Source organism: Cnephaeus nilssonii (genome assembly GCF_951640355.1).
Source record: "Cnephaeus nilssonii genome assembly, chromosome: 10".
Classification (NCBI taxonomy): domain Eukaryota; kingdom Metazoa; phylum Chordata; class Mammalia; order Chiroptera; family Vespertilionidae; genus Cnephaeus; species Cnephaeus nilssonii.
Genome location: NC_137081.1, coordinates 92,895,130 through 93,174,608, shown reverse-complemented (window position 1 = coordinate 93,174,608; position 279,479 = coordinate 92,895,130). Strand labels below are relative to the sequence as shown.

General features: G+C 46.4%; 2 protein-coding genes and 1 pseudogene across 9 annotated transcripts in view; 2 read left to right on the top strand and 1 right to left on the bottom strand.

Moving 5' to 3' along the window:
* The window catches only part of HS6ST1 (heparan sulfate 6-O-sulfotransferase 1), a 34,910-nt gene extending 20,310 nt beyond the window's left edge, over positions 1-14,600 (top strand). Inside the window, exon 2 of the mRNA XM_079781933.1 lies at positions 9,760-14,600. Within this exon, the coding sequence (XP_079638059.1) occupies positions 9,760-10,465 (706 nt within the window). The 3' untranslated portion in view covers positions 10,466-14,600. The remainder of the gene's footprint in view (positions 1-9,759) is intronic.
* Positions 14,601-41,524: 26,924 nt separating this feature from the next.
* On the bottom strand, positions 41,525-192,356 carry UGGT1 (UDP-glucose glycoprotein glucosyltransferase 1). Of its 7 annotated transcripts, none has more exons than XM_079781792.1 (42): positions 192,138-192,355; positions 188,300-188,396; positions 186,280-186,415; positions 180,249-180,331; positions 177,650-177,780; positions 148,031-148,143; positions 146,380-146,554; positions 145,311-145,407; positions 144,036-144,114; positions 136,992-137,092; positions 135,964-136,063; positions 133,289-133,349; positions 130,012-130,103; positions 128,611-128,761; positions 126,270-126,389; positions 125,142-125,227; positions 123,350-123,485; positions 119,278-119,409; positions 108,488-108,652; positions 104,398-104,518; positions 101,521-101,619; positions 100,790-100,813; positions 100,207-100,301; positions 97,829-98,035; positions 96,981-97,112; positions 96,138-96,268; positions 80,781-80,876; positions 76,046-76,148; positions 75,201-75,280; positions 73,710-73,899; positions 69,721-69,879; positions 68,469-68,554; positions 66,578-66,662; positions 64,814-64,902; positions 64,292-64,396; positions 62,845-62,929; positions 62,066-62,248; positions 61,336-61,496; positions 59,660-59,774; positions 45,428-45,544; positions 45,006-45,171; positions 41,525-43,775 (listed from the first exon to the last, which is right to left on the bottom strand). In XM_079781792.1, exons 3-42 carry the CDS (start codon positions 186,399-186,401, stop codon positions 43,750-43,752), a joined length of 4,599 nt encoding a protein of 1,532 aa, XP_079637918.1. In that variant the 5' UTR covers positions 186,402-186,415; positions 188,300-188,396; positions 192,138-192,355; the 3' UTR covers positions 41,525-43,749. The 7 variants fall into 7 exon arrangements, with proteins under 7 accessions (XP_079637918.1, XP_079637917.1, XP_079637919.1 ...); XM_079781791.1 differs by having other exon boundaries at positions 188,326-188,396; XM_079781793.1 differs by having other exon boundaries at positions 192,145-192,355.
* Positions 76,678-80,761, top strand: LOC307105876 (ORM1-like protein 1; annotated as a pseudogene). The gene has a single exon. The product of its transcript is annotated as an ORM1-like protein 1 (transcript).
* Positions 192,357-279,479: the final 87,123 nt, after the last annotated feature.

The following is a 279,479-nucleotide window of genomic DNA, read 5'->3' as shown; positions in this document are numbered from 1 at the left end:
AGGGTGGGGCGCGCAGCAGCAGTGGCTGTGTCCCCCACGCGGAGGCGGAGGTGGCCGCGGGCTGGGTTGGGTGGGCGGGGCAGCGGGGGGCGCCCTGCCCATTCCACCCGCCGCAGCGGGAGAGGTGGGGGGGCAGGAGAGGTGGCCGTGGCGGGAGGGAAGCCCGCCAGAAGTCTTGTAGGAATATTCCTGCCGCGGGTCCCTAGTATCCTGTATAAATAGCATCGAACGTGCCCGTGTGCCCGTTTTAACGCACAGACGTGGCAGGGAGTGCCGCACGTTGTTGGGGAGTGGGACACCCATCTTCTCCCACGGACTGTGCCCGTGAAACACGGAGTCCCCTCCTCCCCGCCGGCGCCCCGGCCCTGCGCCTCCGCCTGCGGTTGGAGCTGCGGGCGCTGTGTGGCTTCCTTCGCTGAGGCCACGGCTTTAGGCTCACCTAAGGCGCGGACCGGCTCCTGGAGGCCGAGCGCTGTTTCCTTGTCCACGTCCCCGTCGGAGGACACGGCGGCCCCTCGCCGTTGTGAATGCGCAGCGGGAAGGCGGGCACGCCGCGGCCTGCTCTCAGTGCTTTTGTGTGCGTGTCCAAAGTACAACTGCGGGCCGTGTGACAGCCATGTTTAAGCTTGAGGCACCAGCGCCCGATTTCACCTTGCCACCGGGAGTGCCTCGGCCTTCGGTCTCTCCGCGCCCTCGGGGCTGTCTTCGTTCCTGGCTCGGCCTCGGACGCTGGAGGCGGGGCCCAGGGGCGCTGTGGGTCGGTGGCAGGTTCCAGCAGAAGGTCTAGAGGCCCCACCCCGGGCTTCTCCTCGTGGCCACTGGCACCCCTCCGGGCTCGGCGTGGGCTCTGCCCCCTGCGGCCCCGCCCCCCGGGCTGGGTTAGCTCCTGCCCTGGCCTTGGGAAGCAGCTGTGTCTGCTCGGTGTGTGACTTGCTTCCCTTCCCGGAGGGCAGCCGGGCAGCCGGGCTGGAGGAGGCTGGGCTGCCGGCCACGCCCTTGAGCTCTCCGGATCCCTGCACAGGCCCATGGTGGCCGCCGCTCCCCTCCTCGCCAGGGAGGGGCGTGACTTCTGAAGCCTCCCGGGCTCGGGTGGAGGACGCCCCGGAGGTGGGTGACGGCCCCCACTGACTTGGTCCGTTCTGTCCAACCCCAATGCCTCTGCGTGCTGAGCCCCGCCCGCCCTGGGGTGCGGGCAGGTGGGTTCGGCTCAGCGCGGCTCGGCTTGCGGGAGGCCGCCAGGGAGGGGGAGGAGCACCGGTGTGCGTGCCATGCCGGGGTGGGCCCAGGAGGAGAGCGACGGGAGGAGGTGACCTGAGTCAGGCCGGGCAGAGCTCAGCCTTGGACCAGGAGGTAGAGTGGGGGGCCCTGGGCTGCCCATCGGTGCACAGCAGGGCTCGGCCATGGGGCCGGGAGGGGAGCAGCTCTGCCAGGACCCCCAGGACCCATGGGGTTAGGAAGCCCAGCTGTGCCCCGGCGAGCACCAGGCCGCCCAGGACCGGTGGGAGGGAGTGGGAGGACTGGGCCAGACAAGGCCGCCTCCTGGGGATCCTGGCTGCGCCTGGCGCAGCCGCTGTGAGGCTTGCTCCTGAGGCGGTGAGGTGGGCCGGCCTGGGCCTGGGTCCCGGAGGGGCTGCGTCTTCAGGTAATGCCGGACCCGGGAGCCCTGAGAAGTGTGGTGCCGGTGGAAGAGGCACCGAAGTGGGGACCCACCTGAGCTCCCAGCAGCGGGGCCCCCAGGAGCCTGAGGCAGGCCTGGGCCTGGGTTTTGCCTACCAGACGCCTGGACAGACAGACATATCCAGGGGGACCTCGACGGCCGAGTGGCTGTCCTGCCTGTGGGCGCCCTGAGGTGTCTGGCACTGCGTCTGCGGTCATGGCTCTGGCCACGGCCTCCTCCCTCGCGCTGAGTCTCCCGCCTCCGGTGTGAGTCAAGCCCTCTTCCTCCCTCTGGAGCCTGTCGGCTGATGGCACCACCTCCCATGTGCCCAGTGAGTCACTGAGCCACGCTGCCCATCCACTCAGGTGTCCCCGCCTCGGCTCCGGGGTCCCCGCGGCACCACCCGTGCCCCCAGAGCAGGGCAGTGGGCCCAGGCCCGCCTCAGCCTCCCCTTGCCCTCCCCCAGGGCCTGCACACCCTGCTGACGGCACTCGCCTGCTTCTCCCTCGTCTGCACGTGTGGGTGCCCGAGTGCGTGCGCGGGAGCCTCTGACCCGGGACCGTCTCTGCAGCCTGTCCGCGCCAGGGACCCCCCACACACACATACCGGCTCCCAGGACGGCCCTGGGCTGGGCCTGTGGCAGCACAAGGGCCTGGCGCTTCTCTCCCCGCCCGCCACCTGCCCTCCCTCCAGACAGGCCTGGCCTCCGTCTGCTGCGTGGTCCTGGGTCGGGGACTTGTGTCAGGCGAAGGGAATGCTCTTCAGTGGCTGCTTTACTGACCGACATTGGGTGTTAGTGTGTCTGTGACCCGGAGTCCCGTGTCTGTGACCCGGAGTCCCGTGTCTGTGACCCGGAGTCCCATGTCCAGAGACCCGGGGGTGGCACGTGGGGGCTGCACGGGCGCGTGGGTGTGAAGCTGGGAGGGCTCTGCCACGTCCTGCCGCTGCTGGGCTGGGAGGGAGCAGCCAGCGTGCTGCAGCCCCGGAGGGTGAGGGCAGGCTCCACCTGCCCGCCAGGCCCCTGCGTGCCCGCGCCCGCCCCCGGGCCCGGCAGGCCGTGGTGCTGCACAGACTGCCTGGAGGTCAGGGCCCCATGGCGCCCGCTCAGGCCAGGGTGTGCTGTAGGCTACGCTCGCAGGAAGTGGCCCAAGCTCTTCACCCTGAAGGTACACCTGGCCAGCCACGACGCTGAACGCGGTCTCGGCACCGCGCACCCGGGAGGCCGCTGTGGCAGGAGCCCAGGGGAGCGGCCCTCCCGGCGGGGTGGAAGCAGCACCAGCTGGTGCCTGGCTGGGGAAGAGCTGTGGTCGCTGCTTGGAGAGGCCGCTCAGGGCCGGCCAGTGAGTGCTGGTTCGTGCCCAGCGACCTGACACCCCTCCAGTTCCCAGAGGACCCTCCCCGCGGGCAGGGCGGCGGGAAGGTGGAGGGGGTGGGGGAAGGCTACACGGCGGGGCTGGCAGACACCAGAGGGGGGTGGCATTGCAGCAGAGTGAGCAGGATTCGGGGACCCTCACGATTTGGGGAGCCGACTCCTGGTTTGGCAAGAAGGCTGGCTCACCTGTAAGGCTGGCTGGGGCCCTCATGCTGCCCTGAAGAATCTTGGTTTTGTTTATAAATTCTTAAAACTGTTACCTTATCAAGAAGTGCTTGGAGCATATGAAAGAACTTGCGTGACGTGCGTAAGAGATACAGCGTGGCACGCCCGCGCTGGTGCCACCCGGTCCCCCGCCCAGACGCGGGCTCGCCGCGGCATGAACGTTGGTGTTCGTCACATCACACCTTTTCAGAAACAGTCTCAGCGTGTGTGTATGTGCCGCTAAGGAGTGTTTTCTTTGCTTTTTATTTTTGGAAGCTTGATAAACAGTATCGTTGTGCTCTGTTACATTTTCTTAATTTGCTTTTTTCCTGCAACCTCCTAGTCATCAAATTTACCCAAGTTGTGTGAGTGGCTGTGGTTTGTTCCTGTTTATTGCTGAGCGACCTTCGGTTGGAACCCACGTCTTCACTGCGCACGTGCGGCTGCGGCGGGCGCTGCGGCAGGAGCAGGCCTGTCCCGTCGCCCAGCGCAGAGGGTTCCCGGATGGTGTGTCATGTCCCGGGAAGACGTGTAGCAGGGAAGGGGTCCGAGTCTGGGTCTCCAGGTCACACCTGGGACCCCTTCTGCCTGCTACTTCAGTGGGGGTGGGTCCCCTTGGCCACGCCTCAGTGGCAGGAAGTAGGCATCTGTATATAATCCTACCTAATAATAGACAAATATGCAAATTGACCATACCTCCAACACACCCACAAGCCACGCCCACCATCCGATCAGAGCGAGCATGCAAATTAACCCAAACCAAGATGGCTACAGCCACAGAGAGCAAGGTTTTCCAGGTAACAGAGGAAGCCAAGCTTTCCGCCTGCCCTGGCCAGGCCTAAGCCTCCACTCAAGCTACAAAGTTTCAATTATAGAAGGTAAACAAATTCAAACAAATGGCGGCAGAATGGAGCTTGAGAGAGCAGGCCAGGGTTGCCGCCTGCAACAGGGGAAGCAAAGCTTTCCGCACACCCTGGCCGGGCCCACCTGCTTAAGGCAACAAAGTTTCAATTATAACCCCAACAGAAATGGCTGCCGGCCTCGGAGGGAGCCCCAGGCTTGGCTCCGCTCCAGGCTACAAAGTTTCAATTGTAGAAGGAAAATAAATTCCAGATACCAGGGCCTCTGCTTGGGTTGCCAGGGGGCGTGGCCGGCCTGCAAACCACCACAGGCCCCTCGCTCAGGCCGCCCCACACCCCAAGGGAACCCCCACCTGATCCGGGACACCCTTCAGGGCAAACCAGCTGGCCTCCACCCCTGTACCAAGCCTCTATCCTATCCAATAAAAGAGTAATATATAGATTGATCATCACTGCAACACACAGTATAGCTGCCCCCATGTGGTCAAAGATCCTGCCCCCATGTGGACACAAGATGGCCACCACAAGATGGCCAGCAGGAGAGGGCAGTTGGGAGGCACCCTGCCTGCAAGGGAGGGCAGTTGAGAAGGACCAGGCCTGCAAGGGAGGGCAGTTGGAGGTGATCAACCCTGCAGGAGAGGGCAGTTAGGGGTGACCAGGCCAGCAGAGGAGGGAAGTTGGGGGCAAACAGGCTGGCAGCGGAGTGGTTAGGGGGTGATCAGGCTGGCAGGCAGAAGCGGTTAGGGGCAATCAGGAAGGCAGGCAGGCAAGCAGTTGGGAGCCAGCAGTCCTGGATTATGAGAGGGATGTCCGGTGGGATCGGGCCTAAACGGGCAGTCGGACATCCCTTGAGGGGTCCCATATTGGAGAGGGTACAGGCTGGGCTGAGGGAACCCCCCTCCGTGCACGAATTTCGTGCCCCGGGCCTCTAGTCTATATATAAAGAGGTAATATGCAGATTAGCCAGGACACCTTAAGGCATCGTGACGGCTCAGGAGGAGCTGCGGGCGCAGATGGGCGGGAGGGGACTGCGTGCCGCCCTCAGCCCCAGTGGACACACACCAGGGGCGGGGGCGTGCTCCGAGCGGCCGCGGCACAGCTCAGAGCACGCCCCCCCATGGGTGGCAGCAGCGGCCAGAGCAAAGCAGCCCGGGTGCCAGGTGCCTGGTGGCGGCGGCGGCCGGAGCGAAGGCACCAGGGTCCTGGGTGCCACAGGGAAGCCGGTGCTGGCAGCCAGGGGAAGGAAGGCCTACTCTTGTGTGAATCTTCATGCATCGGGCCTCTAGTCTCTCCATATGTTCTTTAACCCTGTTTTCTTGTTTTCTTTTAGTTTTTCCAGGTACAGTTTGTACGCCTACTTAAAGACAAATAATAGTTCCCAGAGGTTATGGTGCAAGCCAGCAGGCCTGCTCACAGCCAGCCCGAGCCACGCTGCCCCTCCGAGTCCCGGGCGCCCAGCTCTGTGTCTAGCAGCTCAGTGCTGGCGGTGAAGCGCGGCGTCAGCCGTGTCCGCCCACTCTGCTGGAAGGTGAAGGTTGTTCCCAGTGCCCTTACCCGCCGTCGCATCCCCCACCTACCTGCCAGGCCGGGGATGCTCAGGTTTTTACTAAGTCAGTAATCACTACATTATAATGTCTCTAAAACCCCCTTTAGCCCTGACCGGTTTGGCTCAGTGGATAGAGCGTCGCCCTATGGACTGAAGGGTCCCAGGTTCGATTCCGGTCAAGGGCATGTACCTGGGTTGCGGGCACATCCCTAGTAGGGGGTGTGCAGGAGGCAGCTGATCGATGTTTCTCTCTCATCGATGTTTCTGACTCTCTATCCCTCCCCCTTCCTCTCCATAAAAAGTCAATAAAATACATTTTTTAGAATAAAAATTAAAAAAATAAAACCACGTTTACTTCTGAGCCTCGTGGCATACTTCATTTTTTAATGCTACATTTTGTTTTTCCTGGGCTCACCAATTGCCCTATATTTTCACTTGCTTGTTTTCTGCCTCGTTCTTAATTTTTTCACTGATTCCAAAGACCCGCCACGGGCATGGCTCTTCTCCGCAGGCGCTGTGTGAGGCTGCCCATCCGCTGCCGCCCTGACCGGCCAGCAGGAGGCGCAGTGACACCCCTCCCCCTCGAGGCTGGTGCTCCAGGCTCCTGGCTCTCCCTTTTCTGTTTCTTACCTGCTGGGTGAGATGCACACGCCAGCATCTTCCTAAAGCTGGATTCCTGGGAAGGCGTTTCCGGAGCGCTTCTCACTGGTCATGGCAGACTGCCTGCTCTCCCGTCACACTCGGTCGATACCTTGAAAGGTATGGAGTCGAGGCCATCTCCCCGCACCGGGAGCCCGTGCCCGCCGGTTTGGGGTTCGGATTATTGTTGAGGAGCTGAGTCCGCTCTGACACCAGCCCTCTCCGTGGGCCGCCGCGCTGCCAGGATCTCGCGTCTGAGCTCACGTCCCCAGGCTGGGCCCCCGAGCCATCTCCCTGAATGAATGAGGTTCTTTCCTCCCCTCCCTTCCCGGCTCTGGAAACGGTCAGCACGTGGGCTGCCTGCACGGGCAGGCCTGCTGGAGGGTGTCAGGCAGAAAGCCCCCAGCTGTGGGGACCCAGACGTCAGCGCAGGAAGAAATGTGCTCTGAGGCAGACCCCCCTGTGTGTGTGTGTGGGGGGGGCTGGTTAGCCAGTGGCAGGGCGGGGGACACCTTCGCACGTGCACAGCTGTTTGCCCGGCCCACGTCCTCGTGTCTGAGTGCGAGCACCCCCGAGAATGCCGAGCAGGTCATCCGGCGAGCCACCTGGGTGTGGGATCCGTCCTCGGGGTCTTTCCCACATCACACGTGCCCTTGCACCCCCTGGCGGCCCTTGCACCCCCAGGCAGCAGACGATAAACCAGAACAAACAGCCAGTGTGCCTGGGGACCGAGCTAATGGGCCAAAAAGCCCAGCGAGGGAGATGGAGGAGGGGCTTCTGGGCGGGGGGCGGCCAGGCCCAGGCTGTGGCCACAGTGGCTGCTGTGCAGTGGCAGCAAGTGAGCGAGGGCAGGCGGGCAGGCAAGGCGAGCGGAGGTGGGCATGTGCCCGAGCCCCCGAGGAGGGCTCCTGAGCCCGCCCGCAGGAGCAGGCGGCGCATCAGCAGGGACTGGGCTGCTGGCCCTCCCACAGGCCTGTCTGGCAGACGGGCCCAGGGCGTGGCAGTGTCCTGAGCAGAGAAGGTGTGGTGTGCCCCATCCTAACACCCTTCCTCATGGGCCAGCCCTGCTCCCCAGACGGGCAGCAACCTGGGGCGCAGCAAGGAGAGCCACCCCCCTCAGCGTCCATGTGGCAGATGGGGCGCTGTGGGGTCAGTGACGGGCTCTGGGGCTGGTCACCCCTCGCTCCACCAGGGAGGGCGAACAGGGACCCCAGGCCCATGCGCATCTCCTGCCGCCTGTCATACCCGCAGACGGCACCCTGCGGCCCTCAGCACCCAGACTCCGACAGTCAGCCGTCCTCTGGCAGCAGGGCGTCCTGTGATGGGCGTTAGGCCGCCAGCGGGGACTCGCGCCTCAGCTCAGTGTGTGGCAGGCGAGTCTTCTGCCGCCTGCGGCTGTGACTAGGGGGACCTGGGAGGGAGGCTCCCCTGTGCTGGCCCTCCAGGTCCCAGCGCCGGCCCTGGGTGCCCTACCGCAGAGCTGGCATCAGGCCTCGGGATGCAGGCAGTAGCTTCCCCCGACGCCCGGGGCCGTGTGCACAGGGGCAGCGGGGCCTGCCGACCCCTCGTGGCGGGACCTTGGGTGAGGTGGCTGCAGGGGCTGCGGCTGCCGGCAGACAGGAGGTCCGCGTGCGTGCCGGGACCTGCCCTCCGAGGTCACCTGTGGAGCCAGGCGGAGCCCATGCGGCCTTCGCTGGGGACACACCTCTGCCAGGTAACATGCACGTCCTGGTTTTGTGGGTCCAGGAAGAACCCCCACACTCATCTGTTTCCTGGTGGGGGGGGTTCTGTGTGGCGGCCTCCCTGTGGGGCCTGGGCGGGCGGGGCTGGACGTGGCAGCAGACACAGAACCTCCCGGGAACGTGCATGCATGCGTGTGTGCTTCGTGAACACACGTGTGTCTGGGCGTGTGCTCTCGGCCTCTCTAGAAGCGGTTGTGGGGTCAGTATCTATCACGGTCTCACACCTGGTCTCTGGGAGCTGGCCCGTGGTGAATTGACGCCCTGGTTGGCCCCATCGGAGGCTTCCACACTGTCCAGAGGCACCAAACCGGAGTCTGCAGGGAGCAGCCTGGCCACCCGCCACCCCGGTGCTGGGGCCACGGGCACCAGGCAGCCGCCTCGCCTCAGGGCAAGTGTCCTCTCCTGGGGCCGAAGGTGAGGCCCCTGCCCTGGGACCCCTTCTACCTGGGACCCCTCGCCCTTCCTTCTCGGTCCTGTCCCAGGGAGGCACCGTGGCCTGGCTCAGCGCACACACGGGAGCCGGCCGCCTGCCACCCACTCCCTGCCCGAGGGTGAGCTCAGAGGTCAGGGTGCAGCCACAGCTGTGCCAGGCCCGTGAGGAAGGCGTGTCTGCCGAGCGAGGCTGCCTGGGGGTCTGGCTAAGGCCTAGAGGAGGGGCCCGGGTCAGCACTGAAGGAGCGAGGGAAGAGGACCCAGACAGAGCAAGGCCCTGGGGTCCCCGGGAGCCAGGAGAGGCCAAGGGGAGGTCCCAGGAGCCAGGGAGGGACTCGGGGTGCAGGTGGCCTTCGCTCCTCTCCCAAGGGCGGCAAGAGCCACTGAAGCAGGTTCCACAGGAGCTGGGGGTTCAGGTTTGGGCCACAAGCTACTCCCTCTGGAGGGGCTGGAACAGGAGCTGCACAGGGCCCCACCCGCACTGGGTGGCGGCCTCCGCGGCACAGCACCAGCCGTGGCAGCCGGGGACTGGCTGGAGGTGGCCAGCTGCCCTGGCTGCACACCGCGGGACCCGTCTTCCTTCTGCCCGGAGCATCAGCGAGCTGCCCTTCTGGCGTGGGCCCTGCTGGGCGGGGAAGGGGTGCCCAGCCCCTAAGGAAGGTCCTCAAGAACTGCTGTCTTCCAATGTCCTGGAGGTGCCCTCCTGCGGCTAGAGCGCCTCCGTCGGTACCCCGCCTTGTCCTTGCCGTTACCCCTGGGGCCCTCTTACCCATGGTCAGACCAGGGCAATGCCAGCAGAATCCTAGGGGCTGGCACGGTTCTCAGGAAACGGCACAAATTACGGATTGTCGTTCACCCCGGGGACTGGGCTGGGCTCTGCTGGTGCGCCCCGCCCCCGCCCCTCGGGAGCCTGGGCGTGGGTGTGCCCGTGAGAGGCCCCAGCTAGTGCCCTGCTGCGTGGGCCGGTGGCGCTGAGCCTGTGCTGGGAACGGCTCTTTGAGCCACTGGTTCTAGGTGCACGGGCTCAGGGGCTCACTACTCCAGCCCAGCAGGGAAGACCAGGCTGTCCCGGGAACTGTGGCCAGTGGCAGGGCACCGAGGCAGCGCCGCGTGGTCACACGCGCCCAGGACGGTGGCTGGGTCTCTCATGTATGGCCTAAGGGTTTTGAGATCTCAGCCTAAGGGTTCGCATCAGAGGTGAAGTCTGGGGCCCACGGTGGGCCCCAGCGTCAGACAGATCAGCCCCCAATCCCCCCCGACCCCCCTCCCCCGTGTGTTCTGCACCTCACTGCCCCGTCTCGTTGCAGGAAGTTCTACTACATCACGCTGCTGCGCGACCCCGTGTCCCGCTACCTGAGCGAGTGGCGGCACGTGCAGCGCGGGGCCACCTGGAAGACCTCGCTGCACATGTGTGACGGGCGCACGCCCACGCCCGAGGAGCTGCCGCCCTGCTACGAGGGCACGGACTGGTCGGGCTGCACGCTGCAGGAGTTCATGGACTGCCCCTACAACCTGGCCAACAACCGCCAGGTGCGCATGCTGGCCGACCTGAGCCTGGTGGGCTGCTACAACCTGTCCTTCGTGCCCGAGGCCCGGCGGGCCCAGCTGCTGCTGGACAGTGCCAAGAAGAACCTGCGGGGCATGGCCTTCTTTGGCCTGACCGAGTTCCAGCGCAAGACGCAGTACCTGTTCGAGCGGACGTTCAACCTCAAGTTCATCCGGCCCTTCATGCAGTACAACAGCACCCGGGCCGGCGGCGTGGAGGTGGATGCCGACACCGTCCGGCGCATAGAGGAGCTCAACGACCTGGACGTGCAGCTCTACGACTACGCCCGAGACCTGTTCCAGCAGCGCTACCAGTACAAGCGGCAGCTGGAGCGCCGGCAGCAGCGGCTCCGGAGCCGCGAGGAGCGCCTGCTGCACCGCGCCCAGGAGGCGCCGCGGGAGGAGACAGAGGAGCCGGGCCGCGTGCCCACCGAGGACTACATGAGCCACATCATCGAGAAGTGGTAGTGGCGGCCGCAGGCCCGAGGGGCGGGGCCTCCCAGGTCCGCTCCCCGAGGGCAGGTGCGTCCAGAACCGAGACGGGGATGGGCAGTGGCCCGGTGGGGCCGGTGCTCCCGGGTTCCCAGGCCTGGGTCTGAGGAGCCCACCTGTGCCGCCCACGGGCTCGGGGGGAGCGGAGTCCTGTGGCCGTGGCAGCAGGTGGAGATGTGAAGACAAGGGACAGACCGCGGAGCCAGGAGTGGGGAGTGGCCTCTCTCTCTCTCTCTCTCTCTCTCTCTCTCTCTCTCTCTCGCGCGCGCGCGCGCACGGTAGGGTTCCTCCAGCTCGAGCCATCCTGCAGCCCTGGGCCTCCAGCCCCCTCCTTGGGCCTGCAGCCCTTGAGATGTCAGGAGGGGGCTGTTCAGCAACAGGCCCTCTGAAGCCAGGAAGACACTCTGGTCCAGCCCTGGGGCCCCGCCCCCAGCTTCCTGTTTCAGGTCAGAAGGTTGGACACACCTCCTGGCCCCACCCCCTTTCTGTCATCTCCGACAGGAGGCATGGAGCACACATCCAGGAGTGGGGAGTGGGGAGGCTGCGCCCAAGCACGGCCATTGGGGTGCCCCCCATCAGCCCAGCTCAGAGTCGGGGGGCATAGCTGAGGGCCCCTGCCCTGCCCTCCTCTGGCCCCTGGTACCTGTGAGGACTGCCTGGCCCGGAGGGCCCCCCATGTGGACGGCAGGACGGAGTGCTGGCTCTCGGGTTCCCACCTGGGCTCCCGGCATTGCCCCGCCCCCGCCCCCCCAAGGCTGGCAGGTCCTGCAAACTGCAGAGCCTGAGGCCCAAACTTGGGGTCCGGGAGTTGAGTGAGCCCCACACTGAGGAGGACCAGCACCCCGTTTCCAGGAGGCAGCAGGCGGGGTACAGGCCGCCCACGAGGGGCCAGCAAGGGCAGCAGCCTCCCAGGCAGTCCCCGCCCGCCTGCCGCCTGCCCCGGGAGTGAGGGTTCGAGCAGGAGCCTCGGCACAGGAAGCGCGGTGCCAGGTGAGGTGGCCGCCCGAGCTCAGTCCTGTCTGCTTCCTCCGCTGGCCCTCCGTCTGTCCAAAGACAGAGCAGCCGGCGGGCCGATGGGCGTGGTGCCAGTCCGGCCCAGGGCCACCCAGGTGGGCAGGCATCGGAGACCAGCACCCAGGTGACTTAGTGGCTCTTAAAGGGAAGCAGAGGACAACATGGCAGAGGGGCCTGCACCGGCGCTCAGCACGGCTGCGGGCGCAGGAGCGGACATGCGAGAGCTTGGCCTTCCGGGGCGGCCGGCTCCGCTGCAGTGGTTCCCAGGGGTGGCCGCCCGCGGGGGATGTCAGCCAGGGCCTGGTCCCGTTCCCTCGGAAACGCCCTCCTCGGTGCCCTGGCTGCATCTGGAGAGCAGCGCCCAGAGGAGGTGCAGGCAGCTCCCCCGCAGCCCTCAGGCTCTGCCTGGCACGCCCCATGCAGGCCGCCTGCTGTAGAGGAAGCGTCCTCAGGCCGACAGTCCACTCCGATGCCGAGGGCAGGGCTCCTCGGTGGCGCAGGTGGCCCCCGCAGACCCCTCTGGCGCTGAGAGGAAGCGGCACAGGGAGGGCCCCCCCCCTGCTCCCCACAGGCCCCTCCAGGGCGCCTGAGCCCGAACTCAGAACTGGAGGTGTTTAACTTGGACTGAGCAGCATTTAAAGCTTTATTTATTTATAGCTTCTTGTTTAAAAACAGTGCTGAGAAGAAATCTTTGGTTATTCATACAAAAACTGAGTTGATGGGAGACAAGTCATAATCTGTTTTTGTCGCGGGCAAGAGCGAATGTTGCTGATGAAATAAACCCTGAGGCGGAGCTGGTGTGTGTCTGTGACCGTGCCCAGGGCCTCGGTTCGTTTTCAGACGCCCCTCGGACCCAGGACCAGCCGGGGTGGAGGGGCCCGGGCCTCCGCTGCTGGGCCCCTCCCCTCGTGGCTGCTGCCCCCCAGCCCTGCTTCCCCCTCTGTGCCCTGGTCACACCCAGCACTCCGCTGTGATGAGCAGCTGCAGCTTCCTGGGTGGCCTGCTCCCTGCATCCTCCCTGTGCCCTCACCTCAGAGGGTCTCAGCAAGCGCTTGTCCTCATGGGATGCTCGGCCCCCTCCCCTCCACCTAGGGGGTCGCCCCGCCCCACCCTGCAACAGCCCCCACGCTCGCAGCTCAGGGCACTCGGGGCTCCTGGGGTGTCACCAGACTTGAGAGAAGCCTGCAGTCCCCTGGGCAGGAACCAGGCCTCGGGGACCTCAGGACGTAGAGGCGTTGGGGGGCGGGGAGGGGGAAGAACTGAGTGCAGCAGAGTGGGGGGACACTTTGCTCAGCACCTTCCTGGCCCCCAGGCCCCCTCCTCACAGCTCCTGCTCCGGTGGACCAACTCGGTCCCACCCCCTCGCTGCCCCCCACACCGTGGAGCCCTCTGTGGGGCTCACCGAAGCACCACCACCTCCTTTTCCTCTGCATCCCCGCCTCCCGCCCACCAGCCACCTCGTCAGGCAGGTGGCACGACCTTTTCTCCCAGCAGCGCAGCAGCCTCGGCCCAAGCCTGGGTCCCTGCACCAGCCTCGGGCTTAGGGGGACCCGGCTCCCGGCAGGCCAGGGGATCTGACTTCACACGGCCCTGCCCAGATCCCCCCCAGATGTGCCCTTGTTAAAGAAGCTGCTCACACCCTGACTTTGTTCCCATTTCCTCTGAAGTGGGATTGATTTTCCTCCATTTGTTCAATGTCATCGTCTCCTGGTTTGAGCCAGTGGGCCAGGGTCCCTGTGCTCTGGTGGGACCTGGCCCGGGCACTCCGCGCCCCTGCCACCGTGTCAGTAAAGCCATCAGGCCTGGCCGGGGCGGTGGGACTGCCAGCTCTCGGCTTGGGGGAGTCCCCCCACACTCTGCTGAGCCCCCGGCTCCCTTGGCCCTGCTGCCCCTGCCCCTTCCGCAGGTCCCTCTCCCCAACCCCCACAGCATGGAGGCCTGGCTCTGATTGGCCGCATGGCCATGTCCGTGCCACTGCGACTGGTCCCTCTCAGCCCATCCACGCTGTCCTCAGGCCTGACCCTGCCCAAGGCCATGGCTGCCTCCGCGGCTCTCACCACCCCCTCTAATGGGCCCATCCGCAGGGTCAGCCCTACCCTGTGGCTCATGGAACCCTGGGATTTGTCGGAAATGAACCTGGGGCTGTGGGAACACACTTTTCTCAAACGAGAGGCCTCTCCAAGGTCCTGGGAGCCAGCCTGGCCCTCCGGCAGCCTCGAGGCGGGCCCAAGGGCCCTGGAGCTGCAGGCGGCCTGGCCCTGAACAGCGAGCCTTGGAGGGGCCGCTTGCGGGGACACCGGCCGGAGGGCCTGCCCTGAAGGAAGGGCTTTGGGGGAACTGGCTTCCAGCTGGAATACTCGTTCTTTAGGAAGCCGCTGGGCCCTGCGCTCCAGGCGGGCGGGAGGCACTGCAGGGCAATCCGGAGGCAATTTCTTCAGTCAAGGGATTTAAAGATCAGGCGTCGGAGGCGCCTGCTGGCTGTCCCCCCCTCCTCCTCCCGCCCTCAGTGAAGCTCAGCCAGCCAGCATCAAGTAAGACTGCGCTAGCCCCCACCCCCACCCCCATCCCCGGCAGGTGGCTCCACACGCCCGCCTGGAGCGGGAGGAGGGAGCCTGCAGCTGCAGGAAACAGTCTGGGGAAAGCAGTGGTCCTCCCTGCTCCCTCCCCGCCATCGCTTGAACCCTGAAGGAGGAGCCTTGTGCGAGGGCGGGAGGGCGGCCCACAGGCCCTGAGGGTTACGGGCCACCTGGTCCTCCAGCCTGGATTCATGAACAAGAGGAGCAAGCATGGGCCTCAGGTCACCGCAGGTGAGGCGCGGCTGGGTTTCTGTCACTCCGCTAAAGCTCGTCCTCCTGCGTGGGCCGCACGCGCAGCCACTCCACGTGGCACTCGGCGGTCGCGGCAGCCCGCGTGGCCATCGCTGGGCGTCTGCTCCTGCCCCTCACGCCGCTCCCGCAGCTGCCGTGCGAGTGGACGGCTGTTCTGTACCTTCGGAGCTGTGAAGCGTGAATGAGTGACCCATCGGAAACAGGTGAAAACAAACGCAAAGCAAAACGGAAGGAACTGCGAAATTCATGACAGACTTTCTCAGAATGGGGAGAGCGGAGAGGGCGGACTCAGGTGGAAGAGTGGGGGAACTTCAGCTTTGGAACACGCTACATGCTACAGTTAGAAAACAAGCAAGTAGACTCGAAAAAAGATGGCGACTGGCAAGAAGGTAGGGAGGGAGAGTGTGTGGGAGTGAGGGAGCGATAGAGGAGTGGGTGGACGTGTGTGTGTGTGTGTGTGTGTGTGTGTGTGTGTGTGTGTGAGAGTGAAATAGGGACAGTTAGATCCTGCAGGTCTTCCAAGGGGCGGCCAAACCGGGCAGTCTTAGACAGCGGAGCCCCGCTGGCACCGCAAACACTCCGGAGAGGACACCGCCGGCACAGAGACCGCGCCATCTTGAAGAACAGAACTGCTCGAGACTAGGATCCTAGCCTCACCACTATCCAATCTGGTCTCAGTTGAAAACGGGGACCCTACAGCCACTCGGGTAAAAGACCTGCGACCACAGCTGCAGACCCAGAGACACCAAGACACCAAGCACCCCGACCACAGATTTCTTTTTTTTTTTTAATATATTCTATTGATTTTTTTTACAGAGAGGAAGGGAGAGGAATAGAGAGTTAGAAACATCGATGAGAGAGAAACATCGATCAGCTGCCTCTTGCACACCCCCTACTGGGGATGTGCCTTCAACCAAGGTACATGCCCTTGACCGGAATCGAACCTGGGACCCTTGAGTCCGAAGGCTGATGCTCTATCCACTGAGCCACACCGGTCAGGGCCCACAGATTTCTGTGAGTCACAAAGCCAATCTCCCTCCCTGCTGGCCCCGCAGCAGTGGCATAGGAACTGCCAGACCCTCTCCGCACAAACAGGCTTTCTGCCCACACACAGCAGCGGCAGCTCTACCTGAATTTGAGCCTTGCTGTGCAGACACGGGAAGTTTGTTTCCCGCGACCAGACTCCATGCCCAGGCAGGGAGGCTGCACTGAATTTGAACCTGGACATGCGAACTTGGGGAGTTTGTTTCCCATGACCAGACCCTGTGCCCACACAGGAGGGCGGTGCTGAATTCGAACCCGGGTGCATGGACACGGGGAGTTTGTTTCCCGCAGTGCACACCCGCGTGACCAGACCCCACATCCACACTAAGTGGCGAGCCACCTGACTTTGATTCAGTGCAAGCGCACATGGAAGGCTGTTTTCCACAGTACAGGAGTGGACCTCCTGCCAACACAGTGCGACTGAGCAACCCGGTCTCCCAGGCAGACCAGGGACCCTGAATCTCCATGAAAGAGGCAGCAAGGAGCACCAGTGACTAGACTGTTTCTCATTGCATGTGCCTGGGATCCCTGATTCCCAAGACATTCACATTAAGAGCCAGTGACTCCAATTCTTGGTGCATGTGCACACAGGGACCCTGATTCTCGGCAAGCAACAGAGACTCTGATACTCGATTCTCGGCACAGACACAGGGGGTCTCTGACTGCTGACTTGCACTAGGGGACTCTGATTTTTGGCACATGCCAATGGGTCTCTTTCAGCATGGCACAGGCAGGGTCCCTGATTCTAGGTACACATACAAGGCCACACTAAGCGCCTGTGACTCTGATCCTGGGCTAGCGTGGCTCCCACAAACCCACAGCAGCCACATGTCTTGGAGTCAGAGCTCTTCAGTGACACTTGAGGGGGGGCAAAGCTCCTACTGCACACAGCCCAGGCCCCCACAACTCAACATTTGAATCTTCTGGTGATAGTCAGAATTGGGGGACAACGAAAAAATCCCCAGAGGAAAGAAAAGGAGGAATCACCAAGAAAGGAAATAAGTGAAACGGAAGCATGTGATATGACAGAAAAAGAATTCAGAGTAATGGTCCTACAGTTCATATACCAGATGGATGAGAAAATCAACAACCTATGCAAAAATCAGGAAGAAATGAAAAGTGATATAGCTAAAATCAAAAACACAATGGAAGGTTTCAACAGTAGACTAGAAGAAGTAGAGAACCGAATTAGTGAGTTATAAGATAAGGTATAGAAACAAGCCCAATGTGAACAGCAACTGGAGAAAAAACTTAAAAAGCAGAAGCAGAGACGAAGGGAGCTTTGAGACAACGCAAAACAAAGTAACATGCATATAATAGGGCTGCCAGAAGGACAAGAAGAGCAGCAAGGATTAGAAAATTTATTTGAAGAAATAATGACAGAAAACTTCCCTGATATGAGGAAGAAAAAAGTTACAAAGTACAGAGAGTTCCAAGAAAGATGAATCCTAAAAGACCCACACCAAGACACGTCATAATTACAATGGGAAATGTTAACGACAAAGAGAGAATCTTAAAGGCTGCAAGAGACAGAGAGTTACCTACAAAGGCTCCCTCATCAGATTATCAAATGATTTCTCAGCAGAAACACATCAAGCTAGAAGGGAATGGAAGGAGGTATAGAAAGTGATGCAAAGCAAGGGACTGAATCCAAGAATACTCTATCCAGCAAGACTATCAATCAAAATTGAAGGGGAAATCAGGAGCTTCGCAGACAAAAATAAGGCTCAGGGAGTTTATCACTACCAAGCCAGCAATGCAAGAAATGCTAAAGGGAATGCTGTAAAAAGAAGAAATAAAACGGTAAGAAGGAACACAGGCACAAAAAACAGAAATGGCTACAAACAAGTACCTTTCAATAATAACTTTAAACAAAAATGGACTAAATGCTCCAATCAAAAGACATCGAGTGGCTGAATGGATAAAAAAGAATGACCCATATATATGCTGTCTACAAGAGACCCAACTCAGAACAAGGGACTCACACAGACTGAAAGTGAAGAGATGGGAAAATATCTTTCAGGCAAATGGAAATGAAAAAAAAAAGCTGGGGTAGCAATACTTATATCTCAAAGAAAAGGCCATCACAAGAGATAAGGAAGGCCACTTCATAATACTAAAGGGATCGATACAACAAGAGGATATAACCCTGGTAAACATATATGCACCCAATGCAGGAGCACCCGAATACATTAAAAAAAAAAAACTCCTGGAAGATATCAAGGGAGAGATCGACAATAATATAATCATAGTAGGGGATGTTAATACACCACTGACATCACTGGATACATCATCTAGACAAAAAGTCAGCAAAGAAACAGAAATCCTAAATGACTCACTAGATCATCTGGACCTAATTGACATCTTCAGAATATTTCACCCCCAGACCACAGAATATACGTTCATCTCAAGTGCACATGGGACATTTTCAAAAATAGACCACCTATTGGGTCAAAAGCAAAGTCTCCCCAAATTCAAGAAGATTGAAATCATACCAAGCATCTTCTCAGACCATAATGGCATAAAATTAGAAATAAACTACAATAAAAACAATCCAAAAAACTCAAACACTTGGAAGCTGAATAGCATGCTATTAAGTAATGATTGGGTTACCAATGAGATCAAAGAAGAAATTAAAAACATCCTGGAAACTAATAACAATAAAAACACAATGCAAAATCTATGGGACACAATGAAAACAGTCTTGAGAAGGAAGTTTATAGCTCTACAGGCCTACCTCAAAAGAAAAAATGGTAGTAAATCATAACTCTACATCTCAAAGAATTAGAAAGAGAGCAATAAGAAAACCCCAGAGTGAGCAGAAGGAAGGAGATAATAAAGAACAGAGCAGAAATAAATGACATAGAGACAAAAAATATATATATATATCAATGAAACCAAGAGCTGGTTCTTTGAAAGGATAAACAAGATTGATGAACCTCTAGCCAGGATCACCAAGAAGCAAAGAGGGAGGACCCAAATAAACAAAATCAGAAATGAAGGAAGTGAAATAACAACAGACCCCACAGAAATACAAAGGATTGTTAAAAAATACTATGAACAGCCGAAACCGGTTTGGCTCAGTGGATAGAGCGTCGGTCTGCAGACTGAAAGGTCCCAGGTTCGATTCCGGTCAAGGGCATGTACATTGGTTGCGGGCACATCCCCGGTGGGGGGTGTGCAGGAGGCAGCTGGTCGATGTTTCTCTCTCATCAATGTTTCTAGCTCTCTATCCCTCTCCCTTCCTCTCTGGGGAAAATCAATAAAAATATATTTTTTAAAAATACTATGAACAACTCTACTCCAACAAACTAGACAACCTGGAAGAAATGGACACATTCCTAGAAAAATACAACCTTCCAAAACTCAATCAAGAAGATTCTAAAAAACTCAATAGTCTAATAACTATGGAAGAAATTGAAGCAGTCATCCAAAAGCTCCCAGCAAACGAAAGCCCAGGGACAGATGGCTTCACAAGGGAGTTTTTACCAAACATTCAAGGAAGAACTAAAACCTATCCTCCTCAGACTATTTCAAAAAATTCAAGAGGAAGGAACACTTCCAAGCTCATTCTATGAAGCCAGCATCATCCTAATACCAAAACCAGATAAAGACAACACAATGAAAGAGAATTATATGCCAATATCTCTAATGAACATAGATGCCAAAATCCTCAACAAAATTCTAGCAAATCAAATCTAGCAGTACATCAGAAAGATCATACACCATGACCAAGCAGGATTTATCCCGGGGATGCAAGGATGGTACAATATCCGCAAATCAATAAACGTGATACATCACATAAACAAATTGAGGGATAAAAATCACATAGTCATATCAATTGATGCAGAAAAAGCATTTGACAAAATCCAACACCATTTCTTTTTTAAAAAAATATATTTTATTGATTTTTTCTTTACAGAGAGGAAGGGAGAGGGAGAGAGAGTTAGAAACATGGATGAGAGAGAAACATCGATCAGCTGCCCCCTGCACACTCCCCACTGGGTATGTGCCTGCAACCAGGTACATGCCCCTGACCAGAATCGAACCTGGAACCCTTGAGTTCAGAGGCCGAAGCTCTATCCATTGAACCAAACCCATTAGCGCCCAACACCGTTTCTTGATAAAAACTCTCAGCAAGGTGGGAATAGAAGGATCATACCTCAACATAATAAAAGCCATATATGACAAACCCACAGCCAACATCACACTCAATGGACAAAAACAAAAACCATTTCCCCTAAGAACAGGAACAAGACAGGGATGCCCACTCTCACCACTCCTGTTTGACATAGTACTGGAAGTATTAGCCATTGCAATCAGACAACAAGAAGAAATAAAAGGCATCCAAATTGGAAAAGAAGAAGTAAAACTGTCCTTATTCGCAGATGATATGATACTGTACATAGAAAACCCCACAGACTCCATCAAAAAATTATTAGACTTAATAAATGAATTCAGCAATGTAGCAGGATACAAAATTAACGCCAAGAAATCTATGGCATTTCTATACACCAATAGTGAACTTACAGAAAGAGAGACTAAAAAATCAATCCCATTTACCATCACACCAAAAAAATTAAGATACTTGGGAATAAACTTAGGAGATATAAGACCTATATGCGGAAAACTACAGGATACTGAAATAAGAGATAGAGGAAGATGTAAACAGATGGAAGAACATACCATGTTCATGGATTGGTAGAATCAACATCATTAAAATGTCCATGCTACCCAAAGCAATCCATAGATTCAATGCACTCCCCATTAAAATACCAACGGCATATTTCACAGACCCAGAAAGAACTCTCCAAAAATTCATCTGGAATAAAGAAAGACCCCAAATAGCTGCAGCAATCCTGAGAAAGAAAAACAAAGTAGGAGGGATCTCAATACCAGATTTCAAGCTATATTACAAAGCCACTGTTCTCAAAACAGCCCGGTACCAGCACAAGAACAGACATATAGACCAATGGAATAGAATAGAGAATCCAGATATCGACCCAAACCACTATGCTCAATTAATATTTGACAAAGGAGGCATGAACATACAATGGAGTTAAGACAGTCTCTTCAATAAATGGTGTTGGGAAATTTGGACAGATACATGCAAAAAAATGGAACTAGACCACCAACTTACACCATACACAAAAACAAACTCAAAATGGATAAAGGACTTCATCATAAATTTCAGACATATGCTGAAGGAATTTCTTCACGGATACTGCTCATAGGGCAATGGAAACTAAAGAGAAAATAAACAAATGGGACTACATCAAAACAAAGCCCACTGCATGGGAGAACATATTTGCCAATGTTATCTCCAATAAGGGTTTAATCTCCAATTTACTGGGAACACATACAATTTAACAAAAGGAAGATAAACAATCCAATAAAAAAAAAATGGGCAACGGACCTCAATAGAATCTTTTCAAAAGAAGACAGAAGGAAGGCCAAGAGACACATGAAAACATGCTCAAAGTCACTAATCATCCGAGAGATGCAAATCAAAACGACAATGCAGTACCATCTCACACGTGTCAGAATGACTATCATCAACAAATCAACAAATGACAAGTGCTGGCGAGGATGTGGAGAAAAAGGAACACTCGTGCACTGCTGGTGGGAATGCAGACTGGTGCAGCCACTGTGGAGAACAGTATGGAGTTTCCTCAAAAAACTGAAAATGGAGCTCCCATTTGACCCAGTAATTCCTCCTCTAGGAATATATCCTAAGAAACTGGAAACACCAGTCAGAAAGGATATATGCACCCCTATGTTCATAGCAGCACAATTCACCACAGCTAAGATTTGGAAACAGCCTAGGTGCCCATCAGCAGATGAGTGGATTAAAAAACTGTGGTACATCTACACAATAGAATACTACGCTGCTGTAAAAAAGAAGGAATTCTTACCATTTGCAACAGCATGGATGGAATTGGAGAGCGTTATGCTAAGTGAAATAAGCCAGTCAGAGAAAGATAAATACCACATGATCTCACTCATTTATGGAATATAATGAACAACATAAACTGATGAACAAAAACAGATCCAGAGACAGAGAAGCATCGATCAGACTGTCAAACCTCAGGGAAGGTAGGGGGGTGGGGGTAAGGGGGAGAGATCAACCAAAGGGCTTGTATGCATGCATATAAGCCCAACCAATGGACACAGACAACAGGGGGGTGAGGGCATGAGTGTGTGTGTGGAGGAGGGGTTTGGAGGGTAATGGGTGGATGAGGACACATATATAATACCTTAATCAATAAAGAAATTTTTTTAAAAGGAAAGAAAAGCAAGAATAACAACTGTCATTTCTGGGTGGTGGGTCCATGGGTGTTTGTCATGATATTCCTTATACTTTTCCGTGTGGTTTCATGCTTCTCAAAACACAGTCATTACTAACACAACCTGCACCTGAGGCAGTGGGATAAGCTGCAGCCCAGACTCAGGCCCTGAGACAGGGGCCCAGCAGGCACCCAGGCCCAGAACCCAGGCTGGGGTGTGGCTGTGAGCGTGGGAGTGCCTTCTCTTTACCCTTTCCTGTTAACCCTGTTTACCAGTTACAGGGCCTTGCCATCCCTGTATCTCACCACTGCTTGGTTTCTAGTGGCGAGCCAAACACAGCCTGGGCTGCAGGGAGAGACAAGTTTGCACATAGCAAAGCGCTCCTGTGGCAGTGGCTTGGGCGTCAGGCCTCTGCCTTCCCACCTGTCCTCTTTCCTGGCAGAGACCGGGGCCTCCTCTGTGGGCTCCCTTGCCGGAATGGGGCATCTAGCCCCCCCACCCCCCTCAACCGGGTGTCTTTCCCACCCCTTGGTCAAAGGGGCTAACTTTCTCCACTTCCCCAGGAGAGTTTAAAGTCCTGAGTCCTTTAACTCAAAGGAGTGTCTTCTCTCCTGTTAACGTCTTGCTGTACCAGCAGCTGTTGTTGAAGCTTTAACCCTTTCAGTACATTTGCAACCAGGAAACTTTTACCAGTTCTATTGCCAGCTGATCCCAGGGCTCGTTGTTTGTCATTTTTACTTTTAACCAGTAAGTCAAATGTTTAAGTTTTTTTGTCCTGTGTTGTAAAACACTCATAATTCATTGGGCAGCAGCTTGGATGTCAGGTCTGCCTGGCATTGCCTGGCATCCCCCACTTGCTCACTGCTGCTACTTCTTATGGGCGGCAGCTGCAGGTGGCTTAGGCATTTAGCCCCTCCACCTTCTTTCACCTGGCTCTCGGGGGCTGAATCTTTGGTCTGCCTAGCAACCAGCTCTAAATCACCAGGGAAGCTGCAGACTTCAGCTGTTAATGAATAGTGATGGTCTTAGGCTCTACAGCAGCGGTTTTCAACCTGTGTTGAGAACCGCTAGCAGGGTCGCCTAAGACCATCGGAAAACACAGATATTTACATTACGATTCATCACAGTAGCAAAATTACAGTTATGAAGTAGCAACAAAAATAATTTTATGGTTGGGGGTCACCACAACATGAGGAACTGTATTAAAGGGTCGCGGCATTAGAAAGGTTGAGAACCACTTCGGCTGGCCTGCGTGGGACTATGATGTCACAGGCAGGGGCAGGGCCCTGTAAATCTCTCTGCCCTGCCGAGTTTAGCAAGTCCTGCCTCTCTTTCTGTCCTTGGAAACCTCCGTCAGCCAGAGGAGATAAGAAAGCTGTAAACAACAAGTTCTTTGTTCCTTGAAATTTTTATAGCTTTTTACTACTTTGTTGCAAAATAGTTAATTGAGAAGACTTTTCTCTTGCTTTTTCTTATAAGGAATCTTGGAACCTACTCAGCCTTTGTTTTAACCTTCTCTGGGCTACACCCTTTACAAATTTATACCTTTAAATCAACCCCAGAATTCCAAAATTTTAACATAATACAGCAAAATCACAAATTAGGGAAGAGCAAACCAAAGCCTCCACTGTACAAATATAGACAGAAATTTTATTAGCTAAGTGGGCTGATTTCCTCCTTGACAGACAGCAAACGTTCCTGAGAGAAATAAATCTCAGTAGCACTGCTTAGGACATTTGCAGTTTGTCACGGCGTTCAGCCTTAAATAAATCCAACGTTTTAGCCAGACAAGTCAGCAGAAGTACAAAATAACACAAAGTGGCTTTCACTTTTATACAGACTCTCACACTTACATTTATAGACCAGTTAATGAACAGATAATTATGCTGAGACAGACAGACAAATATCCACACTCACACTTTTTTAGCAGACAAGCACTCTTGGGAGTTAAACAGATAACCAAAACACTGCCCAACTTCCCCAGTGGATGTGGGAGCATTCCTGGCACCCATGCCCCAAGACAATGTTCTTGACCAACATCTCGGTGAGAACCTACTGGAGGAGTTAAGACTGTGTCCAGTCCTCCTCTCGGTAGCAAGATGACTAGTCCCAAGCAAACAAACAGAAAAGTGAACTCAAAATTCCTTAATTGAATTTGAATTCACTCACCTCCAGAGGCTTTTTCCGATGACTCCAAAAGAATGCAGGGGCATGTCAGGTGTCCCTGGTCTGGCTGTCACGACCCCTGAGAAGTGTCTCTGGGGCCCTGGAACTTCATCAGGTGGCACCTCCCCTAGAGATCCTCAGGGCCTGGCAGCCAGGCAGGGGAGGCTGTCCGTCCCAGGCGTTTGAGACCAGGTGCTGGTAGGCACTTGTCTCTTATCTCGCTGGGGCCTCCAAATGTTGTATTGTCAATCAGCAAGCTAGATACAAGACGCCTTAACAAGCCAATTAATTAGGAGTCATTTATTTCGTGCAGGTTCAGAGCAGAATACCTCTGTCAAATTCTGAACAACCAAAGGAAGGAGCATTCCCTTTTTATATCCTTCTAGGTCTTTGTGTAAGTTATTTTTGCAGATAGCTTGTAACCTTGAGTATGTATCATATCTTTATTTTTTTAAAATTTTTTTTATTGATTTTTTACAGAGAGGAAGGGAAAGGGATAGAGAGTTAGAAACATCGATGAGAGAGACATCAATCAGCTGCCTCCTGCACAATCCCCACTGGGGATGTGCCCGCAACCAAGGTACATGCCCTTAACCGGAATCGAACCTGGGACCCTTCAGTCCGCAGGCCGAGGCTCCATCCACTGAGCCAAACCAGCCAAGGCAGAAGCAAATCATCTTTTAGCAGTATTTACTGTATATGTAAACTAGAGGCCCAGTGCACGGATTCATGCACCAGTGGGGCCCCTCAGCCTGACCTGCAGGGATTGGGCCGAAACCTGCTCTCCGACATCCCCCAAGGGGTCCCGGATTGCAAGAGGGCACAGGCCAGGCCTAGGGACCCCACTGGTGCATGATCGGGGCCAGGGAGTGACCACAGGAGGGCTCCAGGGCGTGTCCGGCCTATCTCGCCCAGTCCCCATCGGCCAGACCCCAGCAGCAAGCTAACCTACCGGTTGGAGTGTCTGTCCCCTGGTGGTCAGTTTGTATCATAGCGACTGGTCAAACAGTCGGGCACTTAGTGTATTAGGCCTTTATTATATAGAATGGGTTAAACTCTCCTGTTAAAATGCAGAGATTGACAGATTGGGGGGGGGGGAATAAAACTGATCAATCTATATGTTTCAACAAGAGACTGACTTTAGATACAAAGACAAAAAGAGGTTGAAAGTGGAAGGACAGAAAACGATATTTTATGCAAATAGTAACCAACCAAAAGAGGGCTGGTGTCACTATATTATTGTTGATCCCTACTATTTTGTGCTCATTAACATGAAATTTTAATTATTATTTTAAGTATTTCCCTTTAAATCGTATAGGTAAAAAAGAGGTTAAAGAAAGTTAATACTTATTTGGCTTTTATATTTATTGATGTTGTTACTTTGAACAATGTTTCTTCTTATGGCTTTGAGTTACTGTCTAGTGTTTTTCCTTTAAGCCTGAACTATTTAGCATTTTTTGTAGGGCAGGTCTACTGGTAATTAACCCCTTCAGTTTTTATTTAGGCATATCTTAATTTCTCCTTCATTGTTCAAAAACAGTTGTAGATAGAGAATTCTTGTTTGTGTTAAGCACAAAAATATGTCATCTCACTATCTTCTGGCTTCTGATGAGAATTTGGCTGTTAATCTTAGGAGGATCCCTTATAAACTGCTTCTCTACTGATGCTTTTAAAATTCTGTCTTTGGGTTTCAACAATTCGACTGTGCTTTGGTGTGAATCTCTTTGAATTTATCTTGTTTTGAGTTCATTAAACTTCTTGGATATGCAGATTCATGTCCTTCAACAGATTTGGGAAGTTTTTTTTACCATTATTCTCTCAAATTCTTTTCCTTCACTTTTCTTCTTCTAGGACATCTATGATACATAGATTGTGCCCCAAGCGTCCATAGACTCTGGACCTCAGACTGGATAATTTCAATGGTCTTAATCTTCATTTCTCTGATTATTTTTTCTGCCTACTCAAACCTGCTGTTGAACCCTTCTAGTAAATGCTCATAATAGTGTACTTTTCAGCTCCAGAATTTGTTTGGCTCCTACCTATAATTTCTATTTCTTGTTTTTTTAATATTTTTATTTTGCTCATATGCTATTTCCTTGATTTACTTTAGTTCTCTGCCCATCACCTCCTTTAGCTCATTGAGCACATTAAATTAGTTGCTTCAATGTCTTTGTCAAATAATTCCAATATCTGGGCTGCCTCAGGGATAGTTTCTTCCAAATTATGTTTTTCCCTGTGACTGTGTGTGTGTGTGTGTGTGTGTGTGTGTGTTTAACTCTTTGTTGACAAATGGACATTCTGGGTATTATAATATGTTAACTCTGGAAATCTGATTCTCCCACTTCTCAGGGATTGGCAATTTTAGCTTATTGAGGGTCTGTGACTTTCCCAAACTAATTTTACAAAATATGCCTTCCTTGATGTGTGTTCCCTGATGTCTTTTTTTTCTTAAATTAAATCTATATTGTTGAAAGTATTACATATGTCCTCCTATTCTCCCTTGACCCCTTTGAGCCCACTGCCACCACCCATCCCAGGCTTTCACTACCCTATTGTCTATGTCCATGGGTTATGAATATATGCATATAAATTATTTGGTTAATTTCTTCCCACACCCACCCCTTCCCTCTGAAATTTGTTATTCTGTGGCATGCTTCATTGTCTCTGCATCTGTTTTGTTTGTCACTTTATTTTGTTCTTTAGATTTCACAATAAGTGAGATAATGTGATACTTGTCTTTCTCTGACTTATTTCACTTATCATAATCCTCTCCAGGTCCCTCCATGCTGTCTCAAAGAAGAAGAGATCCTTCTTTTTACTGCTGCATAGTATTCCATGGTGTAAATGTACCACAGCTTTCTAATCCACTCATCTACTGATGGGCACTTGGGCTGTTTCCAGATCTTAGCTATTTTAAATTGTGCTGCTATGAATATAGGGGTGCATATATCCTTTCTGATTGGTGTTTCTAGTTTCTTGGGATATATTCCTAGAAGTGGGATTACTGGGTCAAATGGCAGTTCCATATTTAATTTTTTGAGGAAACGCCATATTGTTTTCCATAATGGCTGCACCAGTCTGCATTCCCACCAGCCGTGTACTAAGGTTCCCTTTTCTCTACATCCTCGCCAGAACTTGTCATGTGTTGATTTGTTGATGGTAGCTATTCTGACAGGTGTGATGTGATACCTCCTTGTCGTTTTAATTTGCATCTCTCTGATGATCAGTGACTTTGAGCATTTTTCATATGTCTCTTGGCCATCTGTATGTCCTCTTTGGAGAAGTATCTATTTATGTCCTTTGCCCATTTTTAAATTAGATTTTTGTCTTCCTTTTATTAAGTTTTATGATTTCCTTATATATTTTGGGTATTAGCCCTTTATCAGATGTATCATTGCCAAATATGTTCTCCCATGCAGTGGGCTCCCTTTTCATTTTGTTGGTTTCCTTTGCTGTGCAGAAGCTTTTTATTTTGATGTAGTCCCATTTGTTTATTTTTTCCTGAGTTTTCTTTGCCTTAAGAGATGTATCCATAAACATATTGTTATGAGAAATGTCTGAGATTTTGCTGCCTGTGGTTTCTTCTAGGATTTTTATGGTTTCCTGACTTACTTTTATGTCTTTTATTCATTTTGAGTTTATTCTTGTTATGGTGTAAGTTGGTAGTCTAGTTTCATTTTTTTTTTTTTTTGCATGTCTGTACAATTTTCCCAACACCATTTTTTTAATATATATTTTATTGACTTTTTACAGAGAGGAAAGGAGAGGGACAGAGAGCTAGAAACATCGATGAGAGAGAAACATCGACCAGCTGCCTCCTGCACACCCCCCACTGGGGATGTGCCCGCAACCAATGTACATGCCCTTGACCGGAATCGAACCCGGGACCCCTCAGTCCGCAGACCGATGCTCCATCCACTGAGCCAAACCGGTTTCGGCCCAACACCATTTATTAAAGAGACTGTATACTTTTGCCTCCTTGGCCAAATATTATTGGGCATAATGGCTTGGGTCGATTTCTGGGTTCTCTGTTCTGTTCCATTGATATACATGACTGTTTTTATGCCAATACCAGGCTGTTTTGAGCACAGTGACTTTGTAGTATAACTTGATAATCTGATATTGTGATCCCTCCAACTTTGTTCTTCTTTCTCAAGATTGCTGCGGCTATTTGGGGTCTTTTTTGGTTCTATATACATTTTTGGAGTATTTGTCCTAGATCTGTAAAATGTGCTGTTGGTATTTTAATAGGTATTGCATTAAATCTCTAGATTGCTTTGGACATTTTAATGATGTTAATTCTGCCAATCCATGAACATATATTCTTCCATTTGTTTATATCTTCCTCTCTCTCTCTCTCTCTCTCTCTCTCTCTCTCTCTCTCTCTCTCTCCTCTTTTCAGTGTCCTGTAGTTTTCTGAGTATAAGTCTTCTACCTCCTTGGTTAAGTTTATTCCCAGGTATCTTAATTTTTTTGTTGTAATGGTAAATAAGATTATTTGCTTAGTTTCTCTTTCTGTGAGTTCATTATTGGTGTATAAAAATGCCATTGATTTCTGGGTGTTAATTTTGTATCCTGCTACATTGCTGAATTCGTTTATTACATCTTGTAGTTTTTTTAGTGGAGTCTATAGGGTTTTCTATGTACAATATCATGTCATCTGAGAAAAATGACAGTTTTGTTAATTTTTTTGTCTGGAAGATCTATCCAGTGAAGTCAGTGGGGTGTTAAAGTCTCCTGCTATGACTGTATTGTTGTTGATCTCTCCCTTAAAGTCCTTTAGAATTATATATGCTCCTATGTTGGGTGCACATGTGTTTATGAGGGTTATATCCTCTTGTTGGATTGATCCCTTTAATATTATGTAGTAACCTTTGTTGTCTCTTGTGATGGCCATCATTTTGAAATCTATTTTGTTAGATATGAATATTGCTACTCCAACTTTGTTTTTCACTTCCATTTGCCTGTAAAATTTTTTCCATGATGTAGAGAGCACCTGGAAGAGCACCTGAGCGAGGGTCATTGGTTGAGTCCAGTGGCATCGGCAAAGCCGTGTCCTGGAAAACATACCTTGCCAAAAGGTAAGAATGTTGTCAGTCCTGACCTATATATAGCTCAGATGCCGGGGGTGGGATGGGGCGGGTGTCATTATCTAAGTTCAGCCAGGCACCAGGGGCAGATGCAGTTATCAGGGTCCAGTCAGGCCTGATGATTACAAGAAGCCACAAGGATGAAGAATTGCAGCTTGATCTTTAAGCATGATTTCACATAATTTCCTTTGTCTTAAACTCTAGTAATACTTTCTGGTATAATGCTGCATATAATAAACGTGCTGCACTAGCTCTGGGTCACTGTCTCTCCATCCAAGAACAGTGTTCCTCCTGGTCCCAGCTTTGCCCACTGTCTCTGTGTCTGTCTTTTTCTTTTTCTCAATCCCCAGTCACCCCTACTCAGGACTCGTTTGCTCTCTAGCCGTGCTGGTCGCAGCTGGAGAACCCCCATATATCCCTTCACTCTCATCCATGCCTTTTGATTGGAGCATTTAATCCATTTACACTTAAGGTTATTATTGAGAGATACTTATTTATTGCCATTTTAATTCTGTATGCCTATGTTTCTCTATATATGTCTTCTCATTACAGCAGTCTATTTAGCATTTCTTATAGTGCTGACTTGGTGGTGACAAACTCCTTTAGCTTTTGTCTGGGAAGCTCTTAATTTCACCATCTATTTTGAATGATAGCCTTGCTGGATATAGTAATCTTGGTTTCACATCCTTGCTATTCATTACCTTGAATACTTCATGCCATTCCCTTCTGGCCTGTAGAGTTTCTGATGAGAAATCAGGCATCAGCCTTATGGGAGCTCCTTTGTAGGTAAAAATTTTATTTTCTCTTACTACCTTTCAGATTCTTTTTGTCTTTATTTTTGTTATTTTAATTATGATGTGTTTTGACATGGGCCTATTTGTGTTCCTCTTGCTTGGGACTTTCTGTGCCTCCTGAACTTGTGTGACTTTTTCCTTTACCAGGTTAGGGAGTTTTTCTGCTATTATTTCTTCAAACATGTTCTCTATCCCTTGATCACTTTCTTCCCCTTCTGGCATGCTTACTATGTGAATATTGTTACGTTTCATGTTGTCCCACATTTCCCTTAAGCTGTCCTCCTGTTTTTTTTATTGTTTTTTTTCTTTTTGATTCTCGATTGAGTGCTTTTTTTTCTACCCTGTCTTCTAATACACTGATCTGATCCTCAGATTTCCCTAATCTGCTGTGTATTCCTTCCAGTGTGTTCTTTATTAGTGCTATGCCGTTCTTTATTTCTGTGGGATTTTTCATAGTTACTATATCTTTTCTCATGCTGTTGAGCATCTTTACCATCATTATTCTGAACTCTATATTAGATACATTTCATATCTACATTTCATTCATCTCTTCTTCTGAGGGATTCTCATTTGCAGGTTTTTTGCCTCTGCATTTTGGCTGCCTGTTTGGGTTTGTGTCTGTGTGTTAGGTGGATCTGTTACAACTCCCAATCTCTAGTGTGAGACAATACCAGACGCTGTTTCTGATTTTCCCTGAGTCCCCTCTTTGGGGCTATCAGCAATCCACAGCTCATGACTCCCTCTGCTGGGGCTGGGTGCCTTTGGAAGGACCAAGATGTGCTCCAGGGTCTGCTTTTCCTAGCCCTGTGTCCTGGATTAGATCAGGAAAAAACTAAAAGCCTCACAGAGCCACCTCTGCCTGCTGACTGATTGGCCTTAGGCGATGTACCACAGGACAGGGCAAGAGTTCTTCCAACAGGCTGTGGCGACTGCCTTTCCCCCGGCCAAAACTGCCTGGATAGCAAAGGTTCACTGGAGAAAGATGTCCTCTGCAGCATGAGGGAATGACCCAGCACCGGAAACCGGGTGGCTGCCCTCCGATCTCCAACCCCAGAGCCCCCAACCCTGGCTTCTGCTCACAGCTCCAGTCCACTCTGCTCTCCCACTGCTGGAGACCAAGGTGAGTGGCTGCATACGAAATTTTGTGCATTGGCCCTTAAAGAGGGTCCCTGCATTTTCAGTTCTCTCTGGCAGACAGCAATCCTGCTGCTTTTCATAGCCAGGTGCTAACTGGACACCTTTCTCAGTTCTGGTGCTCTGGGCTGGGGAGCCCAGCGTGGGGTTTAGACCCCAGAGTTCTCAGTGGGAATTCCCCCCCGCTCCCAGTTGAGATATCCCTCCAAAACTTCAGCTGCTGTCAGTGGGAGCCCAGCCAGCCTCTTCACGCTTCCACACTTCCTACCAGTGTCTATGGGGTCTCCACTTTCCATCCTTAGTTATCAGGGTTCTCTCCAGCTAGTCCTCAGTTGATTTTTCAGGGTGGCTTTTCTGTATTTTAATTGTATCTCCAGTTTGGTCCTGGGAGAGTGTCAGTGTAGCTTCCACTTTCCCCTGACAATTCTGTTCCATTATTTCTTTAGTCAAGCAGTGCCCGGAGAACAATTTCTGTAAATGTCCATCTTCAATAAGGAAAACAAAGGGTCTTGTCTACTGAGGGCCAAAACCAAGGCAAATGCCTGTGCCAACTTGTCAGACATCACTAGATCAGCCCGAATGCACAAATCCAAGTATTCTGAGGACAAGGTCACACTGCTCAGTCGCACCAGCCAGCTGTTCCCGGAACATTGGCTGCTGCCCCTTAGCGGAGGTGCTGAGCACTGGGACTGGCCCTTGGCTTGTGAAGGCCACTCACAAAGGTCAGAAGCATTTCCAACCATGAAGCACTCCCCATGGCTGCAGTGCCCACCCCTGACCAGAGTTCCCAAAGCATCGGTTCCACGGCTCTTTCTAGCTTAGTGATGGACTTAGCGGAGTGACTGACCCCAAATCTGTAGTCTGCAATTTTGCATGTTGTCACTCCTGCACTGTGTATTTTTAAATAATCATTCAGTGCACACATATTTAGGATTGTGAATGTCTTCTTGATTTTTTGACTTCTATCATTATAGAATGTCCTTTTTCCTCTGGTAACACTCATTGTCTTGAATTTCACTCTGTTTGATATTAAGATAGTCACACTAGTTTTATTATTAGTGTTTGCATTGTATATTTCTTTCTTTCTTTTTAAATCCTTACCCGAGGATATTTTTTCCATTGATTTTTTAGACAGAGTGTAAGGAGGGTGGTAGATAGAAGAGAGAGAGAGAGAGCGAGAGCGAGAGAGAGAGAGAGAGAAACATATTGATTAGTTGCCTCCCACTCATGCCCCAAACGAGGCCAGAGATCGAACCTGCAACCCTTCACTTGGTGGGCCAACACTCTAACCCCTGAGCAAAACGGGCCAGAGCAGTGTTGTATATTTCTTAGTTTCAACCCATCTATTTCTAGTGTGCATCGCTCATAAATTGCTTCAAAAAATACAATCTGAAAAATCTCAGCCTCTTATTGAATGTTTAAAATGGTCAATATATAATGCAACTATTAATTTTTTCAGTTTAAAGTCCATTATTTATCCATTTGTTTACTCTTTATCTCCTCTGCACTTGTTTCTTTGTTCCTCCTTTCCTGTTTCTATGAATTGATAAAGTTTTTTAAAATTAAAATTTAATTTAAGCATTCCATTTCTTTTTCTCTTCCTATTACTGTATTTTTTTTAAATGGCTGCTCTAGGGAAAACAATACACTTCCTCAGCTATCACAGTTTATCTTGCATTACCATCACAACGGTTCACATGCAATGTAAGAATCTGTAACTCACATCCTTGGTGCAATATTTTACTTTGACGTGTTATAAACCCCACAATCCTATCTAATAAAACAGTAATATGCAAATTGACCGCACCTTCGCTACACCCATAAGCCACGCCCACCGGCCACGCCCACCGGCCAACCAGGAGCAAATATACACGTTAAACCAGCAAAGATGGCGGGGGAAAGGGCAGCACCCATGTCAGTGAGATCCAAGCCATGATGGTGGACCAGGGCAGGCGGCGTGGGTTCACGCCCGCTGCCGCCTGCCCAGGTCCGCCATCACCGATCGCGGACCAGGGCAGGCGGCGTGGGTTAAGGCCGGCAGCCGGCTGCCCAGGTCCACGATCACAGATCACGGACCAGGACAGCTGCCTGCCCAGGTCCATCACTGATCTCAGAGCTGGGCAGGCAGCGTGGGTTAAGGCCTGCAGCCGCCTGCCCAGGTCCATGATGAGGGATCACGGACCAGGGAAGGCGGCGAGGGTTAGCGCCCGTAGCTGCCTGCCCAGGTCCGCCATCACCGATCTCGGACGAGGGCAGGCAGCTTGGGTTAGCGCCCACAGCCGCCTGACCAGGTCCTGGATAAGGGCTTCGAGTCAGCCATTGCCAGTGGCAGCTGACTTAAAGCCCCTATCAGGGATCATGGACCAGGTCAGGCAGCGTGGGTTAAAGCCCACAGCCGGCTGCCCAGGTCCGTGATCACCGATCTCAGAGCAGGGCAGGCAGCGTGGGTTAAAGCCTGCAGCAGGCTGCCCAGGTCCACGATCATGGATCACAGACCATGGCAGGCGTCATGGGTTAGCACCCGCAGAGGCCTGCCCAGGTACCGGATCACGGATCCAGGTGGCGTGGGTTAGCACCCACAGCCGCCTGACCAAGTCCCCGATAGGGACTTGGAGTCTAGCATAAGGAAAAGAATAGTCAGCAAAAGCAGGAGACAAGGTTTCATAAGTTCTCCCCCAGGTCACCACTGTTCTCTTATACATTTTAAGTATCCCAGACTTTGCATGATGGGATTTGATTTGAATTATGCCTGATAGAGATTTCATGACATGAATTGTAGGCTCATTCTTTCTTTTTGTGGTTGCCTGACTGAGAAAGGCCTTGGAATGAGAGAAGGCACTTTTATTTTCCTTTTTCATTCTTTAGAGGCTGAGGAATTACAGTTATATGAAGAAGTTAGTGAGAGAATGAAAGTCTCATGCTGTATTATTCTGTAAGTTTTATCATGTGGACTATCAAAAACTTGGTGGGATCCTTTTCAAGAGGTGTTACAAAAATTATGTTGAAATTAACATTCAAGAGTAAAAGGAGAGAAGTGAGTGGTGGGTAAAGGAAAGAACTTTGTCCTAGAAACCAAATAGAAGCCACATAAACCTTCAGATTCTTACTCATTGTGCTTTGGAGGTATCCTATCTAATGAAAGAGTAATATACAGATTGATCATCACTGCAACACACAATATAGCTGCCCCCATGTGGTCAAAGATCCTGCCCCCATGTGGACACAAGATGGCCACCACAAGATGGCCAGCAGGAGAGGGCAGTTGGGAGGCACCCAGCCTGCAAGGGAGGGCAGTTGAGAAGGACTAGGCCTGCAAGGGAGGGCAGTTGGAGGTGATCAACCCTGCAGGAGAGGGCAGTTAGGGGTGACCAGGCCGGCAGAGGAGGGAAGTTGGGGGCAAACAGGCTAGCAGCAGAGTGGTTAGGGGCAATCAGGAAGACAGGCAGGCAAGCAGTTGGGAGCCAGCAGTCCTGGATTGTGAGAGGGATGTTCGACTGCCCGTTTAGGCCCGATCCCATCGGGCCTAAACGGGCAGTCGGACATCCCTTGAGGGGTCCCATATTGGAGAGGGTACAGGCTGGGCTGAGGGACAACTCCCCTCCGTGCACGAATTTCGTGCACCGGGCCTCTAGTATAAGCATAGGTACCATTTTTGCATCAATCCATCAAGTCACTTAAAGGGAAAAACAGTATAAATCCCCAGACACAGTTTCCAGTGATCTTCAGTCTTTCCTGTAGATCTGAATCCCACCTGGCATCACTTCTCTTTTAGCCTGAAAAAGCTTTACCATTTTTTTAATAGTCCAGGTCTACTGGCAAGGAATGCTCTCTCTCAGCATTCAGTTATTATGAAATTTTATGTCACATTCATTTTGAAGAATAAGTCCCCTGCATACAGAATGTTAAGACAGCCTTCTTTTCACATTTTATTTTTATTTATTTTATTTTTTATTTTTTTAAAATTTCTTTATTGATTAAGGTGTCACATATTTGTCCTCATCCCCCCATTCCCATCCCACACCCCTCCCCACGGATGCCCCAACCCCCTGTTGAACTTAACCATTGGTTAGGCTCATATGCATGCACACAAGTCCTTTGGTTGATCTCTCCCCCCTCCCCCCACCCTCCCCTATCCTCCCTCTGAGGCCCGATAGTCCGATCGATGCCTCCTTGTTTCTGGTTCTGTTCTTGTTCATCAGTCTATGTTGTTCATCATTTCCCCTAGATGAGCGAGATCATGTGTCACTAGAGATATATGAACTGAATGTGAGATGAGCAATAATAGTTATGCTGACAGGCAAATGAATCAGTCTGTAGTGAGTTTCTTTCTGGACCAACAGTTCTTTTGAGACCCAATATCAATGTCCACCAGTTCCTTATGTGTACATGTTGGCACTGACCCCTCTGCTCTGGATGGTGGACAAATGGTGGTAATGCAGGTTCGATTCCCTCTGGTTGGGTCTCGGCCGGACCCAGGGGCACGGCTTCATCTGGACCCAGGGGCACGTGGCCTCACCCGGACCCAGGGGGTGCGTGGCCTCACCTGGACCCAGGTGCGCGCGGCCTCCCCCGGACCCGGGACCCAGCCTCTCCCAGATCCAGGGGCACACGGCCTCACCCGGACCCGGGATCCAGCTTCACCTGGACCCAGGGGCGCGTGGCCTCACCCGGACCCAGGGGCGCATGGCCTCTCCCAGACCCAGGGGCGCGTGGCCTCACACGGACCTAGGTGTGTGCAGCCTCCCCCGGACCCGGGACCCAGCCTCACCCGGATCCAGGGGCATATGGCCTCACCCGGACCCGGAATCCAGCTTCACCCGGACCCAGGGGCGCGTGGCCTTACCCGAACACAGGGGCGCGTGGCCTCACCCGGGCCTGGGACCCAGCCTCACCCGGATCCAGGGGCACACGGCCCCACCCGGACCCGGGATCTAGCTTCCCCCGGACTCAGGGGCGCGTGGCCTCACCCAGACCCAGGGGCGCGTGGCCTCTCCCAGACCCAGGGTCGCGTGGCCTCATCCGGGTCCAGGGGCCCACGGCCTCACCCGGACCCGGGACCCAGCCTCACCTGGATCCAGGGGCACACGGCCTTGCCCAGACCCAGGATTCAGCTTCCCCCGGACCCAGGGGCGCGTGGCCTCACCCGGGCCCAGGGGCGCATGGCCTCTCCCAGACCCATGGCCTCACCCGGATCCAGGGGCTCACGGCCTCACCCGGACCCGGGATCTAGCTTCGCCCGGACCCAGGGGCGCGTGGCCTCACCCGGACCCAGGGGCGCGTGGCCTCTCCCAGACCCAGGGTCGCGTGGCCTCACCCGGATCCAGGGGCCCACGGCCTCACCCGGACCCGGGACCCAGCCTCACCCGAATCCAGGGGCACACGGCCTCGCCCAGACCCAGGATTCAGCTTCACCCGGACCCAGGGGCGCATGGCCTCACCTGGACCCAGGGGCGCGTGGCCTCTCCCGGGCCCGGGACCCAGCCTCACCCGGATCCAGGGGCTTCTTTTCACATTTTAGAATGTCATTGCATCTGTTCTGTTTCCCTGATGAAAAGTCCACATTGGTCTAGGTCCTAGACTCTAGGATGTGCCTATTTGTGGTTTCTTTATATTTATCCTGCTTTGGGGAGGGGGTGGCATATGGTGAGGCCAGATACAGATCAAGAGAGAAACCAGGAGAGTTTTAGTGCTGTTACTAGTATACTCACAGTTCATGCACACACACAGGGCCACTCAGCAGCACTGGGGTTGGCAAGGTAGAAACTGTGGGTGAGAGCCTTTATTGTGCACCACCCTCCCAGGCATAGGTGGGTGAGGCAGGCGAAGAAGGTTTAGGATTGGCTCATTCGAATAATTCCAATGGGCTCTGGGGCATAAGAACTGTCACGGCTGTCTGTTACCTGGCCTTGGGTGATCAGGGGGTACACAGTGGCACAGAGTGTGAAGGTCCAATAAGTGAGGTGGTTAAGGTGTGGATTTAATCAGTTGTTTAAGATAACTGGCCTCTAGCCAGGGCCTCAAGCTGGGTGAAGACAGCATTTTAAGAAATGATACTTCAGGGAGTCACTGACTTCGTTGGACCTATGAGCTGATACTTTTCATCACACTTAGAAGAATTTTGACTAATATTTCTCCAAATATCTTCTCTTTGTCTAGTACTCCACTTAACATATCATTGCATCTGTTTACTTCTTCAATCTTTTTTCCCCCTCTTTGCTCTTCAGTTTGGATTTCTGTTATCCTGTCTTCAAGCTCACTAATCCTTTCTCTTGCAGTGATTAATCTTCTTTTAAGCTTATTCATGAAATCCATCTTCAAAATTTCATTTCTCACCTAAATTTCCCCACATCTTTATCCAATGCATGTATCCTTTCCTATAGAATCTTTAACATAATTTTTTTTTCAATTTGCATGTTTCTCTTTTATTAGTGTAGATATCCTTAATTGCCAGATTTCTCAAAAAAAAAAAAAGTCCCTTCTAGATCAATAAATGTTTGTTGTTAAAATGAACCAATGAATGTATCCTGCCCACTTATTCTCTTTTCTCAGTTCTGCTCTCATATTTTATTTTTATTTTTTATTTTTTAATTTCTTTATTGATTAAGGTGTCACATATTTGTCCTCATCCCCCCATTCCCATAACATATAATTTTTTTTAGTACAAGAATTTTTATGTTTATCTGTGCCAATCTGAAGACATATGCCAAAGAGCAAGATATTAAATGCTCCATTCTTATTCAATAGTTTCAACATCTTGGTTTCTCTGGGTGTTTCTTTCCATTTTTTCTTGGTTATTGTCATATATTCTGGTTTCTTTTTATGTCTCCTGATTTGTGGTTGTGCACTGAACAGTCTGAGTGACTCAGTTAGAGACTCTGAATTCAATTATTTTTTTCTGGGAAGCTTGCTGGGTTTTGTTTAGTAGGCAGTTAAGTTACTAGCAGGTCACCTTGATTCTTCACAGGCTTGATTTTAGGCTTTGCTAGAGTGGATCTACTTCAGTTTTGTCCTTAGTCTGAGGGCCTAGGCCTGAGCTTTGTGATATGGTTCTAATCTAAGGTAGTATAGCCCTTTAAGTTTTCAATAGAAAGCCCAAAGTATTTACCAAGCCTCTCTAATTTGGTGGGACATAAATTTCAAACTTCCACTCCCCAGCACCAGGCATCTGCTAAAATTGCCACTGAGATTTTGAGTCTCCCAGTTGTTGCTTTCTGTTGGGCCTCTTGGAATCCTGTCCTGTTCATACTCATTTAGTCAGTCAAGGGTTTGTGGGGAACATGTAGGGCAAATTCAAGGCTCTGTGGCCTCTTCCTTTCTGGAATTTCCATTCCAATTTCCAGCTGTGCAGTCCGCCCCCAACCCCGCGTAGCTCTGCAGCCCAGGAAGACGGCCACTCGCCTTCCCTGTGGGCACGTGAGGAGTGGCCGCAGCGGATCTTCTGTCTCTCTTCTGTGCTGGAGCCCCGCTCCCCGGTTTTGCCTGTCTCTGGTCACTTCCCAGTGCATTTCAACAGTGTGTATAGTGACCAACAGGTTAGTCTGATACAAATGCTCTTGCCATTACTGGAGGCCAGATTGTAATCAGAAACCTACATGTTATCTACACTAATAAAAGAGAAACATGCAAATTTACCGTACCTCCACTATGCCTACAAGCCACGCCTACTAGCCTTTCAGGAGTGAGTATGCAAATTAACCCAACCAAGATGGCTGCGACCACGGAACAAGCAGGAGGCTTGGGTTTCTCTGGTGATGGAGGAAGCCAAGCTTCCTGCACACCCTGGCCAGCCCAGGCCTCCGCTCCAGGCTACAGTTTCAATTGTAGAAGGTAAATAAACCCTAGATACCAGGGCCTCCGCTTGGGTTGCCAGGGGGTGTGGCTGGCCTGCAAACGACCACAGGCCCCTCGCCCAGGCTGCCCCATGCCCCAAGGGAACCCCCACCCTGATCCAGGACACCCTTCAGGGCAAACCAGCCGGCCCCCACCCGTGCACCAGGCCTCTATCCTATCTAATAAGAGAGTAATATGCAAATTGACCATCACTCCAACACACAAGATGGCTGCCCCCATGTGGACACAAGATGGCCAGCAGGGCAAGGCAGTTGGGAAGGGACCAGGTCTGCAAGGGAGGGCAGTTGGGGGTGATCAAGCCTGCAGGGGAGGGCAGTTAGGGGTGACCAGGCCATCAGAGGAGGGAATTTGGGGGCGACTGAGTCTGCAAGGAAGGGCAGTTGGGAGGGACCCAGGCCTGCAGGGGAGAGCAGTTGGGGGGGACCAGGCTTGCAGGGGAGGGCAGTTGGGTGGACCAGGCCAGCAGGGGAGGGCAGTTAGGGGCAATCAGGCTGGCAGGGGAGCAGTTAGGCATCAATCAGGCTGGCAGGGGAGTGGTTAGGGGGTGATCAGGCTGGCAGGCAGAAGCAGTTAGGGGCAATCAGGAAGGCAGGCAGGCGAGCAGTTGGGAACCAGCAGTCCTGGATTGTGAGAGGGATCCCAGATTGGAGAGGGTACAGGCTGGGCTGAGGGATACCCCTCCCCCACTGCATGAATTTTGTGCACCGGGCCTTTAGTTTAAGATAAAATAAAATCCAACTTCCTTTCTTTTATTAATCTGGGTGATGGGTACACAATGTGTTCACTTTGAAAACCTGTCAAGGTGCATGTTTATGTACTTGTGTCTACATTTGCTGTAAGTCAATTAAAAAAATATTACAAGAAAAAGATTCATGTTGGCACCCAGTTTAAAACCCCTCAGGGGCTTTCTTGTGGCCTGGGATCAAATTCAGACTCCCTCTCTGGAACTTCTCTCCTGCCATGGCTCTGGCCACAGAAGTTCCCATATGACTCCCTAAATAAGAGACAATAACTCTGTTCCCCCTCCATGGATTACTCCTTATTCTTCAGGTTTCAATTTAAACATCATCTTGCAGAAGCTTTTCCTGACCACTGAGCCCCCTTGCCGACGCCTTAGGTGCCCTCTGTGGTGTGTGCACAGCCACAGGTCCCCACCCACGACCTCCAGCTCAGCAAGGGCACTCACTGCACGCGCTTGCAGTGTGCCATGAGAACCTGCCAGAAGGGACCACATCTTCAACTCCAAATCTGGCCCGAGTGGGAGCTCAAACTTGCAAATGAGCGAAGCCCATGCCCTCCTTTGCGTCACGGTTAGTGCTGCTGGGCCGCTCGCAAGGCTGGGTCCCTAGCAGAGGCCCGGGCGCTATCCTGGCTCCGGCAAACTGGCTGCCGCCGGACCCAGCTCCACCACCAGGCGTGAGGGTCAGGCAAAGCTCTCCTGGCTGGCCTGCTGCTTCTGCCGGATGAAGGCGTGGACTTGGAGCTCGGACACTCTGCCTTCCAAGACGCACGAGCTGGAGGACCAACCAGGCGGTTGTGAAGAGACGTTTATTGTGGCAGCAGCAGGAGGTTCAGTCACAGGCACCTCAGGGCCAGGGCGTGCCCCCAAGGGCAGCACCGGGACCTACGTTGCAATTAGTGGAACAGAATTACAGTAAAATAGAAGTTTTTATAAAAAGCGTGTGTTTTAGGTACATAGTTTTTAAAAAATTTAACATTTTTCTCCGGATTTCCATGTTTACATTGTTATACCAACGATAACTGGTTGGAAAACATGGTGTTTGGCCACCTTTTTTCTCAAATTGTTGACTTCACGTTGATGTATTCTCATGCTTTCACTTTGAAGAGGAAGTATGCCTGTTTCTCTGGAGATCTAAATCTTAAGGCATTGCATAGATTACAGATGGGATGAAGGCCTTCGCTCAGACCCTATCTTGTATCCTACGCAATTAAAGCTTCCGCACCCGGCCCGGGCGCTGCTAAGTAACGGGGAGACTCAGGAGATGGCTTCTTGCTGGCGTCCTCCCCAGGGAGTGTCCGTGCCCGGCTGATCTTGGGGTGGTTTTCACAGTCGGCACAGTCCCAGGGGCGGGCCCCTGAGCGCGGACTCAGGCCACAGTGTCCCTTCCGTGGTAGAGCAGAGATCAGAGACCAAATAACAAGAGAACCTGGTGTCCCCAGGACGCTCTGAAATATCCATGAAGACACGAGCTAGTGCGTCTCCAGGTGTGAATTAACCACATAATGACCACAGGCCTGGCAGATCTTCCCCTCCTGCATGCAGGCAGGGAAACACAAATTTAAATTTAAAATGTGGTCCAACCAAACTAGACACACGGCAGCTATATTTAAGTTGATTAACTCTAATTATCCCCCACATTTCCCGCATAAAATCAAATATTTGAAAAACTAATCATAAAATCACACAGCAATGGTCTGTGTATTTAAATAAGTTTGCACATAATGCACCCCCCACTTGTGTTATCAAGGAAGTTTCCTTAGGTGTCTTGACCAAAACATTTCCATCCCATGAAATCTGTTATCACAGTAACGTTTTGCTCAGAAAAATGCACTGGATAGATCGTCCCCTGTGACTCTTGGGTTGAATTACTTTTTAATCATTCACGGCAACCTTGGAGAACTGCTTTCAAGTCCTCGGAGGGGGGGCAGGGACCGGTGTACCCTCATGGCCATGAGGTGCTGTCGATGAAGCCGCTTCCCAGCTCGGGTCACGGGGCTCCTTCCTCCCCAGCACAGGCCAGTGCGGGGGGGGGGGGGGGTAGACTGCGCTGCCCCCTGCCCCCCGCCCCCCGCCCCCCCCCCCCCCCCCCCCCCCGCGTGCAGCCTCCTCTAGGTGGTTCGCCTGCAACCAGAGTACAGCGGCCCCTCAGGCAGAGCGGCCCTGATGTGAGCAATGACAGGCAGCAGCGCACATTAAGCTCCATTCTTGGAAACCACTTCTTAGTATCCGTGCAATCTTTGTTCTCCCAAGAGCTGGGTGCACACACATGGGCCTAGAGCGATGCACGCACATGTGGTGGGCAGGCAGACATGTCTGTTCCCGTGAAGTGCCATTTTGACAGACCTGACACATCGATCTCATGGAAAAGGAACATGCCACCATTCAGTGTGAGCACTGAATACAAGCCCCACACGACAGAGGCCTGCCCGCAGCAGGCTGTGTGCTGGCCCGGAGCTCGGTCCGCTGCCACTGTCCCTGGGACAGAGGGTCACAGCACTTCACACCCTCCTGGCCCTCGTTCGGAACGGGCATTTCCGTCCCGGCATCGCGAGGGGACCCGTCACCGGCAGCTGGTGAGAACGGCGCCGTTTCCGGAGCGCCCAGCTCCCGTCCATCAACCCTTGTGCTCCGAGCCCTCGCCGGCCTCCCGGGCGCTCACCCCGCACACAGCGGTCAGCCGGGGAGCTGACCGCCACCTGCTTTCCGAGTCGGGGGTCAGACCCACCGGCAGGAGAGCGCAGGCCACTTCAGAAGCAAGCTGCGTCTTGCATATTGAAACGCAAACGTGAAGACCTCGTGCAGGGTGTGAGGGACCGGGCACAGGGTTTCACTGGGCCACCGAGACCCGCGGGAAGGGCAGGCCGGAGAAAGGTGGCCTGGCGCAGGGCCCACGGGAACCAGCGGCCCAAAGCACACCCCAGGGCTTCCTCCCTGCTCCGCCTCCCGGAACGGACGGGGAGGGAGGCAGCTGCCGGGAAGAGGCAGCCGCGGGAGCTGGAGCGGCTGGAAGGCTCCAGGACGAAGCTGAGGCGTTTCCTGCTCTGGGCGGGCCTCCTGCTGCAGAGACTCCCAGGACGCGTCCACTCCTGCCTGTCCCCCCCCCCCCCCCCCCCCCCGCCATGCTTAATGGGATTACAGAAGCAAACTCCAAAGCTCCGTCAGAGTGCTGGAGAGACTCCTAAGCTACCTTTCGTCTGGAATATGGAAATGATAAAGTACTTGATATTTATCATGAGATTTAGATTTTAAAAAACCTGCAAATTAATGCCGCCGGTCTGAGCTATCCACGTGCGCCCTCCTGGTATTTTTAAAAAGCAGGCGAGTAGGAGCCCCTGGCCATGCTCCTGCGCTGTCGCCTGCGGCTAGGAGGCGGAGAGCGACCTGGAACGGCCCACCACAGGCCCCCCGCCCAGCCCCCTCGGGGGCTCCCAGCACAGGCCACTCAATGACTGGGCTCACGTGGGCTCAGGATGCCCCGTGAAGGCAGGGCGGGAGCCAGCAGGAGCAGAGCCGGTGGCTGGAGAGCAGAAGACACAGCCCAGCCCGTCCTGGCTCAGGTGTCGGCGTCTCCAGTGGACAAAGCCAAAGCCCCATCCCCGTGCGGGGAGGACAGTCCTCCGAGGGGACTCCGGGGCAGCCCCGGCCCTGGGCGCCCTCTGGCTGTTCCCAGTCAGGAAAGCAGCAAAAACAATGTTTAGAAAATGGGGAAAAAGCAAGTACTTTCACAGATACAAAAACTGTTTACAAATAATTTCCTAAAGTATTCAGCGAAGTGGGTGGGAACAGGATGTTTTCATTTCAATTAGTCACAATGGTTCTGATGTTTACAAGAGAACAGCCCATCCCCCCTTCTCCCCTCCCCGAGCGCCCCAGAGCCTCTGCTCCTCACGTTCTCCTCCCTGAGCCCACATGGCGACCCTTGCTGGCTGGCCTCCTTCCGCTGCACGGGCGCTGGGAGGAGCCGGCAGGGCGAGGTGCAGAGCGCGGGCACGGCGGCCGCAGGGCAGGCGAGGAGGCCGCGGGGCCTGTGGCTCAGGGCGGGGCGCACAGGGCGGTTTTCCCTTCTGGTTAGAAGGCGGCTCTTGACAGAGTCCCGGAAGCTCAGCCACTGGCCTTCCTGAGGTACAAAGCCACGAGAGCCTTCTCTCCAGACTCCGAGCCGCCATGCCCAAGGCAATGCCCGGGTCCCAAGGCGCTGGGCTCCTGCCCAGCCGAGGCATCAGCAGTCGTGTAGACAGGTCAGAGAGAACGAGCGTTTAAGACAAAAAGTGTTTTTCAAATGGTGCGATTTCCTATCCTTCTCTGCAGATTACAATTCTTCATGAGTCTGAGGTCCTATAGAAAAAGACAATAATTGCAAAGAAAGTTATAAAATAGACTGGACATGTTCTAGTACTATGACCTATTATTTGTGCCCACACCTGCATTTTATCTCTTTTTAAATTTTTAGAAACTTTGGTTTGATGTGCTTGAAAGCAAAAACAACAACAAAAAAGACATTTGTGTCTTAAAAGGAAACACAATAGGAACTGTCTCCAAAGCACAGTGTTTATTTCCGGTAAAATGCACTATTTCAGCCAGGCCTTCCTTTTTCCTTTAGTAAACAGTTTCCTACGTAGCTCATTTACCATCTCTACTGCTAGGGTGTTTAAGCTGTTTCCAACGCCTCTGGCTTATAAGTATTTGTCAAGTAATTTCTCCCTAACTTCTTCTGTTGAGTGATTTCTGGGAGGTGACTGCGAGAGAGGAATTACTGAGGCAGACCCCGGCGCCACCCGAGGACGGCCTCGGCCCGCTGCTGTGTGGGCCCGGGCCGCGTCGGGATGAACAGCGCCCCGGGTACAACATCTCCACACGGGCTCCTGTCGCCTCCCTAGTGTCCCCTCAGATCCACTCACTATGTGCTTCCCTCTGACTGGGCAGGCTGTCTACATTCTCTGCCCGTCTATGGAAATCCTTGAAGTTTTACCCATGAATGTGAATCATTTGTATCTTGAATATCCACCCTTTAAGCTGTGAGTGTCAATATCATGATACAATCTCTAGGATGTTAGGGTGCATCGCTCAAGATCCATGTTGTGTAGCTGCTTTTTTAAAGTTAGTTTTGAGCTGAGTAAGTGGTAAGTCCAGAATTCAGCTGAGCAGTTCCCAGAAGGCACACTGTGTTCTAACAATTTTCCTAATGGCCAGGGTTCAAGGAGGCACAGCGCGAGGCCGGCGTGCAGAGGGCTCTCCGCTCGCGGCCTGAGTCACAGACACGCACGTTTGCTGGTCCCGAATGTGTTCACTCACTGGTGCCTGGACCGAGTCATGAAAAACCAAGGGATCTGGCAAGGGATTTCAATCTACTGTCAGGTTTGGCTTACGTAACACAAACTCCTGAACCTAAATAACAATACAAGGAAAGCACCCTTTATCAAAAAAAAGGAGGAAAAGGCAGCGACTGCGGGGTGACCACTCCTGTCGGGGCTGAGGGAGGGAGGGAGGGACAGGGACAGCGCCAGGACAGAGGCCACTCTCCTGCTGTCTGCAGCCCCAGAAACCAGAACTGCGAGGCAGGCCTACCGTCTGCACGAGGCTCCTTCGCCGGCTCCTCCCCGCGGGCCGCCGCCGCTTTCTCCTCCTGGAAGCGGATCTGCAGCTGCTTGACCTCCTGGTCATAGTCCTGCCACTCGGGGACAATGCGAACAGCTGCCTCCAGCTTGGGCTCTTTGGTCATGGGGTTATTACACTGTGAAGACCAGAGAAATGACCACGTGCTTCAGCAGAGCTGGAGAAGGTGCGTCAGAGAGCTCAGAGTGTTTCTGCTCAGGCCCTCACCCACCCGAGGCCTGGCAGCAGAGCGGAGTGGGCCTGGCTCCCGGACAGCCACGCACACAGGAGGGTTGCTCCCTGCGCCCCTAAACCTACGTTGCAGAGGCAGACGGATGAGACTATGCGCCCCGAGACAGACACCCCGGAACAGGCAGGAGTGGCGGCCAGCTTACCAAGTCAATGGTCTTGGCCCTCTTCTTAGAGGCGTCATCACACCACGTCTCGCACCACAGCCATTCTTGAGGGAGCGATTTAATTGGCACCTGATGGATCATGTTATTGGGCAAATCCTATTTGGTAAAAAAACCAACAATACAACAATGGTTCAGGGGAAATTTAAATAAATGCAGAGCAAATCAGCGATGTCAGCTGCTCATCGCCTAACACGTGCCAGTCACAAATTTCAGAACTGAAAAGGTGCTTACCAAAAGCCTTAGAGAAGTTAAAGTACTGATTTATGGTGTTTTTAAAAACCACAAAGTTAGAGAGTCCATAAAACATCGCAGAGCCTGCACCTGGACCTCCCACCACGAGGGCAATTCTAAGAAAAAGCCTTTTGAAAGTCAACTTTCAAGACAGAGTCTGGCTCTTTCTGTTCAGTTTTGCTCAATGTAAGCTCTGAATTCATCTTGTCCTCCGAGGCCTGGTCCCAAATGGATGAAGCCCACACGTTTTCTAGCCAACTGTACCTATGCTTTGCAGCTTTTTTTCTCAGGAAACATTCTGTGTTTGACACAATCAAACATTCCATATGAGCCAGCAATTACACTCCAGGTATGTACACAAAAGAACTGAAAGGAAGGACTCAAACAGATGCTGTCTGACAATGTTCATAGAAGCATTACCCACAAGAGTCAAAAGGTAGAAATAAGCCAAATGTCCATCAACAGACGGGTAAACACAACATGGTACATGTATGCAATGAAGTATCACACCATCTGGACAGGAAGAAAACTCCGATACCTGCTGTAACGTGAATGAACCTTGAACACATGCCACGTGAAATAAGCCAGATACAAAAGGAAAGATATTGTATGATTCCAAAAAGTATGTAAATAGGCAAATTCATAGAGACAGAAAATAGACTAACGGTTACAAGGAGAAAAAGAGAATTACTCTTTTTTTTTTAAATTATATTTTTATTTATTTTTTATAGAGAGGAAGGGAGAGGGATAGAGAGTTAGAAACATCGAACAGCTAGCTCCTGCACACCTCCCACTGGGGATGTGCTCACAACCAATGTACATGCCCTTGACCGGAATAGAACCTGGGACCCTTCAGTCTGCAGGCTGATGCTCTATCCACTGAGCCAAACCAGTCAGGGCGAGAATTACTCTTTTTAAAAAAATACATTTTTACTGATTTCAGAGAGGGAGGAAGAGGGAGAAAGAGAGAAACATCAATGATGAGAGAAAATCACTGATCGGCTGCCTCCTGCACGCCCCCTACTGGGGAACGAGCCCGCAACCGGGGCATGTGCCCAGGTCCACAGGCTGACATCTATCCACTGAACCAAACTGGCAAGGGTGGGGGATTACTCTTTGATTGGTGCACAGTTTATGTTTGGGAGGATAAAAAAGCTCTGGAGATGGACAGTTACACAACACTATGAAGGTACTTAATGCCACCGAGTTGTACACTTAAAAATGACTAAAATGGTAAATTTTATGTTATGTATATTTTACCATAATTAATTTCTTACTAGTGAACTCACATAAGGAAAACTAGAGACTATTCTCCAGGCAGATGAAAAGTGACCCTGTACCGAAGCCCAGGAAGACCGGGAAGAACGACGAGTAACCAAAAGGCACCTCCATACGTAAACCTCACTCTAGACACTGACTGCTCATCAAGGACTTCTCCTGAGGAGTGAAGTGCAGAGATGCAAACGCAAGGCGGCAGGCCATCAGGTTGGGATGACGCGTTGGGAGCAGGCAGACTCGCAGCCCCGCCACCCATTTATGAATCACCCTGTGCCCATGGGACGCAGGGGTCAGGCTCTGGTAAGCTCTCCAGGTGATTCATTCACACATGCTAAAATTTGACACCAAATTTCCCAATTGTTTTGCACTATGTGGTAGGTGGGTAAAATATACCAAATAATATACCAAATATACCAAATATTTGGAAAGTCAGACATACACACTATAATTGGTAGAATAGTCATTAAAAGAATTGTAAAAAAGTGTATAGTTTAATCGAGGGAAAATGAAATTAAAACTCTCACTCAATCTGAAATAAACGGACTGAGGAGAAAAAGGAAACATCAGATACATGTAATAAGTAGGAGTAATATAGAAAAGACAAACTTATGGGTAGTTATACTAACTATAAATGGGCTAAAAGTTCAAATTAAATGATTGTTACACCAAATGAAAGAACAAACAAATACAAGCTATTTGTGAAAAAACAGAACTAAAATATAAGGGTAGAGAAAGATTGAAAATAAAGGTTTTAAAAAATATATAATGTAACCCTAACTGAAAGGAAGACTAACATAAGAATAAGCACACTTTAAGGCCCAAAAAGAAAAATTAAAAAGGTATTACTAGAGATAATAAAAAGTTAATTTGTCAGAAATATGTATATGACTTCTAAGTTTCTAGCCACTCAATAACAATCTCAAAATACGTAAAGCAAAACTTGACAAAACCAAGAACGAGAAAGATTTTACAGTACAGAAAAAGATTTTTAAAAAATTGCTCAGAAACTAAAAGAAGAGACATAAAACACATAACATATTGCTAAACTTGCCCTAACAAGCACATATGGAAAATCATTATACCTAATGACTATCCTATATAATAAATAGGTAATATGCAAATTGACCCTCACGCCCTCATACAAATGGCTGCCCCCATGTGGTCAAAGATGGCCACCACAAGATGGCCGGCAGGGGAGGGTAGTTGTGGGCAATCAGGTCAGCAGGAGAGGGAGGGCAGTTGGGGGCGACCAGGCCAGCAGGGAAGGCAGTTGGGGGCGACTGGGTCTGCAGGGGAGGGCAGTTGGGGGGGACCAGGCCTGCAGGGGAGGGCAGTTGGGGGTAACTGGGCTGTCAGGGGAGCAGTTAGGTGTTGATCAGACTGGCAGGGGAGTGGTTAGGGGGTGATCAGGCAGGCAGACAGGTGAGTTGGGAGCCGGCAGTCGGACATCCCTCAAGAGGTCCTAGATTGGAGAGGGTGCAGGCTGGGCTGAGGGACACCCCTGCCTCAGTGCACAAATTTTGTGCACCGGGCCTCTAGTAGAATATAAAGCCAGATGAATTGTTTACCCAGACTGACCATATCTGAGTCAAAAAGCAAATCTCAGTAGACTTCAGTGCCTGAAATCACACGGAATACATGCTCAGATCACAGAGCAAATGAGCCAGAAATTAACAAAATCACAGCGGGAGGCCATCACCATTGTGTTTTGTCAGAGCAAGACGGTGCGGGGCAGCACCCATGGTGGAGGGCATTGAGGTGGAGGCAGCGCCCGTGCGTGGGAGGGCAGTGTAAAGGGGGGGTGGCCACGCCCAGGAAGCCCGCCCTAGCCCAGGGCAGGGCCCTATCGCCAGGGGATGGAAGGAGCTGGAATGGCATCATTAACAAAGATGGCCTTGTGCATGGGGTGAGGCTGGGCTCAGCACCCTCACCCCCACAGCTGCAGTGCGGACAATCATGTGGGCGCAGCAGTCCCACCTGGACCAACACAGGGCAGGTGTGAGGGTGCATCCAGCCGTCCACCGTGCGAAGGGGCCCCTGGAAGATGGTGCCTATGCACACGGAGAGGGCAGGGCCCAGGCAGCGCGCAGGAAGCGGCCGGCTGAGGGTGACATTTAGATACAACTTAATAAAAATATTGACAAATGAAGTAACAGAAAATGTCAACAGTCCCATAAATGTTAAAGAAATTAGAGTCATAATTTAAACACAGAAAAGCTCTATCTGGCTGCACTAGTGAATTCCACCAAACATTTAAGAAATAAATAATGCAATAAATTAAATGAAAAAGAACAAAGCATACCTCATTTTATTAAGCCAACATAGATAGGCTTGTTACCAACACCTGACAGGGACATTACAAGCCAGTGTCACACAAAAACATAAATGCAAATTCCTTAAACTAACACCAGCACAAAGAATTCAGGAACATACAGAAAATAATAATAAATCATGACCACGTTGTAATATATTTCAGAAATTATATTAAGTAAATAATTAACTACATTACAGAATAAAAAAAATATAATCTCAGATGTTAAAAACATACAAAATTTAACATGAGATTTTTCAAAAAAGAGCAGCAAACTAGGAATACAAGGAGCTTTCTTAATCTGAACGAGAGGCACCTACAGCACAAATACAGCAAACGCAATGCTTAGTGCTGAAATGCCAAAAACTCTCCTTTCGATTCAAGCATGTCCATTATCAACATTTCTACTCAGCAGTATCGAAGTCCTAGCAAACAGAAAAAGCATGAAAAAAAATCTTTAAAAGTAAGATTGAAAAAAGGGTGAAATTATCATTATTTGTAGATAATATTATGTAAATAAAAAATACAAAAGTATATACAGATTGGCAAGGTAACTGACTAAACCAATGAACAAAAATCAAAGATACTAGCAACAAATAAAAAACAAGTTTTAAAAAATAACTCTTATAAGATCGCTATGAAGAAAACTTATTGAATGAAATTAAACACAACCCAAATATAAAATCCTAGCAAATGCTTTTTCCTCTCCCAAACCTGACAATCTAATTCTCAAATATATATAGGAAAACAAAAGACAAAAAATATTGTAAGACACTCTTGAAAAAGAATGAGGCAGGAGTATCTGAATTACTAGGAATCAAGGCTCATTATAAAGCCACAGGAGTTGAAATATTTTTAGTATGGGTGTGAGACAGACAAACAGACCAATGGGATAAAATAGAGGCTCAAGAACCAAATCCATGGGAGCTTCATATCTGACAAAGATGTCACTGTGGAACAGCAGGTTTCATTAAAGAAGAAAATCATGCTGTGTGCACATAGAGAATGAAAGCTGAACTCTTATCTCACACCATACATAAAACAAATTTCTACTGGAATAAAGATCTAAATATAAAAGAAAAATAAGGCTCATATACAAAAACATCTACATGGCCTGCCTGGTGTGGCTGTGACGTCAACCAATGAACCAGGAAGTCACTGGTTTGATTCCCAATCAGGGCACATACCAGGTTGCGGGCTCGATACCTAGTGGAAGGTGTCCAGGAAGCAGTCAATCAATGATTCTCTCTCATCACTAATGTTTTTATCTCTCTCTCCCTTTCCCTTCCTCTTTGAGATCAATAAAAATATATATGTTTTTAAAATCTACATGACCTTAACAAGAGCTAAAAAGCATTAACCATAAAGGAAGATACTGACCAGTGAGACTACAAAAGATCCCTTTAAGAGAGTCAAAGTAGGAAATTTTGCAACATAGTTAACGAAGAATCCTATATAATAAAAGGCTAATATGCAAATTGTCCCCTCACTGGGAGTTCAACCAGGAGTTTGACTAGGAGGCGGGGCCGGCCGGCCAACCACCTGCAGCCCCTTCCCCTGGCCGGCCACACCGATCAGGCCTCTAGTATACTATCCTACCTAATAATAGAGTAATATGCAAATTGACCGTACCTTCGCTATGCCCACGATTGGCCAGGAGGCGCGGGGGGGGGGGGCGGGACTCGGGGTGGCCAGGGTGTCCGATTGGGCCGGCGGGACGCTGAGCTCGCGTTGCCAGCACGGTGCGAGCTCAGGGTCTGCGCCATGGCTGTGCTGCGGCACAGAAGAGGCCTCTGGGGCAGCGAGCCCACATCCCGCTGCCGACCATCAAAAGCGGGGAGCTGGTGTCCGCTCTGGCACCAGCGGACAGACACCCAGCTCCCCCGTGATTGAAAGTGCAAGTGGGGGAGCTGGGTGTCTGTCCGCTCCGGCACCAGGCCAAAAGCCTCCACCAGAGGCTTTTGAAAGGCCTGGTGCACCAGCGGACACCCAGCTCCCCCGCAATCGAAAGCGGGGAGCTGTGTGTGTGCTCCGGCACCAGCGGACCCCCTGCCATCAAAAGCGGGGAGCAGGCTCCCAGCAGTGTCCGCGGAGCGTGCTAGGCTTTGTGGGGCAGTGGATATGGCCTGGATGGCAGATTAGGCCTAGGGGACCCTACACGTGCATGATTTAATCATGCATTGGGCTTCTAGTCTATACTAATAAAAGCCTAGGTGGTCCTCGTGCCCTCGTGTGACGCCCTCGCACGACTCCCTCATGTTGTCACAAGGTGGCCAGCTGGGGAAGGCAGTTGTGGGCAATAAGACTGGTAGGGGAGGGTAGTTGGGGACAACAGGCCAGCAAGGGATGGCCATTGGGGACGATTGGGCCGGCAAGAGAGAGCAGTTGTGGGCGACTAGGCCTGCAGGGGAGGGCAGTTAGGGGTGACCAGGCCTGCAGGGGAGGGCAGTTGGGGGCGATCAGGCTGGCAGAGGAGCAGTTAGGCGCCAATCAGGCCAGCAGGGGAGCAGTTAGGAGGTGATCAGGCCTGCAGGTAGAAGCAGTTAGGGGCAATCAGGCAGGCAGACAGGCGAGCAGTTAGAAGCCAGCGGTCCCAGATTGTGAGAAGGATGTCTGACTGCCGGTTTAGGCCCGATCCCTGTGGGGTCCAAGATTGGAGAGGGTGCAGGCTGGGCTGAGGGACACCCCATCCAGTGCACGAATTTCGTGCACCGGGCCTCTAGTCTATATATGTAAAAGCCTAAGCGGCCATTACGAATGTAACGACCGGTCTTTATTATATGCACTGACCACGAGGGTGTAGACACTCAAAACAGGAGCTTCCCCCTGGTGGTAGTTCACTCCCACAGCAGCAGCAGTGTCGCTCAGCTGACTGACCCAACCACCAGCCTGGCGGCAGCCACTCACTCCCTCAGTAGTCCTGCAGATCCAATCTCTGGAGAAAAGGCCATGCACCGATGCATCAGTGCTGGCGGCACAACCCAAGAGCGCCGCCAGACTCCTGGAAGTCAGCCTCAGGCACCACGGCCACTTCCACTCCCTAGATGCTCCAAAAGGAAGAAAGGATATAAAAGCGGCCGCAGGTGGCCCCTGAGTGTACAACCACCCCCGACCCACTGCTGTGGCACAGGCCCCGCACATCCTGGCAACTGGGCTCTCCAGTGACTATCGAGGTGCACACCCTCCCGTCGAGCCCTCTGCTTCAGCCACAGGCCCTGCGTGACACAGCGCCTGGTGACAGCAAAAATGTGGCAACAAAGAAGCAACCCCCAACGAATGAAAAGGAGGAACCACCAGAAGAGGAACTAAATGAAACAAAGGCATTCAATATATCAGGAAAAGAATTCAGAGTAAAGGTCATACAGTTCATAAACCATATGGATGAGAAAAATCAACAACTTATGTAAGAACCAAGAGGAAATAAAAAATGATATAGCTACAATAAAAAAACACAATGGAAGGTTTCAACAGTAGACTAGAAGAAGTGGAGGACTGAATTAGTGAGTCAGAAGATAGGGCAGGGAAATACACCCAATCTGAACAGCAACTGGAGAAAAAAATTAGAAAGCAGGAGAAGAGCTTAAGAGAGCTTCAGGACAACGTGAAACAAAGTAACATACATATAATAGGGTGCCAGAAGGACAAAAAGAGAAACAAGAATTAGAAAACATATTTGAAGAAATAATAAAAAAACTTCCCTGATTTGGGGAAGGTCACACAAGCAAAGAGAGTCTTAAACAAGATGAACCAAAAAGACCCACATCAAGACATGTCGCAATTACAATGGCAAATGTTTATCACAAAAAAAGAATCTTAAAGGCTGCAAGAGAGAGACATAGAGTTACCTACAAAGGATCTCCTATTAGATTATCAAATGATTTCTCAACAGAAACACATCAGGCCAGAAGGGAATGGAATGAAGTATACAAAGTGATGCAAAGCAAGGGACTGAATCCAAGAATACTCTATCCAACAAGGGTATCATTCAAAATTGAAGAAGAAATCAGGAGCTTCACAGACAGAAAAAGTCTAAGGAAGTTTAATACTACCAAGCCAGCAATGCAAGAAATACTAAAGGGAATGCTGTAAAAAGAAAAAAGGAAAAGAAAAAAAAAAAAAAAAAACAAAGGGAAAAAGGAACACAGGCATAAAGAATGAAAATGGCTACAAACAAGTACTTATCAATAATAACTTTAAACGTAAATGTACTAAATGCTCCAATCAAAAGAAATAGAGTGGCTGAATGCATTAGAAAACACGACCCATATATATACTGTCTACAAGAGACCCACCTCAGAACAAGGGACTCACACAGACTGAAAGTGAAGGAATGGAAAAATATTTTTTAAGGCAAAAGGAAAAAAAAAAAAAAGCTGGGACACCAATACTTATATTCGACAAAATTGACTTCAAAGTGAAGGCCATAACAAGAGATAAGAAGGCCACTTCATAATACTAAAGGGAGCAATTCAACAAGAGGATATAACCCTGGTAAACATGCACCCAATGCAGGAGCACCCAAATACATAAAAAAAACTTCTGGAAGACATCAAGGGAGAGATCGACAGCAATACAATCACAGTAGGGGACTTTAATACCCCATTGACATCACTGGATAAATCCTCTAAACAAAAAATCAGCAAAGAAACATCAATTCTAAACAATTCACTAGATCACATGGAATTAATCGACTACTTCAGAATATTTCACCCCAAAGCTATAGAATATACATTCTTCTCAAGTGCACATTTTCAAAGACAGACCACATACTGGGACATAGGCAAAGTCTTTTCAAATTCAAGAAGAATGAAATCATATCAAGCAACTTCTCAGATCACAATGGCATAATATTAGAAATAAACTACAATAAAAACAACCACAAAAATTCAAACACTTGGAGTCTAAATAGCACGTTATTAAACAACTAGAGGCCCGGTGCATGAAATTCTTGCACTGGGGGGAGGGTGGCTCTCACCATCCGGGAGCCTCTGGGGGATGTCTGACTGCAGGCCTAGGCCCGATCCCTATGGACAACCCTCTCACAGTCTGGGACCCCTCAAGGGATGTAGCATTGCACCAGGTGGCAACCAGGGAGGAGCCCAAATTGGGGCCGGGCGCCGCACCACTTGCGCTTATCCTGGCCTGCTGCTGCGGAGTTGGGAGAGACTCCTGCCGTGGCAGCTGTGATAGCCAGCCGTGAGCCTGGCTTCTGGCTGAGCAGCGCTCCCCCTGCGGGAGCACACTGACTATCAGGGGAAGTTCCTGCATTAAGTGTCTGCCCCCTGGTGGTCAGTGCATCACAGTGACCAGTTGTTCCACCTTAATGGTCGCTGAGGCTTAGATTATATAGATGATTGGGTTACCAAAGAGATCAAAGAAGAAATAAAAAGCATCCTGGAAATAAATGAAAATGAAAACACAACAACCCCAAATCTATGGGACACAATGAAAGCAGTCCTGAGAGGGAAGTTCATAGCATTACAGGCCTTCCTCAAAAATACAAGAAAAGCTGATAATAAATTATCTAACTCTACAACTTAAAGCATTAGAAAGAGAGCAACAAGAGAAGCCCAGAGTATGTAGAAGGAAGGAAAAAATAAAGGTCAGAGAGAAAGTAAATGACATAGAGAACAACAACAACAAAAAATACAAAAGATCAATGAAACCAAGAGCTGGTTCTTTGAAAAGATAAACAAGAGTGATGAACCTCTAGCCAGGCTCACCAAGAAGCAAAGAGAGAGGATTCAAATAAACAAAATCTAAATGAAAGAGGTGAAGTAACAACAGACCCCACAGAAATACAAAGGATTGTAAAAAAAAAAATTCTATGAACAACTCTATTCTAAAAAACTGGTCAACCTAGAAGAAATGGACATATTCCTAGAAAAATAGGGCCTTCCAAAACTCAATCAGGAAGAATTTAAAAATCTGAATAGGTCGATAAGTATGGAGGAAGTTGAAGCAGTAAACAAAAAACTTCCAGCAAACAAAAGCCCTGGGCCAGATATTTTCACAGGGGAGTTTTGCCAACATTCAAAGAACTAAAACCTATCCTCCTCAGACTATTTCAAAAAATTCAAGAGGAAGGCACACTTCCAAGCTCATTCTATAAAGCCAGCATTACCCTAATCCCAAAACCAGAGAGACACTACACTACAAAGAAAGAAAATTACAGGCCAATATCACTGATGAAAATAAATGCTAAAATCCTCAACAAAATTCTAGCAAATCGTGCCCTAACTGGTTTGGCTCAGTGGATAGAGCATTGGCCTGCAGACTGAAGGGTCCCAGGTTCGATTCCGGTCAAGGGCATGTACCTTGGTTGTGGGCACATCCCCAGTAGGGAGTGTGCAGGAGGCAGCTGATTCATGTTTCTCTCTCATCGATGTTTCTAACTCTCTATCCCTCTCCCTTCCTCTCTGTAAAAAAAATCAATAAAATATATTTTAAAAAATTCTAGCAAATCGGATCCAGCATTACATTAAAAAGATCATACACCATGACCAGTGAGATTTATTCCAGGGATGCAAGGATGGTACAACATCTACAAATCAATAAACAAAGAGAGATAAAAAGCACATAATCTCATCAATTAATGCAGAAAAAGCATTTGACAAAAATCAACACCCTTTCTTGATAAAAACTCTCAGCAACATGGGAATAGAGGGAACAAACCTCAACATAATAAAATCCTTATATGACAAACCTACAGCCAACATCAGACTCAATGGGCAAAAAGTAAAACCATTTCTTCTAAGAACAGGAACAAGACAGGGATGCCCACTCTCACCACTCCTGTTCGACATAGTACTGGAAATACTAGCCATTGTGATCAGACAAGAAGAAATAAAAGGCATCCAAATTGGAAAAGAAGAAGTAAAACTGTCCTTATTTGCAGATGACATGATACTGTACATAGAAAACCCCAAAGACTCCATAAAAAAACTACTAGACCTAATAAATGAATTTGGCAATGTAGCAGGATACAAAATTAACACCCAGAAATCTATTGCTTTTCTATACACCAATAATGAACTCACAGAAAGAGAAACAAAAAAGAACAGAACAATCCCATTTACCATTGCAACAAAAAAAATTAAGGTACCTAGGAATAAACTTAACTAAGAAGGTAAAAGACCTATACTTGGGCCAGGAGTAGAGGTGACTTATAAGACATTGAAAAAAGAGACAGTGGAAGACATAAACAAATGGAAGAATATACCATGTTCATGGACTGGTAGAATCAACATACTACCCAAAGCAATTTATAGATTCAATGCAATCCCCATTAAGATACCAATGGCATATTTCTCAGATCTAGAACGAACATTCCAAAAATTCATATGGAATAAAAAAAGACCCCGAATAGCCATAGCAATCTTGAGAAAGAACAAAGTTGGAGGGATCACAATACCAGATATCAAGCTTTACTACAAAGCCACTGTTCTCAAAACTGCTTGGTCCTGGCACAAGAACAGACATATAGACCAATGGAACAGAACAGAGAACCCAGAAATTGACCCAAGCCATTATGCTCAATTAATATTTGACAAAGGAGGTAAGAGCAAATAATGGAGTTCAAAACAGTCTCTTCAATAAATGGTGTTGGGAAAATTGGACAGATACATGCAAAAGATGAAACTAGATCACCAACTTACACCATACACAAAAACAAACTCAAAATGAATAAAGGACTTAAACATAAGACGGGAAACCATAAAAATCTTAGAAGAATCTATAGGCAGCAAAATATCAGACATATGTCATAGCAATATCTTTACCGATACAGCTCCTAGGGCAATGGAGACTAAGGAGAAAATAAACAAATGGGACTACATCAAAATAAAAAGCTTCTGCACAGCAAAAGAAACCATCAACAAAACAACAAGAAAGCCCACTGCATGAGAGAACATATTTGCCAATGTTATATCTGATTAGGGCCCAATCTCCAAAATTTATAGGGAACTCATACATCTTAACAAAAGGAAGATAAAAAATCCAATAACAAAATAGGCAAAGGACTTAAATAGACACTTTTTGAAGGCGAATATACAGAAGGCCAAAAGACTTCATATGAAAACATGCTCACAAAGTCACTTATCATCCAAGAGAAGCAAATCAAAATGACTATCATAAACAAATAAACAAACTACAAGTGCTGGTGAGGATGCAGAGAAAAAGGAACCCTTGTGCACTGCTGGTGGGAATGCAGACTGGCGCAGCCACTGTGGAAAACAGTATGGAGTTTCCTCAAAAAATTAAATATTGAACTGCCATTTGACCCAGTGATCCCACTTCTAGGAATATATCCTAAGAAAACAGAAACACCAATCAGAAAGGAGATATGCACCCCTATGTTCATAGCAGTACAATTTACAATAGCTAAGATTTGGAAACAGGCTAAGTGTCCCCCAGCAGGTGAGTGGATTAAAGAACTGGTACATCTACACAAAGGAATACTACGTTGCTGTAAAAAAAAAAAAAAAAAGGAACTCTTACCATTCGTAAGAGCATGGATGGACCTGGAGAGCATTATGCTAAGTGAAATAAGCCAGTCAGAGAAAGATAAATATCACATGATCTCACTCATTTGTGGGATATAATGAACATAAACAGATCCGGAGACAGAGAAGCAGCGAACAGACCGGCAAACTTCAGAGGAAAGACAGAGGAGGGTGGGGGGGCGGGGAAGGGGGAGAGAGCAACCAAAGGACTTGTATGCATGCATATGAACCTAACCAATGGACACAGACACCAGGGGGGTGAGGGCATGTGCTGGGAGTGTGGGTTGGCTGGGGAGAGCTCAACGGGGGGAAAGGGCGACATATGTAATACTGTATGTAATACTTTAAACAATAAAGAATTTAAAATTTGAAAAATAAAATAAAATATATTTAGAAAACAAACAAACAACTACAAAAAGCAATAATTATAAATCTGTACTGATGGGCATATAATGTGTAAACATCTAAACTATATGACAATAACAGTATGGGGGTACAAAGCTTTTGGATACTACTAAAGTTAAGTTGTTATTAATCCAAACTAGATTGTCATAAATTAAATTATTAATGATAAACATCAAGACACCACTAAGAAAATAACTCAAAAGTATATAGCAAAAGGAACAACGGAATTAAAATATCCAACGTAAAAGGCCATGATGTAGGACATGAGGAACACAAGAGGATATATAGGATACAAACAGGAAATGGCAGAAGTGAATCCCATCTCACTGATAATTACAGTAAGTGCAGATGCATTAAACTCTTCACTGAAAGCCACATGGGATGTCAGCTCACAACTACCAAATTAATAGACTGCCAACAAGTATTGGTCAAATATGAATTCTTATATAGCTGATGAGAGTATAAATTAAAACTACTTTGTACAACTGTTTGGAATTATCTAGTAAAGATAAAGACACACAAGTCTGATGACCAAGCAATTCTATTTGTACATGCAACTGAAAACTGTACACGTGCACCTGGACACGTGCGTGAGTGACCACAGAGCATTCCCCGGGGAGGTGAGCAAACAAAGCATCATGCACGACATGCACACCACATGGGTGCGCCTCCAACACAACGCTGAACAAGAGCTCATCTTTATGATGCCAGAGAGACAGGAAGGGAAAAAAGGGAGACGAGTTTAGTTTATAGGAAACATGTGTACTGTATGCCTCTGTAGAGTCACTCTAAGAAAAGCAGGCAGATGGCCACCACAGCAGTCAGGATGCGCGACACTTGTTAGAGAAGGGTGGCTTCTGAGATGCTAGCCTTAAACTAGGTGGTGGTACATGGGCATTTGCTCGGTGGTGATTTATTAATGCACATGAATATTTTTGTTTTGTACACTTTTCTTTATGGGTGCTATACAGCACAAAAAGGCTTAAATGTGTTTAAGGCAGACTTTGAAGGAAAACAAATTATGTGAAACTATATACAACATCTAAACTATAATTTTACCTCTGAAAATTGTTTAGCGCCAATGAACAGTATTGAGCTCAGCTAAATTTCTTAACAAACACCATGGTTTCCGACAGAAAAGGAGTCTGTGATACTGTACCCCACACTGTGACTTGGAGCTGGTCAGTTCCTAGAGGAAAGGAATGACCTGACCCTAGCAGGCAGAGAAACAAACGGATCCGAGCAGCTTGGGTACAAACTGAAAAGATCCAGGCATGTTCAGCGAGCCGGCGCCTCCTCCCATCCCTTCCAGCAACCCTGAGCCCAGGACGTGTCTTCTCAGGAGAACAGGTGGACACGCCACCACCCTGCACACAACTCCTCCCCCGAAGCAGCAGAGCACGGTCCCAGCAGAGGGGGCACAGTGCAGCCAACACCCCCTTTCCGGACACAGCACTGCACATGCCCCAACAACACCCTTACCTGGTCAAGATTGGAAAGACTGTTCGGGTCCTGACTCAGACCTTGGTACTGTCCCCTGAGTCTGTCACCAGCAGCTATTTTCCGGAACTTCTTCAGATCAACGACATACAGTGCACTGGACAGAGAAGACCATTTGTTACAGCCCCACCAACAAGGGACGGGTCACTAGGCAAACACTCTGGCTTCCACTTGAAAGGTAAGCGGAGGCCTGAGAGTGGATCTTGGGGTCAGTAGATGCCACCCCAAAGATGGCTAAGGAAATTATTACAAATCCCACATCCCACCACCACAAGTGCACTTTGTCACTGTTCTTATTTAATTGCCTTCCAAAAGAAATCATTTAACCTCTTCTAGCAAATGTCGGCAGATTAGGTAATAAAAGGTATAGTAACTACTAAATAAGCATTAGTCCAAGATGTCTTGCTGATGTTTTAAATGTTGCAAGTGGAAAAAAACAAGTGCTACCATTCTTCTGGACCAAAAACAAAATTGAGCACTAAAATCATAATCCCCAACACCCACGCTGTGTGTGCTGCCCCCTGCAAGCCCCCCACCCTCATCCCTGTGTGTGCTGTTCCTGCAAGCCCCCCACCCTCACCCGTGTGTGCTGTTCCCTGCAAGCCCCACCCTCACCCCTGTGTGTGCTGTTCCCTGCAAGCCCCACCCTCACCCCTGTGTGTGCTGTTCCCTACAAGCCCCACCCTCACCCCTGTGTGTGCTGTTCCCTACAAGCCCCATCCTCACCCCTGTGTGTGCTGTTCCCTGCAAGCCCCACCCTCACCCCTGTGTGTGCTGTTCCCTGCAAGCCCCACCCTCACCCCTGTGTGTGCTGTTCCCTGCAAGCCCCACGCTCCAACCTTTCAATCCCACTTTGCCTGAGAAGACCATGCAATGTGCAGTGGGAAAGCATCAAATGCACACATGGTGTGACCCAGGAGTTCCCCTTCTAGGAATTGATCCCACAGCTACACTGAAACATACAAAGCAATGTCTGTAATTATCCAGTGCAATAATGTCACAGCAAAAGACTATATAGTAACACTAGTGGAATAATATGTAGATGTAAAAAGGAATAAGTTATCTCTCTACATATAAGATCTACTAGAGAGATTACGTTAAAAAAAGCAAGGCATAAAACTATGAATGGGATGGTATATTTGGTGTAAAAGGGAATTCATATTTTGTGCAAAAAGAAAGCAGAGTTGTTCATGTAAGAATTAAGAAATTCCGCCTGGCAGGTGTGGCTCAGCGGTTAAGTGTAGACCAGGAGGTCACGGGTTGATTCCCGGTCAGGGCACATGCCCCAGTTGCTGGCTTGATCCCCCATCTGTGTGTGTGTGTGCAGGAGGCAGCCAATCAATGATTCTTTCTCACCACTGATGTTTCTATCTCTCTCTCCCTCTCCCTTCCTCTCTGAAATCAATAAAAAAAGTAAAAATAAAATAAAGGAATTGCGGAATTCCATTGGACATACAGTAAATTAACAGAGGAGGTTATCTGCTGTGGAATGAAAACCGGGTGGAATAGAGACAGGATTCACTTTTTTTTTTTCAATGTATACTTTTTTATAATTCTTATTTACGAACCATATTCGTGTATTAGCTATTCAGTATTAAATATACAAAATTAATTTGAAGAAAATAAAACCAGCGTTAGGAGCGGGCCATTTTCAGTACCTGATGTGATACTTGCGCCCAGCTAAGTGGCTGGCCCAGTACCCTGACTTCCAGAACCGGTAGCCATCCATTTCCTTCCGGCTGTCACAGAACGGGGTGTAACCGTAAGGGGCGCCATCCAAATTGAAATCTCTTAGCTCTTTCAGATCTGTCCGTACGATCTGGAGAAAAGGTCACAGTCATGTTAGACAACCTCGCAGACAGCACGTCCTGGCCTCCTGAGCCGCACTGAGGCTCCGGCTGCAGCGGGAGCGCCAGCCACACCTGCCTCTTGCACTGACCAGCAGGCAGACACCCCTCACAGGCGGACACCCAATGTAGCGCTTGGCACACCGAGAGGAGAAATAAGCAAATTCATATTGCTTAGCCTCTCTGTGACTCACTTGCCTCATCTGTAAAATGAGAAACTCACAAGACTGCTGGGAGGTTTATGTGAATTAATATGCACACACATGTGAAACAATGCCTATTTTTAGTCTGTATGTGAAATGAATTAAGATAAAAACCATGATGTAATGACAACTATGTAACAAAGACAAAGAAGAAAATAGAAAAAGAACACATCAAATGCAAATGTTAAAAGTGATCACATCTCGGTGCTACTTTTCCATATTTCTGAATAATGTGAAATACACACGTATTTTTCATGACTGGAAAAGTAAGATAATTCAAAAAGGAAAAGGAAGCCCAGCGCCTCCTGCGACGGCTGGCGCGGCCTCCAGGCGCTCACCTGGTCGGCGTCCACGAACAGGACTTTGTCCACGACCAGGGGGAAGAGCACGTCCAGGAAGAGGATCTTGTAGCCCCAGATGGTGCGCTGCTTCTCGGTCTGCGCGTGGAGCCACCGCGGCCACTTGTACTGCACGAGCTCGTAGTGGAAGCGGTACTTGTCTGCCATGTACGGTATGAACTCCTATTGCCACACACGGACAACACCACTTACTTAAGGACCCGGCTTCGGAACAGAAGACAACCGTCACAGAACACATTCAGTGACAAGTCCCAAAGATCTCATAAAAACTCCGACCCTGGGCCACTTGTGAGGGCATAAAAGAATACGTATGAACTTTTGCCAAATCCCCCTTTCTTTATGACTTCTGAGCACTACATGAAATAACAGACATCTTCAAGAAAAGCCTTTAGACAACTAATTGGCATTTGTGTGGGTGTGTTTAAGACACATGAACTTCATTTGTCTAGACTCGATCAGTAAAGCACTTCTTTGAGCTGGACTTTTTATTGTTGGCACTGTTACAGATGCCCCCCTTTTCCATGCCAGCACCCAGGCCTTCACCCCACTGTCTGTGTCCCTGGGCTATGCATACCCGCTCTTAGCTAATCTCTTCCCACCTCCCCAATCTGTCGTCTGCTCCATGCATCGGGCCTCAGGACCCATTTCGTCTGTCAGTTCATAGTGTTCTCGGAGCCCACATGTCCGTGAGGTCATGTGCATTGTCTCCCTGACTATCTCCTTAAGAAGAACGTTTTTCTTTTTTCTGAGGAACAAACCTTAAATGTGGGGGACAAGTAATTCTTCAGAAACCAGAATTTCACAGGAGTCTTGGTGTTCTTCAGCACTGAGAGCATCATGATGCTGCCCAAGAAAAGAAAGAACACTAATGACCTTCCAATGCTTTTCATCTCAACAACCCGTCGTGAGGGACGGATCACCAAGAGTTCTGCAGGCAGAGCTAGCTGATGGCTCGTGCGGCTCAGAGGGACCCTCGCAATGGAGAGCGGCACTCGTTCCTCGGCGTGAACCCATCACCGAGTGAGGAGGGGCATCTCTCACCACAAACGTACACAACCGATCACGGCCAAGGGCTCGGGCCTGCTGCCTCCTGGAGACTGCTCCGTGACCGGATATGTCAGCGATGAAGCAACTGAAAGCAGAGGCTGTGCTGACTGCGCCCCTAAAGCCCTGGCTGCCTTCAAGCCTGTGGGGCCGTGAGGAGAAGGCGTGGGGGGGGGGGGGGGGGGCGCGTTTGGAAAGGAACGGCAGACGGTTACAGTCCCAGGATTCCCTACTTTGAAAACAAAAATACATTTTGAGCCCTAGCCTGTTTGGCTCAGTGGATAGAGCATCGGCCTGCGGACTGAAGGGTCCCGGGTTCAATTCCGGTCAAGACACATGCCTGGGTATGGACTCGATCCCCAGTGGGGGGTGTGCAGGAGGCAGCCGATCAATGATTCTCTTTCATCACTGATGTTTCTCTCTCTCTCTCTCTCTCCCTCTCCCTCTCCCTTCCTCTCTGAAATCAATAAAAACATATCTTAAAAAAATACTTTTGAGTCAAGGATTTTAATTAAATTTAGTTGTTACTAACATCTGGCCTTACTGTTCTGGTCAGATGCTGTTTCTTGGAGACAGGAGTGAAATGACATTCTGATGACTTGCTACACTAGCTCTGTAGTGGAATATTAAAGCAACAAGAGCCTGGCATTCGCAAAGTGCCTCAGGCAGGGCACTCCTCAGGACCTCCCCCCAGCGACCCTCGGGGCAACCAGCCCAAGCCGGGGCCTCTCCTTGGCTCTGGCCGTGACCTCAGGCAGGCCCCTTCGCCCTGTCTCTAGCTGTCTATGAAACAGGCCCCACTGCAGCTCTCAAACCCCATGAGTCTTCAGAAGGCAGGTCCACGGTCCCATCCCACATCTGTTATCTATGTTAACCTCCTAATTGATGGTTGGGGGCCAGTTAAACACCATCTATATATGTGCACAATGATATTAAAGGGTTCTAGCCGTGTAATAGCCACACCGGTGCTTTCACTATAGAGCTTCAGTCCGCGCTGCTAGCCAGATCAAAACAACCCCACGGGAATCTCTGAGAGCCCTCGGAGCGCTCCGGATGCACAGAAGTGTGCCGGGCAGGAGTGCACGGAGCGCTTCCTCTCTCAGTAAGAACACGGTGACAAATTCACTCATAATTCATACGGAAAACACCAACAGGACTAACCGGAGAAATCTTTCATAGAGATGACCCGATGCAACGGAGAAAATATTAATTATGTCGTCTTTATCTTGTTTCACTTCCTCGGTCCTCTGTCCTCCTGTGAAGCCCCTATAATCATAAAGGGGAGAAAAAGCACAAAAGGGGAAATGCTCAGACAGACAGCGGCCGTGAAGGGGAGCGGGAGATGGGCCTGACAGTCCCGCGCCTTCCCTAGCAAGTGGCGCAGCGGGACCAGGAGCAGGGCCCCTCCCGCCCGCCGGGTGAGGAGAGGGGCAGCTGCAGGAAAAGACAGAACACAGACGGCAGCGAGCTCAGCGGCCAGGAGCCTGAGCGACGCCCGCCAGCCCCGCCAAGAGCAGGAGAGGGCCCTCCCCAGGGCCGCGGCGTGCCCACGCACGGAAGGGCCGTTGCTGGCTGCACACGCAGGATGGCACCTGGAAGGTCTAAGACAGAATGCTTAGCAGAGAGGGAGGATGCTCGTGTCTGTTTTCCTAAGAAAGCACTTTTTTTATTATGCCAATTTACCATTTGAAGGAATCCCAGAATCCAGATTCATTCTCATTAGTTCCATCACTCAGCAAGTCTTCATTCACCATGTCTGCCTTCTTCTGAACCTGCAATCACGGATGACGGACTGAGTCCTCCTGTTGTTTAACAGGCATTGAACTGACGTCCACTGTGGGTACTGCCAACCCCCGGGAATTAATTCTCCCATAAGCAGCACAGCCACTCCGAGGCTCCATGTACTCAACAGAAATAACCTAATCACATAACGCCAAACCTGAAGTGAAAAGACAGCAGCCCCTTTCGTTAGACAATAGCTGTGTTCAGTTTGCAAAACGGGCAAAAACCCTCCAACAATTGTGTCGGAAACACAGTCCGAGGGAAACTGCAAGTGTGATCACCACCCGAGAGCCAGCTGTCGGGGGAGGCGCAGCTGCGTGTCCTGGCAGGAGGCCTGTGCGCAGCCTCTGTCCGGACGCACTGGCCGAGCCGGCAGGGCTCCTGGACAGCACAGGGCGGGCTGGCTCCCGCCATGGTGTGCGGCTGCGTTGGGCTTTCCTGGCGTGAGAACTGTGGGTTCAGTTCCTGACCAGCACAGCAAAGTGAGTAGCTGCTCAACAAAGTGAGTCGTAATCCTTTTGCTGGTGGAGGGGCTCGCCTCCAATTTGTAAAAAAACACAAAATCTGTGAAGCACAATGAAGCAAAGTGCAATAAAACGAGGCATGCCGGTGTTTACTCCGTGAGACCTGTGAATTTAAGGCACTAAGAACTTTAACATTCTGAGAGTAGAAAGAAGTGAAAAGAAGTTAAATGAGCTACCATTTATAATTATTGAAATTTTCATTGGCATTATCCCCAATTTTCTGAGAATAAAATTATAAATAACCACGTAAATTATGGCGTATCTGCACCACAATGTCTATGAAAACATTTTATCTGAAATGAGACTTCTATTCTCACTGAGATCACCCAAAAGGTGGGCTCTCGGCTGAAGCAAGTCACAAATGTATTTAGAAAAGACATTTTGTACTTAAAGCTGCATTCCTATGAACACGACAGTGAAATTCCAATGATGAATTAGTCTTGGGTTTCTTTTTCTTCCCCTCTCAGCTTTACTGAGACAATTATGACAAATAACATTGTATAAATTTAAGGTATACAATGTGATAATTTTGTCTACATACATACTGTGAAATGATTACCACAATAGATTATTATTGGAGTTAACACATCCATTAACTCACAAAGTTTGGGGCTGGTTTCAAGATATTTATTTTTATTTTTTCAGTGTAAGAATGTTTTATTTTAAATTTTATATCTTTATTGTTGAAAGTATTACAGGTGCCTCCCCTTCCCCCCCCCCCCCCCCCCCACGCCTTCGCCTGTGTCCATGGGTTATGCTTATAAATTCTTTGGTTAATTTCTCCCCACCCCCACCTTCCTTCTGAGATTCGTTAGACTGATACATATTTTTATTTAATATGTTTTATTTAAAAACTGATTTCAGAGAGGAAGGGAAAGGGAAAAATAGAAACATCAACAATGAGAGAATCATCGATTGGCTGCCTCCTGCATGCCCCCGACTGGGGATCGAGCCCACAACCCGGGAGGCTGTGCCCTGACCGGGAATCGAACCAGGACCTCCTGGTTCATGGGTTGATGTTCAACCACCAAGCCACACTAGCCGGGCGCGATACATATTTTAGATAATATCTACCGAACGCCAGAGTCCTGCTCCTGTTAACAACTATAAAAGAGCGGCTGCCTTGATTCACCAAACTCACCTTCACTTTAATAATTTTGCTCTTGAAGTTATTGAGGACGACAACAACTTCACCGGCATCGGGCGGGGAGTCTGTCCCGTCATGGCTGAGGAGAAAGGGAGCAGTAAGAGGGACGCCACAACCACAGCTCCCCGACGCAGGAGATGCTGACACCCACCCGACCCCTGCCCCTCACTGGGGCGCACGGAGTTTTCCAGAACAGATTTATTTCCACGGCCGCAGGAAGCCCCTTCAAGGGAACAGAAGCACTTGCCAAAGTCTCTGCTTTAAACCCCGTGCATCCCCGTCCGTCACAGCCCAGACCTCCTTCCCGAGTCACTGCCAGCCGTGACGCCGCGCCCCGCACCGCCCGTGGGGAGTGCGGAGAGCCAGGCAGAGAGGGCCCGCGGGGCTCACTGTCACGCAGGGCGAGTTCTCAGGCAGAGGCGCCCGAGAGGCTCTGGAGGTGGGAACAGGGGCTGGGGGAGGCAAGTGGCCAGGGAAAGGCACGCGGAGCGCCGTGGTTTAGAAAAACAGAAGCGTCTTACGGCAGATCACAGTTCTGTGAAATCCTATTGGGGAAAACATCGTTGGGAGAGAACTACTGTTGATGATGAAGAACGTGCTATAACACAAGAGTCTTCATGTCCTGGGCAACAAACACCCGGTCAGGCCGGCCCAGGGAGCAGAGGCGGACACAGCAGGAGGCCGTGCGAACCAGCGCTACGGAAGCCACGTCCTCTGCGCGCCGCGAGGACGCCTTCCGCACAGCTCACCACCAACCGCAACTGTCGGCAGGGCTCAGACCACCCCTCTGTAGAGGCAGTGCAATTTTTAAAACCAACAGTCACTTGTCACAAACCTTAAAGCCAGACCCCTGCTCCTGACGAGACGCCCGGAAGCCTTGCTCCAGCCCACGCAGGCCAGGCCCGGGCGCACCAGGACCCACGCTGCAGCTCACAGGGCTGCTCACCTGCTCCTCAGGGTCGGGAAAAGGCTATGGGGCGGGAAGTCTGACTGTCCCACATTTCCTTCCTCCCTTCCTGAGATGACCGACTTCTCACAGCGTGGTTCCATCACAGCGAGGTGACTGCCAGCAGAAAGAAAACGGGACCTAAAGGCCCATCTCTCCCTCCCCGCCCAGCGCGCAGGCGCCCCGAGGGCGTGCGGAGTGGCTCTGCGAGAGCTGGCCGTCACCCAGGCCATGTGGCAGCGGCCGAGGCTGAATGGGGGGGCGGTGACTTCCCAAGCACATGGAAGCCGGTGTAGAATCTGGTGCCACCCAGGCAGAGAATGAACTAGGACTACTGCCAGCTGTGTACTGCAGAAGGGCGCTGGCTGCCAGTGCGCCGCCCACCGGAGCAGGGCCGTGAAACCCTGTGACGGCTCCCTCGGCTCCCTGCACAGCAGCAGTGCCTGGGGAGCAAAGGGCCAGAGGCGCAGGGCGGGCCCAGCAAGTGCATCCTGGGATCTCTGTGGTCTGACTCCGTCTCCTGAAGTGAAAGGCTCTTGCTGGCAGCTGGCAGCCGGACCCACATCCACTGACCCTGCTGTGCAGCCTGAGTGGGGGGATGGCAAGGTGGTGGCCGTTTCACAGCTGCCTGCAGCGTCCCTCCAAGGACTATCCGTGAGGGATGAACCAGGGCTACCCTGGCCCCAGAAAACCAGGGTGAAGGAGGAGCCGCAGCCTGTTCTACATGGTCCCGCTACACAGCCTGGCATCAGCGGCACCGACCTCGGGCTCGCCGGAGGCCGTGGGCTTTCTGCAGGGCTTGTACATGCAGAGGCAAGGCCAGGCCTTCAGGGGGAGGGGTGCCAGGCCCGAGGACATCGGGAGCGCCGGGTTATAAATTCAATTCTGACCCCCTGGCTAACTGCCAACGTAGTGTTCCATGTGCATCACTTCTCCTACCTATAGATCCTGTAAATATCTTCGGAACGTCCCTTCCTCAGCCGGAGAATCCAAGCTCCTGGGTTGGCTTTTAACTGGAAGTAACCCTAGGGTAAGAAGAAAAGACAAATTTTAGCAGAAGTCCAAGAACAGAGTTAATCTCTTGAAAATGCACATATTTATACCCTAAACCTGCTTTAGAACAAGTTGGAAAAGTAAGAAATATGCGTACACATTTCATTGCTGTCCGAGCAATGACAGCATCACACATGGAGCCTCTGGACAACGGCACTGCCCGTCTGTGAGGCTGCAACGCGAGCAGTTCTCGCCTGTTACGATGAAGGTAATTCTGACCCCAAGAGACCCTGAGCATCTGCTAGGGTTCCCAGACCACACTGGAGAACTGCTCAACTAGGGTCATGTGTATTCTGTGGAGTATTCTGCAGCTTTTAAAAACAATGAGGTGGATCTATATGCACTGTTATATAACAAGATGCCGAACAATGGAACAGTGTTTACAATACAGTACGAACACACAAAACAAATTTATATATTTTATACTTACATGTATGCATGCAAATACATAGAAAATTCTAGAAGAATTGTGGTTAATTTTAGGAAGAGAAATTGGTGGCTTAATAACGGAGAATGTTTGCTTTATCTGTATTTGAAAAACATGATCACAAGAAGGTTGCACACATGTATTGCTGGTGTCATTAAAATAAATAGCTTGTCTTCATCTTAAAAAAAAGACAAATTTTAGTTCTCTTTCAAACATCAATATCCTGTTTTTGAGGGACAGTTATTTCTTTTTTTAAATAGTCACCTATATTTGAAATAAGATAGCTAACAAATCAGTGCAACACAAAAAAATCTACCTATTAGAAACACTAGGAAAATACAGGTCAGCCCAGCCAAGAGCCTGCCCTGAGCCGCCCTTCAGTAAAGAACCAGTGTGTGACGTGGGAGGGAGCGCACGCCGCCAACGGAGAGGAGCGCTGCCGCTCCGAAGTAATGCGTGTGAGGCTCCAGTGTGCTTTAGAGTGGACCATTCCAGCACGTTTTCTTCTAAAGCGACATATAACTACAACCTTTTAAACAGGATTTCTGTATTGACCAAATGCAGTTAGCCATGAATTTTAATCACTCATGTTCAGAATGCTTGATGAATCATTGATGGCTGCCTCCTGCACACCCACCGGGGGATCAAGCCATCATAAACTGCAGTGCCCAAGCACAGGACGCGGTGCCCCCCTCGATGCCGGGTCATTACCAGGTTGGCCATCACGATGGTGTCCACGACAACGGGGCTGGCTGAAGCTCCCAGCGTGAACTGCAGGCCTCGCGGAGGCTGCCCGGTGGTGATGTCATAGCAGTGACCTTCCAGGAGGAGGTACTCCAGCTCGTACTCAGCAGCCACCACGCTGTCCACCTGCAACACCACACTCCCATCACTTAGACCACTTGGCAGTAAAGAGAAACAAACTACATGCAACTACATGGATGAAGCGAAAATGCACGATGCAAAGTGAATGAAGGCTTATGCTTAAGGCTGACATATCGTAGGACACATTTATAAGGAATTAAAAAAAAGCCAACTTCAGTGACAGAAAGCACATCCGCGGTTGCCTGGGCCAAGAGTGGGAAGGGCACGGCCTGCCTGGGCCCGGGGAGCTTTCAGGGTGAAGGACTGCTCTGTAACTTCACTGGCCTGTGGTTGCAGACAGTATACAATTTTAAAAACTAAGGTGGGTTGAAAAGAGATTTTAAAAAAAGAGGTTACTCCACAAGCAGGATGGGGAGATTCTAACTAGAAAGGTAGTACAGGGCAAGCATGGAGCATAAACTGCCACACAAATGAACAGACCTAAATCTAAACAGTGGAGAAGATAGGAAAGACAATCCTCCAAGGATTCGTTTACTAAGATAACATGGAAACAATGAGAAAAATTCAAGAAACATCAGAGACGCAAATTCATCTTGCCCTTCAGATTACAGCTGAAAATACTGCTATTCTACATGCAACTGTCCAAAATGGCTCCATAATGGCACAGAATCATCCATGTTCTACACCAACTGGTAAAGTTACCCCCGACTCCTTGCAGAAAACTTAGCTGCAGTGTCTGGGGGCAGCCTGGATTTCGCTTATTAAAGAGTTTCTGCCCTAGGCTTGGCTTTGTAACGCGAGCTAATGCTACTGATGCACCCTTGGGGCCAGTATGTAGTGACACGGCAATGCTAACCTCAATTCCAGAAGCGCAGTAACAAGAGCTAAGAGGTAAGGGTCCAGGCCCTGGGTGTGCAATGCAATTCCAAGAAACAAGAGAAAGCCTTGGGGGTGTGGGAGAGATCAACCAAAGTACTTGCCTGCATATATGCATAATCCATGGATACAGACAGTAGGGTGGTGAAGGCCTGGGTGGGGGGAACATGTATGGGGTGGAGCAGGTTAATGGGGAAAAGGAGGGGGACATCTGTAATACTTTCAATAATAAAGATAAATTTTAAAAATAATCTATAATAAAAAAAGCATAATATGCTAATTAGACCAGACAGCCAGACGTCCTTCCGGACAACCTTCTGGACAAAGCCAGGGCTGAGACCCTTGCATGAATTTCGTGCATTGGGCCTCTAGTCTCTCTATATAAAAGCCTAAGTGACCATTCGACCATTAGCTATGATGCAAACTGACCACCAGGGGGCAGACGCTCAACGCTAAGGCATGGAAACATGGAACAGACTGTTGAATCTCAGAGGAAAGGGGGAAGCGGGAGGGCGGGAAGAGATTAACCGAAGATCTTATATGCATACTAGAGCCGAAACCGGCAGTCCGACATCCCCCGAGGGTCCTGGATTGCGAGAGGGTGCATGAATCTGTGCCCCGGCCTCTAGTCATAACAGAAACGAGCACCCAGGCTCTGGAGACATGGAGGAAACCTGTGTTGCACCTGATTCTGTGCCTCCGTGTACTGCTCTTCAGGGCTGCTGTGGCTGTTTCATAGCCTCTTCCGCAAAAGCTGGTTCCTCGGGAGCACAGACTCGACTTCCTATTTCTTAAAAAGATGGTGGCTAGGACTGCGGTGGGGAGTGAGGTGAGTGTGCACACACAAACACGCTTCCCTAACTCAGTGCCTAAGGGACCCTTCTTAAAGAAACCGGACTGGTTTAACCCGATGAAAAAGACAGAAATCCTCTGGTGGCTATTTTTAAGTTCTGATCTCCAAATGCCCAAGAAGACAGAACATAGAGAAAAATCAGTGAAGCCAAAAGCTGGTTCTTCAAAAATATCAACAAACTGACAAACTTTTAGCTAGAATGACCAGGAAAAAAAGAGAGAAGAGCCAATTTACTGAAATTAGCAAGAAAACAGGAGACATTGCTACTAAAATTAAAAGGCTATATGAAAATGTTATGAATAACCGTATGCCAACAAATTAGATAACCTTGGTAGAAAGATAAATTCCTAAGATATAAACACTCTGGAAACTAACAAGCTAAAACAGAAAATCTAAATAGGCCCATAACAAGAGATTGAATTGGTAATTTTTAAATTTCCCAATTAGGCAAGAAAATTAAAGAAATCTGGTTTGGAAAGAAAGAAGTAAAATTACCCCTATGTGCAGGTGACATGATCTTGTACAGGCTTGTATATACTAAAACTACAAAACGTTGTTGAAAGAAATTAAAAACTTAAATAAATGGAAAATCAGCCCATATTCATAGATCAGAACACTGTATTGTTAAAATGGCAAATTTCCAAATCTAGGGATTTAATGTAATTCCTATTAAAATCCCACAGCCTTTTCTGCAGATATTAACAAGCTGATTCCAAAAGGCAAAAGAGCCAAAATAAACTTGAAAAAGAAACAAAATTAGAAAACTCACACAAAGCCATTTCAAAACTCATTACAAAGCCATGTGGTATTGACATGTGGTACTGGCCTGAGGATAGACACAGATCAATGGAATGGAACTGAGAGTCTAGAATTAAATATTCACATTTAGGATTAATTCATCTTCAACAAATGTGTCAAGACCATTAAGTTGGGAAAAGAACGGTCTTTTCGATAAATGATGCAACTGAAAATCCACAGAATAAAGCTGACACCCTCACAGTATACACAGAAATAACTCAAAATGAATCAAAGACCTACATTTAAGAGTTTAAAATTCTGGAAGTCTTAAAAGAGAACACAGGAGCAAATCTTTGTGACCTGGTATTAAACAATGGTTTCTCAAGTAGAACACCAGAAGGAAATACAACAAAAGAAAAAAACAGGTAAATCAGACTTCATCAAATTTGAACCGTCTGTGCTTCACAGGTAACCCATGGAATGAAAAAACTTATTTGCCAAGAATGTATTTGATACGGGACAGTATCCAGGCTATATGAAGAACTCCTACAATTTGACAAAAAGACAAGCAATTTTTAAAAATAGGCAAAAGATTTGTATACAGATTTCTTCAAAGATGGTATACAGATGAACATTAAAAAGTGCTTATCATTTATCATTGGGTCAGGAATGGAAAATGGTATAGTCACTTTGGAAAACAGCTCAGCAATCCTTCAAAAGGTCAAACATAGAATTATCATACGACCTAGCAATTCTACTCTTAAGTATATACCCAAGAGAAATAAAAGCATATCTATAAAAACTTGTGCATGGATGTTCATAGCAGCATTAATCATAATAGCCAAAAAGTAGAAGCAACCCAAATGTCTATCAATGAATAAATAATTGACATGTGGTCTATCCATACTAGGGAATATTATCTGGCAATAAATTATCTGGCAATGTGCTAACATATGCTACAACAAGGATAAATCTTGAAAATAAATTTCAAGTGAAAGAAGGCAGTCATAAAAATATGATTCCATTTAGATGAAATGTCAGATCAGGCAAATCCACAGGGACAAAGGTTAGAGTAGTGGTGGCCAGGAGGAATGAGAGTGACTGCTACCGGGTGTGGGGTTTCCCTAAGGGGGGACGGAAACGTCCTATAATCAGGTAGTGATGTTGGTTACAGGGCCCTGTGAGTATATTAAAACTACTCAGCTATACATTTTAAAAGCGTGAATTTTATGGTATGGGAATTAGATCTCAATGAAGCTATTATTTTAAAGAATATAATTACACCTGAATATTGACATCTCAAAGGCCTGCCTAGACGGTGACCCAGTCTGTTCAGTCAGGGACTATCACCACTACACCTAAAGCAGGTTCTCACATGATTAACACTTGGACGCGCTGACATGCTTACCTCTTCTAAATAAATGTTATCCAGATCATACGGCGTCCTGACAGACTCTACCATCCAACTCTCAGGTGTGTTCAAATTCAGAGTGAACAGAGGAGACTGTGGCATATCCAAAAATTTGGCTATCGGACCCTTAGCAAAACTATTGTCTGAAGTAAAAGAAATCTCTGGTTCTAAGACGTAACGGTAAAAGCTGAAATTAAAAAGGAAAGTGTTAATTTTTTAAAAAATGCACCCACAGTCCTTGAGATTACAGGCCTCCATAAAGGTCAATGGATTCCTTCCAGATTGGGAAGGAGTTTCCAAAACTGTTTCTGACCGAACTGGCCTCCTGTGGTTGCTGAAGGTGCAAAGAAGAGCCAGAGGAAGAGGCCTGGGAGGGAGGCCACCCCTCCGGTGCGGATGTGGGGTTTAGGCGTTTCCTGAGTGTTTGCCTTTCTTCAGTGAGAAAACTCATTTTTATCTTACCAAGTCCTAAATGGTGACTGGGTTGTCAGAGGCACCCTGAAAACACTATATGTAATAATTTAAACATTTCTCCTGAACAAGGGCAATGGTGGGAGCTGGGAACTCTTTTGTCTCTTTCAAACAGTTTAAATTCAATTAGAATCAGCCCTAGCCAGTTTGGCTCAATGGATAGAGTGTCGGCCTGTGGACCGAAGGGTCCTGGGTTTGACTCTGGTCAAGGGCATGTTACCCCAGTTGCAGGCTCCTCCCTGGCCCGGGCCCTGGTCCGGGCTCGTGCAGGAGGCAAACAATCAATGTGTTTCTCGACCGGGAGACTGGCCGGCCAACCTCCCGTGTCCCCTTCCCCAGGCGGCCCCGTTATCGGGGTGGACCGGCAGGACCCCACCATGCACTGGGCCTCTAGTACAGAAATAAACTCACTTAGACTCTAACCTATAGAACACAGCATATTTGTAAATCAGAAATTTCCCATAGCCCCAACGTGTGTCACACTGTGACCAGCGACTGCTTTTTGTATCTTTTTTCAAAACGACATTTCAGCTCCGAGAGGAAGCTACCTCCTTTGGAAATGCACACACAGGAGCCTCCGCGAGCTCCTCGGACGTCCACCCTCCACCTGAACTCACTGCTTGGAGTTTAAGGTAAAGACGCACAGACAAGTCTTTTCTCAGCGCAGCACAGAGAGGTCAATGTAATAGCTACACTGATCAAACGTTCTAAAATTAGAGAACGGTGTAATTCTGACCAACGAAAGAGAGACAGAGAGAGAGAGAGAGAGAGAGAGAGAGAGAGAGAGAGCGAGAGCGAGCAAGCGCGCGCGAGAGCGCGCGCGCGCAACTCAGGGAGAGTGGCTAGTGCCACAGAAGTGCACCCACACCCACAGCGAGTTCCTACAACTTCTGATTGGAGCAGGGAGCTAGCAAACCTAAGCATTCAGTAAATGATCTTTTCAAACATGACAATCCCCTTTTAAACCCAGCTTTTAGATGTTTGTCAGCTGTTGATTTCTTAAAGAGCTTGATTTACCTTTTTAAAGGCATGTCAGAAAGTTTAGATTGGCAGTTCATAAATACTCTTAGATTCATGTTGATCAGCTGAGTTAACACCTAAAAGAGCAAACCAGATGACAAAACATAAATTTATCTCTTGATACTAAAAGACAGAACATTTCTTAACTTCTCATGAAAAGAGACACACTCTAGCGCACAATCTAAATCACACACACACACGCACACACACGTGCGCACACACACACATGCACACGCACGCGCGCACGCACACACGTGTGCACGCCACGGCCACTGCAGCCACCGGCCCTACGCAGGTGTGAAGCAGCAGCATTTTTAAAGTCCCCCTGGTGCAGCTTACATACTGTGGTATGAGAACACATGCACACGAATACCGACAACAGAAGGTTAGTTCGTTACACTTCATTAAAACTTTATCTTTAAAAAACCCCACAACGTAAAACAAGTTGAAGCAACGGTCTTTTAGGCAGAGCTCTTTTAAATGTTCTCAAAACTGCAATGCCTTATACATATCTAAGACATGCTAGTTATAAAAGGGAAAATGATAAAGCAAAATTCTTTTACCTTTTTAGCTCTTCATCATCATAAATTACAGTATGGCATAATCAATTTAATGCAAAGACACTGTGCTCTAAGTAAGGATACTTTCTTCTCTTCAGCACAGGAGCCGAGCAATCAGCGCTGTGCCAGCTAAGGTTACGCAGCTGCTGGCAGAGCTGCTGCCGCTCTGCCTGAGGACACGAGCTCGCCCAAGAGGCCGTCCGGGGCACTGAGGGCCTCCGAGAGCAACGGGCACGCGGTCACTTCCCAGGAGGACGGCATGACCCCCCGCGCTGTCCATACCAAGAGCAGTGGGGCCAGTCTCTGTGATTCTCTGGTGACAGGGTCAATGATGGCCACGACATCAAAGTACGTCTCCCCTTCTTTTGGCCTCAGTTTAATTGCACTACAGAGATCAAAAGATAAAGCATTAATCTGGAGGAAAACAAGAAACAAAGTTAATTTGCTTTTGCCGCAGGGGTTTGGAGGGGCAGGGGGTAGGGCAGAGTCCAATATAATTTATCAGTCCTCTTAGCATTTCAAAAAAACCTCATCTCTAGAACTAGGCCCCTGGCGGTGAGTAGAGCAAATGCCAAGGAACGCAGGGGCCGCCACCTTGATGTACACGGCGTCACTGGGGACCTGTCCCAGCGGACGTGCTGTCAGAAGTCTGGGCTGGGCCAGAGACACTCTTTAGGGCAAGGATGCACACACCCATAATTCAGACCTCCGTTCTTAGAAAAATAAGTAACTTCTGATATAAAGCAAATACTAACACAAACCCAACAAAAAGAATTTCTCTAATTATAATTTGTATCGTAACAGAATTTGCAATGAGGGCATTTTAATGGTCTGAGGTTCATGAAGAAAGGGGTTGGTTCTGGAACAGCGGTCGGCAGCCCTGAGGTCCGGAAGGCTGGCACTGCTGCTCCAGAAAGGAGAGCTCTTGCTCAGACGCACCGTCCTGGCCATGGAAGGGTGTGCGCAAGGAGACCCAAGTCTCACCCACCGGCAGCCTCGGGATTCGGGAGACACAGCAGCGAGGCGGGGGGGCCTCGTTCCGGCCTGGAATCGCCCGTCCGCTCACCCCTGACCTCCCAGGGCCGGGTGAGCAGCACAGGTCGGCCACGCCGCTTTGCTCAGGCAGGTGCGCCAGGACCGAGGGCAGGGCGGGCTCTATCTGACGCTCCCTGCTGAATCTAAGGGGCGACTAGGCTGTACACATGCCCCCTCGGGCAAGGGCCACACACCAACTTAGGGGTTCCTCCTGAGGACACGTAACCGACATCTCACCACGAGGAAACGGCCGGACTGTGAAACGCTACACAAGACCCCTGGTCTGGACTCTTTAAAAAGTCAGCATAAAAGACAAAAAGAAAAAAAGGAGCAGGTAGCTACTTCAGATTAAAAAAGACTGATCAAAACGAAATAGCTGTAAAGGTGACTACGAGGGCGATGGAGAGGTCTGAACTGTGCGTTACCGATGTGACTGGCTCAGGAGTAAGTGCGGAGGCGGCGCTGGGTGAGACACGCTGAAGGATTCAGGCATGATGTGTAAGGGTGTCCGCAGGCCGTTTCAAGTAATTCAGAAAACATGTGAGTGCCCGTTTGTACGCAGACCTACACACACTTGGGATGTGTTACACGCTCATGCACACACAGCTGAGAGGGAAACATGGCATTTGTTAACAACCGGATCCAGGGCTCTGGAGCGGCCGCTGGCGTTCGGCTGCGAGGAGACGCTGTCCGCGGAGCTGGTCCTCCTCCACGCCGGCCGCCGGGGGGGCGGAGGGGCAAACGTGAATGTTGGAGGTGCCCACAGCGAGGTGAACCCAAACACCCGGCAATGAGCAGCCAGGGATGTGGCGGACACATGCGCTGGGCGTTGGCTCGCTTCATACTGTCTTCCTCAGCATTCCCTGCTTCAGCGCTCCTGTGGCGTGGACCTAACACGTACAAGTGAGCTGGGATGCATGTGTTTCTGCAGGCCGTAAAAGGAACACTTTGAAACTCCCGGCCAGGGCAAAGCACGGCTCCTAACTCCTTGGAACAACTGGACTATGGAGTCCAGTTCACATCTTCACGGGGGTTTCTCACAATTTCTCCAACAATTCTGTGCTTCCGGGCAGGTTTCTACACGAAGCAGCTCCAGCTCACTTCATGCTGACAGCTCCTCTCCTGAGTGTGCCAGCTCCCAAAGTGTCACGGCTGCATGGAGTTCGGATTTTTGGAATTAACAAGTATTGAAAAGCTTTGAAACGGAAGAAAAGCTTTTACAGCTACTGAGCTGCCTGTAAGGAAGGAGTGGCTGGTAAACTCACTGCTTCCATGATAGTGTGAAGTGAGGCATTTACACGGAGAGCCTAGCGCTGGTTCTTCACGTGCTGTTTGGAAGTGGAGGATGCCTGTGTTCAATGCATCTCGTACCTTTCTCAAGAGAGGCTTCAGAGGTAGGCTGGGCAGGCCCAGCTTATACATTAAATGGCTATAGAATGAGGGTGTAGTACATAAATCCCAGGAAATAAGATTTATAAGAAACTAAGACCAGCTTAGTTGATAACGAATGGGCATTATGTTAGGAGAAACTTTCCAATCATTCCGCCACGGTCAGTTTAAGCCAAGTTACACGTAACCCAAACCATCTCTTCCCAAGCCTGATGTAGGTTGTTTTTTGCCATACATGTCCCTCCTGTGCTGTGTAAGAGGACATAGCCCTCTCATTTACATCAGCCAATTCCTACCTTGTGAGGGGACTTTCCCCCTCATTTTGCTGGCTCAACATTGTGTGTTGATGATGAGATCGCTGTCACATTGAGTAACTTACTGAGTTCAGGAAGGTCCACGTTCACGACTGACTGGCGATAGAAGGTGTTAGGCATCTTACAGACAGCCTGAGTCAGCCTTCCAGTTGTGAGACAAAATGGGGTTTGCTGCCTCTGCAGACCCAAGGCTGCTAAACCAATTACGAAAACAATTTATTTCCCAGTTAAAGTGTATTCTAACTTAAAAGTCTCTGCTTATGTGATTGAGCAATCTCATTATTTAAGTCTGCCACTCTTTAGAGAAGGAAACAGAGAGTGGACAGTTTTCAGCCAGCTTGTGGTTTGGCAGCAACTGCTTCTCGAGCACTCGTACCACAGGAACTAATGGCGTCTTTTTCAGCAGGTCTGCAGTTAAAGATATACCATCTTTTCCTGGTCCTCCTGCTCTCAGTCCTCATCCTTTTCCCAATATTTGGACTTCCAGTACATGAATCTTCCTGTAGATAACCCAATATGGTAACTTTCCAAAGCAGCAGTCATACTGAATTCTTGTGACTTAGAGAAGTTGCTAACATTAATTGCAAGAAGTAACTATATACAACTTTGAGAAGTAAATATTTCCAAAAAACAAAGTTCTGATATGGGATGAAACTGAGAAACCTAGTAATATTTGTAAACAAAATTGAATGAAAAGTTATAGACCAACTTAAAATCAAATTTTTTCAATAAACTGACTTTTGGGGATAATGATCATTGTTTTACATTTCAAAAGTACTGACTTTAGAAATCAGTTGTATGACAATGCCTTTGTATGTTTGTCTTCTCCCATGTATTTTTCCCCCCGTATATTTTTAAATACTTCAATAAAGTTTTTCTCCGGTGTAGGAAAAAAAAAAAGGTAAATCTAGGTTAAATATATTTGGGTGTTCACTGTAACAGCCTTTCAACTATTCTCTTGGTTTGAAACTTTTCCAAATAAAAAACTTGAGGAAAAAGACAAGGACATCCTCATAATGCTAAACTCATTTTTATTTTATTGAAAACAAAACAGTTTTCAATAAAAGATGAACAAGAAAAGTGTTCTAACAAATTCTGTTTCTTCTTGAATATCAGAAAATTACAACTGATCCATGTAATTAAATGCTGTTTTCTGAAAGGGTGCATTCAGAACTAATTCCGGTGGATTTAGAAATAAATGGCAACTTTTAGCCAACTGAGATCTGTATAGAAGTTTTACATATGAATATGAATACACATGAGAACCATACGCCAGACCGATTTTCCATCACGTAAGAACTTACACACAGACGTTGTGAAAAGCAGACGGGTCTGGGGGAAAGGCAGCCTGAGACCTGTGCGCTCCGAGGTGCTGCCCGCGGTGCGCCGCACGCTGCCCGGGCCAGCTGCTCTCAGGCACAAACTCGGTGACAGACATGGTTCTGCACACGGGAGCCAGCATTTGCTCGGGAAGCTCTGGGGACAGTGCTCACTATCGCCAGCCTGACCCGGAGCAAAGCCGAAAGTGCCGAGTGTGGTGCTTCGGGAAGAGTGGAAGCTGCCCGTGAACCTGCCGCGCCCTGTCCAGGAGCAACTGAAAGCAGTGACGCTCCTGCAGAGGGTCCAGGACGGCCGGCAGATCTTGTTGTGAAGACGGAAGAACCAGTGAGTGAAGAGGCAGGAGAAATACACAGTCTACTAGGCAGGGAAAGTGGAGCCCGAATAAAGCAGATGTGACACCTCAACTAGCACAGCTACCTGAAGGCGTGGTGGCAGGACAGAGCCCATTGAGTAACACCAACGGGAGAAGAAACTCCTTCCAGCAACACTCCTGGAAGAAGATGCCCTGGCTCTAATGGCTGCAGACACACAACATGCATCTTTATCTCAATGCCCTGTGACTTTCCGGCGAGGCTACAGTTATAACCTTCAGAATTCCGGAAATTATCTGTGGTAAAACCCAGTTATAAAAATCATGTAATTCAAGGATAACATTGTAATCTTAAGCCTTATATAACATTGTAACTTTCAAAATACATAGTGACCTTTCCATTGGATATAACCAGCAGTGGAGAAAAGTTTTGTTAGTTGTACAGTGTCTGATGACGAACAAAACTATGTTAATTTTACAATATACTGTATTTGCTGGTGCTATTTTTATACAGAGAAGCAACAGCCTTGTAGGAAAACAAGAAACAGTTTAGTAATAAAACATTCAAGTTCATTAAAAAAAAGTTTAATATTCAAGGATACACACAAATTCAATGTTAGTCCCATACCTGTGTCTGTCTTCAAAAAACTGGTACTCGATTCTTGTGTCTCCTTTTGGTTGAGCAGACAGGAGAGCGTCCACCTTCATTACCAAATCACTTGCCCTGAAAGATGTGGTTGGTAAAAATTCAACATCTCTTTAAGCGGCAAGTTTTTCCAGTTATTGCTGAACACAGTATAAGCAGCCAGAATAGTGAACCCAACAAGAAGAAAGTATGAATTTTGTACCAACAGGCATGAAAAAAGTACTGATTTTGAGAATGGTGAGTTTTATAACTTTGGGGAAGGTACTAATTTTTCCCTATGTGAATGGAGATGATATTTTGCAAGTGGCTGAGCATCGATCTATGAACCAGGAGGTCACGGTTCGATTCCCCGTCAGGGCACACGCCCGGATTGTGAGCTCGATCCCCAGTGGGGGGCGTGCAGGAGGCAGCCGACCCATGATTCTCTCTCATCATGGATGTTTCTATCTCTCTCTCCCTCTCCCTGAAATCAACAAAAATATACTTAAAAAAAAAAAGGGGGACTTCATAAAGGCTCGCAGGCACCGCGATCAGAGCCGCAGCGGGGCTTCGGGAGGCGGAGGGCAGTCTCCTCCTGCAGGCCTGGTCCCGGAGGAAGCTGGCCGTGATGAGGGAAGGGTGCGCTCCAAGGGGGAGCTGCATGGGCACCAGGGAGAAGACCCTGACCGTCAAGGAAATTCTAACAGAATTAGAATCAATCCTTTGGCAGCCCCATAACTACCTTATTTCCCTAATTCACCCAGGACAGGCTCAGAGCCATCTCTGGTTAATGAAAGGCAAGGCTTTCGGGCATAGTCTGGCTATTATATACTAGTCCACATAGACTCCACGGGGCTACCCCCAAAACCTCCACAGAAAGGGGGAGTGATCCCTGGGCACCACCATACCAAGCCCATGCCTATGCCCATGACAGGGTGGCTTCAAGTCATGGGCACCTCCTGGCCTGCATCAGGGAACGGCTCAGGGCGTCACTTCAGAGCCACGGAGGTACAGGGCACCTCTTTATCTGTAAGGAAAAAGATCCCTTGCCATATCACCCAAGACTGGGCAAAGAGACTAATTTGGCAACTACTGAAGTCAACACCTCACTAAGACACACATCTTGAATTCTACAGTATGATGGTATTATGATAAAGATGAATAAAATCTCAGAACTTTTAAATTTTATATACTCCACTATACAACAAAGAACAAGATCAAAAGTGTGAAAGGGCAACCCATGAAGTGGGAGAAACCGTTCGCATCTCATACATGTGTGAAGTGTTGCTACCAAGAACATATATGAAGAACTCCTACAAATTAGCAACAATGAACAAAATGAGCGAAGGACTTGGGCATTTTTTCAAAGATATACAGATGGCCAATGAGCATATGAAAAGATGTTCAATATCACTAATCCTTAGTACATACCAAACCAAAGAGATACCACTTCAGACCCATTAGTATGGGTATTATGAAAACAACACAAAATAACAAGTGTTGGTGAGGATGTGGAGAACTTGGAATCCTTATCATTCCTGTGAGAAGTAAAACGACACAGCCTCTATGACAGCACTGATAGGAGGGCCGGAAACAGATGTGTGGCACTTAAGAATTGAATGGGAGCCGAAACCGGTTTGGCTCAGAGGATGGAGCGTCAGTCTGCGGACTGGAAGGTCCAGGGTTCGATTCCGGTGAAGGGCATGTGCATTGGTTGCGGGCACATCCCCCGGTGGAGGGTGTGCGGGAGGCGGCTGGTTGATGTCTCTCTCTCATCGATGTTTCTGGCTCTCTATCCCTCTCCCTTCCTCTCTGTGAAAAATCAATAAAATATATTATATATATAAAAAAAAAAGAATTGAATGGGATACCTTGGGCCGTAGCTGGTTTGGCTCAGTGGATAGAGTGTCAGCCTGCAGACTGAAGGGTCAGCCAAGGGCACGTACCCCAGTTGCAGGTTCCTCCCTGGCCTGGGCCCTGGTCAGGGAGTGTGCAGGAGGCAACCAATCGAAATATCACAGTGATATTTCTCTCTGTTTTTCCCTCTCTCTTCCACTCTCTCTAAAAATCAATGGAAAAATATCCTCGGGTGAGGATTAAAGAAAGAAAGAAAGGCCGAAACCGGTTTAGCTCAGTGGATAGAGTGTTGGCCTGCAGACTGAAGGGTCCCAGGTTCGATTCTGGTTAGGGGCATGTACCTTGGTTGCGGGCATATCCCCAGTGGGGGGTGTGCAGGAGGCAGCTGATCGATGTTTCTCTCTCATTGATGTTTCTAGCTCTCTATCCCTCTCCCTTCCTCTCTGTAAAATATCAATAAAATATATTAAAAGAAAGGAAGGAAGGAAGGAAGGAAGGAAGGAAGGAAGGAAGGAAGGAAGGAAGGAAGGAAGGAAGAAAGAAAGAAAGAAAGAAAGAAAGAAAGAAAGAAAGAAAGAAAGCAAGCAAGCAAGCAAGCAGGCATGCCATATACTTTTTGCTAAGTGGCTCCAAGCCTGGCACTCGCAGCAACTGGCCACAGTACGCAGTTTGATCTTTCTTAGGCTCCTCCAAGCCACCACAAATAGCATCCATCTGCAGATTGTTTTGTAGGTCATGCTGGGTAGCCCTGGCAGGGTACAGGTGGCAGCTGATTTTGGCCTGCCTCTCCAGGTAGGCCTCAGAGCCAGCACAACTGATGGTCAGCTTCAGAGCATGCAAGTTCACCACCCAAATACTACCCCAAGTGACACATTCAAGGGGTGAACTTTTCGGGCATCAAGGCCCTGGTGAAGTGAGTACTGCTCCATCAGGTAAGCCCCTGCACAACAGCTCCCCATTGTGGTTGCAACTAATCCTTGCAGCCAATCAGCCTGGGGATAAATCCCTCCCATTGACCTGTCCAAAGCAATCAAGGTTCCACTCTAACAAGAGGGGGCACACAGGCCACACTGGGGGTGCACCAGTGCGGTGATCAGGGAGGCTCCTCCTCCGGGCCCTCCAGGATTACTGATACAATAGGCCATTCTACCAAGACCGGATATACAGCAGCTCTACCTAATACAAGCACAACAATGCATCCAAACGATGAGACAAAGACAATAGGCCATTCTACCAAGACCGGATATACAGCAGCTCTACCTAATACAAGCACAGCAATGCATCCAAACGATGACACAAAGAAACATGTCCCAAATGAAACAACAGAACAATACTCCAGAAAAATGAAAAAAAAATAAAAAGAAAAAGGAGAGAAGCAATCTATCAAATGCAGGTTCAAAACACAGGTTATAAGGATGCTCAGTGACAACTTCAACAAAAAGATAGGAAACATAAAAATGGAGGTAGGAATTATAAAAAAATAACCCATCAGAAATAAAGACTAAAAGAACTGAAATGAGGAATACATTACAGGGAATCAACAGTAGAGTAGATAAAGCAGAGAGTCAAATTAGCAATTAGAAAGAAAAGGAAGCAGAAAACACCCAATCTGAACAGAAAAAAAGAATTTAAAAAAGGTGACAGTATAAGGGACCTCTGGGTAGCATGACAACATTCACATCATAGGGGTACCAGAAGGTGAAGAGAAAAAGCAAGGAAATGAAAACCTAGTTGAAGAAATAATGACAGGAAACTTCCCTAACCTGAAGGAAAAAGACACACAAGTCCAGGAAGAACAAGATGAACCCAAAGAGGCCACACCAAAACACATCATGATTAAAATGCCAATAGTTAAAGACAAAGAGCTAATCCTAAAAGCAGCAAGAGAAGCGCATAAGATCCCATGAGACTATTAGCTCATTTCTCAACAGGAACTTTGCAGATCGAAAGGATTAGCACAAAATATTCAAAGTGTTGAAAAGCAGGGTCCTACAAACAAGACTACTCTACCCAGCAAAACTATCATTTCTAATCAAAGGGCAGTTAAGGAGCTTCCCAGCCAAGAAAAAGCTAAAGGAGCCTCTATGACAACACTGATCACCACCAAACCAGTGTTATAAGAAATATTAAAATGGCTTATTTAAGAGGAAATAAAGAACACATAAATATAAATAATAAAATGAAAATAAGTATATGCCTATCAATAATCACTTTAATATAAATGAAATAAGTGTTCCAATCAAAAGACAGAAGTTATTAAATGGATCAGAAAACAAGACCCATATACACTGAGTGGCCAATTATTATGATCTCTGAACGCATAATAATCTGGCCACTCAGTGTATATCCTATATAATAAAAGGCAAATATGCAAATTGTCCCCTCGACCAGGAGTTCGACCAGCAGGCAGGCCAGCCAACCGCCCATGTCCCCTCCCCCTGGCTAGGCTGGCTGGACTGCACCCATGGACAAATTCATGCACTGGGCCTCTAATATATATATACTGAGTGGCCAGATTATTATGCATTCAGAGATCATAATAATCTGGCCACTCGGTGCATATGCTGTATACAGGAACCCACCACAGGTCAAAAGATACTGAAAGTAAAGTGATAATAAAATATATTTCATATGAATGGAAATTTTAAAAAGCTGGGGCAGCAGTATATCAGACAAAATAGACTTTAACACAAGGGCTATAGTAAAAGACAAACAAATACACTACATAATAATAAAGGGAGTAACCCAACAAGAGGATATACCTCTTGCAAATATGTAAGCACCCAACCGAGGAGCATCCAAACATATAAAGCATATCTTGTTGGACATAAAGGGAGAGAATGACAGTAGTACTGTCATATAGGGGATTTACACCCCATTGACATCAATGGATAGATCTTCCAGACAGAACATTAACAAATAAACAGGCTTATCTATATACTAGAAGCCCGATGCACTAAGATTCGTGCTAGAATGGGCTTTCCTTTCCCTGGCTGCCGGCACCGCCTTTCCACTCCGGCCCAGCCCCTTTCCATTCAGGCCCTGGAGCCGCCTCTTTCGCTCAGGGAGCCGCCTCTTTCCTCTCCAGCCCCTCCTTCCCATGCTGCCAGAGGCCCTGAGAGACTGGGGGTGGGCAGAATGCCCATCACTTGGCAGCTGAGTATGCAAATTAACTGCCATCTTTGTTTGGTTAATTTGCATATCACTCCTGATTGGCTGGTGGTGTAGCGGAGGTACAGTCAATTTACACGTTTGTCTATTATTAGGTAAGATATAAAAGGCGAAGTGACCTTCTGTTCGACTGTCTGACTGCCCGGTACATATGACATGCACTGGCAAGCCTATCTAATAAAAGGGTAATATGAAAATTAACCATCACTCCGTCACAAAGATGGTGGAACCCATAGCCACAAGATGGCAGCGCCCAGTCTCCTCAGCCCCGCGGAGTCTCCCAGTCCTCGGGGGGCAGCCGCTGAGAGCGGGCAGTGTGAGCAGCCTGATGGGATGCTTACTTCGTTGCCACAGTGACGAGGCAACCGTTCCACTCCAGCCCCATGGAGGGCCTCTGAGCGGCCGAGGCCTCTGGTGGACACGGGGCCGGCCCGCGGCCTCCACGGCCGAGCACAGGCCCAGAGAGGAGACGGTGGGCCCGCCTCCCGCAGAAGCTGCACGGCTCCTGGCGGCGTGTTGTGGTTCCCACAGCTCCCACGGAAGTGGCGGGCGGCCTACTGCACGCGATATCGTACGATGGGCTACTAGTTTAAAAATAAACATTGACTCGTGCATGCGCGATACATATAAAGCTCTTGCTGACGCCCAATCGCACGCATGTGTTTCAATGTGTCATTGTCATTTGTGAATCTGGTTGGCACTTCTATTATAGAGTAAGGGCGAATAGCGGTATTAAAATATTTCTTCTATTCATTTCCTTTCAATGTGCACGAATCCATGCACCGGGCCACTAGTATGACATATTAGCCTAAATGGATTTAATGGATGTTTATAAAGCATTTCACACCAAAGCAGCAGAATGCACATTCTTTTCAAGTACACATGGTACATTTTCTAGAATAAATCACATATTAGGCCACAATAGAAGTCTCAAAAAAAATTTAAAGAAACTGAAATCATATCAAGCATCTCTGACGAAAATGGTATGAAATTAGAAATCAACTGAAAGAAAAAACTAAAAGCACAAACACATGGAGGTTACATAACATGCTACTAAACAGTGAATGGGCCAACAATGAGATCAAAGAAGAAATCAAAAGGTATCTTGAGACAAATGAAAATAAAAACACAACCACTCAAAAACTATGGGACAGAGCAGCCAGAGCAGCACCTTTCCACCTGCCTTAGCACGGAGGAGGGGAAACGGGAAGTGGGTCAGCCCATGGGCTCGCAAGGGCAGACCCTTCCCCGCCTTCGCCTCCCATTCTCGGGCTGAGTGTCAGGGCTTGGCTCTAGCCGAGCGGTGTTGCTACAGTGTCCAAGCCCAGGGCTGGGCTGCCCGGTGCCTGAGCTGCGGTGCTCTGCTCACCGATGCCCTTGCCCGTGTGGCCATCACCATGCAGGGCATTGGCCCTCCTGCCACCCCTCGGCGGGCCCTCCCTGATGGTGGTAATAGCAGCATTCAGTGGGAAAGGCTAGTGGACCACAGGTGCCCAATCCCGCAGGTCGGAGGCTGGGTCGGCAGGCGGAACTGTGCGCACCTTACAACACAGAGTGCGGAGGACGGGCAGCCAGCGTGCTTGGTCTCAGGCCCGGTCCCAGGGCGAGGCAGGGCAGCCCCCCAGCCTGCAGGCAATACCTTGCCCCTCGGAGGGACCTGCCCCACTACTCGTCTATGGCAAAGTTTCTCGCCGAGCTCCTGGGCTGCATGTTGCCGAGCAAGGGCACCTTTCCCATGTGTGAGCCCAAGAGTCACTACCGAGTTGACCTGAAATCAGGCACGAAGCAAAAGTTCACAACCCATGCTGTAGTCTCCAGTTCTTCTGGACAGGAATATGTCTGACACCTTTCCCAAAGACCACCGTTTTCAGGACATTGTGTAGTGAGAAGTCCTTATCTGATCACAAAAAGGAATAGCAATGGAAACCTTCGATGTACAGCAGCATAACTCCAGTCTGCTTTACAAGCCCTCTGATTGAGAAGCCAATTGGCAAAATTCTTCAGCAATCCTGGAGAAACAGTTACTCTTGCTTTTTTCAAGAGTATTATACCAGGCTAAGCAGCCTGCCCCCGTCTGAGGAGCAGCAGCTGCGTGAGCAGCCCGCCCAAGTCCGAGAAGCAGCAGCCACACAAGCAGACCATACCTGTTCAGGAGCAGCAGCCGTGCGAGCAGCCTGCCCCCGTCCAAGGATGAGCAGCTCCACGAGCAGCCCACCCCTATCCAAGGAGCAGCAGCCTCATGAGCAGCTGGCCCCCATCCGAGGAGCAGCAGCTGCACATGCAGCCTGCCCCCGCCAGCCAGAGGAGCCACCACTGCTGTGAGCAGCGCCCATGAGAGAAGCCGCCGCCAACAGAGGAACAGCTGCTGCTGCAACCACCCAAGGAGCAGCTGCCGCCTGAGGAGCAGTCCCCACATGACTCGACACATAGATCCTTCGGTGAGAGCAAAAATGGAGAGACAAAGAAACCCCCAAAGGAAAGAAAAGGAGGAATCACCAGAGAAGCAGCTAAGTGAAACGGAGGCATGCAATTATCAGAAAAAGAATTCAGAATAAGGACCATACAGTTCACAAACCGGATGGACAAAAAAAATCAACAACTTATGTAAGAATCAAGAAGAAATAAAAAGTGATATAGCTGCAATAAAAAACACCATGGAAAGTTTCAACAGTAGACTAGAGGACCAAATTAGCGAATTAGAAGACAGGGAAGCAAAACACACTCAAACTAAACTGCAATTGGAGAAAAAAAATTAAAAGAAAGGAGGAGAGCCTAAGGGAGCTATGGAAAAAACATGAAATGAAGCAACATACGAATAATAGGGGTGCCAGGACAACAGGAAGAGGAACAAGGGTTAGAAGAACTATTTGAAGAAATAATGTCAGAAAACTTCCCTGATGTGGGGAAGAAAAAAGTTACACAAGTACAGAGTCCCAAACAAGATGAATCCGAAAAGACCCACACCAAGACGCATCGTAATTACGATGGTAAATGTTCAGGACAAAGAGAGAATCATAAAGGCTGCAAAAGAGAGACAGAACGTTATGTACAAGAAATATCCCATTAGATTATGAAATGATTTCTCAACAGAAACACATCAGGCCAGAAAAGAATGGAAGGAAATTTACAAAGTGATGCAAAACAAAGTACTGAATCCAAGAATACTCTATCCAGCAAGGCTATCATTCAAAATTGAAGGGGAAATAAGGAGTTTCACAGAAAAAAAAAAAACAATGGCTACGGGAGTTTATCACTACCAAACCAGCAATGCAAGAAATGCTAAAGGGAATACTGTAAAAAAAAGGAAAAAAAAAGGGAAGAAGGAACACAGGCACAAAAAATAAAAATGGCTACAAACAGGTACCTATCAATAACAACTTTAAATGTAAATGGACTAAATACTCCAATCAAAAGACATCGAGTGGCTGAATGGATAAAAAAGAATGACCTATATATATGCTGTCTACAAGAAACCCGCTCAGAACAAGGGACTCACACAGACTGAAAGTGTAGGGTGTAAAAATATCTTCCAGGCAAATGGAAATGAAAAAAGCTGGGGTAGCAATACTTATACCTAACAAAATAGACCTCAAAGTGAAGGCCATAACAAGAGATAAGGAAGGCCACTTCATAATATTAAAGGGATCGATACAACAAGAGGATATAACCCTAATAAACATATATGCACCCAACGCAGGAGCACCCAAATACATAAAAAAACTCCTGGAAGATATCAAGGGAGAGATCGACAACAATACAATCATAGTAGCGGACTTGAATACACCACTGACATCACTGGATAAAGCCTCTAGACAAAAAAAATCAGCAAAGAAACAGCATTTCTAAATAACGCACTAGATCAGATGGAATTAACTGACATCTTCAGAACATTTCACCCCAAAGCCACAGAATATACGTCCTACTCAAGTGCACATGGAACATTTTCAAAGATAGACCACATATTGGGTCACAGGCAAAGTAATCACATCAAGTATCTTCTCAGACCACTGCTGGTGGGAATGCAGACTGGTGCAGCCACTGTGGAGAACAGTATGGCGTTTCCTCAAAAAACTAAAAATGGAACTCCCATTTGACCTAGTGATCCCACTGCTAGGAATATATCCCAAGAAACTAGAAATACCAATCAAAAAGGATATATGCACCCCTATGTTCATAGCAGCACAATTCACCATAGCTAAGATTTGGAAACAGCCTAAATGCCCATTAGCAGATGAGTGGATTAAAAAACTGTGGTACATCTACACAATAGAATACTACGCTGTTGTACAAAAGAAGGATTTCTTACCATTTGCAACAGCATGATGGAACTGGAGAGCATTATGCTAAGCAAAATAAGCCAGTCGGAGAAATATAAATATCACATGATCTCAACTCATTTGTGGAATATAATGAGCATACATTGATAAAGAAAAACAGATCCAGAGACAGAGAAGCATCAATCAGACTGTCAAACCTCAGAGGGAAAGTAGGGGAGGGTGCGGTAAGGGGGAGAAATCAACCAAAGGACTTATATGCATGCATATAAGCCTGTCCAGTGGACACAGACATTAGGGGGTGAGGGCTTGAGTGTGGGGGTGGGGGAGCAATGGGGGGATTAGGACACGTATGTAGTAACTTAATCGATAAAGAAAAAAATAAAACATTAACTGTTGCATCCCCCTCACCCAAAAGAAACCTATAGGACACAGCAAAAACATTCCTAAGAGGAAAGTTCATAGCAATATAAAAATAAAGAAAAAGCACAAATAAACAGTCTAACCTTAGACTAAAAGAACTACAAAAAGAACAACAATCAAAGCCCAAAATGAGTAAAAGGAAGGAAATAATAAAGATCAGGTCAGAAATAAACAAAATAAAATACAAAAATATAATACAAAAAAAAAAATCAATGAAACCAAGAGCTGGTTCTTTAAAAAAGATAAACAAGACTTATAAACTTTAACCATACTCAAGAATAAAAAAAGACAGAAACCAAATAAATCAAACCAGAAATGAAAAAGGTGACACCACAAAAAGACAAAGGATTATAAGAAAACTAGAGGCCCGGTGCACAAAAACTTGTGCACTCGGGGGGGGGGGGGTGTCCCCTCAGCCCAGCCTGTGCCCTCTTGCAGTCCAGGACCCCTTGGGGATGTCTGACTAATGGCTTAGGCCCGCTTCCAGGGAAGCGGGTCTAAGCTGGCAGTAAGACATCCCTCTGACACCCCAGGAGCACTTGGGAGATGTCCAACTAATGGCTTAGGTCCTCTCAGGAGCGGACCTAAGCCGTTAGTCGGACATCCTTAGCACTGCCGCAGAGGCGGGAGAGGCTCCCACCACCACCGCTGTGCTGGCCAGCTATGAGCCAGCTTCTGGCTGAGCAGCATTACCCCTGTGGAAGCACACTGACTACCAGGGGGCAGTTCCTGCATTGAGCGTCTGCCCCCTTGTGGTCAGTGCGCATCATAGCGATGGGTTGTTTCTGGTCATTTTGCCTTAAGGTCAATTTGCATATTACCCTTTTACTATACTATGAAAAATTATATGCCAACAAATTGGACAATATGAAAGAAATGGATAAATTCCTAGAAACAGAAAGAAACAAAATCTATCACCAACAAAAGACTCTATCACCAACAAAATCAAATCCTTCTCAAACTTCTCAAAAAATTCAAGAGGAGGCTAGGCTCCCAAGCTCATTTTACAAGGCCAGCATTATCCTAATTCCAAAACCAGACAAAGACACGACAAAAAAGAAAATTACAAGCTATAATCCCTCATAAACATTGATGTAAAAATCCTCAACAAAATATTAGCAAGCAATATATGCAAATAAATTAATGTGATATCCTCCTATCTAATAAGAATAATATGCAAATTGACCATCACTCCAACACACAAGATGGCTGCCCCCATGTGGACACAAGATGGCCACCAAAAGATGGCCAGCAGGGGAGGGCAGTTGGGAGGGACTAGGCCTGCAAGGGAGGGCAGTTGGGGCAATCAAACCTTCAGGGAAGGGCAGTTGAGGGGTGACCAGGCCGGTAGAGGAGGGAAGTTGGGGGTGACCGGGCCTGCAGGGAAGGGGAGTTGGGGGGGCAGGGGGACCCAGGCCTGCAGGGGAGAGCAGTTTGGGGGGACCAGGCCTGCAGGGGAGGGCAGTTAGGGGTGACCAGGCCTGCAGGGGCAGGCAGTTAGGGGAAAACAGGCTGGCAGGGAAGCAGTTAGACATAAATCAGGCTAGCAGGGGAGTGGTTAGGGGGTGATCAGGCTGGCAGGCAGAGCGGGTAGGGGCAATCAGAAAGGCAAGCAGGCGAGCAGTTGGAAGCCAGCAATCCTGGATTGTGAGAGGGATGTCCGACTGCCCATTTAGGTCCGATCCTACCGGGATCAGACCTAAAGGGGTAGTTGGACATCCATCGAGGGGTCCCAGATTGGAGAGGGTGCAGCTGGACTGAGGGACACACCCCCGTGCACGAATTTTGTGCACTGGGCCTCTAATATGTAATAAAGAGGGAATATGCTAATTGACCCTCATGCTGTCACAAAGATGGCAGCGCCCACAGCCAATAGGAGGGAATATGCTAATTGACTGCCATGCCCTCAAAGATGGCAGCACCCAGTCCCCACAGCCCTGCCTGCCTCCAGAGTCCCCCAGTTCTCTCAGCCCCCCAGCCACCCAGGGCCAGCCTGAGGCTCAGGTAACCAGTGTCAGCTTAGGTTTCCTCTGCCGGCAGTGGCAAGAGCAGAGGTGTGATGGGGTGTGGCCTTCCCCTGATCGCCGGGTCACCTCCCACCCCTGAGGGCTCTTGGTCTGTGAGAGGGGGAAGGCTGGGCTGCGGGACCCCCCTCCAGTGCATGAATTTCCATGCACCAGCCCTCTAGTACAATATAAAAATATAAATTATTTATCATAGCAATAAATGCAGAAAAGTTATTTATTTGATAAAATCCAGCATCTATTTATAATAAAAACTTTCAGAAAAATGGGAACAGGGAACATCCCTCAACATAATAAAGGTCATATATGACAAACCCACAGTTAACATCATACTAAATGTGTTGGAAGAATTAATATCATTAAAATGCCCTTACTATCCAAAGCAATCTATAAATTCAACACAATTCCTATCAAGATCCCAGTGGCATATTTCATAGAAGTAGAACGAATATTCCAAAAATGTATATGGAACCACAAAAGACCCTGAATAGTCACAGCAATTTTTGTAAGAAGAACAAAATAGAAGGTATCACACTGGTTGATATCAAACTATACAAGGCCACAGTAATCCGAAAAGCATGGTACTGGCATAAAAACAGACATAGATCAAAGAAACAGAATAGAGAGCCCATAAATAAAACCATGTCTTTATGGTTGATTAATATTTGTCAAAGGAGGCAAGAACATGCAATGGGATGAAGACAGCTTATTCAAGAAATGGTGTTGGGAAACTGGACAGGTACATGCAAAAAAATGAAACTAGACCACCTACTTACACCATACACAAGAATAAACTCAAAATTGGTTAAAGACTTAAATGTAAGACACAAAACCATAAAAATCATAGAAAAAACTTTGGCAGTAAACTCTGTCACATTGTTTTTGGTAATTATTTTCTGATATATGTCTTTAGGCAAGAAAAATAAAAGGAAAAAAATAAAATTAGACAACATCAAACTAAAAAGCTTTTGCACAGCAAATGAAACCATCAATAAAACAAAAAGACAACCTACTGAATGAGAGAAGATATTCACCAATGATACATCAGATAAGGGGTTAACACCCAAAATTTATAAAGAATTCACAGAGCAGGATACAAAAACCCCCAAACAATCTGCTTAAAAAATGGGCAAAGGACATGAATAGACATTTTTTCAAAGAGGCCATACATATGGTCAAGAGACATATGTGAAATGCTCAATGTCACTAATCATCAGAAAAATGAAAATTAAAACCACAATGAGATACCACCGCACACCTGTCAGAATGCTTATCATCAATAAGTCAACAATAAATGTTAGCAAGGATATGGAGAAAAGGGAACTCTCATGCACTTTTGGTGGGAATGCAGGCTGATACAGCTACTGCAGAAAGCAAAGAGTTACCTCAAAAAATTAAAAATGGAACTACCTATGACCCAGCAATTCCACTTCTGGGTATTTATTTGAAGAAACGCAAAACACTAATTTGAAAGGACATATGCAGCCCTAGCAGGTTTGGCTCAGGGGAAAGAGCATCGGCCTGCAGACTGAAGGGTCCTGGGTTTGTTTCTGGCCAAAGGCACATACCTTAGTTGCAGGTTCCCGAGCCCTGGTTGGGGCACCTGCAGGAGGCAATCAAAAGCTGTGTCTCTCTCACACTGATGTCTCTCTGTCTCTCCCTCTATCCTCCACTCTCTCTAAAAATCAATGGAAACATATCCTCAGGTGAGGATTAACAAAACAAAAAAAAGGAAGGACATATGCACACCTATATTCACTGAAGCATTACTTACAATAGCCAAAATATGGAAGCAACCTAAGTGCCTAGCGATACGTGAATGGATAAAGAAGATTTGGTATGTATGTATGTATGTATGTATGTATGTATGTATGTATGTGTGCGTCCGTGTGTGTGTGTGTGTGTGTGTGTGTGTGTGTATATATATATATAATGGAATATTACTCAGCCAAAGAAAGAAGTGAAATCTTGCCATTAGAGACCACATGGATAGACTTAGAGGGTGTTATGCTAAGTGAATTAAGTCAGACAAAGAAAGACAAATACCATAGATTTCACTTATATGTGGAATTTAAAGAGCAAAACAAATGAACAAAACAGAAATAGACTCATAAGTATAGAGAACAAACTGAGGGTTGTCAGATGAGAGGAATTTTGAGGGACTGAGTAAAGACGGTGAAGGAATTAAAATTACCAATTAGTAGTTACAACATAGTCCCAGGAATGCAAAGTTCAGCATAAGGAGTAAAGTCACTGATATTGTATAACTACGGTCATTATTAGACTTACTAGGGGCCCAGTGCACGAAATTCATGCACTGGGGGTGAGGGGTCCCTCAGCCCAACCTGCCCCCTCTCACATACTGGGAGCCCTCAGAGGATGTCCTACTGACGGCTTAGGCCCGATCCCCACGGGAAGCGGGCCTAAGCCGCAGTCTGGCCTCCCTTTGTGGGAGGCGACCGGGCTGATCAGGGGAAGGCACCAGCCCCATCACCCCGCTGCTGCAGCCACTGCCAGTCACCGCAGCCACCAAGGTGTTTTCATCAACACGGACTCCAGTCCCTTCACCAAGAAAAAATGACAACTTTCTTTAGGCATTTTCAAGATGTGTCTTTCATAGGATATGCATTCCTCTCTCTCTCTCTCTCTCTCTCTCTCTCTTTCTTTTTTTATCCTCGCCTAAGGATATGTTTCCATTGACTTTTAGAGAATGTGGAAGAGAAAGGGAAAGACAGAGAGAAACATCAAAGTGAGAGGAACACTTCGATTGGTTGCCTCCTGCATGAGCCCTGATCTGGGCCCTGGCCAGGGAGGAGCCTGCAACCTAGGTACATGCCTTTGATCAGAATCGAACCCAAACCCTGTGGTCGGCAGGCCAAGGCTCAATCCACTGAGTCAAACCGGCTAGGTCAGGATATGACATTCCTTAGCCCTCCAGCAGCGGACCTTTGTTTTTTTCTCTAGAAGTGTGGTGGAAAAGCCCTAGATCACCTTTTTGGATTCTTATTACCCAAGTTACTAAGAATATTACCAGTGGCATACAGGAAGCTTAGCCAATGTGTAGTCAGAAAAGGTGTTTCCTCTATACTTCACACCAATGGAGGGCTGTGCCCTGCCCAGGCCTAAAGCCTCTGGCCAAAGCTTTAGGCCAGGGCAGGGGACCCCAGCTCCCTGCAATCCACCACAGGAGCAGACACCCTCGCAGGAGCGGACCCCCAGTTCCCTGCGATCCATCGCAGGCTCCCCGCTGGTGCCCAAGGCCAGAAAAGCCTCCAGTGGATGCTTTCCTGGTGGGCGTGGCTTGTGGGTGTAGCGAAGGTACGGTCAATTTGCATATTACTCTTTTATTAGGTAGGACTAGGAGGATCACTTTGTGAGTTACATGAATGTCTAGCCACTATGCTGTGCACCTGAAACTAATCTACACTAATAAAAGAGAAAGATGCAAATTGACTGTACCTTTGCGATGCCCACCAGCCAATCAGGAGTGAGCCTCTAGTATAAAATAACAGTGAATGTAAAGTGCAATTGAAAAATAAAATTTTAAAAATACAGATGAAAAACATATATAGCCCCTAAGACATAACAAATTTCTTCTATGTAAAACTTACACATCTTCTTCTACCCGAAGCTGTTGAATGTGAGATTTAATTTTCTGTCCTGAAGTTTTTAAGATGATGTTTTCTAGGAGGTGGAAATCATCCTGATTAAAGAGTTCATTATCCTCCAGTGGCCCAATGATCTGTGAAGGAGAACAGAGTGGCCAGTGTGGAAACCTGCAAGCTGTAAAGCAGGGCGTGGTTGTCCTCAGGCTACCTAAGGAACCAAACCACGTTAGAGACCCAAGACAAGCTTACTTCAGAATGAAGTCCATGAAAATGGACAAGTACCATCCCCATGAACTCACACTGCTATTTACTTAACAATTCCTTAACTACACAGAGTGTAGACTTGTATATTTTGCAATATTTTTACAGTAAGCAAACTCTGAAATAAAAGAATATAGTTTTCATCAATTCTCACCAAATATAAATAATAAAGCCAAAACAGAGATGTAAAGTCAGGTTTGTCCACCACAGCCTACGCTCTCATCTCAGTGCTGCGAGCCTTAAAGAGTGTAAGCCCAACCCAGCTGCATGCACACAGGCTGCCGAGCTGCAGGCACGCGCCACGGGCTCAGTGCTTCCTGTGTCCAGGTCTCACGGACTTGTGTTCGGAGAGCCACTGCGTCTCACTGCCTTGCCCCACGGCAGGACAAAAGCAAACACAGGACACATGTCAACGTGAGCACACCTCCAGAACCAGAGTCAAAACAATCACCAGCACTCGTCAGCCGCACCCCCTTTGGAAAGAGTGGCTCTGTTTGAAGGGCGTCTACCTTCCGAGGAGAGTGCGGCCAAGGCTGGGCACTGATCTAATTGGAAGCCAAGCTTGTCTCAGGACAAGATCCTCACCCTTCCATTGCTGATCACTGCCCTCTGTCCCTTCTTCAGCTTCAGGACATCCCTGCAGTACATGGCATGAGACAAAATGAAATCCATTTTGGAAGACTCAAAGACCTCTTTAAAAAGACTGAAATCCATGCCCTAGGAAAGTAATTGTAATTAAGGACAAGTAAGTTATTAAACCACAAAAATGAATAGCATAGTGAATACATCATTAAAACGCTCTATTAGTGAAAGTAATAACTAATTTTAATAATTAACATTATGATGTTTCCATTCTCCCATTTTCCCACCCTCCTGCCTATCAATAACGCTCATTTCCTTCGCCTTTCTTTTATGTGATGTTCAAGTGGCAAACTAGTGTTCACGATACCTTTCCTCTGCACTGTAAAACCTTTCTGATTTCAAGAGAGAGCCTTTCTTTTCACTGAAACATGAAGCATACTTACCATTTTATAATAAGTTTTTAGACTGAAAAACAGTAAAAGGCGTTTTACATGTAAGTGAATAAACATGGGCTTACACTGGAAACACATCAAACACATTAGCTCTTAGTTCATTAACTGACTTACATCTCAGTTCTTTTGCTCTGACAAGTCAAATATTGTCTATCTTTCAAAAACTATAAAAACAAATGGCCTGTGCTTAAAACATACACGTTAAAATCTAGCAAGTTTAAAAGCAATAAAGGGCATGTGGCAGAATTGCTATTTCTTAGAAAGATTCCTCCAACAACAAAAAGAGAAATCCTGAGACTGAAAACTAAAATCACCATCCTGCTCAGACACTGCAGCCCCCGGGAGCGGACGTCTGTGGTAAATTACAGAGAGGTGGCCCCAAGCAGTGCAGATACTCACCCCGACGGCGAACTCCCCAACATCAGCCCCCGCAGCCAGGGCCTCCGCAGGCCCCTCCTTGACCATTTTTGTGATGAAGTTCTTGGCAGTGCTGGAGGTTTGTGTTTGGAGAGCTGCCCAGATTGCTCGGGAGATCTGCGTGTTCTCATACTTTATGTCTTCCTTAGGATTGTTGATCATGCTTATTCTCACATTGTTACTGGATTTCTATTTACAAAATAGGAAATAAGGATTATATGGTAGATGTTTTCTTTTTTTTTAATCATTTTTTAAATTAAGGTATTACATGTGTACATATCTTACCATTGCCCCCCCCCCACTCCCATACATGCCCTCACCCCCCAATGTTTTGCATCTGTTGGTTACTCTTATATATGGTAGATGTCAAAATGGCGGTGCCCACAGCCACAAGATGGTGGTGCCCAGTCCCCTCAGCCCCGCTGGGCCGCCTGCCTCCAGAGTCTCCCAGTCCCCTCAGCCCCCCCAGGACCGGCCCAAGGCACAGGCAAGCCTCGGATGGCAGCTGCCCATAGCCTCCCGAGGCTCAGGTAACCAGGGCTGGCTGAGGCTTGCGCTGCCGGCAGTGGCAGCAGAAGAAGTGTGATGGGGCGTCGCCTTCCCCTGATGGCCCAGTCGCCTCCTGCCCCTGAAGGCTCCCGGACTGTGAGAGGGGGCAGGCCGGGCTGAGGGATGCCACCTCCAGTGCATGGATTTTCATGCACCAGGCCTCTAGTATTCTATAGAGGAAATACCTCTCCTAAAAGTTGTGGATAGTCCCTCTCTGTATACAGAACAAGGTTAAAATGCTACAAGTATGAACTGGCCTCTACCCTACCTTTCCCCCTTCATTTTTACCACCCTGTAAAGAGAGCATACAGTACAAACCATCCGAGTCCTGTATCTCCCCCCACATTTTGTATTCTTCTAATGCACATCATGCCTCACATTGGCATGGGAACCCCAAGTACACCCATCTTTGCTTCCTTAAGTCCCAAGCATTCTTCAGGGCTCTGCTCCACCCTCCTTAGTTCACATGGCCTTTCCAGATTTCTAGTAAGATTTACCTCTCCCTGAGCAAAGAGACAAGAATCCATGTGAGAGAAGGTATCTGGGACCCTTAAAACCAAAAAAGGGCTCATAGCAAGAACATAAGCAACAGAAATTGATACGTCTGTGTATCGAAAGACATGTATAAGAATATTCACAGCAGCATTCTTCAGAATACCCCAAACCAGAAACAACCCAAATGTCTATCAAATATACTAAAGAAACAAAACTGTGATATAGTTACATGATACAAAACGACACAAGGAAAAAGAACTAACATTACTCGTAATTTCATGAATCTCAAAAATATTGAGGAAAAAACAAACACAAATACACATTATTAGATTCCATTAAAATAAAGTAATAGACAAACTTACTCTATGAGAGAAGAGGGAAAGGCTGGGGCCCTGGTGTGGCCACAGCAGGGAGGGCTCTCAGGAATGTGACACTTCTCTCCCCAGGCATGGTCACATGCGTGTGTTCACTTAGAGACACTCTGTAGCCTATGGTTTCTGCACTTCTTTTGAACCTATATTTACTTCATTTAAAATATTCAACTCCCTTCCTTTTCCCACTCTACCACCACTTGCATGTCTATCACTCAGAGTTAGGGCAGTCTGTTAGGGCACCTTACACATGTGTCAGTCTGAGTTATGGCACCTTACACGCGTGTCAGTCTGAGTTAGGGCACCTCACACATGTACTGATCGTCCTTCACTAGGACTGCTCCTGATTCAACTCTGAATTAACCACAGCAACCATCTGTTTCCTCTCAGAGCAGAAGAAAACTCCGCTCCTCAGCAACGCTGAGGCCACCTGGATATGTGAGTGTTTCAGAAAACCTCCCCGAGACACAGGTGCCAAGGGGACCCAGAGGTGTGACACTGGACTGAAGACTCAGTCTGAAGCTGCCCCAGAAAAGGAGATGTAACATCTCAGACAATGACACTCTCCCGAAGTCAGTTTCTTCTCCACGAGCCCACTGCCATTCGCTCAGGCCCTCGACGCTCATGCACTCTGCACACCGGGCCTGCTTCTGCACCCCTCACTCCCCCCCAGGCTCTCAGTGTAGGCACAACGCACCCCACAACCTCCCAGCTTCCCGGCAGCAAGACCGTAAAGCTTGTCTACGATGATCTCATTCTTTCTCCTCGGAAAGAGCCTACCCCTTCACTAAGCAGAAGGCGCCGTCTTCTCTGTTCTACTGGCCGGCGGGCCGTGGAGAAGCAGGGCTCTGCTCCCTCAAGCGCTAGGAAAGCGGGCAGGCCGCCAGAAGAGCACGATCAGCACACAGATGCTCACGAGGACAACACTGAGCTGTAGACACTTGCCTGATGTTTTAGAGCATCGTACAGCAACTGCCTTCCAGACGGGCTGTCAAAATCTCCAACAATCCAAAAAGTCACTGGCCTAATGAAAGAATCATCTGTAGAAAAACAAAACAATAGACTGAGTTGGAGAGAAGAAAGGACATTCTGTTTCAATATGGTTATTAAGTAAAATAATTTCTGAAAACCATGCAAAAAAAATAAGAAGATTACAAGTTTAATAAAGATACAAAGCAAAAGTAGTGAAACTGATAGAATGAAAGCAGGGTACCTTCCATATGGCTTAAATATAAACTAGGGACATGCATTTATTAATTCTACTAAGGTCTGAGCATCTGTTAGCACATAAAACGAAAAAGACCTTTGAACGTGTGGGTAACATATAGTCTTTAATCATGTTAATTTGTAACTTTCTGAAATATACTTCTTTGCAAACATTTACACAAACTTTATCTGAATGGATAAATTATGTTACCCACAGGTTCCATAAACATCCCAATAAAAGGTCAATAAATTCTGAATTATAACAGTACCTGAAATACGATAATTAAGAAAAGAAACAGAACATACTAAAGTTTAAAGTTACCATAGATTTCCTTGGAGGACATTCCTGGGCAAAGGCAAAGGAAAAAGAAAATGTCATTTCTAGGATTACTGCCTATTCTCAGAGTCCAATGTTAAATAACGCCTAACGTGACCTATGCTTCGTCCTGTTCCTCAGTTCCACGCGGCTGGGCACTGACCCGTGCTCCTCGGAACCAGTTTCCGGAAGAAGCAAAGGGAGCAGTGCCTGCACCTGCACAGGCCCGGGAGCCAGACCAGCTTCCCGGGGTTACCGTGGGAGGCGACAGCTGCCTCAAGGGCAGTCAGAGTGGCCGCGGGGGAAGTGCCTCTGTCTGCCATCCAAAGAATATCATTCCACAGCCTTCACCTAGGTAAGTAACTACATCAAACCAGGTTTAAAACTTACACAAGTATTTCTAGAACCAAGTTTATCTTTAAAAATTCAACCCAATGCTGTCACTGAAGAGGCAAGTCAAAACAATTTCCAATCCATTAACCCTTCAAAATATCATAAATGTGTTCCCATTCTGAGCCATTAAATTGTTTCCCTTTTGACTTTAATATCTAATTTAAAAATTACAAAGACAACTTTTAAATTTTCAGAAATATATAAATAATTAAATTTTCTATGCTCAAATCATAAGAATTAATAAAATAAATTATGACATCTCTCTCCCAACAGATACTAATGATTGAATTTTCTGCAAATACTAAAACAAATGTTGAATCCAAGATAAACCTAGAATAGATTACCTTTCTTTGTCAGATAGTTCATACTATTGGCTATAGCAGCAGTCTTGCCTTGAGAATCTAAGGCAGTAAATCTAGCATAATCATCCACAAAAAAGTTATCTGAAAAAAAATTGAAATAGATTTATAATTAATATGCCTAAATTCAATCTAATGTTAATTTCAACTGATAATCTGACATGACCATAAGTTTTATAAAAATGCATGAGTGAGATATATTGCTTCATATTTATTAAACAATTTTATAATCCCAGACCCCTATTCCAGTAATAACATTTTAATACACAAAGTTAATAAAAATGAACACATCTCGCCCTAACTGGTTTGGCTCAGTGGATAGAGCGTCGGTCTGCGGACTGAAGGGTCCCAGGTTTGATTCCGGTCAGGGGCATGTACCTTGGATGCGGGCACATCCCCAGTAGGGAGTGTGCAAGAGGCAGCTGAATCGATGTTTCTCTCTCGTCTATGTTTCTAACTCTCTATCCCTCTCCTTTCATAAAAAAATCAATAAAATATATATTTTTTAAAAAATGAACACATCTCACATGACTCTCATGTATGTATGTCATTTTCATGGTTTGAATTATTCTAGTCCCACTTCTATCACTTTACTGCCCGAGAATGATTTCCTAAAGACCCCCCTTGGCTTCCTCTCTCCCTTCCATGGTCCATTCCCCCAATAATAAGCTCCTCCTTATCCTTATTTGGGGGTGGGGTGCAAAAATAGGAGAGAAAATAAAAAAATTCTCATTTTAATGTTTTCATGGATCAGAAAACAGTATCTTCGTAGCCCTGACAGAAACAAAAGGCCAGTTTCCGATACATATCTTCTCTGATTAGTGCCCCTAGGCATGCTCTCAATAGTCATTTCCCCTCAGATTCCTCTTGCCAACATTCCAGTTTCAGCAAGTCATTCCCTTGCTCTGATCTACCCAGTAATTTCTTCCTACCTACAAAATGGGCTTCAGCCTGGTATCATACACCCTCTCTCTCCAGCAACCTCCCCAAGCTTATGCATCACCTCACCCCAACCCTGATGCCACTCTTCTCTCGCTGCCGTCCCAGCACGTCGTGCCCATCCTCCCATCTATTTGTCTGTTCACCCACTCACCCACCTATCCTTTCATTCCACAAAACACACTGACCCTTTCAGGCCATAGTCTAGACAGGAAAGCACTGGTAAGTTAGACAGAAAGCAGTGCCCTCCAAGTCTAAAAGAGAGCAGCGAAGGTGGCAGAGCCAGGGGCTGGGGCAGGAGGCGGCCAGCTGCGCCTTCCCTGACAGGCCCACAGCTCGCCGGGCAGACTGCACTGCTCCAGAGACCAGCACCGTTTCTCAGCTCATGACCACGCGCCCATGAAGAAAGGACTCGTCTGTGCTCTTCATTCATGCGCACCCCAAAGGTAACTACTGACAGTTTAAAATGATGAAAACAACAAAAGCTCAGGATAAAGATTCACAACACTGTTCGCCTTGCTCTATTGAAACTTCTGGTGCCCTGGCTGGTGTGGCTCAGGGGTTGCACTGAAGGGTTGCAGGTTCAATCCCCAGGCCTGGGACACATGTGGGAGGCAACCAATGGATGTTGTCGCTCTCAAATGGCTGTTTCTCTCTCTCCCCCCCTCCTCCTTCCACTCTCTAAAAGTCAATGGGAATAAAATCCTTGGTGAGGATTAACAAAAACAAACAAAAAACTTCTGGTGAAAAGCTAAAACCTAATGTAAAGAAACAATGCAGTTCACATTCTGACTATCTTCTTTTTCAAACATAAGCATATATGTGCAATGCCCTCTACTGAAAAGATATTCAGTTCGTTAGATTAGGAGATGGCTGCCATAAAGGAACAGCCATAAGAAGATCTACACATTCATTATTCGCCATGACAACAGATACACTTGGCTCTGACTTCGCCAGTGCCCGTCTTTCCCCCAGTGAGACTGCTTGGGCAGTGATGACGCGTCCCCTTCTTCCAGCTGAAGTGGCCGCCAGATCGCACAGGAAGGCCTAAGGAGCACACTGCACCTGGGCGAAGCACATCTGCCTCGCAGAAGGCATTCTGGTGGAAACAACCCAAACACCCATCCCCTGAGGAATGCTGAGCAGCACACGGGCTAGTTACATCCTAGACATTAATCAGCATAAAAAGGAGTGAAGTACTACTGACATGTGCTACGACATGATGAACTTGAAAAACATTAGAAGCCAGTCACAAAAACTCCCCATTACATGAAATTTCCAGAATAGAAACATCCACAGAAACAGAAACTAGATTAGTGGTTGCTGGAGGATAGAAGAGAAAGATGGAAGGTGACTACTAATGGGCACATCAATTCTTTTGGGGGTGATGATAATGTTCTAAAATTAGATAGTGGTAATGATCACACAACTTTGAAAATATACTAAAATTTGTACAATTTGAAATTGCGCACTTTAAAGGATTTAGTTTTATGGCATGACACTATTTCTCAATGAAGCTTTATTTTTTAGAAAGGCATTATATTCTCAAAGTAAAGCTACCTAAAATATCTGTTGACGTTATTGCTGTTTCTGGAATGGTGATGAAGAGATAGCTGCGTGAGAGTTTTATAACTAAGAAAGTGAATGACACAGGTCCCCTTTATCATCTACGCTTGTTTAGTTGGTTAAAGGCACTGAATATTTTTCAAACTTTATAAGGATTTATCCAGGAAGAATTTCTCTCCTTTTGGAAGATACTCTTGTGTTAGAAGCTTGTATTATAAATTCAAGGTGCAATGAGTTTAAACATAAAATTGTGTCACAATCTTGGGTTATCTTCTGAACACTGACATCTAATAAATGCAAAGATTCTGAAAAACTAATAAAAAACAGCTCGAAAGTTGTTCCTGAAATGCTTCTTACTGGTTGCTGTTAAATCCAGGTATTCTCGCTCAGCTGTCAAAATCCTAGAATTGATTCGTGGAACAACATTTGGCTGATTCATAATATACTCTACCACATCCTGATCATGGGACAGTTCACCCTAAAGAAAAGAAGAAAACAGGGAGTGGGTGGGATGAGCATTAAAACATCTGATCAAAATAATTTATTAGAAACTAAGAAATCATTAACTTTATATTATCTTCTTATGTACAGCAATTGCTACAAACAGACGTTATCACCTCACAGGTCCCTGGTATTGCCAAGCACAGCTCGGTGTATTACGCACAGTGTAATGTTAACTCCCTCAGCCATGTGTGGCAGGTATCATTGTGCCCATTTTAAAGATGAGGCACCTAGGGCACAGAGGTTAAATAGCTAACTCATGATCACAGAACTAATGAGAAGGGAATATAAAATGCAAATCCAGGTTTATTTGATCTCTCCACATACCACTGTGCTTCCCCAGAAATAAGCAAGTTCTTCAAATTAGTTAAGAGTTAATGTCACCAGTTCCCAACTCATAAGCTGTATTTTATAACTTCACATTTTCACACCATAACATGGTCACAAGCTGCAACCCAACCAAAGGAGAAAGGAGAACTGAGGTGGAACCCGTACCCGTGAGAGCCAGGAGAAAGTCGCATTGGTTTCAAATGCAGATTTTGGACAAAGTCAGTCCTTTAATAAAAATTATACTGAAGACATTTTTCCTATGACACCACCATAGTTAGAAGAAACTACTAGAGATGAAAAAATAAGACTTAAGCAGATGCAAGAAGCAGCTCTTGAAGAAATGCGTAAGAAGATGCACCAAAAATACCGTATTTTCCAGCGTACAAGACGACTTTTTAACCCAAGAAAATCTTATATGCCCAGTCGTCTTATACGCCGGAAAATACGGTATTAGTTTTATCTGGCAATACCTGTCCTTAAGTGGTATATACCGTATTTTCAGGCGTATAAGACGACTGGGCGTAAAAGATTTTCCTGGGTTAAAAAGTCGTCTTATACGCCGGGAAATACGTAATAAAATGTTGCCATACTTTACAAAATAAAATGAAATGAAGAGTTAACACAAGCATGCCCTGGCCAGTTATTCAGTGGTCAGAGCATCAGCCTACACACCAAAGAGTCATGGGTTTGATTTCTAGTCAAGGGCATGTACCTGATTGTGGGTTCGATACCCGTCCCTGGTGAGGGCGTGTGCAGGAGGTAACCACAAACAATGTGTGTGTCTCTCTCACATCTATGTTTCTCTCTGTCTCTCCCTTTCCCTTCCACTCTCTCTAAAATCAATGAAAAAAACATCCTCGGGTGAGGATTAACAACAACAACAAAAAAAGTTAACACAAGCAGAAAAACATTCTGAGATCTGCTCATTGTTAGTTTCTCTTAAAGAAAAAGGCCACATAAATTCTCTCAAGCAGTTAATATACTTTGTAATAAAAATCACCCCAAGCCTTTTCCCTCTCAGGCATCCAAGTAACTGCGTATTTCCAGAATCACAATTACAGTGGGGACTCTTCCCTTTTATACTTCTCATATTATAGAAATACTTGTACAGCTAATCCTTGAAAAATACCATTTGAAGTACATGGGTTCGCAAGGGTCCACTGATACACAGATTTTTTTCCCCCCAATAAATGCTATAAATGTATTTTCTCTTCATTATGATTTTCTTAACATTTTTCTCTAGTTTACTTGATTATAAGAATACAGTATATAATACATGACATACAAAATGTGTGTTTATCAACTTCTTATGTTAACAGTAAGGCTTCCAGTCACCGCAGTAGGCTTAGTAGGTAAGTTTTAGGGAGTCAAAAATTGTATGCAAATTTTTAACTGCAGGGAGGTTGGCACCCCAACCCCTAAATTGTTCAAGGATCAACTGTAGTTCATTGTAAAAAAAAAAAACAACAAAAAAACCCCACGAAAGTTGAGAAAGAAAATCTCCGAGTCCTACACCTACACCTAATGATGAAATGTCACAGTGGAAGGGGGTCCTGAAAGACCCTAAAACTAACCAAAGAGAGGACCCTGAAAACAGGGAGAGAAGAGACTCATCACATAGACCCAGTCCTGAGTCTGATTCACAACTGATTTCTCAAGAGAAATCAGAGATCAAAAGGCAATGGAATTACATATTCGAAGTGCTGAAAAGAAAAGGCAGTCAATCAAGAATTCCATATCCAAGTAAATTATCACTTTTAAATGAAGGGCAAATAAACACATTCCCAGATAAAGAAAAATAAAGAGGATTTTTCACTGGGAGACCTAACTGAAAATGGATCCAAAAATTAAATGTTAAGAGAAAAACTATAAAATGCTCAGGAAGAAAGAAATATAGGTATAAATCTTTGTGACCTAGAATTAAACAATAGTTTATTATATATGATTCAAATAGCATGAGCAACAAAAGAAAAAGAGTAAATTGGACTTAATCAAAATTAAAAACATTTGAACTTTAAAAGACACCACCAAACAGTGAAAAGGCAAATCAGCCCTGGCCAATTTTGCTCAGTGGTTAGAGTGCCAGCCCACAGACTGAAGGGTTATGGGTTCAATTTTAGGCAAGGACATGTACCTTGGTTACAGGCTCAATTCCCAGCCCCGGTCATGACACTTTCGGGAGGCAACCAATCCATGTGTCTCTCTCACATTGATGTTCTCTCTCTCTGTGTCTCTCCCCTTCCCTGCTACTCTCTAAAAATCAATGGGAAAGAAAAATATCCTTGGGTGAAGATTAACAAGCAAAACAAAAAAAAGAAAAGGCAAATCATAAAATGGAGAAAATGTGTGAAAATAATACATATATAAAAGCGATTAGTATCAAGAATACATAAAAAAATTCTTACAACTCAAAAATAACAAAACAACCCAATTAAACATGGGCAAATAATCTGAATAGACATTTCTACAAAGAAGATATAGGGCACTTAAAGAGACGGATAATATCAAGTGTTGGCTACAATGAGGAGAAAGCAGAACCTGGATACACAGCTGACACAAATGTTCATGGTGCAGCTGCTTTGGAACAGAGCCTGTGGAAACAGCAGGCAGGTCCACTGCTGGCTTCCTGCCCGGGCAGCACGCACACGGCTATCCACAGCAGCCAGAGCGGGAGCGGCCCGCGCACGCCCCAGCCGCTGAGGAGGTGAATGCGCTGTATCCATCTGAGGAACTCCATTTGTCCACGGGGGACTGACACACTAACTCAGATTCCAACAAGGATAAACCTTGGAAGCATTACGCTAAGTGAAAGAAATCAGTCACAAAAGACCACACACTGTATGAATCCGTTTATGTCAAATGATCGAAAGAGGCAAATCCACAGAGAAACAGACTCATGGTTGGCAGCGGTCGGGTAAGGGGAAATGGAGAGTAACTGCTCCTGGGTGTCGGATATATTTTAGGGGTGATGATCATGTTCTGAAACTAGACAGAGGTAACAGTTCCATAACTGTGTATACTCTAAACACCAGTGAACAGTCCACTTTAAAAGGTTGAATTTTATGGCATATGAGTTATATCTCAACAATAATTATATATGTGAAATATTTTAACTTTTTAAAGTCAAAATTCCTTAGAAGTAGAACAACTATCTCCCAGAATGACTATCTTAAGAACTTTAAAAATAAAATTTAATCCTGAAACGAATAAAATCAGCTATTACAAAAACAATGTATAGAAAGTCTCATGAATATTTCATTAGAGCCTGGCCAGTGTGGCTAAATGGGTGAGCATCAACCCACACACCAAAAGGCTGCAGGTTTGATTCTCGGTCCAGGCACATGCCTGGGTTGCCGGCTTGATCACAAGGAGGGGGCGTGCAGGAGGTAGCCGATCAATGATTCTCATTGATATTTCTATATCTCTCTCCCCACTCTCTCTGAAATAAAATATATATATTTAAAAAATATTTTCATTATTACAGAACTTGCTAGAAATCTGCAAATCACTTATTAGTAGTGTATAGAAAATAGTGATACTTAAAGAGCTTTATTGCCTACTACACAAATGCAAGCAAACCATTCTCTTTCAAAACCAGTCTGCAAACACAGCTCACCAGGTACACTGCTCGCTGGAAGAAGCTGGTGGTGTCCAGGATCTTGTGCATGGTGATGGTTTCCAGCTCATCAGGGTCCAGCTGTGCCTTTTCCAAGGGCATCCCATTGAACAGAACGACAGGCAGCAGACCAACCCCAGTCTGCTCGTAGTAGCCTCTTGCTTCCTAAAACACAAGGGACCACAAACAGCACATTTTTGTCCTTCATAAGACAAATGGAACACAGCATATTTTTCATACATACAAATTCTACCCCAAAAAATAAACAGAAATATGGTCACCAAGAAATAACTAAAGAATCACAGATGACATCATAGTTAATATCCTACTGGGTAAATCTGAGATTAAATTACTGACATTTTATAAAAACACAAAACCTTGCAAATTAGGAAGTAGTTTGGGGTTAGGAGTAATTTTAAGTAGCTCAAGCTACCAAAACTATACAACAGATCTTGTGGCAATGATGGAGATATTCTATTTCCACTCTCCAATGCAGCAGCCACTAACCACAAATAACCACTTGAAAGCTAGAGGCTACTGAAGGGGCAACACAACAACAGACTGACATAAATTATTAGTGCTCTTGGATATATAGTCTAAGAAGAAACATTTACACCCAATTCTAAGTGAAAAAGGGTCCATGTCACTAAAAAAGAAATTACACATGCAGAAAACAAACCAAAGTTAATGGGAAAACAGTGTTCAAAAATTGCTCTACAATATACTCAGCTCAAGCTTTTTCCTCTCCAGGACATAAGAGGTTCCTTGGCAGGGAAATGTCAGGCTGACAAAATGGCAAATATAAATGGCAGATAAATGTATTTTTTCCTGACTGCCATGTTTCCCTGTCAAAATAGGTACATTCCCCAGATAACAACCACAGACCCCAGAATTAAAACTTCCTTGTTAAATATCTTATAACTGAAAACGGCAGAACTTTCTCACCTGCAAACCGTTGCAGTGATCGCCAACCTTTCGGACCTCACGGACCAGCAGTGGCCGTGGACCGTGGACCACCGGTTGGCGACCGCTGGTGAGAGAACACAGAGATTGGGTAACCAGCACCAAGCATCAGCCATGGACTGCTTAGTTTCCACCCAGATCTGGCCAAAGTAGACCTGACGGCGAGACCTCTGAGGGACTGGAGATGGCTCAGGACAAAGGCCTTTTCTCCATAGCATTGTTCAGACTTAAAACTTACACGTTCAAAACTGCAACCATGTCAATTCTGTTCTGTGATAGCTCAGCTTTTTCAAAGAAGTTTATAAAAACTCAATTTTAATATACTTTGAGCTTTGAAAATCATTTCCCGAACAAAACCAAACCCACATTTTAATTCTAAGTGACAAGAAAAAGTTAAGTAACATTGGTGGTCTTTGGGAATGGCAACTGAGTGACAGGCAGGAGTGGAAAGAAGACATTTTGACTGTATAGCTTCCATTTTTACAACTTGTAAAGAGTTTACCAGACAAAATAACAGAATGCAGCCCAATTATCAAAGAGCCAAGTTTAAAAATTACATGTGAGCATTCCTATGAAGTGATCACCAAAAATGTTAATTATAAATAATGTTAAAACATTAACCACTAGAAAAGTCTTATGAATGAGCCACTCACAAGTGACAATTGGGATTAATAAAGATGCAGAATTAATATGCCAAATGCAAAATGTTTGTATGTGTAAGTTAGAACTTTTTTAACTACCATTATCTTACTGGCTTTGAAAGATACACCTACCAGATGATACTCTTCAGTTTAAAAGTTCTACTTTAATTGTACTGCTCAGTTTTAGAAATAATTGCTTCCTTCCATAATCAGAGATAGAAGATTCCACAGCTTCAGGTTTATAACAAAAGTTACAGATATGTATAAGTACAAAAAATTTGCTGAATGCACTCATTTCTCCTTTTGTTCAAAAGAATCTATTTCCTTGGGCTTTTATTGTGTGAGGGTACAGCTCCCACAAGTTTAAAAATCTTACTAAATCATTAGATTCTTAGAACCTATAGGAATCTCACAACACCCTTCTCTTAAGAGTATACCTAGCCTCCTCCCACTCCCAGCATGCAGCTCAACAATTCAGTGCCCTGGGGTAGGTGAGACACGCACTGGACATCCTTATCAACGTTACTTCATTCAAAAAATCACAAAGGTAAGTGACTCAAGTAGTTAGAAAATGAAGTAGCACGGACAGTAATATGATCTCTCATACAGAAAGAGCTGCTCATCAGTGCAGATGAGGAAAATGGCCACGTCTGGGAATTCCTGAGGAGCTAGGTCTGATACACCCATTTGATTCTTCAGCAAAATAAAGATTTAAAAACATAAAAGACAACATGTAAAAATACCCTTCCCCCAAACTTGTCTACTGCATACTTTCCAAGCAAATACTTTTGATATAACAATCACCCACAATAAAAAGGCAACATGAATTTTTTCTTCAATAGAGAAAATTAGAATTAAATATTTTCTAAATGTGAAATAGATAAAATTCCATTAACTTCCTCAAATCTTTGGTATTCCCAAGTGGTCTTTCTTTATTTCATCTAGTATTCTAGTATTCTTGCTGTTTGTGAAAACATGAAAAAAAAAGTACTAAGCCCAGCCAGTGTGGCTTAGTTGGTTCAATTTCATGCACCAAAAGATTGCTGGATTGCTTCTGTCAGGGCACCTACCCGGGTTTCAGGTTTGATTCCCAGGTCAGGGCACATATGGGAGGCAACCAATCGATGTTTCTCTCTCAAATCGATGTTTCTCTCCCTCTCTCTCTCCCCCCTCTTCTTCTCCGTCTCCCATTCTCTCTCTCTCTCTCTCTCTCTCTCTCTCTCTCTCTCTCTCTCTCTCTCTCTCTCTCTCTCCACACACACACACACACACTGTATATACACCCTATATATCTAAAAGAGGTTGCTGGTTCAATTCCTGGTCATGGCACATGCCTGGATTGCAGGCTTGATCCCCAGTAGGGGATGTGCAGGAGGCAGCTGATCGATGCTGCTCTCTCTTCGACGTTTCTACCTCTCTCTCCTTCTCCCTTCCTCTCTCTAAAAAAAATTTGATAAAAACATATTAAAATTTTAAATAAAAATATCACTGGGTGTCCATATCAATATTACTTTATTTAAAAAATCATAAAAGATAAGTGACTGAGCAGAATGCTATAATATCATAACGGATCCATCTCCAGTGTCAACTGAACAGATCTGATGCCCAGCTTCAGCTCGACACCCGCTGGATACGTCATAACCAAGGAGACGTCACACTAAAGCAGGATGATGTCAGCGTTATGGCTGAAGACGGTATCCCTCCCACAACCATTTGGCATCCACCACGGACAAAGGTGCCTTTGTGAGAGGTTGGTTATCCAGCACCATTTGCCACGTGGCCCAGGCAGCATCCTGCCCACTGGTGCATCGGGTGATGGGCACCCAGACTCCAACCCTGCCTATGGACCCTGCGTGGTCCATGAACTGGCTCCAGAGCCTCTTGGACACAGCCTGGGGAAAATGTCTTACGACATCATCCAGGGACAAGAGAGCCTTTGTGGAAGGGCAGGCTTCTAGCAGAGAAGCCCCAGGACAGCACTGGAGAAAATAACTACAAGATGGACATAGCAGACTCTTACTTAAGAGGGTAAGAGCAACAGCCTGACTTTACCCTACCACCCCTCCCCACGGCAGTGCAGCTCATGGCCCAGAGGTACCTCTGTGCCTGTGGCTTCTCCTGCAGGGGAAAGTGAGAGCAAGTGAGCATGCCCTGGCTCCCAACTATCTAGGATGCTGCACAGAGGCTCATTTCTCTCTCATCCATCCCAAAGCACCGACTGGGAGCTGCATGCCGGAGTGGGAGGAGGCTGGGAACACAGACGCTGCTTTCAGGGGGCATTAATGGAGGCAGATCATACTGCCTTCATCAAGATGTACACCCATGAGCCACCCAGAACACCTCCTCCACAGACTCCCCCAAGGGCTCACGGTACCAGTGCTCACCCCAAACACACTCCACCCTGTGGCGGCTTCCAGTGCACTCCTGACAGTGGCAGAGACGGGTTTTGCCAGATGGCCAGTTAGCACACACAGAAAGTCAGCCCAAATCTGTGGGCCAGAAAGAGCCAAAAGACTTGAGCTTTAGGGCCATATTGGGGGAACAAAAGGGGGGCTGGTCAGGGCCCAATATTGACATTGCAGAATCAAGAGAATTTATACAAGCTTCTGAATTCTGTATCAGAGGGAACAAAGAGCATGGAGCAGGTGTATCCACAGACCGTCAGAATGCCTAGCAGCCTGAAGAAAGGTATTTCTCACCCCAAGGCAGTTACAAAAAGAGTAGAGAAAGTGACTGCTACTTCAAATGCAAAGAAAGCAATGCAAAACTGCAAGAAACATGAAAAATAAAGAAAGCATAACATCACCAAAAGAATCACAATAATCTTCTATTAGCTGATCCCAAAGACATGGAGACCTGTGATTTACCCAATGAAGAATCCAAAATAGCTGTTTTAGGGAAATACAATAAGCTACGAGAGAGAGAGAGAGAGAGAGAGAGAGAGAGAGAGAGAGAGAGAGAGAGAGAGAGAGAGAGAGAAAGAGAGAGAGAAGAAAACTCAACAAAATAAGGCAAACAATATCTAAGCAAAATTAAAAGTTTAACAAAAAAAAGAGAAATCATAATAAAGGAACCAAGCAGAAATTCCAGAGCTAAGAAATACAATGAATGAAATGAAAAATGAAACAGCATTAACATCAAATCAATCAATCAGAAGAAATAAATCTATGAGTTAGAAGACAGGAACTTTGAAATTATATAGCCAGAGAAGAACAAAGAAAAGTGAATGAAAGAAATGGTATATGGTTAAATTGAAAATTACTGGAGTCCCAGGAGACAAGATGGAGAAGAGGCAGAAAGCTTATTCTAAGAAATGGCTGAGAACTTTCCAAATCTGGGGAGAGATTTTGATATCCAAGTTCATGAACTCATAAAAAAAAAATAAAAAAATCAACTAATGAGATCCTCAGCAACGGACATTATAATGAAACTGTCAAAAGTCAAAGCCAAAGAGAGAATATTAAAAGCAGCAAGAGAAAAGAACCTTGTTGCTTTAAAGGAAGGCTGTCAGCAGATTTATCAGCAGAAACTCATAGGCAAGGAGAATGGCCTGATATGTTCAAAGTGCTGAAAGAAAAAAACTGCCCACTAAAAATACTCTCCCGGGCAAAGGTATCCTTTAGAAATGAAGTAAAGACTTTCCCAAACAAAAGTTAAGAGTTCATCACAACTGCCCTACAAAAAAATGCCAAAAGGAGTTCTTTAACCTGAAGATGAAGGATTCTAATCTATACTAATAAAAGCCTAGGTGGCATCTCATCCTCTCGTCATCACAAAATGGTCACCTCCATGTCGTCACAAGATGGCCGCCATAGATGGCCAGCAGGGGAGGGCAGTTGTGGACCATCAGGCCTGCAGGGGAGGGCAGTTGGGGGTGACTGGGCCTGCAGGGGAGGGGAGTTGGGGGCAACCAGGCTGTCAAGGGAGGGCACTTAGGAGCGACCAGGCCGACAGTGGAGGGCGATCAGGCCTGCAGGGGAGGGCAGTGGGGGCGATAGGGCCGGCAGGGGAGGGCAGTTAGGAGTGACCAGGCTGCAGGGGAGGGCAGTTGGGGGAGATCAGGCCGGCAGGGGAGGGAAGTTAGGGGCGACCAGGCTGGCAAGGAAGGGAAGTTAGGGGTGACTGGGCCAGCAGGGGAGGGCAGTTAGGGGTGACCACACTGGCAGGGGAGGGCAGTTAGGGATGACCAGGCCTGCAGGGGAGGGCAGTTACGGGCGATCAGGCTGGCAGGGGAGGGCAGTTAGGCATCAATCAGGCTGGCAGGGGAGTGGTTAGGGGGTGATCAGGCTGGCAGGCAGAAGCAGTTAGGGGCAATCAGGAAGGCAGGCAGGCGAGCAGTTGGGAGCCAGCAGTCCTGGATTGTGAGAGGGATGTCCCAGATTGGAGAGGGTGCAGGCTGGGCTGAGGGACACACATCCCCATGCACGAATTTCGTGCACCAGGCCTCTAGTAATAATATAGTAATCAAAACAGCATGGTACTGCATAAAAATAAACACACAACCAGAGAATCAAGAACTCAGAAATAAATCTATGCATATATAGCCAACTAATGTTAGACAATGCCGGAAACCGATCATTGTCACTAATAGAGAAATGTGAAAAGGGAATCTGGAAGGCTGGTCAACCTTAATTGCTCTGAATGGTCGGAGCTAATCACTCATTGTTTAGTTGAGATATTGGTAGTTAAAGCAACCTCCACCTGTTAGTCATATGTAAATTCTTGCTGATTGTCTATTATTGGAATTTCCTGCCTAAAGGATATGGGTGTATCTCATAACCTTAATAAAAAGGGATAGCAAGGCCAGAGCGGGGCGTAGTCCTCCCCCTAGAGGTGGGCTCCCGCCTGGCCCCCCAATATCGCCAAATTAATACTTTTCTAGTCTCTTTTCATTTGTGTGCGGCCTTCTCCAAAACCCGAACCCTGAACAGGAACCCTGAACCACGTGGGACGTGAAAGGGGCTCCCACAAGACAAGGAAGCCAAGAATACTCAATGGGGAAATGATAGTTTCTTTGATAAATGGTGCTGGAAAACTTGATAAACACATGCAGAAGAATGAAACTGGACCACATCTTACACTACTCACAGAAATTAACTAGAAATGGATGAAAGATTAAAACACAGGCCTGAAACCATAAAACCCCTAGAAGAAAACAGATGGAAAAAGCTCCTTGACATCAGTCATGGCAATGACTTTTTTTTAGATAAGACAACAAAAGCATAAGCAAAAAGAAATGGGACTACATGAAAATTAAAAGCTTCTATATAGCAAAAGAAGCAAATAACAACATAAAAAAGATGTCTATTGAATACATGGAAATCACATATATGATAAAGGGTTAGTATCCAAAATATGTAAGAAAAAAATGTCTGATTAATAAGGGGTAGAACAACTGAAAGATATGTTGCCAAAGTCATAGAGATGATTGACAAGTACATGAAAAGGTGTTAAATGTCGCTAATCATCACAGAAATGTGAATCAAAACCAAGATGAGATATCATCTTATACCTATTAGAAAGGCCATCATCAAAAAGTCAAGAGATAACAAATTTTCATGAAGGTATGAAAAAAAGGGAACCCTCATGTAGTTGATGGCAATATAAGTTGGTGCAGCCACTGTAGAAAAATGTATGGAGGTTCCTCAGAAATTATAAAATAAACTATGACATGATCCAGTAATCTCACTTCTAGAGATAGAGCTAAAGGGAATGGAGACAGGCTCTCAGAGATATCTGCATTCCCATGTTGTCACTGCAGCATGACTTATAAGACCCAAGATATGGAATCAACCTAAGTGTCTATCAGAATGGATATATATATATATATCTATATAATGAAACTAGAGGCCCAGTGTACAAAATTTGTGCACGGGTAGGGTCCCTAGGCCTGGCCAGCGATCAGGGCCTATCAGGGCCTTCCAGCTGCCGGCTGGGGCTTTCCTTCTGGCTGACGTCGAGGCCTTCTTTCATTCTGCGCCGCCCCCTGGTGGTCAATGCACATCATAGCGAGCAATTGAACTCCCGGTCTCCTGCTCAAACTCTCAAGGGGACACTTTGCATATTAGCCTTTTACACACACACACACACACACACACACACACACACACACACACAAATATATATATATATATGGCATTATTCAGCCAAGAGAAATAAAAAAGTCCTGCCATTTGCAATAACATGGATCTAAATAAATCAGAAAGAGAAAGACAAGACAAGTACTTATATGTGGAATCTGAAAGAGCTGAACTCATAGAAACAGTAGAATGGTGGTTGTCAGGAGCTGGGTATGGTGTAAACGGAGAGATGTTCTTCAAAATATATAAACTTCCAGTTATAAGTTCTGGGGACCTAGTGTACAGCCTGATGATTACACTTAACAATACTGTATTATATACCTGAAAATTGCTAAGAGAGTAGATCTTAAATAGTCTCACCACAAAAAAGAAATGGTAATTATGTGAGGTGATAGAGGTGTTAACATTACTGGGTAATCATGTACCAAATCAACAAACTGTACACCTCAAACTTACACAATGTTACAAGTCAACTATCTATATATATAAAACCCTAATATGCAAATAGACTGAATGGCAGAACAACTGAACAAACAGTTGCTATAACGTGCACTGACCACCAGGGGGCGCATGTGGAACATGGCGGGCATCAGCAGCAGGCAGCAAGCAGAGCGCAGAACATGGCAGGCGTCGGCCACCGCAGGATGGTGGAGCAGGTGAGCAGGGGTGCCAGAACAAGGCAGGATGCCAGTCGCTGTCATCGGGATGAGCCTCTGGTGGTTTACTGAAATTTCTTTTCTCCCGTACGCCACTGTCCCACCCGGCACTCATACCTGCTGCTGGCACCGGGACTGCTCGCACCTGCTGTTGGCACCCAACACTGGCCCCAATTGCTCCATGCTGTCAGCAGGTGCGAGCGGTGGTTGCTGGCCCCGATTGCCCCTCAGGGCTTCTCCACCTCCCCCTGCTCCTGAGGGGCGATTGGGGCCAGCTGCCTCCTCTTGCACCAGCTGCTGGTGACAGCCCTGCTAGCACCTGCTGCCAGCGCCGAAGCCACTGCTTGCACCCAGCGCTGGTCTCGATCACTCGGCGCCGTCAGCGGGTGCAAGCGGCGGCTGCCGGCCCCAATCACCCGTGAGGGCTTCTCCACTGGCCCCTGCTCCTGAGGGGCGATCGGGGCAGCAGCCACTGCTCACACTCCCTGACAGCGCCGGCCCCACTTGCACCTGCTGCTGGCACCAGCCCCAATCGCTCCGCGCCATCAGTGGGTGCGAGCGGAGCCGGCGCCGTCAGTGCATGGGAGCAGCGGGAGCGGGGCTGCCGGCAGAGAGGGGACTAGGGCCCACGGCGGGAGGGGCTGGGTGGGGGCGCAGAGGATGGGCCGAGACCCACACCTGTGCCCATTGCAGCCTTGTGGCCCAAAGCTCCTTTCAAGGTGCATGAATTCATGCACTGGGCCCCTAGTACCACAATAAAGCTGCAGGAAATTCCTTATCATTGGCTGTAAACAACAACGATACTAAAACACATAATAGAAATAGTAAAGAGGAAAAACAAGCTGTCATCCTCATAGACCCTCTAGCTCCTGGTACGAATTTACCTTTTCAAACAAATTGGTAGAGAGCCAGTATTTTAATTAGTTTTGTACTCAATATCAATGTACACATATAATAAACCTGTGGGTTTATGTTTCATTTTCTTTTTTCACTTATCCCTCTAAAAACTTTCAATCCCAGGGTAGACAAGTGTCACCACCTCCCTAGGAAGCTTTCATCAATCACTGCCCCAAACTGGCAGAGCTGCCCACGGTAGGCTTCCCACCTACAACATGCCAACACTAACATCACAACCACCACACTTCATGCTGTGTGTGTCACTCCCCAACAGGCGTCCCAACAACAGGCACCACCTCTTGTTCCCCTTTCTACGATAAAGGGGCTGACCAGGTGTGTCTAAAGTAAAACATTATTCCTTATTTCAAAGTATTTCAGAAATGTCTCTAGTTGTTAAGTTTTGTTCTTACTACGTAGTTTTTTGTTGAAGATCTCTAAAACGAGGAAAATTTATAGTAGCAGATCTCTTAACCAATATAAGGTAATACAACAAAGACTTGCTATAGAGCATGCTCAGTTCTTACACTGGTGAGCTACTCTCTAGAATGCACACATATTTGCTCCCCTCATTTGAGCTGTTTGTTTACCAAAAATCATTTGTGTCTGTTTCCAAACCAACTATTTTCCTTAGTGAATGAAAAAAAATAATTTAATATTATACAGCCAACAAAATATGACTGCAAAAAGAAAAAGTCAGTCTCCCCAAGAAAAACTGAATGACTAGCAAAATTCAAAAAAGTGAAAAACTAAAAACAGCTGATGCTGAATTAGATGTGGGTAAGACAACTACAAAAGGGGAGATGAAGATTATAAAAATCTCAAAGGATTCTATACTCAGATGAAAAAGAAATAAACAATTAATCATGAGTATGACTTCTAAAAGAATGATAGCTCAGATCTCCAAAGAGAAGAACCAAAGGCCTTGTTCTTCATTTGAGAAAAAGAAAGCCGTTGGTAAACAAATATCCTTTTATAGTTGTAAATTAATATGTTCTGGAAATGTATTTTGATTCACTGCCACAACATTTGTTTTCAATAAACTGACCACCTCATTCCTGCTTGCAATAGGTAAGAGCTTTACTGTACTTAATATCAAACTAAGGAACATACTAGCTTTAAATAAAATTTTCAAATATTTCTCTATATTTTTATTACCACATTTTGCCATTCTGTTTATTACATTTCTTAAGACATTTCCGTCTTTAGCCTGAATAACTATAAATGATACACACTGTCATACCTCATATTCTGGCAATCAATCATACTTTCAATAGATTTTATCCAGAATATACAGTATATCATACAAGTAGTACCATTGCATTGTGAAAACGAAAAGGCTTTTTAATTTAATATGCCAGCTAAAAAATCAGTATCTTCACAAAATTGAAATATAAACTACATTTGCAGACTCAGAGATGTGATCTGGTTTCTAAATTTTTAAATGCTAGTACCTAAATACTTTAACCAGCACCACTAATAATGACAACATCAAAAAAGGGAGGTGAGAAAAGTACCATGTTGCCGTCCAATGAGAAATGCTGAAGAATCCTTACCTTCCGATTCTGATCATAAGCAGAATCAATCCCCAAAATGCTATTCACTTCTACATATGGGTATTTCTTCTCCAGGACACTGACCACATGTTCAACTTTCACCTTTTCTCCAGTCCTTACTTTGTTATATATCTGGAAAAAAACAACTGGTTAACCAACTACACTTTTCAATTTCAGAGCGTTTATTACAAAAGATTAATGAATGTGGAGGAAAACATGACTCTTTTTCTTAAAAGGTCAAATGGAGTCAATAGGGGCTAGCAATTCTCTTTTCCATATACCTCAATATGCCTTCTTTTTTTAAAAAAAAAAATATATATTTTATTGATTTTTTACAGAGAGGAAGAGAGAGGGATAGAGTTAGAAACATCGATGATAGAGAGACATCAATCAGCTGCCTCTTGCACAACCCCCACTGGGGATGTGCTCGCAACCACAGTACATGCCCCTGACCGGAATCGAACCTGGGACCCTTCAGTCCGCAGGCCGACGACGCTCTATCCACTGAGCCAAACCGGTTGCGGCGCCTTCTTTTTTTAAATTAAATGTATTAACAAGTTTCAAGTGTGCCACCACCCAAAGTCAAATCATCTTCAGTCACCAAATACTAGGCCCCTTTAATTCCCACCCCTCCCACCCATTCCCTCTGGTAATCATCATACTATTCTCTGTATCTGAGTTTGTTTATAACCCACATGAGCGATATCGTAGGGTTCTTAGCTTTTCCTGACTGACTTATTTCACTTAGCATAATATTCTCAAGGTCCATCCATGTTGTCGCAAATGGTAGTATCTCCTTTCTTATGGCTGAGTAGTATTCCATAGTATATATGACATCCTCTTTATCCCATCCTCTATCGAAGGACACTTTGGTTGTCTGCATGTCTTGGCCACAATGAATAATGCTTCAATGAACATAGCCGTGCATATATCTTTGCAAATACATGTTTTTGAGTTTTTCAGGTAGATACCCAGGAGAGGGATTGCTGGGTCACATGGTAACTCTATTCTTAATTTTTTGAGGAACTGCAGACTGCTTTCCACAGTGGATGTACCATCCACATTCCCACCAGCAGGGAGTGAGGGTTCCCTTTTCTCCACAACCTCTCCAACATTTGTTACTATTTGTCTTGTTGATAACAGCCATTCTAACAGGTGTGAGGTGGTATCTCATTGTAGTTTTGTAATACCTACTAAAGTTGAGCATATTTGCATATATATGCATTGGGCACTTGTATGTCTTTTTGAGAAGTGCACATTTTATTAGATTGTTAGCTTGGTGTTGAATTGTATGAGTTTTTTATAGATTTTGGATAGTAAACCTTTGTGGGTTTGCAAATATCATCTCCCATCTGGTCGGCTGCCTTTTTGTGTTGTTGCTGGTTTCTTTTGCTGCACAGAAACTTTTCAGTTTGACAGAGTCCACTCATTTATTTCTGCCTTTACTTCCCTTGCCTTTGGAGTCAAATTCATAAAATGTTCGCTAAGACCAAGGTCCATTAAGTTCCGTTCCTATGTTCTCTTCTATGTACTTTATTGTTTCAGATCTTATATTTAGGATTTTGATGCTTTCTAGATTAATTTTTGTACATGGGGACAAACTGTAATCTAGCTTCATTCATTTGCGTGTGACTTTCCAATTCTCCCAGCCCCATTTACTGAAGAGGCTTTCTTTTCTCCACTGTGTGTTTTGGCTCCTTTGCCAAGAATTATCTGCCCATTGACACGTGGCTTTGTTTCTGGGCTCTCCCTTCTGTCCCACTGGTCTGTGTTTTTCTGCCAGGACCAGGCTGCTCTGCAGTATAATGGGAGGTCAGGCAGTGTGATACCTCTGGCTTTGTTCTTTTTCTCGAGGTTGCTTTGGCTATTCGGGGTCTTTTGTAATTCTATACAAATCTGATTATTTTTTTCCTCTATTTCATTAAAAACTGACATTGGGATTTTGATGGAGATTGTATTAAGTCTGTATATTGCTTTGGGTAATATGGCCATTTTAACAATGTTGATTCTTCCAATCCACAAACAGAATATCTTTCAATTTTGTTGTGTCTTTTTCATCTCTTTTAATTATGCTTTGTAGTTTTCAGTATGTAGGTATCTTCCTAGGTATCTTCTTCTTCTGGTGGCAATTGCAAAAGGAATTGTTGTTTTTTCCATTTCTTTTTCTAAAGTTGTATCTTACCAAATGCTTTTTCTGCATCTATTGATAAGATCATATGATTTTTATCCTTTGTTTTGTTAATGTGGTGTCTTGCATTGATCAATATGTGTGTGTTAAACCATCCTGTGCCCCTGGAATGAACCCCACTCTATCATGATGTATTATTTTTTTAATGTATTGTTGTATTTAATTTGCTAGTATTTTCAAGATGCCTTCTTAGAAACTATATATTGATAAAATGACCCAATCTGTTCATACTTACATTAAGCCCCAAATGTAAAACTGTGTTAAATTTTCCAAAATCTGAATGTAATTCTTGAAATAAGAACTCATGTCCATGATGTTTAGAGGAAATAAGTTGCAAAATATATTATGGCAAAAATCCCTGTTTTTATAAAGCAGACATAAAACAGATGTCTATACATGTGCTGTTAAACATCTAACGGGGGTCCTCAAACTTTTTAAACAGGGGGCCAGTTCACTGTCCCTCAGACCGTTGGAGGGCCGGACTATAGTTTAAAAAAAAACTATGAACAAATTCCTATGCACACTGCACATATCTTATTTTGAAGTAAAAAAACAAAACGGCAAAAACACCCGCATGTGGCCCGCGGGCCGTAGTTTGAGGGCGCCTGATCTAGAAGAATACAAGGCAATCTTTTAATGGTGGTTAACTTTAAGGAGCAGGATTAGGGAGTGGAGGCAGCTAAATTTTAAATTCACACTTTAATATTATTTAGGGAAAACATTTACAGTGAATTTTTTTTTTTTTACTTTTGCAATTAAGAATAAACAAAAATAAATGAAAACTCATTATCCTTTCCTTCACATAGCTATGGGGGGATCTTTAAAAAGCAGACTTCACACACCATCCTCAGCAACGTCTCGGACTTCCTCATGCTCCCAGCCCTGCTAACTCCCGCCACCCTCACTGCGCAGAGAAACAGCAACGGCTGACCTGGCACCCCGGCCGCTCTCCTGACCGTCATCGGATCCATCTCCACGTGATCAGAATGGCGTTTCTAATTGTAGTTTAACTCTGGGATCTGGACGCCTGTGCCCCCTGGCTTCAATAACCAGGTGCTCCTCTCCACTCGGCTCTCACAATCCTCTACTCAAGTCCTATTAACAACTTAGAATCACTACCTCTGATCTGCAGCCATGGTTCAACTACTCGGGTTGTTCCTCCTACACGCAGCGGGGACAGCGGCCCCTCCCTAACAACGCCGCGGCCACCCTCGTGGCTGAGGCCTGGTGTTGCCACAGCCAGCTGTGCTCCCACGGTGCGGGGTGTCTCCACCAGACCGCCAGTTCTCTACCCCTCACAGCTAATATCAGGTCTGGAAAAGGGCCTTTGGTGACTGTTAGCCAATAAACACGCATTTTAACTAATTAAAAAGCACCTCTGACTGAATCTCTAAATAACAGCATAATAGACAGCAGACTGACTCCATGTTTCCAGGTAAAATAAATGTGCTGAGACTCAATGCTTCAGATGGTTTTGAATGATTACCACTAATCTGTAACAGAATTAATTGGTACTTCTTCTGAATATAATAATTTTTTAAATTTATTGAATATGAAGTTTTTTATATTTGAACTTGAGCAAGAATTTTAAATATATGTAAAATAGGGCATTTAAAAGTTTCCAGTTAATATGAAGAAAGCAGACATTGAGAATTTCATGGCTTGAATAATAAACTCAGTCCTAATGAAAATATCATGATGGTCTTAGAGGGGAAAAGAAAACATTTTTTAAAAACAAGTAGAAAACATCACATTTACCAAAAGACACTAGCTAGTGATTTCTTACCTTTTCTCTTTAAAGATATACCGAATTCTCTTACCACACACTGTTTCTTAGAGTAGGTTAGATTTAAAAATTCTTCAACATTTTGAATGAAAACATACCTGTGTCAGGGTTTGGAAGGCGTGATAATGATCCACTTCTTGGGCAGCATAATTATATGCTCTCATAATAGCCACTCCAGCATCTTGCATCCCATCCACATCTTCAGAATCATTAACCACGAAGATTAAACCAAGTCTGAGGACAAGAAAGAAGGAGCGGGGGACTTATCTTAAAGAATACAACTGGTTAATGCACCCCTATGTTCAATGCAGCGTTATTTACAATAGCCAAGATATGGAAGCAACCCAAGTGCCCATCAACAGACACAAACACAAAAATGAATTATCATTTCTGACACCATGGATGGACCTAGAGGGTATTAAGCTAAGTGAAATAAGACAAATACCATGTGATTTCATTTACATGTGGAATCTAAAGAACAAAATAAATGAATAAACAAACAGACTCAGAGATACAAAGAACAGACTGATGGTTGCCAGAGCGGAAGGGGGTTGAGGTGAAAAAGGTGAAGGGATTAAGAAGTACAAGTTGGTAGTTACAGAATAGTCATGGGATGTAAAGTACAGCAGAGGGAATATGGTCAATAATATTGTAATAACTATTTATGGTGCCAGGTGGGTGCTGGAAATATGAAGGGGAACACTTTGTAAGTATATGATTGTCTACCCACTATGCTCTACACCTGAAACTAATACAAAATAATATTGAATGTAAACTGTAGTTGGAAAAAAAAAGCAACTGGTTAAAAGGAATGTACCTCATACAAATACTATAGTTAATAGAGGAAAACTATTCGCTATTGAAAAACACAGTTCACATCCTACTCCAATATGGTTGGCAAAGGCATTCATCACTTACAGAATAAAAAAGGAGGTTTCCAAAGGTGGCTTGGACTTTCAACTATTGAAGCAAGCTGTTTCACCCTAATCGGTTTGGCTCAGTGGATAGAGCGTCGGCCTGCGGACTGAAAGGTCCCAGGTTCGATTCCAGTCAAGGGCATGTACCTTGGTTGTGGGCACATCCCCAGTAGGAGGTGTGCAGGAGGCAGCCGATCGATGCTTCTAGATCAATGTTTCTAACTCTCTATCCCTTTACCTTCCTCTCTGTAAAAATCAATAAAATATATTAAAAAAAAAAAAAAAAGCAAGCTGTTTCCACCTGGCTGGTGTGGCTCAGTGGTTGAGCAATGACCCTGGAACCAGGAGGTCACCAGTTCAATTCCTGGTCAGGGCACATGCCCGGGTTGCAGGCTCGATCCCCAGTGTGGGGCATGCAGGAGGCAGCCGATCAATGATTCTCACATCATTCATGTTTCTTCTATCTCTCTCTCCCTCTCCCTTCCTCTCTGAAATCAATACAAGTATATTTTTAAAAAGAAAAAGAAAATACATTGTTCTTCAAAGGCATTCAACTACCCTGTTGGTATATTTGGCAACACAAATGGATTAAGTGTGTCTGTGTGCACCTAAACAATGCTTGTCCTATACATGCAGTCCTCCACAGTCTAACAAAAGCTGCTGGCAAGACTCTGTCTGCACTGAAAGGGAAGAGGCTTGTGACAGACACGCACTCAGTAAAACCCTTTCCCTGGCAAGCAAACTCAGACCACAAACTCCTTGTGTACAAGCCACTGATGAATAATTCAGCGGTGGTAAGCTTCTATTCCTTGAGATTCAAACTCTTTACCCCAAAAGATGCTGGCTTCATGTTGCTATTAATGATTCCCACTATTAATTATCCTACAATTCAATAGCACCAGACTTGCACTTAAGAATGACAAACAAAATCTCAGTTTAATTAGATAGGTCATCAAACCAACACCAGTGTTACCTCAGTGGTATATGGTTACTGAGGAACATCTCGGCTATGCTCATCAGCTCTGCCGTGGTCTCATGCGCAGGATCAACCATGAAAACCTGTGGGCAGAGGGAAAGGAAAGCATGAGATGACATTCACTACGAGGTCCCTGGGCCAATAAAAATGCCCACAGTCCTTTCACCTAAAGGCCCTCTTTTTCCAATTACTCTCGAACCCCGTGAGACAGGAGTCACACAAATAGCAATTACCCTCCCTTTACGTTCAAAAGCATGGCCCTGACAGGACACGGGGTTTTCTCCGGGTCAATGCTGCTAACATGGGTACAGTCCAGATTGCTAACACCTTCTCTTTACTACACCTTAAAAACCCAAGTTTTATTAACTCTCCCACCTTGGAAAATTTGGATTAGATTTCTAAGGATCTCTGAATTCAGAATTCAATTTTGAGACAATAAAAGCTATCATTATTAAGTTTCCACATGCTTTAAAAATATTATTTCATTTAGTAAGTCAGACGTATGGTTAAGAAGAAACACAGACATTCTGGCTGGGAAGGAAATAGGTGGTTTCGAGAGTAAGGGAAGTACAGAGGAAAGTTCTGAGGAAGCTCAGAACTTTCTTGAAAGTTCTGAGGAAGCCAACCTTGGCACTCACCTGCCTCTTACCTCTTTATGAGCCAATAAGGGCAGAGAAGGAAATGGGAAGGAAAAGAGGGCGAATTATGAACCCTCTTCCACTATCTACCTCAAGCACTGAAATATGGAATAACAAATAGGACAGAAAGACTTAGTTAAGGAAATAAACTGATCTATTAAAGTTCAGGGATTAAGATATTTAAGAAAAACAAGTAGCAACATATGTATCTTCACTATCTTAAAAATAAAATAACACAGTCTAAATCTCCAGGTTATTGGGTGAGAGGCATTTCCTAATACACTACATCTTACAGCCCTACAAATGATCAGTACATTTCAAAACCCTTTTCCCGTGAATATGGAGCTGGGCCAAGAGTGCACTGGCAGCGCAGTGTTGGGCAACAGCAGCTAGTGAGGAGAGCAGTGATATTCTAGATGTGACAAAGGTAGGAGAGCAGGCAAGGCAGAAACAGAGTTCACACCAGACAATGAGGACTTTTACTTACCATGTTATGTAAGTTTTTCCTGATCTGCCGGATAACACCAGGAAAAGTGGGTCGAAGCAACTCTTGTAGACTAGAAGGCCATGAATTATATCTGGTATCGACCTCCAGGTTGTTGATCCACTAGAAAAAAAAATACAACATGGTACATACACTTTAGTCAACATTAATGAAATTTGCAGAAAAAATAGTAAGACTTTAAATTGTTTTAAGAATTACACAGGAAAACACCATTTTCAAAAATATAAAGATCAAGTAAAAAATGAGTGGCTAAAACATAAGCCAAGAATAGAAGATACTTGCAACTTACAAAAGTAATAAAGGACTAGTGTTGAGAATATGTATGGGAGAAGGTGAAGAGGGGATAAGTGGTGATAGAAGGGACTTGAGTTGGGGTGGTAAACACACAATATACATATACAGATGATGTATTGTAGAATTGTATACCTGAAAACTATAATTTCATTAACAAATGTTACCCCAATAAATTCAATTTTAGAAAGAATATGTATGGAAATCTAACATATCAATAAAAGGCAAACAATATATGAGAAACAAATTAGTAAAAAACATGAATGAGAAATTTATAGAAAAAATTCATGAGCAATTAACACAAGGAAAGCTGTACATCGACACTGGTCCTCTGAGACATATAAACTGAAAGCACAATAAAACTTCAAACTCATTAAATTGTAAAAATTTAAAAGTTTGTCAAGATCTAAAAGTAGGCAAGGACACAGAGCACTGAGAATTCTCATGTATGTTCGTGTCTGGAGCAGTGACTTTATTTATTTATTTATTTATTAAGTATTATTTTTATTGTTGACACTGATACCGAATTTTTGGACTGGAACCAGGATTCTTTGTCCGCTGGAATCGAAGAATGAATCCAGGGACAGAAAGAGCAAAGGTGGCGATTTATTGAAGAACAAGTACAGACTCCCACGTGGGGAGGGGAAGAGTCCCATAGAACGGACTCCCACGTGGGGAGGGGGAAGGGTCCCCTGGAGCAGTCACTGCAAACAGAGTATTTCTGAAAGGATACACAAATAATTGCTAATACCTGTTGTTTCTGGGGAGAAAAACTCAAGAGTTGAGAGATGAGACTTTAATATAAACTCTTTTGTATGTCTTAAATTTTAAACTTTCTGTAAAAATTTTTTAAATCAGTAAAAGATAAAACCTCATGTGCTAGAACTGATTGGTACATGTCAACCTATATAAGTCTTGAAAAAATTGCTGCAGAAGAAGGAAGCTGATGAAGGACACTGATACGGCATTTATCAAACTTTTAAAACGTACAGTATGGAACAACAGGATAAAACAGGGCAGAGGGATACACACCAGCTGCAGAAGAGCAATTACAGACAGGAGGGGAACAGCGAGACAGATCTAACACAAAATGAATGCTAACACTTAGTAAGTATAGCGGTGGGTCACACAGTTGTTAATTATGTTAATCTCTTTACTCTTTGTAATTAAAAACATTTTTAATAGAAAAATAAATAACAGCAGTATTCACCAAAATAGCACCAAGTGACAATTCAAATAATGACCATCTAGGTTCTATATTATTTCTCTTTTAAAAACTGTCCCTAAAGCCCTGGCCAGTGTGGCTCAGTAGGTTGGAGCATTGTCCCGTGTCCTATACGACAAAAGGTTTCGGATTCAATTTCCGGGTCAGGGCACATACCTAGGTTTTGGGTTTGATCCCTGATTGGGACACATATGGGAGGCAACTGGTCAATCTCTCTCTCTCTCTCCCTCCCTCCCTCCCCCCCTCTCTCTCTTTCCCCCACTTTCTTCTTCCCTCCCCTCTCTCTCTCTAAAAATCAATAAAAATATATTCCCTAAAATAAATGCAGTACAAAATCAAGAAATAAAGGACTGGAGTGCCAAGGCTGAGCTAGACTGTCTCCAACACTGATCTCACTTCACCCTGACTGCTCAGGATAGCTCGACTCCCTCCACTCCCTTTCACAGACGTGAAGACAGAGGCCCAGAGGCATCAGACAGCAGACAGGAATCTACATGAATCCCTCACATACAAAATGTCAAATACGCAGCAGAGCAAATACAAACTAAACACTCTTTCCTGAGACATGCTCTGCTGAATCACAGGGTGATACGAAAGTGGAAAAATCACTGTCTTAACCATATTAAGCATAACTCAACTTTTTGGAGCATTTAAGTGCTTACATGACATGCACACAATCCCATACACGCAGTTGTGGTAAATCTTTGTTTGATGCCAACAAAAGAGCTGGCAGGAATAACTTACCTCTCATAAAAAATGTAACAAAACACCCGGCCAGGCGCCCCGGGCCTCTGACAGAACACCTACCGCAATCGCAGGGCTCCTGATGTCCACGGCATAGTCGGCCTCGGAGGGCTGGGTGTTCAGTTTTAAAACACTGTGCAGAGGAAGGCCTTGTATTCCCAGGCTATGCAGACCCTCCATGACCCGAGCTTCATTCCTCAGTACATCAAACAAACTGAAAAAACAGGCATTTAGAAGAAAACGCTTTTAACAATACTCTTGCCATAAAAAGGAAGGTATCAGTTCAAACCCAGTTCCCTGTCGGATTAGGTGGGAAATCAAAAAAGGGTGATCTTCCCTCTGTTTTCTCTTGCCAAGTATGTAGAAAAAAGCAAGTGGTACTTCCTTCTTGATTCATGCTTATTTACACTTACCAACACATACACTGCATATGGAAATTATCTAATATAAACATACAATTTCAGGGCAAAATAATCCTAGATCTGGAATTTACACTGCACATCTTAAAATATGCTATAGTAATCGCTGTGTTATTTCTTACAACTGCACATGAATCTATTATCTCAAAACCAAGAGTTTATTAAAAAAACACCAAAAAAAGAAATACTACATTACATATGTTTAACGTGTTTTAATATCAGTAGCAATTTACACAGGCACACAACATATGACCACAGCTGGAGGAAGGCACACCCAACAGGTTTGCCAGGGGGGAGGAAATAAGAGGACAGGATAAAGTCTTTACTTTTTAGTTCTTTGATGTAGTTGAATTATTTAAAATTTTACTATGAGCAAGTACCCGGTCTGTAACACCAGGGAATTAAAGGTCTGTATTTTTAATTAACAGACAAGCGTGGGCAATCTTTCAGCGTCCCGGACCAATTTCCACTCGCTCTGCGGAGTCGTGTGTGCACAAGCTCAGCTCCTGGGAACACACCCTGGGAACTGCTTCGTTTCTGCTGCTGGGAAGCCATGGTGTCGCCTGTCAATCTTAACTCACAGGACAAAATGTGAAGTCCACCTGACTGTCACCGACCTGCTCCAAAAATTCATGAGGGCAATTTACAACAATGTAGTCCTAAGCCACATTTTAACGGCACAGAAAGGGAGGTCCTGGACACCAGAAGCAGCACATGGAATAACCTCATTCACTCTATTCCCAGAGCACAAGCCGCTCTCTTCTGCTGGCCTGGTTAATAGGACAATACAGCTTCTACAAGGGCATTCTCGAAAGACACTTGGGCCTTACGTGCCCAAGGCCTTAAATGGACATGGTGATTAAGGAAAAAAAGGGCAAGTGTCATCCTGCCCTCCCAGTCAGAACACAGACCCTCCCTGAGTGCTCTCCCTGGCTGGTGAGCCATCAGGCTGCCAACATGCCACCACCATGGAGAACAATGTGAATGTACAGCAAGGAACTGCACATGATCAAGACTTTCAGAGCGTGGGAAATATTATCCATACCTGAATATATCCTGCGTATCTAAATCTATATGAAGTCCATTGATGAACAGTGCTGAGTCTCCAGGCTGTAACCCTAAAGTTCCTTTGAAATACTGAAATATTTAAAAAGAGTTATTAAGGAGCAAGAAGAGAATGTTCAACAGAAATGTCCATGTTTCTGGCTTGACTGTGTGCACTAACGCTGCCGTCCTCTGAAGGCCCACAGGAAACCCCAAGGCTGGGGAAGACTGCCTTTTACGGACCCATTCGGCATTTACTACCCGATCTGGTCAAACTGCTGGCTTATGTGGCCTGCTCCTCGCCTGCCGCTCCCTCGCTCCTTCCCACGTTAATGAACAAAGCTATTGCCTATAATGGGGGGTGTGGGGGGTGTGGTGGTGGTGGTGTCAAATTAGCCAAGTGCAGAGGTCACTTTTCATAAAAGGACTTCTGTTACTTTTCCCTGTTTGTGATGCCAACCAAGATGGTGACAGCAGTCAGTAACAACTAGGCCTTCTTGATCAAGTCCAGGGAAGGGTTTCAAAACCCCACACCTCCCTTCAGCTTCCAAAGTAAGGCACACAAGAGACTCTGAGTTTCTGTGCTAAGGACGCACCTACAGGCAACGTAGCTCTCCAAGACCTGGCGTCCATGGGGAACGGGGTGCCTTCAACGGCTGCACCCTGATTCTCCCATTGCTGGGGAAGGAAGTGCAGGGACCCTGCGCTCCTTCCTTCTCCCATAGTCAGTGGACTAAGAGAAATTATCTTTAAGATTTAGCACTACCTGGGAAAAACACAAACGAAACAATGAGGAAGCCATGGCTTTGCTTCTATCCCCTCCGGGATTAAATGGCAAGTGAGATTAAGGGGATAATGAAGAGTTGTGACAATGAAAATTAAATTTTCTTACACAGGAGAGAAAAACTGCATGTCCACTCCCTCCCAGGCAGCAAGAACAGCGACCTTTGACTATAAGACACAGCTCATATCTATTTGTACATCTGGATGCTGATAACATAGTTGACTTTACTTACTGAAAATCCATCACACTAAAATTCTGTGCATGTTTTCGTATGTGTTTTATATTTTTGTTTTTTATACTTTAATAAAATATTTTAATCAAAAAAAATGAAAAATTCAGGATGTACCAATATATAACCTTTATTTTCCTGGGGGAGCCCTAAAATTAAGGTAATATTTGATGCTGTTATCCTGGAAATTAAAAATTAAGTAAATAAAAGCTGTCAGGTTTCTTCAAGTTAGCAAATATTTAAGATATATCTGGCTTACTTATTCCTCAGGTCTATTTAAATAACTAATCTACATAAAGATTTAGAAAATCTGGCTTATAGGTAGTAGATTGAACACAAACATTTTTTTCCTCTTTTGAAACGTTCTGGAAATGTCAGTTTTTTAAAAAGGGACTCTCTTAAAGTTATAAATCCACAACCGGAAAGAGAACAGGAAAGAAAGTAACTTTGGAAGCTAGAAGGAGGTGTGAGCAGCAGTGTCTAGTGACCCTGAGGAAGCTGGATGCTAGGCTGACAGTGGAAGAAGCCAACAGTGACACCAGGAAGTGAGAGCACAGAGAACAGTGTGTGAGGGCAATGATTAGGCTACAAATGAGTTCCCATCTAAAGCCTTTTGAAGATAAGAGCTCCAGGCTCCCCGAATGTAACATAGCAGGTGAGTGCTGTCATGACTCACTCCAAAAAACTGAAGGCTCATCCTTGGAAAGAGAGAGAGAGAGAACCTGGAACGATGGGAAATGAAGCACAATTGAGGGTGGGGAGCCCACACTGAAAATAGGGTACTGAGTGAAGTTACTGATTGTTCTTCTCTACTGGGCCTCTTCCACTTGGGCAGCCAAACTTCACCCTTCAGGCAGAAGACTATAGAAGATCCTTTTCTTGCGACTCAACAGCTCAAGGGGAAAGGTTGAAAGACACTGTTACTGGGGTTCCCTCGGAAGTGGCCATTCCAGGAGAGCTTACAGTCAAAAAGCCTCACCCTTAGGGATTCCAATCAGCTTCTGACTGCCTCATTCTTCCATATCACGCATACCAGACATTCTGGGAAGCCTCTAACATTAAAGACAAGAGACCATGGAAAATACACCTTAACCAAGGAGTGGAAAATCCTTCCCAGAAAGTTTAATAGTAAAAGACAAAAGAATTGAAAAATAGAAAAGGTGGTTGTTTTAAATTAGGCCACGCTAGTCAAGGATGTGCAAAATCTTAAAAATAAATAGTTCTAGGAAAACAGAAAATTAAAACCAATGGAAGAAATGCAAATAAATAAATCAAAAAATTTCCCCAAACTAGAGAAAATAATTTTCCAGATTCAAAAGGCCCATCAACCACCCAACACTACAGATTTTTTTCTAAATGACATGTCATTGTACAATTTCAGATTTTTAGGGTCAAAGAAAAGATCCTAGTTGATTCTAGAAAGAAAAGCCAGATCTCAAAGACTGTACACTTCTCAATAGCCACAATGGAAATCAAAATTAAAAGTAGTAATGCCTTCAAACTTCCAAATGATTTCCAATCTAAAATTCTATATCCAGCCAAACTATCAATAAAAACAAAAATAGAAAATTGATTTATCAGTCTGAAATTTACCTTGCTTAAAACTTTTCTCATGAAGAATGATTTGCTGATTAAAATAAGGGAATAATCAAAAACAAAGACCTGGAGTCCAAGGAACAGGACATCCAGCAAAGAGGTGAAAGGACGGTCCCAGGACCACAGAAACCACCCGTCCACAGTGGAGCAGGTAAAAAAGGGGTAAAATCATGACATAAAAACACAGGGAAAGTGAAGAGATGGGGAAAGTGCCAATATGGAGTCATGGTAGACATGGGTGGGAGGGGATAGTGACAGAAAGCTAAACCTCATCCTTGTAATAAGAGGCCAATAAATAAGGTCTGAAACTCAAAAATAAAGTACCAATTTAAGCTTGTTACAAGTCTGGAGACAGATATAAAAAGAATCAGCTAAGAGTTGGAAGCAGATGTTTCTGGGAAAAGGGGCACACAGGGAGTGAGACATGTTGAGGGGATGCTATTTTTGTTAATAAACAGGTGGCATCATTTGGTGCTTTACATTATATACATATTCAACTTTGATTAAAAACTAAAAATATAAAAGATTACAGAAATGAATTAAAATACCACTATCTCTGATCAAACAAGTTTAAAACTATTCATGTCACGGATTTAACTAAGATTTTCTCAACTTTAAAGCTATAATAAAAAAACAGAAAGGACACTATTTTCCATTGGCTATTATTACCTTCTGATTCTCTTCCACTTCGGTTCTAAGTTCTGAACTCACAGCAGTTTTTGTTATTGCTCTAAGGAAAGAAGACATTAGCAGTACTTAGTTTAATCCTACCTAATAATAGACAAATATGCAAATTGACTATATCTCCGGCACACCCACAAGCCACGCCCACCATCCAATCAGAGCGAGCATGCAAATTAACCCAAACCAAGATGGCTACAGCCACAGAGAGCAAGGTTTCCTAGGTAACAGAGGAAGCCAAGCTTTCCGCCTGCCCTTGCCAGGCCTAAGCCTCCACTCAAGCTACAAAGTTTCAATTATAGAAGGTAAACAAATTCAAACAAATGGCGGCAGAATGGAGCTTGAGAGAGCAGGCCAGGGTTGCCGCCGGCAACAGGGGAAGCAAAGCTTTCTGCACACCCTGGCCAGGCCCACCCGCTTAAGGCAACAAAGTTCCAATTATAACCCCAACACAAATGGCTGCCGGCCTCGGAGGGAGCCCCAGGCTTGGCTCCGCTCCAGGCTACAAAGTTTCAATTGTAGAAGGAAAATAAATTCCAGATACCAGGGCCCCACTTGGGTTGCCAGGGGGCGTGGCCGGCCTGCAAACCACCACAGGCCCCTCGCTCAGGCCGCCCCACACCACAAGGGAACCCCCACCTGATCCGGGACACCCTTCAGGGCAAACCAGCTGGCTCCCACCCATGCACCAGGCCTCTATCCTATCTAATAAAAGAGTAATATGCAGTTTGCTCATCACTGCAACACACAATATAGCTGCCCCCATGTGGTCAAAGATCCTGCCCCCATGCGGACACAGGATGGCCACCACAAGATGGCCAGCGGGAGAGGGCAGTTGGGAGGCACCCAGCCTGCAAGGGAGGGAAGTTGGGGGCAAACAGGCTGGCAGCAGAGTGGTTAGGGGGTAATCAGGCTGGCAGGCAGAAGCGGTTAGGGGCAATCAGGAAGGCAGGCAGGCAAGCAGTTGGGAGCCAGCAGTCCGGGATCAGGCCTAAACGGGCAGTCAGACATCCCTTGAGGGGTCCCATATTGGAGAGCGTACAGGCTGGGCTGAGGGACAACCCCCCTCCGTGCACGAATTTCATGCACCGGGCCTCTAGTATTTTATATAAATGCCTTCAAATTCCCTATATTTACATATGAAACAACAAATTGCTTGATAAAACACAAAAACCTAATGGAAAAAAATCTTAAACCTTTACAATTGATAAACATATTTCTCCTCTCAGATGTGTATATATTTTTTCATTATTAAAAGATACAATATCATGGAAAAGTAGCAGTAATGGCAGCATTTTAATGCAAGTACAGTTATTTCCAAGATATTAGTTAACTATATGTAACTCTTTTCCTGTATATGATCTCTATAGTTAATAGGCTAAAGGATAATGTTAAATAAATTAAGGCAACAGACTGCTCATCCTATTTACGCACTTGTGGTGAAGAGGGAATCCTATATGTACATTTTCAATAGTATGCTTGACTAAAGGAGAACATACTATATAAGTCCTAAGAAATATTTTCAAGACTAATAAAACAAATTTATTTATAAAACGTCTCATATCAGAATTCAAAATACCTTATTCAGTGACTGAAGAAAAGCTGACACTCATTTAAGTCATTAGTTTATAAAAATTTGATTTTTAAAACAATTTGCCATGAATTTATGAGATGTGGAGGGCTACTATTCAATTGAAAGCAATACCGGACATGGGAACCATGCCAGAGTACGCCGGATGCCCAAGGCCACTGTGAGCATGGGAATCTTAAAAAGAATGTTCAAGGCTAAGATGCTATACACAGGTGCATGGACCCAGCAACCTAGACTGCGCAAGCATGACCTTCTATAACCCAAAGAACTGATGTCACGTTTTGGCAGAAAGCCTCTTGTCTAAGTATTATTAAAGTATGTTACTGAGGCTATGAGGCTGTGATTTCAGATGTGGCTACTATGTGAGGCTGCTGCTGCTATGTGGAAAGATGTGTTGTTACCTGGCCGGTGTGGGGCTACCTGCTGTATGGAACTTATAGAATTGTTTTGTCTAGTGGCTCTTTGTTAGCAGTGGCAACATGGCCACTGGCTCCTACAATGAAGACTCTCTTATCTACCCATGACTTCTAATGGCTTCTTCATCAAATACCCAGGGTCCCAGGAGGTCCAGCCCCTGGCAGAGGAGCTCGGACCCGACACCAGAAAAGCTGCATTCAGAATCTTACTCCGTCACTAGGAACACACATCAGCCTCTATAACTCATTTTCTTCATCAAGATTAAATAAGATAATATATGTGAAACTCTTCAGAAAAAGAAAAATACTATCATCCATGTGAGACCCTGGAGTGGTTGTTTGCTTAGGTTAGATTGTTAATTCATCCAATCCTGAAAGGCAGCTATTTCACTGCTGAAGAAAGTTTATTTACAAGTTCATACAGCCAGGAAGTGCAGTGCCAGGAATACAACCAATATGGGTCTATTCAACCATACAATGCAGTCTTGCCTCTACCCAGAAAGAGAGTACCATTAGCAGGATGGTGTTGATAGCAAGAGAACTTTCATTTTCTAAGCTTTTATATATTTTAATTGCTTCATTTTACATATAAGCATGAAGATAATTAGGCACATGTTCAGGAATAAATGCTTCAAAGCCTTAATCCCTCACATTACCTGGCTTTGGTAGGAAAATTTTGACTAAGATCCTTCATAACAACCAAAGCTAATTCAACAGGAGCAGCCAAGATTCGGGCAGCAGTCTGGAAACTTAGATCTACAACAATGTAAAATATAACAAAGTGTATTAACATAATGCAATGAAAAACAGGAAAGAAAACACATTTATTTCCCACTATTTTCTTGGTAATTAAGAATGCCTTAGAATGCAACCATTCCAGAGAGTGCCCACTGTTTAATTTCAGATTTTATTGACTTCCTAGTCCCTATGGTATCTATTATAACCGTTTCTTCATCTACCTGCATAAAACAATAGGGCATATACTAATTCACAAAGCAGAGGATAAATCCATCCCAAATACTTTTCCTTCTTCTGAATTTACAACAAATCTCAAATTATAACATAGGGCTTCAGTAAATTATGTTGGGGAAAAAAATAATGAATAGTTTTTTGGAACAGAAAAGTATACATACATTCTCCTATACTGACATGCCTCTGACATTTGATAGATACACTGTTTAGTAAATGTATACACAGAGACACATTGAGACCAAGGCAAATATGTTTCTACTAGAGCCCCGATGCACGAAATTCGTGCAAGAGTAGGCCTTCCTTCCCCCAGCTGCTGGCACTAGTTTCCCTCTGGCACCCGGGACACGGGCTTCCCTCCGACCGCCAGCAGGCACCCGGGACCCGGGCTTCCCTTGCAGCCCCGGCTTCGTCCTGAAGGTTGTCCAGTCTAATTAGCATATTACGCTTTTATTATTATAGATACTACAAGCTTATGCATCTGGTCACACAATGAAAGATCTGGCACTCATTTACAAACATTACTTCTGAATAGTGGTATCTCTCTACAAAAGGACTTTCTTGTCTGATTAATCATAATTAATGACTAGCTTTAAAACTGGTGGTACCTTTAAAATCATGTGAATCAATACAATTGCATTCAAATTCTACCTTTTTGTAGTACCACAAAATATAGTCAAAGAGTCGGCCAGTGATTGCTGTATGTTTTTATTACCTTGCAATTGCCAAACTTTTAAAGGTGCCATTTCATTGGTGCTCTCCACAAGGTGCTTTCTAAGTTCCTTCAACTGTCCCTGCAGGTCAGGGTGCAGGTCTCTGAAAGAAACATAAAATCAGTCCTTGTCATGTGTCTCTTCTTTCTCCAAGCACACTCAAAGGTTGGCTCCAATTTTATTTCATAATTTTCACCTTGTTTCTCTTTAAGTAAAAGCACATGTATGTTGGGGGTAGGGGACTTGATAAATAATTCTTTGGTACAGAAAAGCAAGTATGATAGCAACAGTCATTTCTGGGTGGTAAGTACAATCCATGGGTATGTTATACTATTTTCCATACTTTTGTGAGTCTTTATAATTTCTCAAAATAAAACTGAATCTATATTGGACTAATCCCCAAATGCTCATAAATCCTTTGGTCACATGAATACAATTCAAGCTAACAAAGATTATTGAGTTTTGTTTAGTTTTATCTTGAAATATAGTACATTCTCTTTCAAGCTAGTACTCAACAGAAGACAGAAGCAGAGATATATCATTTAGACAGAGAGACAAATGGCTGATAAGAGTCATTCTGCTCTTTTAAATGCTAGAAACTCAAATTTTCTTGTTTGTAATTTTTAACTTTTTTCAACCAGTTAACATTCAATACCATTCTACACCAGTTTCAGGTGTATAGCATAAACATTATTTAAATACAACATGCATAAAGTTAAATATTTACTCACACCTTTTACCTTCCAAAGAATCCACTTCTAATCAGTCACTATAAACTTTTTCATGATAAAAGTATCAAAAAATGCTCAAATTATTGTCAATAAATAAATAACTATTCTGAATGTCCAAAAAGAAAAAAATTTATTCAATATTCAAAAAAATACATTGTACTGTAAATACATGAAATCATAATGCTATTCAAAAAACAAACATAACGTGCCTGGTATGGCTCAGTGGTTGAGCATCAACCCTTGCAAACAAGAGGGCATGGGTTCAATTCCTGGTCAGGGCAAATGCCCAGGTTACGGCTCAATCTCCAGTAAGGGGCGCAAAGGAGGCAGCAAATCGATGATGTTTCTCTCTCTCTCCCTCTCCCTTCTCTAAAATCAATATTGAAAAACCTATTAAAAACAAAAACAAAAAAACATGAACATTCAAAGGAATTCTGGAAACCTGGAGCCAATTAAAAAAAATGAAATTTGATTGCATACTAATTCAGTAAAACTGATGTTAAACACAAAGAAATGTACATATGCATAGGAACATAACATATCCATAGCAATTTAATATGAACTAAGCCATCTCTGCTAAACTTTTAGTCTGGTTAAGGCATTTCACTCAGCCAAATGTTAAAGCAAGTAGAGGAAACCGAGCCTATACATTATTATTTTTATACTAGAGGCCCGGTGCATGAAATTCATGTACGAGGCGAGGGCCCCTCGCCCAGCCTGCACCCTCTCTATTCTGGGAACCCCTCGGGGGATGTCTGACTGCCAGATGTCCCTGGGATTGGGCCTAAACCGGCAGTAGGATATCCCTCTCACAATCCTGGATTGCTGGCTCCTAACTGCTCACCTGCCTGCCCTTAACTAACTCCCCTGCCAGCCTAATCACCCCTAACCACCTCTGCCTTCCATCCTGGTTATCCCCAACTGCCCCCCCACTGGCCTGGTTGCCCCTAACTGCCCTCCCTGCTGACCTGGTCATCCCCAACTGCCCCCCTGCCCCCCTGCCAGCCTGGTCGCCCCCAACTGCCCCCCCGCCCCGCCAGCCTGGTCACACCCAACTGGCCCCACGCAGCCTGCTGTTCAGTCGTTTGGTCGTCCCTCACTAACCCCACTGCCAGCCTTGTCGCCCCAAGCAGCCTGCTGTTCAGTCGTTACTATGAGGGTGTCCTGACCAATTTGCATATTACCCTTTTATTAGTATAGATGATCTCTTCCTTTAAAAATAAACAAAAACAAAGCATACTATAGATGTCCTAATTAAGATTTTCAGATAAAGCAGAATTCAGGGCTCTGAACAATTATCGAGTCATATCTCAAATAACTGCAACATTTATAGAAAGAGCTAAGAGATTAAAAATGGCGGCAGAGTAAGTGGATGCTTCACAGACACGCTCCCAGGACCAAACTGGAATTACAACTAAAATACAGAAAACTTCCTGAATAATCAACAGAAGACTCGCTTGAGAGAACCCTGATAACCTAGGACCAAAAGTGAAGACCCCATAGAGACTGGTAGGAGGGGCAGAAGCGCGAAAGGGCTGGCCGGGCTCCCACAGACAGACAGACAGCAGCTGAAGTTCTGGAGAGATATCTCAGCTGTGGGGGGTGCCACTGAGAACTCTGGGGTCTAATCCCCAAGCTGGGCTCCCCAGCCCAGAGCACCAGAACTGAGAAGGGTACCCACATACCATGTGGCTGTGAAAAGCCACAGGGTTGCTGTCCACCAGGGAGACATGGCTGGAAATGCAGGCACACTCTTAAAGGGCAACCTGTGGAGCCACCAACTTTGTGCTCTGGCAGAGGGAGGGCAGAGTGGACTGGAGCTGTGAGCAGAAGCCAGGGTTGGCGGCTCTGGGGTTAGAACTGGGAAAGCAGGCACCCCGGTTTCCTGTAGTGAGTCATTCCCTCACACTGCAGAGGACATCTTTAAAAGGAAGACTTTAACCATCCAGGCGGCTTTGCCTGGGGTAAGACAGTTGACCCACTGCATGGTGCATAGTGTCTGAAGTCAATTAAAGACTGAGAATAACAATTAGCCTCCAGGAAGAAGCAACTGCCCCACTCTGTTGAAAAACTCTCATGACATCTGTGGACAACTGCCTGAGGGTTATTCAATACGAATCCAATCTGTAGGCAGAGGCAGGTCTCTGGAGGCTTTGAGTCTTTCCTGATCTAATTAGTCAGAAACAGCATTTGACACTGTCCTGCACTAGAGATTGAGAGGCATAGCAGATCTACCTAATACATAGTCACAAGCCGAACGTGCAGCCAAAATGAGAAGACAAAGAAAAAACCCCACAAATGAAAGAATAAGAGAATTCTCCGAAGATAAAAATGAAATGGAGATAAGAAATCTATCGGATATAGACTTCGGAATACTGATGGTAAAGATGCTCGACAGCATAAGAAAATATATAGTAAGTAAGAAAACAGAAATAGCCCTAACCGGTTTGGCTCAGTGGATAGAGCGTCGGCCTGCGGACTGAAGTTCCCAGGTTCGATTCCGGTCAAGGGCATGTACCTTGGTTGCGGGCACATCCCCAGTACGGGGTATGCAGGAGGCAGCTCATCGATGTTTCTCTCTCATCGATGTTTCTGACTCTCTATCCCTCTCCCTTCCTCTTTGTAAAAAGTCAATAAAATATATATATTTTTTAAAAAGTAAAATTAAAAAAAAAAGAAAACAGAAATAAAGAATGACATTGAACAAATAAAGAACACATTGTAGGGTGGTGGGAGTGGCCAAAGAGAAGTCAATAGGGAAAAAAAGGAGACATATGTAATTCTTTAAAAAATAAAAAATTTAAATGAAAACAAAACAAAACAAACAAACAAGAACAAAAAAAACCCCCCACATTGGAAGGAATAAATACACAGCAGATTACGGGAAGCTGAGGATCTAACCAGTGAATTAAAAGAAAGGATTGAAGAAAATCATTCAATGAGAACCAAAAAGAAAAAAAAATTTAAAAAATAGGAAGACAGCTTAAGGGAGCTGTAGGAAAACATGAAACATAACAATATTTGAGTAGCAGGAATTTCAAAAGAGGCAGAAAGAAGGGAGAAAGGAACAGAGAATGTGGTTGAAGAAATAATGAAGAAAATTTCCCTAACTTGGTAAAGGAAAGAGTCATACAAGTTCAAGAAGCACAGAGAACCCCAAGCAAGCCCACATCATAATTAAAATGCCAAAAATTTTAATCATCAACAAATCAACAAACAGCAAGTGCTGGTGAGGATGCAGAGAAAAAGGAACCCTTGTGCATTGCTGGTGGGAATGCAGACTGGTGCAGCCACTGTGGAGAACAGTATGGCGTTTCCTCAAAAAACTGAAAATGGAACTCCCATTTGACCCAGTAATCCCACTCCTAGGAATATATCCCAAGAAACTAGAAACACCAATCAGAAAGGATATATGCACCCCTATGTTCATAGCAGCACAATTCACCATAGCTAAGATTTGGAAACAGCCTAAATGCCCGTCAGCAGATGAGTGGGTCAAAAATCTGTGGTATATCTACACAATGGAATACTACACTGCTGTAAAAAAGAAGGAATTCTTACCATTTGCAACAGCATGGGTGGACCTGGAGAGCATTATGCTAAGCGAAATAAGCCAGTCGGAGAAAGGTAAATATCACATGATCTCACTCATTTATGGAATATAATCAACAACATAAACATGTCCATACTACTCAAGGCAATCTACAGATTTAATGCAATCCCTATTAAAGTACCAACAGCACCCAGCTGGCATGGCTCAGTGGTTGAGCAGCGACCTATGAACCAGGAGGTTACGGTTCATAGGAGACATGCCCAGGTTGCAGGCTCGATCCCCAGTGTGGGGCGTGCAGGAGGCAGCCAATCAATGATTCTCTCTCATCATTGATACTGGCATAAAAACAGGCATAGTGATCAATGGAGCATAGCAGAGACCCCAGAAACCAATCCAGGCCATTATGCTCAATTAATATTTGACAAAGGAGGCAAGAACATACAATAGAGTCGAGGCAGTCTCTTCAATAAATGGTGTTTGGAAAATTGGATAGATATATGCAAAAAAAATGAAACTAGACCACCATACACAAGAATAAACTCAAAATGGATAAAAGACCTAAATGCAAGTTGGGAAACCATAAAAATCCTAGAAGAAACCTTAGGCAGCAAAATCTCAGACAGCTGTCATAGCAATATGTTCATGGACACATCTCCTAGGTCAAAGGAAACTAAGTAGAAAATAAACAAATGCAACTACATCAAAGTAAAAAGCTTCTTTACAGCAAGAGAAACCATCAGCAAAACAAAAAGGAAGCCCCCTATATGGGAGAACATATTTGGCAATGATACGTCTGATAAGGGGTTAATATCTAAAATATATAAGCAACTCATACAACTTAACAAAAGGAAGACAAACAATCCAATCAAAAAATGGGCAAAGGACCTAAATTGACATTTCACCAAAAAGGACATACAGATGGCCAAGAGACAGATGAAAAAATGTTCAAAGTCACTGATCATCAGAGAGATGCAAATTAAAACAACAATGAGGTATCACCTCACCCCTGTCAGAATGGCTACCATGTCAACAAATGACAAGTGCTGGCGAGGATGTGGAGAAAAAGGAACCCTTGTGCACTGCTGGTGGGAATGCAGACTGGTGCAGCCATTATGGAAAAAAGTATGGAGTTTCCTCAAAATATTAAAAATGGAACTGCCATTTGACCCAGTGATCCCACTTCTAGGAATATAACCTAAGAAACCCAAAACAGCAACCAGAAAGAATGTATGCACCCCTATGTTCATAGCAGCACAACTTACAATACCTAAGATCTGGAAACAGCCCAAGTGCCCATCAGTAGATGAGTGGATTAAAAAAGCTGTGGTACATTTACACCATGGAGTACTATGGTGAAAAAGAGGATCTCTTATGGTTTGAGACAGCACGGAGCGACCCTAAAGAGTATCATGCTAAGTGAAATAAGCCAGTCAGAGAAAGACAAGTATCACATGATCTCACTCATATGTGGAATCTAAGTAACAAAATAAATTTATGAAGGGAGTGGATCCAGGGACATGGAAGCAGGGAGCAGAGTGTGGAATGTCGGAGGGAAGGTGGGAGGAGGGTAGGTGGGTGGGAGGTAATCATCCAAAGACCTGGTATGCAGATATGCATAACCCACAGACACAGACAGTGGGGGGTGAGGGCCTGGGCTGGGCGGGGGTGGGGGCCAGCTGGAGGGAGTTGATGCGGGGTGTGGGGGGAGGTGAGGGAAGGGGAGAGGACAAATGTAAGACTTTCAACAATAAAGAATTATATATTTTTTAATTTATCAGCAAAAAATCCTACCTAATAGACAAATATGCAAATTGACCGCACCTTCGCTATGCCCAAGCCACGCCCACCAGCCAAGCCACGCCCACCAACCAATCAGGACGAGTATGCAAATTACCCCAACAAAGATGGCGGCTAATTTGCATATCAAGACAGCTTAGAAAGAAGCCAAGAGATGCTGAAGGAGCAAAGCTGCGGAGAAGCAAGCAAGCCGGGGGGAGGAGAAGGGAGGAGCGGAGGCGGGGCCGTGGGAGAAGGAAGGAGAGCGGGGTGGGCTGGCGGAGAAGGTGGGCCGGGGGACAAGGGAGGAGAGCAGGCGGGGCAGGGTAGAGTGCAGCAGGAAACCCTATTGCAGGATTTTTCCTGCAACGGGAACACTAGTATATATATAAAAAATGAATAAAAAAAGAGCTAAGATGACTTTTCAGCTCTAAGATCCTTTGATACTTCATAAGATGGTTATGAAATTTTCTTCAAAAGAAAACCATTTTCTATCCTCTTTCACAAAGAGCAAACACTAATGGAATGTATGTTCACTGAACATGTATAAAATCTGCTACACACTCTGCTACACCTCTTTTGCATTTTTTTTGCAGACTACGTTTAGCATGAGTAAATAGCTATTACCTCGCTAACTTAAAATACATTTGAATTTCTTAGGAAAATATTGACTGAAACAATTACATTTCTCCTATTATGTGAATAAAAAAATGACATGTAATTTTATGCCACCAATTACGAAGCCCAGAAAAGGAACTCAATGTAAGCCATAAGCAGGGAACCACAGTATCATATGTGCTCAGAACGACTGGAAATCACAAACTGCCCTATAATTAAGTGGTCGTCCCTTCATATCAGATGACACGTATAAAATGCTGCTGGGAGATCTGTAACTCAGACAGCAGTATGGAAGATGATGTTCATAGTGTGAGGAAGCCTGGAGGTTTACATAGAGTTAAGACCATTTCCCAAAAGAATATACATACCTTAATTTTCCAAAGAGAAATCCTTGAACTTCATCAATAGGATCATTTTCACCAATCACTGTGGTGTTTACTTCCATTCCTGTAAAGGCACAGCAAAGTCATGTCTAATCACTCAGATTAGAAATAAAAACACTATAACCTCATACGTCTAATGTAAGAAAAATAATCAGAAACACCCAATATTATGATACCATTTAAAATGTTGATACTTAATTTTGCAATGGTAACAAACAAAGAAAATTAATGTGTTTTTAATATGTCCTATGCTGCTGGATAAAGAATATATTTTTTTCCTTAAACTTTGGAAAATTACATTAAAATTTTCTAAATTAATACCTTTAAAATTACAAACAATGGATTTTTCAATATCAAAATTCTAAAGAACATGCAACGAGGCAACTTAACCCTAAATAGATTATTGAGAACAGAATGATGAGTTACTAGGCTATCTTCCACGTACCAAGCCAATCCTTTTTATCTTTAAAATAAGCTCAAAAGAAATAGAGAACCACAATCAACTTAAATAACTAAACATTAAAAAAAAAAGTTTAAAAGGTTAAAACAAAAGAAATAAAGAAGACTGTACATAAAACTTGTGGTTGAGTCCGGCCAGTGTGGCTTAGCGTTGACCTATAAACCAGGTCACAGTTCAAATCCTGGTCAGGACAAATGCCCAGGTTGTGGACTCAATCCCCAGCAGGGGGCATAAAGGAGGCAGCCAAGCAATGATTCTCTCTCATCATTGATGTTTCCATCTCTCCCTCTCCTTTCCTCTCTGAAATAAATAAAAATATATTTGAAAAAATAAAAATAAAACTTGTGGTTGAAATAATAAATTAAAAACCCTAGAGTATGACAAGAAGTATCCATAGTAAACTGTTCCAAGTGCCGAAAATAATAAAAACCATTAAAACGTTAATTATAGGGTAGTTTAAGATTTCATATTGGGCCACAAATTAATGGATATTTGTGAACTGCGTATCATCAATAACAATAGCTACTACTTCTTGAACATTTTTGTGCATAAAACTGTCTTAATTTCTTACTTATCCATCTTGTTTTCTCCACACAAGTACTGTAAGAAGCATAAATCATTATCTGTACACAGGAAAAAATTGGGACGTAAGCATTTGCTTAATGTCACCCAGCTTACATGGGACTGAAGACTCAGGTTCATCATATTCCTAAATTTACTCTTTATCTTAAGGAAAAAGGTTCTCCTTTAACTCATTATTTTTAAAAAAGCAAACACATTGGTCTAATTTACAAATTCACCTTTCACCTGAGTATCATCCTTGGCCTTGTACTCGGTGCTCTTAATGGCCAGCTCCACGCCGTAGCCGGAGAGGTACACAGGCTCCCTCCTGGGCCGCTGCAAGTAGAGCGAGAATTCCACCGTTACCCGAGTGACTGTCAGTGCTGTGAGGCTAACCTAGGATTGCGCACTCCGAGACACTTCAGCTGCAGCGGAAATCCTCGCTCCTTTAGGTGCGAATCCTGCCGCACGGATGAAAATGGGGACTCCAGGGAGGAGGCGGAAGGCAAAGGAAGGGCCCGAAACCACGTGCAGAAGCGGAGGAAGGAGGAGTTTCACAACCTGCGCGGAGGCTGCAAACAGCGAGCGAGGTCTCCGCCCAGAAGTGCGCGTTGGGCGTGTGTGCGCGGAGCGTGTTTCCATTCTGGGTGGAATTCAAACGTCTTCAGTCAGGGTTTGGGCTGACCCAATGGCACAGGCTTGCCGCCACCCTGAATGAGGATGGGCCTGTAGACATTGTAATCTTTAAGACCAGCCACAGGGAAGGGGGGCAGAGGGAAGGAGTGCAGTTGTCAAAAATTAAGTATTAATTTAAATGTTCCTGCTCATACAAATTTTCACTCAAACTTTTTATTTTACTTGCATGGGCCTAGCATCCAATATTTATTGAGCTTATTTGCTACACAAGGTTTCAAACCTTCATTTTCAATCGATTCTGCCTGGTTTTACCTCTAGAAATCCTTCCTTTTCAATCTTATGCAGATTTTTTAAAAAAAGTTTAGAAAGGAAATTAATTAAAGAACTAGTTCCATAGTATGCGAGCATATTAAATCTGGGCCAAATTAAATATAATTTACGTGGTTCATTTTGAAATAGAACATAAACTTTATTACGCTATTTTTAAGCATAATTGTTTTACACTTCAGAAAGGTAAGCAAAGTATCTCCTCTGTGCAAAAAACATTTGATGAAAGTACTTAACTTTTCAAAAAAATAAAACTTTATAAATGGGAAAATTATTAGCTTATGTGGTAAAATCATGCTGGGCAAATTAGTATTTAAAGGAGTTGTAAAATAAGTCAATACTTACAGATACATAATGTCTGAATATGTAATTGATTTTGCCTGCATTGCTTTTTGATACAAGTTGGCGGTGGAAATTATAAAACACCTCAGAACCAATCTCCGAGTAGAAAATCACCACTGGACTCTCAGGACTGGATGAGGGGTATCTGTGATCACCTTTGAACAATAAGGGCTTGGGTCTGAAAATAAATAGCAAAAGCTTAAAATTATAAACTTTAAAAAGTTTTTAAAAGAAAATATAGATGCAGCAATAATTTAAGTAAAGATTGTGAGCATCTTAATATAAAAATATCAAAACGCTAAATAGTTTTCAGAAAGAATACTGTCAGGTATGAGTCTTATTTCATCATCACTAAAAATAATAATAATAGTACATTACATAAAATATTAGCTATAAAATGCAGACTTTGATTAGTAATTGTTAGCAATTCCTAGAGAAGGGGGGAAGCTAGAAGAAAGATATATATCCAGACCTCACAGCACTAAAACTTTAATAAATGATTCTGCCATAAATAGGATATAATTACCCTTTTACCTGAAAACATAAGTACAAGTAAAGCAAAAAGGCAGAGGAATGCTTGAAGCTATAACTTGCCAATCAGAGCATCTTCCTTCACTATCATCTTTACTATGATCTTCCTAATTTATGTTTTCCTCAAATTTTACAACTTACCCTCCAAAAACACTTCTTTAAAAATAACATCGAGATACCAACAGATATTAATGCATAGACTTTATGACCATAAGGAGGTCCACTTAAGTGTACTAAAGAAAGATGCCTCCAGGAAAAGCATAACCACAGAAAAAGTCTAAAAGGATACAAGCCAAACCATTAAAAATAGTTACCACCTCTCAAAAGAGGGTATACTACCACTCTTCTCCTTACCAAGTATGCACTATTGTTATAACAAGTGAAACAAAAATTAATCTGTCTGGTTTCCCCCAAGGAGCATTACTTGACCACATAGCCACCTCGGCCCGCTGGGTTTGGTTGTCAGCTGAGTGAGAAGCACTCATGGCATCTGCTGGCCAAGTGCTGGGCAGGTAACCTCAGGAAAGAACTACCCCTGACACCACGCTCCGCACTTCTGACCCCGCAGAGCAAACCACAAAGAGCGGGCACTGCTCTCCAGCTCATCAGGCCCGTGGAGGGCGCACCTACTGCCCTAGCCAACAGCAAGAGGGAGTAGATGCTTGTCCACCACAGGGAATCAGCCTCTAAGCAAAAGCTAGCCCATTCATCACCAATTTAATATTCAAACCGAACAGTTTACTTTGTCTGAAACGAATCCTACCCTGAGAGGTCCTTATCATGACTACAGTCCCTCAGGCTCTGGCTCTAATGCACAGAGCATTCCTCACTGAGCTGATGACAACGCACATGTAATTTCTCAGATACAGTCACTACTAAATAATAACAGTTATATTAAATACTCTTATCTCCACTTTAAAATGAGATGAAAAAGAAAGGTTAGTAATCTGCCTACGTTCACAAAACTTTTTAAGCCACAGAGATGGAATCAAATCTAATCAGTCTGGTTCCAGAATCCATACTCGAGACTGTAAAACTCATTAAAAAACTAGAAGGAGTCTTGATGCAGAAGAAAAAGGGGCACAGTGAATGCATGACGTTTAGAGAGAAACACACACTCTACCGTTCAGGTGCTGTCAGTAGCAGAGTCTCCAGGGCATCGAAGTCACAGGTCTTCCTCCCGTGCACTGAAAAGAAGGAGCTACATCCTGCCGGGGGAGGCTCGTCTGCCGCGATCTGTCATTTTAAGACAAGTCTTTTAAAAATAACTTCTAACCAAAGGCAAGATAAAGACATGCATATTCTACATAGGTAATAAAATGATAACAAAACATCAGTGAAAGCAAAAATTATCATCTATTGAACAGCCGTTATGTGACAGGAAGAGCTTTACATGTAGCTGCTTTCCTTTTTTTTTCTTCACTCTATTTGAGTCTTTTATTTGGATGTAACTGTAATTTAAAAAAAAGAAACAGACAAGGACCTTTTAGATTAGCATAAACTATGTATGCATGTTTCAGATTACTGAAAAAAATTTATCATTTATCAAGCCCTCCTGTGCCAAATACTTGTTTAAATTAATTAAAAACCTATAAAGTTATATAATTAATTTATAAATGAGAAAACTGAAGCTCAGAAGTTGACCCTAACCAGTTATTATTTGGTGGAATTGAAATTAAAATCAAAGACTTCCCCTATGATATATACGTTTCTCCTCAGTAGAGAATAGTACATAATGGTTCAAAATTATCTAAATCTCTAAAAAGCAGTTTATAATGGAAAGCACTTTTAATAATAAATAGTCTTCATGACCCTAACAAATTGTGTCTATAAGGAGCTTACTAAAATGACAAATTCCTTTAATCATTCATTTGTTAAAAAAACACACACACACTTTACTTCAAATGGTACTAGGTACTAAGTGAAACCCAATTTAGTCTTAACATGTTCTAAGTTAACATTAAGCAAAAACAGTGATGATAAATGCCTCTCATTAAATAAGATGTTTAAGCTCGGACACTAAATTTTTCAAGCTGGTGAACAATGACAAATTATTTCTCCCACAGAATTATAACCACGCACTCCCAAACAGTATAAATATATGGTTGAACTAACATCAATACACAACACCATTTTATCTATTACATAATAAAACAAATTATCAAGTATACAAACATTAAGTTACACAGCTCAAAAGGCAAATAAGATATTAGATGTCTGCTCAATTCATAAGCAGAAACCCACTCCTTTTTTTTTTTTTGCAAGATAGGGAAGGGAAAAATCACACTTCAAACAAAAATAAGTTGGTAAACAACTTCAGAATGTATGAAAAAAATACAAGAATTTCAGACTTTTTGTGATTAAGAATCGTTTTAGCTACAACATAGCATGTCTACCTTTAAAAAAATATTTACCAAAGAGAATATTCTACATGTTCCACACAAGACAATAAATAAGATTTATAGAAAGACATTAAATAATAACTAAGACCTGGATTAAAAATAAAAAAGTTGAGCAAACCTGATGTGTTGGAGACAAGGTGTAAGCTGACGCGGTCCTTGCACCTGAAGGGACTAGCAAGGCTCAGTCCCTTACCTTACACAGATTTCCCAGGTCTGTTTGGATGGCAATTAATCAGTATAATGAGAGCAGCCCCTACCTACAAAACTTTCCCAGGTTTGTTTATATGACTGCTATCAGTAGGATAAGAGCTACTTTCATGGCTTACAAAGAAATATGTATCCAATTAGTGAGATTTATTGTAACAAGAACTTGTCCTTCAACTTATCCCTCCATTAGTGATTTTAGAGAAACAAAGAATGTTTTCCTCTTGGTTGATCCCCTGCTTAGTGTCTTATGTATAAAAGGCATTACAGAGTTAATAAACGGTACTACAGCCTCTCAAAGACTCGTAAACCTCCTGATCCCGCTGTTGTTTTTCTTGCTGTTGTTTCTCTTATTCTTTCTTTTCTCAAATCCCACCTCCCTACCTCAGCCCGGTTCAACCTCTCAGGCTGGCCCTGACAACTGGCGCCCGAACAGGGACCTGAGGACTTGGGAAGCAGACGGTGAGGACCTCCTCCAGATAAAGAGTGCACTCGTTAAGGTAAGGGAGGAGCAACTTTTTGATAGTCGGGAGTAAAACATGGGACAAGTAGAGTTTAGAGAAAATGCCCTTTAGAGTAAGGTGACCAGACGTCCCGCTTTGGGCGGACAGTCCCAATTTTTAACAATTTGTCCTGCGTCCTGCGGCGTTTTAAAAAAGTCCCGATTTTTGGAAAGAATGCACGACAAGCTAGGGAACGGCGGGAGAACGGGAAGGGAATATATGGTTTTCGGCGGCCATGTGGCTATTTAGCCAGGATATGAGTTTTATATTATTTTTGTTAATTTTATAATGTTAAACTTTAATAATAACAAATAATTGTTGAGAACTGATTATCAAGAACTGCTTATCAAAGTTCGCATTGTTGATCAGTTGTTAGAATTCGACCACCATTGTTTGGACTTAATGAACAATGGCATTTTTGGGGATTGGCAACGACGAAAACATTTTGTAACTGTCTCTCAGACGATACACATCGTACTGCGTGCTAGTAAGCTAGTTAAACAAGTGATGTCATTACAAATCAGCTATTCAGATAATTTAGGTAAGTAATTTATTTATTTCATAAATACATAAATTTTCTTGAATTTAGCAGACAGTACTCATATTATTTATATTTTATAGTGGCGGCAAAAAGTCTAGTGCCGGCCTTGAAAGTGACACTTACGACTTACCTTACGGCAAATTCAGAGGAAAAATAATACAAGTTAGTATTGTTATTATTTAGAAAGAAATATAGGATTAAAATAATTTTTAAAATATAGTTACTTTATAACAATCAAATTAATTTAATTTATAAACTAACAATAAAATATGTTCATGTAATTATGTACCTACTTACTGTGTTTTTAAGCAATATGTATGAAATAATTTATAATATAATTTTAAATTATTTGTTTTAGATTTTTAACATAATGAGTAAGAAAAGAGGATGCAAATTCAACGATGATCTAAGAAGTGAATTTCCTTTTATTAAAAAAACCAAAAGCAATTACAATATAGACCAAATTTTTAATCAAGAACCGTCCCCCCCCCACCCCCCCGGGCCGAAACCGGTTTGGCTCAGTGGATAGAGCGTCGGCCTGCGGACTCAAGGGTCCCAGGTTCGATTCCGGTCAAGGGCATGTACCTTGGTTGTGGGCACATCCCCAGTAGGGGGTGTGCAAGAGGCAGCTGATCGATGCTTCTCTCTCATCGATGTTTCTAACTCTCTATCCCTCTCTCTTCCTCTCTGTAAAAAAATCAATAAAATATATTTTTTTTAAAAAAGAACCCCCCCCCCCAGGTCAATGGTGTCCCGCTTTACCAATGTTACAATCTGGTCACCTTACTTTAGAGGCAAATGTTAAAGTCTATGTGGTCACAGAATAATGTTGTTACTTGTTCAAATTAGAATCTTAGTGTGCGTATGGAATTTAAAATCTGTAATAAGTGAAATTCCACTGCTAAAGCCGCCTCTGGTGCGGAGAGATTCAGGTGTGGCAGAAGAGGGCAGGGCTATTTGCTCTCCCACAATAAGATTACTTGCAATAAGATTACTTAATGCCTTATTTAAAAATTATAAGAAAACTCGAAGGGAAATGCTAATCTTGGCCAAATTGGGTGTGAGTTATTACTTCAGAAAGCGAAAAAGAAAGAAAAACTTTGAGATCTGTCTATCTTTTAAACATGAAAAGAAATTCAGCTGGATCTGTTGCTAATGCTTCCCCTGAAGTAAGCAGGATGTGGGGGAAGGGAGACACGTGGCGATTCAATATCTCCTAGTATGTTAAATTAAAAGTTTTCTTTCTCGCCATAAAAAAGTTTTAAAAATTTAGAAATGCGTCTGGGATATCTGTACACATGTAAAGAGAAAGCTGGTATAAGGCAAAATGTGCACACAGTATGATTTCAGGTATTAGATAGATCTTAAACTAGACTTAACTCTTTACAAGGACTACAGAAATGAAAAACCCAGAACTGGTTCTTTTTCCTAAGAAAAACAGCAAAAAAGTCTTCTTGAAAGAAATTCAAGCTGGTTCCAACAACAAGATTCGAATTTCCATAATAAAAAGTTGTTTTTAAAATACTAATAAACCTTGTTAAAAAGTTAACTTTTAAAGCCTTCAAGAAAATAAGTAAAGTTGTCTCTGTTATAGAATTTATCCAAAGTAAATACTTTAAAATAATTATAATTAACTCTAGAATCTCAGAGAAAATGTTAAAATATAAATAATGTATTGGTTATAAAGATCTCAGTAGCCCAGGTAACTGGCTACGCCCTTTGCTAACAGAGGAAAGAAGGCTGCTTGCCTTCCCCCCAGCAGACGGGTAATATAGTTTCCTGCCAGTAGCCATCTTAAGGAATATAGTAATTTACAATTAAATAAACCAAACCTGTTTTACCATCTTTAAGAAAAGAAGGTTTGGCAGCTTAAAATTTTAAAAGTCTGCATTAATTATATCATTATAAAAGTTTATTGAATATCTAAATATTTTAAAATATATATACTAAAATATTAATCTAAATTTACCTCATAAAAAATCTAGAGGACAGAATTAAATCTATCAATTGATTATATCTTATATTTTTCTTAGAAATATAAAGTGTTATTAATCTAAAAACTATTAAATATATTTGACTTACCAGCTTTAAAAGTTCAAAGTACATATTAAATTTTAAAAAAATTATATAAATATAGTAATTATACTACCTAATATGTAAAAATATATTTTTAAGAAAAAAAAATGTTATATTTTATCTAATAATTAAAAATTCAAATATATCAATTATTGGTCTGATTTTAAAAGAAGATTAATTCTATAATGCAGTTTAAATATAATTGATATTCTTTAAGATAATTTAGGTATATAATTTTTAAAGCATATATATAAATATATACATATATATATGTTTAATCTTTCCAAATTATTTCAAGACTGCGAGTGACTTTTAAACATTTCATTGGGCCCAAAATGTTCAAAAGTCTGTTCTCTCTTAAAAGAAATTTTTTTTAATTAAACCGATTGATACTTAAAATCACATAGAAATCTTTATCAAATAAAAATTAATATATTTTACTTATACATATATATTAAATATTATAAAGGTTTTTGCCTATAAGGGCAAAAACAATATATTTCTTAAATATAACCAAATTTTTCAACAACAGTAGAATTTCTAAAAAGACAAAAGCCATACTTTTAGATCAGACCAATAAAATATCAAACCTATAAAATTTACTAAGTAAATTTCTTTACTTTTTAATTAAAGATACTTAAATTACTTTATAAATTAGCCTTTTAAAATATAATCAAGATCTCATATAAATTAAATTACATAAAAAACTAATGTTTAAATAATTAAATCCAAATAAAATCTAGAAACAAATTAGAAACCACCATTTACTATCTAACTTTATGTAACCTCCTGCATTAAGCTAGAGGCGAGGCAACATATACGGCTTATGAAATCAAACATAAATTTACTTTATTTTAAATAAAAATACCTACATTAATTACTTAAATATATTAACTTATTAAATTATAATCAAAGTTTTCAACGTAAAGAAAAACCAATGTCTTTGTAAGCAATTTAATTAAATATTCTAAAAAAATTACTAAGACCTTGTCTACACAAAAAGAAATTAACAACCAGTTTAAAATTAAATTGCCATACCTAGAACAAAGAATATCCTTACATAGTATTATTCTACAATATCATTATTTTTTTGATATTTTACAACAACATATTGTACAATTATCCCAAACAAACTTACAAACTAATTCTTTAAATATTTAGCAGCAATTTTAAAAAAGACATGAAAGGATTTAATCCCTTCCACTGTGTGGAGAGCCGCGTAGGAAGGCACTTAAGCATTCTATGTTGGCCCTTCTTGCCCTTTTTGCCAAGAGGGACCCTCTTCTCACAATACAATTGCCCGCAGCTATTACCTGAGCTCTCTATTCATACTGAGGTTGAAGCCTCATGGTGGCTGGTACCATAGATCTGTCTCTCGCCCAATGGAGTGAGCTGGGCCCTCCCTGAAGAAGAAACCTAGATTCCCCAAGATATGTGATCAATGCCCGGGCCCCGCCAGCAGGCAAAGGGATCCCAAGGCAGGTGCTAGGCGTGGAGGCCACGGGGGCATAAGCTACCAAAGAGACAGAATTGAACCTCACATCACCCTACTTGACCCCAAAAGATGGCTGGTTAACCAGAGACAGGTAAGATTCCTCAGGGGAAGAACAACCTAAAACAGGCACAGTCGCAGAGGGGCCATCAAGAGAGAACTTTGAGGGTCAACAGAGGTGGGGCACAAATCCTCACCCCCCCAACATTACAGGGGCTTAAACCCTCGCTCCTTCTGAGGGAGGTCTCCTGCCCCATGGTTGCTTCGAACTTCCCACGCCCAGCTCAAATCAAGACCCAGATAACAAAGACGTGGCCAACAGCAGCTGCCCTATATCTAAATCCAGCCTAATACCAAGAATACTCAAGGCTTTCTCAAGGATACAAATAATCCTTTCCATTAATATTTACAAGGTAAATTAAAATTATTATTAAAATACTAAATTTAAAAATAAATTAATACTCTACTATAAAAGTACTTATAATATAACTAGCTAGTCTCCTATAGGCTCAACCTTCAAACTACAGTCCTACAAGTTACCTATTATAAAAATAAAAATCTTAAATAAAAATTTAAAAATTTCCTTCAAATATTATAAAAATTATAATTAAAAACCTGTATGTTCAACCTTTTAAACTAAGATAAATAACATATTTTTCCACTCTAATAAATTTTATATAAAATTAAAGATTAATAGCAAAAGCTTAATGTCATTTATTATCCATAAACTAAGACAAATAAAATTAATAAATAAATTAAACTTTATTTCAAATTAATTTAAATTAACTAATTAAAATTAATATTCATAAAAACTTAATTATACTAAACAAAAAACTATTCCTAAAATATTAACAAAACTTTATTAATAGTTCATCTCATAGTAAAATTACTTAACATACAATAAAAGCAGTCATATTTCTATACAAAAATTAAAAATAAAAAAATTATCAAAACTATATTAAAAAATTTTACAAAAATATCATAATACAAAAAAATTAATAAAATATCTTTAAAATATTCTATAAATAAATTACATCAAGCCTTAATTGCTTTAAAATTTTTACTCAAAAATTAATTTTTCATTTATAATATTAATAACAAAACACCCATAAAATCTCATAATATCAAAATAAACCAAAAAAAATCATTTAGACAAAAGTCAAAAAATCCCAAATCTAATTTACAAAAAAAATGTCTTTATTAACCTTTGGACAAAAATATATTTATATTTCCAAAAAACTCCAAGCCCATCATATAGATTCCTACAACAACAAATCCCAAAAAAAAACTGATAAAACTATTTCAACCACAAAGTGAGCAGTGACCCACAAAAACAAAAATAAAATAATCCAAAAATAAATATAATAAAAATGCCTTGCCATACTAGCAATCAACACCTATGCATTACTACAGGTTACCCAAAACCAAAAACAAAAAAAAATCGGTGTGCGTACTTCCAAATCATACACCCTTCTACATAAAAATCAAAATATTTAATATTTTGTATTCTACCGAAACCCCTAGCTTACGAGCTAACTTTATTTCTAACACAAAAAATAATATTAATGACCACATTAAAAAAAATACCATACCTCAAACATTAAACATTTTTACAAATAGATCCAATTCTAAAAAGACAAAATCTACTACAACAAAAAACACAGATCCTTCAAACCCCTTATATTTCAATAAAAATACAAACTCTTATTTATACCTTAACAGATTTTACTACAGAACCCATCAACCTATAATAATAGTACTTATATAATAAATATAACAAAATTATTAAAACAACCACTATAAAACACACTAATTCAGAAAAACTTTTTATTTAATTTTCAGTCTTTAAAATATTATTTAAAAACAACAATTTCCATATTTTATTAAAAGCAATATCCTCAATGTATTATCAACCTTCCCATACCAACTTTAAAAATAAATCCCCAAAAACTTAAATCTAATTAAATCTAGCAAAATAAATATCACTCAATTATAAAAAGAACCAATCATACTCTTAAAATCATTTACTAAAAAACAAAAAGAGAGAGACAGATGTTATGTGTCACCTCAAGAGAAACTCAGTCATGCTTTTTAGACTTTAAAAATTTTTAAATTGTGATGCAGAGGATCGTACAATAGGTGAAAGGCATCAGGCCTCCTGTACAACAGCCTCCACCGAGTCAGCCAGGTGGAAGAGCATAAACCAGAATAGAGTTTTATCAGATTCAGTAATAATGTGGGGAAGAGGTTGTGTTTTATATCTTTCCAGAAGGAGCAATACAGCCAATTCAGGTGCTGGAGAGTTACGTGTATCACCACAATGGACTCAGAAGCTCCTGTGTCCCTTCACTCAAAAGGACTAAGTACTGCCCTAATGACAGCAAAGCAGAGGAAGAAGAAAACCAAAAGCTACGCAAGGGACTGAGGTGCCAACATAGAGTCATCTGAAGAAGTTAACAACTGAAGTGCAGCAGATTATGGAAAAGCAAGAAGTTGAAGCTACTTCTTCAACCATGTTCCTGCTCATGCTAGCATCTATTAGCTACCAGTGTTCTGCAAAGTCTTGCGCAGCCAAGTCCAAGGACTCTAAATAAATATACACCAAGAGCACAAAAGACTTTCTTTCATTTAGTAACTAAAAATATTAACATGTCCATAGTTTTGATTTCTCTTATTGTTTTGTTATTTAATAGCCAGAGTTTTGCTCTTAACATTCAAGTTTTGAAAATGATAACATGTATGTAGTTTGGTTTTGCATTGGCATTGTTTACAATTGTTTTAATATTAGAGCTTTATTATTAATATTTAAATTTTACTTTTATTAGTAGTAGTCTAAAAAACAAAAAAGGGGGAATCTGTTGGAGACAAGGTGTAAGCTGACGCGGTCCTTGCACCTGAAGGGACTAGCAAGGCTCAGTCCCTTACCTTACACAGATTTCCCAGGTCTGTTTGGATGGCAATTAATCAGTATAATGAGAGCAGCCCCTACCTACAAAACTTTCCCAGGTTTGTTTATATGACTGCTATCAATAGGATAAGAGCTACTTTCATGGCTTACAAAGAAATATATATCCAATTAGTGAGATTTATTGTAACAAGAACTTGTCCTTCAACTTATCCCTCCATTAGTGATTTTAGAAGAACAAAGAATGTTTTCCTCTTGGTTGATCCCCTGCTTAGTGTCTTATGTATAAAAGGCATTACAGAGTTAATAAACGGTACTACAGCCTCTCAAAGACTCGTAAACCTCCTGATCCCGCTGTTGTTTCTCTTGCTGTTGTTTCTCTTATTCTTTCTTTTCTCAAATCCCACCTCCCTACCTCAGCCCGGCTCATCCTGTCAGGCTAGCCCTGACACTGATGTATACTTTTATTAATGAGGGAGGTGTAAGCATAAAGTCAGCAGGCAAATAACCATATTGGCCCTACTTTCTAAGTTTGAAATAACTGAAGGGAGAAACCACATAAGGTCCACATAAGAGTGTTCACAGTTCCTGGTTTTAGTTCTGTATGAAACTAAAGTATATAAGTATTATGCTGGTATTTTGGCACCTAATCTTTCTAAATCTCTTATCCATATACTAGTGGCCGGGTGCATGAAATTCATGCGGGGGGGGGGGGTCCCTCAGCCCAGCCTGCACCCTCTCCAATCTGGGACCCCTTGAAGGATGTCCTATTGCCGGTTTACAGGGATCGGGCCTAAATCGGCAGTTGGACATCCCTCTTGCAATCCGGGACTGCTGGCTCCTAACCGCTCACCTGCCTGCCTGCCTGCCTGATTGCCCCTAACCACTCTGCCTGTCGGCCTGCTCACCCCCAAATGCCCCCCATGCTGGCCTGCTCACCCCCCACCTTCCCTCCCCACTGGCCTGCTCGCCCCAACTGTCCCCCTGCTGGTCTGCTCACCCCTACCTTCCCTCCCCACTGGCCTGCTCGCCCCCAACTGCCCCCCTCGCTGTCCTGATCACCCCCAACTGACCCCCTCTGATGGCCTGCTCGCCCCCAACTGGCCCCCCTGCTGGTCTGCTCAACCCCAACTGCCCCCCCACTGGCCTGATCACCCACAACTGCCCTCCCCTCTTGGACTCCACCACCATGGCTTTGTCCAGAAGAATGTCCGGAAGGCCTCCTGGAAGGTGTCCCAGTCTAATTAGCATATTACCCTTTTATTACTATAGATAGAGGTCTGGTTCACGGGTGGGGACCAGCTGGTTTGCCCTGAAGGGTGTCCTGGATCAGGGTGGGGGTTCTCTTGGGGCACGGGGCAGCCTGGGCAAGGGGTGGTTCTTTGCAGGCCGGCCACACCCCCATGGGGTGAGGGTCCCCGCTTGGGGGGCATGGCCAGCCTGGGTGAGGGGCTGAGGGCTGTTTTCAAGCTAGCCACACCCCCTTCAGGGTGGGGATTCATCCTGGGGTGCCTGGCCAGCCTGGGTGAGGGGCTGATGGCTGTGTGCAGGCTGGCCAGGCCCCCCAGCGGGGACTCTTACTCCATGGGGACGTTGCCAGCCTGGGTAAGGGGCTGAGGGCCGTTTTCAGGCTGGCCAAGCCCCTGGGTGACCCAGGCTCCCAGCTCCCCTTTTTTTCCCCCAGCTCCTCCTTTAGTGGAGGCCAGGGCGGACAGGAAGCTTGGCTTCCTCTGTCGCCGGGGGCAACCCAAGCCTCCTGCTCGCTCCAGCTCCATGGCCGCCGCCATCTTTGTTGGGTTAATTTGCATACTCGCTCCTGATTGGCTGGTGGGCATAGCGGAGGGACAATCAATTTTCATGTTTCTCTTTATTAGTATAGATTTAAAATCCAGAAGCCCTCATGACTGAAACAACTGGACGGACAAGCAAACAGGCTGCATGGGGCGACCAGGCTGGCAGGGGGTTAGTAAGGGACAACCAAACGACTGAACAGCAGGCTGCGTGCGGCAACCAGGCCAGCAGGGAGGTTAGTGAGGGACGACCAAATGACCGAATGAACAGCAGGCTACGTGGGGCGACCAGGCTGGCAGGGGGGGCAGTGAGGGGTAACCAGGCTGGCAGCGGGAAGCAGTTAGGGGCAACCTGGCCAGCAGCAGGGGGCAGTTAGGGGCGACCAGGCCGGCAGCAGGGGACAGTTAGGGGTGACCTGGTCTGCAGCAGGGGGCAGTAAGGGGCGACCAGGCCGGTGGGGGGGGCAGTTAGGGGTGACCAGGATGGCGGGGGGTGGGCAGTTGGGGGTGATCAGGCTGGCGGGCAGGTGTGCGGTTAAGAGCCAGCGGTCCAGGATTGTGAAAGGGATGTCCAACTGCCAGTTTAGGCCCAATCCCCGGGATCGAACCTAAACCAACAGTCGGGACATCCCCCGAGGGGTTCCGGAATGGAGAGGGTGCAGGCTTGGCTGAGGGGACCCCCCCATGTACAAATTTCATGCACCAGGCCTCTAATCTATACACACACACACACACACACACACACACACACACACACACATACATGCCTAAGTGACCGAATGATTGAATGACCACTCGACCGATCGCTATGACGTGCGCTGACCACCAAGGGCAGATGCTCAATGTAGGAGCTGCCCCTGGTGGTCAATGTGCTCCCACAGCCAACCTCCCACGGTCCCTCCCCCGGCCAGCCAGCTCCATCCACTTCAATGGGGCAACAAGCCCACTTTCCGTGGCCCCTTCCTCCAGCCAGCTGGCCTTGATGGCCCTAATGAGGACCTCCCTCGGCCCCTTCTCCCTGCCAGCCAACCTCCCATGGCCCCTCCCCCCACCAGCCAACCTCCCGTGGCCCAAATAGGCCCCGATCTCCAGCCAGGCCAAGGAACCCCACCCGTGCACGAATTCATGCACCGGGCCTCTAGTCTATCAATAAGATTCTGGCATGGGAATAGATTTAAGGACATAACTCAATACTGCATAATTTCAGAAAAAGCAAATTGGTACAAATGATAAGCACATTTTAAATGCTGAACAGTAAGGATCTTTTGCTTTGCTAAGTGTCAAAATAGGTTGATTAGAACCCAAACATAGAGGTTGCAATTCTGTCAAGCTAAGAGCAGAGTAAAACTTCTTTTCAACACTCCTATGGAAGCCGCATTAGACTTATGCGACTAATACTCAAAATTACCAACATGTCGGCTCAGATGTAAGACAAATTAGGTCCCATCTCAAGTTCCACTCCCAGGGCAATGGCATCAGTGGATTCTATGACAGACGGAATCTTTGAAGCACAACCGCATTTTAGGGCACATTTTAGGACGAACTTCTCCAAATACAGAAGTCGCTTGCTGTTACAAGCTCCACGCCACTTTGTCTTAGGAGCTGCACTGCATCTTCCTATTTCATCCCGCCTTCGACTAAGGCTAGAGCAGCGAGCACCGGAGCTCCTCCCAGGCCTGCAACCCAAGCCGCAATACCACACCAGCTTCTTCATGACACTTAATTGTTACAAGATTTAACCAGTCAACCATCTGGTTGAATGGCAGCGCACCATCACCAAAGGCCAATCAAGAACACGGAGCCTTCCTTGTTTCCCCACAACAAGAGCGCCAGACGTTGCTCCACACGTTCTCACTATGTAACGCCGTGCTTCTAACTTCCTCTGTGAGTTTGCTTGAGGTCGCATTGGTTGGATTGTGTGTAACAAGAAATCTCACATTCTTGTATGTGACTGCCACATGAATCTAGTTAAAGAACACTCAATAGGGTGATGAATTTAAAAATTGAATGCAGAAATGATGCAAAGAAACTGAGTCTACTTCAGTATACTCCACTGGACATTCTCAGTGCTGCGAGTGATGCTGGGAGTAATGGGAAATTATACGAACCTCCTGACAGGAAGCAGCAATTCTTCAACCGAGTAATACAGCAAGGAAGTGCACTGAGGGTTACCCCATCCAGGTCACAACTCTTATAAATTGCTCTGTAGCTTTCAATTCAACACTTCTGTGTCCAGGTTAGCCACTCACATGGGCCTTCTTGGCGGAGTAGTAATGAATTTCTGCAGTTCACTCGTCTGCATAGAGGTTGTGCTGTGCCCGGCAATAACCTCCACTGCCCTTCAGAAATGCCATCAATGTGTGGCCAAGAGCACCACAGAACTGGGGAGTATGTCTGCTCACTGAGGACTGCAGCCAAATCTACAGCCTGTCCCAAGCGGCGGTGGAGGCAGCAGCAGGGCAGGGAGGGCGCACCACGTTCTACCACGCAGTGAACTGCTCGGGGAGAGCATGCAGCCAAGCTGGTCCACAGTCCATGGGGCCAATACGTGCCCCAAGGCCATAGCTGCTTTCTTTGTATGATTTCCTCTAGTTCCTCGCGATATCACCCCATGAGGAAGGTGTTATTATTACCCCCAAAACAGAACTTTAAAAATCTATCTCAGAAGCTATAAAAAGTTATCCAGGGAATGCAGTATGTACTTTGTAGAAAACTAAGCTTACAAATGTCTATTTTAAGTACCAAAGAATAAGGATGCAGTCCTAATTAAGCTTAATATGCAAATTAACAGAGGAATAACCCAGATCCAGAAAAAAACGGGGCTTAAAAAAATTGTAAAAATGGAAAGATAAAATTAATGAGCACAGTAAGATAATCAAGGGAAAGGCTGAACGCTAGGTGATTATTCTTGGAGTGAAACGCATTAATGCCAGTGCAGAATGAGACCAGTCAATCTGCAACTTTACTGAGAGGCACACTGAGAAGAGTGAGTATGATAATATGAAAAAAGGAAAGGATAAAATGACAAGCACTGGTGTACGCATTGATGGTGTAACATACTAATATTAAGACACCTTCTTCTATAGATAAAATTAAGAAAAGGGAGGAAATGTAAAGCTTGCTATAAAAAATTGATATTAAAACTTTTCAATATTCTTTTTTTCCTGCAAGTTACTCTAAAACTTACAAACACAAGAACAAATAGTACAATAAGCCCCCATGTACCTGTGACCCATCTCTATATATAAAAGGCTAATATGCTAAGTGTCTGACCGTCCAACCGGTCGCTATGATGTGCACTGACCACCAGGGGGCAGATGCTCAATGCAGGAGCTGCCGTGATGCACACTGGCCATTTACAGAGAAACGGCACTGCAGACCTTGTGCCCACAAAGCAACACTCAGCTTCTCCCAAGTGGGACATAGGCCCCGCCACCACCCTGGAGCGACACCCCAACAAATCACAGTCAACGCTGCCGAGATCCCATGGCACAAAATACGGCCCACAGCCCAGCCCAGCAATGGTGGCTGTGGGCACCAGGTAATGATGTCACGTAGCAGCGCCCGGCTTCCTCTCCCTAGCAACTAGCCTCCTTGGAGTTTCTCCAGCCCAGGAACACGACTTGCTTTATAACCAGGTGCAAACACTTCCCACTGTAACCAAACATCTGTGAAGCGTTTTCCGTGCCTCATATCATTGATCCTCACAGAAGTCCTGGAGTAGGTAGATAGGAGACTCGGTGGAATCCTATTTTCATTAGCCGGAAAATGGAGATTTAGAAAGCTTAGAAACTTGACCTGACTTAAAAGAAGTAAGAAATGGTGGACCTTGAAAATGACTCAGGTTTTCTCACTGCACAGAATATAGTCAAACACTGCTACAGTTAAATATTTTACCCTTTGTTCTCCCTGGGTGATCTACAAAAATAATCTGCTTCGTGTTGATATTAACTGCTGTGTTGCTGACAATTACCTGAAAGAGATGTTGGGGTGCTTCACTAGGCTGGAAAAAGTTTAGCTAAATCAGAAAGCAGGTCTAATTAAGCAAGTTTATTCTTTATATATAAAACGCTAAGTTGACTTGCGCATGCGTAATACATATAAAGCTCTCACTGGCGTCAATCGCATGCGTGTGTTTCCATCTGCCATTGTCAATTGTGAATTTGGTTGACACTTCTATTATAGAGAAAGGGTGAATAGTGATATTAAAATATTTCTTCTAATTAATTGCCTTTCAATGTGCACAAATTCGTGCACCGGGCGACTAATATTCAAAATTATCAACTTACGAGCCCTGGCCGGTGGCTCTGTTGATTGGAGCATCGGCCCATACACCAAAAATTATCAACTTACAGCCAATCTATTTCATTTACCTTTCTAGGACACATCACTGAGTCATTACAACATAAATTCTAAATAACATTTCATTTCATTTGTAATGTTTTAGTATGTCGCAATAAGAGTATTTTACAATAACATAATACCACTATCATTAAAAAGGAATAAAATTCTGGCCCTAGCTGGTTTGGCTCAGTGCATAGAGCATCAGTCTCAAAGGGTCCCGAGTTCGATTCCAGTCACAGGCACATGCCCAGGTCAATCCCCAGTAGGGGATATACAGGAGGCAGCCAATCAATGATTCTCTCTCATTGCTGTTTCTATTTCTCTCCCTCTCCCTGCCTCTCTGAAATCAATTTAAAATATATATATATTTTAAAATATATATATATTATAAAATTCTGCACAAAGGGCAACTGACAGCATAATTTTTCAATTTTCCCAAGTTCCCCACAAAAACAAAGCAACTAGATAGCAAAAAGCAAATGGACACATTTATGAAAAAACTAGGTGGAAAGAAATCCCCATGATACAAAACCCAAACAAGATCCAACTTATCAGGAGGCCACGGAAAAGGACACAGAGGTAAACAAGAGATTTAGATGACCCTGAGAACAAGAAAACTCTCAACAGCCACGAAATTTCACTGGAAAGTCGAGGGTCAACGGGTGTTGTTCAATCTCGTATCTGGGGAATCCAAGGGGCTCATGGTAAAGTTTAAAGGGGTTAGGGCAGTTAAGCCACTCTGAACTCTCAAACTCACAAGTAGGACTCCCTTCTAGTGCCCTACTCTTAAGGAAAAACTGCTGAGGGTGAAAGAAAATTGGAGTTGGACAGAAAGATAGAGGCAATGAAAGAGAAAGTCCAAGTAAAAGCACAGGTGAGGACGCAAGTCAGAAAATTTCAGAAAGCGAGCCACTATTTTTTAAACCACCCTTATTTTTTAACATTTACATAAAATCAACAGCAAAGGGAGCCATGTCAATTTCTAAAAGTAAAACTAACTTCACATCAAAATGAGCAGAAAAGCCTCAATGTCAAGCCCCATACAAAGCTACTGTAAGAAAAGGGGTGGAGGGATAACAGAAATACCCCCTTCTCTTTTTTTTACAGAAACGTTTTTTAGTTTTTAATGAACTTGTCAACCAATAAGCTCCCATTTCAAAATAAAAATAAAATTCCAGAATACATAAATGTTTACAGTGTTTGCATTTACCTAAGCAACATACATACATTTTCAGTTTTAAGATGTTAACCAAATTTCTGTGAAAAATATGCTTTTAATTTATTGATTTCAGAGAGAGAGAGAGAGAGAGAGAGAGAGAGAGAGAGAGAATGAATGAGAATGGGAAAGACAAAAAGAAAGCCACCAGTTTGGCTCAGTGGATAGAGCGTTGGCCTACAGACTGAAGGGTCTCAGGTTCGATTCTGGTCAAGGGCACATGCCTGGGTTGCGGGCTTGATCCCCAGTAGGGGGCGCGCAGGAGGCAGCTAATCAATGATTCTCTCTCATCATTGAGGTTTCTATCTCTCTATCCCTCTCCCTTCCTCTCTGAAATCAATGAAAATATATTTTTTAAAAAGAGAGAGAAATATCGATTTGTTGTTCCACTTATTTATGCATTCACTGGTTGATTTGTGTATGTGCCCTGACCCAGGATGGAACTGAAACCTTGGCATATAGGGACAACGCTCTAACCAACTGAGCTACCAGGCCAGGCCTGCTTTTGTTATTATTATTAATACCAGTAACATTACAGAGTTAATGCAGAATCCTAAGGATAATCTAGGGGTCACTAAGTTTTGGGTCTTTGCTCTGAATGCTGCTTTGTCTAGCACAGGTGAGCAGGCAGTCTTTCATGTGCTCAAACACAGAATCTTTGGTTGCTACCAAATAAGCTGCCTTGCAAACAAGAAGCCACCACTTTTAAAAAATATATTTTTATTGGTTTTTAGAGAGAGAGGAAGAGGGAGAGACAGAAACATCAATGATGAGAGAGAATCATTGATCGGCCGCCTCCTGCAAACCCCCAACCGCGGACCGAGCCCGCAACCGGGCATATGCCCCTGACCAGAATCGAACCCCGGACCCTTCAGTCCACAGGCCAACGCTCTATCTACTGAGCCAAACCAGCTAGGGCAAGAAGCCACCACTTTAAGAATGTTTTAGGTGAACAACTTGCAAATCCCCCAGGATGGATAAACTCTAAGAATGCACAATTGTGAGCATTCACAACCATCACAGTTATGGCTGAAGGTTGTTCATGCCGTTCTTCTGAAATGAGATTTCAAAGTAAAAGATTTTAACAAAAAAAATGGCATAAGCACAACTTCTTCACTAATTTGTGGGTAGCAACCATCTAGTTAACTTTTCCACTTGAAAAAAATGCTTCACTGTGTTAATATTCACAATTGCAATGTCTATAACCCAGGACAGAGCATCACCAGTGATGCCCTGACCCAGTTTATACGAAATTAGGTTCTTTACTCCCAATAAATGGTTCCTCATAACCACTAGCTAGTGTACATAAGAACCAAAACTTCTACATTTGGGGAGAAACAAATGCTGCTCTGATCACGACACAGCTGCTTCTGTTCCTCAATTCATGCTCAGAAACCTGTGGGGGGTGGGCCTGCTGACCCTGCCTGATGGCTGCTTTCTGCTTTAACACTGACCAGTCCAACGTGCAGGCCTGTTGGTGATTCAGGGTCCGGAAAATGGCTGCCTCAGATACCTGTGACCCAGGGCATCCTCAAATGCAGCCCCAACAATAGTGTAAGCATGGCAAATTCTGCAGGAAACCCCTTACATAAAACTTTTCTCTAATCTTTTCATATATATATATATATATATATATATATATACTAGCAGCCCGTTTGCACGAAGATTCGTGCAATAGACCTTAATTCACCTGTCTGCCTGCACCAGTTTTCTGCTGTCACCGGGGACCCAGGCCTTGGCTGTGGCCACCGCCTTCTGCCTTCTTTCAGGGTTGGGGCTTGGCCCCGGGCGGCGGCCTTGGGCTCGGCTGCACCCCAGCCTCCCTGCGACGGTTTCCTGGTGGGCGTGGCTGGTGGGTGTAACGAAGGTATGGTCAATTTGCATATTACTCTATTATTAGGTACGATATATATATTTTAAATATCTTTGCCCTAACCTTTAGTCCTTGCCATGGCAGACTGGTTCCATTAAAATACATCAAAACAGATCCTATTGATTCCATGTCATCTCAGCAACTCTGTTCAATACAAAGATGTGCATCGATGCTAGCATTATCGGCAGTGCCAGTAAGATTTTTATCTTCTCTACATGGTATGTGTTGCCTCATCCTGTTGACTCTGTACTTTTGACCAAACCAAAATCAATAAGGAATAACTTATTACAGTGATGCCCAATACTCATTAGGAAGTTATCTGATATAATGTCTCTGTATAGAACACTAGAGGCCCGGTGCACAAAATTCGTGCACTGGGGGGGAGAGGATGTTCCTCAGCCCGGCCTGCACCCTCTCACAGTCCGGGAACCCTCAGGGGATGTCTGACTAACGGCTTTGGTCCGCTCGCCCCCACGGGGAGTGGGCCAAAGCCGTCAGTCGGACATCCTTAGCGTTGCCACAGAGGCAGGAGAGGCTCCCACTACTGCCGCTGTGCTCGCCAGCGTGAGCCCAGCTTCTGGCTGAACAGTGCTCCCCCTGTGGGAGCACAATGACCACCAGGGGGCAGCTCCTGGGTTGAGCATCTGCCCCCCGGTGGTCAGTGCATGTCATAGAGACCAGTCATTCCGCTGTCGCACCGAAACTGGCTCTCCAAAATCCCCCGAGGAGTTCTGGATTGAGAGGGCACAGGCCAGGCCATGAGACCCCCACTGGTGCACAATCAGGGACGGGGAGGGATGCGGGAGATTGGCCAGCTGAGGAGGGACCATGGGAGGACTGCAGCATGTGTCTGGCCTGTCTTACTCAGTCCCGATCGACCAGACCCCAGCAGCAAGCTAACCTACTGGTTGGAGCATCTGCCCCCTGGTGGTCAGTGCATGTCATAGTAAGCAGCTGAGCGACCTTAGCATACCATTAGCATATTACGCTTTGTTTGAATGGCTGACCAGACACTTAGCGTATTAGGCTTTTATTATATATATATATGATGATGTAAATATATCATAACAGGCTGCGTGGTAAGGCCTAAGTCGTCCCCTCTATTACAGAAATCGGGGACCATATTGTCACACTCATTCAGCGAACACCTCCAGCGCTTTCTCTAGCCCTGAGCAGTCTTCCTGTGGGTTCCCAGGTGACGGAATTTCTACAACGACCCCCGAGGGCCCCTCGTAGGAGACACTGCTGACAGACACTGCATCTCAGATTTGTTTTGGTCATTTGTACGTTTCTTACAGTGGAATGTGTCTGACATGCTAGACTTGGACCGTTTCACATTGACAAAAGATCTGAGTCTCTAAGCCCCCCAGCAAGACAGCCTCTGCAAGGCCTCCTGGGAGATCGGACAACTGCCCGTGGGGACCATGGAGAATGGACCCATCGTCTCCTCGGACAAACAGTTGGCAGGAGTTGCACGTTTCCCAACATTTAGGATCCAGGCCGCACTGTGACGGGGTCCAGGGTGACTGGTGTCCGTGGTGGGCAGACCCCAGTGGCCCAGCTTCCTGGTGTCCTGCCTCGTGTGAACGCTTCCTCTCGAGTGTGGGAGAGGCGTGGCTGCTCCTAACAGCCCAGCCAGGGACTCCCTGAGGCCTGTCCTGCTCGGTCGTGGCAGCCGTGGTGGGAGGCCCCCTTGGGGACTGGAGAAGCCGTGGCAAGGAGCCGGGGTGGCCTCTAGGACCTCAGGGGGTCTCTGTCCACAGCCAGCACGCAGCTGGGCCTCTAGGCATACAGTCCCCAGGACGGGTTCTGCCAGCGTCCCGATGAGCGTGGGCCAGAAGGCTCCCCGCTCGCTGCAGCCTTGCGCAGCATGTGGGAGCTGGAGCAGAGGGTCCGCTAAGCTGCCCTACTCTGACCACAGGACGTGTGAGACCCAGGCCTGCTGCTGGCCGAGTCCACGGGGGTTTTACTGCCCTGCTGCCCTCCGCCACCACCTCCCCTCTCGTGCAGCACCGCTGTCTGCCTGCCCAGCCCCCGGGTCCTGCACCGCTCAGTGTCCCCCGTGTATTCCTGAGTGCACCTCACTTTCTGAAGTACTGGCCTCACCCTCCCGCCCCTTACTATCCACTTGCTCGCTCATTGGCCACAGAGCCTCTGACCCCACCCCCGTGGGGGCCAGTTTCCCTCCTCCTGTAACAAAGGACCACACACCCGGGCTGACAGCAGCGCACGTGATGGACTTGCAGTCCTGTGGGCGGGGACACAGCGGCGGCGCTGGGTGTGGCAGGCGCGTCTCTGCCCAGGGGCTCGGGAGAACCAGCCTCTTCCTTTAGCAAGAAAAGCCGAGCCCCTCACGCTTCCTCAGGTCCTTCCTCTGCCTCCTTCCCCCGCGGGACTCCCGCGATCACAGAGGCCCAGGGTCCGGGGCACCCTCCCGCCTCAGTCAGCTGAGGCGCCGCCGCAGTTCCACCCGTTTAGCTTTGCCTGTCGTCCTGTAACACCTGGGGACGGGATGCAAATGTCACGGCCGGTTTTCCTGCCTTCACACGTTGTGAGGCCTCCCTGAAGCCTGGGGTTCACCCTCCAGGGGACGTACACCCTCAGGAGACCCTGAAACGCACAGAATGCTCACATCTAAGGGCTCTGCTCCCCACGGGCTTCCTGGCACTGGGCACGCCCTGAGGATGTACTTTAAAGGGGGACATTCAATGGCTCACAAACCACATCATAAAAATGACGGCTGGGTCCTTCTTCTTGTGAAAACATCTCCCAGTTTGGCCTTCACGGTTCACACCCTCTGATCTCCTCTCACAACCTGAAGGGGCTGGAGGTGCAGCTGGGTGATGAGCTGAGAGTGAGGCCGGAGCCCCTCAGAGCCAGTGCCAGGCCTGCAGGGCGGGGGGCAGGGGGCAGCCACTGCGTCACAGCCCCCAGCAGCAGTGGCTTCAGGGGCTCCGCTGGGTGACTCCCCGGCGTGCATCAATGGGAGTCCCAAATTTCCCAATAAATCTCCAAACAAAATGAATTTTAATGGCTTTAATCAGCCTTAATGGACTATACCTATTAGTATCTGCTCCTTTTGTGAGGTTTTTGAGGAAATTCTTAGAGAGGAACAAACCAACAGGCCAATGAGGGAAACGACTGGTCCAAAATCTTTTGAAATTAATTGCCTGTGAGCTATCTACTCACATCTCCTTCCGTGCGCAGTGCGCACACTTCACCTGGAGCGCAAGCGACCTGGAGGAAGCACCGGGAGAGCAGTAACCTCTGGCGCTGTAGGGCAGTAACAGCGCTCGATGGCGCTGCTGGCGATATCCTTTTCTTCCTTATGGAGCGTCTAGGGAGGGGAATGCCCGAGGCTGAGTTCCAGGAGGCCGGCAGCGCTACCAGGATCGTGCAGGCAGCGCTGGTCCATTGGTGCCTGGCCTGTCCTCTGGAGACTATACCTGCAGCATTTCTAAGGGAGCCGTCCGCAGTTCCGCCCCACCTCCGCCACCGACTGATTGGAGTCTGAGAGTCTGGAGGAGGAACCAGGAGGCTGCCTTCCAGCTGCTCGCCAGTCCCTGCAGAGCTCACTCCGGTTCCCTGTTAGCCATCCCCTAATCAAAGGGAGCCTGGGGGCCGGGGGAGGGACCAGGCGGTCTGCCTTCCACCTGCTCACCAGTCGCTGCCGCCACAGATTCATTGGAGCCTGAGGGACCCAGTTCCCCCAATAGCCATCGCCTGATCAATGGAGCCTGAGGGCCGGGGGATGGACCGACGGACCCAGCATTTTTATATACTAGGATTCTTTGTGTGTACATTTTCAACTTTACTGATCACTGGGTCAACTAACATCAGTACAGTTTTCATTATGGACCTCCTTGAACAGGCACTGAGGTCTCCCAGACTGGGTCTAACACGATCCGTGTCTCCCAGGCTGGGTCTAACACGATCCGTGTCTCCCAGACTGGGTCTAACACGATCAGTGTCTCCCAGGCTGGGTCTAACACGATCCAGGTCTCCCACGCTGTGTCTAACACGATCCAGGTCTCCCAGGCTGGGTCTAACGCGATCCGTGTCTCCCAGGCTGGGTCTAACACGATCCGTGTCTCCCACGCTGTGTCTAACACGATCCAGGTCTCCCAGGCTGGGTCTAACACGATCCGTGGCTCCCAGGCTGGGTCTAACACGATCCAGGTCTCCCAGGCTGGGTCTAACACGATCCGTGTCTCCCAGGCTGGGTCTAACGCGATCCGTGTCTCCCAGGCTGGGTCTAACGCGATCCGTGTCTCCCAGGCTGGGTCTAACACGATCCGTGTCTCCCAGGCTGGGTATAACACGATCCGTGTCTTCCAGGCTGGGTCTAACACGACCCGAGTCTCCCAGGCTGGGTCTAACACGATCCAGGTCTCCCAGGCTGGGTCTAACACGATCCATGTCTCCCAGGCTGGGTCTAACACGATCCGTGTCTCCCAGGCTGGGTCTAACGCGATCCGTGTCTCCCAGGCTGGGTCTAACGCGATCCGTGTCTCCCAGGCTGGGTCTAACGCGATCCGTGTCTCCCAGGCTGGGTCTAACGCGATCCGTGTCTCCCAGGCTGGGTCTAACACGATCCGTGTCTCCCAGGCTGGGTCTAACACGATCCAGGTCTCCCAGGCTGGGTCTGACACGATCCGTGTCTCCCACGCTGGTCTAACATGATCCAGGACTAGCACACTGGTCTTTTTACTGATGGTAGCCTTTTATGTGGGGGATGCCAACCACACCTTGAAGAATCTTATAGAGTTTGCTCTCCTGCTGCATGAGGAAGCCACTTCCTACCATTGGTGATGTCAATCACCAAATAAATGTCCCCGAAGGAGCCAGACCCAATCTTCATACAGTGTCTATTTCCCTCCAACCATGAATTTTGCCTTGGAGCCGCTGGATAAAGACAGAGGCTGGGTCCAAGCAACCACACCTGAGAGGAAGATGGAGGCCTCTGGCTGGTCCCAGGGCAAGGCTGCAGAGGACGGAGGCAGGGCACGGACCACAGTGGCTTTTGGCACTGCGGGGCCCAGAATGGCCAAGCGGAACCTGGTAACTGTAGCCCAGTCGGGTTTCTTCTTGCCAGGCCGCAGTTTGTGAGGGGTCCTAGCGGTTCCCAGGCAGGGCACGGGTTGGACACAGGGAGTGGTGAGTTAGGGTGGGGATACCGCTGCCACCACTGCCGCCAGCTCCCGCCCGGAGGGAGCCCATCACTCTGCACTGACAGTGAGCACTACACCAGGGAAAGTTCTGTGGGGACAGAATCTTCACACTGGCACTGCCTGATACGCAGCTGAAGAGCTACACTTTTTAAAAATATAGATTTTTGTTGATTTCAGAGAGGAAGTGGAAGGGAAGAGAGCTAGAAACACCAACGATGAGAGAATAATTGATCGGGTTGCCTCCTGCACGCCCCACACTGGGGAATGAGCCTGCAACCTGGGCATGTGCTGGTAAAGAAAATTCAACATATAGACAATAACCAATTCCAAAACAGGGTACAGAACAAATTTAAGTTTTTAAGGAAACTTTCTGGAAATAAAAAATGATTAGAAACTCTACATTAAAAGAACATACAATATACCTAAAAATACTGGCCCAGAACAATCACTGCTATATTTATTATATTCTAGTAAACTATGTCTTTAAAGAAAAAGTCCATTGGGCTTCTAGACAAAAAACAATAAAATACCAAGAAACTCTTAAGGAGGAAAAAAATTATACTATCATTTTTCTACAAGAAAGACATACACTGAAAGTAAATACGGAAATACATTTAAGATAGTCAAGAAAGAAAAATATAAACCAACTATTTTATATCCAGACTATTATATAAACATGCAAAAACTCAAAGAACACCATTTCCGTGAGCCCTTCGCGAGAAACCTACCAGCAAGCAGCATCAGGAAAGCCAACTGACTATGGACAGTTGGCAAAAGGACCGGTGGTGAACATTACAGATAGGATTATTTACATAAGCACAACGAAATGAGGACTAAAGAGAGAGAGTACATGAAATGAAACATCTATGTTCTAGGTGGAATGTACTCATTTTGTAGAATGGGGAGATGGAGAATAGGGATCACTAGGCCAAAAGAAAATTCTTTGCTTGTATTCAGTAAATGTAATTGTGGCAATAGCATGACTCTGATTGTTAATGCTATTGTGTAACATAGACAAAAAAACTACACTAATAAAAGAGAAAGATGCAAATTGACCATACCTTCGAGACACCCACCAGCAATCAGGAGTATGCAAATTGACCCAACAAAGATGGCGGGTTAATTTGCATTCTTGGGCGCCAAGCGGCTGGAGGGCGGGGCAGGATGCTTGTGTCATCGCCATGGCATCCCACACCGCCCCAGCTGCTCCGGGCCTCTGGGCAGCGTGGGAAGGCGGGGCTGGCAGCCAGGGAAAGGAAGGCCCATTCTGCACGAATCTTTGTGCATCGGGCTTCTAGTAAGTAATATTGAGACAGTCTTAATTCTATCATCCCTTATATCCTTCAGAACTAAGATTCTCAATGTGGAAGAAACATACATGTAACAAAGTAACCCTTAATTTAAATTGAAAATATCAGTATGAGCTCATGATTTCATCTTTACATAGCTTTATATATTTTCTTAGTTTCCTTTGCCCTAGGCCAGTGGTCGGCAAACCACAGCTCGCGAGTCACATGCGGCTCTTTGGCCCCTTGAGTGTGGCTCTTCCACACTATACCACGGCCTGGGCGAGTCTATTTTGAAGAAGTGGCTTTAGAAGAAGTTTAAGTTTATAAAATTTGGCTCTCAAAAGAAATTTTAATCATTGTACTGTTGATATTTGGCTCTGTTGACTAATGAGTTTGCCGACCACTGCCCTAGGAGATGTATCTGTAAACATATCACTCTTGAGATTTTGCTGCCTATGGTTTCTTCTAGGATTTTTATGGTTTTACAACTTACATTTAAGTCTTTTTATCCATTTGGAGTTTACTCTTGTGTATGGTGTAAGTTGGTGTTTAGTTTCATTTTTTTGCATGTATCTATCCAATTTTCCCAACACCATTTATTGAAGAGACTGTCTTTACTAAGCAGCAGTAAAAAAAGAAGGGTCCCTTACCCTTTGAGACAGCATGGAGGGACCTGAAGAGTATTATGCTAAGCAAGAAAGACAAATATCACATGATCTTACTCATATGTAGAATCTAATGAACAAAATAAAACTGATGAACCAAATAGATCCAGACACATGGAAGCATGGAACAGAGTGCGGAATCTCAGTGGGAAGGAGGGGGAAGGGTGGGTGGGAGGTAATCAACTAAAGACCTTGTATGCATATATGCATAACCCATGGACACAGGCAATAGTTAGTGAAGGCCTGGGGCGATGGGCCGGGGCAGGCTGGGGGAAATAGGGGGACATATGTAATAGTTTTAACAATAAAGATTTAAAAATAATATTAAAAAATAAATAAAACCACAATGAGCTATCACCTCAGACCTGTCAGAATGGCTAACATCAAAAACTAAACAAACAACAAGTGCTGGCGAGGATGTAGAGAAAAGGGAATACTAGCACACTGCTGGTGGGAATGCAGATTGGTACAACTACTATGAAAAACAGTATGGAGTTTCCTTAAAAAAATCAAAATGGAACTCCTGTTTGATCCACTGATCCCACTTCTAGGAATATATCCTAAAAACCTGAATCACCAATCAGAAAGAGTATATGCACCCCTATGTTCATAGCATTGTTATTTACAATAGCTAAGATTTGGAAACAGCCCAAGTGCCCACCAGTAGATGAGTGAATAAAAGAGCTGTCAAACATTTATACCATGGAGTACATGCAACTGTAAGAAAGTGGGATCTTTTACTCTTTGGGACAGTATGGATGAACCTGAAGACTATTATGCTATGTGAAATAAGGCAATCTGAGAAAGACAAATACCACATGATCTCACTTATTTGTGGAATCTAATGGATGAAATGAATTAACCAACAAAATAAGCCAAGAAGCAGGGAGGCATGGAACAGACTGATATACCTCGATGTGGGGGTGGGGTACAAGAAGAGATTAAACCAAAGAACTTATATACTTCTATGCATAGCCCATGGACACAGGCAGTAGGGTAGTAAAGACCTGGGTGGGATGGGTAGGGGCTCAGAGGACTGGAGTAAAGGAGGAGAAATGGGAGATATCTGTAATACCATCTATCTATACTAATAAAAGGGTAATATGCTAATTAGACCGGGAGACCTTCCAGATGTCCTTCCGGACAAAGCCATGGTGGCGGGGCCGAGGCAGAGGTGGTTAGGGGCGATCAGGCCAGGAGGGGAGGGCAGTTGGGGGTGATCAGGCTGGCAGGGGGGGAGGGCAGTTGGGGTGAGCAGGCCAGCAGGGGGCGGCAATTGTGGGCGATCAGGCCAGCAAGGGGGGGCAGTTGGGGGCAAGAAGGCTGGCGGGGGGGGGCAGTTGGGGGCGAGCAGGCCAGCAGGCAGAGTGTTATGGGCAATCAGGCAGGCAGGCAGCTGAGCGGTTAGGAGCCAGCGGTCCCGGATTGCGAGAGGGATGTCCAACTAAACCGGCAGTTGGACATCCCCCAAGGGGTCCCAGATTGGAGAGGGTGCAGACCAGGCTGAGGGACACCACCCCGCCCCCCGTGCATGAATTTCATGCACCGGGCCACTAGTATATATATAAATGGCTAAGTGACCGACTGACCGTCCATCTGTCCATCCGAATGACTGGCCAGGGCCGGTACATATGACGCACACTGGCAATCTACACTAATAAAAGAGTAAGATGCGCCGAAACCGGTTTGGCTCAGTGGATAGAGCGTCGGCCTGCGGACTCAAGGGTCCCAGGTTTGATTCTGGTCAGGGGCATGTACCTTGGTTGTGGGCACATCCCCATTAGGGGGTGTGCAAGAGGCAGCTGATCGATGTTTCTCTCTCATCGATGTTTCTAACTCTATCCCTCTCTCTTCCTCTGTGTAAAAAATCAATAAAATATATTTTTAAAAAAATAAAGAGTAAGATGCAAATTGACTGTACCTTCACGACACCCACCAGCCAATCAGGAGCGAGTGTGCAAATTAACACAACAAAGATAGCCGGTTAATTTGCATACACAGGCACAGAATGGCCAATGCGGGGGCGGGACACTTGTGTCGTTGCCATGGCGACGACGCAGGCATTCGTTCTGTACTGCTCTGGGCCTCTGGGCAGCATGGGAAGGCGGAAAGGGGGCTCCAGCCAAAGCGAAGGCGGTGCCGGCAGCCAGGGGAAGGAAGGCCCGTTCTTGCAAGAATCTTTGTGCATCGGGCCTCTAGTTAAAAATAAATGTTGACTCACGCATGTATGATACATATAACACTCTCCCTGGCGCCAATCACACGTGTTTTGATCTGTCACTGTCAATCGTGAATTTGGTTGTTTTTGTTTACATTAGTCAAGCACTCTGAAAGTGTTTTTACTCTTAATGAGATATAGCAGGAGATATTAGAATGAGTTTAATCAATTTATCAGTCATTGTTTTTATCAACATTGTTTTTATAGCATGTTTTTGTTGTTTTATATAAGGTCTTTGTTGTTGTTATATTGTTTATTTATTAAGCAATTTATATATTACTTTCATATACATTTTACTAAATTCCTTTCATCTCTGACACTTCTATTATAGAGAAAGAGCAAATAGCGATATTAAAATATTTCTTCTAATTAATTTTCTTTCAATGTGCACGAATCCATGCACCGGGCCACTAGTCAATAATAAAAACATATTTTTAGAAAAATCCAACAAGATCTGCAAATTGCATTAAGTTGACACATTTTTAGTCTCTTTTGAAGTGCCTCCTTCCCAGTTTCCCTTTCCTTTTAACTTACTTGTTGAAGATATCAAATCACGTTACTCTAACATGGTTTTAGGCTCTACACCAGCGGTTCTCAACCTGTGGGTCGAAACCCACAGGTTGAGAACTGCTAGCAGGGTCGCCTAAGACCATCGAAAAACACAGATATTTACATTACAATTCATAACAGTAGCAAAATTAGTTAGGAAGTAGCAACGAAAATAACTTTATGGTTGGGGGTCACCACAACATGAGGAACTGCATTAAAGGGTCGCAGCATTAGGAAGGTTGAGAACCACTGCTCTAAAGTCTCCTGCATGTTGGATTTTGCTGATTGTACCCCTGCTATACTGCCTCACATTTCCCATATCTGTATTTCCTGTGAACTGCTTTGTGATCTACAGGCTGTGATCAGAGTGAGGGTCCACTGGTTTAGCAAGACCATACCTCCTGCCCTGGCCAGTGTTCTCAGTGGTAGAGCATCAGCCCACACACTGAAGGGTCTCAGGTTCAATTCCCAGTCAAAGGGCATGTACTTGGGTTGTGGGTTCGCTCCCGAACCCTGGTCGGTCAGGGTTTATGAAGGAGGCAATCAGTCGATGTGTCTCTTTCACATCAATGTTTCTCTCTCTCTTCCTCTTCCTCCTCTCTCCCTTCCTTTCACTCTCTGAAAAAGCAATGAAAAAAATATCCTTATGTGAGGATTAAAAAAACAAAAACAAAGACTACCTCCTAGGCTATGTTGTACAAATTAAGTCTCATAGTCTCTTTTTTGTGTATATATTCTTTTTTTATTTCTTAAATGAAAATAAGTGCAAATTATCCTATCTAATAATAGAGTAACATGTAAATTACCATCACTTCGCTACGCCCACGATTGGGCAGCGGGAGGCTGGGGGGCGGGACTCGGGGTGGCCTATCTGGCCATTGAGAGGCACGGATCCGCTGCCACTGAGGGGGGCTACCCTGCTGTTGAGAGGCGCAGGGGGCGGGACTCCCGCCCCCTGTGCCTCTCAATGGCCAGATCCACGGCCGCTGAGGGGGCCTGCCGCAGACACCCAGCTGCGCCTCTCAACGGCAGGGTAGCCAGGTGTCCGCGACAGCCCCCCTCAGCGGCGTTGAGAGGCGCAGGGGGCGGGAGTCCCGCCCCCTGCACCTCTCAACAGCAGGGTAGCCCCTCTGAGCGGCCATGGACCATCAAAAGTGGGGGAGCTGGGTGCCTGTCTGCTCCGGCACCAGGCCTTTCAGAAGCCTCCGCTGAGCCGGAGGCTTCTGAAAGGCCTGGTACACCAGCGGACAGGCACCCAGCTCCACCGCGAAAAGCGAAAGCGTGTAGGGGACCCTACACGTGCATGATTCAATCATGCACTGGGCCTCTAGTATTTCTTATAATATGTGTTTTGAAGGTTTAACAACAACTTTGCTTATTTACAAACAAATCATAAATCCTAGAAAATTTTAGGCAGAAAAGTTACAGCTCTGCAATATATATATCCGCTTATCATGCTATACAACCCTTAACAAACACTGTTATGTGTAAGCACTGCACTCACCTGCTGGAAGGCTTGAATTGTAGCAGAGTAGGAATGGAGAGACAGAGAAAATTTCAGCAAATTCTGCTGCAGAGGTGACAGAAACGGAAATGCAGCTCCCAATATTGCACGATAATAGGAGTAATCAGTGCCTGCCAAGGAAAAATATGAAGCAAAATAGTCCCATGACTGGAGATATCCCAGTAAGATAGCTTGTAAGGTATAGAGCTCTGTGATACAAAGGCATAGGAAAGCAACATTTCACCACTATACTGTCTTCAACTATTGTCAGATGCTCCGAATTCCCTGGAGTACACAAGTGGACTTTTCCTCCCTTCTACCTTTTGTCCAGTCTTCCTTCCCCATGGGACTGCTAGTTACCTACTCCAAGAAGACACCCCAAATACCACCCATGCTTCACTGGACCAAGTACATCTTTTCTTTGCTCTCATATTTCCTTGCTTACCTCTTTCATTCACATTATTTACTAAATTACTTATTCACTATCTACTCCTCCCCATATAGTCTGAGTTCCCACAGGCAGAAACTATGACTTATTTGTCTTTGTATCCCTAGTGCCTACTACATGTTATCTACTCGAATAACCCAACACTCCTGAGCCAGGTGATGAGGAAGTGCAAGGTATTAAAGGATGCTGATAAAACTATAGTTTGGGATAAAGCATTTAAACAAACAATTGGAACAAATTATCTAGGAAGAAAAAAGTACATGAACCAATATGAAAAAAACCCCAAGGATATGTTGCTAAATGAAAAGCGTAACATATAAAACAATATATACCATAAGCTATAATTTTTCACTCTAAGAAAGAATGAGAAATAAGAATACATATGTATTTGTTGCAAAAAAAATTAAAGGCTAAACAAATTAAATTAAATGGTTATAAAAAATGGAAGAGCCCTAACCAGTTTGGCTCAGTGGATAGAGCGTCGGCCTGCGGACTCAAGGGTCCCAGGTTCGATTCTGGTCAAGGGCATGTACCTTGGTTGCGGGCACATCCCCAGTAGGGGGTGTGCAGGAGGCAGCTGATTGATGTTTCTCTCTCAATAATGTTTCTAACTCTCTCCCCCTCTCCCTTCCTCACTGTAAAAAATTAATGAAATACATTTAAAAAAATATGGGAGAGAAACAAAATGAGGGAGGCAACAAGATTTTTCTCTGTAAGTATAACCTTTCATATAGCTTTTCTTTAGGAAATATTAACATTTTAAAAAGCAAAATATAAACGGTCAGTCTGCATTAGCATCTAAGTAGAAAAGAGATCACAAAAGAGTATCTCAAAGTTGTGTCAGAATGTTGATGAATATCTTTGGGTGGTAGACTACAGATATAGTTCAAATAAAATGTTTAACATACTTTTACGATCACTTTCAAGAATTCATACTCACATAATTCTAACCAGCCACTTATATTGAAGACATGTCATTTATATGTCAGAGTTCAAATTCATTATAAAGCCCACTTTATAATTTGTTTCATGAAATTATAAACTAAATGTAAAATGATTTTTCTGATAACTCAAACAATTCTAGTTGACTCTGAATTACATAACTAAAACGCACAGGTGCTTGTTCAAAATTGTTCTGTGTTTATACCACAAAAAAATTCAGACAGAACTTTTTTAATACATATTGTTTGAATAAAAATCTATGTTAAAATCAATTTAGTTTACTATTAGCAGTGGCAGCAGTCACAAAATTTTTACATATTTTCTCATCAAATGCGCCTGTCAATTTAATACCAAGGTTTTAGCTACTCATATGTCTTTAACTATTAATTTTTATACTCTATATAGCTTATATTGAATTAGAAAATATATATAAAAGCACATCATAATCTGTAAACAAATCAGAAAATTTACGTTGTAATTTACTTGATACCTTAACACTCAATCTGTGGGTGGCTGGCAGACATAATAGAAAACATTTTTGGTGGCACTAATTTAATAATGACAAACTTGCCCTGGCCAGTGTTGTGCAGAGGTTAGAGCATCGGCCCACTCACTGAAGGGTCTAGGGTTCAATTCCCAGTCAAGGGCACATACCTGGGTTGCAGATTGGATCCCAAGCCCAGGTCGGGGCACATGTGGAAGGCAACCAATTGATGTGTCCCTCTCATACTGATGTTTCTCTCACTGTGTCCTCCTCCCTCTCTCTCTTCCACTCTAACAATTAATGGAAAAACTATCCTCACATGAGGATTAACCAATAAATAAACAAACAAACAAATAAACAAGTTAGACTTAACAGATACTAGATCAGTTATGTAATTGGTTCATAACAAAAAAAGTGAATAAAATCTAATGGGTATTAACTTAATATTAATACTAAATGATTTTGACTTCCACAAAATAGTCACACATTTTTAATAAAACAACACAAAAACAAGAGGGTGAAAGTCAAGGATAGTGCTTAAAGCCAAAGTTATAAACTTCAAAAATAATTGTTAGTCTGTGTTGGCTCTGCTGGCTGCCATCATAACTCTAGTCATTAAGTTAAAAGTGAATCCCATTCACTGCCGTGCCACACATACTCTGAAAGAGCCTTTTCCCAATATTTTCCCAGACAACAAAGTCAAAGCAGCATTGGCTTCAATTTACCGTGATGATCTGATGATCCAATATTTTGACTGGCTTCTACAAAATTCCAAAACTTCTCTTGACTGTCTTCTGCTAAAAATTCACTGGGAGAAAAAAATAAAATAACTTTAAAATAAAAATCTTCGAATATAAGCTCTATTACTAAAGAAAGGGAATTAGGTTTTTATGAGTTTCCAAATGTTCAGTTTATCTTTTAATTTATAATACATATTATATAAACATGCATGATAAGCAAATCTTACTAGCTAACTAGCTATTAATAATTTAATAGTTCAATGGATATTCCTTAGAGAAAACTAGAATAAAATGAAACAACAGAGAAGACCCCATACCAAGAAGGCTAACTGGGAACATGCTATCCGCGGCAGAAACAGAGTTGGAGCTGGTGATTCGCCCTGGCGTGTGGCTCACGTGGCTGGCACGTCTTCCTGTGCACCACAGACCTCTGTTCTCCATCAGGGCACACACCCAGGAGGCGGGTTTGACCCCAGATCTGAGCAAGTGCAGGAGGCAACCCATCGATGTTTCTCTCTCTCTCTCTTCCTCTCTCTAAAATCAATTTTAAAAATTTTTTTTTAAATAAATTTATTTTTCTAGCACTAGTTCTGCTCACTTATTTTCCTCAAAGACCTTACAAAGAAAAAAAAAAATGTTTTATCTAAGGATCTCCCAAGGAAAACATAAATGATAAAAATTTTTCTAGAAAACTAAAGGCAGCATTTTGTAATCTTTTAATAGCCATAAATCCACATTCTCAAAATCACCAAATTTTAGTTTAAAGATAACACTGACCTAATAAAATCAGGTCTTAGAACTCAATGCCATTTTAACTTTCTTTTTTTACTTAATACTACTGACCTAAAATAATGACTGCATTAAATTTTCATTCATTCAGTCATTTATCCCTGAAAGAAAAGGCGCGTGTTAAGTGAGACGCACACAAACTGGCTCTCTCCTCCTCGTGGCCATCTTTCCGTCTGCACGTGAACGGCAGTGGGTCTCAGCTCACCTAGCCAAAGGAAGACTTTCCCAGTACTTGTCAACACTCAGGTGTACAGCTCTCACCCTACTTCACAGCTCAACACAGGTATATGGGGAAAATAGGAAACATCTCCTGGTAATACACAGCTTCTCGAAAAACAGGCTCTGAAAATACCCATCATTACGTATGGAAGTATCTGGCGCCTCCCTAAGTGTGGCATTTTTCTAGGCTTTCTAGTAACTGATTAAGACTTCATACCATTTTTGTCTGGTACAATTAATTTTTCTAGAATATTCACTTGTTTCAACTAGCCAATTTAAATTTGTCTGAAAACTTGACTACTATTTTACTGTCAAATTTATTACTCTAACAATAATCTTGTTTTACCCTGTAAATATTGGTGGAAGGGATTATTTGCCTTCTTGAGTAGGTCCTGAGCATTCCTGGTGATAGGCTGGATTTAGATATCGTAAACCCCCTACCAGACAAAAAGGTGTTCCTAAAGAGTCAACTAAAATTTTTATTGGTACTTCTTCTCATGATAAAAGTGTGCACCATATAATGAACCTAAAACAGTAATATTATAGTGCAAAAAATTAAAATTTAAAAGCCATCAAGAATACATTATAAAATTTTCAAAAGCCTCCTAACATTTAAATCAAAAAAGGAGGGGATAGTAGAGGAATATCATGTAAGGAAAAATATCCTGTAAGTAAATTACAACTAGAAAATTAATACTTTAGAAAATTAATTGTAAGGCTAAAAGCAAGACACCCATGAAAAACACACAAGGTGACAAAACAAGCCAGAGGAAAATCATTTGGGCAAAAATTGAAAAAGGATCCCCAGTCAAATTTATAGAAAATATTCCTTTATTAACCTTTGGTCGAGAATATGTTTGTATATTTTCAGAAAACAACTCCGAGACCATGTGGATTCCAGCAAGAGAGGAATCGACAGGACTACTCCAGCCATGAAGACAGAAGAGAAGCAGTCCAGAGACGGAAGACGCTGATGTGGCCTTCCCATACTAGCAGTTAGCAGCTGTGCATCACTGCAGATTGCCCAGGACCAAACCGGACAGAGTCGGACCTGCATTACCACCATTTGTCCACCATCCAGAACTGAAATGTCAGTGCTGACATGTACACATAAGGAACTGCTGGACATTGAAATTGGGTCTCAAAAGAACTGTTGGCCCAGAAAGAAACTCACTACACACTGATTCATTTGCCTGTCACCATAACCATTATTGCTTGTCTCATTTTCGGTTCTTATAAGTGTATTTCTAATAGCACATGATCTCACTCATCTAGGGGAAATAATGAACAACATAGACTGATGAACAAGAACAGACCCAGAAACAAGGAGGCATGGATCAGACTGTCGGGCCTCAGGGGGAGGGTAGGGAAGGGTGGGGGTAAAGGGGGAGATCAACCAAAGGACTTGCGTGCAGGCATATGAGCCTAACCAGCGGTTAAGGACAACAGGGGGGTGGGGGCATGTGTGGGGAGGGGTGTGGGATGGGAATGGGGGGACGAGGACAAATATGTGATACCTTAATCAATAAAGAAATTAAAATATATATATATATATATATATATATATATATATATATATATATATATAAAAAGACTTCATACCAACCTGACAGTGGTTTACAGTCTAAGAAGGCAGGCACTAAGACAGATTATGACATGCAGACGAACACTAAATTCCTAAATTAAAGCTTCACTCACAAATAAGTGAGCAGAAGAGGGAGGGAATACACTGATCAACTGTATGATGAGAACAGGGATTCAGTGAAGCTAAGGTCCCCCTATAAAGGCTTATTGTAAGTAAATATATGCTTTTCAGATAATGACAGGAAAACTTCTTAAACCATACATTCTTTTTTATCCCACTGCATAAATAGCTCTTACAGCATCTAAATTTGTCTTAAGAAAAATAATTACTAGATCCACTGAACTAGCTCAGGAAAGATAAGAACACAAGATACTTTTCAAAGGCATGCTACCATTTGTTTACAGTTTGTTTGCTTTTTGTTTTAAATCGTTTATTAGCTTCTTATACCTATTCCACTGAGTAAAAAAAAAAAATCTATAGTTTTACAGATGAAATTATAAGCTGTTTGGGATTTGCTTTAAAACATTCCAGCGGGGCTCAGTGGTTGAGTGTCAACCTAGTAACCAAGAGGTCTTGGTTTGATTCCTGGTCAGAGCACATGCCCGGGCTGTGGGCTCCATCCCCAGTGGGGGGTGTGCAGGAGGCAGCCGATCGATGATGTTTCTCTCTTATCGATGTTTCTATCTCTCTGTCCCTCTTCTTTTCTCTCTAAAAATCAACAGAAACATAAAAAACAAAACAAAAAAACATTCCAGCGGGGGAAGGGAGGAAAATGGTGCTAGTAATGGTTATTGGACTTGAGTTGATAACTGTAAAATCCTGATAAGTAGAGGGAGGGCACATTATGCCATTCTCTCCAATTATAAACATTTTTGGAATGCCATTAATAAAAAGATTTTAATATTTGGCAAAAGAAAACAAAAAACTAGAAAAAAAACAAATGTCTACCAATCAGCGTAAGTCTGGTAGTAAACTTGTTTTATTCGATTTCTGAAGTTATTGTGCGAGATCAGAGTAGGTCTCTCTTTAATACAGAACTAGAAAGGAAAGGGAAATGAGTATTTAAGTGGTTCTACTGTGTGACAGACACTATGCTCAGCATATTCATCCATGTCTCCAAATCCTCACAGCAACCCTACAATTCAGCAGACTTGCTTCAAGGCACAGAGCTAGCAAATGGAAAATCCGGAATGTGAGTTCCAATATCCTGATTTATCTCTCTATCATGCTGTATTCTTGAGCCATTATAATATCTAGCAGTCAAAAAACTATGTTTTCATTTTTAATAGTACTTCATTTACATAATATTTCTGTTAGTAACTATAGCTGTTCAAAACATAACCAGTGTTGGACTTCAATTAAATATACCAGTCTAACACTTTACGGATAACTACCAAGCATCAGGCCCAATATTAAAATATACCTGGGAATAGTTTTTGTCCCTAAGGCCAAATGTAGGGAGCATTTATGTGTGGAGAGAGTCTGTCCCCGCCCCCTGGACCACACCCACCATCAGTGCTGCCAGGACCAGGGCAGAGCCTGCGTCAGCTAGCTCTGGAGTGCACATGGAGTGGTTTCAAATAAGCCAGCTCATTTCTGAGTTGCAAACATGTCCCACTACTCTAGCAAGGTGTCTGCAAATAGCTACAGAGAGGGCTCAAAACAGTGAACCAAGTGGCAAATGGCCAGGATACCCTGGAAAGGTGAGGTGTCTGTGCTGGGTAAGCTGGTGAAGTATCCAATACTCACTTCAGACACATCAAAGAAACTGGAAAAAAAGTGATCAATTAAGGCTGACAAATTTAACATACTTTCTCAAAAGTCCATAGGGATATGCCAAAAGTATCTTCTAAGACAATGTACACTGGGGAAAATAGGAAACCAATCAGTGTGAGAGTAATGGAATGGAATTCAGTTAAGAATGGTAAGCAGAATATCATAAAACATGTTACAGTTAATAACACAAATGCACTTAGAGAGTGATAGTAAATCTCAATAACCTAGACTTACACCAGACAAATCATCAAAAATAAGGTTAGCAAAAGGAAGAAAAAGGTGAGTTAGGAGTCCTGGCGCAGGCAGGCTAGGATCTCTAAAGATCGCAGTCACTTCACTTGAACAACTGCCCTAAATCTAACCAAGTTCTTGTATTTGAGGAGCTCACCCCATCTATCAAGCTAGTTACTGCAACATCACTACGACACAGATGCAGTGCTTTTCTTGTTTGCCTTTGCCATTTTATTGGTGAGAAAAGCAGGCGCAGTAGGGATGAAAGCAAGTCTGCTCAGCAGCAAGTCGGGGGCTTCTACGCAAGTCAAGACCACGCCCAAGCGTCCTACTTGCCCCTTATCAATGCCAAACTCGGCTTTTCCTTAGGAGAAGCCATATTCACATACATAACCAACAGGACAAAGCTTTCATTCCCATTTTTCTAGCGATTAAGGGGGAAATGTTAGAAGATGAAATTCTAAGTTGAAGATCACAAAGGTAGACCACAAAGTTAACTGAAGTAACCCAACAGTTCAAATTTCTAGCACTATCAAACTATAAGACTTACCAAATGCCTGCCATTCAACCCACCTAACTTACGCTTTAGGAAGATTCTGTGCAAGTCCTAGCTATCTATTATTTCACACACAATAAGTTTCCATCTGTAAACGTTAAAAAAAAAAGACTAAAAGAGAGGTATTTGGTTATATATAAGTAATATATGTTATATATAAGTAATATATATAAGTTATATATAAGTAATATATATAAGTTACATATAAATTATATATAAGTAATAAGTACACTTGGAATATAAATTTTCCAAGAAATCATTTACTATATTGTATTTTGTTGATTTTAAGGCACCAGTGATTTTAAGACATATTATTGCTTTATGAAACACCAAAAATGAAAGATGCTGCCAATTCTAATTGTAAGAAAGCATTCTGATTTGATTAGAATGCATCCTGATGGGGGCAATGTTCACATGTCGAACAAGCACATCTTACAACAGGTAGAACCTGGCCATCTCCCCCACTTCCCCGGCACTATCTTATTTTGTCTTCTCCCAAAGCAGGTCCTCTTTTCCCCATATCTTGCCAAGCTCTCTTCTCTTCCTTTTAAATAAATAAATAGAAATTCTCCTTTAAATACGACTCTCTCTTCCCTTATTACCACATACACTCTTCCTGGAAGATAGCATAATAATCTAACCAATTCAACATATTTGTCTAAAGAAGTCTCTCTATGAATCCATATAGTCCTATCCTACTAATAGACAGATTCTGTGTTCTAACAGCACAGTGCACACGGAAAGAGGCCTTCAATAAATACATTTGATGATAACCTCACTTTCTAAAAAGCTCCTGAAAATTCACTAGTAGAGAGTCTGTACTTTGCTCAAACATGTGAAAGGGAAAAATGTCTTCTTACCTGGCTTCTAACAACAATGGAGCAGAAACCCATTTTGTCGTCAGAGAGGTTGTAATGGCTTTTGAATCTGCCTTTACTAAGGAAAACAGCCACAGTCCAGTGAATACAATCAAAAGTCCCATTTTACAGCAAACCCCTAAAAAGGGAAAAAAAAAAAGTTTAGCTACAAGGAACTGTTTAAACCTCAATCTTAATACTAAGAGACACAAAGTAACATGAATATTACGGAAACAGAAATGCTTCCTAAATATAATGGCCCTACTATGTACATTAAGCATGTCAAACTCCGGAGGCGTGCGGTGTGGCCCGCTGACCGCGAGTTTGACATGCTTGATGTGTACATAGTTCAACAGATATTTGCTGAGTGACAGACACGACATGACTACCCACCATAAACTGCTTCCAGCTAAAGAGTTTAAATTTCAGACTATCCTTTGTGGTTATTTTAGGTCTTGAGTTTGTAAAGCCGCCATGCAGACCTTCCCTGAGCTTGTCAGGTGTAGTATTTGGTGCCTTAGAACTTCTAGCCTCCCAAACTGTAAGACAACAAATTGCTGTTGCTCTAAGCCACCTGGTTGTGGTATTTTGTATGGGAGCCCCAGGAAGCTAATATGATGGGTCTCGATGTAAACTCAAAGGTAGGTTCTGAAACGAGGAAATGTAAGAACTCAACCACAAAATAAAGAAGCTGAGGTCACTGGTAAATTGGCACAGCCATAAAATGCAGGCCTCCTGGACTCTCAGCAGCAGCCTCCCCCAGCGCACTGAGCCTCAGAGAGAGGTCTCCAGCTTCAGACTCCTTTGATCGGATTTTTCATTCATAATCAGACTTCTGCCTGGGCTATCTGTAAGTCAACATCCAAGTTCCACCCGTCAGCTGAAGGGAATGTGAGTGTGGGAAACAATAAACCAAGCTTGTGCTTCTGAGCATTAATATCTGGAAAGGCTGGTCCCAACTCCTCAATACTGGCGGTAAAATCTGTTGTTGGAGGCCCTAGCATGTTTTGCTCAGTGGATAGAGCTAGAACAGTGGTCGGCAAACTCATTAGTCAACAGAGCCAAATATCAACAGTACGACTGAAATTTCTTTTGAGAGCCAAATTTTTTAAACTTAAACTTCTTCTAACGCCACTTCTTCAAAATAGACTCGCCCAGGCCGTGGTATTTTGTGGAAGAGCCCCACTCAAGGGGCCAAAGAGCCGCATGTGGCTCGCGAGCCACAGTTTACCGACCACTGAGCTAAAACATCGGCCTGCAGACCAAAGGGTGGGTCTGCAGGTTCGATTTTGGTCAAGGGCACGGTCAAGGGCAGGTATCCTGGTTGCAGGCTCCTCCCCGCTGGCTACTTGCAGGAGGCAACCAATCAATGTGTTTCTCTCACTTCAATGTTTCTCTGTCTTTTCCTCTCTCTAAAAGATCAATGGGAAAGTATCCTCGGGTGAGGATTAAGAAAAAACAACAATAAAATCTATTGTTGGGGAAGAAAGTCCATATTGCAGGCCACCATTTAGTATCTTCCTTTTAGAAAAAGCATTATCATTCTGTTCATATAACACACAATATCTCTAAAGGGCAAAAGGCAAAAGCAAAATAAATTCTACCAAATAGAAGTTGCTTTTACGTGGGTTTTAAGTTCAGGCTCTGCCAGCTTCTTTGGAAACAAAAAATATGAACATCCCATTTACAAGTAAGTATTTTTAAGCAATCAGTATTTTCAAAGACTAGGGCTAACCAAACTAGACTTTTGACAATGAAACCTACTAGCAGCGTGGGGGAGGGCGCTGCTGGGGGCTGGGGTGAGGTTGCAGAGAGGATAATGTAGGGCCTTTCTTAATCTATCAGAAGCTACCAACATTTCCCACAGAAGTGCAGAGAAGGACACAAACTTTCACAATTTCAGACCACCCCAACTCTCTTAGGGTATTAATAGACACCCTCCCCCACAAGCCTGCCTAATAGAAAAAACAAGGTCATGGAAAAGAGAAAACATTTTAGATCAATTCCTGGGTTTGCTACTTACTAGCAGTTTAACCACAAGCATGTTACCTAATAACTTCTCTGGCCCTCAGTCTCCCAGTCTCTAAAATAGGAGTAACAGTATCTGCCACACCGGGTCCCTGTGAAAATGAAAAGGCAGTATGAATATCACTGCGAAAAGTGCCAAATACTATGCCACACTGTTCTAATAAAATACATCATCATGGAAAAAAACTAAAAACTATCTTTAAATTACAGAATAATATATCACCATTATTACATGGCCTCAAAAATATGCCATGAAAACCTAAACTCTGGCTAGGAAAAGAATAAAAATAAATCCTCCCCAAAGTCACTAAATTTATAACCTGGCAAGAGCATCTGAACGATTGAGCCAATAGTATGCGCTGGCCCTATGCATGGCTTTCCCGGAAGGAGTCTAGCTGGGTAACCCCCAAAGGCAGATGACCCAGGTGAGAAACTGGCCCCCCCTGCAGGGAGCTACAGGAACTGAGGAAGCATCAGCCTTCTAGGCGCAATCACTCTGGGTGGAGCCGGGCAGGTGCTTTGCAAACACTGCAGTTCCTTGAGGTGGGAGCGGCCATGTCCACCGGTCACCACAGCAACAGCCTGGCAAACAGGAGCTGCGCCGTGAGGATGCTGCATCCGCACTAGCACTCCTGCTTAAAAGTAAGAAAACGGAAGCTCAGAGGCTGAGTAAGCCCCAGCAATGCTTCGGACCCACATCGGCCTGCTTTTAAAAGTTCTCTACCATGTTCTCTCTCCTGGTTCTCTATTTCACAAGGGATAAGAACTCAAACTGTGCAGAGCCAGACTGAGCAAACAAGGGCAAGACAAGGATTTTCTGGGGACAGAGTCCTTGGGACACAGGAGGCTGAGAGAGGAACAGTTTTAACTGAAACCAAGCGTGTGGGTCTGAAGTTGGGACCAGAGCAAACCATCAACTAGCCTACCAGACGCACACTGAGGCTGGGCTCCTCGAGAGCTGGTATTTTGTCTATCACTGCCACATGCCTAGCTGACTGCTTGGAACACGGGAAAGTATCAAAATAAAAGAAACCAACGCAGGCTTCATTATTAAGGGTTAAATGAAAGAAACTGGAAAGAAAGAAGAGTGGCACCAAGAGCAAAGACAAAAATAATTTTGTTTTTTAATAAAAAAGAGCAACAGAAGGAGTTCTTGGTTCAAGATGAGAAAGGGTTTAGGAAAGCTACTCCTTCAGGAGCCTTCCCACTTTGGCCCCCCTTCCTGGATTCCACAGAAAACCAGAGGAAACGGTGGTCTAGCAGCAGTCACCAACCTTCCTGACCTCGCGGACCCCCAGTGGTCCGCAGACCACGGGTGGGCAACCGCTGGTCTAGAGAAGCAAAGGTAAGAACCTCACTGAAGTGGACTTTTGTTTGAGGATGCCTGCATTTTACAAGATCCCTTATCACCCTGACCTTATCGGTCTTTAAATGTTGTTTATAAAGATGAATAGTCTGAGAAATAATAGCTGTCAGAATCTGCAATGTGGCATGATATATAAATAAAAACATTCTTTAAAAGGTTCTGGGCCCAGCCCTGGCCGGTGGCTCACTAGGTTGGAGCATTATTCTGTACACCAGAAGGTTGCAGGTTCACCCCATTTGGGGTGTGTTCAGGAGACAACTGATTCTCTCTCTCTCTCCCGGATTATCTCTCACCAATAGAAATATAGCCTCGGGTGAGGATTAAAAAAAAAAGTTCTAAGTCTGCCCTAGCTGATTTGGCTCAGTGGATAGAGCATTGGCCTGTGGACTGATGGATCCCAGGTCGATTCCAGTCAAGGGCACATGCCTAGGTTGTGGGCTCAATCCCCAGTAGGGGGCGCGCAGGAGGCAGCCGATCAATGATTCTCATCACTGATGTTTCTCTCTCTCCCCCTCTCCCTTCCTCTCTGAAATCAATAAAACAAATTTTAAAAAGTTCTAGGTCCAAATGTATCATCTGTAAAAGCTACTCTGTGGCCTGTTTTTCTCAGTTTAAATTGAAGACACTATCTCTGGATCTACAATAAGATATCAGAAATATTAAATTTTATAATACGGAAATGCTTTTCCCTTTTTGGGAAACAAAAAAGGCATAAAATTCTAAGTCATCGCCAACTTTCTCTTCGCCCATTGTTAACCTGAAGATAATCTTACCTTATAATAGAGAAACATGCAAATTGACCGCACCTCCGCTATGCCCACGATTGGGCTGGCAGGAGGCTGGGGGCGGGACTCCGGGTGGCATATCCGCCGTTGAGAAGATCAAGATGGCGGTGCCCAGTGGCCGGGCCCATGCCGCGGCTCCCGGGGGTGCCTGGGGCCATCGGCACCCCGGGGGGCGTGGCCGGGCCCATGCCGCCACTCCCCAGGGTGCCTGGTGCAATCGGCACCCTGGGGGGCGTGGCCGGGCCCATCGGCACCCCGGGGGGGCGTGGCAGGGCCCATGCCGCCGCTCCCGGGGGTGCCTGGGGCAATCGGCCACCTAGGGGGGCGTGTCCGGGCCCCTCCGGCCCCTCCCCGGGGTCCGGGGGTCGATCGGCCACCTGGGGGTGTGTGGCCCGGCCCCTCCCGCCGCTCCCGGGGGTCCCAGGGGCGGAGGCTTTCCCGGCCTTGGGCACCAGTGGGGCAGCCTGCACGGATCGCAGGAAACCACTGGGGGTCTGCTCCTGCGATCCTTAGCAAGGATGTTGGGTGCCGCAGAGCCCAAGGCCACCGCCCGGGGCCAAGCCCCGACCCTGAAAAAGGCAGAAGGCGGTGGCCACAGCCAAGGCCTAGGTCCCTGGTGCCGGCAGAAAACTGGTGCAGGCAGCCAGGTGAATGAAGGTCTATTGCACGAATCTTCGTGCAAACGGGCTACTAGTACCTAATAAACTCAACAACTCACACCCTGCAAGTGCAGAGATGGCCATCCGTGTTTCAACATACATCCCAGTAAAAAAATATTAGGACGTACCCTTCCCTAAAAATAACTTCACTTCTCCAATAATTAAACTTAATATAGGTGTATACCTATTACAAAGCCATTTGTTGTGAACCATATAAATCTAATTTCTGATGCAAGTAGTTACTATTCATCTCACATGAAAATGATCACAGGTAGCTGCAGAAAAGAAGTCTAATAGAATTCTCTTTAGTTCCATTTATTCCCTGATATTAAAAGTGCATTGTAAAGGTGACACACTACTGTACAACGCTATGTTCATTTCCTTTAATAAAAAAAATAGTTTCAGCTAAGTCTACCAAAAGTAAGCCAAATAGAAAGGCTACAATCATCCCAAATTTTGTAATGTTGCTAAATAGCTATTTAAAATGCCTTCGAACCCTGCACTAAAACCAGCCAGCAAGTGCACGGCGGATGTTGCCAAAATAGTGTAGCACAAAATATGCTGGTTCTCAAATCTGGCAAGAAATGCAAAACAATGAGTCCGGCCAGGAACAAGAACTGTTCACAGCCACAGCCGTATCCTCTCCCGGCAGGGCACCCACTGACGGGGGCCGATCACCCAGCTTTCAGCCACGACACCCTCCCAGTCGATGGAAGCGGCGCCGACGGCCCCTCCACACAGCGGGCTGCAGGGACAGGCTGTTCCCCGGCGGGGCCCGCAGGCCCGGCGCCGTCCACTCCGGCCGGGCACGTGCGTCTCGGAGCCCTGCGCCGAGGCTCCAACCGCTGCGGCGCCACGGCCGCGCGAGGGAAGGGCGCTGCACGGAAGCCCGCGACGGGTGGGGGACACGGAGGGGAAACTGAGTCAGGGAGGAGGCGGAAGCTCGGGTGACAGGGGCAGAGGGGCACCTCGCGCCCCAGACCCTCCCCGTCCGCGAGACCCCCCCGCGCCCGCCCGGGGTACCTGTCACCTGCCGCGCAGCCGCGACGCCAGACGGCTCGCGTCCCCTTCCGGCCCAAGCAGGGCGCGCTCCGTCCGCGGCGGCACGGGGACGGGCCGGGGCGGGGCTGGGGGCGGGGACGGCGCCGGCGCCAGTGAGCGGCCGACACGCGCCTTCCCGCGGTTCCGCTCGCCGCCGGCCTCGCGGAGCCCGAGCCCGGCAGCCGACTGCCCTTTACTTCCGCTTCCGATTGGCTAGACCGAGAGGACTTCCGGCGACCGAGTCGTGGCCGGGAGGCCCAGAGCGTCGCGCGGCCGCCATCTTGTCCCGAGGAGGCCCTGCCGGCGCGGCCCACGGAGCGGCCCACGGAGCGGGCTTGGCGCTCTTTCCGCCTGAGCCTCGGCGGCCCGCCGCGGACTTCTGTTTAAAGCCCCTCCGCCCGCCCCGCGGCGCACGCGCACCTGAAAGGCGGCGGAGCCTGGAATTCCGGCCTCGGCGCAGCCCCGGGGAGGGTTCCCCCGGCCCCGCGGGCCGCAGCCGCGCAGTGTTTCTCTGAAAACGTCCTCTAGTGAGGAATAAAAACAGGTTTTTTTAAAGCACAATAAAGAAAAAAATGATAGCCCTGGCCGGTGTGGCTCAGTGGATAGAGCGTCGGCCTGCGGACTGAAGGGTCCCAGGTTCGATTCCGATCCAGGGCATGTACCTTGGTTGCGGGCACATCCCCAGTGGGGGGTGTGCAGGAGGCAGCTGATCGATGTTTCTAACTCTCTATCCCTCTCCCTTCCTCTCTGTGAAAAATCAATAAAATATATTTTAAAAAAAAGAAAAAAATGATATTTCAGAATATCTTGGTCATTGTTTGAAACCACAAATTTTGGTAGCTCCCGTTTCAGGAAAAGAAGACTTAAATTTTATGAAGAATTTTATAAAATTTAATTTTATACTGGCAGTAGCAACTTAATCTACAGGGATTACTTTGTCCAGGCGTCCTCAAACTACGGCCCACGGGGCACATGCGGGTGTTTTTGCCGTTTTGTTTTTTTACTTCAAAATAAGATATGTGCAGTGTGCATAGGAATTTGTTCATAGTTTTTTTAAACTATAGTCCGGCCCTCCAACGGTCTGAGGGACAGTGAACTGGCCCCCTGTTTAAAAAGTTTGAGGACCCCTGATTTGTCCTTTCAATTATTTATTTATTTGACAGTATAAATCGCTATGTAAAATTGTTTTAGAATATGTGACACTGGGCAGATCATTTTACCCACCCAACAATGAATATGTCTTTAGAGGGTATATTTTTAACAATAAAGTCAAAGTGAACTAAAAGCCAAAAATAGATTTAAAAGTACATAAAAAGTGCCTGACCAGTGTGCTCAGTGGTTAGAGCTTCACCCGCACACGGCAGCGTCCCAGGTTGGATTCCTGGTCAGGGCCATCTACCTGGGTTGCAGGTTCCTGGTTGAGGGGGCAAGGGGGCGCCAAAACACGCGTCTCTCTCCCGCTTCCTCTCCCCTCCCCCCTCCTCTTCTTCCCTCCCTCCTTTCCTTCTTTCCACTCTCTAAAAATCCTCTGGTGAGGATTGACAAAAGTACATAAAAGGTGTAAAATTTTGACTGGCTTGTTTGTATGACACAAACCCTTCCCCTGAGAATGCCAGAACAAGGACCGAAACACTTTCCTTCACCTAACAGTTGTACGTATGGACTGTGTTAAAGAATTTAAGAGCTGACTATTGTTTCTCTGTTCCTTGCTAGGACAAAAGGAGTTAAAAATGATTTTAAGGAATGAAAATACATGTCTTAATATTCTTGAGTGAACTTTTTTGTTAGTAGTTTCCATTGGGTGTTTTTTTGCCGCTGTCAAAATACTTCAGGTGATGCTTCCAATAAAAAACAAAACAAGACACAGTTTTTTAATTCACATTACAGAGCTGATTTTTTACTTTTTTTTTATTATTTAACTTTGTCTTCTGCTCTGTGATACATAAACACCACAGTTGACCCCAAGAAAGGATGTACTTGCTTAGAAGGACTCCTTGTGGTTGACTGGGCCCAAAATCATAACCAGAGTCTAGCAGGCATTGTTTACCAGGGGCTGCGTTTCAGGGAAAACCCGCAGACCAGACTGCCAGCCTCCTGCACTGTGCTCCTGTCCTGAGTTGATCCTTATAAAGGAGTTCCTAGAATGCTATTTTGACCAATGGGACTGAGAGGTTCCTGTCCAATTGGAGCTCTAGAGCTTTGGCCTCATTTGCACCTTTACTGGCCAATCAGAACAGCTCCACAACGACCAGAATTGGTGCAGCCGGCCAATCAAGGCGGTGCTGTTTGGATCAGTCTGTGTGCCTTTAGAGTCCTTTGCATACAAATGCACCAATCAGGGCCGGGGCAGTAACCTCTCCCCCTTTGTATCAGTAGAGCACAAGTTCTGCTGAGTTGCCCCATTGTCTGCTGTATCATCAGAGCAGCAACACTCTAACTGCAACATTTGAGCTGCTTAAAGTCTCACCCTTCACTTAAACCCCGCAATGGGAACTCCTGATGGCATTGAATGGGTGGAAGAGACTGTTGCTGGACATCACCAATGTTTGCTTAGTTATTAGATACAACTATTAGTAAGTGGGAGCTCTGAAGAAATGTGGGTTTCCCTTTTCCTAAACCACAGACAATTCAGTGCTATTTTCTTTGAATAAAGACATTTAATTTTTTAAACTTTTTATTTTGAAACTAGAGTCCCAGTGGACGAAATTTGTGCACTCAGGGGGTCCCTCAGCCAGCCTGTGCCTCCTCACAGTCCAGGAGCCCTCGGGGGATGTCCGACGGATACCCTTGGTGCTGCTGCAGAGGCAAGAGAGGCTCCCGGCACTGCTGCTGCACTCACCATGAGCGCGGCTCAGGGTTTCTGGCTGAGCAGCACTCCTCCTGTGGCAGCGCACTGACCACTAGGGGACAGTTCCTGCATTGAGTGTCTGCCCCCTGGTGGTCAGTGCACGTCATAGCGACCTGTCGTTCTGCTGTTCGGCCGATTTCCATAATAGCCTTTTATTATATACTAGTGTTCCTGTTGCAGGAAAAATCCTGCAATAGGGTTTCCTGCAGCACTCTACCCCGCCCCGCCTGCTCTCCTTCCTTCTCCCAAGCCCCGCCTCCGCTCCTCCCTTCTCCCCCGCCCCGCCTGCTCAACTTCCTTCTCCCCCGGCCCCGCCTCTGCTCCTCACTTCTCCTCCCGCTGGCTTGCTTGCTTCTCTGCAGCTTTGCTCCCTTCTGCAGCTCTTGGCTTCTTTCTACGCTGTCTTGATATGCAAATTAGCTGCCATCTTTGTTGGGGTAATTTGCATATTTGTCCTGATTGGGTGGTGGGCGTGGCTTGGCTGGTGGGCGTGGCTTGAGTGTAGTGAAGGTGCGGTCAATTTGCATATTTGTCTATTATTAGGTAGGACTAGAGGCCCGGTGCACGAAATTCGTGCCCGGAGGGGGGTTATCCCTCAGCCCAGCCTGCACCCTCTCCAATCTGGGACCCCTCGAGGGATGTCCGATGCCCGTTAAACGGGCAGTCGGACATCCTTCTCACAATCCAGGACTGCTGGCTCCCAACTGCTCGCCTGCCTGCCTTCCTGATTGCCCCTAACCGCTTCTGCCTGCCAGCCTGATCACCCCCTAACCACTCCCCTGCCAGCCTGATTGATGCCTAACTGCTCCCCTGCCAGCCTGTTTGCCCCTAACTGCCCTCCCCTGCAGGCCTGGTTCCCCCCAACTGCTCTCCCCTGCAGGCCTGGGTCCCTCCCAACTGCCCTCCCTTGCAGGCCTGGTCGCCCCCAACTTCCCTCCTCTGATGGCCTGGTCGCCCCTAACTGCCCTCCCCTGCAGACTTAATCGCCCCCAATTGCCCTCCCTTGCAGACCTGGTCCCTCCCAACTGCCCTTCCCTACTGGCCTGATTGCCCACGACTGCCCTCCCTGCAAGGCCTGGTCCCTCACAACTGCCCTCCCCTGCTGGCCATCTTGTGGTGGCCATCTTGTGTCCACATGGGGGCAGGATCTTTGACCACATGCGGGCAGCCATCTTGTGTGTTGGAGTGATGGTCAATCTGCATATTACTCTTTTATTAGATAGGATAGAGGCCTGGTGCATGGGTGGGGGCCGGCTGGTTTGCCCTGAAAGGTGTCCCGGATCAGGATGGGGGTTCCCTTGTTTCGTGGGGCAGCCTTGGCGAGGGGCCTGTGGTGGTTTGCAGGACAGCCACACCCCCTGGCAACCCAAGCGGAGGTCCCAGTATCTGGGATTTATGTATATTTTACAATTGAGACTTTGTGGCCTGAAGCGGAGCCACACCGAGGCCGGCAGCCATTTCTTTTGGGGTTTGTGTATCTTCTATAATTGAAACTTTGTAGCCTTAAGTGAAGGCCTGGGCCATCCAGGGTGTGCAGAAAGCTTGGCTTCCTCCATTGCCGGGGGCAACCCTAGCCTCCCGCTCTTTCCAGCTCCGTGGCTGCCGCCATTTCTGTTTGGATTTGTTTACCTTCTATAATTGAAACTTTGTAGTCTTGAGTGGAGGCCTAGGCCAGCAAGGGCAGGCAGAAAGCTTGGCTTCCTCCATCACCTGGGAAACCCAAGCCTCCCTCCTGCTCTCTGTGGCTGTAGCCATCTTGGTTGGGTTTATTTGCATATTTGTTCTGGATTGGCTTGAGGGCATGGCTTATGGGTGTAGCGGAGTGATGGTTAATTTACATATTACTCTCCTTTTTTATTGATTTTTTACAGAGAGGAAGGGAGAGGGATAGAGAGCCAGAAACATCGATGAAAGAGAAACATCGATCAGCTGCCTCCTGCACACCCCCTACTGGGGATGTGCCTGCAACCACGGTACATGCCCCTGACCAGAATTGAACCTGGGACCCTTCAGTCTGCAGGCCAACGCTCTATCCCCTGAGCCAAACCAGTTAGGGCTGCATATTACTCTTTTATTAGATAGGATAGGAATAGAGGCCCGGTGCACAAAATCACAAAATTCATGCATTGGGGGTTGAGGGTAGGGGGAGAAGTGTCCCTCAGCCCAGCCTACACCCTTTCCAATCTGGGACCCCTAGGGGGATGTCCGACTGCTGGTTTAGGCCCAATTCCATGGGCCTAAACCAGCAGTTAGACATCCCTCTCACAACCCGGGACTGCTGGCTCCTAACTGCTTGCCTGCCTGCCTGATCACCCCAATCGCTTCTGCCTGCCAGCCCGATCGCCCGCAACTGCCCTCCCCTGCTGGCCTGGTCGCCCACAACTGCCCTCCCCTGCTGGCCATCTTGTGGCAGTCATCTTGTGATGACAGGGGCACGGCAATCTTGTGACCACATGGGGGAGGCCATCTTGTGTGTGAGGGCTTGACAGTCAATTTGCATATTACCTCTTTATTATCTACACTAATAAAAGAAAAAATGCTAATTGACCGTACCTTTGCTACACCCACAGCCATTCAGGAATGATATGCAAATTAACCCAGCAAAGATGGCGGGTAAATTTGCATATGCAGGCGGTGGAGGCAGAGGCCCTATGCGGCTGATGGAGTTGGGGACAAGGGCAGGCAGCGGGGGGCAGCGCCTGAAGCCACCGGTGGATCCAAGTGAGATGGGGACCCGGGCAGGCAGCGTCAGGCGGCTTGGACCTGGGCAGGCGGCATTGCTTCCTGCCCGGGTCCAAGCCACCCTGCAATCATGGGACAAAGAGCCCGGGTCCAAGGCGCCCTGTGATCACGGGGCGAAGAGCCTGGGTCCAAGGTGCCCTGCAATCACGGGGCGAGCAGGCCAGGATGAGCTTCCCCTGGATCACGGGGCGAAGAGCCTGGGCCCAAGCCGCCCCGTGATCATGGGGCGAACAGGACAAGCCGAGCTGACCCCCATGATCATGGGGCGAACAGGCCAAGCCGAGCTGACCCCCATGATCATGGGGAGAACAGAACAGGCCAGGCCGAGCTGACCCCCATGATCATGGGGCGAACAGGCCAAGCCAAGCTGACCCCCATGATCATGGGGCGAACAGGCCAAGCCGAGCTGACCCCCATGATCATGGGGAGAACAGAACAGGCCAGGCCGAGCTGACCCCCATGATCATGGGGCGAACAGGCCAAGCCAAGCTGACCCCCATGATCATGGGGCGAACAGGCCAAGCCGAGCTGACCCCCATGATCATGGGGAGAACAGAACAGGCCAAGCCGAGCTGACCCCCATGATCATGGGGAGAACAGAACAGGCCAGGCCGAGCTGACCTGCGATCATGGGGTGAACAGGCCAGGCAGAGCCTGGCCAAGCTGCCCTGCAATCCAAGGCGAAGAAGCCGCTCTGCTGACCAACCTGCGCTAGGGACCTGTTGGGGCGTGTGGTGCGGAGTCCAGGGCCTCTAGCCTGCAGCCATGGGAAGTCTCCCTCTCCCCAGAGTTAGGATCACCAGCCCAGGTCTACCCAGCGGCCTGGTCCTGACTGCGGGGGTGAGTTCCTGCAGGCTGGGGTTTGATCCTTATGCATGAGCAGTAGGAGACCAGTGCCTTTGTTATTGCTGTGTGTCCGGGTTTTAATTGGACAGATGCCCGGCGTCTGAGGCGCCGCTTAGCAAAATCTTTTAGGAGGAGAATTCTGACTGGGTTTCCTCAAATTCCCTCAGCCCTTACTCACCCCGCTGTAAAGGCTCAGAACAAGTGAGACCCTTAAATAAAAATCAGCTGCTTCATGAGTATGGCATCCCTTCCTATTTTAAAGGATGCTGAGTTCCACGTGAACTGTGTACTGTGCTATGATATCTGAGGCACAGGACAAGGGAGGCCCTAAATGTACCAGGCTTTGATATTTGAGTCATTCTTTATTGTTCAATGTGATTTATTTCTGTACGCCTCAGTTTTGTAATAGCTAAATTACTAGAATAATACATCTTGCTATAAAATATTACTAGAAGATCAAATGATCAGGTGACATTTATTGTTATTTTCTATAAATGAACACAATCTCTGGTATGCTAAAGTGATAGGTATTACAGAAATATTCAGATAGAGAGATCTACAGGCTTGATTACAAGTGAGGCTTACTATCACAACCCAAATTTATTGCTTGAAAAAAAGCAGGGAGCCAACTAGAAACTAAACCAAATATAAGCCCTTGAAGGGCAAATGTAAATTGAATAAGCTTTGCTATTACAAGAGCAAGAAGAAAAAATTCAGATGCAAGAATGAAAACCACATTGCATCCACTCTAAGTAGCTGTTAAAGAAAAAGAATGGTATACTATGAAAATACTTAATACAGATTGTAAAGACATTTGTTCAAAGAGGATTCCCTAGAGTAGGTGATATTTCAGTTAATTTTTTAAAATGTGAATAGGTTAGCTAGATAAGAAAAAGGTGTAGGGGTCCCAAATTGCAGAGGGTGCAGGCAGAGCTGGGGGAACCCCCACTCCATGCACAAATTTCGTGCACCGGGCCTCTAGTATAGAATAATTATCAAATCAGAAGAAGTTGCAAACAAAGTACAGAGAGTACCTTCAGTGGTTTCCCTAATGATTATATCTCAATTGTAGTACATCAAATCTGAAAATTGAAATTAGTATAATGTGTGTGTATAGTTCTGTCATTTTATCACATGTATAGATTTGTGTAACCACAACCAAAATCCAGATACAGAACTATTGCAGCACCACAAAGATCTCTGATTGGTTAGGGGGGAAAAAGAGACAAGTAGTGGAGCACAGAGGACTTTTAGGGTAGTGAAACTATTCTACATTATAGTCTAGTACTGGATGCATGATACATTTGTTGAACCTATAGAACCTATACGGTCCAGGAGTGAATCCTAATGTAAACTCTGGACTTTGGGCGATGATGTGTCAATGTAGGTTCATCAGTTGTAACAAATCTACCACTCTGATGCAGGTTGTTGATAATGGGGGATGCCATGCAAGGCAGGATGTGGAAGAACTCTGCACTTTTGCTCATTTTACTGTGGCTCTAAAACTGCTCTAAAAAGTATAAATATATGTTTGAAATGGAATACTTCATGAATTTGTGTCATTTTTGCTCTGAGAACATATTAATCTCTGCAGCATTCCAATTTTTAGTATATAGTAAAAGTGAGCACTACAGTACATTTAAAATGGAGAAATCATAAATTTTAAACATGGAAAATACATAAAAAGATAACCTAAATCTTTGTGCTCATTGTAAAATGAGGACAAAGGAGACTCAGACTTTAAAAATAAGGACTATACTTTATTTTTTAGTACAGTTTTAATTTTACAGAATTGAACAGATAATTCATATGGTTCCATATACCCATCCCACCCCAACACCCAATCCAGAGTTTCTGATATTAACATCTTGCATCATTGTGGCACATTAGAATAACATAAATACAGTGGAATATTTGAAATTATTTTCAAATGGAATAACTTCCAAACCACCATATCTAAAATATATAAAGGACCCTCAAAATTCAATATTGTAGAAATGTTTTTACTATTAATTTAGCTTCATAGTTTATATCAATGTTTACTCTTAGCATTGCAGTTTTACGGATTTTCACAAATGTATAACAACATGCATCCACCATTACAGATTTATACAGAATAATTTCGCCACTCTTAAAAACCTTATGCTTCACCGATTCACCTCCCCCCAAATCCCTGGCAACCGCTGACCTTTTCGCCATCTGTATAGACTGAATGTTTGTGTCCCTCCCCAAATCCATATGTTCAGACCTAATCCCCAATGTGGTCATATTTGGGAGTGGGATCTTTGGGAGGCACTGGCGGTCATGAGAGTAAAGCCCTTATGAAGGGGGTTAAGTGTCGGGAATTTAAAAACTCCGAGAGTCCCTGGCCCTTCCGCCCCGTGAGGACAAGGAGACAGCCGGCTGACGACAAAGCAGGAAGCGGGCCTCGCAGACACCACATCGATCAGAGACTCGGTCTCAGCCTCTCCAGCCTCCAGACTCGGGTAAGTAAGTTTATTTTGTTTATAAGCTACCCAGATTCTGCTCTTCTTTAGAGCAGTCAGAAAGGACTAAGAAACCTCTATAGTTTTGCATTTTCCAAAATGTCACATAGTGAAATTATACAGTATGTAGCCTTCAGATTGGCTTGTTTCATTTAGCATATTTAAGATTTCTCCATGTTTTGTAGTGTGAGTACTCATTTATCTTTATTGCTGAATAATATTCCATTGTATGGGTCTACCACAGTTTATCCATTCATGTTTGTAATGATTCCATGTTCACTGTGTTTGTCCTTTGTTTTGTTTTGTTTTACAATCAACCCCTCTTTTCTGCCAACTCTTTTTTTTAAATCCTCATCCAAGGATATGTTTATTAATTTTAGAGAGAGAAGAAGGGGGAAAGAGAGAGACAGGATAACATTGATGCAAGAGAGAAACATTACTTGGTTGCCTCCTGTGCGTCTCTGACCAGGGATTGAACATGCAACCTAGATATGTACCTTGACCAGGAATCAAATCTGATACCTTTTCGTTGTATAGGGTGATGCTCCAACCAACTGAGCCACCCAGGCCAGGGCCGCCATCTCTTTTGTGAATTGAGCATTTTATATAATTCCATTTTATGTCCTCTCATATCATAAGAGTAAACTTTTTTATTATTTAAAGTTTTTCTATTGATTTTTTTTGAGAGCGATGAAGGAAGAGAGAGAGAGAGAAAGAGACATTATTGTGGGAGAGAAACATCAATTGGTTGCCTCCCTTACACACCCCAAAAGGCGTGTCTGTGGTACAGCTGTATTCCTGGATCAGTAATTGAGGGGTTAAGACCAACTGCCAGTAAAGACAGATTTTTCCCTAATTGTCTGATAGCAGTTTGATATTCTATATTAAATTAAAATAAGCTTAGTGAATAAGACTAGGTGTTATTCTTTTCCTGTATCCTCTATAGCACCTACTAAAGATTTGTGGGCATAAGTACCATTTAGTGGATGATAATCTGGCTCAGAGAAAACATATCCATCACATGGCACTTTAATTCTAATAGCACAATTTACAAAATCATTAACTTTTAAAATTATGTTACACCCTGGGCTGTATGGCTAAGTTGGTTAAGTGGTGGGTTCGGTTAGATTCCTGGTCAGGACACATACCTGTTTTGCTGGTTCCATTTCTGGTTGGGGTGCATATGGGGTAGGGGGGGGGAGCAACCGATTGATGTTTCTCACATCTATGTTTCTCTCTCACTCTCCCTTCCTCTCTCTCTAAAAAAGTTAACCAATTAAAAAACCTTTAAAAATTGTTTTAAATAAAATTATGTTATTCATACTAATAGGTTTTTACTGTTAGGATTATTCTCTCTGACATTTCAGTTTTAAACATTGGCATGAGGTAAAATACAAGGAATTCACAAGGGAAGTAATCTTCAAAATAATAAACTCTGTACAGTACAATTAGCACTAAGAGTGAAGTGGGGAAAAATACAGCCCAATATATTGCAAAAAGGATAATACACATACTAAAATATTCATGTATATTGTAAATCCAAGATGGTCGCAGAGTAGGTAAGAGTTGTATTTACCTCCTTTCAGGACTAAATAAAAATTACAATGAAATACAACTATCACCCTAGCCAGGTTGGCTCCAGTGGAAAAGCGTTGGCTTGTGGAATGAAAGGTCCTGGATTCCATTTCAGTCAAGGTCACATGCCTTGGTTGCATCCTGGCCCTGGTCAGGGCACAAGTGAGCAGCAGCCAATTGATGCCTCTCTCTCACATGGATGTTTCTCTGTATCTCCCCATCCCTTCCATTCCCTCTAAAAGCCAAGAAAAATATCCTTGGGTGAGGATTATACAACAATCACCCTGGCCAACCATCTGAAGACTAGTTTAACAGATCTTGTAACTAAGGATGCCCAGAAGAAGCCACACCAAGACTGTTAGGAAAGGCAGAAATGTGAAAGGAGCTGGCCCTGAACCCATGTGCTTCAGCTGAGAATCCATAGAACTATCTCAGCTGGGGAGGTGCCCCTAAAAGGAAAGGGTCTCAACCCCATGCTTGGCTTTCCAGCCCAGAGCATCAGTGCCAGGAAGAGGCACCCACATAACATCTGGCTGTGAACATCAGTGGGGATTCAGTCTGCCAGGGTGAGATGGATGGAAGACTGCTAAAAACCCTGGCATCCTCTGAAAGAGACAACACACAGAATTTTCTTTGCATCATTCACCCTCAATTCCAGTAGGAAATGGCACCTCAGAGCACAGTGGAGGCATGCAGGGAGAGATTGGGTTGTCTGGCTTCAGGGGAAGAGTTGGAGGGACAGCTGTCAATGTTCCTGTGCTGAGTCCCTCTCCCACACCACCCACAGACAACATATTTCCTGAGTCAAGCATGCCCGTTTATATGGCATTAACCTGGGGAGATACACTAGCCATATTTCCTGACTCCCTGTGGTCCCACCCTGTCAAGCTCTTGCCCTGTGGAGGAATTAACTAGCTGCAGCATTGCAGACCTTGGAAGGGTCTCAAGGAGATCTGGCAGACTCAGGGAGGTTTTAAAGACAAGGAGAGACTGAGTACAGTGGCTTTAGGGCGAGTGCCAATTTCCCTGTGCTCCTGACTGACATTACCCCCTACAGAAGTGGTTCCCAACCTTTTCTTGGCCACGCCCCACCTAAGCATCTCTGAAATCCTAATGCCCCCCTGTGACATATAATTCTTATTATTCAAAAAGTTAACTATTCACATGGAGGAAGCCTAAAAGGCCATGAACTAAGCAAGCTTCCAAAGAACCATGAATAAGAAAAATAAGAATGAAAGGACAATTGAAGTTCTGAGGAAGAAATCACTAAGAAATGGTTTAAAAGATAATATGAAGTGATATGGAAATATAGCAAATAAAGTTTCAAAACATAATAGAGAACTGAAATGCATAAATATGTCACAATATATACTTACTGTATATGAGGCCCCTAAAATCATAAGAAATGCAAAAAAATTCACTGTTAATAACTCATTCTCAAGTTGCCACCATTAAAAATCAAATTGCCCTCCTGTGTGGTGTGTGCCCCACATTGGGAACCACTGCCCCACAGCATGAGTGTGAGGAGATGCACTAGCCTCACACTGCGAGCTCACTGTGGCCTCGCCTGCCCTGCTCATGCCCTGCAAGAAGTCTGCTGGGGCCACAAGCCTACACTCACACTGCAGCCTTTCTGAAGGCTTCCCAGGAGTCCCAGCAGACAGACTGTCAGAGATGCACAGGGAGAGACTGAATTGTGTGGCTTTGATGTAAAAGCCATTTTTTCCTGAGTGCCCCAACCATGTCAAAATTCTCCTATATGGCCTTCATCCAAATGGCCAAACTTAATATGCTTTAGCCTGATGAACTCACTAGCTCCATCCTGATGAATCCCTGAGACCTCACCACAGTGAAAAAGAATCTACAGACCCATGGCTGGTGGTGGATGGCCTTGGTGTACCCTGAGACTTTTATTGACTGGCCTCAGACCCAGCACTGGTGCAGAGTTTAAATCTGTATCAACCTGGTAAACAACACTTACACTTATCTTGTGACTCAGAACCTGCCTCATGCAACTCACAACCCACCAGAGGATCTTCCATGGCCGAGCCTAAGAAGCAGCAGGCAGGTGGAGGTGGATCTTGAGGTGCCTTGGGCTTCTTGCTGGCCTTCCCCAAGCTCAGTACTGGTGAAAGCCACCCTCAATACACAGGTTCAGCAAAGAAAGCCAAAAAATGTGGACTGCCTTGTAGCATCTAACAGGTAGCAAGGGCCAATCACTGGCAGTGTCAGATTGAGATGCATTGGAGTCCCTTTCAACATGCTCCAGCATGAACACACCCATTGTCTGGCTTCAAACCACATCATAGCATGACCCAATAGCTCCACAAGCAGCATGCCCAAAAAGAGAAGAGCAGGCACCAGACCCTGCTGGGGTGAATTCCACAACTGGGGTCAGCCCCTACACAGAAGCTCATACACTGGCCAAAGTCAGTTCTCAGTCAGCCAACCTGTGGGCCAACCCCAGCCATTGCTGGCCCAACAGAATTCAAGACTGAACTATAACAGGAGAGAGAGAATAACCCACACAAGAAACATTCCTGGAGCACCTAGCTTGGGTGAAAAGGGAGGCTACACCATTGAGCCCACTGAACACGTACTATATAAAGCCACCAAACCAAGCCTGGGAGACATAGCAGATCTACCTAATAAACAGCAATAAATACTAAGAGGCAACCAAAGGGGAGACAAAGATTTCATGCCCCAAATGAAAGAACATGAGAAACGCCCCCTCCCTAAAAATAACAAACCAAATGAAATAGGAGCAAGCAATCTACCAGATACAGAGTTCAAAATGATTATAAAAATGTTCAATGAGCTTAGTGGGTACTTCAATAGAAAGATAGTAAGAATTGAGAAAAAATGAACAGAAAAGGACCAGTCAAATGAAATAGCTAGTCTGAAATGAAGAATACTCTAGAAGAAATCAACAGCAGACTGAATAAAACAAAGGATTAAATCAATGATGTAGAAGATAATGTAGCAGAAAACACCAAAGCAGAGCAATAAAAAAAAAAAGGAACCTTAAACTTTGAGAATAATTTGGGGGATTTCTGGCCTCTGGGACAACATCCTATATAATAATGGAAATTGACCGAACACCAGAACAACAGGTAGAACAACCAGTTGCTATGACACGCACTGGCCACCAGGGGGCAGATTCTCAATACAGGAGCTGCCCGCAGGCCCCAGGCCAGCCAAGGCTGGTGCCAGTGGGAGGTCCCCCCATTTGCCCTGCCGGTCGCCCTGCAGAGGGAGGCGGTGGTGGTGGCAGGGGGTGGTGCCAGTGAGTGGGCGGCACCAGGCTGGCCAAAGCAGGTGCCAGCGGAGGCAGCCCCCCCAGTCGCCCTGCCGGTCGCCCCACAGATTGACCCTGATCGCCAGTCAGGCTTAGGGATCCTACCTGTGTACGAATTTCATGCACCGGGCCTCTAGTCAAGTATAACATCTGCATCATATAAGTCCCAGAAGGAAAAGAGAACAAAAATGACTGAAAGTGTTCCTAATATGGGGGGGGGGGGGGGGAATACACAAAAGTCCATACAGACAGAGAGTCTCAAACAAGATGAACCCACAGTAGCCCACACCACCAGTAAAGTCAAAGACAAAGGGAGAGTCTTAAAAGCATGAAAAGAAACACAGTTACCTACAAAAAGCTCCTACAAGATTGTCAACTAATTTCTGTCAACAATTGTTTCTTAATAACTAATTATCTCCTCCTTAATGGTGTGTAAAATTATTGGAATGTTCATTTTTATTGCATAGATTCAGGAGCATGCTGAATAGTGCTGTTTACTGCCATAGTGGCTTTAAAAAGGAAGTTTTGTAAAATCAACAGTAAAGTTGGGGATGATTAAGAAATTGCTAACAGGAATAACTATGGGATTATTAGTTTTACCGGAGGTAGAGACATACATAAGATGGAAATCAAGCATTCAGACAGGTTCCCTGTGAAGGCTTAGGTTTGAAAGCATCCTATATAATACAAGGGTAATATGCAAATAGGCCAAACGGCAGAACAACCAAACAACCAATCAAAGTGTAATATGCTAATGATATGCTAAGGCTGCTCAACCACTCGCTATGACATGCACTGACCACCAGCAGGCCGACAGTCAACTGGTTGACCAGTCTCTGTGACATGCACTGACCACCAGGGGGCAGATACTCTGACCAGTAGGTTAGCTTGCTGCTGTGGTATGGCCGATCGGGACTGAGCGAGATGGGCCGGACATGCCCTGGAGCCCTCTCGTGGTCCCTCCCTGGCTGGATCGTGCACGGATGGGGTCCCTCAGCCTGGCCTGCGCCCTCTTGCAATCTCTGGGGGGATGTCCCCTGGGGGGATGTCGAAGAGCTGGTTTCAGCCCAATCCCATAGGCCATTCCCCTTGGGAAGGCACCAGACGCAGGGCTTGCGAGGCCATGGCAGGCACAGTGGGGCCAGGATGAGCAGGAGCGGCAGGTAGTAGCTATAGGAGGCATTGACTGCGGGTTTCAGCCTGATCCCTGCAGGCCACCCAGATGGACCCCACCTGTGCATGAATTCGTGCACCGGGCCTCTAGTTTTATCATATTATTTCAATGTCAAGGTTTCCCATTTACAAGGTTTGAGACAGAAAAAGTTAGTAAGTGCTATATAGCCAAGGCATGAAATAACTAGAACACACACACATAGGAGAGGTGACCAACTTGTCACAGGAGATTTGAGGTCATTCATGTGCCCAGGAATAAAAACATTATGACAATAATGAAATACACATAAGGGTTATGCATCACATAAGCTGACTACTGGCTGGTCCCAGATCATGGGGAGGTCAGTCTGCTTCAGGTGCCAAGCGCTCTTTGTCTGAGTAGCTGTCTCTGCTGGATAACTTTTAATTTTCCCATAGGCTGTTATGTCTAACCAGGTAAATGGGGTGCAAGTGCAGGAGCCTTTTTAAATGAGAAACATAAATCCCTGAGTTAATACCTTTTAACTTTGTGGTGCAAGGCTTAGTTAATTACCCTGTGTGGTCCCTGCAAGCAAGGCTGGAGGGAGTCCTTGAAGAGATGTCTTTTTCAACAGACCATATCTCCAGGTTATAGGTTATGATGTTCAATGTCTATGTGTCCCAGGAGCATACTGTGAAAAGATTACTCTGCAAGCTTGTCTTAATTTCAAGAGTTCCTATAAGTTCTTTGCAATAAGCCAAAAAGTCTCCTTAATAAGACAGGTTAATACATTCCTGATCTGACCTCAAAGGTCTTCCAGTAATGACTTTTATAGGGGACAATCAATGTTTACCAAAGGGAGTGGATCTTTGGTTAAGTAATATCAAGGGAAGGGCTTTAAACAAAGGCAGATTAAAAGATCCAATAAGGGGGCCCTAACCGGTTTGGCTCATCAGATAGAGCAGCAGCCTGCGGACTGAAGGGTCCCAGGTTCAATTCCGGTCAAGGGCATGTACCTTGGTTGTGGGCACATCCCCAGTATGGGGTGTGCAGGAGGCAGCTGATCGATGTTTCTCTCTCATCGATGTTTCTAACTCTCTATCCCTCTCCTTTCTCTCTGTAAAAAATCAATAAAATATATTTTTTAAAAAAATAAATAAAAATAAAAGATCCAATAAGGGGGAGATCGAAGATGGCTGTCGATAGAAAGGCAGGCTGCAAGATAGTGTATGTGTGAGAGAAGGAAAGGAGAGTGTGTGGATGCACGGGGAGTGGCTTTTTGTGAGTGAAGGACAGCTATACTCCAAGGGACTGTTGGGGACTGCCAGATCGGGCTCCCCTGACCGGGCAGCCCCCACTGCTGCTGAAATCTCTCCCGGAGCAACAGGCTCTGCCGCAGAGACGGCACCATCTTGAAGAGGAGAGTGTCTGTGATCGGAAGCCCAGCCTTACCTTCACTTGGGAAGAATCGGATACCTCCCAGGACCCCACAACCACAACACCCAGGGACCAGCAGTGAACCACAAACACTGGGTCTCATGCAGCACAAATACACGGACTCCGACGAGCTCTGCACCTCCTCACGGAAAGGTCAGATTTCGCCCAGAGAAAGGTGAGGTCTGCGATCCAGGCTGAAGGGAGAAACGCGCGCAGCAGGATGTAGAGGTTCAGAGAAAGTCTGCGCCCCACAAAATCCACGGATGTTGGGGCCAGCATAGACCACGAATGTGGAAGGGGGTCCACAGGGCTGCTGGCAGAAGGGAACTCTAGAAATCAACCCATAGCCGAGCTGGGCACAGAAAGGCCGACTGAAGCTTTACCATAAACCGGCTGCACTGTGTCAGGGGGGAAAGACGTGCAGAAACTTGAGCAGAGTCACACGCAGTGCCGGGGCGAAAAAGTCGTGAGTTCACGCACTTATTCTGGCTCTTTTTTCTCTTTAAATCCCTCCTTTTGATTACTAAGCCCAGCACATAGGATCACACAATTGAAAACACTCTCAGAGACTGCAGGGAAGAGTTGTTTTTGTGGAACCTGGGGATCAGAGGAGGGAAAAACAATCAGAAAACCAGCTCTGGGGCAGTCCATACCCCCAAACCAATATTAAGTGCAGCAGAGAAAACAAATTCTAAATACTGGCTAGAGAGGACTTATAGCCCCAGATGTGAATACAGAAACACTGCCACCCAGGGATTGAATCACAAACTGACTCTTATGTAAATACAACCAGAGGCAGGCTGAGTAACAAAAACATATGGCCTGCTTGAAAACAAGATTGTGGCTTATGACACAGAGGAGCTGTGGAACGCAGGGAACTTCAATATTGTCCTGACTACCTGACAGGAAACAGGCATGCCAAACAGAACAGTAGAGGAAGTGAATGACCTTTACTACGGCACATTTTCATTTTTTATCTTTTACTTAAAAAAACTAATTATTTTTCTCTCTTGATTTTAACTTTTTAATTATATTTTATTTTTAATCGGTATTATCATTATTTTATTTATTTATTTATTTATTTATTAAATATATTTTATTGATTTTTTACAGAGAGGAAGAGAGAGGGATAGAGAGTTAGAAACATCGATGAGAGAGAAACATTGATCAGCTGCCTCCTGCACACCCCCTACTGGGGATGTGCCCGCAACCAAGGTACATGCCCTTGACCGGAATAGAACCCGGGACCTTTCAGTCCGCAGGCCGACGCTCTATCCACTGAGCCAAACAGGTTTCGGCATCATTATTTTTTAAATAAATTTTTATTGTTCAGATTATTACAGTTGTTCCTCTTTTTTCCCCATAGGTCCCCTCCACCCAGTTCCCACCCCTCCCCCTACCTTTACCCTCCCGTACTGTCCTAATCCATAGGTGAACAATTTTTGTCTAGTTTCTTCCCGCACCCCCCACACCCCCTTCCCCCCGAGAATTGTCAGTCCACTCCCTTTCTATGCCCCTGATTCTATTATATTCACCAGTTTATTCTGTTCATCAGATTTTTTATTCACTTGATTTTTAGATTCACTTGATAGATATGTATTTGTTGTCACTTTGTTGTTCATAATTTTTATCTTTACCTTTTTCTTCTTCTTCCTCTTCTTAGAGAATACCCTTCAGCATTTCATATAATACTGGTTTGGCGGTGATGAACTCCTTTAGCTTTTTCTTATCTGTGAAGCTCTTTATCTGACCTTCAATTCTAAAAGATAGTTTTGCAGGAAGAGTAATCATGGTTGTAGGTTCTTACTATTCATCACTTTGAATATTTCTTGCCATTCCCATCTGGCCTGCATAGTTTCTGTTGAGAAATCAGCTGACAATCATATGGGTGCTCCCTTGTAGGTAACTAACTGTTTTTCTCTTGCTGCTTTTAATATTCTCTCTTTGTCTTTTGCTCTTGGCATTTTAATTATGATGTGTCTTGGTGTAGTCCTCTTTGGATTCCTCTTGTTTGGGGTTCTGTACGCTTCCTGGACTTGTAAGTCTATTTCTTTCACCAGGTGGGGGAAGTTTTCTGTCATTATTTCTTCAAATAGGTTTTCAATATCTTGCTCTCTCTCTTCTTCTGGCACCCCCATAATTCGGATGTTGGTACGCTTGAAGTTGTCCCAGAGGCTCCTTACACTATCTTCATATTTTTGGATTCTTTTTGCTTTTTGCTTTTCTGGTTGGGTGTTTTTTGCTTCTTTGTATTTCAAATCTTTGACTTGATTCTTGAGATCCTCTAGTCTGCTGTTGGATCTCTGTATATTATTCTTTATTTCAGTCAGTGTATGCTTAATTTCTGATTGGTCCTTTTTCATATCCTTGAGGGTCTCACTAAATTTATTGGCAGTTTCTAGAAAATTCTTGAGTAACTTTATAACCATGGTTTTGAAGTCTATATCCAGTATTTTGCTTTCATCCATTTCTTTCATTTGTGACCTATTTCTTTGTCTCCGCATTTTTGCTGCTTCCCTGAGTTGATAGAGTGGCTTTGTGTGGTAGGTGTCCTATAGGCCCCAGTGGCTGAGCCTCCCCAGTTAACTGAGGTGGACACTCTTGGTGCACCGCTTTGTGGGCTGTGTGCACAGTCTTGTTGTAGTTAAGCCTTGATTGCTGTTGGTATCACTGGGAGAAATTGACCTCCAGGCCAGTTGGCTGTGAGGACCAGCTGTGTCTACACTGGAAGATATGTTGCACAGAAGACACCCTTATGGGGCAGGACTTGCTTCATTGGGGCTTTGGTGCTCACTGAGTCTGCCCCTGAGTGTGTCCCTTATGGACCTGAGGAGTTGTAAGCTGGATGGTCCTACTCTGACCTCTGGGTACACTGGCTCTTGGATCTCCAAGGAGGTACTAATTTAGCCTCTGCCTGAGGCCACCCAGCAGGAGCTACAGAGAGATCTTCAGATTCCTCTTCTTTGTCTGGGGTTTGGAGGTGCCCAGATGAGGCCCAGCTGTGAAGCAATGCCAGCTGCTATGGGGCCTTGGTCCTTTTGGATGTTCTGGGTCTCACTGACTCAGCTGCAGCTTGTTAGGTAATTTTAGATTTCAAAGGACCAGGCCATTCATATGCAAAAGCCAATGCGCACAGCATGGGTGGGTCGAGGTCTCAAGGCGGAGCAAACAGCAATGGCTTCCCGTCAGCCCTGCCCTAAGAGGCCCCTGGGTCTCAGTGTCCCTCAGTAATCGCTGCAAGAACCTCTGAGGGAAAGCCGCCCTTGAGTTCTGCCCGCTGCCAGACAGTCCAGTTTCTCCCCGTATGAGTCTGGGTCCCCAGGGTCTCACCGGAACTGGAGTTCAGAGCAGTAGGGAGCTTGTGTCTCCCTCTGGCTTGAAAAAGCCAGCTGCGTACTCAATTGCCAGCCCTTTCTGCGCACGTGCCTCTGTACCTCTGCCTTCCGCACCTCTGCACTTTACTTCCGCAGCTACTCTGAGTCTCAGTGTGTTTTTCTCCTTCCTTCTAGTTGTAGAATTTCCACTCAGCCAGCCTCCTGTGGTTCTGGATGATGTCCGTTTTGTCTTTTAGTTGTAGTTTTGAAGTGTTTGTGCGAGGCAGCAAGTTCAGGTGTTTACCTATGCCGCCATCTTGGTTTCTCTCAGAAGGCTTGTATTTAAAGGGGTAGATTATCTTTAGAAGAGAAGAAAGGAAATTGGCTTCAGGAGTGAAGCTCAAGAACACTATGGCTGCTGCCTACTCTCCTCCCAGAGATACGATGGGGGAGAGGGAAAGAGAGGTCAGAGGCCATTTAAAATATGCACAGCATTCGCCCTAGCTGGTTTGGCTCAGTGCAGAGAGTGTTGACCTTCGGACTGAAGGGTCCTGGGTTTGATTCAGGTTGTAGGCTCAATCCCCAGTAGGGGCCATGCAGGAGGCAGCTCATCAATGATTTCCTCTCACCATTGATGTTTCTATCTCTTTCTCCCTCTCCTTTCCTCTCTGAAATCAATGAAAATATATTTAAAATATGCACACCATTCAGTTTGTTTTATCTGAGAGCTCTCGAGGCTTTTTGAAAAAGCTTCCTGTCATTTCTGGAAGGTGGTTATGTCCTCATGTTCACACAGACAAGTTCTGTGCTTCCAAAGGAGCCCACTCTCCAGGTTTAGTGAAGCTTCTACTTCTCATTTCAGTTAAGCAATAATGGCTGGACATGCTGCCTTTCCTCAGGGCTGCAGCCAGCCCTCTGTTTTCTTACAATGTGTAAGTAAAGGCCTGTGTCTTCATTTCTTATCTAGTCTTTTTTTACAGCTTAGCGAAGTCTGTTTTGTGGGAGAAAGGGTGGTTTAGTGCTAGCCATGAGAATCCACAGGTGTCTGCAGTAAATCCACAAATTCCTGTTTGAAGAAAGAAAGATAATGCAAAAATGAGGGGGGCAGGGAGAGCTCAAGAAGTGGCAGATTCGCACTCCCTCAGTCCCCCACTTTCCCCTGCTCTCCCTTCTCAGGAAAAGTGGCCTCACGTTCCCCTCCCCGTACCTCTTTGTTCTGCTTTCCCTCTCCATCCTTACAACAGCCTTGCCATGTGCTGAGATCGGTTTCTGAAGACTAGACAACATCTCCCATCTTCTGGAGATGCCAACACTCACTGAAGCCTCTTTCCTTTCCCGCCAGTCCCTGTTTCGGGAGTTGGCTTTTGTTATGGCGGGCACCCCGTGGATTCAGTCACGTCCTCTGACGTCAGCCCTCCCCCAGTGTTCAGTTAATTCCATTTTTTCTTGTGGTGAGAGTTGGAAAGATGACTTCCCGAGTCTTGACATATAGAGCAGAAACCAGAAGTCCAGGATTCAAACCAATTATGAGGAGTTGGTGACAGACCCAGTTCTCAAGACTAAAGCTGTCCAATAGAAATAAAATGTAACCACACATAGTGCAAGTAGTTGTTAACGTAAAAAAACCATTGAAACCTGTAAAGAATTTTTGTGAGTTTATTTGAGCCAAACTGTCGACATATGCCGGGAAGCAGAACCTCAATGAATTGAGATAATGCTCCGGAGAATGGCGGGTTACATCTGTATTTATACATTGCCATCAAAGGCGGGACAGAGGTGGGTTATATGAAATTCATTGGTGACGGATTAAGGAGGTGGGAGAAAGCACAGTGGGGGAAACCCCTGGATTGGATAAAAAGTGAAATGATGGACACATACTTAGGTGGGTGCAGGAACAATTAACATGATAATGAAGGAATTTGAGGTATCTGTCCTGGAGCCCACCACATTTGGTTGTGCCCCAGGGGCTCCAGAAAAAGGGAAGTTAAGAGTTACCCAGACATTTCAGGAGAAACCAAGATGGCGGCATAGGTAAACACCTAAACTGCAGCCTCGCACAACAATTTCAAAAATACAACTAAAAGACAAAACGGACATCATCCAGAACCACAGGAAAGCTGGCTGACTGGAAACCCTACAACTATAGAAGGAAAGAGAAAACCATAAGGAAAATCAGAGGAGCTGTAAAAGCCTGAGGTACGGAGACACGGGTGTGCGCATGCAGAGAGGACAGAGCCGGAGAGGACGGGCGGCTGAGTGCCTGGCTGGCGTTCTCTAGCGGAAAGGAAATAAAAGTTCCAGACTGCACTGAACCCCAGTACCTGGCGAGACCCTGGGGACCCAGGCTCATACTGGGGAATCTGGGCTGTAAGGCAGAAACTCAGGGGAGCGGCGAAAGGCAGAGCTCCGGAGGCGTGCATGTGAATGAGCGAAGAGGACGGACTGTTGACTGTGCCGCAGGGTTGCTCTAGCGGGAAGGAGACAAAAGCTCTGGACTGCGCTGAACCCCAGTTCCGACTGCACTGAACCCCAGTTCCGGGCAAGAATCTGGGAATCCAGATTCATTGGGGGAGAGACTAGACTGTTTGGCAGCGGGCGAAACTCCAGGGCGCCTTTCTCTCAGAGGTGTTTGCAGTGAGTACCGAGGGACACTGAGACCCAGGAACCTCATAGGGCGGGGCCGACGGGAAGTCAAGGCTGTAGGCTCCACCCTGAAGCTCCACCCTGAAACTCTGCCCCATCCAAGCTGAGCACAGAGGCTTTTACAATTTTGCAAGTCTAGTCAAATAAGGCTGTCTCCCGGCATAGACACAGCTGATCCTCAAGCCAATTGGCCTGGAGGTCAACTCCTCCCACTGATACCAACAACAATCAAGACTTAACTACAACAAGGCTGTACACACAGTCCAAAAAGGGGTTCACCAAGAGTGTCCACCTCAGGTAACTGGGGAGGCCAAGCCACTGGCCCATATAGGACAACTAGCACACAAAGCTACCCTACCAACTCAGGGAAGCAGCAAAAATGGGGAGACAAAGAAACAGATCACAAACCAACGAAATGGAGGAAAACAAACGACTGGACATAGAGTTCAAAACCACGGTTATAAGGTTTTTCAAGAATTTCCTAGAAAAGGCCAATAAATTTAGCGAGACCCTCGAGGATATGCGAGAGACCCTCGAGGATATGGAAAAGGACCAACTAGAAATTAAACATACACTGACTGAAATAAAAAATATTATACAGACACCCAACAGCAAACCAGAGGAACGCAAGAATCAAGTCAAAGATTTGAAATACAAAGAAGCAAAAATCACTCAACTGGAAAAGCTAAAAGAAAAAAAAGAATCCAAAAATTTGAAGATAGTGTAAGAAGCCTCTGGGACAACTTCAAGCATACCAACATCAGAATTATGGGGGTGCCAGAAGAAGAGAGAGAGCAAGATACTGAAAACCTATTTGAAGAAATAATGACAGAAAACTTCCCCCACCTGGTGAAAGAAATAGACTTACAAGTCCTTGAAGCGCACAGAACCCCAAACAAGAGGAATCCAAAGAGGACCACACCAAGACACATCATAATTACAATGCCAAGAGCAAAAGACAAAGAGAGAATATTAAAAGCAGCAAGAGAAAAACAGTTAGTTACCTACAAGGGAGCACCCATATGATTGTCAGCTGATTTCTCAACAGAAACTATGCAGGCCAGACGGGAGTGGCAAGAAATATTCAAAGTGATGAACAGCAAGAACCTACAACCAAGATTACTCTACCCAGCCAAGCTGACATTCAGAATTGAAGGTCAGGTAAAGAGCTTCACAGATAAGAAAAAGCCAAAGCAGTTCATCACCACCAAACCAGTATTATATGAAATGCTAAAAGGTATTCTCTAAGAAGAGGAAGAAGAAGAAAAAGGTAAAGATAAAAATTATGAACAACAAATACATATCTATCAACAAGTGAATCTAAAACCAAGTGAATTAAAAATCTGATGAACAGAATAAACTGGTGAATAGAATAGAACCAGGGGCATAGAAAGGGAGTGGACTGACAGTCCTCAGGGGTAAAGGGGTGTGAGGGGTGCGGGAAGAGACTGGACAAAAATCGTACACCTATGGATGAGGACAGAGGGGGGGAGGTAAGGGAAGAGGGTGGGATGGGAACCAGGTGGAGGGGAGCTATGGGGGGAAAAAGAGGAACAACTGTATAATCTGAACAATAAAGATTTATTAAATTAAAAAAAAAAGTTACCCAGACATTTCACAGATATGTTATCTTAGAGGCAAAAAGGAAAATGGGCTCTGGAAAGATCTAAGTTGATCTTTGTCAGGGAAAATATCGGCCTGGGAATGACTGCCCACTATAACCTGTTTGTTGTTAAATATTTAATTTTCAGACCATCTTTTGTGGTTATTTTAGGTCTCTGAGTTTGCAAGACTGCCACACAGGCCTCCCCTGAGCTTGTCAGGTCAGCATGTGGCTCCTATCGTCCACATAGTCTAACATTTTCCAGTAGCCACATTTTAAAAGTACAAAGAAATAGGTGAAATTAAATAACATCTTATTTAACTTAACATATCTCATACATGATCATGTAAATATGTAATTACTAGAGGCCCGATGCATGAAAATTCATGCAAGAGTAGGCCTTCCTTCCCCCGGCTTCCAGCACCGACTTCCCTCCAGTACCCGAGACCCAGGCTGGCTTCCCCCCAGCCCTGGCTTCATCAGGAAGGACATCTGGAATGACATCCAGTCTAATTAGCATATTACCCTTTTATTATTATAGATTTTTAAAAGTTAAGATATTGCCCTCCGGTTTGGATCAGTGGATAGAGCATCGGCCTACGGACCAAAGGGTCCGGGTTCGATTCTGGTCCAAGGGCACGTACCTTGGTTGCAGGTTCCTCCTCGACCCCGGCCCTGGTGGGGGCTCGTGCAGGAGGCAACCAATCGATGTGTTTCTCTCTCATTGATGTTTCTCTCTGTGTTTCCCTTTCTCTTCCACTCTCCCCAAAAATCAATGGAAATATATCTTCCGGTGAGGATTAGCAACAATAAATAGATAAGTAAAGGTATGTCTCACTTTTATATTGTGTGACATCTAGCACGTTTTTTACACTCACAGCACATTTTACTTGGTCACCTCCAGCACTCAGGAGTCACAAACTCTTTGCGAATGTAACTGCATAGAAACTGCATTTTTTTAATATGCTTTTTCTCCATTCTTTCATTTTGATTCAAACTGGCCCCATCCAGCACCCTGACTCACCTGCCTCCTTCTCCCTGGCATGACCACTCCCTTAATCAGTAAGCCCTCAAGACAGTGAGGCTCTGATCAGCATCAAATAATCCTAGGACCAAAGCTTTGGGCCTGTTCCCAGCAGAGACAGACTTTCGATCAAACTACAGATGACATCCAGGCCTCCGCTGTGTGTCAGCTCCAGGCGCAGACAAGCCCTGAAACCAGATGAAGGGCCCCCAGGGCTGACATCAGGACCAGATGCAATGACTAAGGACCCCCCTACCCTAGCACCAACCAATCACTAGAGACCATGACCCTGACCATGACCCTAACTCCCTTAGTCGCCATGATTAATCATTCCCCCCTATGACACACCCCCTGGAAGCCAGGTCTTTGAGTACTAGCTCACCTGTGACTCTGGGTGTGTGTCATTTACTAAAAACAAACCCTTACTTTCTTTCCTGCAAACACTTTGTTAGGTTTTGTAGAGTGCGGGCAACCAGCCCCCGTTAGGCCGATAACACTCACCACCCACATCTCTCATGAAAAAGACAAACAACAACAACAAACTGAGCCATGCTTGGCAGGGCTCTTCCTGGAAGGCACAGCACAGCCCTCTGCTCGCCCTGCCTGGAAGGCCCTCTCCCCGCCCACTCCCTTCATTTAGGTCTCAGTCAGCTTCACATCCTCAGAAGGCCATTGCTGACGCCCCATCTAATGCCCTCCTCACGCTGTCCCCTGCTCTCCTCTGCCACCCGTTTTCCCCTCTGTGTTCACCGTCTGCATTCCCCTATCAGAAGTCACGCAGTGAGGACACAGGCATGTTAGCGAAGGCCCTCCCAGCGCTCAGCCGACGGCGGCGCCGGCTCCCAGCACACACCTGCGTCTGTGAGGACACCGCAGCCCAGGAGCAGCCCTTTCCCTGCTCTGCTCCCACCCGCAGGCCTGGCCAAGGCCTTGCTCCACATCAGGAGCTGCTGGAGAGACAAGCATAAATCCTCCAGCTTTTAACTCTGCTTGCCATTCGGAAATATAAAGCTTACTGTTAACCGTGTGCTTTTCCTTCACCAGGGGGCTCAGGAGGGGGAGACCCACAGGGAGAGTTAGATCCTGCAGGCCGCCAGCCCAGCCGACACCCCCAGGGCCGACCCCTGGACGCCAGCCAGTGCCTTACTAGAGTTCCCGAAAGTGAGTCATAAACGTAAGAGCAGAGTATCTAAAAATAGTCATTCGAGTCAAATAAACACCTCACTATAAGGTCTTACACTGTTAAATCTGTGACTACGTTTACACGTCTTTCCTCCGGGAGATTTATTTATTTGTATTATTCTGTCAAATCAATTGTTACTTTCCCTCTTTCACCCAGAATCTTTGTTGATTAGCCCCATAATGGCTCTGCCTGTTTATAAAAAGGAGCTGGAGCTTCTTGGGCACTTTCCAATTGCTCAGTTTACCACGTCGGAGAATCTGATGGCAATGTCTGCATCTGCAGCACTGGCCCAGCTCTGCTTCCCGACAGTCCTTCCTCGGCTTCGTGCCCGGCTGCTGCCTTCGGACCGCGCTGCCTCACGTGCGCGTGCCCTGCACCTGCTGTGCAGCACACACCTGTCACCGCCAAGGAGCCAGTCTGCACTTGTCCTCGGAACTTGTGGCGCTCACTGTCTCCACCCCTTACTCAGCGCCTGCTAAGCAGTCCACGCCACTCTTCAGTCTGTTGAAGTTTGGTAGCAACCATACTTAGGTAAAAACTGCTGTTTGAATTTAACCCTGCTATTTTGGCTTCTGCATGCAATTACTTGCTTAAGGTAATTTTCCTGTGCCTGTGGACCAGAACCACAGGAGACTGATTCCCATTGACTCAGTAGCTCCAGGAGTTGAAACTACAGGTAACCTTCAGAGACAACCTGCTTGCCCAAGACAGGGCCACATTCCAATGTCCAGCAGGAGGTGGCTGGGAGCGGCCCTGCGGGCTGTTCCCGGCCTTTAGAATTTGGACTTTAGAACAAAGGAAAATTTTTGTGGTTTGGAGCTTTAAAAGGACTGCCTACACCTGGGACAGCGCGGTCGTGAGGGTGGCCACCTGCGTGTGGTGCCCTCGCGGCCGTCCTGGCCAGCTCAATAAATCCTTGCCTGCTTTTTTAATCGATCAGCAGCCTCCGGTGGTCTTATTTTTGACTCCAGGGTTCGACCCCACAACACTGTCAACTCTGGAAGGATGATGCAGAACTGGTCCAGAGAGAGGAATTAAACATGTGCAGAGCCAATGACCAACAGAAAAGGCGGGGGAGAATACGATCAGGAGGAAAGGGAAACAACATTCGGGGAGCACCCTAAGACCAGGGACCAGGCTGCAAAGGCGCCACAGCTGGGAACCTGCACTACGGCCCCAAGAGAAGGTTGTCAGAGGTGGGTGAGAAGGAGGAACTGTGGACCCGCGAAGCAAGTCTGCAGAAAACTGGGCTCGCCTGCCGGGGGCGCTGTGTGTGCCTTTGGCCAAACTGGCAGGATCACAGGAAACTTGCTAGAAACTAGGAATCGGAGGCATCAAAGGACGTGGCTGTGGAAAGCAAAGTTGGCTTTTTAAATGTTTGTTTTCTAGGAGAGGAGTACAGGCAGCAGGTCTGATGGAAGGCGCGCTGCGCGTGCTGAAGGCGGCTACCCAGAGGCCGCACTCACACGGCCGCGGTCAGACGCACCCGCTCACGCTAAGTCAGTCTGCAGCCTGCCCCTTCCCAGGGGGACTTGTCCACGTGAAGAGGCTACCCCGGAGGGGAAGATGACTTTGTCAGGAGGTCTTTGGGGGGGGGTCACTGAGGTCAGAATAGGGGCTCATTAAGACCTTGAGGGTCAGATCCCCTCCAGTTTCTAGAATTGGGGAAGAGGAGAGGTAACTGCTGGCAAACAGACCTCTCCACGGCCCCAAAGCGCTCTCCCCCAGGGCCAGGCTCACGGGGTGCTTCGTCTGGGCTAAGGAGTGCCCTCCAGCTTGTGAGGGGGCCTCCGTGAAGGGCAATATGATTTTGCCATTTCTTCCATCAAGAGGTGGAGTTTTCTCTTTACCCCTTAAATTTGGGCTGGCCTTGTACTTGCTTTAACCAAGAGAACGCTGTAGATGTGTTGCTCTATGACTTACTGTTTTTTAAACAGGTAATAATATTTCCATGTTTCAAAGCCTAAAAAAAGGACCTGAAGTAAAAGCTTCCTTTCTATTCACTGCTGGTAAACGTTTAACAATTGCTCTTTAAAAGCATGGCCTCTTTCTCCAGCAGGGTAACTCGAGCTTCTCTGGGTGAAGGTTGGACCCTCACAACAAAAGCAGAAGTTGGCAGGCTTCTTCCGGCCTGGACGTCCAACAGGATGCTGTGGAGACGCTGGAGTGTGTCTTTTGAAGCTAAGCTATAGAAGACGTTGGTACTTCCATCTTGCTCTCCGGCATCGCTGGCACTGCCGGCTGGTGTGGAGACCAGCAGCTCCGGGGGCGGTCAGTGGGAGCAGGCCACGAGGCTCCCAGCCTACAGCCAGCACCCGCTCTGCGGCCACGGGAGTGGGGCCTCCCCCTGTCAGGTACCTGCAGTCCCCGCTCAGATCTTAGCGCAGCCTGACGAGAGACCGCAAGCCAGGACCACCTGGTTAAGCCACTCTCCAATTCCTAAGTTATAGAAACTATATAAGATAATGTTTCTTGTTTTTTTTGTTTTGTTTTTTTTTAAATATATTTTATTGATTTTTTACAGAGAGGAAGGGAGAGGGATAGAGAATTAGAAACATCGATGAGAGAGAAACATCGATCAGCTGCCTCTTGCACACCCCCTACTGGGGATATGCCCGCAACCAAGGTACATGCCCTTGACCGGAATCGAACCCGGGACCCTTCAGTCTGCAGGCCGATGCTCTATCCACTGAGCCAAACCGGTCAGGGCATGTTTCTTGTTTTTTAATGCCACTGTATTTTGATGGAATTTTTTTACACAGCTCAAGGCCACAAAAGGTGTGGCCCTGCGCCACGCAGAGTGGCCTCGGGTGCACAGGCCCAGCAGGCCTGAGCTGGGTGCACAGAGGGTCCCATTCCCGCAGCGGAAATGGTGCCCTCGTTCCTCTGACGGGAGCAGAGGCGTGTGGTTCGGGGCGCGCTGCCTCACCTGCCGCCGGAGGTCTGGGGCTCACCCCGGCCTTGAACACAAACCCTCAGCTCACTGGAAATGCCTTTGTCCTTGATATTTTTGTCTTTGTAAACAGTCTTGTAGCAAAAAAAAAAAGTCCAATATCTAGATTGTTTGATCATGAGATAAGGTTTATTCACAGCAGCTGCGTTTTAATAAGCAATCTGAACAAATAAAATAATAATAAAATTTCAGTGGAAAGTCTTATACTTGCTAACTGCAGGTCAAATTCTCCTGCATTTCACAGCTGTTAGTTATGTTTATATTAAAAGTAAACTCTTCAAACCCGCCCCTCCCGCCCTGATGGTGCCGGCATCGGCTGTCAGCGGCCAGCGAGCCGAGGGGCACCTGTACACAAAAGCGGAGGCACCATTGTTGCAAATGACACCCTTACTCACTCGTGTCACAGTCGAGTCTGTGCTTGTCACAACAGGTACCATTTGGGGGAGGAATTTGTGAAATGCACTGTAATATTTTCTGTTGTTTTTTAAATTGCAGTATAAAAAATAAACCTCAAAAATATACCTTAACCACACGCCCCTGGGTCCAGGTGAGGCCACGCGCCCCTGTGTCTGGGTGAGGCTGGATACCGGGTCCGGGTGAGGCCGCACACACCTGGGTCCAGGTGAGGCCACGTGCTCCTGGGTCCGGGTGAAGCTGGATCCCGGGTCCGGGTGAGGCCGTGCGCCCCTGGATCCGGGTGAGGCTGGTGCCGGGTCCGGGTGAGGCCGTGCGCCCCTGGATCCGGGTGAAGCTGGATCCCGGGTCCGGGTGAGGCCACGCGCCCCTGGATCCGGGTGAGGCTGGGTCCTGGGTCCGGGTGAGGCCGTGCCCCTGGGTCCGGGAGAGGCCACACATCCCTGAGTCCGGGTGAGGCCACGCGCCCCTGGGTCCAGGTGAGGCTGGATCCCGGGTCCAGGTGAGGCCGTGCGCCCCTGGATCCGGGTGAGGCTGGGTCCCGGGTCCGGGTGAGGCTGGGTCCCGGGTCCGGGTGAGGCCACGCCCCTGGGTCCGGGAGAGGCCACGCGCTACTGGGTCCGGGTGAGGCCACGCGCCCCTGGGTCCAGATGAGACTGGATCCCGGGACCGGGTGAGGCCACACACACCTGGGTCCGGGTGAGGCCACGCGCCCCGGGGCCTGGGTGATGCTGGGTCCCAGGTCCGGGTGAAGCCGCGCCCCTGTGTTCGGGCGAGACCAAACCAGAGGGAGTCGGACCTGCATTACCACCATTTGTCCACCATCCAGAGCTGAAAAGTCAGTGCCGACATGTACACATAAGGAACTGGTGGACATTGAAATTGGGTCTCAAAAGAACTGTTGGTCCAGAAAGAAACTCACTACAGACTGATTCATTTGCCTGTCAGCATAACTATTATTGCTCATCTCACATTCAGTTCTTATAAGTATATCTCTAGTGACACATGATTTCGCTCATCTAGGGGAAATGATGAACAACATAGACTGATGAACAACAACAGAACCAGAAACAAGGAGGCATCGATCGGACTATCGGGCCTCAGAGGGAGGATAGGGGAGGGTGGGGGGAGGGGGGGAGATCAACCAAAGGTCTTGTGTGCATGCATATGAGCCTAACCAATCGTTAAGTTCAACAGGGGGTTGGGGCATCCGTGGGGAGGGGTGTGGGATGGGAATGGGGGGATGAGGACAAATATGTGACACCTTAATCAATAAAGAAATTTAAAAAATAAGTTAAAAAAAATAAAATAGGGACTGCCAGCCCTAAATATATATATATATAAAAACTTAAAAATTAATACTTGCCCTGGCCGGTTTGGCTCAGTGGGTAGAGCGTCGGCCTGCGGACTGAAAGGTCCCAGGTTCGATTCCAGCCAAGGGCACATGCCTGGGTTGCCAGCTCGGTCCCCAGTAGGGGGCGTGCAGGAGGCAGCCAGCCAATCCTTGATTCTCTCTCATCATTGATGTTTCCATCTCTCTCTCCCTCTCCCTTCCTCTCTGAAATCAATAAAAAAATAAATAAATATAAAACAATTAATACTTGTCACAGCCCACAGATTCATTGGTTGTGGTCCACAGATTTGAACACACTGGTGTAGAAGCTCTAACCCTTTACAGGGACGCAGCGGATGCTTTCCTGCTGCATAGGACCCCTCACCGACCCCCGGGGCCTGGGTCTCGCTGTTCCCCGCAGGCTGCGGCTTTGGCCGGCGGGTGCCCTGGGCTGTTGGGCGCGAGGTCCCCTTTCCTTGCTGGGTGCCCTGCCAGCTCCCCAAGCTCCAGCCTCTCTCCAGTCTGTGCAGGTAGCTCCCTGCAGCTCAGGAAGTCTCCACTGGGAGGAAATCACGGCCTCCATTGCGCCCACTTGCTAATCTGCCCTCGCCAGCCCCACACCCTCAGTCCCCCGGCCGAGCCCCGTTGCCCCGTGAGGTCCGCTGGCAGCTCCCCAGGTGCGTGTGCCGGTGACGGAGCCGGGGCTGCGGGCGGCGGTTTCTTTACCTTCCGGGTCTCCGCTGCAGAGCTCTGGGGACCGGCGCCGCGCGGCCTCCCCCTGGCGTTTCCCCGCGGACCTCCAGGCGGCGCCTTAACGTCTCTGCGGGAACCGGGGGCACAACAGCCGCCGGGACTCATAGGCCCGATTTCAGGAAAGGAGGAGACCGACGCCGGCCGTCTTAGCCTGCGCGTCGCTGTGGGCCGGGAGCCTGCGGGGCGCACGGGCTTAGGCCGCTGGGAGGTCGCTGAGCGCAGGGCCGGGAGGATGTGCGGTTCGGGTCTCGGTGCCCACGGAACCCGGCCTCCCGGAGCGGAGTCCGCGGGAGCCTCCCGCACCGGGTTCTGTCCGCCGGGCGGCCGGTACCGGGTGGGTCCCGGCTGTCGCCTCCCCCCGCGCCGGCGCACAGGCACAGGTAGGGCGCGGTGTCCTCACCTGAAGGTGCGCTCTTCACCCAGCACCCGACTCCCTGAGCCGCAGGCCACCTCCGGTCTGGGGCCGCCACAGGCTTCCCAGGGTCCGGGGCTCACGCCCACAAAGCTCCGCGCTTCGGTCTCAGACTAAAACCACTGCCCACTGCCATGGGCAGACCAAGTCTGACACAGGCCCGGCCTCTGTGAGCACCGGCAGCCACCCCGCTGGCCCCTCTCCCAAAGCCCCTGCCCACAGGATTCCCCTGTTTCCTGCGTGTCACACCAGAGCGGTGGGGTATCCACTCACCGTTCTTCCATTCAGCTGGCGAGTAACGCTCACACTGAGGCAGGCACAGCACGGCTTTCATCAGCTCGGCTGTGGGGAGCGACAGGCACCCCGGTATGAAGCCCGGAAAGGCTGGGACCTGCTCTGGGCCTGTGGAGTGAGGGGCGGTGCCCAGCCAGGGACGCTGCCTGAGGGCTGCGAACACCCCCGATTCCCTCTCTCTTTTGTTTGCTGCTTTCCACGACGAAAAAATATGGAAACCAATGAGTAAAGAACAGTAGGAAAACTCAGATTAGAGAAATGAGCCTCTATTTCTATTAACCCAGATATTCCTACGTTTCTATGACCTGTATCTTCATTTAACATCTCTACTCACTGTTTTAAGCATAGATCTGCTTTGGAAGATTTGCTTTTAACATGCAACCTTCAATGTGAAAACACCACTTCTTTAGCTGATAACTACATAGATTATTATTACATAGATTTGTAACACATTTGACATTACTACTTCACCCAAATTCCGTGACTAATTTAATTTCAAAATATTGGGGGATTCCCCACATGTCATTTTATTGATTTATAATTTAATTCTGTTGTGGTAAGAAAACATACTGTGATTTCAAATTATTAAAATTGATTATCACTTGTTACATAGACAAGAACATGGCATCTCCTGCTGCCTGTTCTGTGTGTGCCCGAGAAGAAGGTGTATGTTGCTCATGTTGGGCAGATGCTCAGACATGTCTATTGAATCCATTTGGCTGATAATGTTATTCAACTCTTGTGTATTCTTACTTTCTTTAATGTACTTTCTTCACTATCCAAAGGGTAACATGATTTAGATATTCTTTTACACTTTGATGTTTTTGTTTGTTGTTTGTTTGTTTTTTTACTTAAAAACTTATCTTGGAAGAGAGAACCAAGATGGCAGCATAGGTAAGCACCTATACTTGCTGCCTCTCACAACCACATCAAAATTACAATTAAAAGGCAGAACAACTACCACCCGGAACCACGGGAAAGCTGGCTGAGTGGAAGTTCCACAACTAGAGAGGTGAAGAAAGTGCAGTGAGACTGGTAAGAGGTGTGGAGGCACGGAAAGTGCTGGCACCTGGATGTGCTGCTCTTTTAATCGGGAGGGAGTTACAAGCTCCCCTTGCTCTGAACTCCAGTTCTGGGTGAGACTCTGGGGGACCCGGCACACACGGGGAGAAACTGGACTGTCTGTCATCAGGACAGGAACGTGAGGGCGGCTTTCTCTCAGAAGAGCTCACAATGATCATTGTTACTGCACGGGGGAATGAGACACGGAGACGCAAGGACCTCTCCAGTGCAAGGCTGACTGGCAGCCATTGCTGTTTACTCTACCCTGGTGATTCCCAGAGACCCCACCCCACCCAATTTAAAACAACCCCACCCAAGCTGTGTGCATCGGCATTTGCATATGAATGGCCTGTCCTTTCTCTGCCTAAAACCTGTCAAACTGCAGCTGGGCCAGAGAGCCCCAGAGCTTCCAAAAGAAGGCCCAAGGCCCAGCAGCAGCAGCCAACCTTGCTTCACAGCTGGGCCACATCTGGGAACTTCCAAACCCCATACAAAGAGGAGGAATCTGCAGATCTCTCTGCTGGGTGGCCTCAGGCAGTGGCTGACCGTGCACCTCCTTGGGGATCCAAGAGCCAGTGTACCAGTGGTCAGTGTGAGACCATGCTGGACTACAACACTTCACATCCATAAGAGACACACTCAAGGGGCAGACTCAGTGAACACCAAAGCCCCACTGAAGCAAGTCTTGCCCCATAAGGGTGTCTCCTGTGCAACGTATCTTCCAGTGTAGACACAGCTGGTCATCACAGCCAATTGGCCTGGAGGTCAATTCCTCCCAGTGATACCAACAGCAATCAAGGGTTAACTACAACAAGACTGTGCACCCAGCCCACAAAGGGGTGCACCAAGAGCATCCACCTAAGGTGATTGGGGAGGCTGAACCACTGGGGCCTATAGGACACCTACCACACAAAGCCACTCTATCAACTCAGGGAAGCAGCCAAAATGTGGAGACAAAGAAACAAGTCACAAATGAAAAAAATGGATGAAAACAAAATACTGGATATAGAGTTCAAAACCATGGTTATAAAGTTACTCAAGAATCTTCTGAAACCTCTGAGAAATTTAGTGAGACCTTCAAGGATATGGAAAAGAACCAATCAGAAATTAAGCATACACTGACTAAAATAAAAAGTAATACACAAGAGAAACCAAGATGGCGGCATAGGTTAAACACCTAACCTACAGCCTGGCACAACAATTTCAAAAATACAACTAAAAGTCAAAACGGACATCATCCAGAACCACAGGAAAGCTGGCTGACTGAAATGCCCACAACTAGAAGGAAAGAGAAAACCACAAGGAAAATCAGAGAAGCCGTAAAAGCCTGAGGTATGGAGACACGGGCGGAGACACGAGCCCGCGTGCGTGCGGGGAGGACGGAGCCGGAGAGGAAGGGGCGGCTGACGGCCTGGCTGGCGTTCTCTGGCGGGAAGGAGATAAAAGCGCCAGATTGTGCTGAACCCCAGCTCCGACTGCACTGAACCCCAGTTCCGGGCGAAACCCTGGGAAGCCGGGCTTATGCTGGGAGAGTCTGGGCTGTGGGGCGGAGGCACAGAGGAGCGGCGCCGGAGCCACGCACGGGAATGTGCGCAGAGGAGGGACTGTTGCCTGTGCCGCTAGATTGCCCTAGCGGGAAGGAGACAAAAGCTACGGACCATGCTGAACCCCAGTTCCAACTGCACTGAACCCCAGGTCCGGGAAAGACCCAGGGAAGCCAGGCTCATACTGGGGAAAGCTGGGCTGTGGGGCAGAAGTGCAGAGAAGCGGTGAAGGGCAGAGAACCGGAGGCGTGCACGGGATTGTGCGCAGAGGATGGTCTGTTGACTGTGCCTCTGGATTGCCCTGGTGGGAAGGAGACAAAAGCGCCAGACTGCGCTGAGCCCCAGTTCTGACTACACGGAAACCCAGTTCCGGGCGAGAATCTGGGAATCCAGACTCATTGGGGGAGAGACTAGACTGTTTGGCAGCGGGCGAAACTCCAGGGCACTTTTCTCTCAGAGGTGTTTGCTGGGAGTACAGAGGGACACAGGAACCTCATAGGGCGGGGCTGACGGGAAGCCAAGGCTGTAGGCTCCGCCCTGTAACTCCGCCCCGTCCAAGCTGAGCACAGAGGCTTTTACAATTTTGCAAGTCTAGTTGAATAAGGCTGTCTCCCGGCATAGGCACAGCTGATCCTCACAGCCAATTGGACTGGAGGTCACATCCTCCCAGTGTACCAACAGCAATCAAGGCTTAACAACACCAAGACTTTGCACTCAGCCCACAAAGGGGGATATCAAGAGCAACCACCTAGGGAGATTGGGGAAGCTGAGCGATAGGGAGGCAGCCAAAAGGGGAATACACTGAAACAGGTCACGAATATAAGGGATGCTGTAATTCCTGCTGAGTGGCCTCAGGCAGTAGCTGACCTACACTCCATTGGAGACCCAGAAACGAGGGCATCTAGTGGTTGGTGTGAGATGACACCAGATTTCAACCACTCGCATAAGGGACACATTCAAGAGGCAGACTCAGTGAGCACCAAAGCCTTGCTGCACCAAGACCCGGCCCATAAACGTGTCTCCCGCACAGCAACTCTTCCTTTATAGACACAGAGGGTCCGCACAGCCAATTGGCCTGGAGGACAATTCCTCCCAGTGACACCAACAACAATCAAGACTTAACTATACAAAGAAGGACCAAGATGGAGGCATAGGGCGGAAGCCTGATTGTTGCCTACCACAACAATTTTGAGACTACTACGGGAGAGCAGAGCAGACACCATCCAGAATCACCGGAGGGCTGACTGAGCAGATGCTCTACAACTAGAATAAAAGAGAGGGGTACGCGGGATGAAGCTGATGCCGGTGACCCAAAGACCACACTTTAAAAACTACGGCTCAGGCGACACAATGGCAGCCTGGAACGTGCTCGGCGCAGTTCCCCCGGCGGTCTCCGGCTGAGGGGAAGGCTCCACTCGCTGCCGAGCACAGACAGACGAGCCCCTGGGAAACATGGGGTGGGAGACTCCGCGCTTGCTGACCTCCAAGTCCTTCAAGAATCTCAACGCCCCGGAAGCGGCCAGGTGCGCACGCTCGGCGACCGGCCACCACTGCAGACCCAAGGGACGACGCAGCCACCCCGGACCAGCCCGCCGCCGCGCACCGGGCACACCGGAGCTTCGCCGAGCCCGCCGCCCAACGAGTTCTGCGGCGGCTGCCCTGGAGCTCTGGGAAAATGGCCAAAGGAATTGCTGAGAGGGAATTGACCAACAGGAATTGGGATCAAGAAGACGAAACCCCTCTGGGTCCCGGATCCGGGTGAAGCCGCACGCCCCTGGGTCCGGGTGAGGCTGGGAACTGGGTCAGGGTGAGGCTGGGTCCCGGGTCCGGGTGAGGCCACATGCCCCTGGATCCGGGTAAGGCCGCACGCCCATGGGTCCATTGTGAGGCTGGGTCCCGGGACTGGGTGGGGCCGCCCCCCTGGGTCCGGGTGAGGCTATGCGCCCCTAGGTCCGGGTGAGGCTGGTACCTGGGTCCGGGTGGGGCCATGCTACCCTGGACCCGGGTGAGGCCACGCGACCCTGGGTCTGGGAGAGGCCACGCACCCCTGGGTCCGGGTGAGGCCACGCGCCCCTGGGTCCGGGTGAGGCCACGCGCCCCTGGGTCCGGGTGAGGCCACGTGCCCCTGGGTCCGGGGGAAGCTGGATCCCGGGTCCGGGTGAGGCAGTATGCCCCTGGATCCGGGAGAGGCTGTGACCCGGGTCCGGGTGAGGCCTCGCACACTTGGGTCTGGGAGAGGCCACGCGCCCCTGGGCCAAGGTGAGGCCACGCGCCCCTGGGTCCGGGTGAGGCCATGCGCCCCTGGGTCTGGGTGAAGCTGAATCCTGGGTCTGGGCAAGGCCGTGTGCCCCTGGATTCGGGTGAGGCTGGGTCCCGGGTCCGGGTGAGGCCACGCGACCCTGGGTCTGGGAGAGGCCACGGGCCCCTGGGTCCGGGGGAATCTAGATCCCGGGGCCGGGTGAGGCCGTGGGCCCCTGGATCCGGGTGAGGCTGGGTCCCGGGTCCGGGTAAGGCCGTGGGCCCCTGGATCCGGGTGAGGCCACGCGACCCTGGGTCTGGGAGAGGCCACGGGCCCCTGGGTCAGGGTGAGGCCACGCGCCCCTGGGTCCGGGTGAGGCCATGCGCCCCTGGGTCTGGGTGAAGCTGAATCCTGGGTCTGGGCAAGGCCGTGTGCCCCTGGATCCGGGTGAGGCTGGGTCCCGGGTCCGGGTGAGGCCACGCGACCCTGGGTCTGGGAGAGGCCACGGGCCCCTGGGTCCGGGGGAATCTAGATCCCGGGGCCGGGTGAGGCCGTGGGCCCCTGGATCCGGGTGAGGCTGGGTCCCGGGTCCGGGTAAGGCCGTGGGCCCCTGGATCCGGGTGAGGCCACGCGACCCTGGGTCTGGGAGAGGCCACGGGCCCCTGGGTCAGGGTGAGGCCACGCGCCCCTGGGTCCGGAGGAAGCTGGATCCCGGGTCCGGGTGAGGCCACGTGCCCCTGGGTCCAGGTAAGGCCACGCGCCCCTGGGTCAGGGTGAAGCTGGATCCCGGGTCCGGGTGAGGCCATGTGCCCCTGGGTCTGGGAGAGGCCACGCACCCCTGGGTCCAGGTGAGGCCACGCACCCCTGGGTCCGGGTGATGCTAGATCCTGGGTCCGGGTGAGGCCGTGTGCCCCTGGATCCGGGTGAGGCTGGGTCCCGGGTCCAGGTGAGGCCACGCAACCCTGGGTCTAGGAGAGGCCACGCGCCCCTGGGTCTGGGTGAGGCCACGCGCCCCTGGGTCCGGGTGAAGCTGGATCCCGGGTCCGGGTGAGGCCGTGGGCCCCTGGATCCGGGTGAGGCTGGGTCCTGGGTCAGGGTGAAGCCACGCGCCCCTGGGTCCAGGTGAGGCTGCGCACCCCCTGGGTCCGGGTGAGGCCACATGCCCCTGGGTCCGGGTGAAGCCGTGCCCCTGGGTCCGGCTGAGACCAAACCAGAGGGAGTCGGACCTGCATTACCACCATTTGTCCACCATCCAGAGCTGAGGGGTCAGTGCCGACATGTACTCATAAGGAACTGGTGGACATTGATATTGGGTCTCAAAAGAACTGTTGGTCCAGAAAGAAACTCACTACAGACTGATTCATTTGCCTGTCAGCATAACTATTATTGCTCATCTCACATTCAGTTCTTATAAGTATATCTCTAGTGACACATGATTTCGCTCATCTAGGGGAAATGATGAACAACATAGACTGATGAACAACAACAGAACCAGAAACAAGGAGGCATCGATCGGACTATCGGGCCTCAGAGGGAGGATAGGGGAGGGGGGGGAGGGGGGGAGATCAACCAAAGGTCTTGTGTGCATGCATATGAGCCTAACCAATTGTTAAGTTCAACAGGGGGTTGGGGCATCCGTGGGGAGGGGTGTGGGATGGGAATGGGGGGATGAGGACAAATATGTGACACCTTAATCAATAAAGAAATAAAAAAAAAAGTAATATACAGAGATCCAACAGCAGACTAGAGGATCTCAAAAATCAAGTCAAAGATTTGAAATACAAAGAAGCAAAAAACACCCAACAGGAAAAGCAAAAAGCAAAAAGAATCCAAAAATATGAAGATAGTGTAAGGAGCCTCTGGGACAACTTCAAGTGTACCAACATCCGAATTATGGGGGTGCCAGAAGAAGAGAGAGAGCAAGATACTGAAAACCTATTTGAAGAAATAATGACAGAAAACTTCCCCCACCTGGTGAAAGAAATAGACTTACAAGTCCAGGAAGTGCAGAGAACCCCAAACAAGAGGAATCCAAAGAGGACCACACCAAGACACATCATAATTAAAATGCCAAGGGCTAAAGACAAAGAGAGAATATTAAAAGCAGCAAGAGAAAAACAGTTAGTTACCTACAAGGGAGTACCCATATGATTGTCAGCTGATTTCTCAACAGAAACTATGCAGGCATGAGTGGGTGGCAAGAAATATTCAAAGTGATGAATAGCAAGAACCTACAACCAAGATTACTCTTTCCGCAAAGCTATCATTTAGAATTGAAGGTCAGATAAAGAGCTTCACAGATAAGAAAAAGCTAAAGGAGTTCATCACTGCCAAACCAGTATTATATGAAATACTGAAGGGTATTATTCTCTAAGAAGAGGAAGAAGAAGAAAAAGGTAAAGATAAAATAATTATGAACAACAAAACGACAATAAATGCATATCTATCAACAAGTGAATCTAAAAATCAAGTGAATAAAAAACCTGATGAACAGAACAAACTGGTGAATGTAATAGAATCAGGGCATGGAAAGGGAAAAGACTGACCATTCTTAAGGGGAAGGGGGCTTGGGGGGTGAGGGGAGAGACTGGACAAAAATCGAACACATATGGACAAGGTCAGTGGGGGTGGGGGAGGCCTGGAGTGGGGTGGGAACCAGGTGGAATGGAGCTATGGGGGGGAAAAAGAGGAACATCTGTAATAATCTGAACAATAAGGATTTTTTTTTTAATTAAAAACATATTGGAAATTCTCTACAGGTTTTCCTCACACATTTGTTCTCTTCATTGTTATAAGGCACATATGGTAGAATTCACTCTTTTTAATGAACAATTCTGTGTGTTTTGACAAAACACACTCAATTGTGTAATGACTAGAATCACGACATAAAAAAATTCTATCACCTCCCAAAATTCTCCCATCCCCCTTTGTAATCAGCTCTCCCCGCACCATCACCAGATCCCAGCACCTACTGACGTGTACTATCCACATACTATTGCCTTTTCCAGAATATCCCAGAAATAAAATCATGTAGCAGAGAGTCGTTTGAATCTAGCTTCTTTTGTTTAGCATAATATATGTGACATTCATACATGTTGCATGAAACAGTAGTTCATGCCTCTTACCAAGTAGTACTTCATTGAATAGATATACCATAATTTATCTATTTGCCAGTTTTTGAACATTTGGGTTACTTTGATGATTATAAATCTGGCTACTATAAAGTCTCATGAATACACTTAATGTGAGCATTTCTTTTGGGTAAGTACATAGAAGTAATATTGCTAGATAATATTGTGGGCTCAATCCCCAGTGTGGGTGTGCAGGACGTAGCCCACCAATGATTCTCTCTCATTGTCAATTTTTTTTAAAAAAGAAATGATTCTCTCTCATTGTCTATTTTTTTAAAAAAAAGAAGGAAAGGGATTGCTATGAAAGCAAAAAAAAAAAAAAGAAGAAGAAAAGAAAAAGGAAAGAAAATAAAAGAAAAGAAAAACGGAAAATTCACAAATATGTGGAGATTAAACAACATGCTACTGAACAGCCAGTAGTCAGAGAAATCAAAATTATAGTGAGACAAATAAAAATGAAAATACAACATACCAAAACTTATAGGATACAACAAAATCAGATCTAAGAGGGAAACTCATAGCAGTAAAGGCCTATATTAAGAAACAAGAAAGATCTCAAATAAACAACCTAACTTTGTACCTCAAGAAACTACCCCAAAGCTAGTAGAAGAAAGAAAATAACAAAGATCAAAATGGAAATGAATTAAATAGACTAAAAAGGTAATTTTTAAAAAGATAAAAAAAAAACTCCGAAATGCTTTTTTGAAAAGATGAACAAAGAAAACAAAATTTTAGATTAACCAAGAAAACAATAAAAGGACCCAAATAAATAAAAGAGGAAATAAAGAAAAAGAAATGAAAGAGATGTTACCACTGATACTAGAGAGATACAAAGTATCATAAGAGACTATAGTTATACATAAAGCAATTGTATGAACAATTATACATTAAAAAATGGAAAACTGATAATAAATAAATAAATTCCTAGAAACATACAAGACTGAATCATGAAGAAATAGAACATCTGAATAGACCAATTAAAAATAAGAAGATTGACTCAGTATTCAAACTTCCAAACAAAAGTCCAGGACTAAATGGCTTCACTGGTGAATTCTACCATACATTTAAAGAGAGTTAATAACAATCCTTCTCAAAATTTTCCAAGAAATAGAAGAGGAAGGAACACTTCAAAACTGATTTTATGAGGCCAAAACCAGACAAAACACCACAATAAAAGAAAACTACAGGCCAATATCACTAATGAACATAGATGCAAAAATCCCAACAAAACTGTAGCAAACCAAAAGCAACAATACATTAAAAAGATCACACTGCGAGTAACTGACATTTATCCCTGGGATGCAAGAATGGTTCAACATATGTAAACCAATCAGTTTGACACACAGTATTAACAATGTAAAGGATAAAGTCAAACCCATAATTTCCACAATGGATTAAAGACTTAAATGTAAGACTCAAAACCTTAATTTCTAGAAGAAAAGATAGGCAGTAAAATCTTGGGCACTTCTTGTAGCAATATTTTTTTTTAATACATCTCAGGCAAAGGAAACAAAAGAAAAATTATACAAGTGGGATTACATCAAACTAAAAAGTTTTGCACAACAAAGGAAACCATCAATAAAATGAAAGGACAACATATTTGACAATGATACATTTGATAAGGGGGTAAAATCCAAAATTCAAAAAGAATCCATACAACTCAACACCAAAAAAAAAAAAAATCCAATATAAAAATAGGCAAAGGACCTAAAATAGACATTTCCCCAAAGAAGACATATGAATGGCCAATAGACATATGAAAAGATGCTCAATGTCACTAATCATCAGAGAAATGGAAATTAAAACTGCAATAAGATATCACTTCATACCTGTCACAAGGGCTACCATTGATAAACCAACAAACAACGAGTGCTGGCAAGGATGTGGAGAAAAGGGAACTCCAGCACACTGCTGGTGGGAATGCAGACTGGTGCAGCCACTGTGGAAAACAAGAAAATGAAAATACAGCATACCAAAATGGTACTGCCTATGACCCAAAAAATTTAAAATGGCACTGCCTATGACCCAGCAATTCCACTTTTGGGTATGTATGTGAAAAAACTCAAAATACAAATTCTAAAGAATAGGTGCACCCTACGGTCTTTGCAGCATTACTAAGAGGAGCCAAGCTTTGGAAGCAACTCAAGTTCCCATCAATAAATGAGTAGATAATAAATCTGTGGTACATATGTACAATGGAATATTACTTAGTCATGAAAAACAACACGCAAAATTTTACCATTTGGGGCAGCATGGGTGGTCCTAGAGGGCATTATTCTAAGTTAAATAAGTCAACAGAGAAAGACAAATACCAAATGGAATCTAAATCTATCCTATCTAATAAAAGAGTAATATGCAAATTGATCATACCTTCACTACACCCACAAGCCACACCCACCAGCCAGAGACTGGAGTCCGTGTTGATGAAAACACCTTGGTGGCTGCGGTGACTGGCAGTGGCTGCAGCAGTGGGGTGATGGGGCTGGTGCCTTCCCCTGATCAGCCCTTTCGTCTCCCACAAAGGGAGGCCAGTCTGCGGCTTAGGCCCACTCCCCATAGGAGCCGTCAGTAGGACATCTCCTGAGGGCTCCCAGTATGTGAGAGGGGGCCGACTGGGCTGAGGGGACACCCCCCCCCCCAGTGCACAAATTTCGTGCATCAAGCCCCTAGTATATATATAAAAGCCTAAGTGGCTGGTCGATCGGTCACTATGACACACACTGGCGACCAGGGGGCAGTCAACTTGGACAGACGAAAAGAGAAACAGGCTGCCCTAACCAGTTTGGCTCGGTGGATAGATCGTCAGCCTGTGGACTGAAGGGTCCCAGGTTCGATTCCGGTCAAGGACATGTACCTTGGTTGTGAGCACATCCCCAGTAGGGGTGTGCAGGAGGCAGCTGATGGATGTTTCTCTCTCATCGATGTTTCTAACTATATCCCTCTCCCTTCCTCTCTGTAAAAAATCAATAAAATAATTTTTTAAAAAAAGAGAGAGAGAGAAACAGGCAATTGAGTCTATGAAAGATCGCTGAGCTGCAATTCACATTGGGAGGCCCGGCCACCGGCCCAAATTCTGCTGCTCCGGAGGCGTGGTGCCCCTGACCCCCATCAACCCTTCCAACGGGACGGAGGGAGGGAAAAAAGAGACCAGGAACTCCATCACTAGTGCCCACCTCCTCCTATCAGACCGGAGCCACCCCAGGACTTGCACGACAGTGCACCAAGTGGGCGGCCTCACAGCACAGCTACGGCAATCCCCAGGTGCCCCTCGGGCACTCACCCCACTTCTCCAAGCCCCAGTCTGCACCCCTAACGAGGCCATGGGAGCTCGGCCTTAGGGACCCACTTCTCCATAGCTGGGTGTGACAGAGCAGGAGATTCGAGGGGCAGCAGCTCAGCTGACTGGAATGACCGGGGACAGGATGAGCAGGAGCAGCTCCTCCCCGACCACCTGCTGCTTCGCACACTACTATATCCCTTGGGGGATGTTGAATGCCGGTTTCAGCCTGATCCCCACAGGCCATACTGAAGGACCCCCCGTCCCCCATGCACAAATCTGTGCACTGGGCCTCTAGTGAAAATATAAATTAACAAACACACAAACAGAGACAGACTCATAGATCCAGAGGACAGACTCATGGGTGCCAGAGGGGAAGAGGGTTGGGGGTCTGGGTGAACAAAGAAAAAGAATTGAGAAGTACAGATGGGCAGTTACAAAGCAGTCATGGGGATGTAAAACGCAGATAGGAAATACAGTCAATCATATTGTAATGGCTGTGTATGGTGCCAGGTGAGGCCCTCCCTCCCAGGGCCCCGTGGGGCTTCATTCCCATGTTTTCATGGTGCCCGTGCCCTCTAACGGCTGCACCCACGTGAGTCCGAGGCTGTTACCTCCCACACCCCGTCCTCTCCTGGCGGAACGCTGCTCTGTAGGACAGGGGGGCGGGCTCCCTGCTGCTCTGCGAGCACCGGGCATCGCCTAGGACACAGCGGGTGCTCAGGCAGCGATAGGGTGCGCAGGCAGCGATAGGGTGCTCAGGCAGAGATAGGGTGCTCAGGCAGAGATAGGGTGCTCAGGCAGCGATAGGGTGCTCAGGCAGAGATAGGGTGCTCAGGCAGAGATAGGGTGCTCAGGTAGAGATAGGGTGCTCAGGCAGAGATAGGGTGCTCAGGCAGCGATAGGGTGCTCAGGCAGAGATAGGGTGCTCAGGCAGCGATAGGGTGCTCAGGCAGCGATTGGGTGCTCAGGAAGCGATAGGGTGCTCAGGCAGAGATAGGGTGCTCAGGAAGCGATAGGGTGCTCATGCAGAGATAGGGTGCTCAGGCAGCTATACGGGGGCTCAGGCAGCGATAGGGTGCTCAGGCAGAGATAGGGTGCTCAGGCAGCGATAGGGTGCTCAGGCAGAGATAGGGTGCTCAGGCAGCGATAGGGTACTCAGGAAGCGATAGGGTGCTCAGGCAGAGATAGGGTGCTCAGGCAGAGATAGGGTGCTCAGGCAGCGATAGGGTGCTCAGGAAGCGATAGGGTGCTCAGGCAGAGATAGGGTGCTCAGGCAGAGATAGGGTGCTCAGGAAGCGATAGGGTGCTCAGGCAGAGATAGGGTGCTCAGGCAGAGATAGGGTGCTCAGGCAGCTATACGGGTGCTCAGGCAGCGATAGGGTGCTCAGGAAGCGATAGGGTGTTCAGGCAGCGATAGGGTGCTCAGGCAGAGATAGGGTGCTCAGGCAGCGATAGGGTGCTCAGGCAGAGATAGGGTGCTCAGGCAGAGATAGGGTGCTCAGGCAGCGATAGGGTGCTCAGGCAGAGATAGGGTGCTCAGGCAACGATAGGGTGCTCAGGCAGAGATAGGGTGCTCAGGCAGCGATAGGGTGCTCAGGCAGAGATAGGGTGCTCAGGCAGCGATAGGGTGCTCAGGCAGAGATAGGGTGGTCAGGCAGAGATAGGGTGCTCAGGCAGCAATAGGGTGCTCAGGCAGAGATAGGGTGCTCAGGCAGAGATAGGGTGCTCAGGCAGAGATAGGGTGCTCAAGCAGCGATAGGGTGCTCAGGCAGAGATAGGGTGCTCAGGCAGCTATACGGGTGCTCAGGCAGAGATAGGGTGCTCAGGCAGAGATAGGGTGCTCAGGTTGCGATAGGGTGCTCAGGCAGAGATAGGGTGCTCAGGCAGAGATAGGGTGCTCAGGCAGCGATAGGGTGCTCAGGCAGAGATAGGGTGCTCAGGCAGCGATAGGGTGCTCAGGCAGAGATAGGGTGCTCAGGCAGCGATAGGGTGCTCAGGCAGAGATAGGGTGCTCAGGCAGCGATAGGGTGCTCAGGCAGAGATAGGGTGCTCAGGCAGCGATAGGGTGCTCAGGCAGAGATAGGGTGCTCAGGCAGCGATAGGGTGCTCAGGCAGAGATAGGGTGCTCAGGCAGAGATAGGGTGCTCAGGCAGCTATACGGGTGCTCAGGCAGAGATAGGGTGCTCAGGCAGAGATAGGGTGCTCAGGCAGCGATAGGGTGCTCAGGCAGAGATAGGGTGCTCAGGCAGCTATACGGGTGCTCAGGCAGCGATAGGGTGCTCAGGCAGAGATAGGGTGCTCAGGCAGAGATAGGGTGCTCAGGCAGCGATAGGGTGCTCAGGCAGAGATAGGGTGCTCAGGCAGCGATAGGGTGCTCAGGCAGAGATAGGGTGCTCAGGCAGAGATAGGGTGCTCAGGCAGCGATAGGGTGCTCAGGCAGAGATAGGGTGCTCAGGCAGCGATAGGGTGCTCAGGCAGAGATAGGGTGCTCAGGCAGCGATAGGGGGCTCAGGCAGAGATAGGGTGCTCAGGCAGAGATAGGGTGCTCAGGCAGCTATACGGGTGCTCAGGCACCGATAGGGTGCTCAGGCAGAGATAGGGTGCTCAGGCAGAGATAGGGTGCTCAGGCAGCGATAGGGTGCTCAGGCAGAGATAGGGTGCTCAGGCAGAGATAGGGTGCTCAGGCAGCGATAGGGTGCTCAGGCAGAGATAGGGTGCTCAGGCAGCGATAGGGTGCTCAGGCAGCGATAGGGTGCTCAGGCAGAGATAGGGTGCTCAGGCAGCGATAGGGTGCTCAGGCAGCGATAGGGTGCTCAGGCAGAGATAGGGTGCTCAGGCAGCTATACGGGTGCTCAGGCAGCGATAGGGTGCTCAGGCAGAGATAGGGTGCTCAGGCAGCGATAGGGTGCTCAGGCAGAGATAGGGTGCTCAGGCAGAGATAGGGTGCTCAGACAGCTATACGGGTGCTCAGGCACCGATAGGGTGCTCAGGCAGAGATAGGGTGCTCAGGCAGAGATAGGGTGCTCAGGCAGCTATACGGGTGCTCAGGCAGCGATAGGGTGCTCAGGCAGAGATAGGGTGCTCAGGCAGCGATAGGGTGCTCAGGCAGAGATAGGGTGCTCAGGCAGCGATAGGGTGCTCAGGCAGAGATAGGGTGCTCAGGCAGCGATAGGGTGCTCAGGCAGCGATAGGGTGCTCAGGCAGAGATAGGGTGCTTAGGCAACGATAGGGTGCTCAGGCAGAGATAGGGTGCTCAGACAGCGATAGGGTGCTCAGGCAGAGATAGGGTGCTCAGGCAGAGATAGGGTGCTCAGGCAGAGATAGGGTGTTCAGGCAGCGATAGGGTGCTCTGGCAGAGATAGGGTGCTCAGGCAGAGATAGGGTGCTCAGGAAGAGATAGGGTGCTCAGGCAGAGATAGGGTGCTCAGGCAGAGATAGGGTGCTCAGGCAGAGATAGGGTGCTCAGGCAGCTATACGGGTGTTCAGGCAGCGATACGGGTGCTCAGGCAGAGATAGGGTACTCAGGCAGTGATAGGGTGCTCAGGCAGCGATAGGGTGCTCAGGCAGAGATAGGGTGCTCAGGCAGATAGGGTGCTCAGGCAGCTATACGGGTGCTCAGGCAGAGATAGGGTGCTCAGGCAGAGATAGGGTGCTCAGGCAGAGATAGGGTGCTCAGGCAGAGATAGGGTGCTCAGGCAGCGATAGGGTGTGTAGGATGCTCAGGCAGCAGCGCTAAGTGTAAAGGCCGTTGGAAGGCAGACTCACTGGGAGCCGATGACCATGAGCTCTCGGCACAGTGCTCAGGCAGCTGTGGGAGCCAAGTGTTTGTTTTCTCGCAAGAAGGCAGGACAAAGAGAATGAAAAAGGAGCAGTGTGTGTTTCCCCTCAACTACTTAAAAGCTGATGATCTCATTCCATTCTGCAAGCTATGAATAGCAACCCTTAGATCAACCCTGTGAGGCGGCTTCTGGGATTACCTGAGATTCTGTGGAAAGTACCGGCCTTCCCCGCCACAACGACGGTGCTTACTAATTGCCAGCTTTTAGTGCTGTTTTCCTGCACTGGTGGGGAGCATGGCCTGTGAGGAACACCACTGTGGGAGCCCCACTAATCCTGGTCAGCCGAGGGGTGCTCCCACTGTGGGAGCACACTGACCACCAGGGAGCAGCTGCTGCATTAAGTGTCTGCCCCTGGTGGTCAGTGCACATCATATCGACTAGTCAACCGGTCATTCTGGTCATTCCGCTGTTCGGTTGCAGGCTTTTATTATATAGGATAGGATAGTATTGGGAGTCCTAGCCAGAGAAATTAGGCAAAGAAAAAGCATCCAAATTAGAAAGGAAAAAGTGAGCCCAGTGGTTTGGCTCAGTGGTTGAGCATCGACCTATGAACCAGGAGGTCACCGTTCAATTCCCAGTCAGCATATATGCCCAGGTTACGGGCTTGATCACCAATGTGGAGAATGCAGGAGTCAGCCAATCAGTGATTCTTTCTCATCATTAATGTTTTGATCTCCTCTCCCCCTTTTTCACTGAAATCAATCAAAAAATTTTTTTAAAAGGCCCTTTAACATTTCTTGTAAAACTGGTTAGGTGGTAACAAACTCCTTTAGTTTTTTCTTTTCATGAAACCTTTTATTTCTCCTTCAATTTAAAATGATAGCTTTGCTGGGTAAAGTAATCTTGGTTGTAGATCCTTGCTTTTCATCACTTTGAATATTTCATGCCAATTCCTTCTGGCCTGAAATGTTTCTATGGGGAAATCAGCTGACAGTCTTATGAGAACTCCTTTGTGGTTAACTGTCTTTCTCTTGCTGCTTTGAGATTTTCTGTTTGTCTTTAACCTTTGCCATTTTAATTATGATGTGTCTTAGTGTAGATCTCTTTGGGATCATCTTGTTTGGGACTCTCTGAGCTTCCTGGACTTGTGTGTTTATTTCCTTCACTAGGTTATGGAAGTTTTCAACCATTATATCTTCAAATATGTTGGCAATTCCATGTTCTCGCTCTCTTCTCCTTTTGGTACCCCTTATGATATGGATGATTTTATGCTTCATGTTGTCCCAAAGGTTCCTTAAAACATCCTTTTTAAAAAATTCTTTTTTCATTTTGCTACTCTGATTGTGTATTTTCTTCTACTTTGTCTTTCAAATTGGTGATTCAATCCTCTGCTCTACTCAGACTACTATTTATTCCTTCCAGTGTATTCTTCATTATAGACATTGTATTCTTAATTTCTGACTAGTTGGGTTTTTTTTATGGTTTCTATGTCCTCTTTCATCATGTTGAGAATCCTTGAACTTTGACTTTATATCTGATAATTGCTTGCCTCCATTCCATTTAGCTTATTTTCTGGAGATTTCTCCTGTTCTTTCATTTGGGGCCTGTTATTTTGTCTCCCCATTTTGACTGCCTCTTTGTGTTTGTTTCTATTTATTAGATACTAGAGGCCCTGTGCATGAAATTCGTGCACCTGGGGGTGTCCTTCAGCCCAGCCTGCACCCTCCATAGTCCGGGAGCTCTCGGGGGATGTTCGACAGATGCTTAGGCCTGCTGCCCATGGGGAGCAGGCCTAAGTTGGCAGTTGGACATCCTTAGCACTGCCATGGAGGCAGCAGAGGCTCCTGCCACCGCTGCTGTGCTCACCAGCCATGAGCCCGGCTTCTGGCTGAGTGGCACTCCCCCTGTGGGAGTGCATTGAGCACCTAGAGGCAGACGCTTGTTGGAAGCCGCCCAATGTCCTCACTAGCAGAGAGGTGTGGACAAGGAACCCGGAAGGCTGGTCAACCTTGAAGCTCTGAAAGGTCAGAGCCAACCACCCACTGTTTAGTTGAGACAATGGTAACTAAAGCAACTTCCACCTTTTAGTTTTATGTAAATCCTTGCTGATTGGCTGTTATTGGAATTGCCTGCCTAAAGGCTATGGGTGTATCCCATTGTCTTAATAAAAGGGATGGCAAGGCCAAAGCAAGGTGTAGTCCTCCCACTAAAGGTGGGCTCCCGCCTGGCCCCCAATATTCCCAAATTAATACTTTTCTAGTCTCTTTCATTTGTGTGCGGCCTCCTCCAGAGCCTGAACTCTGAACCATGAGGGACATGGGGGTGACACTCGCAACTGGAGCCCAACGTGGGGCATTCGCAACTGGAGCCCAATGTGGGTGGTCATACTCGCAACTGGCGCCTTTGACGTGAGGCCTCTGGAGGGGATGATATTTTTGCCTAGAGTGAAGAAAATGTTCTGGGCTGCAAACATTGCACAGCTCCTCTGCTGCCTGGAGGCAGGATGCCTTGGGACAGAAGGAGGTGGAGTAGGTCACTGAACAATGGGTCGGTTGGAGTTTAGAGGGAGGTGGCGGTTCAAGCTCCGGCCAAGTGTACCCAGGCATTGCACCTGTGCCCTGAGTTTCTTGGAAACGGCTGAAATAGCTTTTGTAACCTTTGGGTTGTCATTGTAACTGTCCTAACTCCCTCTTGTGGTTTCTGAGTACAAATTTGCTGTAACACCTGAGGTCTGCACTGCAGTTCGGCCTTTACCGTGGTAGAGTGCTGCAACTGCAGTCACTGGCCAGCTTAATAAAGGCTCATAAATTTTGATCTCTGTCTCTGGTGGTCGTCTCTTGTGGGTCGCCCCATAACAAAAGGAAGATTACACAGAAAAGTTGGGGAAAAGATCACCATATAGGTGAGGGAAATTCACTGCACACAAAGCCCACGATCAGCTGCAGAAGTCGCGATCTGTAAGTAGGGTGGGAACGTCTTTTTCAGCCAGGCTAATGGGGCAGAATTAGGTTATAAAGTAGACTTTATTATAGACTTTTGGTTTGCATGCTTAAGGAATGTGGTTTCTTTTTTTAAAATATATTTTATTGATTTTTTTACAGAGAGGAAGAGAGAGGTATAGAGAATTAGAAACATCGATGAGAGAGAAACATAGATCAGCTGCCTCTTGCACACCCCCTACTGGGGATGTGCCCGCAACCAAGGTACGTGCCCGCAACCAAGGTACGTGCCCTTAACCGGAATCGAACCTGGGACCCTTGAGTCTGCAGGCCGACGCTCTATCCACTGAGCCAAACCGGTTTCAGCGGAATGTGGTTTCTTGTTCAAATTAAAATCTTAATTTGTATTTGGAATATAAAATCTGTAATAAGAAATGAAACTCTGCTGCTGAAACTGCCTCTGGTGCGGAGAAATTCAAAGGTGGCAGGAGAGGGCAGGGCTATCCGCTCTCCCACAATTAGATTACTTAAAGTTTTGTTTAAAAATTATAGAAGAACTCGCAGGGAAATGCAAAATTTTTCCAAATTGGGTGCTAGTTATTACTTCGGAAAGTGGAAAAAAAATTTAAGGTCTGTCTTTATCTATTAAGCATGAAAAGATACACGGCCAGATCTGTTCCTATGCTTCCCCCGAAGTAAGCAGGATGTGGGGGAAGGGAGACATGTGGCAATCCAATATGGAAACCCACTCTCCCAGTATGCTAATTTAAATGTGGCTTGTTTGAAATCAGCTTCCCACCAGTAGCCATTCTTTAAGGACAGTTTTGTATTTGAATACCTGCTGGCTTGCTACTCAATTTCCCCGGCACAGAAAAAACATGGTTGGTTTAAAGTCAATTGATTAAGCCCTTGTGAAACCTATTTTGCCATCCAGAAATGTGGGTTATGGCAGCTTTGGAAGTTTGCTTCCTTATGATAAAAATCTAGAGGACAGAATTGAGTCTATTGATTGATTATGTCTTGTATTTTTGAAATTTATTCTTAAAAATATAAAGGAACTGCTAAATATTAGTCTTGCCAGCTCTAAAAGTTTGAAGATTCAAATTAAATTAGAAATTATATAGTTGTGGAAATTAAATGCCTAAAGTAAAAAATCTATTTTTGATGAAATAAAATGTTGTGTTTTCAAAAATAATTAGGAATTCTAAATACGTTTATTGGTCTAATTAAAAAGAAGGATTAATTCTGTGATCTGAAGCAAAATTTTTATTTTATTTATTTTTTTAAATATATTTTATTGATTTTTTACAGAGAGGAAGGGAGAGGGACGGAGAGCTAGAAACATCGATGAGAGAGAAACATCGATCAGCTGCCTCCTGCACACCCCCTACTGGGGATGTGCCCGCAACCAATGTACATGCCCTTGACCGGAATCGAACCTGGGACCCTTCAGTCCGCAGGCTGACGCTCTATCCACTGAGCCAAACCGGTTTCGGCTGAAGCAAAATTTTTAATGCAAAAACCAGTTTAAAATTTAATTGATATCTTAATTATAAAAAGTAATATAATCTTTAAATCATATATAGATATTTGTTTGGTCATTTTTTCCAAGTTTAACTTCAAGGCTGTAACCAAGAGATAATAAATTTGAGAACATTTTCATGGACCCTGAAATGTTTTCAAGAAGTGATTCTCTCTTCTTAAAGGCAATATTTTTGAAATTAAACTGACCTAATATACTTGAAATCGCATGGAAAGTTTTATCAAATAAAAATTAATAATTATATTATACTTATAAATGTTATGAAAGTTTTTGGCCTCTAAGGAGGACAAAACAAAATTTCTAAATAAAGCCAAATTTTTAACAGCAGAATTTTAAAACAATTTAAAATAATAAAAAGCCCATAACTGTCTGCATTTTTTTTGATAAATCTTTATTGTTCAGATTATTACAATTGTTTATCCTTTTTTTCCCCTGTATCTCCCCATCACCCAGTTCCCTCCCCCCCCCCCCCCGTTGTCCTTATCCATAGGTGTATGATTTTTGTCCAGTCTCTTCCCATACCCCCCACACAGACACCCCTTTCCCCCTGAGAATTATTAATCCACTCCCATTCTATGCCTCTGATTCTATTATGTTCAACAGTTTATTCTGTTCCTCAGATTTTTAATTCACTTGATTTTTAGAGTCACTTGTTGATAGATATGTATTTGTTGTTCATAATTTTTATCTTTACTTTTTTCTTCTTTTTCCTCTTTTTTAAGAATACCTTTCAGCATTTCATATAATACTGGTTTGGTGGTGATGAACTCCTTTAGCTTTTTCTTATCTGTGAAGCTCTTTATCTGCCCTTCAATTCTGAATGATAACTTTGCTGGGTAGAGTAGTCTTGGTTGTAGGTTCTTGCTATTCATCATTTTGAATATTTCTTGCCATTCCCGTCTGGCCTGCATAGTTTCTGTTGAGAAATCAGCTGACAGTCGTATGGGTGCTCCCTTGTAGGTAACTAACTGTTTTTCTCTTGCTGCTTGTAAGATTCTCTCTTTGTCTTTTGCCCTTGGCATTTTAATTATGATGTGTCTTGGTGTGGTCCTCTTTGGATTCCTCTTGGTTGGGGTTCTGTGTGCTTCCTGAACCTGTAAGTCTATTTCTTTCACCAGGTGGGGGAAGTTTTCTGTCATTATTTCTTCAAATAGGTTTTCAGTATCTTGCTCTCTCTCTTCTGGCACCCCCAAAATTCGGATATTGGTACGCTTAAAGCCATCCCGGAGGCTCCTTATGCTATCCTCACACTTTTGGATTCTTCTTTCTTTCCGCCTCTCTGGTTGGGTGTTTTTTTCTTCCTCATATTCCAGATCTTTGGTCTGACTCTTTGGGTGTGGTGGTCTACTCTGTATATTCTTTATTTCAGACAGTGTATGCATAATTTCTGACTGGTCCTTTTCCATTTTTTTGGTACTCTCATTTAGGTCCTTGAAGGTCTCTTCAAGTTTCTCAGCGGTTTGTAGAAGATTCTTGAGTAACCTTATAAATATGGTTCTGAACACTGTGTCGTCCATTAGTTTGCTTTCATCTATCTCTCCTACTTGTGACATACTTCGATGTTTCCACATTTTGGCTGCCTCCCTGTGTTGATGGAGTGGCTTTGTGTGGTCGGTGACCTATCGGGGCCGGTAGCTCAGTTTCCCCAATCACCCTAGGTGGTCGCTCTTGGTACTCCCCTTTGTGGGCTGAGTGCAAAGTCTTGGTGTAGTTAAAAGCCCTGATTGCTGTTGGTACACTGGGAGGAATTGACCTCCGGTCCAATTGGTTGTGAGGGCCTGTTGTGTCTATAACGGAAGAATTGCAGTGCTAGAGACACAGTAGGGCTTTGGTGCTCACTGAGTCTGCCTCTTGAATGTGTCCCTTATGAGAGTGGTTGAAATCTGGTGTCGTCCACACCAACAGAAAAGTCACTCTCACTCTCCGACCGATGGCCGAGAGTCCCGTAGGCGTCTGGGTCCCCCGCGTGTCCCCAGAAACTGGAGTTCAGAGTGGTTGGGATTGTTGGTATCACTGGCGGGAGTTGATCTCCAAGCCAGTTGACTGTGAGGATCAGCAGTGTCTCCGCTGGGAGAGCTTCTGTGCTCAGCTTGGATCACTGTCTGCATTTTTAATTAGGCTGAAGGTGGGGCCGCTTTTGCACCTTGTGAATCAGACATAAACACTTACTAAGTTTGCTTTACTTTTTAATTAAAGATACCTACTTAAATTATAAACAATTAAATTCTAATAACGTCACCAGAAACAGCTAGTGAGATTTCTGTTTGTCTGCAGTGTAGTTTTGGCTTTAACAGTTTAGACAGTCACCATTTTTGGACTGCCTGACTTGGCAGCCGCCATGTTGGCCTCATGGCTTGCCACTCCCCTGGGGACCGCCATCTTGAAACAGCAAAGGCCAACCCCTCTCTTTGAATAGTTGCTGAGACCTCCTCTGATCCCTCTGTACATGCTAATTAGCCAAAGGGGATACTCTTTAAAAATAAAATTCTAGCTTAATAAAAAGGAGGAATTTGAAAATTTTGAAATCTCTTCCACTAATATTTACAGGGTAAACTAAGATTGTTGTTAAAACATTAAATCTGACAGTAAAATAGTAGTCAAGTTTACTGTAATGAGATTTCTTGTGACATGGCTATTCGGATGCACGAGCAAATACTACACAGCAGCCCTGTAGGTTGCTTAGTAAAAAGAAAGACAAAGATTCTTAAGTGAAACTCTCTGTAGCCTGAAAATTATTTTGGAAGGAAGTAAAGAGAGGTTTTCTTCAAACATCTGAATAACTGTAATTGAAAGTCAATATATTTGGCCTCATAAACTGAAGTAAATAATTTGTGTTTTTGCCTCCCTGACAAAGTTTATGTAAAGTTATTCAAAGACTAATTGCAAAAATTTGGTTAATGTCATTTATTATCCATAACCTAGGACAAGTAAAGTTAAAAAATAAACCTTATTTCAGATTGATTTCAATTGGCTAATTGAAATAAGTGAATATTCATAAAAACTTATTGTACTGGACAGGAAACTGTTCCTGAAATAGTAACTAAAATTTTTACTGATGGTTCATCTCAGAGTAAAATTGCCAAACATGCTATGAATCCAAAGCAGTCATATTTCTGTGCAAAAATTAAAGGTTATCAAGACTGCATTATAAAATTTCCAAAAGCCTCCTAATATTTAAATAAAAAAGGGGCGATAGTAGAATAATATCCTGTAACTAAATTACATCAAGAAAATTTTTACTTTGAAAATTAATTTTCATTTGTAATGCTAATAGCAAGACACCCATGAAAAATCACATGGTGTCAAAATAAGCTAAAGGAAAATCATTTGGGCAAAAATAAAAAGGATCCCAAGTCAAATTTATAGAAAAGATTCCTTTATTAACCTTCGGTCGAGAATGTTTGTATATTTCCAGAAAAGCCCATGTGGATTTCTGCAACAGAGGATCCCAGAGAGAAACTGACCAGATTGCTCCAGCCATGAAGACAAGAGGAGAAACAGTCCAGAGATGGAAGACACTGAAGACGCCTTGCCATGATAGCAGTCAACAGCTGTGCACCGCAGCAGGTTGCCCAGAACCAAACCAGAGAAGGTTGGACCTGCATTGCCACAGTTTGTCCACCATCCAGAACTGAAATATCATTGCTGGCATGTACACATAAGGAACTGTTGACATTGAAATTGGGACTCAAAACTGTTGGACACTGAAATTGGAACTCAATGGACTGTTGGCCCAGAAAGAAACTTACTACAGACTGATTCATTTGCCTCTCAGCATAACCACTATTGCTTGTCTCGTTTTTGTTCCTATATGTTTATTTCTAGTCTGCAGATGCAAGATTTTTTAAGAAGAGAAAACAGGGGATATGTTGGAATCCGCCCATTGTCCTCACTAGCAGAGAGGTGTGGACAAGGAACCCGGAAGGCTGGTCAACCTTGAAGCTCTGAAAAGTCAGAGCCAACCACCCACTGTTTAGTTGAGCAACTTCCACCTTTTAGTTTTACGTAAATTCTTGCTGATTGGCTGTTATTGGAATTGCCTGCCTAAAGGCTATGGGTGTATCCCACAGTCTTAATAAAAGGGATAGCAAGGACAGAGCAGGGTGGAGTCTTTCCCCTTGAGCTGGGCTCCTGCCTGGCCCCCAATATTTCCAAATTAATATTTTCTAGTCTCTTTCATTTGTGTGCGGCCTCCTCCAGAGCCCGAACCCTGAACCACACGGGATGTGGGGGGGACACTCACAACTGGCAGCCCAATGAGGGGTAACTCGCAGATGCTCAACACAAGAGCTGCCCCCTGGTGGTCAGGGCATGTCATAGCCAGTCGTTCTGCCATCAGGCTGAAACTGGTTCTCCAACATCCCCCCAGGGGTCCCAGATTTTGAGAGGGCACAGGCCAGGCCGAGCGACCCCACCAGTGCACCATCGGGGCCGGAGATGGAAGTGGGAGGGCTCCAGGGCGTGTCCAGCCCATCTCGCTCAGTTCCAATCAGCCAGATCCCAGCAGCAAGCTAACCTACTGGTCGAAGCATCTGACCCCTGGTGGTCAGTGCACGTCATAGCAAGCGGTTGAGCATCCTTAGCATATCATTAGCATATTACGTTTTGATTGGTTGAACAGCTACTGGATGACCAGACACTTAGCATATTAGGCTTTTTTATTATATAGAATATCTGCTATGACTCTCAGTCATGGTGGGGTATCCTTATGTAATAGCTATTCTGTGGTTTCCAGTGGTGCAGACTCCTTAATCCCCAGAGCTAGGTGCTCCAGCAATGCCCCTTGTGTGGGTTATGTGGGCCCTCCTGTTTTAATTGAGTACTGATTGCTATTGTCCCATTTGCACACGGGATCAACCCTCAGGCTTGCTGACTATAAGGCTTGACTCTGAACATGAATGCAGGCTGCTGTGCAGGTCCTGACCACATGAGGTGGAATTCGCCTCTGCGTGTTCTGGTGCTTGCCGAGATCTCTTGTGGAGCTTACTGGATCCTGCTCTGATGTTGTCTGAAGCTGGCCAATAAAAAGGATCCCAAGTCTGTTGGCTCTGGGCCTCTTGGGAGGATTCTGGTGCAGGCCCTGGGCAACCGGTTTGGAGCTATCAGTGATCCACAATGTGCGGCTTCCTTGCTGGGCCTGTTCCTACACAGGAAGGGCCAGGATGTGCACCAAGGCTGGCTTTACCAGCACTGGGCCCAGGGGCAGGTCAGAAAAAGTCCCACGAGGCCCTGAGATCTGCCTCCACTGCCTCTGACTGCCAGCTGCCTGTGAGGCTCAGTCCCAGAAAGAGCTTCTGGCAGGACTCGAGTTGATGAGTTAGGTTCTCAGTGAGTCAGCAGGTACAGATGATGGATTTTCACCAGATCGATACAGGTTCAAACTAAATGTCAGTGCCACTCAGCAAATGTCCCAGGTATAACTAGTGTTGCTGCTGCCCATTGCATGCTCTCACACCTTTTGGGGGGTTGGGGGGTCCCAGGGAGTTTCCTGGATGAGGGCAGCAGAGTTTATCGGGCCCAAACAGACCAAGATTTGGCCATGTAAAGGGAGGGCTCTGCCCCAGCCCTAGAATCACTCAAATCAGTCTGCCAGGTTCTGCTGAGAGGAGACGAGACTCAATAGGGTGGGGCCGCTGGGAGTTAGCAGGTTGAGGCTAGTGAATCTCCCATGGGAGGGAGGTGCCAGTCAGGCTTTGGGAAAGGTGGGGGCGTGGCCTCCCCTTTGCCCAAGAGCCACACAAGTTGGTCTATCCCAAATTTTGCTCCAACCTTGGCAGGGTGGAGCCCTGAGTCGGTGGGTGAGTCCACCAGAAGGCCAGAGGGTGGGGCTAGCGGATCTCCACGGAGGGGAACGTGCCAGTCAGGTTCACAGGGAATCGGGGAAACAGTCCTCATACCAAAGTCACACAACTCGGTCACTGACACCTCTGTTTCTGCCCAGAACACTCCATCTTGGCCAAGGCGCTGACTTCTCAGCAAGGTGTGAGCTTTCAGGGTGGGGCACAAAGGAGTCCAGAGGTGGGGCTATCGCTTTCCCCTGGGCTTATGCTGCACAAAAGGAGTGCTTCAACCAAAAACAGAGTGTCTGTGGTAGGGGAGAATCCTTCAGCCCTCTCCCAGAGTCACAAACCCCAGACTCTCCTCACATGATTCCAGTCCACTCTGCCCTCCTGACGGGGCCCAGGGAGAGGAGCTGAAATTTTGTGTGTTAGCCCTTTAAGAGTGAACCTGTGTCTCTAACAGACTCCTATCTCTCCCTGACAGGCAAAAGCCCCACTGTTTTCTATAGTCAGTTGTCATATGGGTGACTCTTTCCAGCTCTGGTGCTCTGGTTGGGGAGCACAGCTTCGGAGTTGAGGCCACTTGCTCTCAGTGGGAACCCCCACAGCTCAGATATACTTCCAGAGCCTCAGATCTGGAAGTATATAAAAAGATGGAGATGGATCTTTTTACATCTCCATCCCTCCTAAGAGTATTGATGAGGCATCTATAAATCCTTCTTCGGTTGGTTAGTCAGGATGATTGTTCTATAATTTGGTGGAAATTCCAGTTTGGTCCTGGAAGAAGGTGAATGTTGAGAAATGCCTTTTGGCTGAGGCCTTCTCCACATTCGCCGCATATGAACAGTGTTTTGCCAATATGAGTCCACATGTACCATGAGATTTCCCTTCTGGATGAAGTCTCTCCCACATTCACTGCATATAAAGGGTTTCTCTCCTGCATTATATTCTGATGTATTTTTATTTTTCATTTACAGTTAACACTCAATATTATATTTGTTTCAGTTGTGCAACCTAGTGGTTAGACATTTTATATATCTTGCAAAGTGACCCCCCATAAATCTAGTATCAATCTGACACCATACATATATATTACAATAGTACTCACTATATTCCCTAGGCTGTACTTTACATACTCATGACTACTCTGTAACTTCAAATGTGTACTTCTTAATCCCTTCTCCTTTTTTACCCACACCCCTGACCCCTCTTATCTGGCAACCGTCAAAATATTCTGTGTATCTCTGAGTTTGTTTCTGTTTTGTTTGTAAATTTATTTTCTTTTTTAGATTCCACATACAAGTAGAATTGTATGGCATTTCTTTTTTCTGACATTTCACTTAGCATAGATCCATCCATGTTGTCATAAATGTCAAGGTTTCTTTATTTATGGCTGAGTGGATATTCCATTGTATATATACCACCTCTTTTTTATCCAATTGTTTATTGATGAACATTTAGATTGCTTTCATATATTGGCTGTTGGAAATAATGCTACAATGAACATAGGGTTGCGTATATATTTTTAAAATTATGTTTGTGATTTCTTCAAATAAATACCCAAAAGTTGAATTGCTTATGGGGGAGGGGGGAATTGTCTCTTGCTATAGCCTTTGTTTTAAAGTATAGTTTGTCTAGTATAAATATTGCTACCACAGCTTTTTATATTTCAATTTTCATAAAATATCTTTTCTATCCTTTTACTTTCAGTCTGTGTGTGTTCTTCTATCTGAAGGAATCTCTCTAGACAGCATTTTGTAAGGGTATTATTTTCTTATACATTCAGCCACCTAATGTTAGGATTAATGCATTTAATGCATTTGCCTTTAAAGTAATTGCTAATGATGTTAGATATGTATTTATTGCCATTTTATTATTCATATTTTGATGATTTTTTTCTACTTAAGGAAGATCCTAACATTTATTATAATACTGGCTTGGTGGTGATTAACTCCTTTAACTTTATTTATTTATTTTTTTTGTCTGGGAAACTCTTAATCTGTCCTTTGATTCTAAATGATAGTCTTGCTAGGTAGAGTGATCTTGGATGTAGGTCCTTGCTTTTAATCACTTTGAATATTTCTTGCCACTCCCTCTGTCCTGCAAAGATTCTGTTAGAAATCTGCAAAGATTCTGTTAGAAATCAGGTGGCACCGTGGATGGAGTATTGGCCTGTGGACTGAAGGGCCCCGGGTTCGATTCCAGTCAAGGGCACTTGCCTGAGGAATGACTGGGAACGACAGGTCGCTATCACATGCACTGACCACCAGGGGGCAAACGCTCAATGCAGGAGCTGCCCTCTGGTGGTCAGGGTGCTTCCACAGGAGGTGCTCTGCTCAGCCACAAGCTGGGCTGACAACTGCGAGTGCAGCAGCGGTAGCAGGAGCCTCTCCCGCCTCCTCGGCAGCACTAAGGATGTCCTACTGTGGCTTAGGACCACTCCCCATCCCCTTGGGGACATCCCCCAAGGGCTCCTGTGCTGTCAGTGGGATGTCTGACTGCCAGCTTAGGCCCAATCCCCAAGGGAGTGGGCATAAGACAGCAGGTGGACATCTCCCAAGGGTCCCAGACTGAGAGAGGGTGCAAGCCAGGCTGAGGGACACCACCCCCCCCCCCCCCCCCCGCAAGTGCATGAATTTTTGTGCACCGGGCCTCTAGCAAATAAAAAAATACATTAGAAGGAATTAAAAATAGATTGAAAAAAGGATTTTGAATCATTCAATTGGAAGACAAGGTAGAAAAAAACACCCAATTAGAGCAGCAATAATAAAAAAGAATTTAAAAAATAAAAAGAAAGAGAGTTTAAGACAACTTTGGGACAACATGAAATGTAACAACATCCACATGATAAGGATGCCAGAAGGAGAAGAAAGTGAAAAGGGAATATAAAACCTGTTTAAAGAAATAATGACAGAGAACTTCCCTAACCTGATGAAGGAAAAAATCATACAAGTTTAGGAAATACAGATAGTCCAAATCAAGATGAACCCAAAGAGACACACATAAAAAATATATCATAATTTAAATGACAAATGTTAATCACAAAGAAAGAATCTTAAAATCATCAAGAGAAAGACAGAAAGTTACCTAAAAGGGAATCCCATTAGACTGCCAACTTATTTCTCAACAGAAACACTTTAGGCCAGAAGGGAGTGGCATGAGGTAGTCAAAGTAATGAAAAGCAGTGACCTGAATCCAAGACAATTCTATCCAGCAGGACTATCATTTACAATTAAAGGCAAAATAAAAAACTTCCCAGACAGAAAAAAGAATGCTAAAAGAGTTCATTACCACAAAACCAGCACTGAAAAACATTTTAAAGGGACTTCTTTATGAAGAAGAAATTAAGAGACAGAGGAACATACCAGTAAGTATGACAAAAAATTGAAATAAATAAGTACGTATCTATATATATAAAAGCCTAAGCGACAGGTCGACTGAACAACTGAACGACTGGTCAACCCATTGCTATGATGCACACTGACCATCAGGGGGCAGACACCCAATGCAGGAGCTGCCCCCTGGTGGTCAGTGCACTCCCACAGTGGGAGCGCCACTCAGCTAACTGATGGGCGCCAGATGCCAGGCTCACGGCTGGCAAGCGCCACTATGGTGGCACAAGCCTCTCCTGATCAGGACTGACTGGCCTCAAGCCCACGGCAGGCACAGCAGGCCTGGGATGAGCAGGAGCAGTGCGAGGCCAGGCTGGACTTGGGCTGCTCTCTAGCCACCTGCTGGCTGGGAGACTAGTAGCACGGCTGGGAGAAACGCTGCCCGGCTGGGAGAAACGCTGCCCGGCTGGGAGAAACGCTGCCCGGCTGGGAGAAACGCTGCCCGGCTGGCAGACTAGCAGCGCGGCTGGGAGAAACACGGTGCTGCTCGGACACCTGTGGCCGGACAGCCGACAGCAAGCTTGCGACTTGCTTCCTCGTTCGGGAGGAAAACAAAACCTCCACTGAAATTCAGTTCCGGGTGAGACTACCCAAACTAAATCAGGGAGAACCTGGACTGTCTGGCAGCAGGCAAAACTCAGGGCAGCCTTCTCTCAGAGGTGAGTGCAGCCTTTGCCATGGGACACTAAGACACAGGGGCCTCATAGGAAGGGGCTGCCGGGAAACCAAGGCTGTCCGCTCAGCCCTGAGAATCCGTCCCACCCAAGCTGAGCACAGAAGCTCTCCCAGCAGAGACACTGCTGATCCTCACAGCCAATTGGCCTGGAGGTCAACTTCCCCCAGCGATACCAACAACAATCAAGGCTTAACTACAACAAGACTGCACACACAGCCCACAAAGGGGTGCACCCCACCTCAGATAACGGGGGAGGCTGAACCACTGGGACCTGCTGGGATACCTAGCACACAAAGCCACTACATCAACCCAGGGAAGCAGCTAAAATGAGGAGACAAAGAGGCAGGCCACAAATGAAGGAAATGGATGAAAGCAAAAGACTGATATAGAGTTCAAAACCACGGTTATAAGGTTTTTCAAGAATTTCCTAGAAAAGGCCGATAAACTTAACGAGAACCTCAAAGATATGAAAAAGGATCAACTAGAAATTAAGCATACACTGACTAAAATAAAAAATATTATACAGAGACCTAAAAGCAGACTAGATGAATGCAAGAATCAAGTCAAAGATTTGAAATACAATGAAGCAAAAAACACCCAACTGGAAAAGCTAAAAGAAAAAAGAATCAAAAAAGTTGCAGATAGTGTAAGGAGCCTCTGGGACAACTTCAAGCATACCAACATCAGAATTATGGGGGTGCCAGAAGAAGAGAGAGAGCAAGATACTGAAAACCTATTTGAAGAAATAATGACAGAAAACTTCCCCCACCTGGTGAAAGAAATAGACCTACAAGTCCAGGAAGCACAGAGAACCCCAAACAAAAGGAATCCAAAGAGGACCACACCAAGACACATCATAATTAAAATGCCAAGAGCAAAGGATAAAGAGCGAATATTAAAAGCCACAAGAGAAAAACAGTTAGTTACCTACAAGGGAGCACCCATACGATTGTCAGCTGATTTCTCAACAGAAACTATGCAGGCCAGACGGGAATGGCAAGAAATATTCAAAGCGATGAATAGTAAGAACCTACAACCAAGATTACTCTACCCAGCAAAGCTATCGTTCAGAATTGAAGATCAGATAAAGAGCTTCACAAATAAGAAAAAGCTAAAGGAGTTCATCACCACCAAACCAGTATTATATGAAATGCTGAAAGGTATTCTTTAAGAAGAGGAAGAAGAAGAAAAAGATAAAGATTAAAATTATGAACAACAAATACTTATCGATCAACAAGTGAATCTAAAAACCAAGGGAATAAAAAATCTGATGAACAGTATTAACGGGTGAATATAATAGAATCAGGGGTGTAGAAAGGGAGTGGACTGACAATTCTTGGGGGAAAAGGAGAGTGTGGGATGCGGGAAGAGACTGGACAAAAGGCATACACCTATGGGATGAGGACAGTGGGGGGGGGGGGGGGGTAAGGGCAGAGGGTGGGGTAGGAACATGGTGGAGGGGAGCTATGGGGGGAAAAAAAGAGGAGCAATTGTAATAATCTGAACAATAAAGATTTATTAAATTTTTAAAAAAGACACTACCAAGAAAGAAAATCATAGGTCAATATCCCTGATGAACATGGATGCTTAAATTCTCAACAAAACATTAGCAAATCACATCCAGCAATATATTAGAAAATCATACACCAAGTACAAATGGGACTTATTCCAGGAATGCAAGGCTGGTATAATATTTGCAAATCAATAAATGTGATACATCACATAAACAAAATGAAGAATAATAAATTACATGATGCTATCAATGGATGCAGATAAAGCATTTGACAAAATCAGCACCATTTGTGATGAAAACACTCAGAAAAGTAGGAAAAGAGGGATCATACCTCAACATTATAAAGGCCATATATGAAAACCTACAGCCAATATAATACTCAATGGGAAAAAATTAAAAACATTTGGCTTAAGAGCAGGAACAAGACAGGGATGTCTGCTTTCACCACTCTCACTTTTTTTTTCACCACTTTTATTCAACAAAGTACTAGAAGTCTTAGCCACAGCAATCAGAAATGAACAAGAAATAAAAGGCATCCAAATTGGATAGGAGGAAATAAACTCATCATTCACAGATAACATGATATTGTATATAGAAAATCCTAAGGACTCCACTAAAAAACTGCTAGATCTAATAAATGAATTTGGCAAAGTAGTAGGATACAAAATTAACATCCAGAAATCAATGGCATTTTTATACACCAATAATCAACTCACAGAAAGAAAAACTAAACAAATAATCCCATTTACCATTGCAACAACAACAACAAATAAGATAATAAGCTGGGAATAAACTTACCCAAGGAGGTAAAAGACCTGTACTCAGAAAACTACAGGACATTGAAAAAAGAGATAGAGGAAGACATAAACAAATGGAAGAATATACCATGTTCATGGATTGGAAGAATTAATATCATTAAAATGTCCATACTACCCAAAGTAATCTACAAATTTAACACAGTCCCTATTAAAATACCAATGGCATATTTCACACATCTATAACAAATACTCCAAAAAATGTATATGGAACCAAAAAAGATCCCAATAGCCTCAGCAATCTTGAGAAAGAAAAATAAAGTTGGAGGGAACCACAATATCAGATTTCAGTTTATACTACAAAGCCATTGTAAACAAGACAGCCTGGACCTGGCACAAGAACAGGCATATAGGTCAATGGAACAGAACAGAGAATCCAGAAATCAACCCAAGCCATTATGCTCAATTAATATTTGACAAAGGAGGCAAGAACATACAAAGGAGGCAAAAACATACAAAAGAGTAAAGACAGTCTTTTCGGTAAATGGTGTTGTGCCTAGCCAGTTTGGCTCAGTGGACAGAGTGTCTGCCTGCAGACTGAAGGGTCCCAGGTTCGATTCTGGTCAAGGGCACGTACCTCAGTTGCAGTCTCCTGGCCCTGGTTGGGGGTATGCGGGAGGAAACCAATTGATGTGTCTCTCTCACATCGGTGTTTCTCTCTGCCTCTCCCTCCCACTCTCTCTAAAAGTCAATGGAAGAAAATATCGTTGGATGAGGATTAAAAAAATAATAATAAACATAAAAATCTTTTTAAAAATAAAAATTAAATGTTGGTGTGAAAATTGGACAGGTACATGCAAAAAAATGAAAGTAGACCACCAATTGACACCATACACAATAATAAACTCAAAATGGGTAAAAGATTTAAATGTAACTCACAAAACCATAAAAATCCTATAAGAAACTATAGGCAGTAAAATCTCAGACATCTCATGTAGCAGTATATTCACCAATACATTTCATACGGCAAGAAGAACAAAGGAAAAATTAAAAAATGGAACTACATCAAACTCAAAGCTTCTGCACAGTGAAGGAAACAACCAACAAAATAAAAAGGTATCCCACTGCACAGACAGTGACGGGCAGCCTTCGGAGCTCGGTGCGTCAGACTTCGCCAAAAACCGAGCACAACTCGGGCAGTGTGTCACTTTGAGGAAAAAACATGATTTCGCAAATGTTTCATCCTCAGGAGCAGCAAATGTTTCATCCTCGGCATGCGGCCGCCTCAGCGGCCGTGTGTCATCAGAAATGGCTACGCGTGTCATAGGTTCGCCATCACTGGCATAGGAGAACATTCGCTAATGATACATCTGGTGAATGGTTAATTTCCAAAATATACAAGGAACTCATACAACTCAACATTAGGAAGACAAACAACCCAATTAAAAAATGGGTAAAGGGCCTGAATAGACACTTCTCTAAAGAGAACATACAGAAGGCCAAGAGACATGGAAAAATGTTCAAAGTCACTAATCATCAGAGAGATGCAAATTAAACTACAATAAAGTATCACTTCACACCTGTCAGAATGGCTACTGGCAACAAACAAGTGCTGGCGAGGATGTGGAGAAAAAGGAACCCTCGTGCACTGCTGGTGGGAATGCAGAATGGTGCAGCCACTTAGAAAACAGTATGGAGTTTCTTCAAAAGCTTAAAATTGGCCTGGCCAGTGCTGTTCAGTGGTTGAGCGTTGACCCATGAACCAGAAGTCACAGTCTGATTCCTAATCAGGGCACTTGATGGGTTTCAGGCTCAATTCCCAGTAGTGGGAGAGCAGGAGGCAGCTGATTGATGACTCTTTCTCATCATTGATGTTTCTTTCTCTGTTTCCCACTCTCTTCCTCTCCCTGAAATTAAACAAAACAAAACAAAAAAACCCTTTAAAATGGAACTGCCTTTTGTCCCACTTCTGGGAATATATCCTAGGAATCCTGTAACACCAATCAGAAAGCACATACACACCTCTATGTTCATAGCAGAGTTGCTTACAATAGAATAGCTAAGATCTGGAAACAGCCCAAGTACCCAACAACAGATGAGTAGATAATAAATTGGTGGTACAGCCCTGACCAGTTTGGCTCAGTGGATAGAGCATCAGCCTGCAGACTGAAGGGTCCCAGGTTCAATTCCAGTCAAGGGCATGTACCTTGGTTGCGGGCACATCCCCAGTAGGGGGTGTGCAAGAGGCAGCTGATCGATGTTTCTCTCTCATCGATGTTTCTAACTCTCTATCCCTCTCCCTTCCTCTCTGTAAAAAATCAATAAAATATTTTTTTTAAAAAAATTGGTGTTACATTTACACAATGGAATACTATCTATAGATAGATAGATAGATAGATAGATGATAGATAGATAGATAGATAGATGATAGATAAAAATCTAAGCAACCATTCGACCAGTCGATTGGTCAACTGGTCACTATGATGTGCACTGACCATCAATCAGGGGGCAGACGTTCAATGCAGGAGTGTGCTCCTGACCAGTGTGCTCCCACAGCAGGAGTGCCACTCAGCTGATCAACGGGTGCCAGACGCAGGGCTCATGGCTGGCTGCTGTAGCCCAGGACCGCAGTGGAGCAGCAATGAGCCTACCGAGCGGTGGTGACAGCAGGCACAGCGGGGCCAGGATGAGCAGGAGTGGCAGGCAGGGTTGGACCGCCAGTTTCAGCCCGATCCCCACAGGCCATGCCAAGGGACCCCACCGGTGCACGAATCTGTGCACCAGGCCTCTATATTTAATAAATATTTGAATTGATGAACTCAATCACTTTTAAAAATCACCAAGACCACTAATGAAATACTTTGTTTGCTTGAAACTAAGTACTACTGACTTGCATATAAAAATACATTCCATCCTGGCCAGTGTGGCTCAGTGGTTGAATGTTGACCCATGCATCAAGAGGTCAATGGTTTGATTCCTGATGAGGGCACATACCCAGGTTTTGGGCTTGATCCCCAGCAGAGGGGCACGTAGAAGAGGCAGCTAATCAATGTTGATGTCCTTCATTGGTGTTTCTCTCTCTCTCGCTTTCTCCCCCACACCTCTTTCTGAAATCAATAAAAACGTATTAAATATATAGATATGTTTTTCCATTACAAAGAATCAACATAATTTCTGACAGTAACTCTCCTTTTATCTTTTCACATAAAAACATAAGACAAAATTGACACAACTGCTAATCCTCTCTAATAAAATGGTAATATGCAAATTAACCATCACTCCGCTACATAAGCCATGCCCACCAGCCACGCCACACCCACCAGCCAATCAGGGCGAGTATGCAAATTAACCCCAATCCAAGATTGCTACAGCCACAGACAGCAAGGTTTCCCAGGTAACAGAGCAAGCCAAGCTTTCCATAGCTGTTGCAGGCCTAAGCCTCCACTCAAGCTACAAAGTTTCAATTATAGAAGGTAAACAAATTCAAACAAATGGCGACAGAATGGAGCTTGAGAGAGCAGGTCAGGGTTGCTGGCGGCAACAGGGGAAGCAAAGCTTTCCGCACACCCTGGCCGGGCTCACCTGCTTAAGGCTACAAAGTTTCAATTGTAGAAGGTGAATTAACTGCCACAGAAATGGCTGCCACCCCGGAGGGAGCAGCAGGCTTGACTCCGCCCCAGGCTACAAAGTTTCAATTGTAGAAGGAAAATAAATCCCAGATACCAGGGCCTCCCCTTGCGTTGCCAGGGTGCGTGGCCGGCCTGCAAACCACCACAGGCCCCTCACTCAGGCCGCCCCACACCCCAAGGGAACTCCCACCCTTATCTGTGACACCCTTCAGGGCAAACCAGCTGGCCCCCACCCGTGCACCAGGCCTCTATCCTATCTAATAAAAGAATAATATACAGATTGATCATCACTGCAACACACAATATAGCTGCCCCACGTGGTCAAAGATCCTGCCCCCATGTGGACACAAGATGGCCAACACAAGATGGCCAGCAGGAGAGGGCAGTTGGGAGGCACCTGGCCTGCAAGGGAGGGCAGTTGTGAGGGACCAGGCCTGCAAGGGAGGGCAGTTGAGAGGGACCAGGCTTGCAAGGGAGGGCAGTTGGAGGTGATCAACCCTGCAGGAGAGGGCAGTTAGGGGTAACCAGGCTGGCAGAGGAGGGAAGTTGGAGGCAAACAGGCTGGCAGGGGAGCAGTTAAGCATCAACCAGGCTGGCAGCGGAGTGGTTAGGGGGTGATCAGGCTGGCAGGCAGAAGCGGTTAGGGGCAATCAGGAAGGCAGGCAGGCAAGCAGTTGGGAGCCAGCAGTCCTGGATTGTGAGAGGGATGTCCCAGATTGGAGAGGGTACAGGCTGGGCTGAGGGACAACCCCCTGACGTGCACGAATTTCGTGCATCGGGCTTCTAGTAGTCTAATAAAGCTGTTTCCTTACATTTATCCTATCTAATAAAGAGGGAATATGCTAATTGACCCTCACGCCATCACAAATATGGCGGCGCCCACAGCCAATAAGGAGGGAATATGCTAATTGACTGCCCCACCCTCAAAGATGGCGGTGCCCACAGCCAATAAGGAGGGAATATGCTAATTGACTGTCCCGCCCTCAAAGATGGCGGTGCCCACAACCAATAAGGAGGGAATATGTCAATTGACTGCCCTGCCCTCAAAGATGGCAATGCCTACAGCGACAAGATGGCGGTGCCCAGTCCCTTCAGCCCTGCTGGGGCAGCTGGCATGTGGCAAGGCCAGGCCCGCCCACAGGCAGGCCCAGCCGCTCCACGCACCTGCTTCCGGAGCCCCCCAGTTCCCTCAGCCCCCCAGTCACCCATGGCCGGCCCGAGGTGCAGGCAAGCCTCGGATGGTGGCTGCCCAGCCACCCAGAGCCAGCCCGAGGCTCAGGTAACCAGGGCCGGCTGACGCTTGCGCTGCTGGCAGTGGCAGCAGCAGAGGTGTGATGGGGTGTTGCCTTCCTCTGATCACCGGGTCGCCTCCTGCCCCTGAGGGCTCCCAGACTGTGAGAGGGGGCAGGCCAGGCTTAGGGACCCCCCTCCAGTGCATGAATTTTCATGCACCCGGCCTCTAGTATGTATTATAAAATGACTGTGTATTTATGCATAAAGATGCAAAAAACAGACACTACAAAACCAAAGAAGTGAAGAGCAGTATCTTACTAAGAAATAAAATTAAGCTCCATCTCCCCAGATATTTAGGTCTAGAAGATTATATTGCATCTATAACAGTGATGTTCCAAATCTTTTAAAGTATAAAATTTAACCCTTTTTTAATTCTTATTATAAACTAGAGGCCAGTGCACAAATTCATGCATGGTGGGGTCCCTTGGCCTGGCCTGCACCCTCTCACAATCTGGGACCCCTCAGGGGATGTTGGAGAGCAGGTTTCGGCCCGATCCCCACAGGCCAGGCCGAGGAACCCCCACCAGTGCATGAATCCATGCATCCAGCCTCTAGTGCAGCTATAAAAAGGAAGGATCTCTCACCCTTTGCAACAGCATGGACGGACCAGGAGATTATTATGCTGAGTGAAATAAGGCAGTCAGAGAAAGACAAGTATCACATGATCGCACTCATATGTGGAATCTAATGAATGAAATAAGCTGATGAACAAAAATGATCCGGAGGCATAGAAACATGGAACAGACTGACTTTTTTCAGAGAAAACGGGGAGGGGTGGAAAGAGATTAACCAATGAACTTATTAGTGTATATGCTACCCCATGGACAGACAATAGTGCAGGGAAGGACTGGGGAGCAGATGGGTGGAGGGAGCCCATGGGGGGACAAAAGGAGCATCTATAATACTTTCAATGATAAAGATAAATTTTAAAAAAGAAAAATATCATATGATCTCACTTATATGTGCAATCTAATTAACAAAGTAAACTGACAAATAAAATAGGGCCAGAAGCATGGGCTGACGAATCTCAGAGGGAGGGGTGTGGGGTCGGGAAGAGAGTAACCAAAGGACGCATATTCATGTGTGCAAGCCCGTGGAGTAGACAACAGTGTGGGGAAGGTCTTGGAGTGGGGTGGGGGCTGTGTGGAGGGGAGAAAAGAGGTGGAACCCGGGCACACCTGTAACTCTGTTAACAATAATTGTTTTTTTCTTAATCTCCACCCGAAGGTATTTTTCCATTGGTTTTTAGAGAAAATGGAAGGGAGGAGGAGAGACAGAAAAAGAGAAACATGGATATGAGAGACACACACTGATTGGTTGCCTCCCACAGGCATGCACCCCGACCAGAGCCAGGGATCCAACCTGCAACCGAGGTCCAGGCCCTTGACCAGAATCGAACTTGGGACCCTTCAGTCCACAGGTCGATGCTCTAGCCACTGAGCCACACCAGCTAGGGCAACAACACTTTTTTTTTTTTTTACAGAGAGGAAGGGAGAAGGAGAGAGAGTTAGAAACATCGAAGAGAGAGAAACATTGATCAGCTGCCTCCTGCACGCCCCCCCACTGGGGATGTGCCCGCAACCAAGGTCCAGGCCCTTGACCGGAATCGAACCTGGGACCCTTCAGTCCGCAGGCTAATGCTCTATCCACTGAGCCACACCAGCTAGAGCAACAACACATTTTTTAAAAGTTGTTTACTGCAGTAAGCTCTGAGGGTCCTTTATTTTATAGGTTGTGCTCTGGCTAAGTAAAATTAAATCTGATTTCATACCTTTTCTATGTGTGCAAACGTAATAAGTTTGCCAGAACAGAACATGCGTTTTGCTTTGATGGACAGAATGTTAAAATGTGTTCCTTGCACACGGTGTTCCTGTCTGTTCTGCGCTTTCATTCTGTGCGTCTTTAGCCGCTGCTCTTCAGCTGTCCAGACTGCTCAGTGGTTAGACCGCGGATCCATCTTCCGTTGCTCATTGTAGTTCTCCCGGTCCGAGTGGCAGTGCGGCTGGTTTGCCGGCTGCAGACCTGAGCGGCCGAGAAGGGGCGGGACACACTCACCGAGACCAGACACCCCGGGGCCAGCGGCGGGCAAGGCGCCGGGAGCGACCCGCCCACCGACTTCAGCGCGAAGCTCTCCACAGCCAAGTGCGCCGGGTTTGGGGAGCAGCGTCCGCAGCTGCCCTCGCCCAGCTCAGCCGCCACCTGGGCAGGCACTCGCGGAGCCGCCCAGAGGCGGAGAGGCGGCGGGAGCGCTCCTTCCGCGTTCGCTCTGGGCACCGGGAGGGCGCGCTGGGCAGGGCCCTGGGGACCGGGGAGGGCGCGCTGGGCAGGGCCCTGGGCACCGGGGAGGGCGCGCTGGGCAGGGCCCTGGGCACCGGGGAGGGCGCGCTGGGCAGGGCCCTGGGCGCCGGGGAGGGCGCGCTGGGCAGGGCCCTGGGCACCGGGGAGGGCGCGCTGGGCAGGGCCCTGGGCGCCGGGGAGGGCGCGCTGGGCAGGGCCCTGGGCACCGGGGAGGGCGCGCTGGGCAGGGCCCTGGGCGCCGGGGAGGGCGCGCTGGGCAGGGCCCTGGGCACCGGGAGGGCGCGCTGGGCAGGGCCCTGGGCGCCGGGGAGGGCGCGCTGGGCAGGGCCCTGGGCGCCGGGGAGGGCGCGCTGGGCAGGGCCCTGGGCACCGGGGAGGGCGCGCTGTGCAGGGCTGCCGTCGGGTCCCCCTCGTTCCCCGCCTCGCTCCCAGTCAGCCTCCTGGAGAGGTGGCCTTCCCGTGGCCGCCTGAGCGGCAGATCCTGAGAGGTGGCGAGGCCGGCAGATGAGGAAACCGCTGCCATGGACCAGAGAGCGGGTTTCTCAGGGACCGGGAGGCCGCGCGGAGCCCCGGGACCCGCCGGTGAGGGCGCAGGAGGGCGCCCAGGCAGGAGCCGGGTGGCGGCCTCCCGGTGAGGCAGGAAGAGAGGCTCGGGAACACGCCAGGTCCCGGACAGTGAAGGCCGGCGGGCGCACAGAGGCCTTGCTCCCAGTACACCACCAGGGCCAGAGGCTGCTCTGGGCATGAGCCTCATTGGAATGTCCAAGGACTCAGCCTGGGAGCTCTGATCAGGCCAACATGCCAGGAGCGGTGCCAGGCCACACGGCGCACGGTGCCCTCTGAGGCCAATGTGATTGGTGTCACTGCGGGCACGAGCCGTCTTTGTCCCAATGCTGTAAAAGTGCGTGACTGGCCAGCGGGTGGCTGCGGTGGGTGAGAAGTCTGCGGGGGAGCGGGCTGGGCCGGAGCGCAGGGGCCGCTAGGACGCAGTGAGCCGGGCGCCCTGCGGCTGCTCAGGCAAAGCTGCAGGTAGGGGGATGGGTGCTGCTTTGTGGGGAAGATACGCATTCACAGCCGGTGTCCGCTGCCTGCCTGCATGGACTGTGCCGTGAGGGCTGTCTTGTGTGATGGCTATGTGACCGCTGGCTTCTGCAATAAGGACTCACTCTTGTACACCCACAGCCTCTCATGGCTTCTCCGATTAAGACCCAGCAACCTAGGAGCTCCAGCCCCAGGCAGATCGGGCCCAACACCTGTTACTGTGAGCTGAGGACAAAGGAGGAACTTGGACTAAGTTCCCAGCAGTTAGTACAGTGGGCAGGGTTCGAGCAGGAACCAGCCCTGGCGCAGTCGAGCGGGAGGGTTTGGGAGGGTACGTGGACGCACAGCCACTCGGAGCCAGTCAGCCCAGCAGGCTGTGCCGCTCCTGCTGCTGGCCCTGACAGAGGCTGAGCCGGGGTGAAGCATCCACCTTCTGTAAGAACTGCTGTTTGAAATTCTAACCCTGCTGTCTGGCTTCTGTAAACGCCTGCTGCTTAAATAAGAAGGAAAATCAGACCACTCCCATTCCAGAGAGGCCATGGACTGTGCCCCAGACAGAGTTGTCAGTGCTGGCACCAGGCCAGGCCTTGGTCTCATGGCCCCTTCCCAGCACGCAGGCCTTCTTTCCCAGAAGACCCGGAAGTCTCATTCCAAATTTGGGAGACAAAAGAGCTAGGAAAAGTATCAATAGGAAAAGTTTCCTCCATGTGGGGGCGGGGGGGGGGGGGGGGGAGGGGGGATGCAGAATTTGAGACACATTTTTCTCTGGGCCTGCGCACAATAAAATGTGACTCCCTCTCTCTAAGTGGGGCCTAGTTTTCCTCCGGTCTCTGCGACAGGCTTAGGCTTGGGAATGGAAATAATTTCCGCAGGTGAAGCGTGCAGGAGCGCCTATTGCTTCCTGGGTGTTCAGTTACATCTTAGATTCTGGGAGCCAGCCCGCACGCCGGAGGAGCTGCTGATAGCTTGGTCTTTCGTGGCGGACAGTGGGCAGCTCAGGCAGGAGTCTCTGCAGAAAGCCTTGGCCAGACAGAGGCGCCCTCCGGAAATGCCCGTTTCTGCAGCCTCCAGGCTGTTGCCCAAAGGGAAGGAACCTTCCAGCCCTTGGATGTAAAGCTGGCGATTGAAGCTTGATGACAACAGAGCAGTTTGAATGTAAGCATCAGTTTCAAATATAAGATTTTGCTTATATTTTAGTTATATACTTAAAGTATTGATGGAAATCGGTGAAAACCCGTGTGTATAATGTGCTAGTAATTCTGTGATGGCAGTTTTTCACTTGTTCTGTACATCACAATCAAAAGAGGGGAGGGAAGTGGTGACACGGACTCCATGGGTGACAGATTAGGGAGGCGGGGCAGCACAGGGGGGCAACCTCTGGGGTTGGATAAGAAGTAAAATGATGCTCAGACTTCCTTTACGGGCGGGCGCAGGAGCGTTAACAGTCAGCAATGGACTCACTAACAATGAGGGGTTTGCGGTCTCCGCAGAGCGCTGCCTGTGCTTTGAGGGGTCCGGAAAAGGAAAATCATGTTGACATTCCAACTATTAGTCAATGTCAGTGGTCTCCAAACCGCGGCTCGCGAGCCACATGCGGCTCTTTGGCCCCTTGAGTGTGGCTCTTCCACAAAATACCACGTCGGGTGCGCACGTACAGTGCGATTGAAACTTGGTGGCCCATGCGCAGAAGGCGGTTTTCGGCCTGGGCGAGTCTGTTTTGAAGAAGTGGCGTTAGAAGAAGTGGGGTGTCGGGCAGGCAGGCCGCGGGGTACGCAGCCGGGGCGGGGGGCACTCAGCCAGCAGCCTTGTGCAGTGGTTAGTGCTAGTCGCGTCTGCAAACCGCGTGCGGGTGACAAAGGTACCTACTCAAAGCATAAAGCGACCTGTACTTTTCCAACCAGCTGCAAATCCCACAGCTATTTTTGTCATCAATTTAAGAATTGTAATTATTTTGTGTTGGTGGATTTATTGTTATAAAATGAAACTTCTTTTCCGGTGCCCTGTTTGACATGGCTACAAAGAAGAAGCAAAGAAAAACGGAAGACGAAAACCGTGAATTTAAAGTTGAATGGACTGAGACTTTCGCATTTACTCAAAACTTAAATGGCCTTCCGACCTGTATTATTTGTCAGGAAACATTGGCACATAACAAGAAATCAAATTTGGAGAGACACTTGACAGCTAAACACGTGTCATTTAGTACTAAATATCCTGTCGGTGATGCAAGGAAGAAAGCAGTTGAGGAACTTCAGAAGAGTCAAGAAAAATCAAGTTCTGTATTTAATTACTGGATGCAATCTTCCAACAATGTTAATATTGCAAGTTTTGTGGTTAGTCAAGAGATTGCTAAGAGAGGAAAACCATATACAGACGGTGAATACATAAAAAGTTGTTTTATAAATGCATCTGAAGAGCTATTTCAGGATTTTAAGAACAAAGCAGATATTCTAAAAAAAAATTAAAGAGTTACCATTGTCTGCTAAAACAGTGAAAGATAGAACAGTCAAAATGTCTTCAAATATAACCGACCAGCAAGTCGAAATCTTAAATTGGTTTCAGCTTTATCAATAGTAGTTGACGAGTCTTGTGACATAAATGATACAGCACAAGTTTCACTTTTTGTACGATTTATTTCATCTACAGATTCTAAAGAAGAACTTTTAGGATTATTGTCACTCAAAGGTCACACACGTGGAGAGGATATAGCAAATGCTGTAATTGAGTGCATTGAAAAACATCATCTTCCACTTGATAAAATTGTCTCAATTTCAACAGACGGGGCGAAAGTATGACCGGCGTAAGGAACAGGTTTGTTGCTATTTTGAAAGAAAAAATTAATCATGAGATACTTACTTACCATTGTATCATTCATCAAGAAGCGTTCTGTGCGCAGACATTTCCAGAAGAAAATTGCAAAGTTATGGAATTGGTGATTCACATTATCAACTCCATTATAGCTAAAGCTCTTAATCATCGCCGATTTAAAGAATTTTTAGTTGAAATGGAGCGTGAGTACGCAGACCTTCTGCTGCATAACAAGGTACGTTGGTCATCAAGAGGAAACGTTTTGAAACGTTTCGCTTCCTTATTAACAGAAATTAAAGCATTTCTCCTTGAGAAGGGTGTTCACTATCCAGAACTAACGATCAGTGGATCCAAAAATTTTATTTCATGGTAGACGTTACATCTCATCTAAGTCAGCTTAATCGTAAACTACAGGGGAAAGGAAAGACAATTTTTTCGATGTTGGAAGCTTTTCTCAACAGGTTTCAGGAATTCCAGGAATTCAGAAACAGCAAAGCGACGTTAGCCTTTGTTAAAAAACCTCTTAATGCTACTGTAACAGAATTAAATTTTTCTCCCTTTAATATTGACATTGGCAACTTTGAGATGCAATTGCTGGATTTAAAAAACAAAGAATTGTGGAACTCGAAATTTGAACGTCTTTGTGCTGATATGGAAATATTGGAGAAAAACAAATGTGGACTTAGTTCACAGCACAAGTGGTCTGCTTTGAAAGACCTGGAGAAGGAAGTTATGTTGAATTTTAACACCTGGAATAGTATTCCTGACTCATACAATCAACTGAAAAAACTAGCGTTTGCTGTTCTTTCCTTATTCGGGTCTACGTATTTATGCGCACAATCATTTTCAAGCATGAACCTTATCAAGAGTAAATTGAGAAGTCGTCTTATTGATGAGAACCTGGAATCGTGCTAAAATTAAAAACAACGTACAAACCCGACTTACCCAAACTTTCCAAGGAGATGCAAGGCCACTGTTCACATTAGTGTTTGTCAGTCATTGTCATGATTTAATTTTATGGATATTGTAAGGTAAATTGTAAGGGATTTAATTTTATCAATAAATAATATCGTTATTAAGTATGATATCAAGTTTTATTCAACATACCTATAGTTTAACTAAGGCTTAAAACTTTAAGTAAAGTTTATGAAGTTAATTTTAGGGAACGTTGTGGAGTGAAAGAAGATGCAGTGTCGAGGACTGAGAAAGGTATGTTGAGATGGTTTGGACACATAGAGAGGACGGACGAAAGGAGATGGACGAAACAAGTACACAAGACGAGTGTGGGTGGGAGAGTTGGAAGGGGTCGGCCTCAGCGAACGTACCTCAATCAGATTGAGGACTTTTTTAGCAAAGGCCAGCTTAGGAGGACCCTAATTAAGTTAATAACAATGTTCCTACCTATATAGTTTAAGTTTAAAAAATTTGGCTCGCAAGAGAAATTTCAATCGTTGTGCTGTTGCTGTTTAGCTCTGTGGACGAATGAGTTTGCCGACCACTGGGCTATGCTATGGTAGATGCAAAAGGACAATAGAAGGCTCAGCTGAGGTCGATCCACCTTGTCAGGGAGATACCAGCCTAGGTCATGACTACCCACCATAAACTGCTTTTTAGTTTAAAAAGTTTTATTTTCAGACCATTCTTTGGGGTGACTTTAGGTCTCTGAGTGTGTGAGGCCGCCACGCAGGCCTCCCCTGAGCCTGTCAGGTAGCATGTGGCCCTTTTTAGTCCACACACTGTGCACCCTTTTGTAACATGTGCATGTATTCCCTAGTCAAAAGAACAATACGTAAAACACAAAATGGAAGGACTGGTGGTTCTGTGCCAGAAGCCCAAGCCCTGGATGTCTGGCTTCATCCTCACCCTCAGGAACAGGCCCCGCTGAGCCACAGAGGCAGGCCCGGCCCCGGCCCGTGGGACCAGCCCGGAGGAGCAGCCTGGCGCCGGCCCGCCGCCGCAGCTGAGCAGACCCGCTCCCCGCTTCACAGCAGAGGCCCCGGGACCTTGGGGACACAGAGCAAATCCGAGCAATGGCTATGGATTGAAATTTTATAGGAGGAAGTTCTTGTTCTCAGGAGACGCATATTGAAGTGTTTTAGGATGAAGCATCTTGATGCCTGAACTTTCTCTCCAATGCTCCAGGGAGAAAATGGGGGTGTACACAAACACACTCACACACATAGCAGCCTGTGTGAGGGCACAAAGCACACAGCGTTAGAATGCTTAAGTCTAGGTGGTGAGCTATAGCTGTTCGTTGCGCAATGCTTCCAACTCTTGGGGAAGATTAAATATTTCTAAATTAAAAGGTGAGAAAATAAATAATATATTAAAGTGTTTCTAGACTTAGCCAGATTGGCTCAGTGGATAGAGCGTCGGCCTGCGGACTGAAGGGTCCCGGGTTCGATTCTGGTCAAGGGCACATGCCCAGGTTGTTGGCTCCGCTTCTATCCTTTGGTTATGGCCAAGATGGGGGCGTGCAGGAGGCAGCCAATCAATGATTCTCTCTCACCACTGAGGTTTCTATCTCTCTCTCCCTCTCCCCTCCTTTCTAAAATCAATAAAAATATATTTACAATAAAATTAAATTTAAAATGAAGTATTTCTAAAAAATCAGCTTAAAGAAAAAAAATTATGTAGAGCCTTGTTTATTCCTAGATGGCCTGCGTGCCATAAATACACATTTGTCCTAGACTGGCTGCTTTCTGGATTTACCCACTGCACCTGAGGCACAAAACCTGGCGTCCCTATTAAGAGAGTATTTGGGTGACGGTGAGCCAGGCTGAGCCAAGCAGTCCCGAGTCTATCGGCACCGACGACACAGGGATCAGTGTGGGTGGTGGGCGGAGGCTGGTGGACAGAGGGATCCGACATGGTAATTAGTGGGGCGTTCCTGCCCAAAGGACGCCAGGGGCATCCGTGCACTTAAGAGAAGTAAGTGACTGAGACGGGAGCCCCATTCCCCAAGCAGCTGGGGTTTAAGGTTCCAGAGCTTACCTCGTTTACAGGGCTCCCTCTAGAGACCAGCGTGTGTCCCTGACGCGTGTGTTGTGCAAGAGCTGAGCTGCACATGTGGCCTTTAGGATGGTCTCTCCTACAAAGGGGTCCGCTGGAGGAGATTCAGAGTGGCCCTGGACCACCACTGGAAGACGTCATTCTCATCTTTGTGGGAGGGGAGGGTCCCCCGTGGTGGCAGGCAGAATGGGAGTGCTGGCAAAGGAAAACACGGAGGAAAGATCCTAACTCCTAGGAAGTGGCAGACAGCACACTTGGGGGTGAACGTGACCCATATGGGCACTGGTCAGGAGCAATGGCTATGTGGGCAGCTTGGGTCTAGAAGGCCTGTATGGTGCTGGGGGTCTAAGTATGACAGGATGTGGCTAAGGAGGTCACAAAGTAAGCCGGACTCCCTCGGGAGGGAGGAGCAGGCCCAGGGCCTGGAGCTGCAGGCTCCCATTCGGCCCTGTGAGGGTGCTCGGACACTGGCCCCTTGGAAACCTCGGCCCTGGGAGGTTAATGCACCTCTTCCCGCTGGTCCTCAGGAGCCTGAAGTCAAGCCTGAGAGTCCGCTTCCCAGCAAGTCCCAGGCAGGGCCACCCCTCGGCTGCTCTGGTGGGGCAGATGCGGTAAGCAGAGAGGCATCCTTTGGGAAGATGTGAAATCAGAGTTAGAACCACAGGGTCCTCAGTGGAAAGAAACTGGCTAAAGGCATCTTGGCCATAACCAAAGGATAGAAGCTGAAGGAACAGATAAGAAAAGAGGCAGTTCATGTGGGTGGAGGCAGGGCCTGAGACTGCAACACAGCTGGAGAGATTTTCTTAACTGTATCTGGCACAGATCCTCTGGCATTCTCAGAAAAATTGTTCTTAACTAGGTAAAATAAAATACACAGGGTTACAAAGACAACAAATTATATACAAACATTAGAGGCCCGGTGCACGATATTTGTGACTGGGGATTAGGGAGAGTGTCCCTCAGCCCAGCCTGCACCCTCTCCAATCTGGGACCCCTCAGGGGATGTCTGACTGCCAGTTTAGGCCCGATCCCACATAAACTGGCAGTCAGACATTACTATCACAATCTGGGACTGCTGGCTCCCAACCACTCGCCTGCCTGCCAGCCTGATCACCCCCTAACCACTCCCCTGCCAGCCTGATCGATGCCTAACTGCTCCCCTGCCTGCCTGGTTGCCCCCAACTGCCCTCCCCTGCTGGCCTGGTCACCCACAACTGCCAGCCATCTTGTGGTGGCCATCTTTGACCACATGGGGGCAGCCATCTTGTGTGAGGGTGTGATGGTCAATTTGCATATTACCTCTTTCTTATATAGGATGGTTATTATCAAAATATATATGTAAAACAAATCTGTGCATAGTAATGCATGTGCACCTTTATTAATTTATTAAATAACAAGTTTTATCAGTAAATTTAGTAACCAATATGTATCAATACAGTGATGCTTGCGATTTGTATTTTGAGGAAACACTGGTGACAAAGTTGTGCATGCCTCTGATATCACTAAACCCATTACTCCCACTTATAAACCAGGGAACCACAAAGCTCAGTAACATCAGTGAAAATGAACATGCGCCTTTGCTCATTCCGTTCACAGACCCTGTAAATTCTAACCCAGACTCCTCTCCAGGACACTGCTCTAGGGACATTTTCATAAGAAACTCAAAATCTTGGAGGCCATTTCTTTCCTTACCACCTCCCCTAAGAATGGTGGGGCCAGAGTTCCTCCAAGTTTCCTACTGGAAGTTTGCAGTTCAACTGGCTTGTTTCAGAACTGGGAGGCAAACCCTTCCTTTTTCCTAGCTTCATGTACCTCAAACACGTTGACCGCTGACGACAATAAGAAGTGCGCCTTGCATGAAGACACAGTGCTCACACACACAGCAAACCAGATCTCACAGAACAATGCCCTACATGTGCAGTGGACAGTTTGCTGGGACTGCCATCACAAAACGCCACAGACCATGGCTTAAACAGCAGAAATTTATTTTTCCACAGATCAGGAGTATGGAAGTTCAAGATCAAGTTCAGCGGGTGGTCTCTTCTGAACTCTCTCCTTGACTTACAGAGGCTGCTTCTCTCCGTGTTCTCACAGCCTTTCTTCTGTGAGTGCATCCTGGGGTCTCTGTCCTAATCTCCTGGTATTATGAGGTCACCAATCCAAATGAACTAAAAACCACCCTAATGCACTCATTTTAATTTAATCATCTCTCTTTTTTTAATTTCTTTATTGATTAAGGTATCACATATTTGTCCTCATCCCCCCATTCCCATCCCACACCCTTCCCCACGGATGCCCCCACCCCTCTGTTGTCCTTAAGCATTGGTTAGGCTCATATGCATGCACACAAGTCCTTTGGTTGATCTCTCCCCCCTACCCCCACCCTCCCCTACCCTCCCTCTGAGGCCCGACAGTCGGATCGATGCCTCCTTGTTTCTGGGTCTGTTCTTGTTCATCAGTCTATGTTGTTCATCATTTCCCCTAGATGAGTGAGATCATGTGTCACTAGAAATATACTTATAAGAACTGAATGTGAGAAGAGCAATAATAGTTATGCTGACAGGCAAATGAATCAGTCTGTAGTGAGTTTCTTTCTGGACCAACAGTTCTTTTGAGACCCAATTTCAATGTCCACCAGTTCCTTATGTGTACATGTCAGCACTGACTTTTCAGCTCTGGATGGTGGACAAATGGTGGTAATGCAGGTCCGACTCCCTCTGGTTTGGTCTCGCCTGGACCCAGGGGCACGGCTTCACCCGGATCCAGGGGCGCGTGGCCTCACCCGGACCCAGGTGCGCGCGGCCTCACCCGGACCCGGGATCCAACTTCACCCGGACCCAGGGGTGCGTGGCCTCACCCAGACCCAGGGGCGCATGGCCTCTCCCAGACCCAGGGGCACGCGGCCTCACCCGGGCCCGGGACCCAGCCTCACCCAGATCCAGGGGCACACGGCCTCACCTGGACCCGGGATCCAGCTTCACCCGGACCCAGGGGCGCGTGGCCTCTCCCAGACCCAGGGTCGCGTGGCCTCACCCGGATCCAGGGGCGCACGGCCTCCCCCGGACCCAGGGGCGTGCAGCCTCTCCCGGACCCAGGGGGGCGGCCTCACCCAGACCCGGGACCCAGCCTCACCCAGATCCAGGGGTGCAGGGCCTCACCCAGACCCGGGATCCAGTTTCACCCAGACCCAGGGGCGCGTGGCCTCTCCCAGACCCAGGGGCGCACGGCCTCACCCGGACCCAGGATCTAGCTTCACACGGACCCAGGGGTGCGTAGCCTCACCCGGACCCAGGGGCGCACAGCCTCCCCCGAACCCAGGGGGGCGGCCTCACGCAGACCCGGGACCCAGCCTCACCTGGATCCAGGGGTGCACGGCTTCACCCGGACCCGGGACCCAGCCTCACCCGGATCCAGGGGCACACGGCCTCACCCGGACCCAGGATCCAGCCACACCCAGACCCAGGAGCGCGTGGCCTCACCTGGACCCAGGGGCATGCAGCCTCACCCAGACCCAGGGGCGCGCAGCCTCACCCAGACCCAGGGGCATGTGGCCTCACCCGGGCCCGGGACCCAGCCTCATCCGGACCCAGGGGTGCATGGCCTCTCCTGGACACAGGGGCGCGACCTCACCCGGGCCCGGGACCCAGCCTCATCCGGACCCAGGGGTGCATGGCCTCTCCTGGACACAGGGGCGCGACCTCACCCGGGCCCAGGACCCAGCCTCACCCGGACCCAGGGGCATGAGGCCTCACCCAGGCACAGGGGCGTGTGACCTCACCCGAGCCCAGGGCACGCAGCCGTGCCCGGACCCGGGACCCAGCCTCACCCAGACCCAGGGGCACGTGGCCTTGCCCAGACCCGGGACCCAGCCTCACCCGGACCGAGGGGCGCGCGGCCTCACCTGGACCCGGGACCCAGCGGGGCTTCGTCTACTTGATCCCAATTCCTGTCGGTCAATTCCCTCTCAGCAATTCCTTCGGCCATTTTCTCAGAGCTCCGGGGCGGCTGTCGCAGAATTCATTGGGCGGCGGGCTCGGCGAAGCTCCAGTGCACCCGGTGCGCGGCGGCGGGCTGGTCCGAGGTCGTTGCGGTGGCATTCAGGTCTGCAGCGGCAACCAGTCGCCAGGCGAGCGGTCCTGAATCCAGGACCCAGCGGGGCCTCGTCTTCCTGATCCCAACTCTCATTGGTCAATTCTTTCTCAGCAATTCCTCCGGCCATTTTCTCAGAGCTCCAGGGCAGCCGCCGCAGAACTCATTGGGCGGCGGGCTCGGCGAAGCTCCGGTGTGCCCGGTGCGCGGCGGCGGGCTGGTCCGGGGTGGCTGCATCGGCGCTCAGGTCTGCAGCGATGGCCAGTCGCCGGGCGTGCACACCTGGCCGCTTCCAGGGTGCTGAGATTCTTGAAGGACTTGGGGGTCAGCAAGAGAGCGGTCTCCCACCCCATGTCTCCCAGGGGCTCGTCTGTTCGTGCTCGGCAGCAAGTGGAGCCGTCCCCTCAGCCTGAGACCGCCGGGGGAACTGCACCGAGCACGTTCCAGGCCGCCATTGTGTCGCCTGAGCCGTAGTTCTTAAAGTGTGATCTTTGGGTCACCGGCATCAGCATCATCCCGCGTACCCGTCTCTTTTATTCTAGTTGTAGAGCATCTGCTCAGCCAGCCCTCCGGTGGTTCTGGATGGTGTCTGCCCTGTTTTCCCATTGTAGTTTCAAAATTGTTGTGGTAGGCAACAATCAGGCTTCTGCCCTATGCCTCCATCTTGGTCCTCCTTTGTGTAGTTAAGTCTTGATTGTTGTTGGTGTCACTGGGAGCAATTTTCCTCCAGGCTGTGAGGACCCGCTGTGTCTATAAAGGAAGAGTTGCTGTGCAGGAGACACGTTTATGGGCCGGGACTTGTTGCAGCAAGGCTTTGGCGCTCACTGAGTCTGCCTCTTGAATGTATCCCTTATGCGAGTGGTTGAAATCTGGTGTCGTCTCACACCGACCACTAGATGCCCTCGTTTCTGGGTCTCCAATGGGGTGTAGTTCAGCTACTGTCTGAGGCCACTCAGCAGGAGTTACAGCAAAAACTGCAGCTTCCTCCTCCTGCCTGAGCGGCCCTGGAGCAGTCCGACTGGAACCGTAGTCCACCTAGTCAAGCTGCCACAGGGCAGGCCACGTACATGCAAAAGCCGCTGCTTGGAGCCCGGGTGGGCCTGCAAAATATGCGGGGCGGGTCCCAGGGCGGGGCGGCGTCTCAGGGCGCCACCAGGCCATGGCGTGGTGAACCACAATGGCTGCAAGTCTGCTTTTTCTGCGTTTCCGCGTTTTCAAGTCCCCTCGTCCCGTGCTCCAGCGCAGCAAACACTGATTGCTGGGCGCACCTCCGCAAGGAAGTTACTCCCACTCTCCGACACGAAGGCCGAGAGTCCAGCCTCTCCCCGCAGGCGTCTGGGTCCCCTGCGCATCCCCAGAAACTGGATTTCAGGGTGATGGGGAGCTAATCTCCCCTAGGGTTGGAAAAAAAGCCGTGCGTCCCTTCCCCCGCCACCAGCCCGACCCACGCGCCTCCGCACCTCAGCCCTCCGAGTTTGCTCTTTCCTCTTCCCTCTTAGTTGTAAATCCACCATTCAGCCAGCTCTCCTGTGGTTCTGGGTGGCAGACGCTCTGTCCTCCAGTTGTATTTTTGAAATTGCTGTGCGCGGCACAGTTCATTTGTTTAACTTCACCGCCTTCTTGGTTCTCCTCTCTCAAAATGGCTAAAGGACTTGAATGTAAGACGGGAAATCCTAAAAATCCTCCAAGTCGGTGTCCGTGGCCACCGGGGCCCCGAGGATCTCACTGGGTAGCTCGGCCAGGTCGGTGACGCGGATGGGCCCATCCTGCAGAAAGATGGTCTCTTCCTTCACCTAGAGCCACTGCGCCGAGTCCACGGCCGCCTCTGCAGCAGCTGCCGCGGCTGCCGACGAGCCCATGGCCCCGGCTGAGGTGCTGACTGAGAGGAGCAGCCGCCCGGCCTGGGGAGACACGAGCAGGAGTCGCCGCGCTCACCAGTCCATCTTTTAGTTGTATTTCCGAAAATGCCATGCGAGGCAACAGATCAGCCGTTCAACTCCGCCGCCATCTTGGCTAATCATCTCTTTAAAGGCCCTATTTCCAAATATTGTCACATGTTGAGGTACTGGGAATCAAGACTCCAACATATTGAATTGGGGTGGATACAATTTAGCCCATAACATATAAAGTAAAAACGTAACTATATTCATATAAAATATTACTTATTAATATTTAAATGTATCAAGCAACCCCCCCAGGTTTTTTATATATTGCAATGGATGCACTTCTTTAGTATAGTCTGAAACACATAAGACAATACAATATGCACAGCTGATACCCTGTCAAGCCTTTTTTTAATTTTTATTTTCATCCGATATGAGTTGAAATTAGTAGTTCACACTCATAAATCATTGAAAACAGTTATGACAATAACAATACATTCTTTTCACTAATTGAATTTTTTCTCATCTTATTCCATGTCTTACAGACATCCTTCAATGTAAATAAGAAATCAGGTTCCGAGTTTAATTCACTGATGGATGTTTTATCTAAGCACTTTTCTTTAACATTTCAATTTGTTCTTGTGGAGAGTAATGAAGAAAAGTTTGAGACAGATTATGTGAGATGTAAAAATATCTCTAATTGTGTTTGATCAAACTATCTTCATTGTAACATCTTCTTTATATTATGTCTAAGACAACTACTTTTTTTTATTTATTGTAAAAAATACTTTTGAGCCCCAAGTATCCTGAACTTGTGGTTTCAAATTTAGTTTAAAAGAACACCAAGCCCTAGCCAGTTTGGCTCAGTGGTTAGAGTGGTGGCCTGTGGACCAGGTTCCATTCTGGTCAAGGGCACGTACCTTGGATGCAGGCTCCAACACTGAACTGGTCAGGGCACATGTGGGAGGCAACCAATCGATGTGCCTCTCTCACACCAATGTTTCTCTCGCTGTCTTTCCCTCCCTTCCACTCTCTCTAAAACAATAAAATTTAAAAATAAATAAATGGGAAAATATCCTTGGGTGAGTATTAAAACAAAAAAAGAAGAGGATGTGTGTGAGGGGGGGCGGGAGGTCAAGATGGCAGCAGAGTAGAGTAGGTGGGTCTTTCTTGCACCTCCTACAAGAACCAAACTGGAAATAAAACTAAATTGGGGAATATTTACCCCGAAGACTAGCTAAAGAGAAGACATTTAAACAAGGAAGTGTAGAAACCATCTTGAGACTAGTAGGAAGGGCGGGGTCACGATGGGGCTGGAACAGTTCTCAAGGGCACAGGCCAAGGTTGTGAGGGCTATCTCAGCTGTGGGGTGTTCGCTGAGAGGAGTGAGGCTTGGACTCCATGCTGGACTCCTCTGCCCCTACCCCAAAGCCAGGTACAACAGCCCATAGAGCATCCTTTGTCAAATATTAATAGACCGTAGAGACATGACTCCAAGCTCTCTGTCCTGTTCCATTGATCTATATGCCTGTTCCATTTGCATTTATTATGATTGTTGATAAATATGTGTTTAATGCCATTTTATTATTTATACTAGAGGCCTGGTGCACGATATTTGTGCACAGGGTGTATATGTGTGTGTGTGTGTGTGTGTGTGTGTGTGTGTGTGTGTCCCTCAGCCAGGCCTGCACCCTCTCCAATCTGGGACCCTTCTCACAATCCAGGACTGCTGGCTCCCAACCGCTCACCGGCCTGCCTTCCTGATTGCCCCAAACTGCTCCTGCCTGCCAGCCTCATCACCTCCTAACCACTCCCCTGCCAGCCTGATCGACACCTAACTGCTCCCCTGCCGGCCCAATTGCCCCTAACTGCCCTCCACTGCCAACCTGGTCACCCCTACCTGCCCTCCCCTGCAGGCCTGGTCCCCCCAAACTGCCCTCCCCTGCTGGTCTGGTCGCCCCCAACTCCCAAATGCCCTTCCCTGCAGGCCTGGTCCCTCCCAACTGCCATACCCTGCAGGCCTTTTCCTTCCCAACTGCCCTCCCGTGCAGAACTGGTCGCCCCCAACTGCTCTCGCCTGCCGGCCCAATTGCCCCTAACTGCCCTCCCCTGCCAGCCTGATTGCCCCAACTGCCCTCCCCTGCAGGCCTGCCCCCCCCCCGCAACTGCCCTCCTCTGCTGGCCTGATTGCCTACAGCTGCCCTCTCCTGATGACCATGGGGAGGGACATGGGGGCAGCTATCTTGTGTGTTGGAGTGATGGTTAATTTGCATATTACCTCTTTATTATATAGGATTTTCTATCTTTTTATTCCTTCTTTTTTAAAAAGACCCTTTAACATTTTTTGTTATATTGGTTTCGTGGTGATGAACTCTTTTACCTTTTTCTTGTCTGAGAAGCTCTTTAACTGTCCTTCAATTCTAAATGATAACTTTGCTGAGTAGAATAATCTTGTTGGTAGGTTCTTGCTTTTCCTAACCTTTTGAATATTTCTTGCCAATCCCTTCTGACTTACAAAGATTCTGTTGAGAAATCAGCTGACAGTCTTATGGGTGTGGGCCTCTTTGGGTTCATCTTGTTTGGGACTTTCTGTGCTTCCTGGATTTGTATGTCTAGTTTCTTCATCAGGTTAGGAAAGTTTTCTGTCATTATTTTTTTCAAATAGGTTTTTGTTCCTTGCTCTCTTTTCCTCTTTTTTTAATATATTTTATTGATTTTTCACAGAGAAGAAGGGAGAGGGTTAGAGAGTTAGAAACATCGATGAGAGAGAAACATCGATCAGCTGCCTCCTGCACACCCTCTACTGGGGATGTGCCCGCAACCAAGGTACATGCCCTTGACTGGAATCGAACCTAGGACCCTGCACTCCACAGGCCGATGCTCTATCCACTGAGCCAAGCTGGTTAGGGCCTTACTCTCTCTCTTCTTCCGGCACCTCCAGATGCAAATGTTGATATGCTTGAAGTTGTCCTAGAGCCTCCTTAGACTAACCTCATTTTTTTAATCTTTTTTTTTTCTGTTTGATGAGGTGTTTTCTGCTTCCTTGTATTTCAAATCTCTGATCTGATCCTCTGCTTCATCTACTCTACTGTTAATTCCCTATTATGTATTCTTCATTTTAATGTCTTCTTTATTTCTGATAGATTCTTTTCATGTTTCCTATCTAAATTTTTGTTTCTTATCTCTTAGTTGTTTTCCTTAAGTTCATCTACTCTTCCCCTAAGTTCATTGATCATCCTTATAACCAGTGTTTTGAACTTTGCATCTAGTACATTGATCATCTCAATTTTCTTTAGTTCTTTTTCTGGAGTTTTATTCTCTTATTTCATTTAGAATATGTTTCTTTGACTC

Coding starts and splice junctions, on each gene's coding strand:
- UGGT1 (XM_079781792.1), bottom strand. CDS start 186,401: ATGGGACTTTTGATTGTATTCACTGGACTGTGGCTGTTTTCCTTAGTA. Junction 96,269..96,980: donor CAGTGATCAGCAATGGAAGG/GTGAGGATCTTG, acceptor TCTCCTTCACAG/ATCATTGGGCCACTGGAGGA. Junction 80,877..96,137: donor CTTCGGGTAGAAGAAGATGT/GTAAGTTTTACA, acceptor CACATCTTTCAG/GGCAAGTGATTTGGTAATGA.